The sequence below is a fragment of the Saccopteryx bilineata genome, chromosome 6 (genome assembly GCF_036850765.1).
Source record: "Saccopteryx bilineata isolate mSacBil1 chromosome 6, mSacBil1_pri_phased_curated, whole genome shotgun sequence".
Lineage (NCBI taxonomy): Eukaryota > Metazoa > Chordata > Mammalia > Chiroptera > Emballonuridae > Saccopteryx > Saccopteryx bilineata.
This window is the reverse complement of record NC_089495.1, coordinates 156405506-156693109: the sequence shown is the minus strand read 5'-3', so window position 1 is coordinate 156693109 and position 287604 is coordinate 156405506. Positions and strand designations below refer to the sequence as shown.

The 287604-nt window shown below is 45.9% G+C and overlaps 6 protein-coding genes, 1 long non-coding RNA gene and 1 pseudogene across 33 annotated transcripts; 5 read left to right on the top strand and 3 right to left on the bottom strand.

Moving 5' to 3' along the window:
- Positions 1 to 6061: 6061 nt before the first annotated feature.
- On the top strand, positions 6062 to 44984 carry FAM20A (FAM20A golgi associated secretory pathway pseudokinase). 2 transcript variants are annotated; one of them, XM_066236202.1, is made up of 11 exons: positions 6062 to 6456; positions 29149 to 29333; positions 30063 to 30113; positions 32029 to 32107; positions 35702 to 35794; positions 36570 to 36685; positions 37212 to 37392; positions 38315 to 38424; positions 39168 to 39249; positions 40066 to 40125; positions 41310 to 44984. In XM_066236202.1, exons 1-11 carry the CDS (start codon positions 6062 to 6064, stop codon positions 41572 to 41574), a joined length of 1617 nt encoding a protein of 538 aa, XP_066092299.1. In that variant the 3' UTR covers positions 41575 to 44984. The 2 variants fall into 2 exon arrangements, with proteins under 2 accessions (XP_066092299.1, XP_066092300.1); XM_066236203.1 differs by having other exon boundaries at positions 41341 to 41448.
- Positions 44985 to 47848: 2864 nt separating this feature from the next.
- PRKAR1A (protein kinase cAMP-dependent type I regulatory subunit alpha) lies at positions 47849 to 68362 on the bottom strand. Of its 4 annotated transcripts, none has more exons than XM_066237676.1 (11): positions 68211 to 68362; positions 64769 to 64954; positions 59265 to 59435; positions 58369 to 58460; positions 58104 to 58165; positions 57220 to 57266; positions 56128 to 56286; positions 54928 to 54988; positions 52330 to 52451; positions 51299 to 51380; positions 47849 to 50300 (listed from the first exon to the last, which is right to left on the bottom strand). In XM_066237676.1, the coding sequence occupies exons 2-11, from the start codon at positions 64943 to 64945 to the stop codon at positions 50128 to 50130; spliced, it is 1146 nt and encodes a 381-aa protein (XP_066093773.1). In that variant the 5' UTR covers positions 64946 to 64954; positions 68211 to 68362; the 3' UTR covers positions 47849 to 50127. The 4 variants fall into 4 exon arrangements, with proteins under 4 accessions (XP_066093773.1, XP_066093772.1, XP_066093775.1 ...); XM_066237675.1 differs by lacking the exon at positions 68211 to 68362 and adding an exon at positions 67802 to 67950; XM_066237678.1 differs by lacking the exon at positions 68211 to 68362 and adding an exon at positions 67531 to 67658.
- LOC136309497 (uncharacterized) lies at positions 66366 to 73965 on the top strand. Its single transcript, XR_010726280.1, has 5 exons — positions 66366 to 67366; positions 67887 to 68018; positions 68681 to 68832; positions 68971 to 69109; positions 70625 to 73965. It is a non-coding gene; the product is annotated as an uncharacterized lncRNA (long non-coding RNA).
- A 16777-nt stretch (positions 73966 to 90742) lies between these two features.
- Positions 90743 to 91633, top strand: LOC136308999 (ferritin light chain-like; annotated as a pseudogene).
- A 43984-nt stretch (positions 91634 to 135617) lies between these two features.
- Positions 135618 to 169711, top strand: WIPI1 (WD repeat domain, phosphoinositide interacting 1). Its single transcript, XM_066236154.1, has 13 exons — positions 135618 to 135794; positions 140854 to 140936; positions 142268 to 142437; positions 150257 to 150353; positions 159124 to 159221; positions 159872 to 159964; positions 160634 to 160704; positions 161522 to 161629; positions 164170 to 164334; positions 165090 to 165197; positions 165833 to 165951; positions 166360 to 166460; positions 169196 to 169711. Exons 1-13 carry the CDS (start codon positions 135715 to 135717, stop codon positions 169241 to 169243), a joined length of 1341 nt encoding a protein of 446 aa, XP_066092251.1. The 5' UTR covers positions 135618 to 135714; the 3' UTR covers positions 169244 to 169711.
- Positions 169712 to 169859: 148 nt separating this feature from the next.
- Positions 169860 to 272239, bottom strand: ARSG (arylsulfatase G). 18 transcript variants are annotated; one of them, XM_066236133.1, is made up of 15 exons: positions 272003 to 272239; positions 228216 to 228969; positions 222719 to 222763; positions 211607 to 211794; positions 209787 to 209834; positions 208575 to 208686; positions 207327 to 207506; positions 200790 to 200986; positions 199748 to 199828; positions 187787 to 187925; positions 186505 to 186606; positions 184156 to 184344; positions 180834 to 180954; positions 176542 to 176632; positions 169860 to 170706 (listed from the first exon to the last, which is right to left on the bottom strand). In XM_066236133.1, the coding sequence occupies exons 2-15, from the start codon at positions 228431 to 228433 to the stop codon at positions 170393 to 170395; spliced, it is 2025 nt and encodes a 674-aa protein (XP_066092230.1). In that variant the 5' UTR covers positions 228434 to 228969; positions 272003 to 272239; the 3' UTR covers positions 169860 to 170392. The 18 variants fall into 18 exon arrangements, with proteins under 18 accessions (XP_066092230.1, XP_066092234.1, XP_066092231.1 ...); XM_066236137.1 differs by having other exon boundaries at positions 200790 to 200923; XM_066236134.1 differs by having other exon boundaries at positions 207327 to 207464.
- On the top strand, positions 244102 to 263076 carry SLC16A6 (solute carrier family 16 member 6). The gene is made up of 7 exons (XM_066236153.1): positions 244102 to 244210; positions 244450 to 244526; positions 251513 to 251751; positions 254258 to 254401; positions 255318 to 255446; positions 258387 to 259205; positions 260850 to 263076. Exons 3-7 carry the CDS (start codon positions 251520 to 251522, stop codon positions 261098 to 261100), a joined length of 1575 nt encoding a protein of 524 aa, XP_066092250.1. The 5' UTR covers positions 244102 to 244210; positions 244450 to 244526; positions 251513 to 251519; the 3' UTR covers positions 261101 to 263076.
- A 1152-nt stretch (positions 272240 to 273391) lies between the features above and the next one.
- AMZ2 (archaelysin family metallopeptidase 2) lies at positions 273392 to 284076 on the bottom strand. Of its 6 annotated transcripts, none has more exons than XM_066234947.1 (9): positions 283959 to 284076; positions 283409 to 283489; positions 283066 to 283155; positions 282285 to 282567; positions 281827 to 282000; positions 281612 to 281740; positions 278860 to 279023; positions 276920 to 277096; positions 273392 to 275517 (listed from the first exon to the last, which is right to left on the bottom strand). In XM_066234947.1, exons 4-9 carry the CDS (start codon positions 282565 to 282567, stop codon positions 275362 to 275364), a joined length of 1083 nt encoding a protein of 360 aa, XP_066091044.1. In that variant the 5' UTR covers positions 283066 to 283155; positions 283409 to 283489; positions 283959 to 284076; the 3' UTR covers positions 273392 to 275361. The 6 variants fall into 6 exon arrangements, with proteins under 6 accessions (XP_066091044.1, XP_066091043.1, XP_066091045.1 ...); XM_066234946.1 differs by lacking the exon at positions 283959 to 284076 and adding an exon at positions 283746 to 283952; XM_066234948.1 differs by lacking the exon at positions 283959 to 284076 and adding an exon at positions 283757 to 283952.
- Positions 284077 to 287604: the final 3528 nt, after the last annotated feature.

Sequence of the window (287604 nt, the reverse complement as noted above, 5' to 3'; positions counted from 1 at the left end):
GGCTCAGCTGGAGCCCCCCCCAGGTCAAGGCACACATGAGAAAGCAATCAATGAACACCTAAGGTGCTGCAACTATGAGTGGATGCTTCTCACCTCTATCCCTTCCTGTCTGTCTGTCTTGTCAGTCTGTCTGTCTCTCTCGCTAAAAAATAAAAATAAAATAAAACTTTACTACATATATATTTCTCCATTAATAATATTAACAATTATTTTGCCAGTTTTGAAGTTTACCAAAAAAGTATCATACTGCTATGCATTCACACACACATACACACACACATATATAAGTATTTATATCCTTTATTGCTGGCAATGAACCCCATAGTTTTCATTTATATTGCATCAATATCCTGAAGAAAATTAATTCTGGAAGAGAACTTTGAAATTGTCTAACTTAAAGTACTTGTTTTACACATGTGGAAAATGAAGGCCAGAGATGTTAAATATTATAATTTAGTCCACCATGTTACTGAGCTAGGTCATGACTGAGCTAGGACCAAAAGCTAAGCTTCCTGACTCCCGGTTCAGTGCTTTTGCTCTTCCTACACAATTTCAGTTACTGGAAATAAAGGTGTGCAAAAAAAGCTTGGTTATTATGTGCTAGTATCATTTTTTAAATTTCAAAATTACCATTTTTTTAGAACTGAGAAGAACTTTAGAGGTCATTCATTTCTGGGGTTCATGCTTCAGATGAGGAAACTGAGGCCCAGGGAAGGTAATTTGGTTTCCCAAGGGAAATGTACTAGTAAATGGAAACAGGACTTTTTATAGCAAGCCCATACTGTATACCCACCATTTATAAAGAACAGACAGTGGGGCTGCTGGTTGGTTGGTTGGTTGGTAGGTTGATTAGTTTCTTAGTTTTCCCCAGTAATAGTGATGGATTGTGCTGACCAAACACATACTTTTCTCTCTAGCCATTATGACCTTATGACACAGCTTAGACAGAACTAGACAGTTGATCCTAGCTAGTCAATTTGTAATGAAATCTATGACTGTATTCTCCTTAGCACCACGTATCACAGTTGGAAATGAGATGGTATGCAGAATATTTTAAATATGCATATTCTCGGCTTCACTTCCAAAGCTTCTGATTCACTAGATCTGGTGCATTTTCATAAACACCCCCAGGTAACTCAGAGCCATAGGCTGCGCTCTGAGAAATCCTTATGTAGAGGCATCATGTTTGGCTCATGAATAGAAAATTCTGGACTTTCTAGCTCAGAATAAGACTGGGTACAATACCAAATCCATATCAGCTTTCTTAATCTCCCTCCGCTCTGAATCTGTCATGTGCAGAACTTTAACTGTCTCCCTCCTCCCTTACTCATTAGCTAGCAGCAAAGGTAGCATTGCCCTCACATGGATCCGTCCATACAGTGACAAAAGTCCCGAGGGACACGGATGTCTGCGGTTAGCACACTTTACCTTACGTCTCTCACTTATTGCTCTTTCAGTAGGTCCATCTTGATTCCTAAGGTTTAGATATTCTAACTATAACAGCTAACATTTATCTGGGGCTAGATTTTTTTTTAAACCACTCCCCCCATACATGAGCACACACAGACCCACCTACACACACACCACTCACTCCACAGGAATTTGCTCACTCTCAGCTGCGTGCCTTGCTGTGTACAAGGTCCTAGGAAAGCAGGAAAGGAAAGACAAAGCATACTGGCCTTGGACCTGAGGAATTACCAGCTAGTGTAGGAAAAGCAACCACACAAACTAGAAACAATTAGTCTTTTTTAAACAGCATGTAAACATATGCAAAGATAGAAGCTTCACAGATTGTGGAACTCTTGTGTTTAAATGTTGGCTGTTGTTTTTCACGGTTTAATTTCTGGAAGTAGAGAGACGGAAACAGGAATGCCCTTGGCATTTGCCCCTCTGAAAACGTGCAGTGCCACAGTTTCCTGAATGGGCTTAGCATACTACCTAGTACTCTTACTTAATTGTCTCATAGGTACAGACAGGCTTTGTTTCCCTAACAATCATAAAAGATGCTGGAGGAAGACAGGAGCCATGTTGTATATTTCGTGACTCTCCCAGTGTCCAAAACTATGTTAGTTTATTTTATTTTAACCAAAATTTAAGCCCCCACTGTGTACAAGGCCCTGTGAAAGATGGTACCATTGCAGAAATGGCCTTAGATCCCCCATTCTTAATTATTTCCCTCCATTCACACACCTAAAATGTCTTAAGGCTCCAAGTAATGGGCCCTGTCCTCAGAGTTCTGTGACCATAGATAAATTATGCTTGCTCGCCGCACTGAAGGGGTCATTCTCCAGAGAGGAAGGCCGACACATGTACTGTATTAGATTGCAAAGTCTGCTGCAACAAAGTCCCACAATGTGGATGGCTGAAACAACAGAAATGTACTGTCTCACAGTTCTGGAGACCTCAGTCTACGATGAAGATGTTGGCAGGGTTGGTCCCTTCTGAGGGTTGTGAGGGAGAATCGATTGCATGCCTCTTGCCTCGTTTCTGGGGGTTTGCTGGCAACCTTTGATGTTCCTTAGCTTGCAGATGCACCACCTAGCCTCTACCTTCCCCTTCCCATGGACTTTTCCCTCTGTGCATATGTCGAGATCCACATTTCCCCTTTTTATAAGAACACCAGCCATATTTGATTTAGGTAGGGCTCACGCTATTCCAGGATGACCTCATCTTTACTAATTACATCTGCCACAATCCTGTTTCCAAATAAAATCACATTCTGAGGTTCTAAGAGTTAAGACTTCAACATATCAATTTGGGGGTGACACAAATCAACCCATTACATATACAAACAACTAAGCGGAACATGGTCAATGCTTTAATAGGTGTGCATGCAAACAGCTAGGAGGGTTCATGACAGCACATGGCACCGAGCTCAATGGGCATGAGGACAAGCATCAGACAAGATGGGACAAGTGGCCAAAGCTTGGGTGGACCATTTTCCAGGTAGGGAAAAAGGAGCTTTTTGATTAAAATTGTGTCTGTGAGAACATAAAGCACTTTGGGAAGTACAAGAAGTATTATGGGGTGAATACTGAGGGGGGATATAAAAGAGAGGGGGAGATAAGGGTGGAAAAGGAGACAGACATCTAACCGTGAAGTCACAACACGAGTGACCTAATCCAGAGGCAACAAGATGTTATTAAGGCTTTTCAACCATGAAAACATCACGGTTGTATTTGCATTCTACAAAGGTCAGTCTGGCAAGAGTTCTGGTTAGATCAGAACACAGGGTGGACACTAAAATGGGTCATCTTGGAAACAGATAGGTCAGTTAGGAGCCTATTGGCAAAAATATAAGAAAGAGATGATGAGGCCCTGGGAACATTCAAGAGCAGTAGAAATGGAAAGGGGGAATTGATTTGCCATGGGAGGCTTGAAACAGAATGATGAGTCCTAGTAAACAGCAGGTGGAAATAACCTGAGTGTGAACTCAGGTGTATACAAGGCAGGCAGGGAAGGCAGGAGCAGAAGGGAGATGCGTTTCTCAGAAGCAAAGGAAGAGATTTAGACAAACCTTGAGGAGCGTGGCATCTGACTGGCCAAACCTGTCTCTAGGATTTCCACTTTCCACCCCAACCCCATTGACACTTCAGGTCTGACTCCTAGTCATGGTTTTGCCCTTGACCTTTATAAAGTGTTTAGATAATCTCCAACTGAGTTGGGAATATTGTTCTACAGATTGAGGCCAGACTCGCTCAGGGAGCATGACCCCAAGGGTGGGGGAGAATGAAAGTCACAAGACTTAGGATGGCTACAGGCCCTTGTCCTTCACCAGCCCAGTAATATGCAAATCAGCTCGCCACATAGTCCCTGCACATGGAACACCTTTCCATGCCTGACTTCATCCACTGGCCACGACGTGTCAGAAGCTGAAAAGTTTCTCTGAAACTAGAGACCAGTTAATTTAATTCCAGATAAAAAGGAGGTGGTGCAAGAAACCCTAAAAATGCCCGTCACTGTCCCCAGCTGACTAAAACAGGTGGCAGTCCTACCATTGTGGGCTTTCTCACTTGGACTGGGCATTCAGGCCACAATGTGCCCCTGATAATGTTCCCTTTCTGGTATCTCCCTTTTCCATAGTTTGCTATTTTTGTCCCACTCACAAGTCTCAAACTACACCAGTGGACTACAGAAACCAAGAAACAAGCATATTTCTAGCACACACATTTCACACTGTCGGGGGCTGGCTGTTCTAAGCAAGTTACATAGTTTAACTCAGTGAAACTACACACTAACCCTGTGGAGAAGGCTATTACTGTCTTCACTTACAGATGAGGGGCTGGCAAAGCCACAGGTATCACCCATTGAACCACAGGTGGGAAAAACTCTGGTCTGAATTCACCAGTCAAAGTATCTGAGGGTCTTGACTCCAGTAAAGGAAAGAAGTAAAAAGCAGGATGACCACGTGTGGAAAGCTTTGCTGCCTGGACAAGCAGCTCAAGGCAAAGATCTATTTTCTTACATATGTGGGACGGGGTGGGGGGACCTCCCCACTCACACGGAGCCTTCATTTTCCTACCATGTCATTACATAGAGGGGCCAGGAGTTCCCGCTTTCTCAAAAGGAAAATTGGGTGGGGACTATTACAGAATAGCAAGAAAGAGCCTTCTACGTGTCCCTCCACTGATTCATTTGGGTGGACTATTTTTACCCTGAGCTAAATCCAAAAGTTCAGAGTGGGGTGATCTGGGCACCCCCTGCCTCCTTGGGTGCAAGGAAAATTTCCTGTTTGTAAGGTGCAAGCACCTTTGGAATCAAGCTCCATCCAAACAGGAAAAACACCAAGATTTTAGGTAAAATTGATGCCTGATATTTAAAAATCAAACGTTACACTCACTAAGTGGGTGTTTCCTGAGCACCTATTACATGGGTACACATGACGCCCAGTTGTTGTAGATCTAGTGTGTGCTCTGTGGGAAGAAACAAAGAGAGAAAAGACCACACACACACACACACACACACACACACACACACATCTGGCCAGTATTACAGGAGAAAGGCTTTCAGGGGGCTGTCTTTTTTCTAAAAAAGAAAGAAAGAAAGAAAAAGAAAGAAAGGAAGGAAAGGAAAGGAAAGAGAGAGAGAGAGAGAGAGAGAGAGAGAGAGAGAGAAAGAAAGAAAGAAAGAAAGAAAGAAAGAAAGAAAGAAAGAAAGAAAGAAAGAAAGAAAGAAAGAAAGAAAGAAAGAAAATGGCAGGGAGGGAGGGAGGGAAAAAGAAAGAAAACAAGAGAGGAAAAGAGAAGAGAAAGGAAAAGAAAAGAATTTTACACTTACGCCGCTGGAGTTCTCCAAAGTGTCAGGGCTGAACCCTGGGCAAGGCAAGCTGGAGGCCCGGGGCAAGGGGGTTTGGCGCGAGAAGAGGGTTGGGTGACAAGGTGGAAGGGCAGGGCCCGCACAGGGATCAGAGTTGGCTGGCGAGCTGCGCCAGAGGCAGGTGCCAGCTGAGAGTGGGCGGAGGTGCGGGCACCCGGCCAGACGAGGGAGGCCGGCGCTACCTCTGCCTCTAGGAGTCGGGCGCGCAGAAGAGCTCGCGAGGTGGAGCCGGGGGGCACCGGCGTCCCCGCCGCCCGCAGAAGGAGCCGCGGGAACAGTCGCAGCAGCAGCCTCGGTGACAGCATCCTCTGGAGAGACGCCCCGGGCTCCGCGGCTGCCTTGCTCCTCCCTGAGGCGAGCGCCGCCGCCCGCGCGTGTTTCTGCTGCTCTGGCCCCGCCGCCCGTCCGCTCGCGGGGACAGCCACACCAGCGCCCCCCGCCCTTCACCCTCCGCGGGTTCCCGGGCGCCCGGGCGCCGAGAGAGAAGGAGCCAGAAACAGGGGTCCGGGAGACCATCGCTGCTTTCCACTCCGCTCAGAGAGGAGACGCCCGCCAACACCGCGAGACCCCGCGCTCTCTGCACCCGGTCCCCAAGTTCAAGGACGACACCCCTCAAAAGCGCAACCATCCCGCGCGGTGAGCACTCCGGCCCTATCGATCCCGGCCGGCCCGCAGGAGTGCAGGCGGCCCTCTGCGCCCGGCGTCCCCCCAGGTTCCCGGAGTTGCCCGCGCGCCCAGCGGGGCCATGCCTGGGCTGCGCCGGGACCGCCTGCTGACCCTGCTGCTGCTGGGCGCGCTGCTGTCCGCCGACCTCTACTTCCACCTCTGGCCCCAGGTGCAGCGGCAGCTGCGACCCCGGGAGCGCCCCCGGGGCTGCCTGTGCGCCCGCCGCATCCCCGTCCCCGCTCCGGACCCCGCCGCAGCCGCCCTGGACCCCCGCGCGGGTACGCACAACTTTTCCCCAGCTGGGCCGGGGACTGAGCAGGACCTCGGCGGCCCCGGCTCCAAGCTGCAGGCCCTGTTCGCCCACCCGCTGTACAACGTCCCGGAGGAGCCACCAATCCTCGGGCCGGAAGACTCGCTCCTGGCCGGCCAGGAGGCGCTGCGGTATTACCGGAGGAAGGTGGCCCGCTGGAACAGGTGAGGACTCCGCCCGCCCGCGGGGAGGCAGAGCGCGCGGCCCGGCCTCCCCGCGCCCTGGCCGCAGCCCCGGCCCTGGCGGCTTAGCCCAGCCCACAAACCCTGCTCCTGGGCTCGGAGTGTGTTCCCCACGCAGACCGCACCAGTTGTTGCGGGCCTCATGATTCAGCCCCGAGTAGATCTCAGTGCAAGAAAAAGTTTCTGTGCAGCAGCACAGCCAAGAAATGTTCCCAGCCCCTCCTCCTGGAGCTGCTTCTTGCTTACTCCTTAGCTCCATTCCTGTCCCCTGGGCCATTTCCGCCCTTGCTCTTCGTGTCCTGATGTGGAAAGCCGCTGTTGGACTTCGGTTTTCCAGAACGAGGTTTTCAAAGACAGCAATTCCAGGGCTGGTTCGAATTAGGCACTCCGTTCTTTGGGCGGACCTGGGCACCTTCCAGAAAGCAAGGCTACTCCCTGAAAAGCCAGCTATTTCCCTTTCCTTATTCCTCTGCCCCCGTGAGAGGTCGGCGGGGCCAGAAAAGTAAATGTCAGGTTTCCGATAAGGTCACCTCTATCTGTTTTATTTAAAACCTGGATTGTCCCTTTCTGGTGAGTGTTTTAATTTATAGGCAGCTTCAGTCTCCTGGTGATTTCAGTTGACTTGGATCTGTTGACGCTTGTGCTTTAATAGAAGAAATTTAAAAAAAAAATCTACCTGGGCTTTCTTTAAACCCAAAGCCAAATGTAGAGGAAGAAGATACCAAACGTATTTAGGATAAAATTAAGAAAGTTTTTTTAAGGGAGGGGAGGGGTGGTGTTGGAGAAGATGAAATGGTCAATGCTGAGGTCCCCAGCTAATGGCGGAAAGCTGTCTATATGAGTTAGGATTCTGTTTTGAAGTACAGACTTGTCTAAATATCACTCACATCCACAGATCACTTTTGCACCACACCCATCAATTTTCTTAATACAAGAGATTTCAAAATGAGATGTCATTGGGTAAACAGTCCCTCCCAAGCATAGGGAGACCATAAATCTTAGTGCTAGCCTAGCTTACCTCATTAGTTCAGAGTGCTGAGACTGACTGGGGGAGAAAACCTCTAGAAATTAAAGAGAGTTATTGGCTGAAATCACTGTGGTGAATGTCAATTGAAACTCTATGGCTGATGATTTTCTGTTAGAGAAAGTGGTTCTCAATTCCATCGCTAATTGTGCGCAAAAAAACGGGGGGGGGGGCAATTGTGATTGCTTCTCAGACACTGTCACTTTCAACCTTATCTTTATTGCATCAATAGCATGGGAATCTGGACCAATGAACTAGGGAATTTTGCCCTTAGAAAATTATCTACATGTCTATTGCAGATTTAAGAATGTGGGACTGTGGGCCCTGGCCGGTTGGCTCAGTGGTAGAGAGTCGGCCTGGCGTGCAGAAGTCCCAGGTTCGATTCCCGGCCAGGGCACACAGGAGAAGCGCCCATCTGCTTCTCCACCCCTCCCCCTCTCCTTCCTCTCTGTCTCTCTCTTCCCCTCCTGCAGCTGAGGCTCCATTGGAGCAAGGATGGCCCGGGCGCTGGGGATGGCTCCTTGGCCTCTGCCCCAGGCGCTAGAGTGGCTCTGGTCACAACAGAGCGACACCCCGGAGGGGCAGAACATCGCCCCCTGGTGGGCAGAGCGTCGCCCCATGGTGGGTGTGCCGGGTGGATCCCGGTCGGGCGCATGCAGGAGTCTGTCTGACTGTCTTTCCCCATTTCCAGCTTCAGAAAAGTAAAAAAAAAAAAAAAAAAAAAAAGAATGTGGGACTGTGGGCAGAGTCTCTCCCTTTTCGTAAATGTAGATCCGCATTCACTTAGTCACATTGCTGTGGCCTTAAACTTCCCCACATTACTTCGGTCCTAAAGGAAACCCCAAAGGAATATTCTGGCAGAAAAGCAAAACTTTTTCTCTCCAATCTGCCCTACAATTGATATTGAGCTTGGTTTCTACACCGTGATGTATTACAATAACACACTTCCTGATCAGAAATTATCTTGGTTATTTAACTGAAGGTCATGGGGGAGGGGGACTGGTGACCTTGCTACATTAAGAGAGAATGAAGCAGTTTTGTGTGGTTGGTTGAACATCACACTTGAGATATTTAGTCATCACTTTTTTCTTTTTTGTTGTTTTGATTTTTTAGAGAGAGAGGAAGGGAGAGAGACAGAGAAAGAGAAAGAGAGAGATAAACATTGGTTTGGTCGTTTCGTCTGTTCATGCTGTCATTGGTTGACTCTTGTATGTGCCCTGACTGGGGATAGAACCTACAACCTCAGCATGTCCAGATGACACTCTAACCAACTGAGCTACCCAGCCAGGGCCTCACCACTTCCTTCTAATATTTGAGATCGCCAGTGCAATTTGTGGGCTGTCAGCTGTAGGAGGGTCCCGTGAAACTGGACCTGAGAGGCAGAGAACAGTCTATCTGCACCCAAACGGAATTGTAAATGTCAATGGGATGATATCAGTGAGCACGTGTGTTGTTCCGTACTTCAGGGTTACATATGGAACAGAGAAGACTCATTAGCCAGCATGAATTTGAATGGGAGCTGTATTGTGAGAGGTAGTCCTCATTACCTCAAAGGAGAGAGTACCCTAACCAATAGGAGGGCACATGGAAGCACTGATGGTGCCCACCATCCTGCTGTCCTCTGCAGGGCCAGGGAAGGCTCCGGATCTCACTGCAAATAATTAGAACAGACAGCAAAGGAAGAAACAGTGAATGACCTTGCTAATTGCTTATCTCTTGCACAGACAAACCCTCCTTGTTTGGAGCCACAACCCAGCCAATACTTAAACACCCAGGACTGATAGACACATGTGGATGTACCATGCCAATAATTATCTAACATTAGCTGCTATCCAAAATAATCGTATCAGCAAACCATCTGCCAAACCAGGAGAGGCGCAGGTAGTAAAAATAAGCCAAATCAGCATTCTTCACCACTTTGCAGAAGAGACCATTAGTCTGAGTGATTCTTCTTATTCTCTTTTTTTTTTTTTTTTACCAACACACTAATAAGTAATGAAGCCAGAAATTATCATTCTATAACTTGAGCTCATTACCGATGGGAGATAGGTGATGGGCCGTCTTCTCCCCCCAGACATTCATTTTTGATTTCACACCATGGAAGATGGAGCTCGTACATTGTTTTTGAATGTTTTAGGTTCCCAGTCAATATTTGTTCGTTGGATGTCAATGATTAGTGAAGTTGAAATGTGAAAGACATGCCCTGTGTGGGGGGTGGGCTCTGTGCATGCTATCTGACCCTCAGGCTTTCTCCTCAGCCCGCCCGCCCGTTCTTCCCTCTCTTCCTCTGTTCCCTCCTCAAAATGTGACTAACTGCAGCACAATCCAGGTTAAAAATATAATCAGGAGAAGTATTTCTGTCAAGTCATCGACTACTGATCACAGCGAGCGAGCCAGCGCCAGGCTCCATCCACCAGGCACGATGACACCTGTCTTGAATAGTGAGGAGGAGAGAGAAGGCATAGGCAGGAAGGGAAGGGCGGGCTTCACTGTTTCAGGCTGTAAACCAACCAGCTGGAGGCAGCCTTTTCCTTTCAAGGTCATGATGGGAGGCAGGACCTACCTGGAGCACAGGTAACTAACTGTACAGGTTGTTACTATTCTTGCATCTTAGAGGCTGAGCTTTGGATGTCTTCCCTGCCCACAAGCTGCCCAGGCCAGAAGACATCTGTCCTTTGCCATGTTAATGCTGGTCAGCTTGGCCTGGCCTTTTGCCCACATATCTTTGTTTGGCTCCTCTACATCCCTCTGGCCTTGACTGGCAAGGTCACACCGGATCATGCCTCACTGGTGTAGAAACTGCAGCAGCTACCACACAAACAAGAGTTTCCTACTCTCCACTCTTCTTTCCTGACGCCTTCCTCGGGTTTCAGGAAAGTTACATGTTCCTGCAGGTATAGACCCTGCGTTTCTCAGAGGCGTGTGTGCCCGCCTCCCCCATCATCGGGAACTCCTGGCTTGCCCTCTCTGGTCGCCTTGCTGCCACCAAAAGAGAGTAAAGAAAGTCTAACCCTGAGTTGCAAAATCACAGCAAAGAGACTGGGCAGCTTTTCAAAAATGACAGTTGTTCAAGGGGAGTAAGTTGGCCCAGGTTTTTCTGGAGAGAACTGTGAGAAGATCCAGGAGCTAAGGCAGGTTGGGGGGAGGGTTGGGGGGAGAGCTAGGAAAGAGGGCAAAGCACCCAGCTGGAAATGACAATGGTCTCATCTAGGTGTTTTTTGAAAGAAAATCTTCTTCCCGAAATGGCATCTGTGGAATGAAAAGTAACTGCCTTTCTATTCTCACCTCCTCATTCTCCCCTCACTCCCACTTTCTTATCTCTTTCCTGCTTACCTCAGGCTGGCACCAGACAACTTGGAACACAGCTTTATTGGGAGCAGGCAGTTCAACCTACAGGGTGGATGAAAGTCTAGGTTCTTACTCATGGCCGGTGGCCATTTGCCTTTCCCCAGGGTCAGCAGGGCCTTGGTCCTCTGAGCCTTGCACTGATGGTGCCAGGCTAAGAAGGGAAACGGACTTCTCCAGCTTGAGATGGACTTCAACCACGACCTGTGTGTGGTTAGCAGAGCGGGTGGGAATCCTGATGTCTGCTTCCCGCTTCCCCCGTCAGAGCTTTGCTTGGCTGACTTGGGAAGAGCTTTAATTCTTGTGGTTTCTGAATCCCTGGCCTTGTTGCTAGAGGAAACTCCTTCGCTCTTCTGAAAATCCAAACCTCTGAGCAGATGGCTTCAGAGCAAGCCAACCCAGAAGCCCCTTCCTTCTCCATCATTCCGAAGCCCAGCCTCCCTGCCATTACCCAGCAGAATCAGGGAGGGAGTCGAGGCTGTTCATCTAAGGAGGACAGGCAAGGAAAGCTCATCCGAGGGAACTTCCTATTTCCAAATATTATCGAAATGAAGCCCCTCAGAAGTGGAGGATGTTCTTCAGCTGTTCAACTGTGTCCCACTCCTGACACTCTCCTTCCTCAATCCTGGGAACTGAACTGGCTAGTTCTTTGCATGCAAGTCTGCTGGAAACATGCAGGATATGTACTAAGTACTTTACCAACACTTGCTAACCTAGGCCTCACAGCTCCTTAGAGGTAGGTGCATGTGGTAGACAGAATTCCAAGATGGTCCCCTGGACTCCTGGCCCTGGGGTACACACACCTTCTCCTGACTACTCAATTAAATCCTGATGCAGGTAATGCCATAAAGGGCAGCCGACCTCAGGATAGGTTGTTTCTCCAGGTGTGCTTGACCTAGTTACATGAACCCTTTAAAAGCAGAGAGTTTTCTTCAGGAAGTCAAAGATTCAAAGTGTGATAAGGTGTGCTGACCGGAAGGTGAAGGGAGGGCAAAGGAGATTAGCGACCTTTAGGAGCTAAGATTAGCCCCCAACTGACAGCCAGCAAGGAAACAGGAACCTCAGTCCTACAACCATAAGGAAATGAATTCTGCCAACAATAGGAATGAGTCGCGGAAGCAGACGCCCCTCCCGCCACCACCATCCAAACCTGCTGAGGAGAGCTCAGCCTGGCTGACAACTTTCACACAAGTGGACTTCTGCCCTGCATCTCTGCAAGCTAGTCACATGGGTGTTGTTTTAAGCTATGAGGGTTGTGGTAATGTGCTACACAGCAATAGCAAACAAATACAGTGCCACTGTTTACTTCATTTTATAGAGGAAGCTGGGGACAAGGAGGTTATATAACTTGCCTTCTCAAATCAAGCAGCAAGCAAAGCACAGGCAGGCTTTGTACCCACAGGGTCTGGCTCTAACCAGCAGCTACCCCACCTGGCATCCTTTGCACCACCCGGCATCCTTTGATGTCCACAGATCCTCACTTTTCTTCTTCTGGAAAGGCTTTTCCAACGACTGCCTCCACCCATCCTTGCCCCTCCCGGATGGGACACACCCTCTCCATATAATACCATATTGCTTTTTATGACTGTGTACTGTCCAGCTTCACGACAGCTGTCTGGAGTTTTAGGTGACAATAAATAGCCACTTGCTCCCAGCACAAAAAGCCCCAAGTTTGCACATGGTCACACTAACACATCTGCTTCATGGTTTCCCAGAGAGGAGAGCCAGAGTCAATATCTGTGGGACAAATAATTAGGAGCAGACAACATCAGGATGGGGGGGGGGGATGTTAGTCTATGGCCTGTTATGTCATATGACAAAAGTGTTGAACAAAAACAATCACAACTATAAAATCTCCCCCATAAAAGTCTACTCTCCATAAAAGTCTAAGGCTAGAGACCACCTTCCTGAGACATTATAAAATTTGAATCTGGGGTTCTCCCCTATTGCAGTCATCTAAATGAAATAAATTTCAAAAGAAATAAAAAGTCCCAAAGGAAAGTTGAGAAGGTGCCATTTGCCAATGAGAGGAAATTTCCCCAGCTTCCTGTGCTTCCAGAAAAAAGCCTCCAAAACGTCTTGCACAAGAACAGGGGTGGCCTGACCAGGCAGTGGCACAGTGGATAGAGCGCTGAACTGGGATGTGGAGGACCAGGTCCCAGGCTTGAAACTCCGAGGTCGCTGGCTTGAGCATGGGCTCACTAGCTTGAGCGCAGGGTCGCTGGCTTGAGCGTGGGATCATAGACATGACCCCATGGTTGCTGGCTTGAACCCAAAAGTCCCTGGCTTGAGCCCAAGGTCGCTGGCTTGAGCCCAAGGTCACTGCCTGAGCAAAGGATCAATCACTCTGCTGTAGCTCCCCCCCCCCCCAGTCAAGGCACATATGAGAAAGCAATCAGTGAACAACTAAGGAGACTAAGGAGCTGCAATGAAGAATTGACACTTCTTATCTCTCTCCCTTCCTGTCTGCCCATCCCTATCTGTTCCTCTCTCTGTCTCTCTGTGTCACACACACACACACACACACCAAAGAACAGTAGGGAACACAGAGGCCCCAACTTAGCTGGAGCAATCCCTGCTCTGCCCGTGGGCAGGTGCTGACCTGTGTTTTTCTTGTGATTATTCATTAAGCTAGAGCCTGCGGATTCTGCTGAAAAGCAGGCTTGCAATTGGCTAAAAGCCAAGTGAGGATAGCATTCTAGAGAGTTGCAGTGGTGGTGGGGCAGAAGTTACCAGCATCTGTGTACCTGTAATTATAGGTGAGCATACACATTTAAGCCTAAAGAAAACCATAGCATAGGGTTAAAAAAAAAAAAAAAAAAGGCTTAGTTCTCTCTGTGGCCTGTCAGTTGGCAAGATGTCTCGTGGTGGGAATGTGAAATCAGGACAGAACTGAGCTGGAGTGCCTTGCAGATGCTGGCATCCAGGACTTCCAATCCCCAGAGCCTGACCTTGGAGGCCAAGCTCTGCAGACAGCCCACATAATTTGGCTTGAGCAAGAGGCAAAGTTAGGAAGCAGCAAAGGGCCTATTTTATTGGATTCACTAGTAATAAACCACATACATTTGGGAAACCACAGGAAATAGAACATAGTAGAGGACTAAGGTTTCTGAGAAGCCAAGAACCTGTAATAAAATTCAGAAGAATGTGGAGAGTCAAAGAGAAACCTAAGGAGCGTTGGCACAGGGACACATGAACTGAGCAGCTGGACCGTCAACTCCAAGGTGGCCTGGGAAAGGATAGGATTTTGGAAAACACAGGCAAGGTTGATGGCTTAGAAAAGAGCTCTGCTGGCGAAAGACAGAGGGGCTCAGCCTGGGAAGTCAAGTGCAACTCTCCCATTGGAAACTTGCCTTCAGCTCTCGATGCCTGGGTCAAGCTCCGTGGGGCGTTGGTAAAAATCGTTGGTGATGTTAACCAAAATGAGTCCACAGGGAGAGATGAATGGTCTCTCCTGGCCAATTCAAGTGTCCTACAGGGTCTCAGTTTCACTCAAATGGGATTTTTATATCTCTGACTCATTTTCTCCCATACCTGAATAATTACAAATCCTGTAGGGAAGGTATATATATCTCCACACCCAGCTCAATGCCTGCTTTTTCCCCCTGAGTGAAGAATTATGTACAACCAGTCGCAGCTTATTTATACATGCTGTGCTCCTCTGAGCATTCAGAGACACTAGAGAAAGTCAAGTTGACCAACCACAATTCCAACAGCAAATCAAGCCCCATTACTTCAGCATAGGGTGTATTTTTTTAAAATGGGGTCATTGGATCCCACTTAGTTCAAGTGCTGAGGTCTAGATTTCCCTTGAATTTTATGCACAATTTGCATTCTGTACGTGTTTATTTTCCTAGACATCATTCATTATTTTTGCAAAGTATTGCCTACATTCATCGGGATACTGATGTCACTCAGTTTCTGGTGACAGAAACCCAACTCAAACCAACATAAGCAGGAAAAGAAAACATAGACACTTAGGAAAGCAAAACTCAGTAAGGACAGCTGTCTCTACTCTCCTCATTTCAACCTGTTTGTTTTGTTTTTCAATTTTTCCATTGATTTGAGAAGGCAGGGTGGGGAGGGAAGTAGAGCAAGGGAAGGGAGAGAGAGAGAGAAAGACTGAGAGAGAGAGAGAGAGAGAGAGAGAGAGAGAGAGGAGAGAAGCATCAACTGTTGTTTCACTTAATTGTTCCATTTAGTTATATACTTATTGATTGCTTCTCATATGTGCCCTGACTGGGGGGTTGAACCTGTGATCTCTGGTGAGCCAGGTAGACACTTTAATCCACTGAGGCACCTGGCTAGGGCTCCCTCTGCCTGTCTTAATCCCCTCCTGGGTTTGAAATCCCAGCAGCCCTGGATCACAGCGATTAAAGGACTTTTCTGATTTACAAAAAGAAAGACCCCTTACAAAGGCACTGATTGGCCAGGTCTGGAAACACAACCCAGCTGTAGAGGGCTATGATTGGTCCAGCATTTAGGTGAATGCCAACCTCTCAACCAATCACTGACACTAATGAGGCAGAGTCATTGGAAACTCACCCTTTCAGTTCTCTGTTCCGGTGACCTGCCTCAGTGTTGGGAACGGTAGTTCCCTCAAAACCTGGCTGGATGCCCAGAACTGCAGTGACCAGAGTAAAGCTGGGATGCCTGCCACAGTGTCTGACTTCTACAGCTACTGTTCTAGAGTTTTAATAAGACTTTTTAAAAACAAATGTATTAATAACAAATTCTTAACATATGCAAAATTTTTTATACCAACCATTAAAATAAGAATCATTACTTATTTGGGCTTTCTCTTAAATTAACCTTACTCTCTTCACGGGAGCCTAAAGAAGACATTGACATAAATCCAGCTCATTTGTGGGCTCATATCTCTTTCTCCTCAAAGGAGATTCCACTCTGCGCCAAGATACCTGCAATGTAATCCCCCAGGAAAGCACTTACCTTCCTCGGGACCACGTTTCTCCTTCTGTATTTAAGAGGGTGAGTCTGTGGTTCCTGAAGCCTTCTGAAGCTCTGCTTCTCAAGCTGTGCCTATCTTCAACCAGAATTTCTTCTTCAAAGGCTATCAGAGTGAAAAAACGGACATTTTCTAAGTGTGCTCCGTGAACTTTCAGGGTTCTGGGAGGTACTTTGTGGGTTGTGCAAATGGCTGATTCAGTTTTCATTATGAAAAAAAAAAAATGTGCCTTAAGGTAATCTTGGTGAGAAAACTCACACTGGGTTGTGTTGTGCACATGGCAGCACACTGAGCCTGCCACGTGGAACTTATGCAGACAGATGGCTTCTCCTCCTGTCTCTATTTAATTGTGTATCCTGAGATTGCAAGGTGAGCTGTTAAAAACCATTTCCAATCCCAAGTGCTTATGTGTGCTTCTCGGGATTTTTTATACTACGCTACCAAACCAAAGTGCAGAAAGGAATTGGGTACAGAAATAAGACTACACTTGTCTTCCCTGACCCCCCCCCCCGATTCTGAACGCTTGTGTTCATAATTCTATTTTCCCTCTTGTACTTATTGATTGCATTTTTAAAATAATTTTGCATACTTGACCATCTACGTTAGATTTATAGCAATAAATTACAAATTTTTACCTATTTTATATGTTGGGGATTCTGTGTAAGATTTCTTCTGAAAAGAAGGTTCCATTTCTAGAAAAAAGGAAATCCACTGATTTGGAATATATGGAAATAGAGTAAACTTCTTTTCTTCCTTTCTTTATAGTTGATATGGCTAAAACCCAAGCCTCCCTCTCCTATTACACCCCACTCCCATCCATTTCCACCAATGAGAGCATGATATTTATTCTCTAACAACCACCCAGTCCCACCGACATGACTTAATCAATGCTTCTCGCCCCTTGAGCAAAAGAGAACATCTTTTAGGCTCTGACCACTGTTTATATTTGCAGCTTAACAAGTCACTTCAAAACTTAGTGACTTAAAACAAGAACCATTTACCTTAGCTCATGATTCTGCAGATCAGCAATCGGGGCTGGGCTCAGCTATGTGATTCTTCTGGTCTCTGATGGACTCACTCAGGCATCTGTGGTCAGCTGCTGTCTGAACTCTGCTGCTCTGGGATGTACTCCCTCCAATGGGCTCCCATGTCCAAGGCCTTGACTGAGACGGTGACCTTCACTCCATATGACCTTTCATCCCCCAGGTGGCTAATCAGCCATGTTGACATGGCGGCAGCAGGTGACCAAAAAAGAGTGGAAGTGTGCACAGCCCCTTGAGGTCCTGGCCAGAATGTCTAAATGTCACTTCTGTCATATTATTGGCCAAAATATATCAAAGGCCATGGGGGGAGATTCAGGTATCATGGCCATTGAAGAGGAGGTGGTCTATACAACTTAGTACTATTCCACTAAGCAAAGTCTTAGCAACGTCCCTTATGCTCGTGAGTTGTTGGGCAATAGGCAGACAGCTATTGGTGGTAAGAGTCCTTTCTATATATCAATGAGAAAGAAATCTAATATAACCTTTCACAAATCTAATGAAGCTATTATGGACTGACTTGTGTTCCCATAAAATTCATGCATTGAAATTCTAACCCACAGTATACCTCAGATTGTGACTATATTTAAAGATAGGGCCTTTAGAGAGCTAATTAGGGTTAAATGAAGTCTTAAGGGTGGGACCCCACTCCAGCATGGGTGGTATCCTTATAAGAAGAAGGAGAGACACCAGGAATGTGTATGCCATGTGAGGACAAAGTCAGAAGGCAGCCATCTACAAGCCAAGGAGAGAGGCTTCAAACCTGCCTACACCTTGATCTTGGTCTTCCAGCCTCCAGAACTGTGAGAAACAAATTTCTGTTGTTTAAGCTACTCGGTCTGTGGTGTTCTGTTATGGCAGCCTGAGCAGACTTCGAGAGGCAAAGCCATCTCTGAAACTGTCTTCCACCTCCCGGTGTGGTCCTTCCAGCTTCAAGAGGCCTCTTGCCCTGACCTCATCAAACTTCCTCGGCCTCCCTAACTCCCAGACAAGACAGCCTCAATACCTTCCTATGGCCGAGTGTTTGCTCTTCATTTGTTCCCTTTTAATCTGTTTATGGACAGACTTTAAGCTCCCCCTTCTTCTGGAGATGATTTTTGAGGTCAAAAGGTGAAAATTGGCTCTTTGTCTCTCTCTGCATTCCTGCTAGAATAGTCCAAATCCGGATCCATGTGTCACTCTTTAGATAGGTCTTTCTCAACCACTGAGCCAGAGCAGTGACTCTGTGAGGTCAGGATGGGGTTGGGACTCGGTTAGCCCAGAGTGAACACAAGTGGTCTATTGCAACACAGCATGAAACCAGTTCCGAGAGGAGGAAGGGATTGCATTTCAACCAGCAAGGAAATGAGTTTGTGTCAGAAAATCAGCCCATTTGGCAAAATCTCACTGACATCTTGCTTTCTTAACAAGCAGATAGAGGCTTGAGATTCGTGCTCCGACTGCACCGCCTCCCTGGTGTGCAGGGAACACAAGTCCCTCCTCCTTCGAGGAGGTTCTATCCTTAGTCTTAAGTAAATCTTTGACAAAGCTTGACTGTCTCGGCAGCCTCTGTGGAAAAGCAGAGAAGACCCAGGTCAGAGACTCTGGCTGTTAGCTCCTCCTTTTCACTTACTACATGTTGTCACCTCCTTGTGGACCTTCACTTCCTGCCTGTGGATCCAAGGGCTATCTCTTCACGGGGCTTGATGGAACACCAGTAAGATAACATGGGCAGAATGCCCAAAATGTGTTTGTAATGAGCTCTGCACAAATGCAAGTTATTAACAGTATTAAATAAAAAGTCTCATCCTACATTAAATAAGTACCACAAAGCTGTGGCAGAGGCACACAATCAGCATACTCCTGTGGGTCCCAGCCCATTGATGCAAGGTGGGGCCATGTGACTAGCTCTAGGCAATGGTAGGTACTGAAATGACATATATCACTTCCTGGCCAAAGCATTTAAGACCTACTATTTAACAAGTGTCTTCCTTTTATTGTCCTGGGCCACATGCTGGGATCTTGGTGTGCCCATCAAGCTGGGTAGCTGAGTCCCTACTGACCTTCATTAGACAGGTAGCTTGAATGAGAGAGAAAAAGCCTTGTTTGTGTTAAACCACTGAGATTTCAGGATTAAATTGTTACTCTAGCAGGACCTGACTTCACTGCACAAACTCAAGTGTGAAAGAACTATAACAGAGATTTTATTTTTCTATAAACCAAGTGGGACTTATACCCCTTTTCTATGGGGCAAGTTGGGAATTCCATCTCTGTCATTGCCAGTGCTCCTTTCCTCAAACCCTTTGTGCGGGGGCGATGCCCAGAGAGTCTTAGGTAGCAGAGCATTTGCGGAGGAGGGTGGCACCATTGTTTCCATGCCAGCCTAGAGCTCAGGATTAGGATTATTTACAGAAATGCACCTTCTCAGGCACAGCACGTGGCCATTTCTCACCACCTGGACTCACTTCCAGGCCAGACCCCAAATCAACTTTCTTCTCCTAATCTTGGAGTACCTGCACGCTTCCCCCAAAGTCTGTGCTTCTGTAGGCTCTTCCTACTGTCTGTCAAAACACCTGTCTAGCCTATTCCTTGGATTTCCAGAAATAAAAAATAAAACAAAACCAGAGAAGGAGCAGTGTAACCTGTCTAGACATCTGCTTAGTCCTGGATCATAAACCCTCTGTGAGACAGAGACACAATGGCCGCCACCTTCTTAGAACGGGTGCGTGATATTCCACAAGAACAAAAATCCCATTAGTATCTCCATAAATTATCCTAACCCATGGGTGACCGCTCATGCTGAGGAGGAAGACGGACCAAAATCTGCAGTCATTAAGATTGTAAATCGATGGAAAAATTATACCACGCAAATTAGCACTAACTCACAGGCCAAGGGCTTGAAAGAATTTAATCTGTGGGTGGGCCACCAGGAAACTGGCTGATGAACCATGAAAATATGTGCCCCCAGCCTAACCCCCTATTGCAACCCCATACATTCAGATCCCTCCACACTCAGATCTCCTTCAAACGCCCATGCCTGTGTGACAGGCACTAAGACAAAATTCAAACACCTTTAAAATAAATATAATCTGGTAAAGCCTTGATTATCAGAGGATCCAGGGGGTGAACCTTTAAAGGTCCTCATTCTCCTTGGTCCGCTGTGAGTACTGCTGTTTTCTGCACTCTGGAACATGTTACAAGAGAAAAAAGACACACATTCATCAGTGTCATTTGCTAACAATGTATGTGTGTGCATGAAACAAATACTGGTTTATTCCAGGACTGTACAGTTGGAGAATGAAAAGAACCATTTAAGTGGATCAATATCGCATCATTTGCAAGTAACACGTGTGTTTGTATGTTATCAATATGCATGTTAGGTTGGTCTGACAACTAAATGAGTGTGACTCACATTTGCTTTTTTTAAACAATTAAACCACAGTTACAATTTTTGCTGTGCTGAAGATACAGAAAGAGCTTATGAGGCCCCGAGGAAGGCTTTTATGTTATGTATGGGAAATATTAAATTGCAGAGTCCCGAGTCCCTCATAGCCATTTCAGGTCACCATCAGAGGCTTCAGTGCTGTATTTGCTCATGAGTCTGTGCCTCCGGCTTTCTCAATCTCAGCACTACTGACTGACATTTGGGGCCAGATAATTTTCTGTTGTGCTAGGCTCTCCTGTGCACTGGAGGGTGCTTAGCAGAACCTCTGAGCCCTCCTCCCACCGACTGTGACGCAAATGTGTCTCTAAATATCATGACCACCAAGGGGTGAAGTTGCCCTGAGTGAGAACCTCTGATCTCCCCCAGGGAGGTGGTTGTCCTGGGGGAAAAAAATGATGTGCAGCTGTGGGGCCCGTGCTCTGTGAGTCATCACACCATGATGAAGTTGAGAGGCTTCTTGGCCCAGTGTTAATATTTAGTGTTTCCCAAAATGTGTTGTGTGCGATGCAGAATCTAGGGTCTGTCGACAGGTGCTGTGTAAAGGGTTTACAGCTCTCTGAACAGGAGGCCAGAGTGCAGGACTTCGCAGAGCCTTTCCTGCCATCAAGTCACTGTGACTCTCCAAGAGGGCCTACAGTTCGCAGCTCTTTCCACACTTGTTTGCGTGCAGCCAGTGATGTTTGTTAGTCATTTTTGTGTGCTTAGCTCTATGCCCAGGAAGAGAATCTGGGAGACTTGGCCCAGCTGATAGGTATCTGCTAGTTCTCTGCCTTGACTCTGGGGGTCCCCTAGACCAGGGATCATTACTGCCTTCTTCTCCCGGGTGTCCTAGCCACACACATCTTCAGTGATTGATCTGGAAGTTGTTCTGAAGATAGAGAAGCAGGTGTCTCACTGAGGTCTTAGTCCCAACTCTCGGAATGTCCCTCCTAGCTTGCATCTAGCTCATTCTGTTAGGTCATCCAAAATCAACAAGGTCTGCAAAATGGGCAAGTCTAGCCACTTTGATAAAATTATATATTTAAAAAAAAAAAAAAAAAAAGATCACATTTTGGGTCACAAGTACCTAGGGTTCTTCATTTTCATATCACATTTCTGTGTCAGGTAAGCAAATCACTTTATCCCCACGTCCCCAACTACACGCAGCTAACGTCTTCTGTGATACCCGCCACCAGCTGCCCTGAAATGTCTACGGTGATGTTCTCCCTACCTGGACTGAGCCTCTGGATTGCATTTATGGTCTTAGAGATTCCTCTCCCTGAGGGGGAGGTAGGAAAATGGAGCCTGGGAAGTCCGAGGGAAGCATCGGCGGCTCAGAGCTGCAGCGGGAGAAGCCGGAGGACGGTAAACGCCCCAGGTGACGAAGAGCTTGGCCTCAGAAGCCAATTGGCCAGATTCAAATCACTTCTTTGCAGCTTCCACTCCCCAGCCAGGTGAACTTGAGCTAGCTCAAGACAATTCCCTTGCTGTGTCCGTCTCCCCACCTATAAAATGGGGCTGACAGGTGTGATTACATTCAGAGCCCACCCAGATAATCCAGGATTGTTGAGCCATCTCCAGATCCCTAAATCACTTTTGCAAATTCCTTTATTCAAAGGAAACACTGGCCAGTTCCAGGACTAGGATTATGGGTGTTTTAGGCCATTACTCAGCCTGCCACAGGGGCAGAGCTGAGGAAAGCAGAATAGAGCTCTGGCTTTTACCCTAGTAAGCAGACTCAGGAATTTGAACAGTAGTTGCAAATAATTCTTCAAAGTCCTGCTCCCCCACCCCCATGAGGCATAGAGCCTCCTATATAAATGGAATCCCAGAACTCATAGTGATAGTAACTCATATATACAAGTATTAAATCCATATAATCCTCACCAAAATCCCACGAGGTAGATACCTTTATAGTCCCCCCCCCTTTCAGCACAGAGAGGTTGGATAACTTGCCCTAGGTCACACAGCTGTAAATAGCAGAGCCAGGACTCAGGATGAGGGGCCTGTCTCTCCCACCCTCCTCTCTTGCTGGCCTGCAAACTCATCACCAAGAAGGACTCTGATTTACTGATACAGCAGCGTTGCCACCCACCACCTATCCCTAAACATCAAGCTTTGGTCCATGAGCTAAGAAAGCAGATATTACTTTAGGGCAGAAAGACAGAGTACAGAGGGCGAATTTATTTCTGTCTTGGGAAGTGAAGGGAGGAAATGAAGACCACCCAGGGGGCTCACTTTGGGGTCTGCCAGACCACTGTAGACCACTGCAGCTCCAGCTCACTAATGCAGCCTCATAGCTGCCCTTGGCCTCCTTGGCCCAGAGGGAGAAATGGATGAAGAAGCAGACGAACAGGAGGGGATGATATGGGAGACATCAACTTTGAGCTCATGGGTTGGAGTGGCGAGGAGGCGTCAGCATTCTGTGGCCTGTTCGGGCTGGGCCACAGGATTTTGATGGTGAGTCATCCAGGCCCCTGAAGGTGCCTCTCTGGGTGAGAGTTGGTCATTCCACATAATTCTGTAGTGAGCACACGCAACCAGCAGGAACTCAATGCTTGGTCTCAGAAATAAAGTCCATTGGAATGGTGAACCGAAAAACCTTTTCCAAAAGCCCATGTCCTCCCTGGCCTCAATCATGACCACTCGGTGCTCTTGTCCTGATATTCTCACAGTCAGACACTGGCTAGGAGACACCCAAAACGGTCCGTTAGATAAAGCCCCTGACTTCCCTAAAATAATGGGGCTGACAGTGACATACTGGGTACTAGGTAGATATTTCTGGGTTGTGAATTACACAATTCGCAGGCATATTTACCATGAAACTGATAGAGCTTCAGCCCAGGGTTCACCCCTTCCCCTGTGGGTGCAGAGATCTGTAGGGTGAGGAGGGACACTAGCTGGCGTGGAGGAGGTGTGGGGGGGGGAGTGTAGGCAGGTCACGAGACATATTTTCACAGAAGTATGAAATCTCAGAAGAAAGGGACCTAAATCTTTCAAAAGGCACTAGTAATTTGTTGACATCTTTTCTGATTCTACATAAATAGTCACACTCGTGCCTAATCTTGTATGCATGGTTTTGTACTCTTTTGCTTAAAAATTATCTCCCTTGGAAAAAGTTTCTGTTCAGGTCCTTTCCCCAGTTTTTAATTGGATTGTTTGCTTGTTTGTTGCTAAGCTTTGTGAGTTCTGTATATATTTTGGATACGAACCCCTTATCAGAGCTGTTGTTTGCAAACATCATCTCCCATTTAGTTAGCTGCCTATTAAATAAAATTTTAAAATACAAAAAAAAATGGTCCCCCAAATTATGTAAACACCAGGTCCCACTAAACCTGGGCCCTTCTTGGTCACAGGAGAAAGAAGACATTACAAAGCAGGTTTTTTTCCAAACTCATCACCACCATGGCAAAACCAACTCTGAGAAATATTCTTTCTGAGACGAATGTCAGTAGAAGGATTAATTGAAACAGACATATGGATCAAACAGATGCACAGATGTCATTTGAAAGCCAAGTCCCATAGGAGTTCACTATAATGCTTTTTAAATTTTCTTTATCAGAGAGCTCTTGGACCAACCTTATGAGTTTCAGTGACCAGGACGATGGGGACCCAATCCTCTCTAAACCCTCTGCGTTATAGTTATTCACCATCCTTGCCAGGCTTACTTGTAGCCACGGGCTGATTCACACCACACCCCAGTGCTCTACCCTCAGGTGCCCCACTTGCTGACAGCTCCCCATACCAGGACAAGGATCCAGGCTCCCACTTACCAGGACAAGGAGCCAGGCTCCCACTTACCAGGACAAGGAGCCAGGTTAACCTACCAGGAGTAACTGAGCTGCCCAGCTCCAGGCCTCCCCCCGCCCCAGCAGATGTCCCCTCCTGTGTCCCAAGGCCAGACCTGCCTGAGCAATTTCCATCCTGAGGATGGAAAACAGCAGGTCCTTTAACACCACAAAGAGGAGTTAGTTATTGCTAGTTTGCATATGGAGGGACCGCAGACAAGCTACTGCAGGATTCCAAGTCCCTTGGATAATCCTGGACCTTGCAGACACGCCAAGGCATGACCATGGTGGTGCCTCATGCAACAGCGTGACATAGATGGCATGCCCTTGCTTATGGGATGTTCCAAAGGGATTTGCTCTGGCTTGCACAGCTGGTTGTTTCCAGTTACCCACTACAACTATGGTTTTGGAAACTTGTCCTCCACCTGGTCTCTGGTCTTCATAAACATTAACTATAATAATTAGAGAGTAACCATGCTTGGATACCTGCTCTGTGGTTGGATATTACTAGACTTAATTCCTATGACACAGTGAGGCAGCTATCAGTATCCCCATTTTCCACAATAGGTAAACTGAGGCCCACAGGGGCCACACTACTTTCCTGAAGGCCATGCCCTGTCCTCAACCTTTTTATCTGCATTGGGGATAAGAATATGTATCTCATGGGATGGTGGTAGGCTCGTGTGAATTACTGTGTGCACAGAAAGGCACCTGGCCCTACCCTCAAGGTCATTCTTCTGGTAAGAGGCAGGACAGACTTCTGTGACACAAAAGTCTGTGTCCTTTTCTGCTATTGCATTCCTGATGAGCTGTTGCTCCACTTCATGGTGCTTAGCCATGCCTGTGTCATTATCATCACTGACACTCAAAACAGCCTTTGTGGTTTGCTTTTGTGCGGTTTAGTCTTTATTTGGGAGAGTCAATAAAATGTTTATGCTGGAGATGGAGACATTTGGGATTGTCCTTGTAGGAGTTCAGTAGGTGAAGGCTGCCGTCACATGGACCGAGGACTTGGAAACTTCCTAAGAAAAATAGTAGGTTATCTAGAAAATGAACACACTAACAAATAACTGTAATTTAGTCTGGAAATGAAACAGGGTTTAAGTAGGGACTGAGTGATAACGATGATTGTTGAGAAAGGCATCTATCATGTTGCCTTACATAGGATTAGGAAGTGGTTTTGTTTTTGAAAAGAGTCCCTAATAATTGTGGACAGTGGGGAGTGAATTTCAGGCCCCCGATTGGAACCCAGGGTGGGCAGATGAGATGGTCAGGCTCTGTCTCCCCTATGGAGTGTGGGAGGTGACACCATCCCCCCAAACCAGTGCAAGTGTGGGACCGATCAGAAGTGGGAAGGATGCCATGGTACCCTCCTTTCCCCGGGTTGCGACTTGCTCTGGGAAGGGCAGAATAGCCAACCAGAGAGCCATGTCCCCAGCTAACAGTGATGTGAATGCTGAAAGAGCAATCCGTCCTCATTCAGAAGCGACACCCAATTTGCCACACTTGTTTTTTGATTTGGACACTGTCACCCCAGCTGCTGTCGTAGCTCAGATCCATCAGCTATCAGCTCCACTTAAGGGAACACCACCCTCCCCACCCCTTCTCCCTGGAATAGTTGTTCCTCTTTATCCCGACTTTCTGTGCCGCTTCAGTTCCGGGTGACTGACTTAGCTCAGGACTTCACAATCTTTCCATCAGACTCCCAAGAGAGCGCAGCAATCACGGAGTTTTAGCCTTAAAGTAGCCTTGGGAATTAGAGCCTGACCTGACTATTTTTTCAAATAAAAATAAATGTTAATATAATTGTTTTTTTAAAAAATCTGGCAGGAGGCCTGCTGACCTAGTCAACCATTTGTCCTTTCCCTGGATTTTCATAAAGCCCCAGGTCTGAAACAGTTTAAAATGTGTCATTTTAAATAATTAAATCAATTATTCAAACCTCCCCCCACCCCAGGCTAAAAGGCTGCCGAGAGGCCTTGCTGTCTTGGGAGAGAAGTCTCAGCTTTTAAAACTCTCCAAGACCTGAACAAAGAGAAGGTATTGGCCTGACCTGTGGTGGCGCAGTGGATAAAGTGTCAACCTGGAACGCTGAGGTTGCTAGTTCAAAACCCTGGCTTTGCCTGGTCAAGGCATGTATGGGAGTTCATGCTTCCTGCTCTTCCCCCTTCTCTCTCTTTCTCTCTCTCTCTCTCCTCTCTAAAATGAATAAATAAAATCTTAAAAATAAATAAGTAAATAAAATTATTTTTTAAAAAGAAAGAAAAAGTATTGACTCAAAAATGAAAACTCAGAAATCCAAGTGAATTAATAGAGAAGTAAATGTTTACAAAACATTGACTCATTTATATTACTAGATACCGTATTTTCCCATGTATAAGACTCACATTTTTGGAAAAAATTTGGGGTCTAAGAACTAGGTGTGTTTTATACAGTGGTTGTAGATTTTTTTACTTGAATTTCCCACTTTTTCACACTTATTTTTGCGCTCATTGTTGAAGAAAGTGATTCATCAGACACAGATGAGGACAAGGGATGGGAGTCCTGACAGTGAGGAGGAGTTGTATGAATTTTATGATGAATAACTTTATGTAATACTTTTTTTTTTTAATTTTGGGCCTCAAAATTAAGGTGCGTCTTCTTATACATGGGAGCATTTTATACAGGGGGAATACGGTACTTTTTTCGGAACAGAATTCAAGATGACAAAAGGAAACTTGCAGAAATTATAACAAAAACAAAAATTGATGGTGAGGTGGATTTTAATATGTTTGATACGATATAAAGTGAAAGTCCCCCAAAGTAGAAATGCCCAGAGCTCCCAGGGCCCTGGAGCGGGCACTAAGAACGCGGGACCAAAAGCTGACAGAATTCCTTCCTCCACATTGGTTTATAAGCCTGACAGGCGGTGGTGCAATTGCTAGAGCATTGGCTTGGGATACTGAAGACCTAGGTTCAAAACCCCGAGGTACCGGCTTGAGTGTGGGCTCACAGACATGACCCCATAGTCGCTGGCTTGAAGCCCAAGGTCGCTGGCTTGAGCACAAGGTCCCTGGCTCAGCTGGAGCCCCCCCCCCCCAGTCAAGGCACGTATGAGAAAGCAATCAGTGAACAACTAAAGTGCCACAACAAAGAATTGATGCTTCTCATCTCTCTCCCTTGCTGTCTGTCCTCCTGCACCCCCTTCCCCTCCCCCCCCCAAAAAAACACACAAAACAATAAACTAACTGTGTGTCTTCCTCAAGACAACTGACTTTCATCCAGGACAGAAAACTCCTAAAAAGGACAGCCATGCTCTGTTACTTCCCTCCCACAGGAGTGGGGGCAGCAGGAGAGAGGTGAGGCGTGAGGTGATTGACAGCTCAGTCACACACTGAACCTGAACTCAACAACCCAAGTTGGTATTCAGCATTTTCCAAAAACACCCTCTACTCCTGAGGGTCTGGATTCTTGCAAGTATAGCCAGAGGTGACCAAGTGAAATTTTCTTTTGAGAATTAGAGTTTTATCTTTAAAATGATGGTGTATTTTGCTTTCTTCCCCTTAACATGTCTATATTTACTTTAATATAAAAGCGATTAAAAAAAGAACCATTCACCAACAAGAGAATTTAACACTCCAAGAATATTGGCCATGTTTGTTTTGCTATTCTCTCCATCACAGACCTCAGAGGTGGGGTATCATCATTAGACCAATATGGATCCAGGAACATCCAAACCCTGACCCCATAACCAGCTCTACCTAGCCAGATGACATCATGCTAGCTCTCCTTTCCAATCAGAAGGCTTCCATCTATGACTCAACCATTCAGTGTTCAGTCTTCCTCTCAAATCCTCAGATATACCTGCCCCTTGCCCGCCCCTCCTGCCACTCAGATCTTCCCTAACCCAAGAGCACCCTCCACATCTCCTCTTCCATCCAAACACCACCCACTGAATCCAGCTGAAGCCCACCTTCTTCCACGGGAGTCTTCTTCTGTCTGCTTTGTCATGCAATCTTTCCTTTCTCAAAAAATGTTAAGGTGTTTTAGTCCAAACGGTGTGTCTAGCCATCAATTTACAACTGCCTTACATGTTGCTCCGGTCATGTCGTAGACATACAACTCATCTTCCAAACTAGACACTATGATCTCAATCACCGCAGCGTGGCTTTTCCCTTTTTTTTCTCCCTGGGGCCAATGCTCTGCTTGTCTGGGGCCACACCGGCAACTGAGCTATTTTTAACTCCTGAGGCAGAGGCTCTATGGAGAAATCTTTAGCACCCAGGGCTGATATACTCGAATCAGTGAAGCCATGGCTGTGGGAGGGGGGGGGAGAGAGAGAGAGAGAGAGAGAGAGAGAGAGAGAGAGAGAGAGAGAGAGAAAGGGGGAGGGGAAGGGGAAGGGGAAGGGGAAGGGGAGGGGGGTTGAGGAGTAGAGGGTCACTTCTGTGTGCCCTGACCAGAATCAAACCCAGGACATCCTCATGCTGGGCCAATGCTCCACCACTGAGCAAACCAGCCAAGACCTTCCCTTTTTTCTTTTTACCCTGGCAGAAACAGTTCCTGGATGGGCCAGACAGTACACGGATAGTGAATTCCTCTTATCCTATGCAATATATTAATTAATCTAACCCAGCTTCCGGCTCTATATAAAGATTCTCACCCTGTATTCTTTTCGTTCTCACCAGTTACCTTCTCGCCCCTGTCTCCTGACTCCCTCAGGTCAGAAAATACTGGGAAATACAAGATACAGACTTTTTCATGGGAAAGGGCATGAAGAGGCTCAGGATCACCTCCTGAGATCCTAGATTATATGAGGTCCCTAATTTCACTGTAACCATGTGCCCATTTCCTTCCACAAGATTTGTCACGGTTTGTATTAGGTAGTTGTATATTGTGTATGGTATTGTGTTAACGGTTGGCCTGTTTTGCTCCCTAGAGTGTAAGCTTTCCGGGGCAGGGAAGGACCATGCGGCTGTCTGGCCACACATACTCGCTTTCCCCACCATAGTAGGTGCTTAATGTTCTTTTTTGAATGAATGGAGAGCCCAGACAAGGTATTTCAGCAAGTCTTTGCATTCTTGTTCCTGCAATTAAAAAACAAAAACAAAAAACTGTTGTTCTTTCAGGCGACATAAGATATACAAAGAGCAGCTGAACATCACTTCCCTGGACCCCCTGCTACAATTCCAACTCGAGGCCAGCTGGGTCCAGTTCCACCTGGGAATCAACCGTCACGGGCTGTACCCCCGGTCCAGTCCTGTGGTCAGCAAACTCCTGCATGACATGAGGCACTTCCCCACCATCAGTGCTGGTGAGGTTCACAGGACCAGGCAGGACGAACTGACCATCCCCCAGAGAGGCTGGCTAAACCACCCCAGGCTCCAGTGTGAAATAGTAAAGGGTTGACTCTGACTCCTAATAGGTAGAAAAGAAGAAGAAGAAAAAAAAAAAAAAACAAGGAAAAACCATAGACGTTGACCTTTTCCCTTTGAAAGAGCTCTCACAACCATAATCTTACCGCAGCCCCATCAGGAGGTGTTGTTCCGTCCACTAAAGGAAAGGGGATCACTACCACTGAGCAAGTGCTGATTTCAGCCTGGCAACTCTCACACGGGGTCTTACGATGTGGAGATTATTCCTGCCATTTTACCAATGGGGAAAACTGAGACTCAGAGAGGCTAGACGACTTGGCTAAGGCCCAGTGGAGGAGCTGGGATTCAAACACAGGCCTGCTGTCTCCAGGTCGGAGCTGTCAAGCACTATGACCATCCAAGTGAGAGGAGGTTGTTAGCAGAGACAAACCAGCAGTCAGCTTCCCAACTAGGGGCTGTTGGAGTGTCCACTGAAGGGCTAGTGACCTGGGATGGAGCAGGGCGAGAGACTACAGCCAACTGGAGCTCTGGGATTTCCCGTGTTGAACTGGCAAGGGCCCGGGCTGCCTCCCAGTGTCCCATCTTATGTCTGAACCAGAGGCCAGGAACCCATGTTGTTGGCCATCCTAGACACGGCTGAACGTTTTTACTGCCCTTCTCCTCCACAGATTACAGTCAGGACGAGAAAGCTCTGCTTGGGGCGTGTGACTGCACCCAGAGTAAGTGACCTGGCCCAGCCTTTAGCCCGCCCTCCACTGTCACAGCTTTGGGACTGCCAGGACATGGCAGCAATGTGAAGGGCCCCACTGGCCGTTCCACGGGGTCCTGGTTGGAAGTTGAAGGGGCATGAGTCTCGCTGCCTAATCTCTGAAAACTCAGCATTTCTCGGCACCCACCCACCCACACAAGAGAAAAATCCTTTAAGAGGAGCTCTTGTGTAGGTCCCTGCTGGCCAGCATGTGCAATCTGGCACCAGCATCATTGCATCCCTGAAGACCTTGTTAGAAACACAGAATCTCAGTTCCCCCTCTGGTTCTCTGAATCAGCACGCATTTTTCGATTTAAGAAGTAATTGGCCTTGGCCAGTTAGCTCAATGGTAGAGCATCGGCCAGACGTGTGATGCTGGACAATTGACCAGGAATTGTCCTGGGTTCAATTCCTGGTCAAGGCACACAGGAGAAGCGCCCATCTGCTTCTTCACCCCTTTCTCTCTCACTTCTCTCTTTTCCTCCTGCAGCCATGGCTTGATTGGAGTGAGTTGGCCCTGGGTGCTGAGGATGGCTCCATGGCCTTTACCTCAGGCACTAAGAAGAGCTTGGTTGCTGAGCAACGGAGCAATGCCCAGATGGGTAGAGCATCGCCCCCTAGTGGGCTTGCTGGGTGGATCTCAGTGGGATCACTTGCAGGAATCTATCTCTCTGTCTCCCCTTCTCTCAGTGAACAAAAAATTAAAATTAAAATTAAAAGCCTGACCATGTGGTGGCGCAGTGAATAGAGCATCGGACTGGGATGCAGAAGACCCAGGTTCAAAACCCCAAAGTTGCTAGCTTGAGCACGGGCTCATCCTGCTTGAGCATGGGCTCACCAGCTTGAGCACAGGGTTGCTGGCCTGAACCCAAAGTCACCGGCTTGAACCCAAAGTCGCTGGCTTAAGCAAGGGGTCACTTGCTCTGCTGGAGCCCCTCAGTCAAGGCACATATGAGAAATCAATCAATGAACAACTAAAATGCTGCAACTATGAGTTGATGCTGCTCATCTCTCTCTCTTCCTGTTTGTCCCTCTCTCTGTCTCTCTCACTAAAAAGAAAAAGGAAAAAAAAAAGCCAGGCATGAGATGCAGCACTGTCCCCTCTCAGGGTGTCCTGAGTTGGATACAGTTGTGACTGGACACTACACAGCCCTCAGAGTGGCCAGCCCAGGCCTGGACACTAGAGCCCCAGATCAGTCACCACTGCCCACCAGTAGCCTCATCCATTTACCTCAATATACTGAATGTTAAAGGTTGGAAAGACAGAGGTTTGTAGGGCTCAGAACTTTCCTTTTCTTTAATATCTGGCATTTGTCATTTTATAGAACACAGAAGTGAGAGAGACATTGTCCCGACCCTCACAGGGCTCACAGCAGGGCAGGGACAGCGTGAGGGTGAGTGAAGTGCCCAGGACATGACAAATCACATCAGGAGGAAGCTCTCACTGTCAGGGTCATGCGAGTGCATCCTAGGTGCCTTGTGCACCCAGCCCTATCCCAGCCCAGGTGCACAGTCTTAACCGGGAAGCTATACAGATCAACTATTGTAGTCTAATAGCGCAAGAGCGCACATGGCACGGACTCTCTCAGGGGCCAGTGACGCCTAAAGGCAGAGAGGTCAGTTCTTAGAGAAGCAGTCTTTGAGGGAGGGAGGTCTCTGAGTGTACGTCTGGGGAAAACTGTTTGCGCCTTGCCCGTAACAGCAGCAGAGGGGCTGTCCTGAGCTCCTGGACACATGTGCCATGGCCTGCCGCGATGGAATTGACCCTCAGGCTTTGAAAAGCAAATCCTAGTTTTTAGGAATGAGAGGAGAAATTGGGTTGGGTTTATTGAATGAACAAAGGGTCAGAGGAAGCATGGTTAACTCATCCTTGTCTCCCCTCACAGTTGTGAAACCCAGCGGGGTCCACCTCAAGCTGGTTCTGAGGTTCTCAGACTTCGGGAAGGCCATGTTCAAACCCATGAGGTAAGCGACTGCCTTCTTTACCTCCATACCCAGCCTTGACAACCCGGGGCAGTTGTGACCCAAAATTAGTAAAAGTGGTGGTCTGTAGACTCTTTGGGGCAATCTGCTCATGTAGTTAACTGTTGTTGGTGATAATAATTAAAAATTGTGATCAACTATCAGGTCTTTGCTGTCAAGTGTATCTAAGCTACCCACTTGACACGACTGTGTCTTTGGCTCATCAGTAACCTTGTGAGCCAGGTCTTGTTACAGCGTCCACTTGACAGATGACAACACTAAGGCTGGGAGAAGAAGCCAGCGCACTGCAGCCTCCCACCTGCAGACAGGGAGCCAGGATTTAAACCCAGGCAGTGGGATTGCTGAATTCACACTCTGCCTCTGTAATTGCTACTCCCTATTTCCAGGGATGGGCCCCTCAAAATGTTTACCAGTCTCAACGTAATAATTCTTGTTTTGATTGAAAAACTAGGAAATGAAAAAGGATACTATGAAGTCAGTCCTACTTTTAAATCAATCTCTTTTTTTTGTTTATAACAACAGCAAATCCATGCCTTTTGTAGCATGTGGGTGAAATAATGTGTATTCAGTCTACAGACAGAGCGTGGTGCGCATAGGGATTCCTGGCTCTCAAAGGGTCTGCAGCTCCCAGGCTGGGAACACCTTAGGTTAACAGTCCTCCTATAGGCGTAGGCTCAGGAAATATGGCCCCAAGAGGGGTTCCCGTTACCCAAGTCATGCTGTCCTTCAGAATGTACTGTCCTCCAGTGGAATCCAAGTAGAGGGTCTTAGGTTCCAAATGTCCAGTCAATTGAGAGCCCATGGAATGGCCCAGTAGGGGGGTCTGGCGGCAGGGCCTTGTGAATGAGCACCCAATACGGAATTCTGGTTCTAGCCTCCCTCAACACTGCTTTGGCAAAAGCACCCTGTAAGGAGAAGTTTGCAATATGTCAGCTGCTCGTGGGAATCATTTGGGGAGCCTTGAAAAATCCTGACAGCTGGTCTGACCTGTGGTGGCACAGTGGATAAACCGTCGACCTGGAATGCTGAGGTTGCCAGTTCGAAACCCTAGGCTTGCCAGGTCAAAGCACATATGAGAAACAATTGCTGAGAGTTGATGCTTCCTGCTCCTTCTCCTCTCTCTCTCTCTCTCTCTCTCTCTCTCTCTCTCTCATCTCTCTGTAAAATCAATAAATAAAATCTTAAAAGAAAGAAAAAAAATAAAAATCCTGACACCTGAGTCCCACCCTCAGAGTCCAATGGGGTGGTTCCGGGGGCCACCCCTGTGACCCCAAGGCCCAAATAATTTTTAAAACCTTAAGAACCACTGCTGTACAAGGCAGTCCTCCATTTTTCCTGTGAAAATCCAAAATTCTAGTTATTTGGTCAGTTTAAATATCTAACTGTTCAGAGACATTCATGAAATGATTGAATGTTTGTATTATATTTTAAGTACTTTTTAAAATCTCATCCGATAAAATAATATACCATATTTCCCTATGTATAAGATGCTCCCATGTATAAGACACATCTTAATTTGGGGGCCTGAGATTTGAAAAATCAAATGTATTACATCAAGTTATTGAACTCAAGTTTTATTCATCATGAAATTCATACAATTCCTCATCACTGTCCAAACTCCCATCCATTAGCTTTTCCTCACCTGTGTCTGATGACAAATCACTGTCTTCATATATTGCCTCGTCCTCAGTTCCATCTATGGCATTTGAAATGCCACAACCACTGTATAAGAAGCACCCAGTTTTTAGACCCCACATGTTTTCAGGAAAGGGTGCATCTTATAATGTGGGATATACGGTATAGACTTAGAACTGTTGTTTCCTTCCCAGTCTCACATGTCACTTGTCAAAATTTTTTGACATTGGTCACCATTGTCACTAGATACAAGTTTGGAACCATTGTTAAATCGGTGTTACATTCTCCCCCACGGCCACCACCCATCTGTTTTAACCAGTTCTGTCAGGGAATAAAAGTAGCACAGAATGAAGTCAAGTCAGTTGAATGAATTTGTCCCAAACAAAATAAATAAATCGGCACTTGAGAGGCTACGCAAGGACTTAAATATAGAGAGACTTTTTTTATAAGGGGCTGTTTGGGAAGCAGATCTCATTTTATATTCAGGCATATAAAGTACTAGGAAAAAAAAAACACACCGTGTTCCTCTTCAAAGAGCGCTACAGCAGTGAGTCCTGTGGCCCAGGTGCCACACACAGGTGCATGACTCTTTGGCATGCTGCTCAGCCGAACCCAGGAGCCACCACAGAATTCAGGCCACCCCAGAGTTTTAAGTTATGGTGAGTCTTGCACCATGGCTTCATACCCAGGAAAGCAGCAGCTGAAGACAGGAAGCGTAAAGGCAGTGATGTACAACAGGAGAGGTTAATCACTATGTTAGACAGGCTAATGCTTTTGCTTTTCTTTTTTCTTTTTTCTTTTTTTTTTTTGTATTTTTCTGAAGTTGGAAACAGGGAGGCAGTCAGACAGACTCCCACATGCGCCCAACCGGGATCCACCCGGCATGCCCACCAGGGGGCGATGCTCTGCCTATCTGGGGCGTTGCTCTGTCACAACCGGAGCCATTCTAGGGCCTGCTTTTGCTTTTCAAGAATCCGTTGAGTTGGTCCTGGCTGGTTGGCTTAGTGGTAGAGCGTCGGCCTGGTGTGTGGAAGTCCCGGGTTTGATTCCCGGCCAGGGCACACAGAAGCGCCCATCTGCTTCTCCATCCTTCCCCCTCTCCTTTCTCTCTGTCTCTCTCTTCTCCTCCCACAGCCAGGGCTCCATTGGAGCAAAGTTGGCCCGGGCGCTGAGGATGGCTCTGTGGCCTCTGCCTCAGGCGCTAGAATGGCTCCGGTTGCAGTAGAGCAACGCCCCAGATGGGCCGAGCATCACCCCCTGGTGGACATGCCAGGTGGATCCTGGTCGGGTGCATGCAGGAGTCTGTCTCCCTTCCCCCCACTTCTCACTTTGGAAAAATACCCCCCAAAAAAGAATCTGTTGAGTTAAAAATTTAGCATAGAAATCCATATACACCAGCCTCTGCCCTCAGCCCTTTAGTAGGCCCACTCTCATGACTCAGCTGAAGTTTCTCTGACAGGACAAGACAGTTCTGTCATCCTCCATGTCACCTTAAGACCCAGAACTTTTTCTTCCTTTAAACCTCAGTCTTGTATATTGCATCTCTAGGGCACTTTTGCTTCTACAAAGTCTTGTCTTGCTCCCCACCTCTCTGAATCCTTGCCATCTGGGTACCCCCTCCTCTGTGGATACCTGCAGAAGGAGGTCTGTATTTCTTCCCTCTCAATGACTGGGTTTTTTAAAGAATCAGCCTCTGTCACCAAAGTTTCTTAGGTAGGAGGCTTGGTGTTGGGAGAGCCAACAAGACAGCATCTTGCAGGAGGCTTGGCTCTGACTGTGCAAGTCTCCTGGCCAAGGGAGCCACAGGCCATGCTTGATTCATCCTTCCGTCAACCATACCTATGTTAAGAGCATCAGAGTGCGTTTTCCTTTCCCTCCAGCCACGTCCATGAGCTGTCTGCTCAGTCTGAGTCCAGGGCATGACTCCTTCCTTCTTTCCAGACAGCAGCGAGAGGAGGAGACGCCCGTGGACTTCTTCTACTTCATTGACTTTCAGAGACACAATGCTGAGATTGCAGCTTTCCATTTGGACAGGTAGGGTCTGGCCCCATGGAAATGGAAATGGCACTGACGGCAAGGCCAGTGTCAGGAGGGGACGCTGGGCAGAGGCTCAGGTGGGACCTCCCCGGAAAGAGCCTTCCTTCTGGCTCTTTACCTTCCTCGTGAACCTCAGTGAACCCTGCCCGACCCCACAGATTGAAAAACAAAAATATTTTTAAGGTAATGTAAAGAATAACTTAGAAAACTAACCCCGCCAAGCTACTCACGTTGCCATTGTGGGCACGACATTGTCCTTTGCTCTAGTGTCCAGATCTGGAACTGGGGAGAACACACCCAGTCCCATTTATCCAAGGAGACTGAAGGCTAGGATATTCCAAGGTAAAAGCGCATTCCCAAACTATAGCTCTCTGTTTACCCATTTGTTGTGACTCAAGGTGTGGTCTGTGCACTGGCAGCTGCACACCGCCCAGGAGCTCCCCACTAATGCAGACTCTGAGCCTCACCCTGGATCCACTGAATCAGAGCCTGCGTTTGAATGAGATCCCAGGTGACTCATACGCATGTTGAAATATGAGAAGCTCTGACCTAGAACACAGCTTAGATGGTGGAAGTTCTGCCCAGGAGGCTGGCTGGATGAAGGATTCCTCTTCTGCCCCTTATCCTGTCCCTTTTGATGTAGGTTTGTCCTGGGCACCGTCAGCTCAGCACTGCAGCCGGGTGTGCTCAGAAGCGCCAGTTCATTTCTAATGGGCAACCCTCTAACTCTGCAACCATTCCTCAGATCTGAACAGGACTCCCTCTCTTTCAGGATTCTGGACTTCCGACGGGTGCCACCAACAGTGGGGAGGCTAGTCAATGTCACCAAGGAAATCCTAGAGGTCACCAAGAATGAAATCCTGCAGAGCGTTTTCTTTGTCTCTCCAGGTAGAGTACTGGCCACAGGGATCTGCTCAGTCTAAGAACACGGTGAGCCAACGTGGCGGCCATTCCCTTCAGCAGAGCTCTTGTCCTGCCAGCAACATCCCTTACTGGGATAGATGTATGCTGTCATCTGACACTCCCACCCTGGTCCACCTGAGCAGCACATAAAAGGGACCGGGGATGGGAAAAGGTCATATCTGAGCTGCTAACTAGCATGGGTGGGCACCAAATTCAATGCCAGCCTCCCTGGGATCAGATGTTATCCAGACAAGTGAAGAACACTAATCATGTGGATAGGGTGCGGTAGGCTGCATCCCACACCTCCTCTGCTCTGAGACAGCTGGACATCGGTCCTCAGGATGCTGGGTTTAACAGCATTCACCATCTGCAAAAGGCAGGACTTCTTCTGCCTTTCCCCAAGCCGTGAGCTCAAGGGTTCCCTGCACTCCCAGTGGAGTTCCTGGGGCAGGGTGACAGTCTGCTCGGAAGCCCTTCTCTGACTCCTCCTATTGCTTCCCCCACCCTGCAGCCAGCAACGTGTGCTTCTTCGCCAAGTGTCCCTACATGTGCAAGACCGAATACGCCGTCTGTGGCAACCCTCACCTGCTAGAGGGCTCCCTCTCAGCATTCCTGCCGTCCCTCAACCTGGCCCCCAGGCTGTCTGTGCCCAACCCCTGGATCCGCTCCTACTCGCTGGCAGGAAAAGAGGAGTGAGTTGGCCCCCTGGCCACATGGCCATGCACATCTGTCCCTGAAAATGACCACAGTCCTATACCAAGGAGTGTGGCTAGCCTGGCTTTGAACCCCAAAAGCTACTTCGATCTTCCTTTACCTCATCTCATGTAGATTCTGTGACCAGCTGACCTTTGTCTATTCTCTCCCCTCAGTCCATTTATTCAGTTAGAAAGAGCCTACTGTGATCCGGGGCACTAGGGGATACAGAACTGAGAGACACAGGCTCCCCCCTCCAGCAGCTGTGCCATCTAGCTGGGTGGTCAGAGAAGTGGCGGGTTCTGAAAGCGCAGTGCAGCACTGCTGAGCTGGAGGAGACACACCCAACCCCATGTCAGCCCGGGAAGCCCAAGACCATCGCTGGTTGTGTCCCTGGGGCTTGGCACCCTCCCTGGCACATAGCAGGTACTCAGTTCATAGTGGTTGACTGAATAGGTTCCTAATTCATTAGGAATAGTAACCTGGGGAGGAATTCTGGAGGACATGACAGACACTACGGGACCTGGTCAGGCTCCGAACCCACCTAAGGAATAGAGCGATGGGGAGGGGGCAGTCCAGGCAGAAGAGCATATTAGAGAGAGAGGCTCGTAAAGGGTGAGGGCTTCCCCCTGCTGCCCTGTCACCTCCCCTCTGGCATGTGCTGTCCCAGCCGTCAGGACGGCACCCAGCACAGCGGACACTCAGACTCATTCTGAAAGGACCTAGAAACTTCTCACCACATGGACCCTGCAGCCTCCCACGCCTGTGCTCAGGGTCCCCCCGAATGTATCCAGCCACCACCTGCCTGCCCAGGGCAGGATTAGGGAGCAGGGACTTGTGGGGCAGGAAGAGGTGTGAGGAGGGCCCCCAACACCTTGCCATCTTGGCTTTTCCAGCCCCAGGACTGGTTCTCCCCCTCAGGTGGGAGGTCAATCCTCGTTACTGCGACACAGTGAAGCAGATCTACCCGTACAACAGCAGCGGCCGGCTGCTCAATGTCATCGACATGGCCATCTTCGACTTCCTCATTGGTAGGTCCCATGCTTGGGCTCGAGGTAGAGGGCCCTGCTGTTGGACGGGGACTTTCCCTGACCTTGGGCACCAGTTACACCCAGACCATGAGGACTGAACACCACACTGCCCACCACCTCAGCAGAGGCAGAGGTCCCAGAGAATAGAAGTTAACCTGCTCCCTCCTGAAAGGATGTCACTCCAAAGGCAGGGGGATATAAGCCTGCAAGCCAGGCCCAAGGGGGCCTCAGGTGTGAAGCCACTCATTCCCTACCAAGTGAGGGTGCATGAAGGACAGCAGTGAATGGACAGCAGCGGAAAGGCCTTGGGAAGGGGCTGGCCAGCCACCTTCACATCCCTTGAGAACCTGGGAAGCCTAGGAAGAAGTCATGAAGGTGGCCAGCCCACACACGCACAGATGAGTCCTACAGCACCCTCCCCAGCGCTCACAAACAGATATTAGCCTGTCTGCTTGCTACAGTAAGCCTCAGCTGAGGAGCTCAGGTGATGAAAGCCAACATCGATGTTTGGAAGAAATAGTGAAAGCCTTAGATTTGCAAAGTCCATACTAAGGTTTGTTGGCTTGTTTAGCTTCCTTCTCCCTTGGCAACATCCCTAAATCCCCTGGGAAATGACAGCTTGTGGCCCTAGGTTCAGACTCTTGTCTGAACTAACAGGCCTTCACGCCCTGCAGGAAAAGCAGGACGGGAGCACCTGAACCCTGGCCTAGGGGCCCTCACTCCAACGTCTCCCTCCTTTATAGGAAATATGGACCGGCACCATTATGAGATGTTCACCAAATTTGGGGATGATGGGTTCCTTATTCACCTTGACAATGCCAGAGGGTAAGTGTCCCACCACTCCTCCCCCCCAGCTGTACCCCTGAGACCTGCTGAGCAGAACCAACAGCCCAGGAACGAGGGACTGTGACCACTCCTTGCCTTGTTTTATTCTTCTTGATCTTTGCTAAGTACCACTTGTTTCTCCTCTACCCTAAGGGCACTAGTGAAATAGATTGGAGTTTCCCATAGTTCTCACTTGAGGCTTCACTCCTGGAGGCAGAGCACAGGGCTCATTCTCAGTGTCTGGCCCTCAGTAGTTGAATGTTTTTTGTTTTGTTTTAGTGAGAGGATGGGGAGGCAGAGAGACTCTCACATGCACCCAGACTGGACCCACCCGGCAAGCCACTAGGGGGTGATGCTCTACCCATCTGAGGCCCTTGCTCCGTTGCAACCGGAGTCATTTTTTAGTGCCTGAGGCAGAAGCCATGGAGCCATCCTCAGGACCAGAGGCCAACTCGCTCCAAACGAGCCAAGGCTACAGGAGGGGAGAAGAGAGAGAGAAGTGAGAGGGGGAGGGGTCAAAAGGCAGATGAGGGCTTCTCCTGTGTGCCCTGACCGGAAATCGAACCCAGACCATCCACATGCCAGGCCAATGTCCTACCATTGAGCCAACCGGCCAGGGCCGATTTTTTGGTTTTAACACCTTTGGACAGAGGCTTTTGTGACCTGATTGAGGAGATGAACTAGAGGGCAGTGGCCCCCGGTCCCTGACATTTTACCCCAAGCTGTGCTTCAAAAAAAGGCTGAGGTAGAGCAGAGAGAAAAACAATTAAGGAGGGAGGTGCTGCTTGCCCCCACAAAGCCTGCTGCTTCTCCTAGGTTTGGACGACACTCCCACGACGAACTCTCCATCCTCGCGCCCCTCGCCCAGTGCTGCAGGTAAGCTTTCAGCTCAGGGGCCGGCCACAGCTGTAACACTTCACCCTGCGTGCAACCGTGCTGAAGCTCTGAATCAGTTTTCATTGGTCGAGGGCAGGGGTGGGTAGAACGACAGGCATTACCAATGACAGAATTTTCCCCAGTGACATATCAGATTCTTTCATCTTTCAGCATGGGATGAATTAGGATTTTTTAAATAAAACCCCTTTCAATCACCAACTTTAATCTTTAGCTCACTCAGATAATCACCGCCCACTTTGGCAGGGCCTTTGATATGACTAATCAGACCTCAGCTTCACCCAGAACTGAGCAGCTCATAACTACTACTTTATCACCACCCAAGTAGGATCCTCACTGCCGTCCCAGGAGCCCATGTCAGGTTGATAGGAGGTACTGACACCTTCGCCTGGCTGTTTCTCCAGAGGACTCTAACCTATTTCTGTGCCTCTCTGGTCTCACCAGGCTTGTGACCCAGCCCAGCAGCCAGGCAGCAGTAAGTCCTAATTAGCAATGTGACTCCCACCTTAGCAAGTTCATCCCCTTCCCTTTCAACTGGGAGACTCAGAAGGAAGCCTGAATTTTCTTTGTCCTCCTCTTTAGCTGAAGTGTGCTTCCTTCCTGGCCTACCCTCCTCTCCTCCTGAGCAGGGCAAGTAGTGTACGACAAAACGTGGACAATTAGGATGCTTATACATCTAAGTCCAAGTTAGATTTTTTGAAAAGACATCAAAATTCTAGACACAAGGTCAGTCCCACCCCATTTTCATCCTTCTGATTTGAGAATGTGACACTGACAAGTATTATGAAGTTGCCAAGAAACACCCTGGGAGGCCTCTTCACTACCAGAAGCTTCTCTCAGAGCTTTAAATCTCCTCAAAGAGCCATTCTCACTTCTGACCCCTGAGCAATGTCAGGTGCGTGCGGCCCAGCACCCGTGTGTGGCATTACAATTACTACAAATGGCTCAGCAGTCCTTTGACCAAAAGGCAGCTGCAGAAGGACTGCAAAATGTGGGGTTACCCTTTCATTCCTTCCTTCTTTACCTGGTTTCCACTAAAACGTGCTGAGAAGACAGTGGGGGAGAGGCTCTCAGAACAGCAGCCACAACACTTTTTGTGGGGCAAGGTCATTCAGGCGAGTTATCTTCTTTATACTTATTTGGTTCCTACAACTTTGTCCTTCCAGGATAAAAAAGAAAACCCTTTTGCACCTGCAGCTGCTGACCCAAGCCGACTACAGACTCAGTGACGTCATGCGGGAGTCACTGCTGGAGGACCAGCTCGCCCCCATCCTCACAGAGCCCCACCTCCTCGCCCTGGACCGGAGACTCCAAATCGTCCTAAGGACAGTGGAGGGGTGCGTGGAGGCCCACGGAGAGCACAGGGTCATAACCAGTGGCCCAGCAGAACAGTCCGCCCCAGACTTTGGCCGGGCTAATTTGACAAGCTAGGGGCTGGACAAGTCAAACCGCAGCAACTGCACCTGGAGCCAGCAGTGGACTCGAGTGTGGGCCACTGCGTCCTCATGTTCCCCGCCTGCGCCAGACGTCCTGCGTCAGAAGCTCGGGGGCAGGTAGGGCACTGGTAGGGTTCTAAAAGAGCACTAGAAGTGGGCTGCACCAAGCGCTCTCCCTTGGCTCCCTCGTGCCCAGGAAGCACAACTTCACCAAGGCCACAGACCGTCTCCTGAGCCCACTGGGAAACTGGATAAATCTGAAGACAGGACAGGCTTGACAAATTTGGAAGCCCTGTTCCCAGAAGAGGTGTTACAAAAAAAGGACATCAATTGGACAGCTAACTAACCTCCAGATCCTTACTCTGTCCACAAGGGTAATTCCTGATCCAGATAAAACATCTGGCGTATCAATATCACAAGCAAACAAGAAAAGCTAAAACTAGTGACTCTCAAATTGGTTCAAAGGAGAGAAGTTCTGCCTATTTTCCAGTCACTGCCGCCCAATCTGAGGACAATAATCACTACTGTCTGGTCCCCTGATTTTTCTAAGAAATGGTATTAAAAGAGGTAAATAAAAATAACAGGAATTTGCTCATAACATCAAAACAGGGATGTTTCAATCTGAAAGACTATTGAAATATCAATTGAAATAACATCAAGTGTGTCAAAATTAGCACCCAGAAAGAGCAGGGATTTTAATGAAGGAAACTAGGGTGGTCTTGAAGGTGGGGCCGCACAGAATGGACCCAACAGGCAACTGAGGCGGGACCAAGGCGGGAGAGCGTCAGGCTGACCACAGAGCACGACCAGCAGTCTTTCCCACCGCCCAGGACAGTCCCTCACCGCCCTGAGGGCAGGGTCATCTGTAGAGCTCTGGCTCCTGGGTGCCCTTTCCAGCTGCTTTCTTAAAAAGGACCAAATCTAGTTTCCTTTGCAAACCTCCCTCAAAAGCGGGCATCTCAGAGATTCCCCATCTCCTGCACCCCCTCCCTACTGACTTGCTGACACCTGCAAGTCCTTTAATAGGAGGCTGTGTTTCTTATTCCGTAATTCAAGACTGAAAACACAAATGACAGAACCCTATTCGTACTACAGAGTAGTCAGTCAGTCAACAAGGGGAAACTCCTGATTGTATCAGCTTTGCTCTTGCTTACAGATAAAGGCCAGAAACTCAATTATAGAACTGAGAAGACAGAAAAAAGTTGTCTCTAAGAGGGAACAATGTCAAGAACTAGAGAAGTCCAAGAGTTCTACAATGTCCAGAGAAAACCCCACTGGGATGAATAACAAGGGAACTTCTGACCCACCTGATACCCCACAGCACAGCTCTCTCCTGAACCTCTAGCTCCGTCACTACCGTTCCTTGGACTCTTCCAGGTACAAGAATGAACACACAGCTTTCTAACCCTCCTGAACAGACAGAATCCCCTCCTTCCAACGCGAACACAAAATCACGCTGACATTAACAAAAACCATACAACTCAATGACTTAAACATATTCTAAAGTGTTCCTTCCGCGGCAATACAGAAACTAAACAGAATCTTGCCCAATTTATGAAATTATGCTACTTTAAAGAAAAAAATCAATCTGTAATAGAGGACCCTTAATACAGAGACTTCCGTTACAAAGGCAACTTACGCAGCCCAGGGCTTCCCACTTCAGGAACTGTTTGGCTACTTCTGGCCAAGAATTACCTCTGGGGGAGGGGCTGGGTGATGACACACAGAAGGGAGAGAAGAATTCAGGAAAAGATGTTCAAGGAACACACAGGAATCTGGGACTTCCAGATTGCAGAACCTCAGAAAGGTGAGCTATGACTCAGAGCGCCTTTCCTATGACAATACACTGGTTTTCCAATGGCCTATTACATAAATTTTGGTGTACTTTACAGAGATAGAATTGAATAGAGTACCTAGATACCTAATCAGTCACTTAATTCATTGTTTCCACTAGTAACAAAATTAAGACTATCGTTTGTCAAAAATAGAAAACAAGACTTTTTTTTTGTATTTTTCTGAAGTGAGAAGTGGGAGGCAGTCAGAGTCCCGCATGCACCCAACTGGGATCCACCGGGTATGCCCACCAGGGGCGATGCTCAGTTTGCAATCGGAGCCATTCTAGTGCCTGAGGCAGAGGCCATGGAACCATGCTCAGTGCCTGGGGCCAACTTTGCTCCAATGGAGCCTTGGCGGTGGGAGGGGAGAGAGAGAGAGAGGAGAGGGGGAAGGGGTGGAGAAGCATATGGGCGCAACTCCTATGTGCCCTGGCCAGAAATCGAACCCGGGACTTCCACATGCTGGGGCGACGCTCTACTGCTAAGCCAACAGGCCAGGGCTGAAGACTCCTCTTAAACCAAGTTCTTCTAATATGTTCGTTTTGGACCATTGTTTCAACCTCCTGTGACCTATAAACCTTCCTGTCTCTGTAAAAGTTGTTCCTGTTACTAACGACAGCAAACTAAGAAGTGAAATGACTTGGCAGAGAAAAGGGGTTTGGAGGAATTCACTGTATCCTTCCCAAGTCAGGAGGGCATTTGAGATTGAAGACTGAAAAAAAGGGTTCATTCTAGCCTGACCTGTTGTAGCACAGGGATAATGCTTCAGCCTGGGATGCTAAGGTCACGAGTTTGAAACCCGGGGCTTGGCTGGTCCAAAGCACATACAAGAGAAGCAACCACTACAGTTAATGCTCTCTCTCTACCTCTACTACCCCTCTTTCTATCCTTTCTAAAATTAATAAAACGTTTTTAAAAAAATGTTGATTCTCTTATTCATAGTTTTATGATCTATAAAATCATCACAGACACAATGAATAGAACCATCTATTCCTAGAGGAAATATGAGGGTTTAGGTTCCTGTGAGCCTCTGGTTACATTTTTGTCAACCAACTGATACATAATCTTGTTTTATGAATTAAGGTGTGTTAAAGAGACTCTTCGCCCTGGCCACATGGCTCGGTTGGTGAGAACGAGCCCGAAGCGCAGAGGTTGCCAGTTTGATCTCCGGTCAGAGCACATACAGGAGCAGATCGATGTCCTGTCTCTCTCTCCCTCTCCCTTCTTCTATCTCTAAAAATCAATTAAGAAAAGAGAAACTTTTATATTGTTGATTCACTTACATTGAACTTGCGGCCAACAGCACTGTTTAGCATTGAATGTAACACAAGCCTGAAAGAAGCTTATTTAATACACTGATTTTTCTGTAAGGCACGCCACATCCTTCTTGCCCTTAGAAATGCTGGCCAGCACTTCAACACTAGATTTAAGGGCCATTTTAAACAGCAAAGTCATCAAAAGCACAGCCTGACCTGTGGTAGCACTGTGGATAAAGCTTCGACCTGGGACGCTGAGGTTGCCGGTTCAAAACCCTGGGCTTGCCCAGTCAAGGCACATATGGGAGTTGATGCTTCCTGCTCCTCCCCCCTCCACTCTCTCTCTCTCTCCTCTATTAAAAAAATTTTTAACCCTGGCTGGTTGGCTCAGCGGTAGAGCATCGGCCTAGCGTGCGGAGGACCTGGGTTCGATTCCCGGCCAGGGCACACAGGAGAAGCGCCCATTTGCTTCTCCACCCCTCCGCTGCGCTTTCCTCTCTGTCTCTCCCGCAGCCAAGGCTCCATTGGAGCAAAGATGGCCCGGGCGCTGGGGATGGCTCTGTGGCCTCTGCCTCAGGCGCTGGAGTGGCTCTGGTCGCAACATGGCAATGCCCAGGATGGGCAGAGCATCGCCCACTGGGGGGCAGAGCATCGCCCCATGGTGGGCGTGCTGGGTGGATCCCGGTCGGGCGCATGCGGGAGTCTGTCTGACTGTCTCTCCGTTTCCAGCTTCAGAAAAATGAAAAAAGAAAAAAAAATTTTTTTTAAAGTGGTAGAGCGTTGGCCTGGCGTGCAGGAGTCCCGGGTTCGATTCCCAGCCAGGGCACACAGGAGAGGCGCCCATCTGCTTCTCCACCCCCCCCCCCTCCTTCCTTTCTGTCTCTCTCGTCCCCTCCCGCAGCCGAGGCTCCATTGGAGCAAGGTTGGCCCGGGCGCTGAGGATGGCTCCGTGGCCTCTGCCTCAGGCGCTAGAATGGCTCTGGTTGCAGCAGAGCATCGCCCCCTGGTGGGCATGCTGGGTGGATCCTGGTCAGGCGCATGCGGGAGTCTGTCTGACTGCCTCCCCATTTCGAACTTCAGATAAATACAAAAAAAAAAAAAAAAATTAAAAAAAAAATACTTCACCAGTTTGAATATGGCATTTAGTACAATCTCAATGTTATACAACCAACACCTCAGTCTAGTTCCAAAAATATTTTTACCTCCCCCCCAAAAAACAAAAATGTAAAAAAGGGGCACTAAATATACTATAAAAAGGATTCCTCATTATAGTATGAGAGCTTAAACAAAAGGCCAAGGGCTGCCTTGTTCCACCTGAATTGGACACAGGCTTCACCTCTCATGTCTGGACATGACTGCAAGTATTAATTCTGGGGTCACAAATAAACTTTAGCAAGTAGGCAAAAATGCAAAATTCATAAATACAGTATCTCAACAAGAATCAACTGTAACTCATTTTGAGATTGACAAACCTGACAAAACAACTCTCCATCTAGTGGTGACTTTTAAAATCATAAAGCTACTTAAGCTAAATTGTCAGAACTTCTACAAAATGAAATATTCTCATTAGTGGTTTTGGTAGCATCACCAACAGGATGTCTAGTCACAGCTCTGAACTTATGTGAATAAGCAAATTCTAACTACTGGTAAACAACAATACTGATTCCTATGTAGAAGTTCCATGGGGTAAGAGAAGCAATTTGTGATTCTCGCTTTTAAATTCTATTTACAGCCTTTACTGATAACTGTATGAACAGTGTGTCCGTAAAGTCATGGTGCACTTTTGACCGATCACAGGAAAGCAACAAAAGACGATAGAAATGTGAAATCTGCACTAATAAAAGGAAAACCCTCCCAGTTTCTGTAGGATGATGTGGCAGCATGTGCGCATGCGCAGATGACGTAACATCGTGTACACAGCGGAGCAGCCCATGGCCATGCCAGTCGAGATGTGGACAGTACAGAGGAAAGTTCAGTGTGTTCTGTGGCTCGCTAAATTCAAATCTGTGAACAAAGTGTAACATGAATATCGGCGTGTTTATAACGAAGCACCACCACATAGGAATAACATTACTCGGTGGGATAAGCAGTTGAAGGAAACCAGCAGTTTGGTGGAAAAACCCTGTTCTGGTAGGCCATCAGTCAGTGACGAGTCTGTAGAGGCTATACGGGATAGCTACATAAGGAGCCCTAAAAAATCTGTGCATGAGCCCACATCGAACTGCACTGAATAGGTATGCAAGTGGGAGAGTTTTCCTTTTATTTGGTGCAGATTTCACATTTCTATCGTCTTTTGTTGCTTTCCTGTGACCGGTCAAAAGTGCACCATGACTTTAGGGACACACTGTATTATTGACAGCTACCTTCAGAGACATATTAAATAGTGACCTAGCCACTGCTTCTCAAGGTTGTTTTACAGAAAGCGTTCAGCTATTAATTTGTGGTTGGAAATACAGCAGTATTAAGAAAACTGACATGCTACTTCAATATTAAAATGTTAATATTTAAGTAATTTAAAAAATTCTACATGAGCCAATGTTTTAAAGGGAAAATTAAACTATAACTATACAGTCAACCTAAAAAAATGTATAGTTGTATTGTGTTCTAACTCCAAAGGTTCCCACTCCAGTGAGCTAGGATTACTGAATCTGGACAAGAGTTACAAAGCAGTGCAAATGAAAGATTATGTTCTAGAATACAACGTATCTCCAACTCATTGGATGTAATGAAATTAATATACACTCCATCTCACCCCTCAGAAATCTGAATAGACATGAGAAATAAGACTTTATACACACAAAACATATAAACATCTCTAAGTATCTAAGTAACTATTAAATTTAAACCAAGAGCATGTTGATCCAGAAAGAATGTTTCCCCGTAGGTCAGGGGAAGTCCCATAGCCAGAGAACCAACCAGTCCTCCACAAGAAGGCAGTCTTCAGCTTCCGATTTAATCTGTCCTCCCAGCAGATCTGCTCTATCTCAAAGACCCTTTAGGCGAGGCTTTCCCATCATTCTTTGACAAGCTGACTTGGAAACCACTGAAAAGACATGACTCTTAAAACACTAACCCCACCACTCACTTTCAATTTTCATTTTTGGTCACAAGACTGAGAGATTGGGGGGGGGGGGGGCAGAAGAGAAGGAAAGGGAAGAAAAACTGATTCATTTAAGAATTTAAATTATTTAATCTCTTTTATTACTTGACCTACCATTAGGACAATCTATAACAAAAAGAATAGAGTTTATTAGCACACACAGTATAATCAGACTAGTAACCAGAAAACAATACAAAATGATCCTTTGGCCATCTATACTTCTAGAGCAACAGATCTGAGAAATTCACTTACCAGGCCCAGAAATGACCATTTCTAACATCCTCATTATTAACTAAGACATAGTATGCCAATCGTGATATCTCACATATACTCAGATTGCACAAAGATAAAGCTTTAAATGTGATAGTTTTTAAATTTAGACTTAAAATTTCTTAGATTAAAAACTACAAAAGGGAGTAAACAGCAAGCCAAATGATTTAAGAGCAAAACTCATTTAGGAAGCATAATCTGTATCTAAATATACACGAACATGATTATATACATACATGAAACTGCAATTTATGGCATTCTAAACAATTTACTTAAGTACAGTTTTGGCAAACAAAGATCAAATCAAACCTTACACTAATAACAATTTTTATTTTTAATATTTTAAATATAAAAAGGTAACTAAACACAAAGTATAGATCAGAAAACCGTCATTTAAGATAATTTTAAAACATAAAAAATTTGTAACAAGGTGGTTTTCTATTCCACACTAAAATGTAAATAAAACTTCTTTCCCAGATTTATACTTCAAACTTAGTAACAACCTAAAAACTGTTCAAATCTATGAAAAAGTCCCCCACGACCAATTTAAATGCCCTGGGAAAGGGCAGGAGAAGGGATCAGTAATCAAAGCCAGGTGCATACAAATGGAAAAACGCTTGCAGTCACTCCCAAATATAACCCTACATTACGTATAAGTCACAATGAAAATAAAAGTGCCTACATTACGGAACTGTGAGGTTTTGTTTAAAAAAATAACATAAAAATAAATTGTTGGGTATCATTGGTGCACATGGAATAATGTAACACATAAGGCTGATAAGGCTGGAAAATACTGAAATACATACAATTAAGACTCAAAATATAAGCTTACTTTAAAAAAACAAAAACATGTGCCAGAGAAGTAAACGCTGGATAGGAAAGCAGAACTGTTCAGCAGGATGGCCTTTTAGACCAATTTGAAACAACACAGACATGTCCTACCCCACCCCCCACCCTACCATAAATTCTAGTTAATGTAAAAAGGAGAGGAAGAGGTCAAACCAAAGTAAAAAACTCCTTCCCAAAACCTCTTGCCCCAATGAATTCCAAGTTCCCAACAATCAACTCTGCCCGTCTGGCATTTCTACCTTTAGCAACATCACCTCCATTTTTGTTGACATTTGTTCCATATAATTTATTCCCAGCAAATCCGTTCTCCTGGAATCAGTGTTTAATGAGCACAGGAGATTATCCTGGAGCCAACTGAAAGATGAATACTAACCAAAAGCTCTAAGGTAACAATCAAGAGTGTAGACCTCAAATTCTTATACTCAATTCAGCATCTGATGATCAAAATTTGGCACTGGCTGGATAAATCAAGGTCTAATTAGAATTTGTGAGCTGAGGCAGATATAGTGAAATCATAATCAATACTTGCAGCTTGTGATTTAGTTTCAAACTCAAAAGGCAGGTATACTTAGCCACGCCTAAATGTATTTCAGAACTGGAAACAGTAACAAGATATAACCAATACCAGGCAAATTAGTTTGACAAACAAAACTTCTGGTTAAAAAGAAATAAGAAACCACTAAAAGATCATCTCCATCTGATAATTAGCAAAAATGGGCATTTCCCCACCTTAATCTAGTTTAAATACAGGCAGACCATCTTTCTAAGATTTCTCTATATCCGTTTTTCCTAATCCTTAGATCTTAGTTGAAATCATTTATTCTATAAAGTAATATAGCATATATGGCCACAATCTAAAATATGCTTAATGATAACTGGAAAATTATGTCACTTACAAAACACTCTTGCTCTGTCACATCATTACTGCATGGTAATTCATTTGGTGCAGGGATCGGCCCTCACCCGAGAGCGTGGCATGTCCTGCCCAGGTTGAACACTAACACTGCACACAGAGAAGCAGTAACAGCAGTCTCCGCGGAACTCTCCATTTATTTACCTGTGTCTGAGCATTCAGTTAATGCTCCAAATTAAAAACGGTGCAATGAAAGCAACTTTTAATATAAACAGACAAGAAGCTGCGATGCCAGTGGCCACGAGGCGCTGCAAGTAGGGAAAGAAAGCGGTCTGCAGGAGTGAAGCACGGACGGGGGAGGAGAAGGGAGGCACAGGAGGCGGCTTCAGACAGACAAGGACACGAAACTGTTGTACTGCTGGATGTTTCGTTTGAGGATATCTGAGCACGGGCCAAGAACACGTTCAAATCTAGGTCGGTCCAGCTTAACGCACTTCAAAGGGCCCCGAGCCACCACTGTGGCTGCACGGGGACGATTCATCAGCAGTGCTATTTCACCTGGGGAAGAGAACGAGAAGTTAAGAGGAGGCCGAATTCTGTGGGAAACGCTTTCTTAGAGGTGCACTTCCAAGAAAGAAAAACAAGTATGTGTACCTCATAATAACTCAGTTCAGGCCTCATGATCCCCCCCCCTCCTCTCTGTCTCTCTCTTCCCCTCCCGCAGCCAAGGCTCCATTGGAGCAAAGATGGCCCGGGCGCTGGGGATGGCTCCTCGGCCTCTGCCCCAGGCGCTAGAGTGGCTCTGGTCGCGGCAAGAGCGACGCCCCGGAGGGGCAGAGCATCGCCCCCTGGTGGGCAGAGCGTCGCCCCTGGTGGGCGTGCTGGGTGGATCCCGGTCGGGCGCATGCGGGAGTCTGTCTGACTGTCTCTCCCCATTTCCAGCTTCAGAAAAATACAAAGAAAAAAAAAAAAAAAAAACACCCAACTGATGGATGAGACAGTCAATAACTTAATTATTAACCAAGTGAAGGTCAAAATCTCACACTAGTTCTCTAAAAGAAAAAGGTTGCAATTAAAAAATAAAATTCTGGGCCCTGGCCAGCTGGCTCAGCAGTAGAGCGTTGGCCTGGCGTGTGGAAGTCCTGGGTTCGATTCCCAGTCAGGGCACACAGGAGAGGCGCCCATCTGCTTCTACACCCTTCCCCCTCTCCTTCCTCTCTCTTCCCCTCCCGCAGCCAAGGCTCCATTGGAGCAAAGCTGGCCTGGGTGCTGAGGACGGCTCCATGGCCTCTGCCTCAGGAGCTAGAATGGCTCCGGCTGCAGCAGAGCAACGCCCCAGATGGGCAGAGCATTGCCCCCTGGTGGGCATGCCGGGTGGATCATAGTCGGGCGCATGCAGGATTCTCTCTGACTGCATCACCACTTCTAACTTCAGAACAATACAAAACAATAAAATAAAATTCTGGAGAAGACAAGACAATTTATAAGACTACAATGTCCCTATCTGAAAGGTGACTTAAAGAAACTATGAATGTATTGTGAGGAAATACACGTACCAAAGTAATCAGAAGGCCCCAATCTTCCCACTTCAACAAATTCTTCATTTTCTGACCTACGCTGTAGCACAGCAGCTGACCCCTACAATAAAATCACCAAAAAACAAGACAAATTCTTTCAAATCCAGGGTGGCATTTCAATATACAATGCAATTTTAGCTACTCTGGGGGAAAATAAAAAAGGATTCCACAGTTATTTCAAATCCTGTGTTCATATGATAGAAGCTGAACAGAGTAACTCCTGTCTACCCGACAGCTCCTCCTGGGGGCCCTTCTCATCAAGCTAAGGACTTGGTACTTGGGTTCAGAAAGGTTAGCAAATTAGGGAAGGAGGAAGGGGGCTGACTCAAGCTTGCTACCTGTTTTTATTGGTAAATTTCACAGGAACAATACATCAAATCATTGATATAGTACCTACGGCTGCTTCTGTACTATGACGAGAGTCTTCACAACACAAACTCTAGGACTCACAAAGCTAAACTATAACTATCTGGCCCTTTACAGAAAGAATCTCTTGATCCCACCACCTCACCCCCAGATTAAATAAAACGAATTAATTAGCATCTACTGAGCTACATTCATAGAAAATCTGGTTTTTTAATCGCTTCTCAGTCAAGAGTATCTGCTATACAATTCCATGAATTTTGAAGATATATAACATAGTAACATTTAGAATCTAAATCTTTTGATGCTTGGTTGCAAATAGCCCAAACACATGACTTGAACAAAGATGGCGCAGAATCATTCCAATCTGCTAAACCAAATAATGTAGTATGTTTGGATTGCTCAAGGAGGATTAATTTTAGTAGGTCAGCATCTGGCTATTCATCAACAGCCTTTTCAGAATTCTGACTCAAACTCATTTCAAATGTGGTGGTCTAACATAAAACAAACGGCATTTCACAGTGAAAGGTAATCTTTAAATAAAACTGTCAGACATTTTTTTAAATCTAAGAGTTTAAATCACAATTAACCTCTTTTCCCTTCCTTGGTATACAACTTGTTGAAGCATCAAATGCAGGGCTCTTTACCTCTAAAATAATGAAAAACTCATCTCCCGGTTCCCCCTGCACCACAATCTTCTGCCCATCTTCAAACTGGACTGGTTCCAATGCATCAGCCACTGTGAGACGTTCCCACTTGTCCAGAGACTCTAAAAAGCAACAATCAAAACAATTTCTCCACATTATGTGGTAGTGCTAAAAATTTCAAAACATAAGTATAAAGAGAATCAACTAAATAGCCACGCCCATTCAATATTCTAGTAGTGCCTGATTAAACACGGCGCCAGTCTTCAATGACCTCTAGTCTCAGCAAAATCCTATTTATTACTTACAGATAACCCTTAGATCCCGATTTCACCAGACCCAGTGGGCACGTTAACTTATAGCAACTGCACCCGCTGGTAAAGGAAGAAAAAAGTAATCATAGCCCAGGCTGGGTAGCTCAGTTGGTTAGAATATTGTTCAGAAGTGCAGAGGTTGCTGGTTCAATCCCTAGTCAGAGCATGTAGAAGAACAAATTGATGTTCCTGTCTCTCTCCCTTCATCTCTCTCTAAAATCAGTAAAATAAACACTTTAAGAAAATGTAATCATTAAGCATCTCTAAAGGCTGCCATCAATGCAAATCAAACCTGCAATTACAGAACTCCAAAGTAATAGTGTCAGCTTCCATATTATCCCCGAGGTTCACAGAAATAATTTATTTAAATCATCAGTTAATTTACCAAACCAAGAACTAGAAAAAAATATTTTTATTTATTAATTTTAGAGAGAGAAAGAGAACAGGAAAAAGACAGGAACATCAATCTGTTCCTGTATGTGCCCTGACCAAGGATCGAACCTGCAACCTCTGCACTTTGGGGCGATGCTCTAACCCAGTGGTCCCCAACCTTTTTTGGGCCACGGACCAGTTTAATGTCAGAAAATATTTTCACAGACCGACCTTTAGCATGGGATGTATAAATGTATCACGTGACCGAGACAAGCGTCAAGAGTGAGTCTTAGATGGATGTAACAGAGGGAATCGGGTCATTTTTTAAAAATAAAACATCGTTCAGACTTAAATATAAATAAAACGGAAAAAATAATGTAACTTATTTATTCTTTTTCTGCGGACCGGTACCGAGTGGCCCACAGACCAGTACCGGTCTGTAGCCCCAGGGGTTGGGGACCACTGTTCTAACCAACTGAGCTATCTGGCCAGGGAGAAAACAGTTTGCCCTTTGGGAATAAAAGTTAACACCCAAGACACTAAGCAAATGCAACCATTTCAAAGACAAGACAAATAAGAGGGAGGGGGGGTGTCAATGCTTGTAACAAAACAATGGCAGAAGACATTTTACCTTATAAAAATTGCCGTTTCCGCCTGACCAGGCGGTGGCGCAGTGGATAGTGTCAGACTGGGATGCAGAGGACCCAGGTTCGAAACCCTAAGGTCACCAGTTTGAGCGTAGGCTCACCAGCTTGAGTGACGGATCGCTAGCTTGAGCATGGGATCATAGACATGATCCCATGGTCGCTGGCTTGAGCAAGCGGTCACTCGCTTGGCTGTAGCCCCCCCAGTCAAGGTACATATGAGAAAGCAATCAACGAACAACTAAGGAGCTGCAACAAAAAATTGACGCTTCTCATCTCTCTCCCTTCCTGTCTGTCCCTGTCTGTCCCTCTCTGTCACCAAAAAGAAAAAAAATTGCCATTGCCCCTTTCAATGAAAAAGATTCAAAGAACACCCAGAGGCCTGACCTGTGTTGGTGCAGTGGATAAAGCGTCGACCTGGAAATGCTGAGGTCGCCGGTTCGAAACCCTGGGCTTGCCTGGTCAAGGCACATATGGGAGTTGATGCTTCCAGCTCCTGCCCCCTTCTCTCTCTCTGTCTCTCCTCTCTCTCCTTCTCTCTCTCTCTCTACTAAAGCGCAGTAACGAAGTATTGATGCTTCTCATCTCCCTTCCTGTCTGTCCCTACCTGTTCCTGTCTCTGTCACACAAAAATAAAACTTTTAGCATTAAAAAAAATTTTTTTAATTTGATTTTTTAGAGAAAGAGGATGAAAGCTAGAGAAGAAAACATCAATTTGTTGTTCCAACCATTTCTGCATTCACTGGCTGACTCCTGTATATGCCCTGATGGGGAGCTGAACCCGCCGCAATCCTGGCACATCAGGACGACACTCCGACCAATTGAGCCACCCGGGCTCAGCATCTTGTGTTTTTCAGAGAAAGTGGATAAATGCTAACTAATCTTTCCACAGAGAGAAAGCATTCTTGAAAATCCTTTCCTTAACCAATAAACTCACTGATGGAACAGAGAAAGAAGTCACAGGAGGAGTAAATGTAAACGTGAAGACATGTTCACCCAGTCTGTCTGTCATGTTACGTGAACAGCATGTAACAGCAGAGAGCTTTTCCCAGGTCCAATCATTTACAATGGAGAGGTATGTCACATGCTAGCAAATTAAACACACTTTCAAATTACTTCTAGTTACACTTTAACTCTGTATCCCACATGTTTTACACTGCTATTAGGAAAAACAGAATTGATAACTATTTTTTATGAAATACAATAGATTCCGCTTAAGTACTGCTCACATTTAAACTTAATAATTCTCCATACAATCTTCCAAAACTCACCTAAAATAGACACTTTACTAAGAAACTCCTCATACATCTTCCGCTTTCTCAGAGTGCTTCCCTATTAAAAAAATAAAATCATGTCAAAAAATGTGAGATTATCCAATAATACTATAGAATAATAAGTTCCAAGTAAATTTAAAGAGAGAAATCACAGCTTGTTGCTGCTTCCTGAGACATGATTGTTCTTCACATAAAACATGACAAGCCCTCCTGTTTAGTTCTATGAAAAGATCTTAGCAACTTGCTCTCAGTTTCTCATACCACCAATTAGTAAAATGCAAAAAAGCAAATGATCAGCTGATTATAGCTGAATATATTTCCAGCTCTGGGTCCTACCCCTGAACCCCTAACCTCCACAGAAGAAAACTACCACTTACAACCCACCTACCCCCAAAAAAGTGCCAGAGCCCCAAACTTAACCAAGCTGTCTTACCTGTAATGTTTGTTAAATATATTGGGGGGGGGGGGGGGACACACAATCCCCTATAATAATCATTCTTACATATTAAATTACCTCGGCAGTTTATATTACAAATGTTGATACATACATGCACACATCCATCCCCCAAATACAGAAAATTTCCAAAGTAACTTCTAACTGCATATTTCAAACAGCCAGACAGGCATCACACTAATTTAGAAAACCATTCAAGATGACTAATGCTGTCAGCTGGGACTTAAACATCCAAAGCTATTCTATAAATTTGTCACAAAGCTCTCAAAAAGTCTGACTACATCAGCAGAATGTTCCAATGTTTTTATTATTTTGTTTTTACCTTTAGTGAAAGGGAACATGACATCTGCATTACTAATAAACCCAGTTTCAGTTCAGGGAAGCTGATTACTTCTGAACAACCTTAAATAACTTTACGCATTTAGAAGCAAAACCAATCGGACTATCTGTGATGTGTGAAGATTAGGTAAGTGAAGATGTGCCTATCAGCAAATGGAGAGAATTCCAAACCTGAGCTGACCATTACATACACACATTTGTTTCCCATTCTATTCCTGGCCAAACTTTTGTTCTAAAAGATTACCATCTCAAATGGTACAATGAATAAAGCTAAACTGGACTTAGTGCAAAGCATTCAAATCATTAAAAGTAATATTCTCGTTTTAATTTAGTGACATTTCTCAATTTAAACATTAGTTCATAGACAGGTAGTTTAAATCACACTCCAAAAACCATGTTCTTACCATAAGGATTCTTCTGTAGCTGTCTCGGTCAATGCCCCACAATTTCACATTTGTCTTAGCTTTGACAGTGGCTGCTCTAGGTGTTCCATAAATCAAAGCAAGTTCTCCAAAGCTCCCTCCTTCCCCAACACTGGTTGCCCATTCATTGTTGACATAGACCTAAAATGTAAATGACAAAAGAACTGCTTTTCTACCTATGTAAACACCTAAGTATTAAAAACCCACTAACCTTTTTCAGGGGTCAGAATTCTGAACTTTGTTTTAAAATAGAATACACTATGTTTTCAATATACAACAAAGCAAAATACTTGACTTCTGACAATGAGTTAAATAGGTTCAGTGTCTGTGATTTACCTGGTTTAATCATCGGACAAGATACACTGACGATCAGGGCAAAAAGGTAAACTTAGCATTAATAAAACCATATACATGCCTGACCTCTGGTGGCGCAGTGGATAAAGCGTCGACCTGGGAACACTGAGGTTGCTGGTTCAAAACCCTGCACTTGTCTGGTCAAGGCATATATGGGAGTTGATGCTTCCTGCTCCTCCCCCCCTTTCTCTCTCTCTCTCTCTCTCTCTCTCTCTCTCTCTCTCTCTCCTCCTCTCCCTCCCTCCTCTCTAAAATGAATAAAAATAAATTCTAAAAAAAAAAAAAAACCATATACATTTACAGATGCTGTGCTGAGCACTATGCTAATAAACATTTTATCTGCATAAGGTACTGAATTTCCTAATAATCCTATAAGAATATGCCACTAGTATCCCCACTTCATTTGTAAACAAAACTTAACAGAATCAAGAAAGCTGTACCAAGTCTTATCACTAATGACTAGGACTAGAGTCTCTCGTACTCTCGTTTTACCCCACAGCACGCATGCACACATTAACAAGTCTAGCAAAAGTTTTGAACCGCATGTCTACTTAAAGGAAGTAACTTTAAAAAGTTTCTGTAATTAAAATATATGGAAAAGGTATTAAAGGAATTTGACATAGAAGGGCTGAAATAGCTCTTCAGAAACTTAGAAGCAATAAATATCAATACATTAACTTTTAAAATTATCAACATATTTTTGCTTTTATTAAATCTTACATCCATCTCTCCTTGATCAATCACATAGAAGTTATCCCCTTCATCACCTAAAGGAGAGGAAACAAGTTAGAAGCATTTTACAAATTAAGGAAACACAAAAGTATCAAATTAATGCAAAATAACAAACTTATTTAATAGTAGCACTATGAGAGAAAACAGTGTATTACAAATGAACACAATCTTTTGGAGAATAAAAGTCCAGCAATGTATTTTAAAAATCATAAAATTGATCAAATTTTCAGTCATTTCATTATGAAAAATACCTTAAAAATAGCCATTTTGGTGTACAAAAATATATTATCTATAACAAAAACAAACAAAATAAACAAGAACCAACCAAATAGTAAGTACCAAAATCTCAGACTGTGACAAATGAGACTATATACGGATTATAAAGACCCATCAAAATGTAAAGAAAAAAAGAGGGGAGCCAAAAGATTAGATCCATGTGAGCAAAAAGGAAACAATCACTAGAAGGCACAAAACCTCAGACATAGATGAGCTACATGATGAAGAAAAGTTTTGCTTATTTCTTACTTTATTTTATAAATGATTAATAATAATATAAAGAATATATAAGATATATACACATATATAACTGAAATTCCACACAACATTCAAATTAAAGATGCAGGAATTTCCTTTAACAATGACTATAAATAAAATTGTATCAGATAGTAGAGAAATATTAGTTCCTTAGGAAATGTGTGCCTTTTAGCTCAGATGATTTTAATTTAAAAGAAAAAAGAAAGAAAAATTCAATAGTGTAACACAAGGAAAAGGCAGGCTGAAAAAAGGAAAACAAATTTCCATGTGAAAACACCCTCCCGTCTGGACTCCTCTCCCAGAATAACATCGCATACCCCCAGAGCAGCAGCCCTTACCTTGCTGAATAACAGTTTCTCCAGCAATAAAGGAAACCGGAAACATGGCATCGAAAATATCACTGCAAGGGACAAAGGCCTCACATTACACTTCATGTGCCTCTTCTATGAATTTCAAACATTAACCTTAAAATTCCAGCTCCTAGATTTTCAGCTGGGATTGTCATCAGGTGAGTAATGAGCCTTAAAATGTGCAAAAATGAATGAGACTGGTTTGGGACCACAGCCGTACAAGAAAACAGCATAACAAAGAACCTGTACCTACCTTCTCTCATTATCATCAAGATGCGAAAATAGCACATTCTTTTCAATGGCCTTGGCTAAAGCAGCCATTGTCTTATAATCTTTTGGTATAACCTAGAAAAGAATAGAAAGTCAAGTGCAACTGCATAAACCAAAAACATTTTATGCTTGGAACTTGTATGTCAATTAAATAACAAACTATATTATAGCATTTAAATAAGACTGCTTTTTGAGTTAAATATTTTCAACACAACGCACAAGTACTACACCTTTGATCCACAAAGTATTCAACAAATATTGAGTAAATAATCCCCTTCCCTACAGCCAGATCTGTATTTATTTAAAGGCTGGTATTTGATTTCCAGTCAACAACAAAAGAAATAAACCAAAATCACCTGACCAAGGTGATTATTTAAGACAAATCTGAATATTTTATGATAGTCATTTTTTGAACTGTGACCATGTGCTGTTAGTTCCACAAGCCTCTTGCCAGGACAATCCTCTCCCTCCTTCAAGTTAATGGCATAACTCGAATGGCAGGGAGGTTCTAAGGAAGAACCAATTAGGATGAGGCTTATAGGATAAAGATTAAAAGCCACACAACATGAATTGTAAGATGTCAAAAAACTGACACCATGATTCAAGAAAAAAAAGGAATACTGCCTTCTTTTACTGCAAAACATCAAGGAAAACTCCCAAAATGCTATGCTTTAGTGTGTTATAAGCATCCTTATTTTCTCTGATGGCATGTTAGCACAGAAATCTGTTCCCCAATACCCAAGAACTATGCAGGACGGAGTACAAGCGATCCTGTTTGTGTTTGACCATTAAAAACCGTGCGTGCGGTCATCAAAGGAAACTAGAGGACTACTTGTGGTCCCGAAAACACTGTCCCAAAGGTTTAGACATCAAAACTACCTTCCGAACATATGATGCAGCATCTTCCTCCGTGTAGACTTCAGCACTGATAGCCCCTCGTCGCCGCCGGCCTTTAACCACTGGATTGGGTGGAGGAGGGGAGATTTCATCTTCCCTCGAATCTCCACGAGTGCTTGCTTTCTGCAGATTCTGAATCTGTTTGGCCTCCTCCTGAAAAAATTTTATTTATACAATGAGATCTTTCAGGATATAAAGTTGATCTTCTCATATTCCAATATATTGTAAGTCACTTCAAATCTCTTCCTCTATTACCAAAGTAAACGTGTCAAGGGGAAAGGCAAATTCCAAATGAAAAAGAAGAGTAGAAAATAAAATTCTGAAAGGACTGTTTCTCAGATCATAATAGATGCTATACTTGGCACTGGCCGGTTGGCTCAGCGGTAGAGCGTCGGCCTGGCATGCGGGGGACCCGGGTTCGATTCCCAGCCAGGGCACAGGAGAAGCGCCCATTTGCTTCTCCACCCCCCCCCCCTTCCTCTCTGTTTCTCTCTTCCCCTCCCGCAGCCAAGGCTCCATTGGAGCAAAGGTGGCCCGGGTGCTGGGGATGGCTCCTTGGCCTCTGCCCCAGGCGCTGGAGTGGCTCTGGTCGAGGCAGAACGACGCCCCGGAGGGGCAGAGCATCGCCCCCTGGTGGGCAGAGCGTTGCCCCCTGGTGGGCGTGCCGGGTGGATCCCGGTCGGGCATATGCGAGAGTCTGTCTGGCTGTCTCTCCTGGTTTCCAGCTTCAGAAAAATACAAAAAAAATAAAAATAAAAAAATAATAGATGCTATACTTATTAATGAACAAAAGCCACTAGGCCCTGGCCAGTTGGCTCAGCGGTAGAGCGTCGGCCTGGCGTGCGGGGGACCCGGGTTTGATTCCCGGCCAGGGCACATAGGAGAAGCGCTCATTTGCTTTTCCACCCCCCCCCTTCCTCTCTGTCTGTCTCTTCCCCTCCCGCAGCCAAGGCTCCATTGGAGCAAAGATGGCCCGGGCGCTGGGGATGGCTCCTTGGCCTCTGCCCCAGGCGCTAGAGTGGCTCTGGTCTCGGCAGAGTGATGCCCCAGAGGGGCAGAGCATCGCCCCTGGTGGGCGTGCCGGGTGGATCCCGGTCGGGCGCATGCGGGAGTCTGTCTGTCTCTCCCCATTTCCAGTTTCAGAAAAATACAAAAAAAAATAAAAAAATAAAAAATAAAAAAAACCTAAAAAAAAAAAAGCCACTAGTACAAGGACACATAACATGCAAGTAAAAAATAAGATGCTTATTATAATAATACATTGACAACAAGGATTATAATACATACAAACAGTAATAAACTGCAAATCAAAATCCTAGAGAATTAGATCTTGAGTATGCTACTGCAGATAGCATGAGATTCCTCCCATGAAGGACTGTACTTGGCCATAGCAAAGTGATCCAACAAGTCTAGATTACTTTATTCATTCAATAAGAAAGCTCTAGATCTGCATGCCAAGTCTATGGTAGGCAAGGGAAATGTAAAACCCAACAGGGGAGGGTCCTGAGCCCATGGAATCCATATCTAGCTGGAGATCTCAGAAAAAAATAATGAAATGACAGTAACCAAGAATTTAAATTAGATCAGATCTAACAACACTTCTCCCAGCAGAGCTACAAGCATTCTTTACTATTATCAGTTTTACACTTGAAATTAAATTTTAAAAAGTTTACCTGCTTTTAATAATTTCTTGTTAAACTAATTGCTATAAAAACTGAGATGAACTATTTAACATTGTTATTTATCAAATCTAGAGCCTTAAAAAGAAATTGCTCAGGTCTGAAGCAAAGAGTTTATCATGCCTGATATGAAATAAGAATAAAAAAACAAGAATGTGCTCTACACTACTTTCTCATTTGACTCATTCTCCATTATTTTTCTAAACCATATTTCAAATTCAAAATGAACTTTTACAGATTTCATAAAAATTTTTGATAAAAATGAAGGAGATATCTACTTTTTTCTCTTGCATGGTACTCAGCCCTCCTTATGGCATCAAGACAAATAAAAGAACTACATATATACTTAACAAAAAAAGTCCAGAACAATACCATCAAGGTACTGACAGTGTTCATTTCTATTAGCAGATTCATGCCTGATTTTTATTTTTTTTATTTTTAGAAGGACAGGGCTTGCTTTATTTATCTCCTTTTCTGGATATTTTACTGTTCCATTAAGAAAACACACAATAGGAAAAACACATAACAAAAATAGATTTAACATATTTGTATATTTAATTACAATTTCATTTACTTCCTGACCAAATAATCTAGCTATTTTACTTATGGAATGGCATGCATACAAAATTACTCATGGTATTATTATTTTTAGCAGTAAAATACTGGCAACACCAAAATGGTCATTAATGAAACAATTTTAAATAAATTATAGTATATCTATGCAATGAAATACCACACAGGTGTTTGGAAAGAATAAGAAGCTCTTTTATATGTGAATTTGCCTGTAAACGCACACATGCCTATGGAGCAATGGCTGCATTTCAAGGAATATAACAGGTTTTTTTTATTGCTACATCTTTTTTACCTGCAGAATTTTGAACCACTTGAGAATATGTTAACAATTTTTTTAAATGCATTTTTAGAAAACTCACTTCACTTTCCTTCTGGCAATTGTAATATCCAATAAGGTTTTTCACATTAACGCAGAATTATAAATTCAAGTCTCCCCAGATTTAAAGTTCAAGAGTATAAATAAAAACACAAATTGCACCCCCTTAATTTGTCATTAAAATTTTACAAACAGCAGCTCATTTAAAACTTTTATTTAACTGAATTTTTAAGATAATTTGGAAGTACTAAAAGCATTTCGATTTTACCAATGTTTCATGGATTCTCATCATTAACAGCAATAGATATAACCTAATCTTGATGCAGAGCCATTATCAAGATTGATTTTTAATTATGTAGTAGTATGACACATTTTCATACCCTTGTTCTTGCTGTTGAACATCATTCCGTCTCTTCCCCCTTCACTTCTCTCATATTGTGACCCCCTCCAAAACCTTACCATACTACTTATTGGTTAATAACATTATGTTCTAGTTTTATGTTCAGACTCTGTTGCAACCACTTAATGTTTTCACAATTATTTGTTCCCTCCCTGCCCTTACCAGTTCATTCTTCCCTGGTTCTTCCCTGTAGTAACGTCACCACCCCACTGCCTTGGGGCTTGACCTTATGGCTTGTTTGACTATGGCATATAAGTGGAACAAGCCATTTCCTGTCTGATTGAATGGTTTGGCTCTGCTCCCCCTGAGCTTGTCCCCTCTCTGCCTTGAGAACAGCATGCTATAACAGTGGCTGTTCCTTCCACTCAGCCCCAGAATAAAACAACATGCAGAGTCAAGAAGACAGGAAGTGCAGAGTCCAGAAGAGCTGCATATAACTGAGAAATAAGGAAGGCCTTTGTAGTAAGCCACTGAAATTTGAGGGTTATATGCTACTGCAACAAAAACTATTACTTTGTTAGCCATAGCCAAGTTACTTAATTACTCTTAGTTTCAGCTGACTTCCATAAAATGGTGATAATCACCTACCTCATATATTAGAAATGATGAGTATGCATGCATGTAAAGCGCTTCCTTTAGTACCTGACACACAGAAGACACTCAATGGTTGTAGCTATTAAAATTCCTCTAATCTATCAGTCAGGCACGGTTCTAATCAATATATGCATAAAAGAGGACTCCGATTTCAGATGGCAGACAGTCCGAAATAAAACACAGGAGCTTTTGATGGGCCATCTGTGAGAGTTTTTAGTGCACTCAGCTCAGAATACCAGAAACATGACCCCTGGATAACACAGGGAGGAGGTGACAAAGCAAGTGACTGTATTTTCAGACAATGTAAACCTAACAACTAAAGTAGAGAACTGACCTGTTGAAAAATTGAAAATATAGTTACTTAAAAGTCCTGGCTAAAAAAGCATATGCAAGTGAATAAAGACCCTACTAGCATCAGGGAAAAAGTTTGTTAAGCTGTAACCTTTATTAAGAGGTAAAAAAGCAAACACACATTAAATCTAAAGATTCCATCTGCAAAGAAACTAATGATTTCTGCCCCCCCCCTCAGCCATGCTTAATCAGTGCTATGGTAAGTACAGGCTTTGAACTAGCACCACACATTCAACACTCCCTATAAGAGACACGTAATGGCTCACCAACTTTATCCTCTCATTTGATGGTTTCTATTGATGTCCAAAGAGAAGAGGGATCACCTTACAGTGACCCATTTCAGAACAAGATCTCCAGGAACACACTTTATCTCAAAACAAAAACGCCCATAGCAGCCTAGCTTTAAAGTATTTCACTATTTAGACACTGTTTTAAAAAGAGAAAACCAGATTTTCTACTATAATTCCAAGACAGCAAGGCTACATTCATAGGGACTGGTTGTCTGTTGTGTTATTTTTAATCACTCTAATCATGTACTAACACCAATTTTAACAGACAGCTTTTCAAGAAAACAGTAGAAAATGCCTAATTACTAGGCTACCCAAATATTTTTTAAATCTTAGTATAAACAGATTCTTTTACTAATAACTTACACTGATTAAGAAACTTTCCAAATTAATGTAATGCATTACAAATGTTTCCATTATATAATTAATGATTTGCACATAGATAATAATTATGCATAACTTTAATATGCATAAGAAAACTGTGAATTTATCTCTGCAATTTACAGAAACAAATCAAACTATTCAAAACATTTAGCAATCCAGACTTTCTCATTCATCATTTCTTGAAAAAACTGATTAAAGCATTTTCTTTGATGCAAAATTACCATTTTGCATAGAAAAAGATACATATGTGTGTTTTTGTTACATTTACAAACACAGTGAGGATGAAAAACAAAGACTTAAATCTGGTTTACCAGATTTATGAGGACACAAGTCCTGATCAAAACTAGAAAGTACAATTTCGACAACCTTCAACCTCAATCTCTGCTCTAGTCAATTCTTCTGAGATAAATTTTACAAAAAAAATACAGACTTCACCAATTCAGAAGTGACTATCAGTCACAAGCTAGACTCATGTTTCATTACCTTGGTTTTATAAGGTGGGATAAGGCTTATTAAGTTTACTTGCTTTGCTGAGAAAAGAAAAACATTAACTGCTTTTAAGTACTATAGAATTCCTTATTCCATCCAACTGCTATACTACTCTGATCAATTATATCTACTCAGTTGTTTTATTTAGCCAGTTTTATGTACTAATTAAAACCGTTACAAGTTTGGAAACCCTTTTTTTGCCAGGTAAACTCAGCATACAAATTTGTTTTCCGATAAACCCTACATACTGCAAAGTTAAAAATTACAAATGCCTTAACAGCATTTCTTTTTTGAAATTCTATTTTAAACTTATTCAGAATTCCTTTTCTTCTAAAAAGATACAAGTTGGCGTCATTCTACAGCATTACATTTAACAGGGTCAAGGTCACTCAATTCCCCACAATTATGTTTACCTTCTCCAACTTCTCAAAGTACTCCCTGAGGAATGCCATGGGTCTCTCCGGCCGGGCAGTGCACAGCTGCACAATGGAATCCTTGAGCAGGGCCTGGATGTTGTGCTTCTGCACGTAGAGTTCACATTCACGGAGGCTGCGCTCCTCCTCAGAGGCTGCAAAGCTGCCGGACGCCATGGTTCTCCTCTACAAGGAAAAAAAACACATATGCTTGTGCAAACTACTTACAAAGAGCAACTGCCAGTGGCCTTTGACTTAAATTCATTAGGACTGATTTCACAGGGTGTTTTTTTTTTTCCTTCCTAAGTACATTTTTTTAAGGGAGATGGGAGCTAGGAAATAATAAGCTATGCAGACAAAAGCATTCTTTCAAAGAAGTGTCTCATTCAGTTCCTGTTGCAGGATTTAGACTCTGCAGGCAGTAACTGTAAGAGGCAAAAACCTCAGTTCCCGAGAGGAACTATGAGCTACTATACCCTGCAGAGACCAGCTGCTGAGGAGTCAGGTTCTTAAGGGAATTTCATTCAGTTCCCCACCCTGCAAACAAACAAACAAAAACATGATGACATGGGAAGTGTGTAAATGGTGAACAGGACAGAGAATTACAAGGACACACAAGTAGGCTCTAAGTGAAATGAAAGCAAGTAAGTACAATGGAGAACATCTGACATTCCCTATATAAAACTCCTATCTCAAAGGACTGTCCTAATGGCACCCAACAAACCACTGGGTCAAAGGATCTATCAGCCACCTACTAGGGTAACTTAAAGATTTTAAGACAAAAGGAACCCCAGATGAGTTTTAAATGTAACCTTTTATTCCACTCTTTTAGCAGATTCCAGCCCTAAATGATTACACACACTAAACCCATTGGTAAGAAGGAAAATCCTCAAAAGAAAAAAACCTTACCAACTAAACTATAAAAGATTTATACGAAAAATGCCAAAAAATTTTTATCAACTGGACAGGACAATATTAAAATACATTTTTTAAAATTTACATAAAGATTCAACAAATAAATTGCACTTAATGAATTTTTAAAGGATTCAAAAAAAACTACCTGGAAGTGAAGTAAAATAGAGATGATAATGGGCAGCTAATCTTACCTCTGGAGTTAAAAGCTTAATAATTTAACAACGGAGTCATAAACTGTTTTCCTTCTAACTCCTAATTACCAACCAATTAAAATTAGAAGATAAAAGCAAGTTCCACTCTGCAACTAAAATCAATCCTAATCAGACTTTTCCAAATATAATGCAAGCAAACCTACTGAAATACCCTCAGTACCCTTAAAGGGGAAAAGAATTATCACAGTTAAGAGCTAAAGTGCTACACTATTACTCATGTTGTTTTGGCAACTTTCATAAGGGTCAGAGTAAAGAGCAGATTAACTAATAGACCATGAAAAAGAACACAGCTCCCTGACAACATGCATTAATGGCCTCAGATGAAAAGAATCATGTTGCTACTTCAGAAATAAAGTTTAAAAAAATAAAAGATCATTTACTTGAAGACAGTTTTCTCAGGTCAATCAGATGAACTGAGAATATCCTTGAGTTGAACTTCATGCATTTCTAATAATATTGAAAGCCACCAAGAACAATGATAAAAATCAGATATTTTATGCTTCAAAACATTCAGACATTTTTCCAGCAATATGAATGCATGTATTCAATTGATCAGAGAAATCATTCAAAAATTAATGAAATCTGAGTCTAAGGGACCAAACTGTTTTTTGTTTGGAACAAAGTGATGTATTAAGAAGACCAAAAAGCAGACACTGCTAATAACGTAGCATATTAACAAAAATGCCCCCAAGATAATGTAGTCACCATGTGAACCCCTGAATATCCGAATTCCACGGCCTTAATATTTTCAATCACTTATACTTAGATTGCCTATATTTGTCCTTAGAAGAGCCCAACGATTTAGCTTCTACCTCCAAAAAATTATTTAATACTTTAAAATTTTCAGTGCACTGTCTCTACCCACAAGGAAACGCTCAGATTCTTTTGTCTGGAAATTCAGATGTGATCAAATCCAGCTTCAAACGGACTGTATGCTAGGAAATATTTAAAACCCTTGGAGAAACTCTGGCGGATTCCTGGCTGCATCCCCTCGGAGTAGCCAGGAACACTCCCCTGGCGTCACTTGGAGGGAGTGTGAGCTTTCTATCTTCTGCTGAAAAAACCGAACCTTTGGGAACCTCTCAAGGAGTTATGCTATTTGGCATCACCGCTGCACCGAGCTGCAGGGGTTAATCAGCACCGCGTATTTTCGAGGAGGAGGACGGGAGAGTGCCCTTCACTACACGAAGGCCACAGTCATGGTCACAAAATGAAGGGAGGCAGACCCCTCATCCTACTCTAGTTGGAAGGCCACCATGGTGGCGGGGCCTCCGGAGAACGAAAAAAAAAAATCGAGAAAGGGAGGGAAGGGAGGTGAAAGGGGACTAAAGGAATCTTAGGGGTGGGGGCTGGGAGGACAGGGAAAGAGGTTAGTCCCGGGAAGGAGGAAAAGCGATGGCAGGGGAAGACGAGGAAGAAGCAGGAAGGAAAAAGAAACAACCGCCAAGTCTCAAGATCGGCCAGAAACGAGGTGAGAAACCACGGCCGGTGCGGGTGGAGACCGAGCTCTCGTCCTCCAAGAACCGGGGGAAGACGGACGAGGAGGCCACAGCGCGGGGGCGAGGCCGGCGGGGGCGCGGGGGCCGCGGAGGGCCGGTGAAGGCCGCGGAGGGCCGGGGGCCTGAGCCACGCGACCTCGGGGGAGCGAACAGCCGGGAAGCCCGGCACCGGAGCGGACGTCGTAGCAGCCGGAGGACCCCGGAGGTGCAGAATCGGGCTTGGCGGCGCCGCCCAGGGCGTGAGGCCTGCGCGGAGGCGCCCGCCGAGGCCGGGGAGGGGCAGGGGGTGCGGCCGTCCCCCTGCAGGTCGCTCCCCGTGACGCCATCTTGAATCGGTCCAGCGCCCCCAAACGCGTGGCGGGTCGGCGAAGCTCGCCGCACTAGGTCTCCTCGTCGACAGCACTTACCTGGGGACGGGAGGCGGCGACCGAGGGATTGCGAGGGCGAGTCTGCTGTTGGCCGAGCTCTACCAGCGATTCCCTCCCTACTCAGCGATAGCGGCTCCGCGGCGGCTCCACCGGAAACGACCCGACCCCAGCCAATCACCGCTCGGCTGCTGACGTCAATGCGCCTCGCTCTGGCCAGAGCCGTCGCCTTGACAACCTTAAAGGCGCAGCGGCCCGGGTTTCTCTCCCGCCCCTTCTTGAAGTACCCCCCACCACTTCCAACTCTCCTCACCCTCGAATCTTGAACCTCTGCTCTTCTTTCCATCTTAACTGTTTCCTTATGCGCAGCCCTTTCCTCACTCTCGCCTCGTCTCCTTTTCCCACTCTGTCTAGCCCGGAGCTTCCCTCCTGTTCACCTGTCCCTCCTTACCTGGTCCTCTCTGGATGCCTCAGATCCCCTTTATTCTTCCTTCTGCGCTCCACCCCCTCTCCGCGCGGCTCTCGGGAGCTCCCTTCTCCTTTCCTCTTCTCCTCTCTCCTCCCCACTCACTCCTCCCTCGCCGCCTCTGCCTTTTCTCCTCTTCAACCCCGCCCCCCACTTCCCCAGCCCACGTGGGGCGGACGTCGGGGACGACAGGTGGGCCACTCCGCCCTGTAGCCCCTGGAGGGGGGCGGATGCGGGGCTCGGGGAGGGGGCAGAGTCGTGCCGTTTCCAGGCCCGGAGGAGGCGGCGGCCCCCCTAGATCTGCCGCAGCTGCGCTGCGGGCCGGGCACGGGCGGATGCCGGGGATGCGCACGCCTGACCGCGCATCCTGTGCCCTGCCAGTGCCGCGCGGACCTCCGGGCTCGCCCGCCATCCGGCCCAGGAAACCTGAGCCCTGCCAAATGTCTGCTTGGCAGGTCGGGCCGCTCTCTCCTCCGGGGGTGTTGTCGGCAGTGAGGCCACACCGTCACCGTGGGCACACGACACTGGAAAGGATTTTGTCAGGGTCCAAGATTGGCCTGAGTCCTAAAACCAGAAGTACCCCTCATCATCACGCCCAGCCCATAAGGTGAGAAGTATAAAGCGTGTAGATCAGCACAAACGCTCTGTGACCACACACACAAAAAAACCCTCAACTCCCCACAAAAACGCATTAATCGGGGGAAGGGGAGCAACTTGACTCCTTAAGCCTTTTTTTTTCCATCAGAGTATCTGCCCACGGAGGAAGAAAGGGGGAGCAGGAGAAAGTGGCTCAGTGAATACAGAAAGCCCTTGGAGTACACGTATCCTTGTGTCTCACTGGTACCTGTAGTACTCCCATGGTATATGGCTCAAGGACCGGATGTGTAAACACAATGGATTTAATACTTAATATATGTAAACTATCGCACTAATAATTTTTATGTTGATTCCAGGTTGAAATGGTAATATTTTAAATATATTAGGTTGTGTGATTTAAATTAATTGTTTTTTGTTTGTTTGTTTTTTGCTTTTTGAATGTAGCTATTAGAAAAATTTTGATTTACATATATGGCTGGTGTTATATTTCTGTTGGACAGCACTGATCTAGGAGGCCAACTGCTCCCCTAAATCCACCAGGCTGTAATAAGTGTCCTGTTCATTAGAATATTTATTTAGTTATGGTTATCCTCTGCTTTCTGATAGAGGAAGCATAGGCAACATCAGAAAAAAACTATTATGTCTGAGGTGTGGGGGAGCATGTAAGGGAGAGTTTCTCTTCCCACAACCCCTTACCCCCACATGTTGACCATTGGCCTTTTACCAGGGATGAGTGGAATGGAAGATTAAAGACAACCTCAGTCATATAGGATTTCACCCTTGTCAGTACAAAGAGGAGCTAATAAACTGAACCCTGAGCTGGCAAGCAGGAGAGGGAATTTGATAGCATTGAACAGGCCCCATCCTGTTCTAGGAAGAAAACAGTTCAGTCAGATAAATCTGAGTTTGGTTTCATGCTCTATCTCCGGCAATTGACTTAATCTCCATGAGCCTCAGTTTCCTCAATCATTAATGATAAGCAGGGCTATGTTAATATTAACTAGTAAAGAAAATAATGGCAAACAAGTACATAGCACTACCATGTTTCCAGCACTGTTCTTAGTGCTCTATACATAATTAAATTCTCCTAATAACTTTGTGGCATAGAAATTATTGTTATTGTTACAGAAGGAAATGAGGCATAGAGGAGTTAAGTGACATGCCCAAGGCTGCACAGAAGGGATCTTAATCAATCTCCTTTGCTATATATATATATATATATATATATATATATATATATATATATAGTGCACAGTGCAGAGTGGGGGACATAAATAAATGTTAGTCTAAAAAAATAAATAAATAAATGTTAGTCTGCTTCCCACATTTCCTCCTCCTTCCTAAAGAACTGCCCAAATTACAAGGTTAAGACACAGTTGTCTTAACCATCAGTGTTAACTTTCCTAAGATAGTTAAGACGTTTAGCATAAGAAACTGCACACTAACGACACTGAACTGAGCGCTTTGAGTGACAGTTGCTTCCTTGCTAAGGTCCGGGTGTGTGTGTGTCCCCATTCAGTGGCATTCAGGCGCCACTCCAGCCACAGGCCATTTCCTGTGTGGGTCCTGCTCAACCTTGTTCTAGTTGCCAATCCTCCTATGCTGGGGTTTTAAAGGACAAGAAGGGAATTGGGCAGTTGACAGTTAAGCCTAGGGAAGAGTTCATTGAGACAGCTGTTCTGAAAAATCAAACAGCCTCAAGTTTCCAAATGTGAATGCTCCTTCAGTGCCACCTTGTCTTGTGAGAATAATAACTTGTAAATTACATTTCAGAAATGATCGTTGTTCCACTGTTTCTGCAGTTTCCCCTTCTCCAGAGGGCTTCAGCCTTTGATTCCAAGGTCTGTCTGTGACCTGTCCTTTGGCCTGTATCCTGGGACAGGTCAACAAAGTAAGTTTCTAGGGTAGCAGGGTTGTAAGTAAAAATTTTTTAAAACAAAATTCTTTAATTGCTGTTATAATGTTTGTGAAACAATAGCAAACCATATGAAAAACAAACATCAACAGTGCATTTAGTAAGCTGAAGTAGAACTAAAAACCAGAACGTTTAAGGAGGGAATACTTTGGTGGCCTGTTTCTTAGTGGTTCTTATGGTTAAAGAAAGTTTCCATTGGCTAAGGACAAGTCCACATATTTGAGATTTCCAAGGGGAACTTTTCCAACCATCAACACCTATTTGTGGTGTACAATGGAGATGAGGATTTATGCTTCCTGTGGAACTCAAGGTTGTGGTTTCAAACCTAACTCCATCCCAGCAAGCAAAAAGGCCAAAAGTCTCCCTGCTTTTCTCACTGGCAAGTGTTTATCTAAACAGAGAATGGTGTTTCTCTTGAGCATAATTGAAAATATGAACCACAAAACCAGAAGACTAGCAGTCTTCGGTCTAATAGTAAAGAGATTTCCAAGTAAAAATATCTTCATCCAAAACAGCATATGTAAATCCAGTGTTCAACAAGAGAGACAGAGAGTACTCTTAGGTTCTCTAGAGAAACATAATAAATAAATACACACACACACACACACACACACATAGAAAGAGAGAGTGATTTTAAGTAATTGGCTCGTGGGATTGGGGATACTGGCAACACTGAAATCCATAGGGTGTGCCACTAGGCTAGAAACCTAGGGAATAGTTGGTTTTGCTGCCTGAGTCTGAATGAATTCTAGAGGCAGAACTCCCTCAATCATTTTTCTTAAGGTCTTCAACTGATTGGATGAGGCCCACCCACATAATAGAGAAGAATCTGCTTTACTCAAGTCTACTGATTAAAGGTTAATCACATCTAAAAATTACCTTCTCAACATCTAGACTAGTATCTGACCAAAGACTGAAGACCATGGCCTAGCCAAGTTGACACAAAATTGCTCATCATAAGCACGAATCAAGTCAAGCCCAGATGTTTGTATGAATCTCTTCTAAATAAATGTTCTTACTCTGAATATCAATTTTCTATGATTATGTCTAACTAATGCTAAGGCTTTAAAAAAAATAATGATTGGTCTGTCACCTGTATAGACCTTTTGAGTGTGTTGACTAGGATCAGGAACTTTCTATTCTGTCAAATTGGCCAAAGTCAACAAATTTTATTAATGTATCACTGTTAGCATGTAACTGACTATGTAATTACACTTATTCCAGAAAATCATATATATAATACATATATATAAATAAAAATGTAAATGTCCATTTGTTCAAAATCTTAAATCTCCAAAAGTTCTTCACCAATTGCTTTGAAATTTTGACACAACGTTGCATTCAAATATGCACATTTTTATGTTTTTATATACCTACTATTATATAGATGTCACACCTATGACAGGTAAAAACATGCGTTTTTTTAAAAAAAACAGCGCCATCTGTTGGACATAAAAGCAACACACACTATACTAAATATTTTACAATTCCATTTCAATGTTATGTGGGAAATATAAATCACATGTGGCTGAAGATATTTTCCATCGAATATGCAAGGAAAATTCAAATATGAACATGGATTTCACAGCAGGAATCTACAATGAAGCGTTGATAATGATTGAAGATTTGTGCTTAGAAATCACGAACAAAGTTCTCAATCAATTGGGAATGCCATCACTGAATCGATCTGCTGCTGCTTCGTTCTATGTAGAATTGCATCGTGAACAAAATTACAGCATGGGTGATCTTTTGTCGTATGTGCAATCAAATATTCCTAAGCTAACGCTTGAGCAAGAAGGCATTTACAATCAAATAATGCAAACTGTCAATAACGGGGTTGGAGAAATATTCTTTTTAGATGCGCCAGGAGGAACTAGTAAAACATTCCTAATTAGATTGATTCTGGCAGCAATTCGATCTCAAAATGACATAGCCTTAGCTCTTGCGTCGTCCGGAATAGCTGCGACATTGCTACCAGGTGGAAGAACTGCTCATTCCGCTTTGAAATTTCCATTGAACATACAATTCATTGAAACTCCCACGTGCAACATTTCCAGAGCATCCAGCTTGGGAAAAGTATTGCAGAAATGCAAACTAATTGTTTAGGATGAATGTACAATGGCGCCCAAAAAATTGCTTGAGGCTCTTGATCGATCATTGCAAGATTTGCATGGAAACATCAGACAATTTGGGAACACATTAATATTGCTTGTAGGAGATTTCAGGCAAACATTACCTGTAATTCCTCAATCGACACCAGCGGATGAAATAAATGCTTACCTGAAATACTCTACTTTGTGGCGACATGTAAAGACGTTAAAATTAACTACAGATATGCATGTACAGCTGCAAAACAATCGATCAACTGAGATATTCTCACATCAATTGCTGGAAATTGGGAATGGAAAGGTAGTGGTTGATCTGACCTCAGGACGAATTTCATTGCCTCATAACTTCTGCAATTTAGTGACATCAAAAGAAGAATTAGTTGAAAAAGTATTTCCCAATATTCAAACCAATTATAAGAATCACGATTGGCTGAATGAATGAGCTATTCTTGCGGCCAAGAACAAAGACCTCTACGAACTTAACAATATTATTCAGTCTAACATTCAGAGCGAGGCAGTCACGTACAAGTCCTTCAACACTGTTGTGGAAGCAGATGAAGTGGTTAATTATCCAACAGAATTTTTGAATTCACTTGATCTGCCAGGGATGCCACCACATGTACTGCAATTGAAAATTGGCGTGCCAATTATCATGTTGCGAAATATCAACTAGCCAAAGCTTTGCAACAGCACGTGGCTTGCAGTAAAAAAATTAATGAGCAACATCATAGAAGCAACAATCTTGACAAGACCTTTCAAAGGTGAAGATGTCCTCATTCCTCACATTTCTATGATTCCAACGGATATGCCATTTCAATTTAAGAGACTGCAGTTCCCAATTCGATTGACATTTGCAATCACCATCAACAAAGCTCAGGGCCAATCTTTAGAATTGTGTGGTTTAGATCTAGACACGGATTGCTTCTCACACGGACAATTATATGTTGCATGTTCTAGAGTCAGCAAACCAAACAATCTCTATATCTGCACAGACAATGGAACAAGAAAAAATATTGTATACCCACAAGCATTGTGAAATTAAACATATTAGAAATGTGTGCTTTCTCTTTTCTTTTCCATTTAACCAGACTGAGGACTGAGCCACAGCAACACTGGCTGGGTACAGCTAATACACACACACACACACACACACACACAGAGTTATGGTCTCCTTTGAGAAGCTCATGAAAACAATGGCTTTCTCCCCCAAAAGTATGTATAAACAGACATACATGACATTTGTCATCCCACTTCAGGGAACTCACAGGTCTTAAAAGCCCATCCACGCATAGACACCAGATTCAGAACCTTTAAAAATGGTTCCTGAACCTCTGCACAGGCACTAGGTGTCAGGGATACAGAGATGAAAAGCTCACAGTCCCAGGAGACCAGCAAGAACATGGTGCTTTTCATTGAAAAAAAGGCCAAAGTATGGGTGGGGGGGTTGAGAGCTACTGAAGGCACCTTACTCAGACTTAGGAGGTCAGGGAAGGCCTCCCGAAAAAGGTGCTGGAACACAGTGAAACCCAGGGAGTCCTGCTGGGTTTTTCCAGCAGGGGAAACTGATGGGCAAGAGAGAGCACAGAGTTTTAGAGAAATTATTTCAGGATTGCTGAAGGGTGAGGTGGGAGGGTGAGGATAGATGCAGAGTGCAGGCAGCGGCCTGGTGCAGGAGGGCTAGGTATGCCTCAGACCAGGGCTCTGCACATTCTTTTCTATAAAGGGCCAGATAGCACATGTTCTAGGCTTTTCTGGTCATCTGGTCACTGTGGCAACTTGTCAGCTCAGCCGTGGTAGCACAGAGGCAGCCAGAGCTCACGTAAACACAGGGTGTGGATGTGCTCCGGTGAAACTTCAGAAACACTGACATTCAAAATTGATATAACCTTTAATTCATATATTTATTTTATTGTGCAGTTTTGGGTCTGCAAAAAAAATTGAGCAGAGTTCCCGGACACCATCCCACCCCATCAGCCATCGTTGCCCCGTTAATGTCTTGCGTTAGTGTGGTACATTTGTTACAGTTGATGAACCAATATTGATGCATGATTATTAACTAGATATTCATAGTTTACATCAGAGTTCTCTCTGGGTGCTGTACATTCTATGGGTATGGACAATGTACAATGACAGGTATCTGCTATTACAGGGTCACAAAGAATACTGTCATATACATCAGTTACACTGCCCTAAAAACCCACCGTGTTCCACCAGGTATTCCCTCCCTTTCCCCATCTGCTGACATCCACTGATCTTTTCTCTGTTTTCCATAGTTTTGCCTTTCCCAGGATGTCACAGAGTTGGAATTATACCTTAGGTAGCCTTTTCAGACTGGCTTCTTTCACTTGGTATTATGCATTTAAGTTTCTTCCATATCTTTTTGTGAATTGATAGCTCATTTCATTTTACTGCTGAATAATATCCCATTGTCTGGATGTATCACAGTTTATATACCCATTCACTTATCAAAGGACATCTTGGTTACTTCCAAGTTTTGGCAAGTATGAATAAAAGCTTCCATAAGCATCCATGTGCAGGTTTTTATGTGAACCTAAGTTTTCCACTCATTTGGGTAAAAACCAAGGAGCACAATTGCTATATCCTATGGTAAGAGTATGTATGGTTTTGTAAGAAATTGTCTTCTAAAGTGGCTGTACTGTTTTGCATTCCCACCAGCAATGGATGAGAGTTCCTATTGCTTTACATCCTTACGGGCATTTGGTATTGTCAGTGTTTTTGGATTTTAGACACTCTCTTAGGTGGTATGTCATTGCTGTTTTCTTGTTTGTTTGTTTGTTTTGTTGTTTTTTTTACAGAGACAGAGAGAGAGTCAGAGAGGGGGATAGACAAGGACAGGCAGACAGGAATGGAGAGAGATGAGAAGCTTCAATCATTAGTTTTTCGTTGCGACACCTCAGTTGTTCATTGATTGCTTTCTCATATGTGCCTTGACCGCGGGCCTTCAGCAGACTGAGCAACCCCTTGCTCAAGCCAGCGACCTTGGATCCAATCTGGTGAGCTCAAACCAGATGAGCCCACACTCAAGCTGGCAACCTTGGGGTCTCGAACCTGGGTCCTCCGCGTCCCAGTCCGACGCTCTATCTGTCGGGAGCCGATCCACAACTGCTGGCTGACAAGGTCACAGCAGGAGCAGACCCACAACTGCTGGCTGACAAGGTCACAGCAGGAGAAGACCCACAACTGCTGGCTGACAAGGTCACAGCAGAAGAAGACCAAAAACTGCTGATTGACAAAGTCACAGCAGAGAAGACCAATGGCTGCGGAGTGACAAAGTCACTGCAGTGAAGACCAATGGCTGTGGGGTGACAAAGTCACCACAAAGGATAGGCACAACGATACTCCCCCCTTTTGACTTTTTGAATTAATCTGGCCTTATATCCCCCCTTTTTTGGGTGTGCTATTATTTGTGGCACGGGGATAATAGTACCGTGCTTTCCCTGTAGATTCGTAGTGATTTCTTTGGAAATGAGACAGAGGGTGTAAGTTCCACAGAAAAGCCTGTAAGCCCCTTGAACTGGGTTCATAGACATAAGAGGCTGGCTATGATATCCCTCGTAAAGGGTTAAGTTTGTAGGAGAATTCCTTCTTAATCATGTTAAAAAGAATAGATTGACTCGTGAATGGTTAGGAGGCAGTGGCTGTGCACAGAGCACCCTTCGGCCTTCACTTAACATTTTTCTTCCCTAGCCTTTTCATGTGATAAGTAGAGAAACATTCCTTCCTGCTTCTTTGATCTGCAAATAATGGTATATTCTGAGAAGAATAGAGTCAGAACTTAACTAGTGTTTAAATATAATAAATAAGTAATATTTGACTAGACAATAGTATCTTAGGTAAGGTATAGTAGAATGGCCCATTGTGTGGCCTAGGATGAGAGCGTAGTCAGCAAGATAAGAAGGTTTTACTAAGAGAATTGTCTTGACTAAAGGCAATTGCTAGGCTTTCTCAATGAGATGTTTTCATGAGATTTAAACATGTAGGGAAATCCATGGAATGTCTTGTGTTGCTGTTGGGCTATCTTGCAAGTGCACTCTGCATATCTTTGGATGAAAGCTATTCTTGATGTTATGTTAATTTCTTTAAAGGCAAGCCTTTTAGAATCTTGAGAAAAAGTAGGACACTGCATAAACCCAAGGCCATTTACCTGAGCAAGCGGTGGTCCATTGTTGTCGTCTGCTAATCTCTCTCTGCCCCTTAACTCACAACAGTAGTAAAGTTAGTTAACTTTTAGAACTAATACTCTAAAAGCTTTTACTGATGTTGTTATCGCTGTTCAAGTTATTTTGTATTTTGAATGATTTGCTACCTGATTTGTGACTCATAGATGTAAATTAACTGTTATCCGGAAACATACAAACATAGTGAAACAAAAGTAATAATTAACACCATGTGATTGTAACTCGGTGTGCGTGTATAAAAAGGGAGCTATACTAGCATTTGGTAGAGATGCCTGGCAGTAAATGCTAACCGGAGAATAAAGAGAAAGAAAAGAATTCGGCTCTCTCACTCCATTTTCGCCGACGCCGTCTCCTCCTGTGGGACCCCTGGATCACCGCCGGGGCTGGACCCCGGCATCTATCCACTGCACCACTGCCTGGTCAGGCATCATTGCTGTTTTAATTTGCAGTTCCCTAATAGCATATTTGATATTGAGCATCTTTTTGTATGGATTTGCCATTTGTATGTCTTTTTTGGTGAGGTCTCTCTTAAGGTCTTTTGCCCATTTTTAAATTGGGTTGTTTGTTTTCTAGTTGTTGAGTTTTAAGAGTCCTTTGCATATTCTGGATGAAGTTCATATAATCTTCACGTTACATTCTTTTGATTTTTTAAAAATATTTTTTATTTATTCATTTTAGAGAGGGGAGAGAGAGAGAGATAGGGAGAGAGAGAGAGAAAGGAGAAGCAGGAAGCATCAACTCCCATATGTGCCTTAACCAAGCAAGCCCAGGGTTTCAAACTGGCAACCTCAGTATTTCCAGGTTGACACTTTATCCACTGCTTCACCACAGGTCAGGCTTGATTTTTTTTTTTTTTAACAATTTAAAAATGTAAAAATTATTCTTCGTTTTTGAGCTATACAAATACAGGTGTCAGGCCAGATTCAACCCACGGGCCATGGTTTACCAACCCCTGCTGTCGAAGTTTGGGTGTCCTTCCTGGAGCCATTGGGCTTTCAGCAAATGCAGGGAAGAGATGCGGCCAAGTACACAATTTATCGCTCAGCCTGGGTTGAAACGAGGGCGGGAGTAGGAGTGTGAGGGGGCCTGGAGCAAGGGTGCTTGTCGGGGTTTGTTGCAATGATCCAGGTGAAGGGTGGTGGTGGCTTAAACTAAAAAAGTTCCGGTGCAGTGAATGAAGCTGGGAATATTCGGAGATAAAAAAACAAATAGGAGTGACAGAACCTAGGGACTGATGTTGAGCACACAGAGCAGAAAGGCCTTGGGGACGGTACCAGGGCGCCTGACCTGGACAGTGGATTAATGTGGCTGCCGTTCCCTGATTCAGAGAATACAGGAGGAGCAGCAGGGTGAATAGGATGGTACCAGGTTCAGTTTGGAATATTTTGAGCTTGAGGGGCCATGGGACACCCACAAGAGCTGACCAGTTGCTTGCTGGTTGGGTGTTTGGGAGAGAGCTAAGGGCTTTAAAATCATCAGCTTGTTAATGAAAAGCCATGGGTGTGAATGAAATCTCCCTGGTGCAGGGTGTTAAGAGAAGAAAAGGGAAGAAGTGAGGTGTCATGAGAGGGTGAAGGGCAGAATTAGTACCAGAAGGAACATTTAGAAAGCAGGCACAAACCTGGAGAGAAGAGGGGTCCCAAAAGCCAAGGGAAGCGAGTATTTGGAGGAGGAGACATGCTGCAAATGAAGAGTCGGGCCGTTCACAGCACGGGGTGACAGGAAACCCAAGATGACACCTCTGGTTTGCTGTCAAGGGGGACATTTGCGTGGACCAGACTAGAGATTAAATAAATAATCACAAAGCTGTCATGCTGCTTAACGTTCATTTGAAATTTGTATCAAAAGGCACCCAGAAAATATACAGAATATCATGGCTGCATGGTGCTCACCAACTGCTTCTCTACTCACATCCCATGGAATGAATCCTGAATACTGTCCTTACCCATCCACTTCCGCAGTGAGACTTTGAGTGCCTTAGCAGAAGTTCTGTGAGTTATCCAATATACGTTCAATAAATTCTTTTCTACTTAGGTCATATATGGTTTGTTTTTTTTGCTTACCTGTAAGAACTCTTGACCCTTATCCTGTCCTGGAAAATAACAGTATAAAAGTCTCTAGGCTCCTGTTTGTATAATTAGGAAATGACCTATTCGTTAATTAGTCTTCATGTCATCCAAGAAGGGAAGACGAGAATGACCATGGTCACCCAGTCAGTAGTCATAAATACATGGAGAGCCGAGTCTGGCTGGCCACACTTTGGCCAACTCTAACCCATATACGTACAGAATGGTGCACACTTGAAGGTGACACCTGGAGCAGGGAGCTCTGGTCAGTGGCCGTCGCTTATGACCCATCACCCCACAACTTAGTAACCATCTCATCTTGTTAGAGGACCAACACAAAAAATTCTCCTCTGTAACTGGAAGCATAGAAAATTTCTCAGCACCTACACTGGGAAACCCAAATGCCTTCTCCACTTTGAAGTAAACATTATATATTATATGTAATCGTCTTTGTGATGGTCATTGGGGAGCCTTACTGAGCAGGTCTGGCCAGCCCTCTGGACTGAATACTGGTTTCCGCCTCAGCCCTGCCTCCTGCTCCAACATTTGGATCCCTGGATGGAATCCGGTGCCCCATTTCAGAATGTTTTCTCATCTGTGGTTGCTGAATTGGTCTTGTCTGCTTATTTCCCTCTCCAGCCTCCATGGCACCCCACCCTCTGAACTGAGTTTGGCATTCTGGATTTTCAGCTAACCTCGAGCCATGACCCCAGGTCCTCATGGACCTTTCTTATCCATGAATCTTCCTGATACAGTCCAATTTCCTGTTCCAGCCTTCCCCTGCTCTTCCCCACTTTCCTACCACCCATCAATTTTTCAGCTCTAGTCAAGTATGTAAGGTGGTAGCACTTAGCCAAAGCACAAGTTCCTGAAACACTCCAATAATTTGAGACAGATCCTGAGACAGGCTGGCGGTTGTTGTTGGTTACTGGCTAAAGTGGTGCCACCAAGTGGAAATAGTAGAAACCGCTTAAGAGTCGCTCCAGTTTTGAAATTACTATACGAGGTTAAAACTTGTTACCTTGTTTCAGATTTGCATCATTCTAATGCATACATTTTATGTCTTCAGTGTGCCTTGAGTTGACCAGGGCAGTCATCCATTCCTTGAATAACAGTTTAATGTGTACCTACTGTACCAGAAAATGTAATAGTTCCTACAAGAGTGAGCCACACATAGTCCCTGGTCTCTAGGGAGACACAGAAAAATACACATGGGGGAGGAAGAGTGGAGGATAGTCAGGGATGGCTTCCCAGAGGAGGTGGCATCTCAGCTGAGGTAAGAATGAGAAAGAGCTGGGGTGAAGTGGAACAGACACTTTTCAGAGAGGGAACTTGTGCAAAACACCAGAAGTAAGAGGGAACAGGCTGCAGGTGGGCATATGGGAAACTGCAAGTAATTCAGGACACGTGGAACCAAAAACTGTGTGAGAGGAACTGGAAAAAGATGAGTCTGAAGTTTGTGACAATAAGGCTAACACACATGCAGAGTGCCTACTTTGTGCCAGGGACTGTTCTCATGTTTCACGTGTTAACTCAGTTTTACACAGGCTAACTCACCAGAACCTTCAGAGGTAGATACTATTGTCATTCCCATTTTACAGATGAGGAGTCTGAGGCATAGAGAAGCTGAATAACCTGCCCAAGTCACGTAGCTAGGGAGAGGTATATCTGGGGTGTAAATCAAGACCTTGAGCTAATGAACTGGGCTTTCATCGGAGACCAAGTGTAACTCTCCCAGGAGGGGAGTGACCCGATCAGGGTGTGCTTTAGAGAGATTATAGAAAGCCAGTGTGTTCTCTGATGCCAAAAACAAGATTGAAACCAAGGACGTTTGGGAGTTAACACTCAAGAGAAGACGCCAACAGACATCAGAGCCAGTCCAGGAAACAAGGGGGCAAGCAGGGGATGGAATTAGAGTCGCTGCCAGGTTTCCAAGAACTGTGTGGGGCACTGCCAGGATCCCAGCCAAGGCTGCAGGAGAAAAGGGCATTGGGAGTGCACCTGGCTGGCGGAGGGCTGTGTCTTTAAGGCAGAAAACGGCCACCAGCCTGCTTGAGGCTCCCTGCCCAGTGCCTGACACGGGCTTATCTTTTCAGACTTATCTTCTTGCATTCACCCTAGATCCTCACCCAACTTGAACCTATTTTGTTATTTATTACCCAGACACATTCACAATAGGACTGAAGGAGCATTTCAATAAATTAGCCTAGAATAAAACTATATTAAAACATGAACAAGAATAAACATTAAGATCGCAAAAGAAACAAGAACAGAAATCAGGCTTGGATGGTGAGGAGTGGGGGTCGGGGGTTGAGAATATTGAACACAAATGTTCATATTACAAAGTTCTCCTACTGTTGCTTATAGTGAAACTCAAGTTTGATACTACGCGTCTGGTCCACGTGAAAGGGAGATACAGTCATTTTCATAGTTAGAAAAGAGGAAGCTCACCCATCTGTCCAGGCTAGGTCTGTGGCCCTTGGCTCGTGAAGCTCATGTGGGTTTGCAAACGGAACCGCTGTCCAATATCTTAAGATCCCTTCACTTTCCTGACACCACACCTCTCTGTAGGACAGTGCGTCCTCCTTGCTTACAAGCACATAGCAACCCATCAATATCCTGCCAAACATCAAAGTCCCGCTTAAGAAATTCGGCACTCATGAGGATGTTGCTTTCTTCCCCAATCAGGTGTTCTTTCCCCATTTATTTCCCTGCCTCGTTTTTACTTCTTTCCCAGCTCTCCTCACACTCTGATATAGGTTGTAATTCAAGATGTATTATGTGTTATCTTACAGAGGCGGGGTCGCCTCTAATTAGCTGTGTGACCTTAGGCGAGTCCCTTAATCTCTCTAAGCTTCAGTTTTCTCATCTGTAAAACGGAGCATCATCCTTGTTCTCAGCATGGTTCCCAATACCTAGTGAAATGATCGCATCACTATCAGCACCTTCATAATCATAATCTCCCTAGCTCTGAGCTGCCCAACGCAGGAGCTGCTGGTCATGGGTGGCTCTGGAAATTGAAATCAGTGATAATTACATAAAGCCGGTGGCTATCCTATCCAACAACTAAGAGAACATTTCCGTTATCACAAAAGTCCTACTGGTCATGATGAGTCAAGGATCAGCAAGTTTTTTTCTATAAAGGGGCAAACAGTAATTATTTTAGATTTTGCAGCCATGTGGTCTCTATTACAACCAGTCACCTCCATCAATGGAACATGAATGCCACTGTAGACCATGCATCAATAATAAACCTGACTGTGTCCCAATAAAACTTGTACAGACACAAGATCGCATCACCTGTGGTTTTCACATGTCACAGAGTACTATTCTTTTGAGTTTTTTCAACCACTTTAAAATGTAAAAATCCTTCTTACCTTGCGAGCTATACAAAAATAGTTGGTGGACCACCGTTTGCTGACCCCTGCTTGACAGCACGAGCTCCTTCTGGACAAATCTCCCATCTTATTCATAGTTCTACATCCTGGAATACTTACTATTAGATGTGCCTGCTGTGTAACAGGTTTCTGTTATATGTTGGAGAGTCATACCTAGCTTACACCTTCTATACTGTAAGACCTCACAAACTCTATAGTCAGCAGAATGCCCCCCCCCCCTTCAAATGTCCCCATCCTACTCTCCAGAACTTGTGATGTGTTATATTTTATGGCTAAGGGGAGTTAAGGTTGCTGATGAGGTGATCTGAAGATAATGAGACCCTACCTGGAGAGGTGGTCCCCAGGTAATCACAAGGGCCCTCAATTGTGGGAGAGGGAGGCAGAAGAGCTAGTGTCATAGAGGTGTCATGTGAGAAGGACCTGACCAGCCATTGCTGGCTTTCACGGTGAGAGGGAGCCACATGTCGAGGAACGTAAAAAGCAAGAAAGCAAATGCTTTCCTGGAGCTTCCAGAAAAGAACGCAGCCCTACCAACACCTGGATTTTAGCCTAGCAAGACCCATTGAGGGCCACCAGAGCTCCAGATAATAAATCTGTGTTCTTTTCGGGCATTAAGTTGGTGGCAGTTTGTTACAGCAATAATAGCAAGCACATACACAGTTATCTACTGCCACTGAACAAATTAAGCCAACACTTAAAGCAACAGTCATTATATCTCATGGTTTTATGGATTGAGGACTTTGGCAGAACTCAGTGGGTGGTTCTTCTGCTCCATGGGGCATTGACTGAGGTCACTGGGTGGCATTCAGTTGAGAGATGGGCTAGTCTGAAGGATTTGAATGACTTCACTCACTCATCTGCTGCTGTGGTGGGGAGGGGTGAAAGATTGGACCCTGCTGGGCTGTTGCCTGGAGCACCCACAGTATGGAAGCGTCAAGGTGCTGGACTGCATCCATGATGGCCAAGCTCCCAGAGAGGATCCTAAGAGAGCCAGGCAGAGCTGCAGGGCTTTTTATGACCTAACAGTGAAGCCCTGGAACCTCTGGATGACTTCAGCCAGCCCAGACCCAAAGAGAACTTGAGCTTGACCTCATCACAGCCATCTTTATTTATTTATTTTTTGTTTGTTTGTTTGTTTGTTTGTTTCTGAAGCTGGAAACAGGAGGCAGTCAGACAGACTCCCGCATGCGCCCAACCGGGATCCACCCGGCATGCCCACCAGGGGGCGATGCTCTGCCCATCTGGGCGTTGCTCTGTTGCGACCAGAGCCACTCCAGCGCCTGAGGCAGAGACACCCGGGCCATCTCTGCTCCAATGGAGCCTCGGCTGAGGGAGGGGAAGAGAGAGACAGAGAGGAAGGAGAGGGGGAGGGGTGGAGAAGCAGATGGGCGCTTCTCCTGTGTGCCCTGGCGGGGAGTCGAACCCGGGACTTCCGCACGCCAGGCCGACGCTCTACCACTGAGCCGTCGGCCAGGGCCATCACAGCCATCTTTAATCTGCTACATCCTTGGCCATCTTTAATCTGCTACAACTAGAGTTGAAACCAGTATAGGGCTGCACTAATCCACTATCCCACCACACATAAACTCTATAACATAGTGAAAAATTCCTTCTAATGTTTTTGATGCTCAGTGTTTTGAGACTCTCCATGTATTTTTGTACTTTTCCACTACCGGGCTTGAAATGGCAAATAGACATTATTAAATTTGCATGGTGAAGCATGGCTTCTATATCAGGGTGGAGGCAGTCTGGCAAGCAGACAAACTGAGCTGCTCCTGCTGTGGTGGAGGCAATGATCCCTTCAGAAGAGCAGGGCATGGGGGAGGGCGAGGTTAGCTGTTCCAGCAGCGTCCCCCTCACTTCGTTTTTTCATCTGGACAACCCAACTTTTAGAAGCATTATATAACGTGTGCTTTGCACACACAACTTCAAGACAAGGCCAGCCCGGAAACCATCTGGAAAGAAAGCATGTGATACTACATACCCACCAGGTGGCCTAAAATCTGTCTTCAGGCCATATTGTCCTCACACCAGACTTCAAGTTTCAAGTTTAAAAGTGGCATCTTTCTAGCACATTGTGGGAGGGGGGGGGGGAACAAGGAGATGCAGATGCTGGCCCCTTGAGCTTCTGCTAAGGAAGGACACGCGTCAGCGGTGGCTCTCGGATGCCATGGTCAGAGCACATCGCGGGCTGATGAGCCTGTGATGGGGCAGAGAAGTCTGGCAGCGCCTTGCGAGCCCCTGTGATGTGGCGGCCGTCGGACTCTCATCTCAGCCCTCTGCTCTCCTCCGCACACATCTCCCCAGCCACGCTGACATCCTTGCTGTTGCCCAAACAAGCCAGGGGCTCCCTTACCCCTTCCGTCTGCGCCACCCGCCTCAGGGCTGGCTGTTACCTTCAAGGGAAACACTGACATCACCAACAGCCTCAGGGCTCACCACCATGCCTCCTTCAGGTCTGTGCTCGACCAGACCTGACCATCTCGTTTTAAGTTTCAAGCTTCTGCACACCTCCAAAAGTACCCACCATACTCCACTTACCCCATATTTATCACCATGACACATTATATTTATTTTACTAGTTTGTTCCCCCCCCCTCTCTCTCTCACACACACACACACACACACACACACACACACACGTAAGCTTCATGAAAGCAACATTTTTGTTTTGTTCACTGCTGTGCCTCCAATACCTAGAACAGTGTCTGGCACATTACAGGTATAAAAATTATCTTTGAATGAGTCAGTGATGAGGGAATAAATACTAGAAAGAGTATTCACCTGACAAAAGTCATCCAATATTGACTTAAACCATAACTATATGCCTCTCACTATGTAGCATGGTGTCTGGCTAAATACATATTGATTAACTAGCTGGATAGCCTTCATTTGAAAACTCCAGAATGTAAAAATGCACCTGAAGGCAAGGTGTCTTCCCCAGCGTCAGATTGTAGGTGGTTTCAGCTACTTATATTTTTCTGATTTTATTTATTTATTTATTTATTTATTTTTTAGAAAGAGGTGGGGGGACAGACAGAGATAAGCAGGCAGGGAGAGAGATGAGAAGCATCAATTCATAGTTGCAGCACCTTAGTTGTTCATTGATTGCTTTCTCATGTGTGCCTTGACCAGGGAGCTCCAACCGAGTCAGTGAGCCCTTGCTCAAGACAGTGATCTTGGCTTCATGCCAACGAACTTTGGGCTCAAGTCAGTGACCATGGGGTCATGTCTATGATCCCACGCTCAAGCTAGTGACCCCACACTCAAGCTGGTGACCTCGCAGTTTCACACCTGGGTCCTCTGCATCCCAGGCCAATGCTCTACCCACTGTGCAATCGCCTGATCAGGCTTTCTGATTTTTATTAATAACAACATTTTGAGCCTGACCAGGCGGTGGCGCAGTGGATAGAGCATTGGACTGGGATGCGGAGGACCCAAGTTTGAGATCCTGAGGTTGCCAGCTTGAGCGCGGGCTCATCTTGTTTGAGCAAAGCTCACCAGCTTGGACCCAAGGTCGCTGGCTCGAGCAAGGGGTTATTCGGTCTGCTGAAGGCCCCATGGTCAAGGCACATATGAGAAAGCAATCAATGAACAACTAAGGTGTCACAAGGAAAAACTGATGATTGATGGTTCTCATCTCTCTCTGTTCCTGTCTGTCTGTCTCTAACTATCCCTCTCTCTGACTCTCTCTTTCTCAATGTCTCTGAAAAAAAAGAAGAATATTTTGAGCTCTCACTGTGCCTGGCACACCCATGTGTTCATGAATGTCTTATGAAAGCCACACAACATCAGCCTTGGGCAGTAACTAGCATTAGCACAGCCATTAACACTCAGGTAACTGAGGTATATTGGATGGGCAGTTTTTGCAAGGTAACAGCTAGTCAGCAACAGAGTCAGATTTCAAAATAAAGTTTGGTTCTGGAGCAAGAGTTACCTTCTAGAATGAGCATTATTTATTTTTATAATATTAAGAAGAAAGGATAAAGCTTATTTAAAAGAAGAAGAAAGAAAAGGAGGAGCAGGTGGGGGAGGGGAGGGAGGAAAAGGTGAGAGGTGGAGAGGAGAGAAATGAGACTCTCCTAATCAAGAAGGGGAGCCCCCTGACACTATAACAGACTTCAGCCCAGTGATTTTCATAAAGCAATCCCCTGGAAAGCCATTATGCTTTCAAGACTCTATAATCATGCAGGAAAAAACAAACAAACAAACAAAAAACCCTCATGGGGTCCTCTCTGCCTGGTGCAGACATCAGTCTGACTACTGTGAAATTGATTGCAAAGTTAGCTGGTTCCTGAGAGAATCCTGTCTTTCCTTTTGATCAGCTGACAGTTCACTGAAGCGCTAAACATAGCATGGACTGTAGGATTTATCACTGAGCTTAACGTGTATTTCTTTAGATTCAGTGGAATGAATGCAGTTTTTTGGTTGTTGTTGTTGTTGTTTTCAATGAAGAAAATGTAGCTCTTCAGCCTGGATGAGAATAATTAGAATGTTTCTTCTTGTATTCACCACAACTCCTTGTCTCCAAAATGAAGTCTCCACCTCTGTGGTTCAGGCATTATCACCATTTAGCAAAATACCAGGACAGAGGTAGGAGAGTTTCGAAGGTCCTATTTTCAGAGTAAAAGATCAAAGCGTTGAAATAACAAGTGGTTACTAAAAGAAAAATATTTTTAGAAGGCTTAACTCAGTAGAAATAGCAGATGCCTTCTCCTTTTTACCTTGCCCTCTCTTTTGCAAGGCAAGCCGACTACCGCATTATTACTACAGTACAACCCAAGGACTGGGAGGAACTCCAAGGTCTGAATAATTCCTTGTACGGCAACCGCTGGTATAGAGGTTGCTCAGCATTCATCCCTTGGTGGAAGTGAAATCAGTCATGGTCTCCCCATCTCCAGCTCTATTGAGCTTAATTTAATTCTAGACAGATAGTCCAGTGTGCACAAACTGCAGCTCTTTTCAGGACTTTTCCAAGATGATTTGGTAGCAGAAAGGCAGCCTGCAACCTGCACTTGAATTCTGCAAATCACAGAAGTTCAGGTTGTTCTTGGAGTCCCCGGTAAAACGTACATTTCTGATGTCCTTGTGTATTCTTTGGCATGCCACTAGACTGCTAATTTGTCCGTGCTTTGCTCTGAAGGTAGAAAATAAATTTATTTTAAAGCGAATGGAGCTAATGTAACTTGGACTGGAAAAATGAAATTTAACACCATCCAGTGAATCACAACATCGGTTTTCATGACGAGTCCATGGACCTTGCCTTGGTCTGGATGGTTCCTGGGATCTGACGCTTCACCTGGTTGCTTTCTGCATCATGATAAAGGACACTCTTTTGTTTCATCGGCCCTTTCTGGCTCAGCTGATGAGCTTGCAAAACTGACCTCAGTCTGATAAAGGGTGTCTACGAAAAACCCAGAGCTGGCATCAAGTAATGCTAGATAAACAGCAACCATTATTGTTTTGATATAGACGTTCTGAACTGCGTGCAATCTAGACTGTCAGCCCCTCTCCTCATGGCTTCATCATGTAACTGCCACTCGTCTTTCAACATGAGGCTCAAACGTCTCCTCCTTGAAGCCATCTCTCTGCTCCCCTGACCACCTGTACCTTACCCACTGCCCTTGCTCTACCATTTCCTAGTCTGTCTCTGGCTCTCCCCCACTCAATTATAAACTCTAAAGGTAGAGTTTTCCTTCCATTGTGTACCTCAACACTAGAGCAGTGCCCAGCACATACTTAGAGCTCAATAGACCTCAGTCTCCTTTCCCTTCATCCTCTTCACTGCTCAGTTTAAGTTCTAACCCTCCCAAGAAGTTTTTCTGGTCAACTCAACCTCTCACTGGGTGCCTCCTCCCACCCCGCTTTATTGAGATATGGTTGACAAATCAAAAATTGTATATATATCCAGTGTGGTATTTTGATATAAGTATACCTTATGTATTGATTATCACAGTCAATCTAATTAACATACCCATCACCTCACATAGGTACCATTTGTGCATGTATGGAAGGGGTACCACTGGCTTTTCTATATATGTTCCAGTCATCTTTGTGTCACCAGTACCTAGCACATATTAGGTGCTTAAGTAATACCAAACAACTACATGAATGAGTGGCTAGCTGGATGGGTCACTATCAAGATGGAAGACTATGATAAAGGGGGAAATTTATGCATGCTGGACTTCCGGTCAAGATAGTGGAGTAGGTCAGCTCTGCACTCACATCCTCCTGTAACCACATCAAAATTACAACAAAATTATAAGACAATCAACCTGGAGAACCACCTGAAGACTGGATGAACAGAACTATAATTAAGGATAGAAAGAAGAGGCCTACTGGAACAGAATCATACCTTAAAAAGAAAAATCTCTGGCTATCATCACCTAGAAAATCTGGATTAAATACAACAATATTTTTAATGCATATTGAAGCTTTCAGGGAGGAAAGGGAAACCTCAGGAGCCTAAAACATGGCACAGGCAAGTGTGGCAGATAAAAAGCATAAACGAAAAGGATGTTGAAAACCAGACTTGCAAGGGGGTGAGCCGATGCTGTAACTGGATAGGGAGCCACGTGCTATCAGACAGGGAGAACGACAGGCTAGATTTTTTTGCCTGCATGGACACAGGAGATGAAGGCTCAGACGTACATGAGGCAGGGAGTTGAAACTAAGACCCTGCATAAAACCGAGGTCTTGGAAACTCCACCACCCTAGTGAAAGGGTAGAAAACTATCCAATACCTCAGGAAGACAAAGAGCTTTTCTTCATCTTCTGAGTCCTGGGTAAAATAGAAACCCTCCCCCAAGAAACTGAAACCTCCATCCGTATTGCAAGAGGGTTTAGACTTCAAATGTATGGTAGCTGGGCTGGCTGGGAATCCATGTACTGATAAATTGACATTTTTTTAAAGCACCAGAATGATGTTATCTCTGGAGGTAAACTGGTGAAACCACTATGAAAGAAAGTATGGTAGCTCCTCGAAAAACTTAAAATAGAACTCCCATATGACACAGCAATCCCACTTCTGGGTATTTATCTGAATAAAACAAAGTCACTAACTTGAAGAAGATACCTGAATTTTTGTGTTCATTGCAACATTATTCACAATAGTTGAGACATTAAAGCAACCCGAGTGTCCATCCATGGATGAGTGGATAGTGAATAAATAAAATGTGACATACACACATACATACACACACACACACATATACACACAAATATTATTTGGCCATGAAAAAGGACATCTTGCCACTCGCAACAATATGATTAACACAGAAAGACAAATGCCACAAAAACCCTACTTCCATATGGAATCTTAAAAAAAGAAAGAAAAAACAACAACCAAGTCATAAATATAGAGAACAGATTTGGTGTTGCCAGAGGCAGAGGTTGGGGGGTTGGGCAAAATGAGTGAATGAGATCAAAAGGTACTAATTCCCATATAAAATAATAAGCCCTGGGATGTAATGTGCAGCATGGTGACTGTAGTTAATGTTACTTTATTGCATACTTGAAAGTTGCTAAGAAATCAGATCCTAAAAGTTCTCACCACACACATGTAACTATATGTAGTTGGATATTAACTAGGCTGATTGTGGTGGTCTTTTTGTGATATTTACAAACAAGTCATTAGGTTGTATGCCCAAAACTAATATGTTATTTGTCAATTATGACTTAAAAAAGAGGGGGGTAGCCTGACCTGTGGTGGCACAGTGGATAAAGCATTGACCTGGAAATGCTGAGGTCACTGGTTCAAAACCCTGGGCTTGCCTGGTCAAGGCACATATGGGAGTTGATACTTCCAGCTCCTCCCCCCTTCTCTCTCTCTGTGTCTCTCTCTCCCTCTCTGTCTCTTTCTCGCCCTCTCTCTCTCCTCTCTAAAAATGAATAAATAAATAAATAAATGAACCTAGAAAGTATTTAAAAAAAAAAAAAAGAGGGGGGTATACCTAAAATGATATTGAAGAGTGGAAAATGGGGGGAAATGTGGAAAATGGGAGAAGGTGTATTAGGGAAACACCAGCCAAAAGAAAGCTGGGCAGTGCCCTTGGCTGTCCCCTAGATCTGTGTTTGGCTTCAACAGTGTTTGGACAGAACAGACCCAGGGACACCTCATTTTCCAGCCTCTGACCACCCTCCAACCTCTTTTCCAGTCGCCACTTTCAGAACCGTCCTTGGCCCCAAGACCAGCCACCACTGCGTTTTGAGCTTAACTCCTTAATGCCAAGAACCATGAGCTCCCAAATTTGTCAGAATTATTCCACCCACATGGAGACTACTGTCAACCTGCACCTGTGGGCCTCCCACACATACCTCTCTAGGTTTCTATTTCCATGGCGCCTGGGGTCCACTTGCTCCCTGAGAGTTGGCAGAAGAAAAGCTCAAGGTCGTGGAGCGTCTCTTCAAGATGCAAAACCAGCCCTGGCTGGTTGGCTCAGTGGTTGAGCATCGGCCTGGCGTGCAGGAGTCCCGAGTTCGATTCCCAGCCAGGGCACACAGGAGAGGCGCCTATCTGCTTCTCCACCCCCCCCCCTCCTTCCTCTCGGTCTCTCTCTTCCCCTCCCGCGCCAAGGCTCCATTGGAGCAAAGTTAGCCTGGGCGCTGAGGATGGCACTATGGCCTCTGCTTCAGGCACTAGAATGGCTCTGGTTGCAACAGAGTGACGCCCCAGATGGGCAGAGCATTGCCCCCTGGTGGGCATGCCAGTTGGATCCTGGTCAGGTGCATGCGGGAGTCTGTCTGACTGCCTCCCCATTTCCAACTTCATAAAAATACAAAAAAAAAAAAAAGATTCAAAACCAGCGTAGTGGCCATGCCCTCTTCCAAAACATGAAGAAGCCATCCCAAGATGAATGGGGTAAAATTCAGGATGCCATGGAAGCCACCATGGCCTTGGAGAAGAACCTGAACCAAGCCGTTTGGATGCATGCCCTGGGTTCTGCCCCACAGGACCCCCCCCACCGCCATTTTTGTGACTTCCTGGAGAAGCACGTCCTCCTGGATGAGCAGGTGGAACTCATCAAGAAGGTGGGCAGTCACCTCATTCACCTCCACAGACTGGCTGGCCCCCAGGCTGGGCTGGGCAAGTATCTATTTGAAAGACTCACCCTTAAGCACGACTAGGAGCCCAGAGGCCTTTGAGGGGCCCTTCTGCACCCCTCTGGTGTCTGGCTTCTGCCTGAGCCCCTCCCTGTAACCACTAGGCAGCTTTTTAACCACCCTGGAGCCCTTTCCCATGCCTTGGACCAAATGGAAACATTTGCATAAAAAAGAGAAGGCACTATCGTTATATTAATACTGGAAATAAAACAATTTAAAATAAAAGAGCATTAGGAATAGAGAGGCTTATTGCATAATGACAAAAGAGCAGTATCCCGGGCAGGTGTAAATACTCTGTGCTTGCATACACCTGACCACCTGCCTGAAATACAATGAAGTAGCGCAGCAAAGACCGGAACAAATGCACTTAACAAGGGCACACTAACTTCCTATGAGTAAGCTAGAAACATCGTGGAAGGCCCCACAAGAAATCTGAACAATGGAAAGGCCTATCAGTGCTGAGGGCCATCACAACAGTGCTGATGTTCCCTAAAGAAATCTATAAATTGAACTTGTAAAAGATACAAGGTTTTGTATTTTTGTTTTATGCTTTGTCTGATTTTTCTTTTTTTTTTCAAAAGCAAACTAATTCTAAGGTTCATATGGGGAAAAATGTATAACTGAGAATAGTCTAGACTAGAAAATAATGCTGGGGACCCCCCTCCAGGTATTATCTTACAAAGCAAGGAGCGTGAATACATATACACACTACTCAGGGGTCAGAGTAGAAAGTACCAAAGTAGACTGAAACACATAGAGAAATCTCACTTATAATAAAGGTGGTTGGTATATCAGATAGATGAGAGGAAAATGAATTATTTAGTAAATGATGTGGAAATAATTGGCTGGTCATCCAGAAAAAAAAATAAGATGCTCACAACTTTGACCTGTCATAGAAATTTTTTCTTCAGGTATACTTAAGAATGATATGGGTGCAAGAATAGTCATTGGAAACACTACGTTATTCATTAACAAGGGAGATGGTTAAATAATATATGAAGATGTGTAATAATACATATATAGCAAATAATATGTAGTATATAATTTTTTTTCTCACAGTAGAAAAAGCAGTCATTTGTCAATGTAAAAAAATAAAAACAAACTTCTATACCTGTAAGAATTTTGATTTATTGGGGCCAAACTGTCAACAATTGCCAGAAAGTCAAGTCTCAACTGTTGTAAAGTAGCATTCCTGGAACTTACTTCTGTGGAATTACATAGAGACACCAAGTCCAAATGAATTTTTTGAGGAGTTTTATTAATTAAGCTGGCCACATATGACTGACACGGGGTATAGCTGACCCAAATCGTGCATGTCTGAAATAGCCTTGCAGCTCGTTATATAGACTTGATCACATACAGGAAGGGGGAAGGGAAAAGGAAGGGGAACATGACATAATAATCAATTCATTAACAAGCTTATAACATTTGTCTATAGGATCTATAAAAACATTCCTACATATTAAAACCTATAAGGCAACACAATAATGATGTCGTTTTACATATCAAAGACATTCACAAATCTTCTAGTGTTTACCTCCCATTCCTTTATCTAGAGGTATATGTTACTCTCAGGATTCCAGGAAGGGAGGAAGAGTTGAAATCAGTGTAGGGTATGTAAATTTTGTCTATTTTGAAAGGGAAAGAAAGTTCTTCAGATAACCTTTATTCTATAGTTAAAACTAAATGACCCAGTCAGCCTTGCAAGCCAGGAAGCTTCTGCATTCTTCTCCCTCCTTTCTCTAATGAAAGGATGAGTAAGAAGCCTGACTTTTCCTCCTAAAATATTAATAGTAATTTTTCAATTATTTGGTACCTTACTATATTTCCACTGGTTTTATATCCTGAGTCAAATCCTTGACTCATTTTAACAAGGTGCATGAGGCTGTTGAGTAGGAATATCAGCCTATACATGCAACAGATATTTAATAGGTAGACTTGATGTTTTCACTAATAGTAATACAGTTTACTGAAGAAACAAATGCTATTGATTAATTTCTTATAACCTGTACAAACCTTATGCAACTTACATAAAATTAACTGGCTTTTATAACAACTTACTTTTTTTTTTTTTTTTTTTTTTTTTTTTTTACAGAGACAGAGAGAGAGTCAGAGAGAGGATAAACAGGGACAGACAGACAGGAAAGGAGAGATGAGAAGCATCAATCATTAGTTTTGCGTTGAGCATTGCAACACCTTAGTTGTTCATTGATTGCTTTCTCATATGTGCCTTGACCGTGGGCCTTCAGCAGACCAAGTAATCCCTTGCTCGAGCCAGCGACCTTGGGTCCAAGCTGGTGAGCTTTTGCTCAAACCAGATGAGCCCGCGTTCAAGCTGGCAACCTCGGGATCTCGAACTTGTGTCCTCTGCATCTCAGTCCGACACTCTATCCACTGCACCACCGCCTGGTCAGGCTATAACAACTTACTTTTTTCGTTTCTCTTTCAAAAGTATTTTCATACCTTATATCTTTTTTTTTTTTTTTTTTTTAAATTTTATTTATTTATTTATTTATTTTAGAGAGGAGAGGGAGAGAGAGAGGAGAAACAGAGAGAGAGAAGGGGGGGAGGAGCTGGAAGCATCAACTCCCATATGTGCCTTGACCAGGCAAACCCAGGGTTTCGAACCGGCGACCTCAGCATTTCCAGGTCGACGCTTTATCCACTGTGCCACCACAGGTCAGGCCATACCTTATATCTTTAGTGACAACCAAGCTGGCTGCTGGAGAACAGCAAGCTGCCAAAGGCATGCTGGGAGCAGGTGGGGCACTGCCAGAAGCCTTGGGTGCCCATGCACTGGCACTTCTGCCATGGGGTGTGAGCAGCTGGACACCAAAGTACTGGGCCAGCAGCTGCTATATCCAGAAGGACATGAAGCATGCTCAGAAGAGTAACACAATGCCCAGGATGAGGTGCAGCACTCTGGGGTTGGACAGCCGCTGCATCTGAGGAAGGAGGTCCGACAGTCAGCAGGCTCAGGCCAGGTGCATGCAGAGCAGTCCGATGACCACACCAGGCCCCACAATGCTGGCCCCAAAGAGCAGTGTCAGGTAGGCACGGTAGGTGCTTGTAAAGCCAGTAGCCACGGTCACCATCACAGCCGCCTGGCCCATGCAGGTTCACATTAGATTCAGAAAGACAGTAATGAAACAACAGAGCCAAGAACTGGTGGGCCATCATCTTTAATCCTAGCCTGCACCCGGCAGACAAGTAAAAACACACACTGGGCTCCAAAACCCACTCATTCAGTGCTCACAAAGCTACTGACTTATCTGAGTTTCCTAGAACCAAAGGTTTCTAGCTCACCAGACTTATTCACCTCTGTTCCCCAACTCCTTCCTTCTCCCTGCACAAACTCTGCATAAACTGGCTTCTCACTCAGCACTCCACCATCTTGACTGCTTCTTCTGGCCTCCTCCACATGGCCTTCTCTGCTCTCCTCTCTAATGCTAATCTCAGGAACCAAGAGAGCAAGCTCCAGGTCTGCCCTCATTTATACTGTAGAAATCCAAGCCTTTAATCCAATATACAAACAAGGAAGTCTCTGATACAGTCACTTATCTGAGGCATAATGGAATTCCTCATAAGAGTGCACCACCCCACAACAAAAAGGGTGAGAAAGGCTTAGTCCTAAAACCAAGCCTCAGGCTACAAGGATCCTGCCTGTCCACAGCCCGCCCCCAACACACATTAATATAATCACGCCCATCCCAAACAGGAAGGGCAACTAATATCATCAACTGGGAGACGAGCTTCCACGTGGGCAGCGCCATTTTTAACAAAGTGAACATAATATATTTTATCTGCCCAACAGTTCCAGGCCGGCACGCAGAGGCTCTTGTGTTCCCTGTGGACCAGCCGGGTGGCCAGCATCATGGGCAGCACCATGGGCAGCACCAGTAGCAGTGCCAGCAGCCTTGTGCTAAGTGCCAAGTTGACAACATAGATGTACATGGAGGTCGAGGTTTGCAGGAAGCGGCAAGCTTGGGCCAATTCACAGCCGCAGGTGGGGAGGAGGGATCCTCACTCCTCAGTGCAAGTGCTGTGGGAGGCCTGCTTGCAAGCTCTGGGCTCAGGGCCATCTCTGCTGCCTCATGCTGGCCTTGAGGCTGGGGTGTGCTGCAACAATGGCATCTGTGATTGACAAGCTTGTCCTTGGTCACCATGCAGCAGGTTGAGCTCTGTACGACCAAGTCCTCATCGCCGCCGCTCGCCCATCTGCCAGTTAGGAATGCACCGAGGCCTTGTGCCCATGCCAGATCAAAGGGAAGACAGTGCTGTCGGTGCTGGAGGGGTGAGAGGGTGTGCACCTCGCCCTAAGGAGAGCCACTTTCACTGGTTTCAAAAACAGTTTCAGTTGAAGTTTCCTTTATGATTTGATTCATGCATTCTACCTGCCCTGAACTTTTGGGGCCTGTAGGCACAATGTAATTTCAAATTAGTTTCCAATTAATATTGAGTGCCTTTCCCACTAGCTGTGAGATGAGACCTTGGATACAAATGCAGGCCCATCCTTAGAATGGGCAAGCTAAATCTGGAAAGAATTTCATATAGCAATTTCTTAATAACTGTTATTGTGGTCTCATTTCTAATAGGAAAGGCTTCTACCTACTTGTCAATTACTTTAGTAAAATCTATTTCTAAATATTTACCTGGGAAAGTTCCTCTCTCAACATCACAGGGCTATGAAATAGCAAATAAAAAGAATTAACAAAAGACTCTTGAAATAACACATACATTTTTTAAATAGAAAATATTTTTTCTTAAAACATTTTATATACCAGTGGAGGGCAATAAGCCACTACTCCTAACCAGTGGTTGGCAAACTCATTAGTCAACAGAGTCAAATATCAATAGTACAACAATGGAAATTTCTTTTGAGAGCCAAATTTTTAAACTTAAAAAAACTATATATGTAGGTAATATATTCCTTATTGAGGTAGTGCCCACACATGGTATTTTGTGGGAGAGCCACACTCAAGGGGCCAAAGAGCCGCATGAGGCTTCTGAGCTGCAGTTTGCTGACCAGGGTTCCTATGGAGGGCCTATGTGACTTTCAAGTCTTAGGGGAAGGGAAGGGGAGAGGTAGCCAGAGGGCCTATCCCTGACAATCCCATCATTCCATCCCCCATAATCCTATCACTCATTCTCCTTGGTGGAGCTGTAATTCATTTAAAGGAACTGATAATTAACAAGGTCCACACCTGTGGTTTGTTATTTTCCAAACTTTTCTATCTGACCCTATTCCCTTTTCCTTCTCTAAGATTTTTCTAAAGAAGAGTTCTAATCCTTTTAATATTATTTCTACCCCATATTTTCCAAATGGGTAAAACTTCTTTTGGTGCAGCAGGTGGATATCTGAATATCTGAAACTAGTTTCTACTCTATACTTCCTCCAGTCACCCCAGCCTTAGTTGTCCCCACCACCTTACTCCAGCACCCTTCCAGCCACTTTTGTGCAGCCATTAGCAAAAGAATGGCCCCTCCTAAGCAGGAACGCAATCCAATCCACCACCTGCAACTAACTGCCCTACTCTGAGCAGCTGCCTAACTCTATTTTCCACAATAAAAGCAACAAACCAAAAAACCCCACAAATTTCACAAATTCATCTCCCCAACAGTGGGCTACTCTAGCCCACATGAGGTCCTCAATTTCCCTGGGGACACAGCAACCCCGCTATACCCTGAGAATCCTTTCTTACAGTTTTCTACTATTATGGCTAAAGCAGTGGGTCTCCCCTGTGAACCCCATGCCTCCATATCAGACAACAATCATGCCACACAAAGGAACTAGGGAAGGGTAGGGGAACTTGGAGGGGACCCAGCACCCATGTTGGCCTTGTCAGTCTTCAAGGTTCAGAATTTTAGAACTTTCCTTGGCCGCTTGTAATATGGGACATTAATTTTTCCAGTGCCCTTCCTCCCATATTTAATAGCTAGGGCACTGATTTACAAAACTGAAACTCTCCAGGAGAATGCAGGAATCAGTACACCAATAAAAGGCAAGAAAGATAAGACAGATAATTAACTAGCACTCAGAATAAAGGATGTTTGACTATAGAGGTGTCAGTTATCAGCAGAAAAGGACAATTTCTTCAGGGGAGAAGTCAAACAGAATGCCCTGAAGCCAGAGGTCTTGGATCCAAGAAAAGAGATTTTAGTGGGTCTGGGAAAAAGGCCCATATCATGAAATGTCACGAGAAATTTCTCAGACAAACAAAGAGAATCTATAGTACAGACAATTCACTATTTAAGAATTTCTAATACTTCTAGAATTTTGCTAGTTTTATAATTTGCAGGCTCTGGCAGACAGCTGCTAGCTCATATGAGGTTTACAAATTTCCATTCACTTTTGCCCTCTGGTTTTTTGCCAGAAATTTCCAATTTTTGCATGTAAGAACTTAATTCAGCCCTTAAAAACAGACACATTTAAACTTTAAACAAAGACTTCACATACACAAATCAAGAAATTTAAATAAACCTGACCTGTGGTGGTGCAGTGGATAAAGCGTCGACCTGGAATGTTGAGGTCGCCGGTTCAAAACCTTGGGCTTGCCTGGTCAAGGCACATATGGGAGTTGATGCTTCCTGCTCCTCCCCCTATTCTCTCTCTCTCTCTCTCTCTCTCTCCCCTCTCTCTCTCTAATAAAAATGAATAAATAAAATCTAAAAAAAAAAAGAATTAAAAAAAAGAAATTTAAATGAGTATGCTTTAATTATTCCAATTAAAATTATATCAGAGATTTTCCTGACAAGCCAAGAGACAAAACAGATCATTTACTATTTAGGCACACAGCTCAACAGACAAAGGAAGGGGTTTCCCCATCAGAGGCCTCTCAGGTGCTTGCCCAGCCGTGTTCTTCACAGGAGCTTAAGCTCAGTCACCAGAAATCCCCACTCACACATTAATCACTCAGGGGTTTAAACAGAAACATTAAAAACAAAGAATGAGATCTCGACAATCACAAAGGTGTCCCTGGGAGTCCGAGACAGGACTAACAAACTCAGTCCCTACCCAGGTCTCTTCCTGAGAGCACCACCAAATGTGCCCACTAATGTCTTTTTCTGAAAGCACAACTAGATGTCCCTGGAAGCCCGAGACAAGACTCAGTCCCCACTAATTGTCTTTCTAGAGCACAAACAGATGTCCCTGGGAGTCCGAGGCAGGACTCAGACCCCATTAATTGTCTTCCTAGAGTACAACCAGACGTGTCCCAGAAAAGCCCGAGGCAGGACCCAAAACTCTCCACCGATGTCTCAGTCTTGGAGAGCCTATTGCGAGAATGAGACCACGTCTGGTCCTCTGCAATAGTCCAAATTGACAGGTCCCAAACAGAATTCAGCAAAGCAAAAGATCTGCTTCACTTACCTCCAGAGGTCAGAATTTACACTACTTGATCTGTCTGCTGAATTGTCGAATTTGGGGAACGGGGGTGTCTGCCAAAGGGTTGCCCGAACCCCACAGGAAAACGGGAGCCCTGGAACTTCTCAGGTGGCGCCTCTCCTCGAGATCAAGCAGGGTTAGCAACCCTCTGGAGAGACCAACCAATCCAGGTCTCTCTATCTGGTGACACAGAACACTGGATCCTGGACGAGCCCTCAAATGTTGTAAAGTAGCGTTCCTGAAACTTATTTCCATGGGTTTACATGGAGACACCAAGTCCAAATGAATTTTTTGAGTTTTATTTATTTATTTATTTTTTCATTGCAACACCTTAGTTGTTCATTGATTGCTTTCTCATATGTGCCCTGACTGCGGGCCTTCAGCAGACCGAACAACCCTCTGCTCGAACCAGCGACCTTGGGTCCCAGCCGGTGAGCCTTGCTCAAACCAGATGAGCACGCACTCAAGCTGGTGACCTCGGGGTCTCGAACCTGGGTCTTCCGCATACCAGTCTGATGCTCTATCCACTGTGCCACCACCTGGACAGGCTGAGGAGTTTTATTAATATGCTGGCTACATATGACTGACACAGAGTATAGTTGATCCAAATTGTGCGTGTCTGAAATAGTCTTGCAGCTCGTTATATAGACTTGATCACATACATACAAGAAGGGGGAAGGGAAAAGGAAGGGGAACATGACACAATAATCAATTCATTAACAAGCTTATAACATTTGTCTATAGCAGTGGTAGTCAACCGGGTCCCTACAGCCCACTAGTGGGCACTCCAGCTTTCATGGTGGGCAGTAGCAGAGTAACCACAGTATAAATAAAAAGATAGATTTAACTATAGTAAGTTGTTTTATAAAGATTTATTCTGCCAAACTTAGCGAAATTCCGACATAAAGTACTTGGTAAGTAATTATTATTGTATGTTTTAACTTGCTGTAACTCTGCTTTATAAATTTTATAAAGTAAAGTTACTTCCCTACTTTATAAATCACCATTACTGTGGAACCAGTAGGCGGTTAGAAAATTTTACTACTAACAGAGATACAAAAGTGGGCGGTAGGTATAAAAAGGTTGACTACCCCTGGTCTATAGGATCTATAAAAACATTCCTACATATTAAAACCTATAAGGCAACACAATAGTGATGTCGTTTTACATATCAAAGACATTCACAAATCTTCTAGTGTCTACTTCCCATTCCTTTATCTAGAGGTGTATGTTACTGTCAGGATTCCAGGAAGGGAGGAAGAGTTGAAATCAGGGTATGTAAATTTTGTCTCTTTGGAAAGGGAAAGGAAGTTCTTCAGATAACCTTTATTCTATAGTTAAAACTAAATGACTGCCTGACCAGGTGGTGGTGCAGTGGATAGAGCATCGGACTGGGATGAGGAAGACCCAGGTTCGAGACCTCGAGGCCTCCAGCTTAAGTGGAGGCTCATCTGGTTTGAGCAAAGCTCACCAGCTTGGACCCAAGGTCGCTGGCTCGAGCAAGGGGTTACTCGGTCTGCTGAAGGCCCGTGGTCAAGGCACATATGAGAAAGCAATCAATGAACAACTAAGGTGTCACAACGAAAAACTGATGATGAATGCTTCTCATCTCTCTTCATTTCTGCCTGTCTGTCCCTATCTATCCCTCTCTCTGACTCTCTCTCTCTGTCTCTGTAAAAAATAAATAAATAAATAAAAATAAAAATAAAAAAAAAAACACTAAATGACCCAGTTGTCCTTGCAAGCCAGGAAGCTTCTGCATTCTTCTTCCTACTTTCTCTAATGAAAGGACGGGTAAGAAGCCTGACTTTTCCTCCTAAAGTATTAACAGTAATTTTTAAATTCTTTGGTACCTTACCACACATTGAGAAAGTGCTTTGAAAAATGGCAGTTTCACCTCATGTTTTATACATCAGAATCAAAGGGGTAGAAGTAAGGGGATTACATGGATATGATTGGTAATAGATTAGGGAGGCGGGAGAAAGCAAGGGGGGGCAGAATCTCTGGGATTGGATAAAAGTGAAAATGTATTATGTTGTTGAACCGTTTATATAGGCAGGAACAAAGCAGTTGACAGTTAATGGTTCATATAACAATAACAATACCTTAGTTCTCTAAATTCACAAGGCCATTGTGTAGGCTTTCCCTGAGCTTGTCAGGTTCAGTTCATGGCCACATCTTTTTTTTTTTTTTTTACAAGGACAGAGAGAAAGAGTCAGAGAGAGGGACAGACAGGAATGGAGAGAGATGAGAAGCATCAATCATCAGTTTTTTGTTGTGACACCTTAGTTGCTCATTGATTGCTTTCTCATATGTGCCTTGACCATAGGGCCACAGCAGACTGAGTAACCCCTTGCTCAAACCAGTGACCTTGGGTCCAAGCTGGTGAGCTTTTACTTAAACCAGATTAGCCTGCGCTCAAACTGGCAACCTCGAACCTGGGTCCTCCGCATCCCAGTCTGATGCTCTATCCACTGCGCCACTGCCTGGTCAGGCCATGGCCACATCTTGATTTATTAAAAAAAATTTTTTTTCGTCCACACATTCAAAAGATGAGCCAACCATAAATGTTCTAACATGGTGAGATTTTCTTTCACTGAACACCTCTAAAGGATTAGAAACAAGGTTGAAAATTGAGTATAGTGTTTGTGGTGTGGTAGCCTTTGCATTAAAAGAGAAAAAAAGATGAAAAGGAGAGAGGTGGACAGATGGGCAGACACACAGGCAACCTCTGGAAGGATTGACGAGAATCTGGTAAGATTGCCATGGGGTGCAGAGAGCTGGGTTGCCACATCCAAGGACAGGCAAAGACTTACTTTTCTGTATGCCCTTTGGTACTTTTACATTTTGAACTGTGTGTACAAATCATCTATTCCAAAAAATGTCTGATTAACAAGGGTTAAAAATAAAAAGGAGACTTCTGCTTCCCCCAATGTGACAGATTAGATATCCTGAAATCCTTCTGGCTACAAACACCTGATAATGCTGAATAGAATGTGACGACAGCAATTCACAGCCATGGTGAGTGATTTTAAATACACTATCTCCTAGTATTTGTTTGCTTAAGCAACCCAATCCACAAGAAAATACAAGGTTTGAACAATGTAATTTAAACTTGACCAGCTGTCCCCCATACATACAGACGCACACATGCATTAGGCTAGAAGGCAGGTGTTAACAAAATCAAACAACCCCCCAGAAATCAACACCACTCCACCATGTTCTCTGTAAAATCTGAAATCAGCTTGAAAGACAGCAATAATAATGACAATCCATTCATAATGGGGATTAGAAAAGGTCAGAGCTGAGCACAGTGAAGGGAGTATGCATCAAACCTGCTGGGCAGAGGCCAACGCAGGACTAGGAGGCAATGTCTCACACTATGCTTGTCCTTATGTCTCCTGCTTTATTTGCTCAACATTATTTCCTGAGATTTTATTGAAAGATGAAGACTTAATTCATCTATTTTAAGGTGACCAACCTTTTTACAAGGAAAAGAAGGACAAAAATAAATTGAAGAAAAGAATATCGTAAATAAAAGAAACATTTTATTCGTTACAACAATAATACACTATAATATGACAAATGCATAATAAAAACATCTGTACTATTTTATATTGCAACTACGCTTACATGCCTATTAATTTTTAATAATAGTTGTAAGAAAAAAGTACTCATTTATCAAAACTAAATATCAAACAAAACCACTAATTTGGAATGATATTCAGATGTTTTTTATCATTTTCTAATTTAAAAACATCTGTTTCATGCAACTATTTAATCAAAATGCATTATTAGTAGATATTGTTTGAGGTTAGATTTCCACTTTAAAAGTCAAATTTTAGGAAAATACTTGTAAATAAAATTATATGTATTTGGAAATTATTAAATAGATAATGAATTAATAAAACACAAATTGTGCTTAACTGTTGTAAAGCCAGTAGCCGTGGCCACCATCACAGCTGCCTGGCCCATGCAGGCTCGCATTGGATTCGGAGAGTCGTTAATGAAACAACGGAGACAAGAACTGGTGGGCTATTACCTTTAATCCTAGCTTGCACCCGGCGGGCAAGTAAAAACACACACTGGGCTCCAAAACCCACTCATTCAGTGCTCAAAAAGCTACTGACTTAAAGGAGTTTCCTAGAATCAAAGGTTTCTGAGAGATATATGAATTTACCAGATATTCCAACTGCCCTTTGGTTGTCCCACCTGTCTGCCTGACCTCACCCTTCCTTACTGGACAATCACCCCTGAAGCAGAAGAGTTCCAGGAAGCTGGTAAACCACCTCAAGAAGGAGCGTTACAGGAAGCCAAAACCGTAAATGCACAGAAGGGGACATACCAGAGCTTCTGACTCAGTACCTCCTCAGGCTCTCCCAAACCCTATAAAAATTCGCCCCCTAGTCTGTACCAGTGCCCTTCTCCCCAGAGAAGTGCCTGGTTCCTTTCTTCCTTTCAATAAAGCCTGTTACTCTGGTCTTTTCAGACTCCCATGGATTCAAACATATGGTGCCGAAGCCCAGGACAGGGTACTAACTGCCTGGACGATCCCTCTTTGCTGTCCAAATTTATAACCAGGGAAGCAACAGGAAGCGGCAGCTCATCCTGGGCTTACTCTCTGATTCTGTCTGGACGTGTAAATTGTAGATTGATTGGCTGGTGATCTGTCCCTGTCCTGAACCCCTGTCGGACCAGAAAGGTAAGGAGTTTCTCCCTTCCCTCTCCTGGATGGCTTTAATTCAACCCATAAGTCCCTAATCCATCGTCAGATGGCTTTCTCTGGTCAGCCTCACATTTTGAGGGGTTTGCTATTTTCTGTCTCAGCAGACAGCACATTCCAAAAGTCTAAGCGCTTAGCCAAATGCCTCCACGTTCTCTCAGAGCTCCTTCTTAGGTGGTGACAACCTCTAGGTAGGACGACTCCACATCATCAGGAGAGCTTTCTCCTTTGAGATTGTGATTGGAGGCGGGGACGCCCTCTCTAGATCACTATCTCTACAATGGGCTCTTCCGAGTCAAAGCCATCTGACCAAACCCCGTTGGGCTTTCTTCTAAAAAATCTTTCTAAACTAGGTCTCTCTGACCTCAAGCCAAAGAAACTCATTTTCCTTTGCAACACAGCCTGGCCTCAATATAGGCTCAACAATGACTCTCTTTGGCCTGAAATCAGGACCTTTGATTTCAACATCCTGAGAGATCTAGATAATTTTTGCAACCAGATGGGAAGACTTCTGAAATCCCTTACATGCAGGCCTTCTTCTATCTCCGGTCTAGACCTTCTCTTTGCTCTTCATGTTCTACCTCTCAAGTTCTTCTGGCCAAAACTTCTTCCTCACAATCCACCCACTCCCCTCTCTCTAACCCTCCATCTGATATATTTGATCCTCAAGCTTTCCTTCTCCACAGACTCCCAACTCTCTCCCCCTCCTGCCTGACACCCAAGGGTGCTTCTCTCGGGACCCCTCTCTGGTCCCTCTGCAAATCTCTTTCATTTGAGTCTCCTCCCTCCAGAAAGCCCCCTCCCCTCTCTTCACTGAATCCTCTTTTTCATTCACCTGCAAATACCATTCTCTCTTTCTCCTCCCCTGCTGGCCAGGGGCCCCTCCCTTCTCCACTGTGTTCTTAAACCCCTCCTCCCTCTTTACAGATGGGTGGCTCTGCCTCTTTTTCTTCTTTGACCCATTCTCCCCACCCCACTGGCTTCAGCTACAGCTATGCCTTTCTCCCCCTCGTCCTCTCCCCTCTCTTCAGAGCTCCAAATCTTTTTGACTCCTCTGACCACGAGGCACCACCACTAGCAATTTAATCTCCTCCCCCTCCTCCTGCAGATTCTGACCCTCCTTCTTTCCATCCAGCTGTTCACACTGTCCATCTGTCTGCTTTCTCTCTTCTTCCCCTCTATGCTGACAACTCCCTGCCATCTCAAACAGCTTTAAAAAAGCAGAGTTGTCTATTGAGCTGTGTGAGTGAGTAATCTGTTTTGTCTCTTTGTTTGTCAGAAAATATCTCTAGTATAATTTTTTTTTGAGAGAGAGAGGAAAGAAAGAAAGAGGAGAAGCAGGAAGCATTGACTCATAGTAATTGCTTCTCGTATGTGCCTTGACCAGGCAAGCCCTGGGTTTTTGTTTGTTTGTTTGTTTTTTTACAGAGACAGAGAGTCAGAGAGAGGGGTAGATAGGGACAGACAGACAGGAACAGAGAGAGATGAAAAGCATCCATCATTAGTTTTTTGTTGCAACACCATAGTTGTTCATTGATTGCTTTCTCATATGTGCCTTGACCATGGGCTTTCAATAGACTAACTCCTTGCTCGAGCCAGCAACCTTGGGTCCAAGCTGGTGATCTTTGCTCAAACCAGATGAGCCCATGCTCAAGCTGGCAACCTTGGGGTCTCAAACCCAAGTCCTCTGCATCCCAGTTCGACACTCTATCCACTGTGCCAACACCTGGTCAGGCTCTCTAGTATAATTTTAATTGAAACAAGTAAAGTGTGCTCATTTAAATTTCTTAATTTATACTTTGTATCTGAAGTCTTTGTTTAATGTGTGTCTGTTTCTAAGGCCTTAAACCAATAATTACCCACCTCTTAAATCAAGGCTTACTCATCCCCACAGACTCTCCCTGCAATACCCCCATCCTTTCTGTTTGAAAACCTTCAGGGGTTTATCACCTCGTACAAGACTTACATCTAATCAATGAGGCAATAATTCTCCTTCATCCAGTAGTCCCTAATCCCTACACATTACTGTCACACATTTCCTCAAATACTACTCACTTCACAATGCTAGACCTCAAGAATGCTTTCTTTACCATTCCTCTACACCTTGATTCTTACTTTCTGTTTGCATTCACCTGGACTGACCTGGACACTAATGTAGCCCAGCAACTTACATGGACTGTCTTACACCAGGGGATCAAAAAACAGCCCACACCTGTTTGGGCAGGCACTAGCTCAGGATTTAGCAGCATGCAATCTCAAAACTAGTACTCTCTTACAATATGTAAATGACCTACTCCTCTGCAGCCCCTCCCTGCTGGCCTCAAAAAGACACACTGCCATCCTTCTTAACTTCCTCACTATGAAGGGATATCGTGTCTTCTCTGCTAAGACTCAACTTCACTCTCAGTCTGTAGTCTATCTGGGCATCACCTTAACCCCCACCACCTGAGGTCTCACCCTAGATCAAACTCAGACCCTCCACAGTCTCCAACCACCTACCACCACAGATCAAATCCTTTCTTTCCTTGGTCTTTAGACACTGAATTTCCAATTTTACTCTCTTAGTCAAGCTCCCAGTGAGATCTTCTGAGCATGGCTTTTAAGGTCTATAATGGCCAAGGGAATAACAGAAAAGGCAAATAAGTCCTAAATGAAGTCAGGAAATACCAGCTTTTGGCATACGTTCTTTAAAGACTCCAGTGCCCTAAAGGGCTTCATAGGATTCCATCAGGGCCCTGCTTCAAGAGTGGAAAGAAAGATCATTTAACTGAAGCCTTCCAGGCTTCCTGGCCCCACCAAGGGACATTTCTCTGCTGTGGAAAGAGGGACATGAGAAGGTAAGCTGCCCCCTTGCTCCATAGAGGGAGGGTTCAGTCTCCTCTAGCCCTGCTCCAGCTACCTGTGACCTGACCTTGCCCAGCATGCTGGGAATTGCCACTGAAGGTCTAAGGACATCGTTCACAAGCCTAAGGTATTTCTTCCAAGTAGTAGATAAGCTGATCTCATTTCTTGGAAACACAAGGGCCATCTACTATGCCTTGCCTGAATATTTGAGTTTTATTTATCCCTTGAAGATCTCTACTGTGGGTATTGACAGTCTGATTTTGCTACTTTATTTAATATATAGTGTCTCTGTTATTCCTCTTGTCTCAATGCCCCATGCCTATTGTAGGCTGGGACCTGCTGCTAATTCCAGCTAGAAGCAGTGGTCACTAGGACTTAAACTCTAGCTGCAAAGTGTAAAAATGTAACCACTCTTTCCCTAAGTGCTTGCAGGATTTACAGGTTACTCAGCAAACTGTTCAAAGACTGTTCAAGAGGCACTTCCAGCAGTACATCACCCAAGGACTGACTTTCACTGGACAAGTCCACACACCATGATCCTGACAACTCCCACTTCTGCTAAAGTAGAAAAATGGCATACCTTACTCCAACCACAAACTGGAAGTTGGTTGGTCTACGTATGGCAAATATATAAAGAAACTAAGGACTCTTTTTTAAAAATATTTTATTTATTGATTTTTTAGAGAGAGGGGAGAGATAGAGAGAGAAGAGGGAGGGGCAGGAAGCATCAACTCCCATATGTGCCTTGACCAGGCATGCCCAAGGTTTCGAACCAGCAACCTCAGTGTTCCAGGTTGATGCTTTATCCCACTGCACCACCACAGGTCAGGTAAAACTAAGGACTCTTTTAATCAGACTTTGGGAAAAGGGAAACTAGGGTAAAAAGAAAGTCAACTTAATTTTCACTAAAGGTTAAAGATTTTTAAATCAAGAGTTCTGACTAGAAAGGAATTGGATGGTTTTGATAATAAAAGGTATGAGGTATGGAAATACTTTTGAAAGAAAAAGGAAAAGCAAGTTGTTATGAAGGCCAGTTATTTCTGGATAAGAAAGTGCATGAAAGCTGAAGGTTTATGTAAGTTGTAGAAGGTTTGTGCAGGTTGTAGGAGGTTTGTACTGAGAAAAAATAATTTGAACAGTCAGAAACACCCTAGCTAACAATCCTTTACTCTCCCCACTTATTGGGGCAACTCTTTCCTCCACCCTGACCATCTGGAGCTCAGAAACAGAGAAACAAAACCAACCCCTTGTCCTTCTATTCTCTATTCACTTCTCAGCCTGCCTCACCCAATCAGGGGCTTTCTACTCGTGTGGGACCAACACCTATATATATCTCCCTACTAATTGGACAAAAACCTGTACCCTAATCTATCTCACCCCAAATATCAACCTAATCCCACCCCATGAGCCTCTTCCAGTTCCTAGTACACTACTCATCAATCTAAAGACCAAACGAGCTAAACAGGTAATTCCTCTTCTTGTTGCTTTAAGAATTTCTATAAAAATAGGTCTAGAGGCAGGGGAACTGGCCACTGCCCTGTCTTATTCCAACTCTCTCTCTCTCTCTGAAGCCCAGCGAATTCATAAACATGGAATCAGTGGTTTCACACAAACTGGGTGTCTTGATTATTGCCTTTCATTGGTCCACTCACTCTTCTATTTATTTTGCTACCTTTTGGACCCTGCCTCTTATGTTTGTTCATTAGTTTCTTATAGAACCGCATACAGACCTTCGCCAATCAGAAAATTGGAAAAATCTACCTAACCCTACACACCAACCCTGAAACCTGCCCTCGCAAAACAGAAAAATCTGGAACTCTATAAAATCACCCCTAGTCCAACTACCCCAGGGGGAGGTTCACGAAGGAGGCCCCCAATAGGGATAACAGCAGGAAGTAGCTCCAGAAGATGGCTGGTCCGAGACAAACCTCCTTCCTTCCCCCCACCTCTTTTACTTTTTATCATACCACAGAGTTGAGAAATGATAGATATATGAATTTACCAGAAATTCCAACTGCCCTTTGGTTGTCCCACCTGGCTGCCTGACCTCACCCTTCCTTACTGGACAATCGCCCCTGAAGCAGCAGAGTTCCAGGAAGTTGGTCAACTGCCCAAGGAGGAACTTTCCAGGAAGCCAAACCCATAAATCCGCAGGAGGGGACATACCAGAGCTTCTGACTCAGTACTTCCTCAGGCTCTCCCAAACCCTATAAGAATTAGCCCCCTAGTCTGTACTGGTGCCCTTCTCCCCAGAGAAGTGCCTGGCAGGGTTCCTTTCTTCCTTTCAATAAAGCCTGTTACTCTGGTCTTTTTGGACTCCCATGGATTCCAACAGTTTCTAGCTCACTAGCCTTACTCACCTCTGTTCGCCATCCCTTCGCTCTGCACAAACTCTGCACTAACTGGCTTTTCCCTCAGCACTCCACCATCTTGGCTGCTTCTCCTGGCCTCCACTTGGCCTTTCTCTGCTCTCTCCTCTAATGTTAATCTCAGGAAGACAGAGAGAGCAAGCTCCTGGTCTGCCCTCATTTTATAGTGTAGAAATCAAAACCTTTAATCCAATATACAAATAAGGAAGTCTCTGATATAAAGTCACTTATCTGAGGGTAATGGGATTCCTTATGAGAGTGCACCACCTCACATCATGCAATCAGTCAAGGGTGTGGAGAAAAGCTTAGTCTTAAAACTAAGCCTTAGGCTATAACCACCTTGCCTGCTTACAGCCTGTCCCCCACACCCAATGCAAACTATAAGCAAGCAAACATATATATCATATTTACAAACTTATTTGACCAACATTCCACCCCTTTTGCTCGCTTCACAGTCTAAAGCACAGGTATTCCTGTACAAGGAAATTAGGCACATTACACAAATTATAACAGCACAAATCATACCGTTTCAACAATCACAAAGGTATATTTCACTAGTCTCTGAGCACTTTCCCAAAAGTGTAAAATGTCCTCAGCCTTTTTTCTAACCATGGGAAAAGCTTCCTGGGGCAGGGGAGTGCTTCCAGCAATGCTGCCCCCCCCCCCCACACCTCCATTAGGATATTTCACATTGTCCAAAATTCATAAGTCCATCCAACAAAGGAGCCAGTGTTCACTCTGGTCATAGTCCAGGAATCAGTCCATGCAAATGGAGCCTCAGCCACCCCCCTCATCCCTGCCATCCTGGCAGGTCTTACACTGTCCCAAAGAGGAGCATATAGCAATGGCAGTCAGCATTTCCATCTCTGCTTCGGAGAGCATGATGGCATTCACCCATATGTCCCAAAATTACAGACCTACCAGGGGCATAGTAAGAACTCCTTGCTGCTGGGCTATCACCTTCTGGAGACTGCAGATTGCAACTCCAGCCCGATTCTCCTCATCCTCCAAGAGGAACTGAAAACACCATCTCCTGCTGCCAGAATTGAGCCCCAGGCCACTGCTGCCTTCTGCTCAGCAGGTCTTGTAGCTCCAGCTGTGGCCTCAGCCCTGGCTTCCTGCCGCTGCTGGCTCTCCACAACATCCATGGCAATCTGCAACTCACAAACCTGAGTTTCCTTCTCCAACGTCTGCTCCATTTCCAAGCGAATCTCATGAACCTGGTCAGCCTCCTCCGGTGCTTGCTTCAGCTCCAGGGTCGGCATCTCTTTCTCCCACATTTGCTCCAGCTCCTTCCATTGTTCAGTTTGCAGGTCCTGGGAAGCCTCTTCCACAGAGCTCTTGGTTTCCTCACGCATGGCTGTAAAAGTCAGCCAGCCTACGGCCCTCAAAAGGACAGCAATGTGGAACCATAACAGCAGCCAGTTCTCTACTCCACCGCGCAAAGGTGGTGGTGGCTCCTTGCCGATCTGTATCGAATCCTGCCACAGACCTGTCTATGATTGAATATTCACTGAGAAAGAAATAATCATGAGTCTACAATGTATATGCCATGTTGTGTTTCAGTAAGAAGTACACAAAGCCATTTGCCCGCTCGGTATATTGTGGGCTCTCTCAAGGTCTCCCGTGCAGAGCGCATGCATTTCGTAATTGTTTCTCACTACACTATACTGATCCTTGACAAACTGTCATGTCAAATACAAATACATCACATCACACACAATGGATCGACTCTGCATCGCTTGAATACAGACATTTACAGATTAGTCTTCCAATATCAAAAAGGGGGATGTGTAGGAGGACACTTTTTGTGGGGGGACAGAACTTACAAAAGAAGGACTGTCCTTTCTAAAGGAGGATGATTGGTGACCTTATTTATTTAAGTGCTATGTAGAGACACAGGGCTCACCAGCCTGCCACCAAGGAAATTCTTGCCATGTTTCCGCAATAAGAGTGCTATTTGCTAGCAGTTCTCAGTAGATACTTCCTATTAAGTTAATGAAGTTCCTTTCTGTTCCCAGCAGGCTGAGGAATTTTGTCATGAATGAATTTGAAACTCATCAATCCATTAATATGTTAAAATTGCATTAAGCATATCCCTTTTCAAATAAATGTTAAACCATTCTTTCATTATGAAAAAGTCCAAATTAGAGTTCATAATTGTTTAAAGACATCTTTAAATGTTGTTGTTACTTCTGTAGGGAAATGGGAAACCTCAGGAGCTTTGATTTCAAATGTCAGTGTTCTGTGTTTTCTGTCTGATAAGCTGATTGAGAAACCCCATGGGGAGTTGCAGGCATCCACCTGACTTCCTGCTCCACTGACCACTCATCCCAGGACCGGAGGCAGCCCTGCCCGCTGCCAGCCTTCTCACTATGTGTGACCTCAGGCAGCCGGAGATCAGGCAGGCCTCTGGGGCACTGCTGTCCAAGTCACTCAGCCCTTGAGTCGTCCTACACACACAAGGGATGTCCAGCACAGGAAATAACCTGTCAGCATCCTCTTTGTTCATTCGTGAGGAAGCATACCTCATCTTTTTTAAAAGGTATGCAAAAGTGACAGCTGACTCCCTACCTTTCCAAAAAAAACACAGCCCAAGAAAAAACAGGGTTGATAAATTTCCAGGCTAGACATTTTTTTTTTCAGCTGAATTGAAGATGCTAAATTATACAGAGTTGAGCTATGTATAATATAAAATAAATGTGAAAATATATCTCATGGTTTTAGAAAGATGAGCAAGAATCAACACATTACCAATTAACAACTGAGTGCTGACATGCATTTCTTTCTCAAAAGCTTCCTTTTCATTTTAACAATTTTTAAAAATTGAACAAGTAGTACATGCCCATGTTTAAAACACTGAACAGTGGCAAGCTGTATAAATAAAGAGTAAGCTACCTCCCACCCCATTCCCCCTAATCTCCAAGCCTTTGGGAATGGCAAGAAGCCTGGAAATGACTGTTTCCAGTTTCTCTCCATCTTTCCAGAAACCCATAATGCACATGCAAGAGACGCAGGTACTTGACTGGAAGATTGACAGATAGATTGGCAGCTAGACCAACAAGTTCTGTCTCTTCATACTGATCAAGTCTGTGTGAGTCTGAATTTAAGTTTAAATGTAAATTTGTACAGTGGTATTCTCAAAATAATCCTTTTCAAAATTAAAAATTATTTACAGTCTGGTATTTGATGAGAGCAGCTGCAACCTCCCATTACAATGATTAAAAATAAAGTTACTGGCTGGGTAGCTCAGTTGGTTAGAGCACTGTCCAGACCTGCTGAGGTTGCAAGTTTGATCTTCAGTCAGGGCATGTACAGGAATCAACCAATGAATGCATAAATAAGTGGAACAACATATCAATGTTTCCCTCTCTCTCTCTCTCTCTCTTCCCCTCCTCTCTTTAAAAAGACAATAAAAAATAATAGTTATTAAGAGTATAAAATTTAATGACTCATTAATGTAAAGAAATGTAAAGAAAATAGCTTTACATTTCAGTGCCTTTAACAGCACTTTTTCCTGCTTTTTGAACAAAGGGCCCTTCATTTTCATTTTGCACAGGTCCTTGCTTGTAATATTGTAAAGTACCGTACCCCGGATGCTGAAAAGTACTGTACCTCACTTCTGCTGGTTTAAGTAGACACACCAAGTCCAGATGAGTTTTGAAGGGTTTTATTAAAGGAGGAAATTTATTAAGTATGCCAGCCACATATGGCTGACACGGGGCATTTGCAGACCCAAATCATGTGTGCCAAATACATCTCAGGGACTGGTTATATACCCTTGATCACACACAGGCTGAGGAGAGCATGACATCATGGCACAAGCTTACAACATTTGTTTAGGGGATATACAAAAACATTAAGATTTTCAAGGTAACACAATCAAAGATATTTACAATCTTTCAAGGTTCATCTTCCTTCCTTTGCCTAGGCCAGGTCTTCTCAACCTGTGGGTCGCGAACTTGGCGGGGGTCGAACGACCAAAACACAGGGGTCGCCTAAAGCCATCAGAAAATACATATTTATTATACAATACATTTTTAAATAAAATTCCGATGGCTTTAGGCGACCCGTGTGTTTTGGTCGTTCGACCCCTGCCGAGTTTGCGACCCACAGGTTGAGAAGCCCTGGCCTAGAGGTATGTTACTCTCAGGATTCCAGGAAGGGGGAAGAAACTATGTTGGTCAAATAAGTTTGTAAATATAATATATACGTTTGCTCACTTATAGTTTGCATAGGGTGTAGGGGACAGGCTGTAAGCAGGCAGGATCCTTATAGCCTAAGGCTTAGTTTTAAAGCTAAGCTTTTCTCCACACCCTTGACTATTGCATGGTGGGGTGGTGCACTCTCATGAGGAATTCCATTTTGCCTCAGATAAGTGACTCTGTATTAGAGACTTCCTTGTTTGTTTATTGGATTAAAGGTTTTGATTTCTACACTATAAAATGGGGCAGAGGAGCCCATGCGGGAGGAGAATAGAGAAAGGCCACATGGGGGAGAGAAGAAGAAGCAGCCAAGATGGCAGAGTGCTGAAGGAGAAGCCAGTTTGTGCAGAGAGAAGGAGATGGGGAACAGAGGTGAATAAGGCTAGTGAGGTAGAAAACTTTGATTCTAGAAAACTCAGATAAGTCAGTGGCTTTGGAAGCCATGAACAGAAAGGGAAGTGTTTTCACAGTGTGTATTTCTAGCCCGCCAGGTGCAAGATAGGATAAAGATGACGGCCCACCAGTTCTTGGCTCCATTGTTTCATTACCGTCTGTCTGAATCAAATGTGAACCTGCACTGGCCAGGCGGCTGTGATGGTGGCCGTGGATACTGGCTTTACAAATTACAATCAATGTAGGGTGGTATGTAAATTCTGTCTCCCACTGAAAGAGAAGAAGTTTCTCAGTTAACCTTTATTTTAGTTTTAAAACTAAATGACCCATTGTCCTTGCAAGCCAGAAATTTCTACATTCTTCTTCCTCTCCTCCCTAAAGGAAGGATGGGACAGGAAAACCTGACCTTTCCTCCTAGAATATCAATATTAATTTTGCAGCTTTTTGGTACCTTACTACAGTAAGGCCTGTGGCTGCAGCCAGGCAGGTTCTCATTGGATTTGGGCAGATGGTAAAGGAACAATGGAGCCAGAAATGGTGAGACATTCTGTTTATTAAAGTCTCACAATGGCGGACTAGCAAACAGGCAGATAAGACCGCTTCCCTTTCTCCCAGGACTCCCAAGCCTCTCAGCACTCCAGACTTACCAGACTCATTCTCCAGACTCCCCAGACTCACAGGCCCCCATCAGCCTCAGCACTCCCCCACCAGCAAAATGGGCCAGGTGGGAAATACCCCTTCTCTAGCAAACAATAGCAAACAATCGCCCTTCCCATGAAGGCAAGCAATCCATAATTTGCAATCTACCACCCTGAGGGCAAGCACCAGCAGTCTTCCACAGATTATATACACACATGGTGCTGCTCTGTGCCAATGCACTAATTAGGCAAAATACTAGTGAGCAAACCTAACTCACTTGTTTCACACTTGAAACACATCGGTTTGTGTTGGTCAAATAAGTTCTTAAATATGATATATATGTTTGCTCGCTTATAGTTTGCATTAGGTGTGGGGGACAGGCTGTAAACAGGACAGGTCATTATAGCCTAAGGCTTAGTTTTAAGACTAAGCTTTTCCCCACACCCTTGACTGATTGCATGATGTGGGGTGGTGCACTCTCATGAGGAATCCCATTATGCCTCAGATAAGTGACTTTGTATCAGAGACTTCCTTATTTGTATATTGGATTAAAGGTTTTGATTTCTACACTATAAAATGGGGCAGACCAGGAGCTTGCTTTCTGGGTTCCTGAGATTAGCATTAGAGGAGAGAGCAGAGAAAGGAGAGCAGAAAAAGGCCAAATGGAGGAGGCCAGGAGAAGCAGCCAAGATGGTGGAGTGCTGAAGGAGAAGCCAGTTTGTGTAGAGAGAAGGAGATGGGGAACAGAAGTGAATAAGACTGGTGAGATTAGAAACCTTTGATTCTAGGAAACTTAGATAAGTCAGTGGCTTTGGGAGCCCTGAATAAAAAGGGAAGTGTATTCCCACTGTGTGTATTTCTTGCCTGCCTGGTACAAGCTAGTATTAAAGCTAATGGCCCACCAGTTCTTGGCTCCATTGTTTCATTACCGTCTGTCCGAATCTAATGCGAACCTGCATGAGCCAGTCAGCTGTGATGATGGCCATGGCCACTGGCCATACATTTACCTTTGCAGAAATATCAGGAAAAGCTTACATCGGGAGGGGCCTGACAATTAGGGGAATTCAAATCACAATGGTTATTTGTAAAAGCCTAGCCACAGGCCCAGAAATGCCAGGACTCTGCTGTCCTCTGATAGATCAGCCACCATCCCAAGGGCAGTGCCAACCCATGAGAGGAGCAGGGACTGGCCTCTTGAAGCTCTGGCCCTGGACCTTTGAAACAGCCCAAGCCTTTTCTTTTTACAACTAATGCTGATAATAGAGGAGCAAGGAGATAAACAATTTGGAGGAGCCGTGGCACCACTCCAATCCACATATGAAGAAAGATTACCTGGCACCTATAGAGGCAGTGACATCAGCCGCTTTTTCCAAGCCCCCTGACTAACCTATCTAAACCCTGCTGCATCCCTCCCGAGGGGCCCACATGGCTTCATCTGTCTTGGCCAGCCTGCACACAGGTGTTGGAAATGTTTTCCTTTTGGAACACGCCAGCCTTTTTTTTGCTTTTGCTCTCCCCGGTGCCCACCCATAGACCCGGGAAGGGGTCTAGCCTGTCAGCTGTCTCAAACAGGATAAGGCAGTCCAGATGGAGTTCTCTCCAGCTCAGACCTAGTTGGGGGTTTATACAGACCTGTCAGTTGCCAAGGGAAACTGAAAATAGGATTTCCCTCCTCCCAGTGGGTCCCCCCCCCCCAGTTTCAACCTTTCACTTCTTACCAGCAAGGGGCAGTGGGGAGGTCTCTACTCCAGCCCTGAGCTCCCAGATGACAGAGGCTACAGGAGTCATCAAGGTTGCAGCCATCTTGAAGGGGTCATCCGTCACCTCCAGTGCAGACGAAAGAGGCTGTAGACGGGCACTGGGGGAAAGAAGCTGAGAAGGAGCCACAAGAAGTCACCCACAGCAGGAACCAGGCAGTGCAGAAGGTCCCACGAGAGGTCTTGGAATAACCATAGATGAGACTCATGGGAAGAGCCGGTCTTTTGAAGACATTTTTTTTTTAATTTTTTAATTTTTTTTTTTTTTTACAGAGACAGAGTCAGAGAGAGGGATAGATAGGGACAGACAGGAACGGAGATAGATGAGAAGCATCAATCATCAGTTTTTCTTTGCGACACCTTAGTTGTTCATTGATTGCTTTCTCATATGTGCCCTGACGGCGGAACTTCAGCAGACCGAGTAACCCCTTGCTCGAGCCAGCAACCTTGGGTCCAAGCTGGTGAGCCTTGCTCAAACCAGATGAGCCCGCACTCAAGCTGGTGACCTCGGGGTCTCGAACCTGGGTCCTCCACATCCCAGTCCGATGCTCCATCCACTGCACCACCGCCTGGTCAGGCTGGAGACATTTGGAGAATTGCCCATGGGAGAGTGTGAGGCAAGAAAGAACTGTGGGGGGGGGGAGATATATTCAGGGGTACACTTGTAACTATGTAAACACAAGAAATTAAAATCATTTTTTAAAAAATGAAAGAACTACAAAGGTGTCCCTGATGAAGACGTCTCCCCTCTCTGCTAATCCCATCTCCTGGCCTCTACTCAGGAGAAGACCCAGATGGAGAGGGACAGAGGAAGTGGGGAAAGAGGGAAGGAAGAGGTCAGAGGTATTGAACTGCTTCGAGAGGGATGTTTTTGATGCTCCAGAAGGACTTGAAAATTTAGAGGATCTGCCCATACCATAATTTCTGTAGTTATGATTCCAGAAATATGGCAATCTCCTGTTAGTCCCTCCACTGAGTTCACATAGGAAACCAACTATGCATGCACATTCATACACACATTTTCTGATAGAAACAGTGTTGGGGACCGAATAAATAACCAGCATATTTTTGCAATCTGGATAGAGGTGCTGGGCCCAACCTCCACCTCACCTGCCTAGTTAACAAAGAGCTACACCTGATTCTTCTTTGTCTCACCCATGTTCTCTGGAAGAGGCTGGAAGCTCATTTCTTATTAGTGTAAAGTTGGATTTGAATGGTATAGTGTGGGTTGTCTTTGAGTTGCCTTGGAAACTTAATTGAATTGCTAATGGACCATGTTTTTCCATGAATAAAGGTGGATGTGCTTTTGGGAGCAGTGGTGTTACAGCTAAGGAACAGTAGAGACTGTTTGCTGTGGCGTCCTCCTGAACCCGTATATGTGTGTGTGTGTGTGTGTGTGTGTGTATATATATATATATATCTTTAAGTCCCTATCACTTTTCCCATTCGGGACCCCAGTATATACTTGTCATGGCTGGACCATGACAAAACAGACCTTATTTTTTCATACAACAACATCTCAGTGATGGTTCTGTGTCGGTGCCAATGAGGCTGCCTTATCCAGTGATCACCTAGTATTACATGTATAGATGTACCACAGCTAATGTAATGTGTCTTCTATCAATGGTATTTTGTTCATCAGTCTTTTGCTGTGGGTATATAACTTTTCAAATCAGAAAAAAAAATGCATTGACTTTTTTTAAAAGCACACATCACTGAGAGAAAATGAAAAGGAACTACATTTTTTTTGATGCCTTGATTTATTTGTAAACAACAACCAGGTAATAATTTGTAGAGAGGATTCTTCATTGTTTCTAGTGTCCCCACCCCCACACTGTGGTAATCTAGCACTGGATGGTAAAAGACGCATGTCTTTAGAGTAACAAAGACTTGAGTATGGTTGTCGCCACTCTAACCTTAGATTGGTGACCTTGGATATATTAAGTTTTCTTAGTTTCCATTTCTTTGTCTATAAAATGAGGTTAATAATTCTTCCTTGAGAGTATTATAAAGAATAGAGATAATTGTTGGAAAATACAGAGCATATAGTATGTGCTCAGTAAATACTTTTATTTTTATTTTACAGTGGTACCTTGAGATACAAGTTTAATTCATTCTGTAACCAAGCTCGTAAGTCAGTCAACTCATATATCAAACAAATTTTTCCCATTTAAAATAACTGAAATAGATTTAATCTGTTCCAGCCCTGTGAAACATCGCCAAACCATTCTAAATTATGAAAAAAGAAGTTTTTAATTAAGAAACACACATGTATACTTTACCAATGCTTAACAAAATATATGAAATAAAAGAAAAAAGTGTTATTTAGTACTGTATTCTTACCTTGGAGACAGACGAGTGCAGCTAACGAAGGTGAATGGCGGAGGAGGAGGGAGGGAGGAAGGGATGCAGGCACTGTAGACACGTAAACTAAAACTGCACTTTCTTAACACTAAATGTAAACTAAAACTGCACTTTCTTAACACTAAATGTAAACTAAAACTGCACTTTCTTTACTTAAAATGAAACCACAAAAACTTAATTGTAAAAAAATGCATTTTCTTAACTTTAAACTTAACCTAAGCTTAACATTACATATTTTTCACTTAATCATCACTTGTTTTTGCCTTTTTGGCTGCACTTTTGGCACTTTCACTTGCAGGACTTTTGAATAAAAATCTATCAAAAGAGGTTTGCTTTTGCCTGCCTTTTAAAATGTTACGGAAATGTGACAAACAAGTGTCATTAAAAAATGCTGAAGCAAGACCAGTTGAAACTTTTTCTGGGTGTTTCTTTTCAATGAAACTTGAAAGCTTCTCCCACGTTGTCAGCATGTCTTTAATTTCACTTGTAGAAATCACTTCCTCCAACTCTACCTCCTCCTCACTACTAATCTCTTGCAGAAGCTGTAGCTCCTTCAACTCCTCGGTTGAGAGTTCCTCATGTTCCTCGACGAGCTCGTTTATGTCACCCTCATCTACCTCCAGATCCATTGACTTTCTGAAGGACACAATCTCCTCCAATGCTTCTACCTTGGTCTCAGTCTCTGGTTCGAATCCTTCGAAGTCCCTGTCTGCAACAACATCAGGCCATAACTTTTTCCATGCCGAGTTCAAGGTTCTTCTTGTAACCCAGGGGTCTCAAACTCGCGGCCCATGGGCCGCGAGTTTGAGACCCCTGTTGTAACCTCTTGCCATACCAAGTCAATAATGCATAAACATATCACGATGTTGTAGCAATCTTTCCAAAACTCTCGAAGGATTAGAATTATATTCTTAGTCACCTCAAAGCAGCAGAGGAAGAAATGCTTTGTGTAAAGCTTTTTTTTTTTTTTTTGTATTTTTCTGAAGCTGGAAACGGGGAGAGACAGACTCCCACATGCGCCCGACCGGGATCCACCCGGCATGCCCACCAGGGGCGAACCTCTGCCCACCAGGGGGCGATGCTCTGCCCCTCCACGGCGTCGCTCTGCCGTGACCAGAGCCACTCTAGCACCTGGGGCAGAGGCCAAGGAGCCATCCCCAGCGCCTGGGCCATCTTTGCTCCAATGGAGCCTTGGCTGCAGGAGGGGAAGAGAGAGACAGAGGGGGGGGGGGGAGTGGAGAAGCAAATGGGCGTTTCTCCTATGTGCCCTGGCCGGGAATCGAACCCGGGTCCCCCGCACGCCAGGCCGACGCTCTACCGCTGAGCCAACCAGCCAGGGCCTGTGTAAAGCTTTTTAAAGTTGGAAATGACCTGCTGATCCATAGGTTGCAAGATTGAAGTCGTGTTGGGTGGGAGGTAGAGGACTTTCATGAATTTGAACTCATCGATAATGTCATCTTCAAGACCAGGTGGGTGGGCTCGAGCCTTTTCAAGGATTAGCAATGCTTTCATCGGGAGTTTATTTTCTTGGAGATATTTCTCCACTGCAGGACCAAAGATGAAATTTACCCATTCAATAAAAAACTAACATGCCCTAGCATTGGCGTGCCATATAACCTGCAGTTTTTATTTAAGAATCTTGTCAGTCTTAAAGGCTTGAGGATTTTCAGGCTAATACACTAGCAGTGGCTTTACTTTACAGTCACTGCTAGCATTTGCACACAATGCAAGGGTCAGATGGTCCTTCATGGGTTTATGGCCTGGCAGCTTCTTCTCCTCTGTGGTGATGAAAGTCCTCCAGGGCATTTTTTTCCAAAACAATCCTGTTTCATCACAGTTGAACACATATTGGAGGATATAGCCTTACTTTGTGGTAAACGCAGCAAAACATGTGATGTACTCCTCAGCTGCCTTAACGTCAGTACTAGCAGCTTCACCATGCCTCTCCACCAAGTGGATGACAGATCTCTTCTTGAAATTTTTTTCCCCCATTTTTCCAAAGCTGGAAACGGGGAGGCAGCCAGACAGACTACCGCATGTGCCTGACCAGGATCCACCCGGCATGCCCACCAGGGGGCAATGTTCTGCCCCTCTGGGGCATCGCTCTGTTGTATCCAAAGCCATTCCAGTGCCTGAGGCAGAGGCCACAGAGCCATCCCCAGCGCCCGGGCCATCTTTGCTCCAATGGAGCCTCGGCTGCGGGAGGGGAAGAGAGAGACAGAGAGGAAGGAGAGGGGGAGGGTTGGAGAAGCAGATGGGCGCTTCTCCTGTGTGCCCTGGCCGGGAATTGAACCCCGGACTCCTGCACGCCAGGCCAATGCTCTACCGCTGAGCCAACCGGCCAGGGTTCTTGAAATTTTCAAACCAGCCGTGACTTGCCTTAAATGTATCTTCTGCTGCCTCTTTTGAGGTTGATGGTTCTTTCTTCTTCAAGTCATCATAAATAATAAGTGCCTTTTCGTATATCATAATCTCCGTCACTGTATCTCTGGCCAGCTCTTTCTCTTTCACCCACACCAGCAGAAGCTTCTCCATTTCTTCATGGATATTTGTCCTTAATTGGGACAGAATTGTAGTTCCTTTTGCTGGATTTGTGCTTTGGATGGCATCCTTTTGTTTAAGGATGGTACAAATTATAGATGTATTGCGGTCATACAGCCTTGCCAGTTCAATCACTTGTACACCACGCTCATGTTTTTCTGTTATTTCTTGCTTTACTTCTATCGACATTATTATCTTCTTCTTCTCACCATTGTCCTTTACACTCACTTTCTTCAGCCCCAGGATAGCACACACAAAAAATTAGTAAAAAATGCAAAAATGATGCAAGAACGAGTACAGCGCACTAGATTCGACTTTATTCTGCGGGTAACACATGAGAAAGAACGAGATGCTGGTGTTGTGCTGCTGATACTGGACCTGTGCACCAACACGCCAACTAGAGGCAGCTTCCCGTATCACGACTCATATATCAGAATTTCGCTTGGATCTTGAACAAAAATACAGACAGAGTCGCAGCTCATATCTTAAAAAAAAAAAATCATATGTTGGTCTGCTCGTATCTCAAGGCACCATTGAATTTATTTATTTTTTTAAAGATAGTCAGGGAGAGAGAGACAGGAACATCCAGCTGTTCCTGCATGTGCCCTGACCAGGGAATCAAACCAGCCACTTCCACGCTCAGAGAAGAGGCTCCAACTCCAACTGAGCTATCTGGCCAGGGCTTAATGTTTTTTTGTTTTTTTTGTGTGTGTGTGGTTTTTTTATACAGACAGAGAGAGGAAGGAAGAGAGAGGGGTGGGGGAAGGAAAGCATTCATCTGTTGTTCCACTCAGTGGTGCATTCATTGGTTGCTACCTGTGTGTGCCCAGACCAGGGATGGAACCTGCAACCTTGTCATTTTGGGACAGTGCTCTTAACTGACTGAGCTAACCCGCCTGAGCCAGTATATACTTTTATTATTATTCACACATTTTTGTTTGAATGTGTGTGAATGTGTCTGAGTGTAACAAATTAACTTTGGGGTTGCTTCTCCATAGCTCAACACTCATTGTGTATCTTGGCCACCTTTGACAATGATACAGTCATGAGGAATACAAACATATTTTAATATTGAGTTAAGCAAAGAATGTTGAAGAGGAAGATACAGTGTTTAAAGGCAACGTGGTTCAAAAGCAAGAAAATGAATATGGATCGTTTGCTCTCAGACTATACTTCAAGGATGCCTGGGACTCTCCAGGAATCTCTGGGGCATCTGGGAAGACAAAACTATTTTCAAAACAACACTAAGATGTTATTTGCCTTTTTCACTCCCATTCTGTCACAAATACACAGTCGGGTTTCTAAAGCCAGCCTGACGTGTGATCTCACCACAGACTGAATGCAGAAGCAGCTCTGAGGATGCAGCTGCCAGTAAGCCAGACATCGAAGAGGCTTGAAAAAATAAATGCAAAACACTGCCTCTCCTCATGATCCACTGATAATGTATATAGTTCATGGACATTTGATGATGGTATTAATTAATTCTAGGCAACATTTTTCAAAAGAGGCAAAAAAAAAAGACACTTATGATGAGTTCATGGAAAGATGATTTTTGTGTGATTTCTTAAATGCTTTTTTTTCAGTTGGCAAATATGTCACGTCAGCCCCTATATGTGATCAAGCATTGCTCTATAAACTGAGAGAAGACACGAGACCCTGCCCTCATGAAGCTTACCTTCTAGACAGTAAACACATCAACAAATAAACAAGAAACTTCCAGGTTGTGATAACTGCTCTGAAGGAAATGCCCAGACCAGTGTGATAGGAATCCCCGGGGGGTTTGGCTATATGATCATTGAAAATTACATACCTAGGTCAAGAGGACCTTTAGGAATCCATACTATGCCCATGGATAGTAATTAAAGAAGAATGGAAAAGAACAGCCCACCAATCAACTAGTCAGTGCATAAAATGGTGCAAAATAAGTGATTCCTGTCCTTGGCATGGGCAGAATCTCTAAAAAACAAAACGAAACAAAACCCTACCACCATTCCCTGGGAGTTGCTGCAGCAGGATTCCCTCAAGAGTTCAGGAAAAAGAGATTCTATCGGAAATGCCAGTGAAACTGTTGATGTGCTCTGGGATGGAAGTCAGAGGCCGGCAGAACATTCCAGAGCGTGAGGTCAGCCCTGGGTCATGTGTAGATAGAGACTGACTTACACACCCAGTGTGGAACAGATCCCTGGGGAGACGAACGGAGGGCCTAAGAAATGGCCCTGTCAGTATTTTAAGATATGTCTTGCCCACCTGATATCTTTCCTAATGGCTCTCATAGAGCCTCTGGAGCCAAAATTTCCATTAAGAATTAGAAATCCACCAAAGGAGGTTTCCAACCTCAGAGAAAGAATAAGAAGTCTAAGTCACACTCACTTCAGATATGCAGCACTGGAAACTCAGTCACGTGTTGGAAAACACGCCAGTTTGCTGTCCCTCGTGTGCACTTGCAGTCGATAAGGACAGTAGGAGATAATGGGTACCAAAATAAACCGGCGCATTCAGTTTTAGCCAAAGAGCATTTGCCAGTTAGCACTTCCTTTTATAACAGAGGCTCTCAGCCACGAGCAATGTGTGAAGGACAGAGCTGGCAGCCCGCTCAGGCCGGCCTCCTTTCTGATGGTGTTCCTAAAATTATAGGAACACTCAAAACAGTAAAGCAGGGCATTTCATTCCAGTGCTGCAGCAACTGACACAGTCTCCACGACCTTTAACCCCCCCCCCCCAGGGCTTTAGCTACTTCCTGTCCACCAATGTCTCTCTCAATGCCATGCTTACCCTACCTCCGGGATATAGAGATCTATCAACTGCCACATTAACATAAGATTGGAGAAAACAAAGATGATCACTTTATTAAAAGTGGGGAAAGCCTTGGGAGGAAAAATAACCAAACTCTGGTGTTGTCACAATGGACACCACAGTCCTGATAGTAATGAGGCATCATCGGCAAGGGCCACACCCCAAAGACCAGGTCCCTGCAGGTGTGAAACGTTCCCAGAGACTTCCAGGAATTACTGGGGAAGGCTTTGAAGGTAGAGTCAAAAGCCAGTGCAATCTGGGTAACCAATGTCAACCTCATTTCACTAGAAAGCCAGTGAGGCTCAAGGAAACCCAAGTTACCACTGGCCACCACTCTACATGCCGACCTGCCTTTCCTTCGTCCCATGTCTAACAGGCCCCCGAGTCCATTAGCTTTTACCTCCATCCCCTAGCTGTTCCTGGAGTTCAAGTCTCACCATCTCCAGCCTGGGCTGATGCACTAGCCTCCCACCTGATCTCTGCTGCTCCTTCCCCATCCGGCCTCTGCGGCCTCCATGCCAGCTGCCGCATGAGCTTAAGGAGAAACAGTTCTGACTCTGTCTCTTGCTTACACACGCACACAACTCCGGTGTGCTGAGGAAGTGCACATTAATTACTCATCCTGGAACCAATTTGGTCCCAAGAAATTCCAGGGAGCCCCAGGGCAGGAGAGAAGGTTATGAAGCCCTGAGCAAGCCAAGAGGGCCCACAGCACAGATGTTCAGACAACAATGTTAACATCAGGAAGGACCAGGCAGATGAGAGGCAACTTATAAAAATAACACATACTTTCTGTTTTTAAAAAATATTTGACAATGCAGTCCTCAACCCTTTTGTTCATCGTGAATTGAGAATTTCCCGAGACGCCTTCAATTTATTTTCAACACAGCTGTCTGAGTGATTCCGTTCAAATAGAAGTCAAAATGTGGTGGTTTCACCTCCCTCCACTCCTCCTCCTGCATTACCATTCTGGCCCCTTTTCCTATTTATTACGGCCCCTCCCCCAGCCCTCCTGGCCCCCTTCTGTCCACAGGTACTTTTGTTCCCTCTGCCCAGAATGCTGTTCCCCCGTGTGGCCGTGTAACCTGTTCCCTTCTCCCCTTCAGGTCTCTGTTTGAATGAAATGTTTCAGTTCTTCAGTGGGCAGTTCTTTCCTGCCCACTCTGTATAAAGCCTCCCCCTTCTCCAGTACTTCCAAATGCCCTCCCACAGTTTTATTTTTCTTCTGGTGACTCTTTGATATGTCAGATATGGTGCATTTTATTTTATTTTGTTTATGGTGTCTCTGTCCAAAATAAAAACATTTTATTTTTGTCCTGTGGTGCATCCCCAGGACCTAGAATCATGGCCAGCATATAACAGGCACCTGATACAAAAATATTTAAATGAATGTGTATGCAAACCCCTCCCAAACTTCTCCTTTGGCAGGGGAAGTGGTGAGGGAGGCCCCCATGCTTCTCATGCATAGACAATAGAGAAGTTTTGGAAGAATACATGGGGAGCCACAGGGGCTCTTCCAAGTTTTATGATCAGCTTTATCTTCTCACTCAAGCCAATCTCCTTCCAGGTCCACCCACCAGCCTGGAACTAAAGGCCATGGATCACTAGATGGCGCTGTTCACCAAGAATCGCGGGACTCTCAGCCCTCCGCCTGGCTCCCTCCTGCCTCTGCAGCAGTCTTCTTCCCGGAGGCGAAGGATTCTGAGAAATGGGTACCAATCCCTACGTCATTTCTCTAGGCCAAGAAGAAACCCAGAGTCATACTGAACCACTTATCAACTATCGAAACTTGCCATGAGCGCAGGTTAACGCTGTGCTTGGGAGCAAAAGATGTTTTTATACTGTTGTTGTAATAGCCCTGGCAAACAAACAGAGCTTCGGTCCCCTTTGAAAAAATGCCGGGCTCCATAGCCTTGCACATGGCCCTTGTGGCTGACCCTCTTGAAACAGGCTGTCTCTCTCCACCCCTGGCCTCTCTGTCCCTGTATAGGATGAATACAGGTTAAGATGCCAGTTCTATTTCTAGCCTTGAGCCACAGCAGTGTGAGAGGCAGTGTGGAATGGTGTTCTGGGAACCCAGTGAAGGGCACAGAATGCAAACCACAACCCTATCACAAATTGCCCTCAGACTTGTAACAGCTTCTCCAACACCTCTCAGATTTGGTTTACGCAGTAGTGGGATAAAATCCACAGAATGGAACAGGTAGTGAGCATTAGATGAGAAGATGCATGAGGCTTAAAGCCATACTTTCTGTAAAACTTCATTTTCCACTGTCCGATCAGTTATATTCTTTATTTTTTTTCCTTTGGCAAGAGACAGACAGACACAGACAGGAAAGGAGAAATGAGAAGCATCAATTCTTCATTGAGGCACCTTAGTTGTTCACTGATTGCTTTCTCGTATGTGCCTTGACCGGGGGAGGGGGGATTCCAGATGAGCCAGTGACCCCTTGCTCCTGCCAGCAACCTTGGGGCTCAAGCCAGCAACCATGGGGCCATGTGTATGATCCCACGTTCAAGCCGTATGAGCCTGTGCTTAAGCCAGCGACCTTGGGGTTTTGAACCCGGGTGCTCTGCGTCTCAGACCGACCTTTTTTTTTTTTTTTGGTATTTTTCTGAAGTTGGAAACGGGGAGGCAGTCAAACAGACTCCCTCATGCGCCCTACCGGGATCCACCCGGCATGCCCACCAGGGGGCGATGTTCTGCCCCTCTGGGGCGTTGCTCTGTTGCAACCAGAGCCACTCTAGTGCCTGAGGCAGAGGCCACAGAGCCATCCTCAGCGCCTAGGCCAACTCTGCTCCAGTGGAGCCTTGGCTGCGGGAGGGGGAGAGAGAGACAGAGAGGAAGGAGAGGGGGAGGGGTGAAGAAGCAGATGGGCTCTTCTCCTGTGTGCCCTGGCCGGGAATCCAACCCGGGACTCCTGCATGCCAGACCAACACTCTACCACTGAGCCAACCGGCCAGGGCCTCAGACCGACACTCTTCTTTTTTTTTTTTTTTTTTTGTATTTTTCTGAAGCTGGAAACGGGGATAGACAGACTCCCGCATGCGCCTGACCAGGATCCACCCTGCACGCCCACCAGGGGGCGATGCTCTGCCCCTCCGGGGCGTCGCTCTGTCGCAACCAGAGCCACTCTAGCGCCTGGGGTAGAGGCCAAGGAGCCATCCCCAGCGCCCAGGCCATCTTTGCTCCAATGGAACCTCGCTGCGGGAGGGGAAGAGAGAGACAGAGAGGAAGGAGGGGGGGTGGAGAAGCAGATGGGCGCTTCTCCTGTGTGCCCTGGCCGGGAATCAAACCCGGGACTTCTGCACGCCAGGCCGACGCTCTACCACTGAGCCAACAGACCAGGGCCCAGACCGACACTCTTATCCATTGTGCCATCACTTGGTCAGGCCAGATCAGTTATATTCTAAAACTTAAGTCGAGGTGATTTGCTGACCTACAGAATCCTTTTCTGTACTCTCGGCTGGTCTTAAGATATCCCACAGAATCAAAACTCCCTGACTGAACTTCTCTACATTGTCTTGAATAATAAACAGACCCTTAGCTTGAGGTATGTCTGCAAATGAACACAGAGAAAGCCACTGTCTTCACAAATACCAGTGGATCAGCAAGTATCTATGGAGAACTTATGATCTGCCTTGGGGATTTAGGAAGATTATTCTGGAAGGAGAAGTAAGACTGATGTGGGAAGAAAATGAAGACAAAGACACCAATTCACTCTTCAGTGAAATGTCATTGTTTCTAATTCTTGAGAAGAAATGTGAAAGTTAAGGCATATTAGAAGGGTGGTCAATTTTGCCCCCCCCCCCTTTAAAGCAATAAAACCAGAAATAATAGTTCTACTTTGGGAACCTTTGCACATAATAGGACTGTTCCTTCCCTGCTGCCATGCTCTCCCACACGGACTGTGGCTGTGATTAGAAATAAAAAGCTCAGCAGAAAAATAAAAAGTTCAAATGTGCCTGCTACTCAGCTATACCTCTGGCCGGGAATTTCTGTTTGCTAGTCTGAGGGCCCAGCAATCACCCTACAGTCAGCCTCTCCCCTCCTACTCAATAGAATTGTCCCGCTGATTCCTTGAGCTTCCTTCACATTGTAACACATCTCCTTTTCCCCACCCCCCAAGGTTTACCTATCTGATATAATCCTCAGGCCTCAGTATCTTTTTTTTTTTTAAGTGAGAGAAGGGGAGACAGAGACAGATTCCTGCATGTTCCTGACCAGGATCTACCCAACAAGCCCCTTACAGGTGATGTTCTGCCCATCTGGGGCCATTGTGTGATAACCAAGGCATTTTTAGCACCTGAGACAGAGGCTCCAGGGAGCCATTCTCTGCCTCTGGGCAATGCACTTAAACTAAGCCATGGTTATGGGAGAGGAAAGGGGGGGAAGGGGGAAGGGTGGAGTAGCAGATGGGCACTTTTCCTGTGTGCCCTAACTGGGAATCAAACCCGGGACATCCACACGCCAGGCCTACACTCTATAGTCAGGGTGCCAGTACTCTTTTCTCAAAGCCCTACCAGATACTTGTCCGTTATGGACCGACTCTCAGCACAAGTTCTGAGTGTTGAAACACATCAGAAAAGCAAAAGGAGATTATTTCCTGTGACCTGATTTTATAAAAATAGATTGTATAAAAAGAAGATGAGGACAGGAGTGGTGTTTGCTCACCTAGTAGTTACTCTAATTATAGACAGTTGGGTGTGATGGGCAACAGTATTGGGTGACATGAGGGTTGTGTCAGACAGGATGTCTCATTCCCAACTTCCCCTGTTAATGCCCTGTGCGTGCCCCAATCGGCATTTTTAAATTACAACCTGAGTGTTACACAAATAGGAAGTCTTCCCATGAGCTCAGCTGGGGCCTTTACAGTTTTGTATTCTCAAGGATGTTGGAGTCCCAGAGCTCAGCTTTATTCTCCCAAGATTTTTCTGACTTAGTATTTCCCTAGTAGTAATGGACTTTTTGTCTGGGAGAAGACAGGTGCTTAGGAATTTTCAGTGGGAAAAACAAGAAAATGACTTGTCCCCATTGCAGTCAAATGTTGTATTCACCCCCACCCCTTGCTTCTGTTGTTAGCAGTGAAATTTCTGTTCTGAGAATGTGGAAGGATTTAGGATGCCATCGCCCAACATTGAAATTGGAGTTTCCATTACCACGAAACTTACAACTAGGTCTAGGACTTAAAAAAAAACACTCAGCCTGACATTAAATGAATTCAAGACCTCTGAATTTATTTATAACCTTTTCCGTGGCTTTTTATATGAATGGGATATGTTTTTCAGGGTGGAGCCCCTCAGAGAGGCTGCTGACACCTTTACCAGAGGTCACAGACCAGCCCTGCACAATCCACAGCCAGCCACCTGATGTACTGAGTTTGGGCCAGAGGTGTTTTTATAAAATAAGAATTATTGTAAAAATATAGCTTTATGTAAAATAAATATAAATATAGATTTTTAAAAATTTGTTGGGTTTTTTTAGCGAGAAACAGGAAAAGGAGAGAGATGAGAAGCATCAATTCATAGCTGTGGCACCCTAGTTGTTCATTGATTGTTTTCTCATTTGTGCCTTGGCTGGGAAGCTCCAGCTGAGCCAGTGACCCTTTGCTCAAGCCAGCAGCCTTGGGCTCAAACCAGTGACCTTAGGCTTCAAGCCAGTGACGTCTGGACTCAAGCCAGCAACCATGAGTTCATATCTATGATGCCATGCTCAAGCTGGTGAGCTCGTGCACCAGCCAGATGAGGCTGTGCTCAAGCCGGCAACCTTGGAGTTTCAAACCTGGGTCCTCAGCATCCCAGGTCGACGCTCTATCCACTGCCCCACCACCTGGTCAAACAGGATGTATTTATTTTAAAAAATAAATTAGGCTTTATCCAAACAATTGAGTACTGTATTGCCATTAGAAATTATGTTATAAAAGTGTATTTTGTTCCCATGGAAATATATTTTTAACATATTGTTCAAATGAAAAATAATGTTAGAAAATAGCAAAACATGGTCTGTTTCAAAGCTGTATCAAAATTTTTAACACTGGCCAGTATTTATTTCCAGATTGCTGGGTAGCTGATGTTTTTTATGCTTATTTAAAATATTTTTTTCAGTTTTGAATTTTCTGTAATGGGCATATCTTGGTTTTATATTAAGAATAAATATAAGATTAACTGGGTTTTGTCTTTAACTGCTCCAACTCAGTCGTTTTTATGACAACTGGGAGAGAATGCATCATTGGAAACTTCATGGGCGGCCTGGGGGAAAGTGGTGTGTACAATACATGATAACATAGTTTGTCTCTGGCAATGGGATTACATATTAAGAACATAAAATGCAAGTATGCATGCCCCCAAAGCAACACAACCCAGTCCCTAACGCAGGCTCACGGCGCCTGCCTCTCCACTGCTCTTACCTTAGGTGATGCGACCACACTGAACATCCCTTCCTTTCACCTTTACAATTCTCCCTTTCTGTTAATGGCACTAGCAAATTTCATACGGCAAAATACAAGAAAAATGGTTTTTGAAAAATTATTGTTCTAGTAAGTGAATTTGATCATTAAGTCTATTATTGGCTAGCAAAGCTCAGATGACCCTAAGCATTGATAATAAATTTCTCAGTCTTCTAATTGCTCATTTCTAATGGCAAAGTTGATTGTTACCTTTTAGAGAAAGAGCTAAGCATAATGTTGGCCCAGAACAGGCACTTCATATTATTCTTCCTTCCCACAGTATTCATATTTATAAGGAGTCTTTCAACAGAGTTGCAAAATCCAAGTGGTCCATGTTTTTACTCGCCTTCCCACAAAGAATGGGACTGATCAGGACTTATCTCTTCAACCTGAGAGATGTCTTTTCTAGTTTCAGGGTTTGATGTTCACTTTAACTTGAGTTTACCTTTCAAAAAATGCTGGGTGGGTGCCTAGTGTAACAGGATCTCAGCCCAACTATAAATTGTCAAAGTTACTGCCCCACCCTTGCATTTCACCTCTATTTCCTATGCTGTTCCTGTTCTTCCCCACAGTTCCTAGGCCTCCTGACGTAACTCACTAAAAACACCCACTCTGAGACCTATAAGCTACGGCAACAGAACACTGAGGCGACACTTCTCTTTTTGAGGTCCTTTGGTTTAGTGCAGGGGTAGTCAACCTTTTTATACCTATCGCCCATTTTTGTATCTCTGTTAGTAGTAAAATTTTCTAACCGCCTACCGGTTCCACAGTAATGGTGATTTATGAAGTAGGGAAGTAATTTTACTTTATAAAATTTATAAAGCAGAGTTACAGCAAGTTAAAACATACAATAATAATTACTTACCAAGTACTTTATGTCGGACTTTCGCTAAGTTTGGCAGAATAAATCTTTATAAAACAACTTACTACAGTTAAATCTATCTTTTTATTTATACTTTGGTTACTCTGCTACCGCCCACCATGAAAGCTGGAATGCTCACTAGTGGGCGGTAGGGACCAGGTTGACTACCACTGGTTTAGTGGCTCGATCCCTCTCACTTCAAAAGTTAAGATTCTCTGGGACTTGCTCTCTATGGAGTATTTAGTCTCTCTCTTTCCCAGGATTCCCTGCCCCCCCCCAAATCACATAATCTCTCTTCAAACAAAACAGCAAATTTTGTTTTGGCCTGAATATTGCTTTTCTGGGTTTTGAATGGCTTCAGTCTCACAAATTGTCTACTAGTAACACATAACTTTTTGTGCATGGCTTCAAAGATAGCCTAACGTTTAATTTTGCTGTCTTGTTCTTCATAATAATAGGGTTCACAACTAGGTAGGCTGCTGTATCTTCTGCAGTCCACCCCTATTGCATGCTTGGACCTTGGTAAGTATATTGAAATATTACGAGACAATCACACAGAAGGCTCTCGATATTGTCTTGGGGAAAAATAAAACCAGATGAGGCAGCCCTGAGATGTTTCTTCCAGTTGGGTGGTGGGGGATTGTGGACTGTGAACCAGTAAGAAACATATAAGAGGGATCATTCACAGGAATGGTGGGGCTGGGGAGATGACCCCTTTTCTTCCATAGCTACAACTCTAGGCCTGAATCTCAATTCCAATGAACACTCAGATCTGCCACCTTAACAGGTCTGAAGCTAAATGCCTCTTCCGAACTACCTGCCCAAACATCTGAAAGCAGTACAGTAGGCCGGCCCTTTCCTAACCACGGAATCAGCTCTAACTCTTCCCTTTTCTTGCCTGCCACTCCCCCTTCCCATCGCCACCATGCCCTGAGGTTTATGCTCTCAAAACTCCAGTGAGCACTAAGAGAGCTACCAGCAGTATGGGCACTTAAATCTGGCTGGTGTGAATTGATATATGCTGTAAGTGAAAAAGACACAGGGTTTTAAGTGCTTACGCAATAACAATAATAAGCTAAACTAGTTGATTAACTATTAAAATGACATTTTTTTAGGCCCTGGCCAGTTGGCTCAGCGGTAGAGCGTCGGCCTGGCATGTGGGGGACCCGGGTTCGATTCTCGGCCAGGGCACATAGGAGAGGCGCCCATTTGCTTCTCCACCCCCCCTCCTTCCTCTCTGTCTCTCTCTTCCCCTCCCGCAGCCAAGGCTCCATTGGAGCAAAGATGGCCCAGGCGCTGGGGATGGCTCCTTGGCCTCTGCCCCAGGCGCTGGAGTGGCTCTGGTCGCGGCAGAGCGACGCCCCAGACCGGCAGAGCATCGCCCCCTGGTGGGCAGAGCGTCGCCCCTGGTGGGCGTGCCGGGTGGATCCCGGTTGGGCGCATGCGGGAGTCTGTCTGACTGTCTCTCCCCGTTTCCAGCTTCAGAAATAGAAAAAAAAAAAATGACATTTTTTAAGCCCTGGCCGGTTGGCTCAGTGGTAGAGCATCAGCCTGGCGTGCAGGAGTCCCAGGTTCGATTCCCGGCCAGGGCACACAGGAGAAGTGCCCATCTGCTTCTCCACTCCTCCCCCTTTCCTTCCTCTCTGTCTCTCTCTTCCCCTCCCGCAGCCAAGGCTCCATTGGAACAAAGTTGGCCCTGGCGCTGGGGATGGCTCTATGGCCTCTGCCTCAGGTGCTAGAATAGCTCTGGTTGCAACAGAGCAACGCCCCAGATGGGCAAAGCATTGGCCCCTGGTGGGCATGCTGGGTGGTTCCTGGTTGGGGGCATGCGGGAGTCTGTCTGACTGCCTCCCCATTTCCAACTTCAGAAAAATACAAAAAATTTAAAAAATTAAAAATTAAAAAAAGTTCTTTAAGGCCCTGGCCAGTTGGCTCATTGGTAGAGCGTTGGCCTGGCGTGCAGAAGTCCCGGGTTCGATTCCCGGCCAGGGCACACAGGAGAAGCGCCCATCTGCTTCTCCACCCCTCCCCCTCTCCTTCCTCTCTGTCTCTCTCTTCCCCTCCCGGAGCCGAGGCTCCACTGGAGCAAAGATGGCCCGGGTGCTGGGGATGGCTCCTCGGCCTCTGCCCCAGGCGCTAGAGTGGCTCTGGTCGCAACAGAGCGACGCCCCGGAGGAACAGAGCGTCTCCCCCTGGTGGGTGTGCCAGGTGGATCCTGGTCCAGTGCATGCGGGAGTCTGTCTGACTGTCTCTCCCTGTTTCCAGCTTCAGAAAAATACAGAAAAAATAAAGTTCTTTAAAAAAAATAAAAAGTAAAAAAATAAAATGACATTTTGGCATGTTGGGTTAAATTTTAAAAATATTAAAATTTACTTGTCTATTTCTTTTTACCCTTTTTATTGTAGCTTCTAGAAATTCTTTTTGTGTGTGTGTGTGACAGAGACAGAGACAGAGACACAGAGAGGAACAAACAGGAAGGGAGATGAGAAGCATCAATTCTTCATTGCAGCTCCTTACTTGTTCACTGATTGCTTTCTCATATGTGCCTTGACCGGGGGCTACAGCAGACCGAGTGACCCCTTGCTCAAGCCAGAGACCTTGGGCTCAAGCCAGCAACCATGGAGTCACATCTAGGATCCCATGCTCAAGCCAGCAATACCCCCCCCAAGCCAGATGAGCCCACACTCAAGCCGGAGACTTCGGGGTTTTGAACCTGGATCCTTCATGTCCCAGTCTAATGCTCTATTCACTGCGTCACTGCCTGGTCAGCCTAGAATATTTAAAATTACATATGAGGTTCACATCAGAGACTCACATTATCTTCCTATTGGACAGCGCTGCCTGAAAATACCTCTTGGCAGAGAGGTGCTAATTATCACTACATGGCAACCATATTACAACATATAAATGTGCCAATTCAACATGTTATACATCTTAAATTTACACAGCAATACATGCCAAATATATTTCAATTAAAAAATATTTCTGACTTAGTCCTAACCTATCTGACCTTGCTGCCATACCATAACCTAGTGGTAGTCTTTCACATCCTTTCATGCCTAGAATTTCACATTAGTCTGGGCTTCCTTCCACCTTCTAATCTGTTTTGCACACCCTGGCTGAGTTTATCTGCCTAAAACACTGCTTTTATCATGAAACAGTCCTGCTCAAAAAGTATCACCAGCTCCCAAATTCTACCTCATAAAGTCCAAACTCTTGGTAATAACAACTTCCACTTTATAAACCTATTGGGCACCTCATGTAATTCTCCCAGCAACCTAGCACCCAGCATACCAGACTCTTGGTTTTCTAAACAGAATTAAAAGGACTGAAGCATTTGCCTGAGCTAGGAGGAAGAGGGAAAGCTCCTTTGATCTGAAAGGTTACAAAAATGATGCAGCTCAAGCATCCAAACAGCAGCCTTTTACTTGGGATGGTTTATACACCTCACAATCAACTAAACACATTGTGGACCTATGAGATAAACTCTTTTTACAGCAGTTCAGAGAAGAAACTGCTATATTTGCATTTCAGAAAACCAAAACCGGAACTCCAACCAGAAAAACTTCAGTGAAATAGTACTCTTTTCTCGTCTATTCTATCTATGTCCACGTTTCATATATATAATTTTGTCACAAAATAGATAAATCTTAATTATACCAGTTTGAAATGCTGTGTATGATAATAATTACAATATCATTTCATCTCAAAATTTGAAAAGTATGAATTAAAAAGTGTATCAGAAGTTAAACAAATACAAAGCAAGCAAAGCTAATAAAGTAATGATTCATAAACTGTGCTGGTAATTCTATATAACACCATGTGTTTAGCTTGGAAATAGAGGCCTTTTATCATCTCAATCCATGTGAGTTTTGAACTCAAAACTTCATATCTTTCATAAAATACACCATTCTACACATATTTTCTTTTTTTCAGCTACATCCCAAATAGGTTTTGTCAACTACTGTCTAGCAGAGTCGTTTGCCGCATGGATCTTGAAATCTGACAATCCCAATTCTACCATTTATTGTGTTACTTTGGACAGATTGTTTAGCAGCTCCAGGCTTCAGCTGCTGCTTCTTTAAATAGGCATAATTATACTTTCCTCACAAAGTTTTATGAGAATTCAATGAGATAATACACATAGTTAATACAGCGCTTGACATGTAGTAATTTTCAACGGCAGTGCAATGGTAAGATAACTTATCTGTCTGGTCTTAGCATCCTCATTTTCGAAATGTTTCTCAAAGCAGCTTGACGACTCTACAAAAGGGTGGGGGCTTTGGCGTCTAACGCTCTCTGCTAAACTCTGTAAGTTTAATAGACTAAGAGTTACACATGACAGGGAATTGGGTGGGGTAAGAATGACAGCGTCCGCCTGTACCCTTTGCGGCAGCCGCGATGCAGACGCCGAACTGGACCCAGCAGATCCGGCCTCAGTTGCACTCGTTCTTCCTCCTCGCTGGCCACCGGCTCTGGCAATGAAAACACCACCACGTGGCCTGCAGCCGCTGCATCACGCGCTGTCGCCCAATGGCCAGGAGCATCACGAAGTTGGGGGCGTGCCTCTAGCAAGGCTGGTCCGCCCACAGCCGTCGCCAATTGGTCAAGAGTTAGCGCGCTGGCAGGAGGGGCGGGGAAAGCAAGGAGGGCGGGGCTAAGAGGAAACGGGGCGGGGCTAGGGCGGAGAGGGGCTGGCGACCCGGCCCGCAGAGCCGGCGCCAGCGGGTTGCTGAGGTGGCTGTCGCCGGCTGCGAACTGCGGCTTCCCCTGGTCGAGACCCCGATGGAGGTGGAGGCCGCGGACGGCTCCCCGGGCGGGGTGGAAGCGGTGCTCACTTGCTTCTCTTTCAACCAAGACTGCACGTAAGCCGCGGAGCCAGCCTGGCCGGGAAGTGGGGGACAGAAAGACTCGACCAGGGGTGTTGTCCTGTCCGCAACTTGTAGCAATAGAGGCGCGGGCCTACGCCCCAAGAGAGCGTCGGCGGGACGGCCAGCGGCTGCCTGCGACCGGTTCGGGTCTAAGTGGCCACCTTTTCCGCCTCCTTATTCCCCCAAAAGGGGGTTTGGGCACCCCCACCCCTTGCTCAGGTCTGGAGCCCCGAGGGGCTGGCCGAGGGTGAAGGCGGGAGTTCACTAGGGAGTAAAGTTAAAGAAAGCTAAAAAGTAAGGGTGGGAGGGGTGGTGACCAAAGTGGGGGTCTTCGCATTGAGGGGCAGAGGCCCAAACAAAGGAGATGAGAGGGAGGGGCAGGTTGCAAGTTGACCCGAGGAGTGGTAGTTGGGGCCCAGGAAGATGGGAGTCCAGGAAAAACTTTCCCATTTGTCCTTGAGCATCTCAACGTGGCATCTGGGCAGGGCCTCGGACAAAGGCAGCCTATCCCTGCGGTCTGGCCAGCCCCTGCCTCAGTCCCAGCGCCGGGCATCTGGCCTGCCTCCTCTGTGTGTCAGAAACCTTTCCGTTCCCCTCGCTGGGTTTTTACGCAGCCCACTCAGTGGGGCCGAATCGCCGTCTCTGAGTCCTCGAGCCCTTTCTCGGCCCCAGGCTGCGTTCTCCGGGGAGCATGAGCTCCGCTCTGTTGCTTGTCGAGTGGATTGTTGTTTTATTTTTTTTAACGTTTCACCTTGATGTTCATGTTTGGACTTGAGTCAGAGAGCTGGGATTTACTGAACTGTATTTCAGACGTCTGGAGTTTTCAGACCCTTGGAAGCATACGTCTTCTTTCTTTTCACGGAATTATTAAACGCCAGCTCCGGGGACTGTATGGAATAATCTGTTTGGAATGTGCACCCAGCGCATCAGGCAGGGATGACCTCTTCCCAGTTCCCCACTTCCTGCTGTACCAGTTTCTGTTGTGTTCCTTGTTTGGAGCCAGCTTCAGGCTTGTGCTTTTGGCCTGCGACTGGGCTGTGCTAATATTGAACATTTAGTGGTGTAATTAAGGCCATCATGTACTATAAGCAACCCTGGCTTCCATTCCCTTTGTGTTTCTGTTTAAAAACACCCTATGCCAAACAGTATGCCATTGTTCAAAATGTGTAATCGGGTTGCTGGACAGCTTGGTTAGAATGGGTGACTCTGAAGCTTTTCTTGACCACAACCCACAATAAGAAATATGTATTACACCACCACCCAGTACCCAGATACAAGTACTATCACTGAAAAGCAATTCAGTTTACCCTTATTATGGGTGATACCCTCTGGTATTTTGTTTCCTTTTTCAAAGTCATTTTGGGACTCATTGAATTGTTTTTGGGATTCACTCACAGTCAAGAACCACTATTTATAAAAATGATAGTTCTAGATAAAATTCTGATGTTTTGTAAGAAACATTTTGCAAGAGAGAGGGGATGGCTGTTGAAATACCTGGGTATTTTCCTTCCCAATTGAACACAGGGTAAGGAGGGGAGTTGGTTTGCTTATTAGCAAGTGTTCTAATTTCTGCTTTGCAGCATTATTAGATTATCTTAAAAGTAACATTGATCTTTATTCTATTTAAGTCTAGGCTTTTATAGCAACTGAGTAAGAACGTTATTTTTAAAAGTGTAAGGTGCTTGGACAGTTAATTTCCTTAGGCCCTACTGTCAGTTTCTATTTTCTTGGATGAAGGCTCTGCTGTACAGCCTATAAATAAAAGTTTTTGTCATAGTCAGTTGTTTTGAGCCACAGAAGGTATGACATTGAATTTTAAAATAAGTCAAGCCCCTTACCGAATACATTTAGGAGTATCAGAGTGTCCTTTTCTGTAAGTGTACACTGAGTTTGAGATCCAGTATTTCTGGAGAAGATGTGTAAAGATGAGTCACCGTTACCTGTCTCTTTTCCTCACACTTCATGCTTGGCACTGTGCCAGACATTGTGGCTACAGTTTTTCATTTGATTGGTGGTACATATTTGTCCCAAACGCTGTGTCCATGAGAGGCGATGAGAATTTTCTTTTTTTCAACAAAAAGGCTTGATGGATAAAATGAGGTTTTAGTCTGAATTCCTTGTTTCATAAACTTTTTTAGCCATTGATTAATCATTGAAAACAGAAGAGTGACCACAGTGCCATTTTCTCATATATAGAATTCTGCTGTGCTGGGAGCAGGGCATGTAAATTGCCAGATCTTTAAGTTAATATTATAAGGTTCTAGTTAGCACATTTTTTTATATTTTCATTTCTTTTGTTGCTTATGAGGGTTGATGCTTTTTTTTTTTTTTTTACAGAGGCAGAGATAGACAGGGACAGACAGACAGGAATGGAGAGAGATGAGAAGCATCAATCATCAGTTTCTTGTTGCGCATTGCGACTTCTTAGTTGTTCATTGATTGCTTTCTCACATGTGCCTTGACTGCGGGCCTTCAGCAGACCGAGTAACCCCCTGCTGGAGCCAGCGACCTTGGGTCCAAGCTGGTGAGCTCTTTGCTCAAGCCAGATGAGCCCACGCTCAAGCTGGCGACCTTGGGGTCTCGAACCTGCGTCCTTCCGCATCCCAGTCCGACGCTCTATCCACTGCGCCACCACCTGGTCTAGTTAGCACATTTTTTTAATGTTACTTGCAAGCTTTAGGAACCTCTGTTTACAAATGAATGTGTCTCTATTTATGTGGAAAAGTTAATGTGAAAAGAGTTTGAAAACAGTACACACTATAGGGCATATTTGGAAGGTTTAGGTGCTGCTGGCTTGCCTGTCCAGGTGCTGTCAGTCACCTGTGAGGCTGCAGTCCCAGGTGCCAAACTCACGGCTGCCCTTAAACCATGTCCTAGATACCAGTTCAGCCACTGGGCAGATTGGAGGGTTAAAACAGAAGCCTCCACCTCGCTCATTACGGTTGACTGTAGTCCCCTATCCCAGTGTCCCAGGGAAGAACAAATGTTTAGGTAGAAAAAAAAATATTCCAGGGGAAATCACATGACCTTCTATTTTTTAGGCTAGTGAAACAAGAGCCATAGCATCGGGCTTGTAGTTGTAAGCAGCTTATTTTAGTATATGTTTCCTTGTGAAGAGGAAATCTTGCCTTTTCATAAATCTGTTGTAAATGAGGAAGATAGACTTAGGTCCATAAGGATTTTAAAATGTTAAAATCCCTTTCAACTCGGACATCTCGTTTTCCCAGGATGAAAGTGCTCAGGGCCAGACTGCCTGCTCTGAGTGTCTTCTACATTCATCCCTCAGGTCTTAGGGCAGAACTGGGGGTGGGGGTGGGGGCAAGGGGATTCCCAGCTGCTCAACAAAACAGACTCATTTGCTTTCGTCCTGAGGCCAAGGAAACCTGGGTTCACACTTTGCCTTTATGGGTTGAGAAATGAAACATTTTAAAAACAAGACTTTTCTAGCCCACCTTGTCCCAAATAAGCATTTAGTTTTTGTTTTGTTTGTTGGTTTGTGGAACATAGTATAAAGCAGAGTTCTCAACCTGGGTTGCACATTACGTTCTTGAACCAAATAATATTCTTTTTAAAATCCAATTAATGCAAAGTTCAGGGTTGAGGGAACAGTTAAGACCTACAGTCAACAGTATTTTTTTTGTGTGTGTAAATTTCCCACATGAGTTTAATGTGCATCCAGGGATGAGAGCTACTGGTATAAAGTGGGAATGTTTTATGGAAAGTGGTAGAAGGAAGCATCTATTAAATTTTGCCTACTGGCCCTGGCCGGTTGGCTCAGAGGTTGAGCGTCGGCCTAGCGTGCAGAGGATCCGGGTTCGATTCCCGGCCAAGGCACACAGGAGAAGCGCACATTTGCTTCTCCACCCCTCCGCCGCGCCTTCCTCTCTGTCTCTCTCTTCCCCTCCCGCAGCCAAGGCTCCACTGGAGCAAAGATGGCCCGGGCGCTGGGGATGGCTCTGTGGCCTCTGCCCCAGGCGCTAGAGTGGCTCTGGTCGCAACATGGCGATGCCCAGGATGGGCAGAGCATCGCCCCCTGGTGGGCGTGCCGGGTGAATCCTGGTCAGGCGCATGCGGGAGTCTGTCTGACTGTCTCTCCCTGTTTCCAGCTTCAGAAAAATGAAAAAAATAAAAAAAATTAAAAAAAAATTAAAAATTTTGCCTACTGATGACCCACTAGGCTTACTAGGAACGTGTATTTCCTTTTTTTTTTAGATTTTATTTATTCATTTTTAGAGAGAGAGAGAGAGAAGGGGGGAAGAGCAAGAAGCATCAACTCCCATATGTGCCTTGACCAAGCAAGCCCAGGGTTTCAAACCGGTGTCCTCAGCTTTCAGTTCGACATTTTATCCACTGCGCCACCACAAGTCAGACTGTATTTCCTTTTTAAGCAAAAAACAAAAAACTATTCCCATATTCAAAATTATGTACGTCTCCAACAGCCAGAAGACCCCTAATTGTGTTGGGGGAAGTCCTATGGTGAATATTCTGGACCATTCCATTGTTCCTACTGCTACTCAGCCGGAAAAGCATGCGTGGTTGTCCTTGACCTTGTCCCTTTTATAATACCTGCCCATGTGACAAGACGTGCCTGACCAGTCAGAAAGTTATCAACTAGTGAAGCACTTGAGGATGTATGTTTACCTGTCCCCTATGACAGTGGTCCCCAACCCCCGGGCCGCGGACCGATACCAGTCCATGGGCCATTTGGTACCGGTCTGCAGAGAAAGAATAAATAACTTACATTATTTCTGTTTTATTTATATTTAAGTCTGAACGATGTTTTATTTTTAAAAAATGACCAGATTCCCTCTGTTACATCTGTCTAAGATTCACTCTTGACGCTTGTCTCGGTCACACGATACATTTATCCGTCCCACCCTAAAGGCCGGTCCGTGAAAATATTTTCTGACATTAAACCGGTCCGTGGCCCAACAAAGGTTGGGGACCACTGCCCTATGAACTTATGGGGGGAAGCGGGTGTCTGTCTTCAGGCAGGTCTGTGGCTGGAAGACAGTGCCTGTTGTCATTCCCAGGCTGTCATTATCTCCCACAGATCCCTCGCAATTGGAACCAAAGCCGGTTATAAGCTGTTTTCTTTGAGTTCTGTGGAGCAACTGGACCAAGTCCATGGAAGCAGTAAGTGTGTGTGTGTGTGTGTGTGTGTGTGTGTGTGTGTGTATGAGAGAGAGAGAGACACACACACACATCTCGGAGACACCCAATCCTCCCTCTAGACTTTCATCTGGGGTCCTCCTGTTCTTGGGGCATTTCCCTCCCTTCACCATCAAACTTGAGTCTGTATTTTTCAGACTTAAATATAACTCATTGTCTCCACTTGCTTTAAAAATAAAACAAAACAAAAAACATAATGAAGCACTTAGTGAGATGTAGCAATAGCTTACTTAGGTAACATTTTATATTAAGGAATCCTTTGTTTGCAACTATATTGCCAACAATTTTTCACATACAAATATGCGCAGTCATCAGTTTTTATAGTTGTCATAATGAAAGATCAGTTAGGATCCCCCCCCCTCCCATTGTACTGTAACTGTAGAATATTGGTAACATTCATTTAGTCACAGTAGTATGTTCTTTGCTTTAATAAAGCAATACTCTCCCATTTACATAGTCTGCACTGAAATGTTGGGGTACTTCTAGTGAATATTAAAAAAATTCAGCTTGGAAATGGGACTCTTATTTTCCTAGGGTACATAATACAGTAGTTTATGTCGTCATAATAGTGAAGAATATACCATCTTTGGATTTCCTAGAAAGTGGTTTGGGAAATAGTATATTGGATTCCTAATTTACTTGTAAGATGATATTTTTATTATGCCATGTTCGTGAATATTTTGCTCTGTATCTGTCCTGTGTAGCTCCCTATGGGACTTGCCCAAGGACAAGAAAAGCATGCATAGGAAAAGGCTGTCCTGCATCGATGGGCACTTAGGAGGCTTACTAATGTACCTTCTTCCTGAGTACAGAAGTATTTCCCAGGTTATAACAAGAAAGAGTCAGGGAGCACAGCAAATAGGGAGGGAGTACAGATTTCTTTCTGCTACTGCCCCTATGGCAACTCCGCTCTTAGCAACAGGGACAAGAAGAATCCTGAAAGCAGAGGCTCCTGACAGAGGAGCCATTTCTTTCAAATTTCTCAATGAGATAAGGATAGAGGGAGATTGCCCAAACCCCTCAGATACATTTTATAGAGCAGTGGCCCTCTGGGGCCCTGGAGGGGAAGCTCTGGAAATCCTGACTTTGTGTCTGGTTGCTAGCATTTTCTTTAGATATTTGAAAGGGCTTTGGAACTGTTGCATTTGGAAATGGGTAAAGCATCACCATGGGGAAAAATCATTGCAAATGTGTACTAATGCAGGGTGCCCAGGGAATAGGACCTGCAGGGCACTGGCTGGCTGGCCTAGTTCTGGGCAGGCTGAGCTGGGTGACCTTGGCCACGTCTCTCCCAGATGAGATCCCCGACGTCTACATCGTGGAGCGTCTCTTCTCCAGCAGCCTGGTAGTGGTGGTCAGCCACATGAAGCCACGGCAGATGAACGTCTACCACTTTAAGAAAGGCACGGAGATCTGCAATTATAGCTACTCCAGCAACATCCTGTCCATAAGGCTGAACCGGCAGGTAGGTGGGGGAGGTCCCTCCCATTGCCAGGCTTCTCAAAGGGACCAAAGAAAAAGATGCCGTCTCTCAAGATGAATGTCTCTAAAGCAGGCATCAAATTCTCAAGGGGGTTTCACACTCACGCCTCATGTTATGAGGTAACTGTAATGATGTGCTTTTTTCAGTGGAGTGGCCTTACTGGTCCCGCCTCTCATTCTTTCTCAAATGTTGGCCACCCACATTGTGAACCCTCCCCAGGGTGAAGGCAGGGTGGACCTCTGGCTCTGAAACTTTTCACTGAGCAACTGCAGGATACCTTCAACAGAGGGATGCCTGTCTGGTGAGGGTCCCTGACGGTGGCATTCATTGCAGACTGGTGGTCACACCTCTCAGAGTCAAACTCCTGAGGGTGTGGTCCTCCCGGGTTGGCTCTGAAGCCAGCCAGTAAAGCTGCCTTGTGGGCCAGGCACTAGTCTCAGACTTTGACTTTCCTTTTGCCCAGCCAGCCCTTGAAGGTGTTTCTTGTAGTGTTTTCTTTGTTGAGAGAGGAATTATTCTTATCTCAAATATGCTGCGCCTTCTCTTGAAAAATATCAGTTCTTGTTCAGTAAGTGTTTGAGCTATCATCAGAGTTTCTATTGAATTAATAGATTTTAAATCCTACAAGGAGGGCAGGGCTTCTCTGTTTTGTTCACTGTGGTAAGATGTGGTAGAAAAGACAGTGACAGCCTGGTATAAAAATGCTCCATAAAAGTTTCGCGACTGCCTGTTAAATAAACAGACAGTTTCTCTGGGTGACTGCAGCTCTGTCTATTCAAGTGCATGTTCCCAGGGTGGCCGAGGTTGTTGCATCCACTGAGGACGTCTTCTTCTGTCTTTGTCCCTAAACTGTTAAATGCCAATTAATTTTTATAAAAAACAAATGAGACAAAGCGCTTTCTTAGGTTTATGGTAAGGAAGAGATTGTTTGAGTTAATCAAATATTTTGATTGAATATCCACTTAAGCCCATATAAAGCAGAGCATAGCCTGAGAAATAGGATCTGGGGATTTTTTTTATTTTTATTTTTTAAAGAAAAGAGGAGCCAGAGGAAAGAAAAGAAACTTAGGTTCTTGGCAGGAGAGGAAAAGGCAGTTTGAGAGTTTTCAACTTGAAGGCTTTTAAGCACAATCCTTGGCTCAAATGCTCTCTCTGAAATCTGTTGGGAGGATGTTAAATTTTGTTGCAGAACTGTTTTTTTCTTCTTTTTAAAATTTTTGCAGATAGTAGTAGCCAGTATAGGAACATTATCCTTTTTTTGGTAGCTGATTATCTTTTTAAGATTGTTTAGGCAAATATCCTATAATGATCAGAACCCTCATATAGTATCTATGGTACTTATTTGCATAACTTTTGTCTTCCTTGCTCTCTGATATTTTCGTTAACATATGGGTCAGGGAAGGATCATTCAGGTGTCTGAGTGGTAACCTTTAGATGTCAGCCCCCTCAGTATAACACTCATTAACTTTAAGGCTCTCTTCCCCGTCTTCCAGAGGACATTAATGCACCTAGAACTGCTTGGCTATCAAAGGCCAGGCTAATCTGAACCCCAGTAGAACAGGTTCTCTCGTCCTTTAACATTTCTGCTCCTAAGGAGATGCTTTGGAACAGGTCCGGGAAGTGTTTGGGGTTTGCTTTTCTGAAAACATTCAGGTCTGGCCATAATCATTTTTGGTTTTGGCAACTCTGTCAGCCTCTCCGTGCCTGGTGAGGACAGGGGTCCCTCTAAGTATACAGAAAGGGAGAGTATTTAGTCATTGTGATATATTTCAGTTTTAGTTGATGTGATCTCCCTGGTACTTAACTGAGGTCACGTGTTCAATGCAATAAAGACAGTAAGCCAGCTGCATTCCGATACGGAAGCTTTCACAGTTCCTTGACCATCTGTTTTCAGCCTCCGTCTGGGTGACAGAGCCTCTCAGAACAGATGTAGCATCTGCATCCTCTGAAGCTAGGACTACGACTCTGTTGCTCCAGGGCAGACACTAGAAATAGTTTCTAATTGATAAAAGGAGTCTTTAAATTACAAAACCTAGAAAAGCCAATGAGAGCCAAAGTGACAGGGAGTGCACAGAGTTGAAGGCCAGCCCCTGGTTCTGCTGGGACCAAACACTGATTATTACAGGAAGCAAGCTGCTAGGGTCATGCCCGTCCCAGAAGCGTGCTGTCACAAGAACCAAAGAAGGAGCACCTCATTTTTCCCTCCAAATGTTTTCTGTCTGTTTTCCTCCTGCTTAATTTTTGCTTGCAGCCAACACGAGGGTGACCTGAAATTCGGCCAAGTAGGCCGCAGAGCAGATGGAGCTGTGTGAGCGGTGGGGAAAGACACAGACGAGGTCAGACAAGATAGCAGAGGCCGTGATTCTGCAGGAGGCAGGTGTTGAGGACCCAGCATGCTGGGGACTGGGGGTGGGGCCGGAGGAAATACAAGAGAATATCAGAAACCTAAGAGCATAAACAAACAGCAGTACAGCCCAAACCATTGGTAAGTGCTGACAAAGGGGTAAATCGGGCACAGGAGAGAATACGTGTTTCACGGAGAAACACTGATTTATCATCAGCTTGGAGATCCTGTAGAATTTCCTTGCACCTCAGCACCTGGCCTCAGACCCGTGACCACAGAGCCATAATTAAAATTAAGATGTGTACATTTTATTTTTTCTGCTTGGTTAAAGTGTTGGTCTCCTTTTTTCTGAGCTTTGAGTAGTCTTACTAGGAAAATGGCAGGGCAGGCTTTGTCCAGGAGGAGAGCCTGCTGCTTTCTGTAGTGTTTTAGGTGCCTTCCCTTCCAGGCTGTGTTTCCTCGGATGAGAGGGTCTGGCCTGAGAACAGTGGTTCTTTTTATAAAAAAAAATTTTTATTAATTCATTTTTTAGAGAGAGAGTAGAGAGAAAGAGAGAGGGGAAGGGGAGGAGCAGGAAGCATCCACTCCCATATGTGCCTTGACCAGACAAGTGCAGGGTTTCGCGAACCGGCAACCTCAGCGTTCCAGGTTGATGCTTTTTCCACCGCGCCACCACAGGTCAGGAGAGAACAGTGGTTCATAAACCCAGGTGTGCGTCAGAATCACCTGGGCTCTTACTGAACTGCCTCCCAAACCAAAATCTCCAGGGGGAGCCCCGGCATGGCTAGTGGGTGCTCAGATCCTCATCAGAATCCCAGTGCCACGAGCCTCAAGGGCAGCCGAGTGAGGCGTGTGCAGGGGCAGGAGGTGGCGGCTCGGAGTGAGGCCAGAGCTGCCAGACCCCACGCCCCCCCTTCGCCCAGCTCCTCACCACCACCCGACAGCTGCTCCCCTGTTCTGAGCTAAGTCAGCATCCTGTTCCTTACACATGCGGCACATTAACCCTGTGGTCTGCTTTCACTTGGCAGAGCACGGCCATTGACCAGAGGCTTCAAACCTGACCAGTCTCATCTGAAGAGGAAGAGAGGGGTCTCATGGCACTGGGAAAAGGGACCCCAGGGAGAAGAGCCAAGCAAGGGAGAGGGATGGGGTTTTCACATGAGGCTGAAGGGCTTCTCCATTGCCTCTACCAGGGCTGGGGAAAGTGCACAAAGGTAGGTCTGCAGGAGAGCTTAGTGAAGTAAAATCTGACCATTACTTGGAGAGAGGTAAAACAAAAGATTGGGTAATTCAGAAGGAGCGAAAAAAACCCTTCTGTACAAGGAGACTTGTTATGAACATTAAAAGGGAGCTTGTCTCCATATATGATGAACCCGCTTGTCTCCATATATGAGGAACAAGACAGGGATGTCCGCTTTCACCACTCTTATTCAACATAGTACTGGAAGTGTTAGCCACAGTAATCAGATAAGAAGAACTAAAAGGCATTCAAATTAGAAAGGAAGAAGTAAAACTGTCATTATGTGCAGATGACATGATGCTATATAGAGAGAACTCTAAAAAGTCCACAGAAAACTATTAGAACTGATAAATGAATTCAGTAAAATAGCGGGATACAAAATAAACCTCGAGAAATCAGTTGCGTTTTTTTTTTAAATATTTTATTTATTTGGTTTTTTAGAGAGAGAGGAGTGAGAGAGAGAGAGAGAGAGAGAGAGAAGGGGGAGGAGCAGGAAGCATCAACTCCCATATGTGCCTTGACCAGGCAAGCCCAAGGTTTCGAACTGGCGACCTCAGTGTTCCAGGTCGACGCTTTATCCCACTGCGCCACCACAGGTCAATCAGTTGCATTTTTATACACCAATAATGAGCTATCAGAAAGGGAAACTTAAGAAAAAAATCCCATTTATATTTTTATATTTGCATAAAAAAATACCTAGGTATAAATTTAACTAAGGAAGTAAAAAAAGGCCTAGATTGAAAATTATAAGACACCAAAGAAAGAAAATGAAGGGAGATACAAATAAGTGGAAGCACACACCATGTTCATAAATAGGAAGAATTTACATCATTAAAATATCATACTGCCCAAAGCAATATGTAGATTCAACACAATTCCTATCAAGATACCACAAAAGACCTCAAATAGCCACAGCAATCTTGAGAAATAAGAACAAAGTTGGAGGAATCATGCTACCTGATATCAAACTATACTAAAAGGGTATAGTAATCAAAATAGCATGGTACCAGCATAAAAACAGACATACAGATCAATGGAACAGAACAGAGAGCCAGAAATAAACCCATGCCTTTATAGTTAATTAATATTTGAGAAAGGAGGCAAAAACACAGTTGGACAGTTATGTGCCCAAAAAAATGAAGTTAGACCACCTTCTCACACTATACACAAGAATAAACTCACAGTAGATTAAAGACTTAAATGTTAGACTCAAAACCATAAAAATCTGCTTGACCAGGCGGTGGCACAGTGGATGGAGCATCGGACTGGGATGCGGAAGGACCCAGGTTCGAGACCCCGGGGTCGCCAGCTTGAGTGTGGGCTCATCTGGTTTGAGCAAAAGCTCACCAGCTTGGACCCAGGGTCGCTGGCTCGAGCAAGGGGTTACTCAGTCTGCTGGAGGCCTGTGGTTAAGGCACATATGAGAGGGCAGTCAATGAACAACTAAGGTGTTGCAACAAAAAACTGATGATTGATGCTTCTCATCTCTCTCCGTTCCTGTCTGTCCCTATCTATCCCTCTCTCTGACTCTGTCTCTGTAAAAACAAACAAACCATAAAAATCCTAGAAGAAAACATAGGCAGTAAAATCTCAAACATTTCTTGCAATATTTTTTCTGCTATATCACTTGGGCAACAAAAACAAAAGAAAAAATAAACAAGTGAGACTACATCAGTGGTGGGATTCAAATAATTTAACATCCGGTTCTCTGCCCTATTGACTGTTTTAATTATAAAAAAAGATATACTGAAAGGTAGCTTATTATTTTATGCATTTACTACTAAATAAAAATAAAAAAGGTACACAAAACTAGATTCTAAGAGTGAGTTTTAAAATATTAATGAAAAATACTAAATAATACTCATAATATCTTGGGGGAATTCTGGGCATAACACAAAGCTGAAACATATGACAGCTTGTCACCCCCTAGATGTTTGGCAATTTTTCTCTATTATATGTTTGTTTACTGAAGTAACAAACAAGGGAATTAAAATGTATTATTTCATCAAAGTTATAATGAGTCTTATGAAATGAATACATAAATTTTACAAGCATAGTTTCATCAAATATTTTTCACGTGTGGATGGAATGAACATTACTACGAGTGCTTAGAATACACTGTTCTGCAGATGAACATTAAAGAGTAAGGAATGTAAATTTGTGATTTTACATTGGGCGGCTGCCCAGGCGCCCACCTTAGAGAGAACCCTGATTACAAGTGCCATTTTAACAACCGGTTCGCCACACTCAACCAAAAATTAGGTATCGGTTCTGCTGAACAGGTACAAACCAGCTGAATCCCACTACTAGATTCCATCAAACTAAAAAGTTTTTGCACAGCAATGGAAACCATGAAGAAAATAAAAAGATAATTCACTAAATGGGAGAACATATTTACCACTGATATATCTGATAAGGGGTTAATATCCAAAATTTATAAAGAAGTTATAAAACTCAATACCAAAAACCCTCCCACAAACAATCCAATTAAAAAAATTAGACAAAGAACCTGAATAGATACTTCTCCAAAGAGGACATACAGATGACCAAAAGACATGAAAAAATGCTCAACATCACTAATCATCAGAGAAATGCAAATTAAAACTACAATGGGATATCATCTCACACCTATCACAATGGCTATCATAAAAAATGCCGAGGGCGTAGAGAAAGTGGAACTCCGTGCCTGTTGGTGGGAATGCAGATTGGTACAGCCACTGTGGAAAGCAGTACGGAGATTCCTCAGAAAACTAAAACTGGAACTGCCGTATGACTTGGAGATTCCACTTCTGGGAATATATCTGAAGAAACACGAATTCAAAAGAATATATGCACCTATTTTCATTGCAATGTTATTTACAATAGCCAAGATTTGGAAGCAGCCTAAGTGCCCATCAGTAGATGAGTGGATAAAAAAGCTGTGGTACATCCACAATAAAATACTATTCAGCCATAAAAAAGAAAGATCGTACCCTTTGCAACAACATGGATGGGCCTGGAGAGTGTTATGCTAAGTGAAATAAGCCAGGCAGAGAAAGACAAGTACCATCTTAGTTCATTCATATATGGAATCTAATGAATAAGATAAACTAACAAACAAAATAGAAATAGACTCATAGATGGAGAATAGATTGACAGCTGTTAGAAGGGAGGAAGGTTGTCAGGCTGGATGAAAAAACTGAAGGAATTAAGCAAAAACAAAATAAACTCATAGACGCAGAAAACAGTATGGTGATTACTAGAGAGGAAGGGGGTGTGGAGAGGAAGAAGAGGGAATGAGGGATAGATGGTGATGGAAGGAGACTTGATTTTGGGTGGTGAACACACAATACAATATACAGATGTATTATAGAAATGTACATTTGAAACCTATACAATTGTGTTAACCAACATCAGCCCAATAGATTCATTAAAAAGCAGGGGGCCTGTCTAATGGAAATAGGAACCCAAAATTGCCCTGAACAGCAAAGAGAGCCTGACCAGGAAGTTTTCAGAAATCCCCATTCTAAGGAAACGGGAAAGTACCAAAAAAAAAAAAAAAGGAAAGAAAGAAAAAAGGAAATCTCAATTTCTAAGTGAAATTTCTGAAGGTTTTGTATTTTATGTTTCTCTTCAGGTGGCTAATGATGTATATACGTGTGTGTGTGCATGTGCACTTGTGCATACATTAACATCATTTTCAAATCCATCATCCAGGCCCTGACCGGTTGGCTCAGTGTTATAGTGTTGGCCAGGTGTGTGGATATCCCAGGTTCGATTCCTGGTCAGGGCACACAGGAGAGGCAACCATCTGCTTCTCTACCCCTCTCCCTTCTCTCTCTCTCTCTCTCTCTCTCTCTCTCTCTGTCCCTCTTCTCCTCCACAGCCATGGCTCAGCTGGCTCGAGTGAGTTGGCCCCAGGTGCTAAGGATGGCTCTGTTGCCTCTACCTCAGGGGCTAAAAGATGGTTCAGGTTGCAACAGAGCAACGACCTCAGATGAGCACAGCATTGCCCCCTAGTGGGCGGATCCCAGTCGGGGCACATGAGGGAATCTGTCTCTCTTCCTCCCTGCCTCTCATTAAAATAGATAATAATAACAATAATAATAAATTCATCATCTCAGTTTTTTCTCTGTTATAATCAAGTTAGGACGTACAGGGAAGATGAGTGATTTTGATTTGCTCAGGCCCTTTTCAAGGAGCTGAGCCCATAGCCTGATGAGTCTGTGTGGTTGCAGAGGCTGCTAGTGTGCCTGGAGGAGTCCATTTACATCCACAACATTAAAGACATGAAGCTGTTGAAGACTATCCTGGATATTCCTGCAAACCCCACAGGTGAGCTCCCCAAATGGAATAGGTACCCCTCCTCTCCTGTCCAGGTGTGCCTTTCACAAGCTCTGTTCCCACCCATCTTGAGAAGCTGAAGCTGTGTGTTTGCTTTGTTAAGTCTTCGTGGTGTTTACCTCGGAGCTATGATCTCATGGTGGAAGGTTCAAGTACATGAGGCTGTGCATCCTGTAAGACGCTGTGTGGCCGTCACGGCCGCCCGACAGAAACCCCTTTCATCTGAGACCCATTCTCAGCAAATGCATCAAGGCATTTTAGGTAGACGTGTAGGCGATCTAATGCATGTGATACTGAAAGGTGTTTACCCCAAATTACTCTCTGTGGTTGCTCAGTACAGAGTAGGTGTGATAATTAAGAGCAGGTTTTGACTTGGTGTGTGCCTGTGGGGCTAGAAGAAAGGCAGCCAAACCGTCAGGAGTATGTTCTACGATGTTACAAAGGAAGCTCTAGTGGGTGTTGTGCTGGAATGTCAGACTTCTCGGGGGGAATGCTGGTGAGCACACCTCCCAGTTAAGAATGGGAATAGTTTGGATTTGTTAGACTGCAATAGCAGACGAGGACATTTCCTGAACTTACTGAGTAAGGAGTAAATGAGGAAGAGGCCCTTCACTAGGTGGCAGGGTGGGGAGGCCTTGCACCGGAATGATCCGTGCAGCTAATGATCCAGTTACTACGTGTGAATTTCATTCCAGTGTAGTATCACTGAGCACTGCTTCATTTCACTGCAGTTGCCCAATCCTTTGACTGAGTTTTAAGATCTGCATGGGCCAACCCAAGTCACGCAGACTCTGGGCCTCAGTTTCCTTCTCTGTAAAATGGGATAATACCACCCATCTCACAGGATCGGCTGAGAATGAAGTGAGGTAATGTTTGGGAAAGTGACAGCTCACGCATGGGCTGTCATGCGGGCAGCGTCTCCAGAGCCTGGTGTCCCCTCTTCATCTCGATTATACAGATGACCCTTTACTGCTGACTTCAGTGCTTAAAGATTTTAGCTGTGACAAAACGTTATTTTTAGAAGAACTTTTCAAAGGCCACTAGAGAGCTCTCTGAAATGACTTTACAGCATATTTCACAGTGGAGGATTGTAAACAAAGAAGCCACAGGGGTTAAATTTTATGTTTTAGGAAAGAGGGCTGAACTAATCTGGAAGAGTAATTATTGAAGACGTACTCTGTGCCCAGTACCACGCCAGGCACTGTCAGGTATGGATGTGGCAGCCACACACCAGGAACCCGAGACTGAGCCACACTACTCCCTAAGACCATCTGCTCTGTGTGACACATAGGAGTAGGACAAGTTGGGGTAGGACCCAGGGTGTGACTGTGGGGTGCAGGTGGCCGACGGAGAGGTGCTCTCTGGTCAGGCAGGAGAGGTGAGTGGCATCTGAGCAGAACGCCCAGCAGGTGTGGACCTGTGCTGGACCTTTGGGCAGGGGACACCCAGGTGGGCAGAAAGCCCAGAGCTGCCTGTGGCTCTCCACTTCTATGAAGAGAGAGTAACTGGGCACAGTCAGTGTCTTCCCCAGCGGACGGACCTGTGGGTTGCCCAGCGGTTCATTTCCCTCCATCTGTCCCACCATCACCTTCAGGCAGCTCAGGAAGGGGACAGTGCTGCCCACCCTCAGGACCAACCTGTTCCTCCTGTGAAAAGTGAAGTTACTCCCCATCTCCTCTTAATATTTAGCAAAGAGAACTGTCTTTCTTAGCTCGGAAAAATCATTTAGTTACCTCACTCTTTGCCGTTTAAATAGGGTAGAAAGAAGTTTTTGAAAGAGTAGGGCTATTTTGAAAGAATGTATATTATTTGTAGAGGGAATAATTTTATCTCAAGAAAAAATCAGCCTGACCAGGTGGTGGCGCAGTGGACAGAGCATTGGACGGGGATTCAGAGGACCCAGGTTCAAAACCCTGAGGTCACCAGCTTGAGCATGAGCTCATCCGGCTTGAGCACGGGCTCACCAGCTTGAGTGAGGGGTTGCTGGCTTGAGCATGGGATTATAGACATGACCCCATGGTCACTGGCTTGAGCAAGGGGTCACTCGCTCTACTGGAGCCCCCCAGTCAAGGCACATATGAGAAAGCAATCATTGAACAACTAAAGAGCTGCAACAAAGAATTGATGCTTCTCATTTCTTTCCCTTCCTATCTGTCTGTCCCTCTCTCTGACTCTCTCTCTGTCTCTTGTCAAAACAAACAAACAAACAAAATAAGAAACAATGGTCAGTGTTCTCCCTATCCCAGAGACGCAGTATGACTAGATTTGGGGATAGACTGAGCATGTCCCTCTGAAAGACCAGGGTCAGGCTGAATCACCAAAATGTGTCTTCTCCCACTTTGGCCATCCTTCAGAGAGAACATCCAGGAGTCTTTCAGATCCTGAAATTTAGAATTATCATCTCAACAACTACTGGGCTCCCTTTCTACTCTGCACAATGGCGATGATCACATTCACCCTCCCCCTACCCCCAGAATCATGGGGAGAACTAACCGAGGTCATAGAGTGAGAGCCAAGGCACATCTGCCTGTGCCTTCAGGCAGCAGCGAGGCTCATGCACTAGCCCAGCGCCAGCCTGGAGGGCAGTGTGACCCCGACCAGAGCTGCACTGTTGGATGGGACGGGTTCCTCAAGGACTACCAGCCGACTCTGAACTTCAACACCACAAGCCTAAAATCCTGAGGCCGGAGAGCTCCTGTATTTGTTCTCCTCTAATGTATTTTCTGAACAAGCATCTATGATGGAAATGCTGGCTTCAGTTTCACAAACCCTTAATAAGGACACCAGAGAGACAGACGCACTGGTCTAATTGGCTTGAGCACCCCAGTCCTGCACACGTTTGGCCCACGTGGACTGCAGATAAATGATACATGCTGAGTTCTCCCATTGCTTTGTGCTCAGTGTCTGATGTGGCTGTAAATTTCCTTCCTCTTTGTCTGTGCTTTTGCCATGCCCATTCCTGTTGTGTCAAAGATTGCAGGCTGTTTCCTCTAAAGAGTGAGGCCAGACGGGGCTTGAGGCTAATTTCCTGCCTGCACAGCAGTCTGTGCACCGAGCAGGAGAGGTCAGACCACTCCGTTCTGGTTCTTGAACTGCGGGAGGCAGGAGCGCGGAAGCACGGAGGGGCAGTCTGTAATGGAACAAGTGGTGCTTTATCGGCTTTATCGTCCGGCGAGAGCTCTTTCTGAAGATGGTCATGCAGGTGGGGAAATGGCTCTGGTTTGCAGAAGCACAGTGCATGTGCAAGCACAGAGATTCCTTTCTATTTTTGAAAATTGGAAAGCATATTCCAAGCCATGGATCTGCCCAGAGGGAACTGTAATAAATCACCATTAACTTGCCTTAAGTTTGACATGTCATCCTCTGAATACAAAGATGACAATGACTTAGAATTAAAGGACTTCCCTCTCATCGAGCTCATGATGCCATTGGTCCCTGAACTGATAGCAGGTCCTTCTTTTCCAGCTGTAGAAGAATTACAGCCGAACAATTCCACTGAAGTGACAGTTGACAGTGATTTACGAAAATGTGTGTCAAGCCTCCAAGTCCAAAAGCCACATCAGAACCTAATTCCTATGCTCTGCTATTGAGAATAGTGAAAAACCTCTGGGTTTTAGAAGGATGGATGATTCTTTTTTTCTCTTTCTCCATTATTTTCTGGACTCTGCAAATGTTTTACATGATCACTATTCTATGATAAAATAATATCAGAGAAAAAGCTCATTTCCTTCCCTCAAAGGCTTTGTGTGGCATCTGTGACGGCCATGCTTCACAAGAAATAAAGATGCATTCTGAGCCTGACCAGGTGATGGTGAAGTGGATAGAGCATCAGACTGGGATGCAGAGGACCCAGGTTCGAAACCCCAAGGTCTCCAGCTTGAGCACAGGCTCACCAGCTTGAGCGCGATGTCACTGGCTTGAGTGTGGGATCATAGACATGACCCCACGGTCACTGGCTTGAGTCCAAAGGTCACTGGCTTGAAGCCCAAGGTCACTGGCATGAGCCCAAGGTTGCTAGGTTGAACAAGGGGTCACTCACTCTACTGTAGCTCCCCAATCAAGGCACATATGAGAAAGCGCCTGACCAGGCGGTGGCACAGTGGATAGAGCATCGGACTGGGATGCGGAAGGACCCAGGTTTGAGACACCGAGGTCGCCAGCTTGAGCGTGGGCTCATCTGGCTTGAGCAAAAAGCTCACCAGCTTGGACCCAAGGTTGCTGGCTTGAGCAAGGAGTTACTCAGTCTGCTGAAGGCCCGCGGTCAAGGCACATATGAAAAAGCAATCAATGAACAACTAAGGTGTTGCAACGAAAAACTGATGATTGATGCTTCTTATCTCTCTTCGTTCCTGTCTGTCTATCCCTGTCTATCCCTCTCTCTGACTCTCTCTGTCTCTGTAAAAAAAAAAAAAAAAGCAATCAATGAACAATGAAGGAGCCATAAAGAATTGATGCTTCTCATCTCCCTTCCTGTTTGTCTGTCCCTATCTGTCTCTCGCTAAAAAAAAAAAAAAAGAAGAAGAAGATGCATTCTGATAGCTGGTTGGATTTATCTGAAGAATTGGACTCTAGGAAACCAGAGGACCTCAAGTTAAGCATTTCTGGGGACCTTTGGTGTGCAGGGCCCCTTGGCTAAATGCAGCCAGGTTGGCAAAGGTGCCAGAGTTGAAGCCATCCAATAAGTGGTCATGTGTCAGAGTACACCTACCCTAGCCATTATCCTTTGTCCCTTTCTTGTCATCAAGCGTCATCTCCAATAGGTGTTACAGAAAGTTCCATGTTAGCTGAGGATGCGGAGAAAAGGGAACCCTTGTGCATTGTTGATGAGAATCTAAGTTGGTGCAGCCATTATGGAAGACAGTAGGGAGGTTCCTCATAAAAACTAAAACTAGAACTACCATACGATCCAGCTATTCCACCTCTGGAATATTTCCTAAGAAAAGGAACTCACCCTCCCAGAGAGACAGCAGCACTTCAATGTTCATTACAACACTATTAACAATAGTCAAGATATGGAAACAACCTAAGTGTCTGACGAGGGGTGAATTTATAAAGAAAATGTGGTATGTAGGTTGAATGGAATATATTCAGCCATAAAAAGAATGACATCTTACCATTGTGACAACATGGATGGACCTTGAGGGCATTATGCTACGTGAAATAAGTCAAAGAAGGACAAATATCACAAATACTATACCATCTCTAATATGTGAAATTTAAAAAATGAGTTAATAGATACAAAGAACAGATTAGTGGTTACCAGAGGAGAGAAGTGTGTGTATGTGTGTGTGTGTGGGGGGGGGGGGGGGTTTAAATGGATGGAGTCAAAGGTACAGACTCCCAGTTACAAAATAAATATGTCTTGGGAATGTAATATTCCGCATGGTGATTATAAATAATACTGTTATGTAAACGAAAGTTGCTAAGAGATTAGATCTTAAAAGTTCTGCTCACAAGAAAAATATTATAACTGTGGTGATAGATGTTTACTAAACTCATCTGGGATGCTCATTTTGCAATATATACAAATATTGAATCATTGCGTTACACACATGAAACTAACGTGTCATATGTCAATTATACTTCAATTTAAAAAACAACTAACCTCTGAAGGGCAACTGGAAGTATTTGTCCAAACCTTCTGCTCCAAGACCACCTAACATTCCCTGCCACAAGGATGGGCCCTACTGATATTTCAGATGGAGGAAGTAATTGTGGAATGTGGAAGCTGAAAAGAACCCACCCTGGCTGATGGCTCCTTTGGTTAGAGCATTGTACTGATGCGTAGAGGTTGCCAGTTTGATCCCTGGTCAGGGCGCATACTAGAATAAATAGGTGTGTTCTTACCTCTCATCCATTTCTTAAAAAAAGGGGAAAAAAAAGAGGAAAGAAAGAAAGAAAGCTGGAAAGAACCCTAGATTACCAGAGTCCCCTCATTTCATGGACAGGAGTTAGGCCTGAAAGGGCCACAAAATAGCTCAGCTGGAGTTACATTGTAAATGGCAGACCTGGGTCTTGAACTCCTATCCTCAGCCTGCTCTGCCTGATAGACATTTTTAAACACTGCCTATTTTTTTTCTAACAGCTTTATTAAAATACAATTGACACCCCATATGATTCACCCATTTAAAGTACATAATACAATATAGCTTTCAATATATTCAAATAGTTGTGTGACTACCACCGTAATCAGTTTTAGAACATTTTGTCACCCTTCCCCCCCAAAAAAAAACCCCCATACCTCTTAGCCATCATCCCCTGTACCTCCAGACCTAGGCAACCTACTCTACTTTCTGTCTTTCTATATTTATCTGTTCTGGACATTTCATATTAGTGGAATTATACAACATACAGTCTTTTATGACAGGCTTCTTTCACTCAGCATAATATTTTCAGTGTTCACCCATAGGGGATTATATATCAGCACTTCATTTCTCTTTATTATCTATTTGTGTGTGTGTGTGTGTGTGTGTGTGTGTGTGTGTGTATTAAGTGGAAGGCAGGGAAGCAGACAGACAGACTCCTGCACACGCCCTGACCAGGATCCACTTGGCAAGCCCCTTACTGGGAGAAGCTGTGCCTCTCTGGGGCCACTGTTCCGTTGCTCAGCAATCAAGCTATTTTAGCACCTGGGGCGAGGCCGTGGAGCCATCCTCAGCACCTGGGGTCAACTTGCTCAAACCATGCCATGGTTGAAAGAGAGAGAGAGAGAGAGAGAGAAGGGAGAGGGGGAGGGGTAGAGAAACAGATGGTCACTTCTCTTGTATGCCCTGACCTGGAATTGAACCCAGGACTTCCACACGTGGGCCAACACTCTACTGCTGAGCCAACCAGCCGGGACCTCTAATAATATTTCACTGTAAGAGTATACCACATTTTATCTATCCATTCATCAGTTGACAGACATTTGGGTTGTTTCTACTTTTTGACTATGATAAATAATATTGCTATGAACATTTATAATACAAGTTTTTATGAGACTGTATGTTTTAACTTCTCTTGGACATATACCTAGGAGTAGAATTTGAAACACATTTAACCTTTTGTGGAACTGCCGTGCTGTTTTCCACAATTTCCACAACACTACCCCATGTTGCATTCCCAGCAGCAGTATATGAGTGTTCTGATTAATTTGTCTTTTTTGATAATAGCCATCCTAGTGAGTGTGAAGTGGTATTTCACTGTGGTTTTGATTAACTGCTTTTTTAAAACATATGTGCTCAGAAACCTTCTGTACTTAGCGGCTGCATATTTATAAGAACTCTTGGGTTTGGGTACCCAAGTCCCATGGCTACCATTCAATCCTAACCTGCTTCTGCTAACCACCTCCATGGGACTCACATGCAAGCCAGCCTGACGTCCTGATTATCTTCCCCACCCCCACCCCCAGCTCCACAAGACCTGAGTTCCTTCTGCTGGGCTAGGTTGTCTTGAAATTGCATTTTGGATTGCAAAGAACCCAGCAGAGAAGGGGAACTGGGTTTCCAGAGCAAAACCTGGGAAGGTATGAGCGATCTCTTATAAGGCCGGGGCCAAGAGTGACCTTGTACAGGCAAGGAAGGGGGTTGCAGGGAGCCAGAGCATGCAGGTAAGGATGCCAGGCTCAGTCACATTCCTCCCATAGTTCTGTGTGGCAGGTGATAAGATCCCAGTCCTGGCTGTGACCTCAGCAAAACAGGGGCAGGAAGTAGGACCTTGGTTCCAGTTCTCCACATCTGGTTATTTTTTCCTCCATTCTTCCCCCTAGCAGGTTAGGTAGGGTACATTGGAGCCTGACCTAAAATTTTTCTTATACTTTTAAAAGAAACTCATTAACCTAGGAACTTGTAACAAAGATGTCAGTTACCCTTTTTATTCAAAAGGATGCATCTCTTGCCTAGTCTCGAAGTTCCTACTCCGGTAATGCTTTTGAATGAACGTCTATCATCTACACTTCTATTAACCTAAACCATTGTAAAAAAATCCTTCACTTATACGCTATTAGAATCAACTGTAATAGAAAAATGAACAATTATTTGAAGTAAAAAAAATGCTATTAAGACCCCCCACACACACACACACCTTGAATACCCTTGTAAATAAAAATGGCTTATGCGGAGTAAATGGTTTGATGGGCAGTTTACTCTTCCAGAATATTGTCAAAATGTCTTCAGTCCAAAACGTCCTTTCTTTGTTTCATTGGCGGACACGCCATCTTAACCACGGGTGCAGTCCTCAAATAAAGTTTCACCAGTGGGGGCGTCCATTTCCCTTATCAAGACCGGACATTTGGCTCCGAATGAGCAATTTCCAAATAAGTCCTTTCCCTCATCACTTCCCATTTTCCAACTTGAAATGACTGGCCAACTGCATTTAATCACCTGCAGAAAGGCTAGCACATTCTGCCCTTACACAGTAGGAAGTCTTACATCAGTTATGAGTAAATCCTCTTGTAGGCCTGTATACAGGGTACTAGAATCCAAACAGAAGCCCATGTGGTTTCGTAGCCCTGGGGTAAAATGTGGAGAGGAGCATTTTAAATATTCTAAATCCTCATTGCTTAGCTGGGGAGATGACATGGCCAGTGTCAAACAGGGGGTCTTCCCCTGTGAATTTATTGTAGTGGATTAGATAAGAATCATCAACCAGAAATCAAGGTCTGCAAAGCCGTTCCTCCCCTCACCAGTAGGTGGCGCAGTAGGCGCATTGGTTTCAGGTGCCCTTTCCAGGTAAGTTCTCTCTCTGGGCATGAGCTTTTCACCTGCTGTTTATTCTCTGCTAGGTCTGTGTGCCCTGTCTATCAACCATTCCAATTCTTATGTGGCCTATCCTGGAAGCCCGACTACAGGCGAGATTGTGCTTTACGATGGACACTCCCTGGTGAGTTGACAGTGTCCGGGGCTAACCCAGCTCACCTGCTTGGCTCTGCGGTCAGGGGCAGGCAGTAAGCAGACTCTGTCGCAGTGGGATGAGGTGCAGAGGCAGAAGCAACACCAGGGGAGTTTGTTCTGGCCACAGCAGTTGAGTGTGGAGGAGAAGGTGATAATATTTGCATATATCCCATCAGTCAACATAGCCAGAAAGACATCTGCAGCGTCATGGAAACTGTGTGCCAGCTGGTGGCCCATTGTCAGCCTGAAGGTGTCATGCAGCAGTGTGGACAACCTACGACAGTGTGCACCTCTCTCATATTTCCTGTCCGCACAGAGAGGGTAGAATTGCTCTAGAAAGTCCCCCACCCCCAAGAGGCACACGAGGGGGGCCCACAGCTACAACATCACTTCCGCATCAGGTGCAGTTCATTGTCCATCTTCCTGATTGTAGGGAGAGGGACAGAAGCAGAGTGGCCCCGGAGCAGTTGGGGTACACCGGAAAATGATGTACAACTTATATGTAAAAGGTCTGCTGGAAAGAGAGAGACAGAACCTGGCTGAGGGGGCCAGTGTCTCAGAAGAAAAGATGAAGGAGAGGAGCTGACATTCATCTTCTCTCTCCAGCCATCAATATCCGTTTTTCCTTTTCACCAACAGAAAACAGTCTGCACTATTGCTGCCCATGAGGGGACGCTGGCCGCCATCGCCTTCAACGCCTCAGGCTCCAAGCTGGCGAGTGCTTCTGAGAAAGTGAGTGCACTGTACATCCTCGTGGGGCTCGCCTCCTGCCGGGGCTCTGCTGGGTGGCGAGCCTCTGGGATGAGTCTGATGCCATGAGGACAGACTGGTCTCCAGGCCGCTCAGCATTCACTGGCTAAGGATTTCTGGCATGTTGTGGTAGACTGATGCATTTGTTAATTCAGTAGACCAGAGGCCTGTGCTAGGCAAGATGCAGGACACTGCACAAACACTTGGCGTCCTGTTGAGAAATGTGTTTGCCCACTGTTGTACATACAGGCAGATGCTGCCTTTCATTAATTGGTGTGAACAAAATGCTTTGCTAGGTAGCAGGAGAAATCAATCTGAGTGGGATGATCAGGGAATGCGACACAGCTGAATTGTCAAATGCCATGAAAAACAGGTCTGTTTTGACAGACAGAGATCGACTGTTGTGGGAAGCCAGAGCCGTGTGAGCAAACACGCTCCGGGCCTCAGGCTAGGGTGGGAGGGACGAGGGGGACCAGTGCGATCTGGGATTGCTCAGACGTTCAGTGTACACACCAGAAAGCCTCTGTGCCCCACACTCTGGCTGCCTCTTCAGAGACAGGTGCTCAGAGCTGATCAATCCAGGTCCTTCCTAAGGGTCATGTCTGTGGGAAGCCATTAACGGTCTGAAATGCCCACTGCTTTCTCTTCCAGGGCACGGTCATCCGGGTGTTCTCTGTACCTGAAGGACAAAAGCTCTATGAGTTTCGGAGAGGAATGAAAAGGTGTGTGTTCACTGTACAAACCATTTAAAGCACCCACAGAGGCTCTGCCGTGGACGGCTGGCGACCGCAGGGCATGGTTGGCAAACCGTGGCTCACGAGCCACATGCGGCTCTTTGGCCCCTTGAGTGTGGCTCTTCCACAAAATACCACGTGCGGGCACTACCTCAATAAGGAATGTGCCTGCCTATATATAGTTTAAGTTTAAAAATTTTGACTCTCAAAAGAAATTCCAATCGTTGTACTGTTGATATTTGGCTCTGCTGACTAATGAGTTTGCCGACCGCTGGTCTAGGGAGAGGCCAGGGGTGCTCTGTGCCCTCCTCTTTGACTGTGTCTTCTCAATAACTGACCTAGAGTCCCTCTTCCTGCTTAGTCCACCTGAGAGCGAAGATGCCCTTTTAACCTAGTTTAGCTACGAGAGTCCTTTTCTGAGATGGATGGTGGCCAGCAAAGGAGAAATGAGAGAGCAAGGGAGTCATAGCCTAAAAGTCACTTCTGATTCCTGTCGTGGAGATAAAGCATGCAATGGCCAGGGGTCCTGCTGGCTGTCAGGTCTGCAGCTGGACTGGTGCACAGAGCCGCTGCAAACTCGCAAGATGACGGCAAGGAGCAATGTCTGTTTTTTCTTGCCTGAGACCATGGCCCTTTATGAGTCTTTGCAACATCAGTTTCTAATGAATGGCACAGTGTTGAAGGAAGGTTAGCATAGCTAGACTCTTCGGGGCACATGCACTTCTTTATAAAGCTGGTTTTTGAGCTCATGCAGTAACCCTCAGTGTTTCTGGCTCACCGGCCCATATGTTGCTCTGTTTCCTAGGTACGTGACGATCAGCTCCCTGGTCTTCAGTATGGACTCCCAGTTCCTCTGTGCCTCTAGCAACACTGAGACAGTGCACATCTTCAAGCTGGAACACCTCGCCAACAGGTAAGTACGGTGCCCAGTGTGAAACGGTCCTTCGACGAGAGGAATCAGGCCCTGGTTATTCTCTGTGGTGGCCACGGCTCGCAGAAGCGGTTTCATCTCTTTCTGAAAGCTGCCAGCGTGGCCGTGCTTGCTGGGTCTTCACTGGAGTGTGAGTGTGTGTTAGCAAAGCCTTGGTGGTATAATGCCCACAGGCACAAAGTTCAGGGGGACGCAACCTAGGGCAGCTAATTGGATCTTTGTGGACTTGGTACAGATTGTCTACACATCTTGGGCTTGCATTTAGTATAGTGCCTGACACACAGTAAACACTAATAAGTATTAGCCAGTGTATCTGTAAAAATAATAATATAATCACTGCTGTCACCCGCCATGGAGTGCTAGGCAAACACTGTCAGTGCCCATGTGTGTGACTGGCAGGAGTGGCTGAGGTTGGCAGGAGAAAGCATGTCTTAGATTGCAGCCAGGACCATGTGTGTTTGTTTCCATTCATTTCTGTAACAGGTTACCACAAAAGGAATGGCTTACCACGGCCAAGGCACATTAATTTACCATTCTGTAGGGCAGTAGTCCAGGATGGTGGAGAATCCCTGTGTTCGTGGCTGCATTTGCATCTGGAGTGTGAAGTCCTCTTCCAAACCTACTCAGGTCGACTCCTTCCTGTGCTGTGAATTTCTCCAACTTCTTCTGCCTTCCTGCTCTGCCTGCAGTCAGAGAAAGCTCTCTGCTTTTAAGCGCTCGTGTGATTAGATCAATCCCACCTGGATAATCTCCCTATCTACAGTCAGCTGGGCCACATTGCAACAGTCACTGCTAGCTCATGACCGTCACAGTCTGGGGACCAGGGCATGGAATCTCGGGGTCATTCTAGAAATTTGGCCTGCAATAGCATGTGAGCATGAAAGTACAGTGCTAAGCGCAGGCCGTGAGCGTGCCGTGTCCTCCCCTGGAAACACTGTGCACTCAGCAGCAGTAAAGCCGTGACGTATTCCCCTCCCCCCCAGCTGTGGTCTGGGGCAGTGTCCTCTTGCCCAGCCCCCTCACAAGGCCAAGATCCTGCCTCTGGTGGCACAGTAGATGGCTCACGCCTTCCTCAGGGGACTTCAGACACCTCGTGTCTCCTGACACTTCTCTTTAGTGTCCTTTTAGGAAATTGAAACATGAAATGTTAGTGTTAGTAGCTGAGCTACACTCAAAGCAGGTGGTGGAGTTCGCGTATGTTGATGGGGCATTTCACGGTTTACAGAGCGTCTTCACCCATTTCTTCCCTGGGTCCCCTCAATATTCCTAGAAGGCAGGCGGGGGAGGGGGGAGTTTCATAACCGAGGAAATGGGTTCAGAGACATTCAGTGTCTTGCTCGAAGCTGTACTGTCTCCAGATCCAGTTTCCACCCCCGCCAGGCTTTCAGGGCATCTGAGTGGAAACTCTGAAACGTCTCGAATAAGTGTCCCCAAGGACATAGTCCTGTGCCGGATTTCAGTTGTCCCAAGAGAAACCCATCTTCTGCGATTGAAAGAAATTCTCCTCATCCTATGGTAGAACTTTCACGGGAAACTACCTTCCCGCCGTCAGCGTGCTGCAATAGCCAGCCTCTGTGGGGTGGGGTGTGTGTGTGTGTGTGTGTGTGTGTGTGTGTGTGTGTGTGTGTCTGGGGGCTCCGCCCAAGGGACGTTTCACGATGTGGAAAAGCACAGACTGAGAGCAGGACGCCTGGAAGGGTCTGTCACTTTCAGATGAGATCATGGCGGCCAGGAGGTTTGTCCAGAATCCAGCCAGCCAGGTGGGAACAGTGAGAAACCAGCCCCAGAGCTTCTGAGCCGTGGTCTGTGTTCCTGCCGGGAACCTGCAGGCCAGCAAACTCTCAGCAGGGGTGGCCACCCCACTCCGTTATGCGCTGCTCACTGTTCGGGGCACAGGCAGATATGTGTGTCCCCATTCACACTCACATCTCTCACCAGCAGGGCGGTCGCCCTTGGTGGAGGCCCTGGGGCGACACTGGAGGACTGCAGGGCGTACCAGGTCCCTCTGAATGATCTCCACTGCTATGAACGCGGGTGCTGGAGGGCTCCAGGGCTGTGAGCAAATGCTGCCCAAGCATCCTGCCCGGAGGCGGGCTTCCCACTCAGTCTGGCATGGAGGCCTTTGTGCCAAGATCAGTCTGTTCTTCCCCAAGTGCCAGACAGGCTGAGCTTCCTTTACAGATTCTCGATAGCGATTGCATCTCACTCCCTACCCCAGCTCCCTTTCACAAATCTAGAAATCAGACTAATCATCAGATACACCCTTTTTAACGCAGGACAGTGGTAACATAAAAACCCTGTCAAGAGCTTTACAGTGGGTCTCTGAAGGACAAGCAGGCCCTGCTGCCCTTCCGGCAGCGGCCAAAAACGTGTCCTGAGTTGTTCTAGGTGGGCAGAACATGATGCTGGGCACAGCCTCCTCCCCTGGCAGCAGGGGCAGCTCGTAGCGTCTGGTGTGGGCACGAGTGGTGGGCGCTGGTGCCCGCGGCTGTCTCACCCTCGCCTGTGCCTCGCTCCCCCAGTCGCCCCGAAGAGCCGTCGACCTGGAGTGGCTACGTGGGGAAGATGTTCATGGCTGCTTCCAACTACCTCCCCGCCCAGGTGTCAGACATGATGAATCAGGACCGGGCCTTTGCCACCGGGCGTTTGAATTTCTCTGGACAGAGGAATATCTGCACCCTTGCCACGTACGTACGGCACCACTAGGTCTCAACACAGTTACAAATATATTTCCCCAGAGCACAAACTCCCTAAACATGTGGAAAGGGAGGGAGGGAGGGAGGGAGGAAGAAGATGGCCAAGAGGAAGGGTGAGCGAAGTGAAAACCCTGTGGTCTCCTGCCAGCTGCTCCTCTCTAGTTCTGTGTTTTCTTGGGGGGCAGCTGGCATGGGGAATCCCACCTTCAGGCGATGGACACAGCTTGCAAATGATTCTGGTTTTACCTAATTATGTTCAAAGGCTCCCATTCCACTGTGGGTTCACTTAGCCATGGGGTCGACAGACGTTTTCTCTAAGACATTTAAAGGAGTTAAACATTTAAAAGATTTCGCAACACTAGCCAGCAAAGATGGTGAGCCAGTTTTCCAATTTTTCCCCCCTTTCTGTCTCTGTTAACGGCAGAGGTAAGAGAGACGGCATCCCCCTCAGGTAAGCTCACGTTTTTGTTGGCAAGAGCTTTTCGTGGAGTCACTGTGTACAGGTGCACATGTCATTTTCGTCCTTCCCACACGATTATTTTTGGAGACAAGGATTAATCCTCAGGGTAGGTCACGAGGTCAGAATACAAAGGAAGAGCCAGAAGCCCAGACACTGGGGTCAGTGGGCGAAGGGGGCATATGAGGCAGATGGGGTGATGGTCAGGTTGAGCGAGGCTCTGTCATTGGAAGCTGGTTCGTGACCTGTGTCTTTGGTAATCATGGCACATGTCTCCCTTGGCTCTTAGGATCCAGAAATTGCCACGGCTGTTAGTAGCATCCTCCGATGGACACCTCTACATCTACAATTTGGACCCTCAGGACGGAGGAGACTGTGTCTTAATCAAGACTCACAGGTGAAGTTACTAGTTTTCAAAAAGATGGCCTCTGAAGAGCCGGTGGTATAGAGGGGTCACTTGGCCAAGAACCATGACGAGCTCTTGCTTTTCTTTCTTCTTCCTCGGCACTCTTGGTGGCCAGGCTCTGGGCGGTCCCTGCTTTGTGCTAGGCCCCAAGTCCAGCACCCTCAACAGGCTCTACGCTGCTGGCAAAGTGCCAGGGTGAATAACACCCTAAACAAAGTGTCTCCCTGCTTGGCCTCCTTCTCGTCCATGATGGGTGCGCACACACATTTACCAGATTGAACTGAAAGCTCTCGACTTCCATGACCAGGCAGCGGAGGCCCTCCTCCTACCGTGGCCAGGACCCTGGGAGCCGCCGCTGCCCCACACGCATGTAGCCCCCCTTTCCAGCCTGGCTCCGAGTCCTCGCCTGAGTGCACTGTGAAAAGCACAGGGCCAACCTTCCTTTACTAAACATGAGAAAAAGTTGCGCGAGTGAGGTCACCCAGCTCCCTCTGACCCAGTGGGGTGCTGAAAGGTTTGTCCCTAAAACTTAAGTGGCCAAGCCTGAGCTCCCCAGTGCTCTCCCCTCGGCATGTCCTGGATATGTGACGATCTCTGTTCTTTTCCCTCTTACCTGCTGCAATCAGGCTGCTTGGCTCAGGAACAGCTGAAGAGAATAAAGAAAATGACCTCAGACCTTCATTACCTCAGTCTTATGCAGCAACGGTAGCCAGACCAAGCACGTCTTCCGCCTCCACGGTGCCAGGTGAGCGGAAGTGGGGGGACATGTCCAGCAGCACCCCTCCTCTCTCCTTCACTGTCACCTGTGGAGGGAGCATTCCCCCTGACCTGACGTGGGTAGAGGCCATGGGCAGTGCCTCTGAACCTGCCGGGCACCACTCCCCACGCCCACTTCCCTAACGACTTGCCCTTGGCCTCGGAGAATTTGCAGACTGGGGCACAGCCTGAGGTGCCTGGGTGGGAGGTGGGAGCAGCCCGCTGGCCCCCCAGAGGCGGAGCGACCGCCAGCGCTGGGGATCCGACTCACCCGAGAGGCCAAGCGGCCTCCGAGCTTTCCCTGGGTTCTCCCTCTCTCTGAGGTCCTGTCCCGGTCCCAGTCACGGCACAGGAAGGGACCTGGCAGCTTCTCTCACACCTCCTTCTTGATTTCCAGGTTACTCTGAGGACGGCGGGGCGCTCCGAGGAGAGGTCATTCCTGAGCATGAGTTTGCGACGGGACCAGTGTGTCTTGATGATGAGAATGAATTTCCCCCTGTGAGCATTAGGAATCCTTAAAAGAGTGTCTCAGTCTCTATGCTTCGAGGGAAACCTTCACCTCCTGCAAGGGGAAAGGCACTTCCCCGTTTTCTAGTCTAGAACAACTAATCCTCTCCTACTCAGAAAGCCATCGTGTAGGCTGGGCTGTGCGCTGCCACTTTGACAGACTAGCCATTAGGTGTCACGCTCAACATGACAGCAGTGGAGTGACCAGATACTAATCCAGGGAGCCGCAGGGCCTCCTCGCTACCTCCCGGGGCCGGGAATCCTTGACTTTGCTTCTTTAGCGCTATCTTGGCGGCTCGTAGGGCAGGAACTTGTGCTTGTGCACACTCTTATTCTCGCGCGGCTCCTAAGGGTGCTTCTGCAGAGTGCTGCCGTCTCTGGACTGCAGATGATAATCTAACGGGGCTGGACCTGCACTCACTGCTCCAGTTCCATCCGGCAGGCCCCAGGCTAATTAACGGCTGTGTGCAGAGCTCCCCTGGGCAGTGCCCGCCCGGTTTCCCAGCGCCCTGCTTTAGCTGTTCCGGCAGCGAGGGCCCCAGGGATGGCTGGGCACTGGGCTTGGCTGCTTCTAGCATCCCTGTCTGAACAAAAGGTTCTCTCCCTGGGTGGCTGCCGTGGGTCCTTAGCTTCTCTGATTCTTTAAGCTTCCATTTAGGGCAACATATAGACGCCTCTTGTGAGCTTCATTCAGTCAGAGAAGAGCCCAGAGAGTCAACTGGAAATCATTTAAAGACACCTCAGTTACCCTCCTGGAGGCAGAGACATGGCCATCTGGGCATTGCTTCAGTGCCCATTAGATCCTGGTGTGAAATGTTTTCTCCTGATCATTACTTTCTACCAGTTAATGATCCATTTGCAAAAGGATAGAGTACAGGTCTGACTCCTTGATTACATAGATCCATAGGACAGCCTTGCTAAGCAGTCAGCTAAAAAAAAAAAAAAAAAAGTGTTGTGGAGCCCCTGGTGCCTGGCTGGAGGTTTCTGTGAGTCCCACAGAGACTGTGCACTGCAGCTTGGTTTACCTTTTGGCTCTTAGTAGGCAGGTTGCCAAATACATTGTTAACAAGTAAAGTTGATATTTTAGGGGAGGGAAGCAGTGGTTCTTCAAAATACTAATTATAAGTTCAAAAACATCTGTTGGCATGCTGCCTCCTGATGTTCAGTTGTTTTGCCTTTGGGCTCTCACGCCCTCGCTAGGTGTGAGGGCGTTTCTGTCACCCCAAAGTGGGTGGATATTTATCCGAAGTTGCATCTTACAGGAACCAGAGCAAGTCAGCTGCAGTTGAGGATAAAAGTGACTGTTAGGTCCCATCTCAGTAATTTTGGTAAAAGTCTGTGGCTGCTATAAAAGGTCATTACAGTCTTAATTGTAATCAGAGAAGACCTTGCGAGCTCTTATATTTACAGAATCCTGGCACTTCAGAAGTCGCCATTCAGGAGGGTGTCGCTTGCCAAAGAAAGCCTGTGTAAAATAATAGGTACCCCGTGTAGAGCATCTGTTTGGAGTTAAAGGACAAAAAGAAGGCAGCTCTTAAGAACTAGTCCTGATGATGCCCGTTTGCCTGACCCCTGCTAGGAAGCTGGGTGCGAGCGGGTTGGCCTATCTCTGTCACTGAAAGTCGGTTTCAGTGACATCAGGGATTTTTATCTGTATACAAGGGAGGCTTCCTGCTCCCTTCCTGGTGAGATTGCTGAATGAGGTTCCCTAGAACGGCTGTCAGACCCTAGCAAGCGCTGGGCAACCTGTGTGCAGAGCCAGTGGCCGGCGTCCCGGGCCATCAGATCGCAGCTCGGCCTCGAGCTGTCTCACAGGTGACAGTGAGGAGAGGGCCGTGCTACGAGTACAAGATCCTGACACAGTAGCAGGCAGGTCTCTCCCTCTCCCTGCACAAGGCTCGGACATGGGGGCTACGGGGATGTTCTCTCAACGTGGGCCAGCTCTCAGTCACATCCTTAAGGGCAATAATGTTCACCTGGAGATGCTAGACAACCTCCTCTCTCTGCCTTTATTCTTCTGTGCCTATTAGAAGTGTTTGTCCAGCATTCACACCTCAACCCACATTCCTTAAACACTTCCAGGACTGTGAAAGACTCGGAGTTTCTGCTGGGTTAAAATCACTTCTGCCATTGACATGAATGTGGGCTGGCCTGGATAGTCTCTTGAGGGCTTAAGAGTATGACTCATCACTGGTGATCTTTGAAAAAAAAGTACTGACACTTCCCTGGAGATGATCACTCTTATCTCCTTGGGATTTACTTTATTCCTGGAACAATGAAAGAAAAGAGAATTGAGCATTTCTGGTCCCTTAGAAAGATGCAGTATTCAGGAGGGTGGGCAACTGTTGGCTCAGTAGCAAGCCAACCTTTACAAGTCTGCCTGGTTTCTGACACTAGTCTTACTCCAGTGACAAGAGTAAGGGGACTGGGATGAGGGGTATTGACTGACTTTTAAATAATGAGTTAGCAGTCTCTGTTTACAAGATGAGCCTTTAAAATAAATCCACATATACACATAAATACGCACACACATATTTTATACATAGTCAACACGTCTGAAACTGTGCCATACTCGTCTACACCTAACTCAGATGGGTGAATTCTCTGTGGTGTGGGTGCCCCGCCTCCCCTGCCCACCCTGCATGGGCACACGTCTGCTGATAATGCAGCCTGCTTAACAGCCTCTTCCTGGAAAGAGTAAGGCCATTCTGTTTTGATTTCGGTAGATAATCTTGTGCCGTGGAAGTCAGAAGGGCAAAACGAAGCAGTCATGATGAGACGCGCTCCTCAGAAATCAGGACACCCCCTGTCAGGTGGTTTTGGAGGAAACAAGGAAGGTGGAAGAATGGCGTGCAATTGTGGGCGCAGAATGGGGGGCAGGAATCCCAGGCACCGCCCACTTAAGCCACAGGACATGGTTCACTTCTCACCAAGCCCTCCCCGGCCCTGGCAGCCAGTGGTTACGGGAGACACGGTATATACATCCTGCTATTTAAAATATATTACAGCCATAATGTCAATACTAACTAACCATATTGGTCTATAACCGGAATTTTATATTTAAAAAAAAAGGCATCCTTTTAAAATGTATAGTGTGTAAAAATGTACTTAAAGGAAAATGTCTTTGAATTGTATTTCTTAGAATTTTAGCCTGGCAAAGTATTTTTTGCAGTGATTGGAATCAATCACTTATTACCTTCGAGTCCCATTTAGGACACTAATAATAAAATCATGGCAATGCATTTTGAGGCTCTAAAAATTTATTTCTTCGTGGTTCTAGGAAGCAGGAAGAACTCTTAAAATCTCTAGAAGCCAGCCAATTGACTTTTCAAAGGGGTAGGGGAGGCGGGGCGGTGGGGAGAGGCATGGACTTCTCTGCGGACTCTTCTGCTTGGAGACCGGAAGGCACCTGACTTTGTCTAGTCAACATCCATGCTGCTCACGGCATCCCCCAGGGGCATCCCAGAATCCCCCAGGGGGTTGGAGGCATTCAGGCTCCAACCCAGACCTACCAGGTCAGAACCTGTACTTTCACAAGCTCCCAGGTGGTTCGTGTGCATATTAAAGATGGAGAAGCACCGCTCTAGATACCAGCTGGAACAAATCTCTACTAAAATGACCAGTAAAACTTGGTGCGTTAAAAAAAATAAAGACTAACACACATTGAGTGTCAGGTTGTGTGCCAGCATTTTCATGGATTGCCTTCGAATCCTCAAAGTCAAGTGAAGTAATGGCCCCAAGTTCAAAAGCTGGGGCTTGAACCCGGTCTGACTCTGAAGCCATTACAGCTCCATGCAGCTGTCCTCTCAAGCCAGCATGCAGAAGAGACAGTGAGGGGGCTTCCAAACAAATTCTGAGACTCATTAAAGTGTACGTAACTGTAAAGAGAGGAAAACTGAAGTGAGGAGATGTGCTTGCCCGGCTCACTGCCTGACGTTCCTGCTAGTGGGAAGGTCAGTCTGGGAGGAGGCCTGGCAGCGGCAGGCAACATGGTGGGGATCACAGCAGGGAGCAGCCGAAGGGTCCTGCGCGTAGTCTGCTCTGGAGGTGTTGTCATCAGCTATGTCGCGAAGGACGCCTGCAAGAGCCTCTCTGACCATGGGCAGGACACTCCAGTATTCAGCACTACCTGTGTCTAGAGGCACAGCTTCAGCAACATCATCTTCCAGATTAAAAACAAGGGGAGGCTCGTGACTCTGTGCAGGCCCCACACTCCCATCACAGGCTGCTGCTCCACCTAGGGAGAGGGCAAGAGATACCCCATCAAAACCAGCTCCAGCCCGCGCTATAGGAGCGGTGACTGGGACTGATTATAAATTAATTCAAACAGGCCAGCTCTGGACAGGTGACTAATTTCACTTTGGGCTGAAGTTACTCAACCTGATAAAAGGTGTCTATGAAAATCCTACAGCTAATATCACACTTCATGGTGAAGATTAAAAGCTTTCCCCTCTAAGATCAGGAACTAAACAAAAATTTCCACTCTTACCACTTATATTCAACATTGTACTGGAGGTTCTAGCCAGAGAATTAGACAAGAACAAGAAATAAGAGGCACCCAGGTTGAAAAGGAAAAAGTAGGACTACTTCTATTTATAGATGAAATTATCATATATAGAGAAAAGCAAATGGACAAAACTCTTAAAAAGCAGAGACTGTCAGCTCTGGCCAGTGGCTCAGTGGATAGAGCATTGGCCTGGCGTATTGACGTCCTGAATTCAATTTCTAGTCAGGGCACACAGAAGTAACCGTCTGTTTCTCCTCTTCCTCTTCTCTCTCTTCCCCTCCCACAGCCAATGGCTCAATTGTTTCGAGTGTGGCCTCAGGCACTGAGGATAGCTTGGTTGGTCTGAGCACATCAGCCTCAGGTGCTAAAAATAGGTTGGTACTTCAGCATTGGCCCAAGTAGATCCTGGGGTAGATGCTGGTTGGGGCACATGTAGGAGTCTGCCTCACTTTCTCCCTGCCTCTCACCTAAAAAAACAAAACAAAACAGAGACTATCAAACTGGGTGAAGCAACAAGAGTCCACTTTATGCTATCTACTATAGCTTGTCCTAACTATAAAGCAAATGAGTTAACAGTAAAAGGAGGAAAATAGATACATCATGCAAACAGTAAGCATGAGGAACTGGAGTGGCTACCTTAGCATCAGACATGTAGTATAAAGATAAAGAGGGAATTTTCATTTTTAAGGAAGACAAAACTAAAGGAAAATAAAAACAAATACACATCCTAGGCCCTGGCCGGTTGGCTCAGCGGTAGAGCGTCGGCCTGGCATGCGGGGGACCCGGGTTCGATTCCCGGCCAGGGCACATAGGAGAAGCGCCCATTTGCTTCTTCACCCCCCCCCCTCCTTCCTCTCTGTCTCTCTCTTCCCCTCCCGCAGCCAAGGCTCCATTGGAGCAAAGATGGCCCGGGCGCTGGGGATGGCTCCTTGGCCTCTGCTCCAGGTGCTAGAGTGGCTCTGGTCACGGCAGAGCGACGCCCCAGAGGGGCAGAGCATCGCCCCCTGGTGGGCAGAGCGTCGCCTCCTGGTGGGCGTGCCGGGTGGATTCCGGTCAGGTGCATGCGGGAGTCTGTCTGACTGTCTCTCCCTGTTTCCAGCTTCAGAAAAATACAAAAAAAAAACCAAACAAAAAACAAAAACAAAAACAAAACAAATACACATCCTTAATGGATAGTAACAACCCTCTCTCAGTAATTGATAGAACACTTAAGCAAAAGATTAGAATATAGATGATTTGAACAATTACTTCCAACTGACATTTATGGAAAGTTATACACAAGAACTACAAAATGCACATTATTTGTTTTACTTTCACATGGTATGTTCACCAAGACAGACCATATGCAAGGCCATGTAAGTCTCAGTCAATTCCAAAAGATTGAAACCTTCTAACTATATCAAAATTAAATGAGAAGTTACAAAATAAGATTGCTAGAAAGGCCCCAAAATTTGGAAATTAAGCAATACATTTCTAAATATGAGTCAAGGAGGAAATTAGAAAAGATTTTCAACTAAATGAAAATAAAAATAAAATACACCAGTATCTGTGAGATGCAGTTAAAGCTGTGCTTAAAGGCAATGTTGTAGCTATAAATGCTTATATTTGAATATAAGAAAAGTTTACAATTAATTATCTATATGTTCACTTTAGGAAACTAGAATAAAAAGATTAAATTAAACTAAAAAAATAAGTAAAGAAAAAAATAATAGCAATAAAAGCAAAAACACTGACACAGGAAACCATAAAGGAAATAAAGCCAAAAGCTGGTCTGTTAAAAAGGTTAACTAAAAGGATGTAGAAATATTATGAACAATTTTATACCAATAACTTTGACAACTCAGATGAAATAAACAAATTATATGAAAAACAACTTACCAAAGCTGATACAAGAAGAAATACAAAATCTGATTAGCTTTATATCTATTAAAGAAATTAAATCTATAACCAAGAACTTTTCTATCAACAAATCTCCAGGTCCAAAAAGTTTCTTTCACAGGTAAATTTAATCAACACAAAAAAAGATACCAGTCTTACACAGACCCTTCCAGAAATTAGAGAAGAAAACATTTCCCAACTTATTTTATAAGGTCAGCAAAACCCTGATACCAAACCCTGACACAGACATTATAAGAAAGGAAAATTATAAACAAAATTTTAGCAAATCAAATCGAGCAATATATATATATATATATATATATATATATATATATATATATATTTAAAAATCACACCTAAGTGATTTATGCAGGAATTCCAAGTTGACAACATAAAAACTGGTGTAATTCACCAATTGAGAGGGTATTGTACAAGAATGCACGTTAATAAAAACGCATCAGATTGTACCATTTAAATCTGTGTCTTGCACTGTGTGTAAAGTTTGCCTTGATTACTTTTTTAAAACATGGAAAAACAGTAAGATACATTAATTCTAGTCCACATACCAAAACACACTGCTTGTTATTCTTAAGGCCACTCCAAGTTCATGACCATAAAATTATATCCTCATCACAGAAGGACACACATCTTTCTCTAATCTAATATATCATAGTACATGTCAATTCATCTAGCTTATCCAAAACCAGGTTTAAGTAATCGGGATGCAGCTTTTCGGGGGTGTAGGGGGAGAAATCTGAGCATGTTTCTGTTCCATCCTATTCAGTTGTTGTCCATCTGCTGAGATGTCAGTGCCCACCCCCACCCTGACTCTCCTGGGAGTTTGATGACTCCTCAGAACAGACGTCCCCTGGGCATGATAATTCCTGTCTGACTGTAATCATTTTCAGCAGTCCTGTTACTTCCTGGTAACATTGATGATTCCAGGATTGTGGTACTGAGGGCTTTCTGGCAGGATCATTACTTCTGAAATTAACTCAGCCTGGGGAAACCATACCTCTTTGATAATGTAATGTAGGGACTGTAATCTAGAAACTTTCCATCTGAAAGCGTAACAATTATCTGACTGGTTTGCGTTTTAGGGTTTGGAGAATCAAAGACTGTTGTGGCATTTTTAATATCCTCCAAGTTCTGAACTCATAGGACTTGTTTTGTTTTTATGCCATATTTTCTTCAGGGTCACTTATTCACACTCGGGGAAAATAAGTTTTTGTTCTGTGTTATACAATTCTTTGGAAAGCTCTAACATTAAATAACTGAATCAAACTGGAATCTGCATCAGGTCCCAGATTTGGTGGGGTTGGGGGGATTTTTTGTTTGTTTTTCCTTCGTTAAAAAAAAATGTGGGCCCTGGCCTGTTGGCTCAATGGTAGAGCGTCAGCCTGGCGTGTGGGGGGCCCGGGTTCAATTCCCGGCCAGGGCACATAGGAGAAGCGCCCATTTGCTTCTTCACCTCCCCCCCTCCTTCCTCTCTGTCTCTCTCTTCCCCTCTCGCAGGCAAGGCTCCATTGGAGCAAAGATGGCCCGGGCGCTGGGGATGGCTCCTTGGCCTCTGCCCCAGGCGCTAGAGTGGCTCTGGTCGCGGCAGAGCGACGCCCTGGAGGGGCAGAGCATTGCCCCCTGGTGGGCAGAGCATCGCCCCTGGTGGGCGTGCCGGGTGGATCCCGGTCAGGTGCATGCGGGAGTCTGTCTGACTGTCTCTCCCCGTTTCCAGCTTCAGAAAAAAAAAAAAATACAAAAAAAAAATGTGTGTGTGTGTATATATATATATATAAATATATATATACACATACATATATATATGTATGTATATGTATATATATATCTTCCTTCTCAGTTGAGATACTGTACCATGTGTACCATGCAATATACTTCAAGGCAACAAGGATGAATGAGCTTATAGAGCTCTGATTTAGAGAGCTAAAAACTAGTGGTAGAAATAAAAGATGTACCTAAATGGCATATATGTGAGAAAAGAATGAAAATAGGGAATATAAAAAATGGAGTCACTTTACTCAAGCTGCTAAAATTAACATTATGAAGATTGAGCCTAAAGAAACAATTCTATTCTTGCTGTAACTAGCCTGGGAATGAAAACTTTTTGAACTTTTTAGCCCTGCATCAATTCCTGGCTATGTATGTGGATATATATTATATATATATATATATATATATATTATATATATATTATATATTATATATATATTATATATTATATATATATATAAACACCAGACCTATAGATAATCTTCTTGTCACTCCCTGAAGGACTCACATATATATTCACCAGACATCTGACTGACCACTGTCTTGGACAAATGCTAAGAATGCAGGACTGATCATTCTCAAGAATGCACTTTTTTACTGTAAGAACTCTATTAACTTTTCTTTCTTCTATGAGACATGTCCGGGTTTTTCCCTAGTTGTGTTCCCAGTTTTCAAATTCTAAGACCCTTAAATAAATCTTTGAGTTTGTCCAACATGTGGCAGAATGTGATAAATGCCAGGTTTCTCCAGGTCTAACACGATGAGGAAAGCAAGAAGGAGTATTGTGATCAAGATGGCATTTGGTGTGAAGCCTTAAAAGCTGAGAGGGATTTTAACTGGAGGCCAAGGAAGAGGACCCTTGCATGTGGAGAAGACTAGAAAGGGAGAGGGACCCAGGATGGAGCGAGGCAGAATTCAGTTGGCAGCAAGAAGCCACTGGAAGATTTCGAGACCCATCCTAGTCAGTATCACATTTCTAAAATGTACATTTTAAGACGGTCACTGAGTGACCCCAGAAGCAGACTTCTGTCAGTTTGCTCAATAGACCTCTAAACTCTATTTTTTGAACCAGTCTATTTATTGTCAAGTAAATCACAATTTCAAACATCTCTAAGCTTCCATCTAATGTTCATCCAAATTGACCTTTAAAGCATAACAATGAAATGAGGAAAGAAAGAAAGAGAGAGAGAGAGAGAGCCAAAATGGAGTCACCTGTGCTAAACCACATCACCAGTCTAAAACTCACTAATCTAACTGCAGTTTCAGCCTCTCCTAGGAGTGGAATTTTAAACCAATCAGTCTCAAATTTCCTGATCCATAGAGTGAAGTAATCTGCAGGATAACCTCCCCGCCCATTCCTTCTCCCAAAAGAAGATGACTGCCCTAAACATAATCTTTTCTATTTCTTTTGCTAATAACTCCCCAGCCACACCTTTCTGCTTATAAAAACCTCCCATTGTGTTCACCTACCTAGTGCTACCTTCTGGTTACCAGATGGGTTGCTGCCCCGTTCATGAATCACTTAACAAAGCCAATTAGATCTCCAAATTTACTCAGTTGCATTTTGTTAACAAATGAAATGTTCTTCAAGTGAAAAGGAACTATACGAATGTGCTGAACTAGCTCTGAGCTCTTTGGAAATTTAAGCAAACCGTAGGAAGATCTTGTTTGCTGCATATTGTAGGTGCAAAGGGCCTGTGCTGGGCCCTTGGGTGCTGAGACCTTCCGCTGTGTCCAGGATTTGGGGTGGGGCACTGTCAGAGGTGCTCGGGGTTTGCCAAAGGAGAGCAGCCCACACTCATCCCCAGAGACCCGAGTCCAGATGGGGTAGGCGCAGGGGCCACTGTCTGGGCGTGCAGGCCTGCACCTCACTAACTCACCAGTGATGTAGAAGGCACTCACCAGTGATGTAGAAGGCCTTGTACTGCCCCAGGCGGACAGTCTGCAGGGCACCATACGCTCCAGCTGCTCCACTGTTGGGGTGAAACAGCACCTGAGGAAGGGTAGCAGGGCTCACTAACAAGAAGACCATGCCAGATGCTCCCTGGGAAGCGTTACTTCCTTCGTCAGCCATTGTCCCTCCTTCCCAGCACCCCCACTATCCACACCCCCCATCCCCACCCCTGCCGAAGACACTGACAGAACACAGGCCTGTGGTCCACACCGGCTCACTCCTGGGAGCCTCTGTGAACTGCTCCGGGTGGGCCACAGCTCTGAGAAGTAAGATTCCTAGGCCCCGTACCAGCTATGTAGTATAATTTGTAGGGTCTAGTGCAAAATAAGAATGAGAGAAACCTTGTCCAGAAAATTAAGAACGTCACGGTGACCACAGCATGTGTGATTCAAACCCAGCACGGGGTCCTTCTAAGTGTGGGGCTCTATGTGAGCGCACAGGTCCCATTCCCAGAGGCCTGCCCTGCCTGGGCTCTGCCCTCCAGGCTCAAGATGGGGCCCGGCACCTGCATCTTTCACAGAGATTCCCGGATTCCAACACAGGTGATACTCAGATGTCTTTAAAGACGGCTTCTTCAGCACCCAGCTGATTTTCTAATCCGCACTTGAGCAAGGATGGCCTGTGCAGGCTCCAGGAGGGGGCCTCACAGTGTGGTTTCTGCAGAGCCTGCGCTGCCTAACCTCTGAATGGAGACGTCCTGGCCTTTGACTCCATCCGCCTCCACTTGAACTGAGAGAATCCTTCCTCAGCAGGGCACAGATGAAAGAATCCCTACGGAATGGAAACACCCAATTCGGGGTTCCCAAGGGCAGGATTTGGTAGAAAATAAGTGACCAGTGTCCTTGGTAGGTTGGTGGGTTTGGGCTGGAAGTGGGAGACCGCCCTGGTATGAATCATGACCAATATATATCACTGGAAAGGCGCTTACGTGATTCAAAGTTTCCATGGGACTAAAAAAAAAAAAAAATGAGAAACATCTGTTGGATCAGTAAACAGCTGTCCCCCCAAGTTTCCCGGCTCTGAGAGGATGTGGAGGGTGGGGCTCCTCCCACACCTGCCTCTTCCGTGCTGTGCTGTGCTCTCGTGACAACCTCTGCAGTTCCCCAGCCAGCGTGATGACAGCGGGCTCCTTCCAAACAGGAAAAGAAGTCGTAACTCAAAACCCTCACTTCTTCCAACCCTGCAGGAAGCCAAGCCTCTCACCGCAGGAGGCTGTTTGGTTTCCTTCTGGTGAAGGCAGGAAGTAGGAGACTTGGAAAGCCTATTGTCAACTGATCTATGATGCACTCTGACATCCAGAAGATGGGAGTCAAGGTCCGCTAATTCAAATCATTGACATTGCGTCTCAACAGAAATTCTATAGCGTGGGCTGGAATATTTATCCGCAGTTACCAGAGGTAACTTCCACCATCCAAGAGGAAGCTAACTGGGGGATGGCTCACTCTCAGGAACGGAGATGGATTTTGGAGAAGTTGTGTACGCCTTTTTTTTTCCCCTGCTTGCAGCAGGCTGATTATAGCATTCTTGTTTATATCAACATAGGAAGGAGGTTGGCAAATTTACCCATGAATCACAGCTGAAAACATTTCCTCTGCAGAAAACGCCAGGTCCAAATTTCAAAGACAAAACTATCTTCCGAAAACACATTGCACCCTCTTGGGTGCCTTGCTTACCTGTTTGCTTTGCGTTATTCTGTTTTGTATTCAAGTATGCAATCATTGCCTCACCTTCGGTCCTGGAGGCTGGTGCCTACGTCACCTCCCCAGCAGGAGGCCCTCCTATCCCATGGGTGGGGGTGCACAGCTCATCTCCAAACATGGCCAGCCCCTCACCAGGCACTAGGGATGGTGCCTTTCACCACCAGGGGCCTCCCTAAGAGAGGTCATCAGCGTTCCAGACACTAAAACCCAGCTCCCGGTTCTTCGATGTATGGCCTCCAGAAATGTGCCAAGCATTTTAGGACCTACAGCAGCCCCAGGCTGGTTCGGGTTGGGCAGCAACAGAGCCATTAAGCAAACCTTCCCTTTATTGACAATGTTTGGACTTGGTCATGGCAACCTGGGGCTCAGAAGTGACTTGACCACTGGGGACATTAAGACCTCCCACTTCTATCTGGGAGATGGGTCACTACAAAGTGGGAACTGGGTGCCAGGCTGTGTGCACCCTCCCCTACCTGCTCCCATCTCCCACCTTGGGGCGGCCCTCTTTGCCAGTATGCAGACCTATCAAGATCAGAAGCAGAAGGCTCAGCAAATGCAAGACCATGCAGCATGGAGTCAGCGCTCTTAGTTTCGGACATCTCCTCCCACCATGTCCCCAGCTGCCGATGAAGTGACTAGTGAGAAGACCACTCGGTTTGAAACCAGTAGCCCATGAATTTGCCTGTACACCTATCAAAAAAGGACCTGGGAGGGTACTAAAAAGTGAGTGGTTCTGTGTTACTTCATTTGCAAAATAAGGAAGAGCCCAATTGCTCAGATCTATTTGCATATTGTATTGAGATGACTATCTAGGGGTTACTTGGAACCATCTGAAACCAAAATGGTTTTCTTGTAAACCAACTCATTTCAGAATCCTTGTAAGCCCAGGACATACCTATGGGTGAACACAATTAAGTTGCGCTTATTTAAAAACACGTGTGTATATATGTATGTATATCTGTATAATCACTCATAGTTTTACCTCCTGGCCTTCCTTCAACAAATCAGACATGATTTATTGTAGTCTCTTCAGTAGCTGCCCAGAAAAGACCAAAGCCAAATTCCGAGTAAGGCTAACAACTGCGTATGTTGCCCTTAAGATCCAAATAATCTTACAGCCAGATTCAAGGACATTGCTGCAATCCGGTGCCCTGGGAGGCTGGGTGTGGCCCATAGGTGTCTGCATCTGTGTGCTTTTTCACCTGAAGATAATAGCCGTAGCAGCTTCTGACATACAGAAAATTGTGGGGATTTCCACCTGGGCTATAGGGTGCGGTTAGAGAGCAAATCAGCCCAACTCCAGCTGCATTGCCACATTCCCATGAAAAGCCCAAACGGTGTTGTGGCTTGTATTGGGTCCTCCTACCTAATCCCTGGCCCAGCCCCGCTGGGCACCAGACCAGTCACTGTTGAGCCCTGCAGATGGGGCCTCCATGAGTCTGCAGACTTGAGAAAGACTGCGAGCTTTCTCCCTCTGAGAACGGAAGTCAGTGAGAAGGAGCTGGCTTCCCCAGGCAACTGACAACATCAAGGAGACCACAGTCCTTGAAGCACTTCCTGGTGACCCCAATTTTTCTATTAGTAGCCATGGCAATAAACACTCAGAAGCACCTCTCCACTGACGTCCCAGATAAGCCCCCAGGGACACATGTTGCAAACTTCCAGCCTGAAAGGAGGAAACCACCTTCCTGCTTCACTGCTGCTCTGGAGCAGGGCTTGCCAGGGAGGGTGTGCAGCTCCCCAGGGTCAGACACTCCTCAGAGAAGCAGTACCTCTTCAGGGGCCACGCCGGGCACCAGCTGACAACACCTAGGCACTAAGGGGTGTTCCCAGAAGCACCGATCACCCCCTCAGGCCCAATGTGCTGGCTTGCTGGGGCTGGCTGGGTGGGAAAGGGCAGCTTCAGTAACTGTCACAGTACATTTGAGCAGCATCTGAGTCACTTCCATGTGGCCCTCAGTGAAGACGTAAATATAAATAGACCCTTTGATGTGTGGGTCCCTAACTGAAGAGCCCTGTGCTCACAGAGCCTTACAAAGGGGGTTTCTGGTTCCTCCATCCTCTTTCCCTCCCCCAACTTCCTCTTCCCCTTCTGGAGAAAGGAAAACCTATGGAAATGACAGGGAAAGGCCAGCAGGCTGGACGTTTCCTGGCTGCGCTGCAGAGCACCTGGGAGAGGACACTGGGTGCGGGAGGCACAAGCTGAAGCCCACGTGGGGGCTGCAGAGCCTGGCGCTGGGCCCTCCAGGAGCCAGGGGACGGTCCCAGCCATCCAGGGTTCTCTCACTGGGGATAAGCACCAATGTGGACCCACCCTCAGCAAACTATTAGCCATCAGTCTGGATGGACAAGCTGGGTTGATTACAGAGGAAGAGGAGGGGAGCAGGAAGAGAGGTTGTCTCAGAGGAGTCACCCCCAGGGTTTCTTACATGGGGTCTGGAGCAGCTCCTCGCATATATTTTCTGCACAAAGGCGACCAGGCCCCGGGTGAGAGGTCAACCTTGCAGAGCCCGGGTGGGGTACGCATCTCCTCCACTTACCCTGTGCCCAGTCTGCGACCTGCCAAAGAGCACCTCAGAGGCATCCAGACCGTCAAAGCGTCGGCCGCGGGGTAAGGTGGCCCCAGCCAGGGCTACCACAGTGGGGAAGATGTCCAGCACGCTGCACAGAAAATAAGACAGACTTGGCCCAGCTGGTTCCGGCCTCTCCCCACCCATGCTGTGCTCAAGATGTCCCTGGCCCAGCCCAACACAGCCTGGCGGCCTGCTGATGGCCCGCCCCCTCCACCTACCTCTCCATCTTCCACCTGGGCTTCTGCTCCTGCAAGAGGCAGGACAGCCTGGTGGTTCAGCATCCAGGCTCTGTGGCCAGGTGCTGCCTGGGCCCCCACCCCAGGGCTGCCACCTCTCTAGGTCCTCCCGGCTTCAGTTTTCTCTCAAAGGGGCATAACAATAACAAAGGCGTGGAGGAGACACTGGCTCTCGGAAACTGCTATTCCCTGGGGCACCCCTGCCATTCTACCTGGCACCAAGCAGGCCAGGGCCACTCACTGAGAGGGAACAGCGTGATGAGTGCCTGCAAGAGAACGGGCACTTCTTTTGTCCCTCCCCGGTTCTCTGTGTTGCAAACATCTAGTCTTTGTTTAGAATCCCGTCACATGTGAAACATTCCATCTTGTTTAATTTAGCTCTTTTTTCCCCATGACAAAATAGAAAATGTTTTTGACAGAAAAAAGTAGCACCTCTAGACACATAAAGGAGAAAACAACACAAACAGCCCACCACCCAAAGACAGCCACTGTTAAAATTTTGGTGGTTTTTTCCAGATCAGTGGCGGTGCAGTGGATAGAGCATTGACCCGGCATGCTGAGGTCCCCAGTTCAAACCCCTGAGGTCTCTGGGCTAGAGCGCAGGCTCATTGGCTTAAGCACAGACGTGCCAGCTCAAGCCCAGGATCATTGATATGATTCAAAGGTCACTGGCTTGAAGCCCAAGGTCGCTGGCTTGAACAAGGGGTCACTGGCTCGGCCTGAGCTCCCCAGTCAAGGTACATATGAGAAACAATCAATGAACAACTAAAGGGACACATTATGAGTCACTCTCTCCTCTCTCTCTCTCTCTCTCTCAAAAAAAAAAAAAAAAAAAAAAAAAAAAAAAAAAAGGTAGGTTTTGTTACTGTGATTTTTTTTTTAACTCATATGGTACAATTTTTCTCCACTATAGGATACACCTGTGTCCAGCCTGCTGTGCTCAGGTCAGAAACAACTCTTCAGCAAGAACAGATAGGCTGCCATTCCAACAGAACTGTCAATCAGGGGCCAGGGCAACTGAGCATCCTTGGGATTTGCTGGAGTCAGGAGGGCAGGGCCACCATGAGGTTGTACTTCCACGGGCAAGAGGTTCTGGTTGGCCTGAGGCTGGACACAGCAGCAAACTTCCCACTCACTCAGGGGGAGGCCTGGAGGGCTCTACCTCCCAATTTTCCCACTGGGCGTCTGGAAGGGGCAGGGGCAGGGGCAGGGGAGCTTTTCCCTCTGAAAGGGCCTGCAGGTGGGGCTTGCCATGCGGCTCCCCTCCCTCTACCGGCCGCCAGCTCCTCTCCAGGGCTTTGCCTACAACCCCAGGCAGAATAACACTACAGAGTGTTCCTGATTTGCCTTCTGCCTTCACAGTCCATGGAGCTGGTGGCTCCTCTCAGGAGAGAGGCGCTCCAGGAACTGGCTTTCCACACTGATGGGGCTTCAAGGAATGCATTGTAAGCACTTGTAGAGGACAGCCCAGCCCAGACGCCCGTCTGCAGCCCAAGGTTCCTGCCACGGCTCAGGCCGCGCAGAGACTGCAGTGCGGCGTGAAAAGGCCGCCGTGTGGCTACAGCTGTCTGTCGGAGCTTTCTCTAATGTGTGTCCCTGCGAGAGGTCTGCGTCACAGATGGGTCAAATCCAGGAGCAAGAGGATCTGTGTTAGAGTTTGGAATGCATGGAATACTTTCTTTTTCCACTGTATCTCCCCCTCCATGATGAGGCTGAGCGTCCTATTTATACAGGGCTAAGTCTAATGTTCTCGGAACCCTAGTGTCTCAGAGTTTACCGGGAGCCCCAGAGGAACACGCCCACCCAGGGCACAGAGAAAATATCTGGCCCCTGAGAAAAGCGACCAGGGGTGTCTCTGGTGACTTGCTGATCCTAGAGCTGCTTGGCCAGCTCAGGCTGCCAGCAGTCCTTGCTCATGTAATGAGCATGGGGGAAGCCAAGCCCCCGGGGTCCCCCTGGAAGAGGAAGATATCCCCCCGGGCGTGGACAGTCCCAGTGCCTCCCCAGGCCGGGCCGAACACAGACAAATCTTTGGACAAACCATCGGCTCTACAAAAGCTGCCAAAGGGAACCCAGCTGCTCCCAACTTCAAATTTCACCTAGAAAATGGGTTCTGGGAGTCTTAAAACCTTGAAGAAAGAAACAAAAAGTAACCCCCAAACTGACATTTTCAAGTTTCCGCTCTTCATTTTGATGCTGGGGGCAGAGGCTTTGGGCGGGGCCTATGTTCTGACTTCCATGGGACCTCAGTGCTATGGACTTCACAAGTCCTCCCCTTCATACAAGACACCAAAAATTACACATCACAGCAGTACAGGCGTAAAGATGCATCCATAGGACCTAGCCAGTTGGTTCAGTGGTAGAGCATCGGCCCAGCATGTGGATGTCCTGGGTTTGACTCCTGGTCAGGGCACACAGGAGAAGCATCCATCTGCTTCTCCACCCCTCTCCTCTTGCTTCTCTCTCTCTCTCTCTCTCTCTCTCTCTCTCTCCCTCTCTCTCTTCCTCTTTCTTCTCCTCCTACAGTCATGGCTCACTGGAATGAGTTGGCTCCAGGCACTGAGGATGGCTTTATGACCTCTACCTTAGGTGCTAAGAAGTGCTCAGCTGCTGAGCAACGGGAGCAACACCCTAAATGGCTAAACAGCAGCTTTAGCTGTTTTTCAAAAGAGATTGTTTCAAGTCCTTCACACCATTCTGGTCACCATGTACTTGCCCCACTAATCTCAGAAACGGAGTCCTCTGTTCTGAACAGATGGAGGGCTCCCCACTCAGATGCAGAGTGGATCCTACACCTTTTTATACATAAAGCTCTGGTTCTCAGCCAGCTTGAACCTGCCCTCCCAGGGGAAACGAAGCTGACTGGAGATATTTTGATTATCACAATGAAGGGTGGAAGTGTGACTGGCATCTAATTGGTGGAGGCCAGGGATGCTACTAAACATCTCACAATGCACAGGGCAGCCCCCCATAACATAGAATGATCTGGCCCCCAATGTCAACAGCATGAGGTTAAGACACCCTGCCTTCAAGTTTGAGGTTCATGGCCTGACCTGTGGTGGCGCAGTGGATCAAGCGTCGACCTGGAAATGCTGAGGTCGTCGATTCGAAACCCTGGGCTTGCCTGGTCAAGGCACATATGGGAGTTGATGCTTCCAGCTCCTCCCTCCTTCTCTCTCTCTGTCTCTCTTCGTTCTCTCTCTCTCTCTCTCTCTCTCTCTCTCTCTCTCTCTCTCCCTCTTCTCTCTAAAAATGAATAAATAAAGAAGTTTGAGGTTCAAGGCCCTCAAACTTGGGCACGTGGGCTGCCCAAGCCCTGCCCTCCTGAAGGTGGGTCTGCTTCTATGTGTCAGGGGCATCTGTCCCCAGAGCAATGCTTGACCTATAGTTGGACACAACAAAAAAATTTGATAAATAAACAAATTACATTCTGTAACTGTGTCACTGGGCTTTGGGGTCAGGGCGTGTGCAAGGCCTTTCTTAGATCTTATTTTATCAGATGGGTGTACCCCGGAGTATGCACTGGTTATCTCTAAAAGGGAACCAATGGCATTAGTGTGGATCTCTTCTCCCCTGTCCCCCGCCCCTCCACACACGAACACACTTTTAACTTTTCTGCATTCATGTGAATACTTGTATCAGCTCATCTGCTCCCTGGTGTTGATAACTCCTCGGGGCTACCACAATACAGGTGAAGCGACTCTGACTCTGGAAGATCCCTTCCTCTCAGGTGTGAAGCACTTAGAAGAGACATAAGCACTCTGGGTGGGAGAAATGAGCTCCCCAATTCCCCAGGAATTGTTAGTAACAGTTTCTCCTCAGGGCTGACCCTGAGGGAACCATGGAAAATGGAAGCAGATACACAGTGTCCTGTCCTAGTAGTGAGGACATTGCACCCAAGTTTGCATGGGTTCACAGGGGAAAACAGCAAGAGGGTGCATTCTAATGTGGACAAACTGTCCTGCTACACACCAAAAAAAATTCTGCAAGGGCTGATACAGTACATCCACGTTGCCCTGGTAAAAATTCCAGGGGTCCCTCATGCAAATGTGACCTTGTACCAAGACTCACTTCCTTCGGTCCCCAAACTATCCCCTAAGTCAGTTGTCACCTCTGAGGCCCTTGATGTTCAACAAGATGATGCAATTTTATTCACAGTGCCGTGGTAGACTACAGGTGTAAACACCATTCTCAAATTAGAAGCACGTGCTTGACGTTGGGTGATGTAACTTGAGAGATGGCTGGGTTATTTGTGCATGTGCAGCCCAGCCTGCAAACACTTGGCCTGACTTTCATGTACCAAGTCAGCCCCATAAAAAGCAGCCTGCCTGGCCCTCTTCCCGGCCAGCCTGACATCACAAGACTCCAGCTCCTTCCTGACTATACAGGGCTGACCCGGAGTCCTGGGGACCCACCGGCTGCCAGGGGCGGTGCCTTCCTATTCCATCAGAGTTGTTTACCCTTCCTCCCCCCTGGGCTTCAGGTTCTCCCCTTTGCCTACCCCATCAGGTCTGGGGGTGCTGATGGGGCCTGTGATGCTTGCTTTGCTCTACTAAGCTGTGTTCTGTGGGGCCAGCACCCATTTGGCTGCTGATGAAGGATCTGTGGAAATAGTAAACGAGTCTGACAACAGACCAAAACCTCAAGCACAGAAGGTCCCCATTGTCAGTGAAGACAGGGCAGAATCTTGTCTGAACGAGTGAGGCGTCCCCACTACAGACTATGTTATTGCTTTCAGAATGGCAGACTCATAGTCAAGTCCTGTGCCAAGGAGATGGCCTCCTGGACCCACCTTAATAAGGAGCTCGGAGAGATGGTGAGATGTCACGTTTACAGCTGCCCTTCTAACAAAGGATGTGCCCGCTGACCCACCTCACTGCAGAGGCAGGAAGAACGTCCATGTCCTCACCTAAGGGTCCATTTTTTCCCACCAGCCTGCTGGTGCCACCCCTCTTCTCCCCCCTTCTCCCCTCCAGGAACGCTGGCATCACACAGCCCCCCTCTGGACATCTGCCCCCCCTCCAAGGATGGAAGCACGGTCTACTCCTCCGTCAGCAGGAGCCAGAGCGGAAGGGAGACGCCGCTGCCGCCTTCTCTTCTGCACACACCTCCACAACGCGGCACCAAGGCCAGGAAACCCACCCAGGCCCTCCTCCCCCAGACAGGAACCCAGACAGCCTGCAAAGACTCCATCGGGCTATTGCTTTAGCCAGCACATGGAGTGGCCTGCGGGCAGGTACATGCAGCTAGTCAGCACTTGGACCTCTGGGAGAGCGCCTGGGAAAGGCAGGTGGACGGTGAGGTCCTTTTTGCTGAGGTCTCTAACCACTCAAACGTCCATGATTTTCTTGCGGGGGTGGGGGGAGGACCCCCAACCTGTCAAGGCAGTTTGGGTCTCCTACCTTAACAAGGCAGTGCTGGTGACATTGAAGGGGATGCTGCCAGGCCAGTAAGCCACAGCCGGGACTCGGTGCCCTCCTTCCCAGGTGGTCTGCTTGGCTGGACTTCCCCCTGTGAAAGGAGGGGAGGCAGTTGGTTCTTTGGCAGTGGCCGCGCAGGTCCTTGCCTCACCTCTGAGCTCTGGGACAACAGTCCCTTTTCTAAGAGGGACTGTTCTCGGAGAGACTCTCTGAGAACTTCTGATAATTACAACAAAGGTGACTCTTTTCAGTAACCAGCTGTTTTCATTCAACTAGTCGATATCTTTCAATACATGCTTTTGTTTTACTGAACTCAACCTATGCAGTAGTTGTCTTGGTCACTCTTTAGTGAATCGTGTCACTTTATTCTCCTTGTGACACTTTTCACACTCTGCACTCTCTGCTCTATCAACTTGCTTATCGAGTGCCGTCACACCGTGAGACTTCATCAGTCCTGCGCACCCAAGACATAGGCACTTCGCATAAACTTGTTAAATAAGTGAATTTGTCTTCCTACTGATCATAACGTGATTGTCTGTTTAGGATGAAAAAAAAAACAAACCCAGCTGTTTGGAAACAGAGAAAGGCGGACAGTTTCCCAGCTGTTTGATTCCGAACACCCAACACTGGTCTGGCATGGAGTTTATTGTTGCAGTTTGCTTTGCTTTGTTTTTCCTTGAATTGATGAGTTGTTACGATGTTGTGGAGACAGCATTAGTAATAGCTGCGACCTCTTGCCTCTCAGGGGGAGGCAAGAACAATCTATGTGCAATCTATGAATTTCCACTTTGGTAACTAAAGGAATTCTTTCTGTAACCACTAAGTCAAAAGTGACCACCAGTATAATGATGACCAGCGGGCTGGAAGAGATGAGGTCATGTTTTATGGAAACATCCTGAATACATGCTGCCTTGAATTAACCATGACCACCCCCACCACTCCCACATACACCCCACCCTCATCCTAGTTGAGCCAAGGATTCCACAATGTTAGCGTGTAGGAAGCCCTGCCAAAGCAAATGTGTATATGGCTCACACACACTGCGGTCATGCAACTTCCCAGCCGGGCTGGTGTGCATATGAAAGCGACGGTGACGAGAAGGAGGGGGCAACAAGACCAAGGTTCCTGCCACTCTGCACTCAGACCGAACCTTTGATGTTCCTGGCCTGGCACACTGCACCGGAAATGCTCAGCATTCTTGAGATTTTCTCAGAACCAGCTTTGGAGTCCCCCAAGTGTCGAAGTGAGAAACAAAACACAAAACAACTCCCCTCCTATATACTGTTCACGTTTAGGGGTGTGGCGTCCTCCAAACCAAGTGGAGTCGTGCAGGCTGAACGGGAAGCTCCTTGGCCTGGTCCAGGAGTCCTCAAATACTACGTTCTTCCCGGCAACGGCCACACCTGCCACAGATACACACAGAGCCCACTCCCAGTTATTGACGCACATGGAAAGAGAAGCCAGACCCACAGAGAGCATGAAACACACTCCCACGTGGCCTGGGAGTGTGCATGACTTACGCCACCACTTAAGGACAAAGAGCAGAGCAGAAGGAAGTGTCCAAGCTTGCACGTGCTAGGGCTCTGCATTAATCCTACCCCTAGGAGGGGCATTTATGTGGAAGCCTGGGGGGAAGGGATAGGTGGGTGAGATACAGAATTGGTTTATTTCTATGTCCATGGTGCACAGAATTCAGACAGGTGTGCGTATCCTTCGAGTCCAGATGCTAAGGAAATGTGGAGACATCGGTTCCAAGAAATAAGCTGCTGGTTCTGAGAGTCGGCCAGAAGGCAGGGCGAGTGCCCGCGCTGGGCAGGCGGGGCCCCACTGTCGGCACAGGACTTGGTCTCTGCCTCCGGGATGATCCCAGAACGGTACACTGGCCACTAATTAATAAATATGCTAATTGGTCATCACTACTAGGGGCTCTGCTTGTTTGCTACAAGCTTTCAAGTTGCTGTCTTCAGGCAACGGACTTCTCATAAGTCATTTTTCAGAGAAAAATATTTCAATATGTTCTCCTAATTTCAGCAGCAGGTTGAAAGCCGAAGGGGTTGGATGGAACTCAGCCAGTTACAAAACATGGATCTGTCCACCAAGTGGAACAGTCCACAGGCAAAGATCCAGAATCAAGGGACAGAGAGGAAAAGGCTGGCTGGGCGAAGCTCCTCAGTGTGTCCACTTGAGGGTCTATGCCCTCTGTGTTGTCAAGACTGGCCAGCTGTTCCTGGCTGCACCTTGCACTCTGGCTTTAACAGAGACAGTTATTGATCCCAGCCACGCCCAGAGACCTCGGACTCTAAAGCAATGTATCTTTAAAAGTGACCAGTGTAGGTAAGCAATTATAAAAATCTATACCCTTCACAGCGTGGACCCTGTCTTAATTTGAATTCCAGTATCTCAGTTGGCACTTCTGGGGGTGGACAAAGTTTAAAAATCACACTAGTATTCTCCTGGGTGCCCAGGGTTGCGAGTCTCATGATCAGGACGACAGTGCTTGTTGTGGTTCATCCGCACCAGCAAAGGCCAAGTCCCAGGACAGCAGCCTCCGGTCCACCAGAACGCCTCAGGGATACATGCTCCTACTCACAGCTACTCATTTCCAGTTAAACACAGTAATAACAGTAATGACATTACCTCCTATTTATTGAGCATTGCCTAAGGGTCAAGGCAAGCACTCCCACACATAACACTGGGGGCTAACCTACATTATCTCATTTAATCCTTATGACAACCTTGCGAGCCAGGTGCTCATTAGACCCATTTTTCAGATGAAGAAACTGAAAAGGGCCCTGGCCGGTGGCTCAATGGATAGTGTCGGCCTGGCATACGGGCGTTTTGGGTTTGATTCCTGGTCAGGGCACACAAGAGAAACAACCATCTGCTTCTCCTCCCTCCCCCACTTCACTCCCTCTTCCCCTTCCACAGCCAGTGGTTCAACTGGTTTAAGCACGGCTGCAGGCACTAAAGATAGCACCTTTGGAAAGTATCAGCCTTAGGTGCTAAAAATAGCTTGGTACTTGAGCATCTGCCCCAGACAGGGTTGATGGGTGGATCCCAGTTGGGCTGCATGTGAGAGTCTATCTCACTATCTCCCATCCTCTCATATAAAAAAAAAAAAGAAAGAAAGAAAAAAAGCTAAAAAGCTCAGAGAGGTTAAGTAATCTGTCCAAGCTTATACTGATAGCAAACGCTAGAGCCAGGATTTGAATCCAGGTCTAACTACACAGCTAACACTCTCACCCATTAGGTCTTCTAGGACAGTGGTTCCTGCCCATCCCTGAATGCCTATTAGAATCACTAGGGGAGCATTAAAGAAATACCTATGCCAAGGTCCCTTTCCTAGAAATCATGATTTAACTGGCCGGGAATGCGCTCCTGGTGCCTTATGGTGAAGAGCACCTATTCCTAAAGGAGGGCAAGGGCAAGATCAGAAAGTGGCCATCATGCCTTTCAAAATTAAAGGTGGCTTGCTTAAAGGCTTTAATCACTGTAAAAAAAATAAATAAGTAAAATAGAAGGCTGGATAAAGAAGATGTGGCACATATACACTATGGTATACTACTCAGCCATAAGAAATGATGACATCGTATCATTTACAACAAAATGGTGAGATTTTGATAATTTTATACGGAGTGAAATAAGTAAATCAGAAAAAACCAAGAACTGCATGATTCCATACATTGGTGGGACATAAAAACAAGACTAAGAGACATGAACAAGAGTGTGGTGGTTACGGGAGGGGGGGGAAGGGGGAAGGAAGGAGGGAGAGGGGAAGGGGGAGGGGAGGGGCACAAAGAAAACTAGATAGAAGGTGACGGAGGACAATCTGACTTTGGTGATGGGTATGCAACGTAATTGAATGACAAGATAACCTGGACATGTTTTCTTTGAATATATGTACCCTGATTTATTGAGGTCACCCCATTAAAATTAATAAAAATTTATTTAAAAAAAAATGAAAGGTGGCTTAGTGCTTTTTTTTTTTATTTATTTAGTGGGAGGTGGGGAGGCAGAGAGACAGACTCCTGCACTGCATGCGCTCCAATCGGGATTCACCAGGCAAGCCCTCTATGGGGAGATGCTCTGCCCATCTGGGGTGTTGCTCAGCAACCGAGCTATTTTAGTGCCTAAGGCAAGGCTATGAAGCCATCCTCAGTGCCCAGGGCCGACTTGCTTGAACCATTTGAGCCATGGCTGCATGGGGAAAGAGAGAGAGGGAAAGAGAGAAAAGGGGAAGGAGAGGGGTAGAGAAGCAGATGGTTGCTTCTCCTGTGTGCCCTGACCGGGAATCAAACATGGAACTTCCACATGCCTGCCAATGCTCTACCACTGAGCTAACCAGCTAGGACCAGCTTAGTGCTTTTAATCATGGGTTTTTATATTGTCCACACCTTTACACCTTTAAGACACAGGACCATAAATATGAATCTATAAGTTATAATAAGAACAACATCTAGGTCCATAGATTAAACGTCTATGTACTTTTTGATTCCCAAAGCTACTTTGTTGGTTTAGATAAACCATCAGAGTTTAGTCAGTGGCCCTGGCACATGAAAAGCCTTAGCTGGATGTGGCTTTCCGTTGAGGAAAGCATGCCCTATGGCCATGAGAATGCATTTCAATGCACTTGCGGTTAGTTATGACTCTAATTAAGGCACAATCTCTTACTTAAAGCAATAAATATTTAGCCTCAGCAAACAAAGTATAAACAGAACTATGATTCATGAGTGTGATTCCTTGTTTTTCCCTGGCTACGGAAGTGAAGCGGCATCCCCGATGCGTGGGCACAGGGCAGGCGAGGAAGCCTCCCGTGGCCTGTGCTGAGGAAGAGCAGCCTCTCCCGGAAAGGACACAAGCGCCACATTGCACGGAGTCAGAGAGATGGCGTCCGCAACTTTTCAGTGTGGGAGAACCACTAGGAGAACCCAGAGGTTCTGATTTACTAAGTCCAGGGTGGAACTGTGATTCTAGGTGATTCTAGGTGGTCGGAGGGCCAGTTTAGCAAGGTAAGGAGGTGTCTTTGGAACCAGGCAGACCTCGGGACTAGCTTCAGGGCCACCCCTTCTTACTGTGTGACCTTAGGCGGAATTCTTTTTTTTTTTTTCTTGTGACAGAGATAGAGGGAAAGACAGAGAGGGGGACAGATAGGGACAGACAGGAAGGGAGAGAGATGTGAAGCATCACTTCGTTGCAGCACCTTAGTTGTTCAATGATTGCTTTCTCATATGTTTATTGATGGGGGACTACAGCAGAGTGAGTGACCCCTTACCAAGGCAACAACCTTGGGCTTTAAGCCAGAGACCTTTGAATTATATAAATGATCCTGAGCTTGAGCTGGCATGTCCATGCTCAAGCCAATGAGCCTGCGCTCTAGCCCGGAGACCTCAGGGTTTTGAACTGGGGACTTCAGCATTCCAGGTCGATGCTCTATCCACTGCACTGCCACTGGTCTGGAAAAAGCCAGCAACCTTGGGCTCAAGTCAGCAACCTTGGGCTCAAATCAGCAACCATGGGGTCATGTCTATGATCCCGCACTTGGGGAGGAATTCTTTTTTTTTTTTAAAGAGACAGAGAGAGAGTCAGAGAGAGGGATAGGTAGGGACAGACAGACAGGAATGGAGAGAGATGAGAAGCATCAATTATCAGTTTTTCATTGCGACACCTTAGTTGTTCATTGATTGCTTTCTCCTATGTGCCTTGACTGTGGGCCTTCAGCAGACCGAGTAACTCCTTGCTCGAGCCAGCGACCTTGGGTCCAAGCTGGTGAGCTTTGCTCAAACCAGATGAGCCCGTGCTCAAGCTGGTGACCTTGGGTCTCGAACCTGGGTCTTTCACATCCCAGTCTGACACTCTATCCACTGTGCTACCACCTGGTCAGGCAGGGGAGAAATTCTTAACCTCTGTCAAACTCAATCTTCTTGGCCACCAAGTGGGGAAAATGACTGTACTCGTCTCACGGGGTTGTGGGGAAAATCACAGGAGAGAATATATATGAAGTTTGAAGCGAGGTCCTTTGGCATCGTGTCTGCCACAGAGGTGCCAAGCAAATGCCATCCAAAAAGAAACAAAAGATAGCCTACGGACAGAGACGAGCAGATGTTGCAACCTGTCAGCTCACGCACTGAACTTAGTGCTCTGACATTTGCTTTGGTGTGGGTGGGTTGTTTTTATTTTGTTTTGTTTTTAAACTAACTTCAAAGGCCATTAGGACCCTGTCTCCAGTTTACTGGATCCCTGACACAGCCCAAAGGGATGACACGGATATGTGTTCATTTCTGTCACTGGCCTGGCCCACAGAGGTGTCCGTGTTTGTGACTCGGGTAGGAGAACATGCCTGTTCTGAGAAGTACACACGCTATAACCTTCTGGAGCAGCAGGCTTCCTTTCTAAATATAAGTACTTGCCCTTGCCAAGGATGCCCGTAGTGTACTGGTTTTCTAGAAACAAAGGGCAGCCAAGCTGGTGTTGGGACAAGTGACTCTGGCTGGCCTGAAGTGGCCTCAAGTGTGATGATGGCAACATAACAACCTGGTGGCCAAAGGCCCAAAAGACACATAATTCGACCTCCACTGGGTCCCCACCAGCTGGCCCTGTCCCCAACTAGGGCCAACAGCCAACATGCCTTGAGCGCTGCTCCCTCCCCTACCTCACCTCTGACCTTTCTTTACCCCTCCCCCTCCCCCACGCTGGACAAGAGGCCCAGGATGCCAGCCCCATTCCTAGTGGGAAAGGTTATGCAACAACCTGATAGCATCAAATTACAAACAACCAAGGTCTCCTAGAAGGCAAGGATGCCAAATTCAACAGAATGTTTCCTCATCACCCAGGGGGAGGAAGGAACAGTTCTGCTCTTCAAATAAAACAACAACAAAAAAGAGTTTCCAGACAGAAGAGCAACTGGTTAGGGGACAAACAAGGTGTTGGTTCTGTTCTGTGTAGGAAACAGGTCTGCAGGGGCAAAGACAGGGACAGCTGTTCTGAGCCGGCCCTGAGCTGGGACTGTGGCCTTGAGGTCAGTAGTGGGCAGGCAGCTCATGTCCTCTTAGGCCACAGACAGGGCCACTCTGGATTGGCCCCTGCCCTCTAGCTTGGCTTCTCCTCACCCCTGCAGGGCACAAGCCAAGCCCTCACTACTGCACGGGGTGAAAAGATGACTTCCAGGAGACGCTGCCTCATCCCATCAGCTGAGCAAGGCGGCTTGGCCAGGAAAGGAAAGGGAAGATGGGGGGGGGGGGCTGAGAACAGGGGAGGCGGCGTGTGGCCTGACTAGCGGGCTGGCTGGGCTGCAGGGAGGAAGAAGCAGGGCTTTGAGTACTGTTTGTCCTGCTCCACTGCAAAAACACTGTCTTCTCTCTTTCATCTGCTCTCGAGACTGGCCCCCTTACAGCAGGATGTGCAGGCATCCCACCAATGAGGAACCTGAGTGAGGAGGAGCAAATGGTCTAGTAGGACCACCAGCTCACCTCCTGACCTGAGCCCCTGGCTATAGCTCTTCCACGCAGGGCTCTGTCTGGTTTCCCAGAGCCCTCAGCAACTTTCCGGGCAGAGAGGTGGAGGAAGGGTACAGAATAGTTGACAGCAAGCTGGTCTGGAGAGTGAAGAAAATGGAAGTATTTACCCCTCAGCAAAGTTTGCCTTCAGGATATCCTGAGAAAAGAGGAAAACAGATCTAGCCCAGTGCCATCATGATTCACGGGCTCTGCCTGTCACTCCGACAGCATATCAAGCTGCAAGATGTGGGCAAGCACTTGCCCCAAAAGAAGCGCTCTCCTGAGATAGCTGACATCAGCTTCTAAGCAAAGTTTTCCATGTAATCCATGTCTAAGAAAGGTATCCATGTATTATTTACATAGGAAAACCTCTTTCAGGGTGTTTTCTGGTCCTCTTCCAATTCTTCCATTTGTGGGGTACCTCCACTTTGTTTCAGCCGGGAGTGAAGAAATGGAATTTTGTGGGGTCAGTGAAGGCCAAACACAAAGCCGAGTGCCTCGCAGGCAATAGCCCGGTGGGCCCTCCCAGTGGTTCTGTGAGATGGGTCTGCCACCCACATCACAGAGGAGAAGACAGGCTGACAGGGAGCAGCGGCCCACAGGTGCCAGTTCCTAGGCTGAGCACGGACGCCGGCCCACAGGTGCCGGTTCCTAGCTGAGCACGGACGCCGGCCCGCCCGGGGCCTCCAGGCCATCTCCTCTGTCCACCTCTGCAGTCTGCTTCCCACGGGCTGAAAGGGATTCAGACAGTCACGGGGGCTAACGACATTTCCCTTGACCACCACGGGGTCCAGAGAAGCGAAGCAGGTTTTCAGACAGCTAAGCAGTCAGTCAGGTAGAACAGGGTGTGAGTAATAACAATCATGTGGGAGAAGAATGAGCCAGTGAGGGCCAAACAGTGTGACCTCCTGGATCAATGGCTGGCCTTGAGAAAAGCTCTCTACCCTGCCTGGCCTCAGTTTCCTCATTTGACCAACAGGGTGGCTGGATTAAGATCACTGAGGTGTCCTCCAACCCTGGCATCCTTTGAATAGGCGGATATTCCCAGAGACCCAGTCGCTTGGTTCTCTCATTCATCACAAGGCTCAGTGGAAGCAAGTGGAAGCTCAGTGTCGTTGCTATTCCTCTCACTGACATTAGAGTGGTCTTTAAATAACTGAGCAGTGTGCCAGGAGGAGTGGGCGATGTGGAGTAAGTGTTCAACACATACAGTGCATAGGTTTGCTCTCAGGGTGATGAACACGTTAGGGTCTCGGCAGAGGTGACAGTCGCACAACCCCGGGAATGAATGTGCTAAGTGCCTCTGAATTGTATGGGTTAGAATGGTTAATTTTATGTTACGCGAATCTCACCTCCATTTTCAAAACTGAATAATGTCACTCTCACTCTTTTTTTTTTTTTTGTATTTTTCTGAAGCTGGAAACGGAGAGGCAGTCAGACAGACTCCCACATGTGCCTGACCGGGATCCACCCGGCACGCCCACCAGGGGGCAATGCTCTGCCCACCAGGGGGTGATGCTCTGCCTATCCGGGGCATTGCTCTGTCGCGACCGGAGCCACTCTAGCGCCTGGGGCAGAGGCCAAGGAGCCATCCCCAGCGCCCGGGCCATCTTTTGCTCCAATGGAGCCTTGGCTGCAGGAGGGGAAGAGAGAGACAGAGAGGAAGGAGAGGGGGAGGGTGGAGAGGCAGATGGGCGCCTCTCCCGTGTGCCCTGGCCGGGAATCGAACCCAGGACTTCCGCACGCCAGGCCGATGCTCTACCACTGAGCAAACCGAACAGGGCCTCACTCTCACTCTTAAAATCCTTACACAACGCCATATTCCTTTAGCATGAAGGCCAAAAGTATTTGCCTGAAAGAAAAGATCTCCGAACTTTGGCCCTGGCCTTGTCTCTCTCTACTCCCACAAGCTCCAGACACAGACAGCTGGATGGCTCCTACTCTCTGACCTCCCCGCCCCTCCCCAGGCAGCCGAAAGCTCTTTCCCTCACAAATCCCCGGCTTTCTCCTACTCATTCTCCAAAACTAACCATGTAGGGAAGCCTTCCTGTTCCCCCTCCCAGGGGCTGAGCGGCCCTTGTGCTCCCTGCTGTCATGGAGTCCTTGCCCTATAGCATATAGCATAACAACCTGCTTATGCATCCACTCCCAGTACTGTCCAGCAGGACTTTCTGCCCTGATGCAAATGATTTAGATTCTCACTAACCAATATGGTAGCCACCAAGCCACCTGTGGCAAAGGTGACTAAGGAACTGAATTTTAATTTAATTCGAATGTATGGCTACTGCCAGTGTAGCTCTAGACTGGTGGTTCTCAAATTTTAACCCACATCAAAATCAGCTGAAGGACTTGTTAAAACACAGATTTCTGGGCCCCCTCCCAAGAGTTTCTGATTCAGGAGGTCTGGGGTAAGGCCCTAGAATTTGCATTGCTAACAAGTTCTCATATGGTGCTAATGCTACTGGTCCTGAGACCATACCTTGATAACTTCTGGTTTACCTCCGCAAGTTCACAACCTGGGTGACTCAATATGGTCTAGATGTGGATAGTCTATATTGGTGCTTCTCCAAGTGTGGTCCCTGGACGAGATGCGTCAGCGTCACATAGGAGCTCCTTTGAAATGTAACATCTCCATCGCCACCACAGACCACTGAGTCAGAACTACATCTTAGCAGGATCCCCAAGGAACTGTCTGCACATTAAAGTCTAAGAAACACTGCTCTAGACTGTCATTCCCCCCCCCTTTTTTGTGACAGAGACAGAGAGAGACAGAGAGAGAAACAAATAGGGACAGACAGCCAGGAAGGGAGGGAGATGAGAAGCATCAATTCTTTGTTGTGGCACCTTAGTTGCTCATTGACTGCTTTCTCATATGTGCCTTGACTGTGGGGCTACCGCAGACTGAGTGAACCCTTGCTCAAGCCTGTGATCTTGGGTCCAAGCTGGTGAGCCTTGCTCAAACCAGATGAGCCTGCGCTCAAGCTGGCGACCTCGGAGTCTCGAACCTGGGTCCTCTGCATCCCTGTCTGACACTCTATCCACTGCACCACTGCCTGGTCAAGCATACTGTTATTCCTTAAAGTCAGAGGCTTAGTTGATCTTTGTCTCCTCAGCACTGAGTGTCTGGCCCATGGTAGGTACCAAACAAATGGCAGGAAAAGAGGTAGAAGATGCTCAGCTAGCAAATGTGTTTCTCCTAGTTTAAGGTTCTTCCCTCTGGAGTGGGCCCAGTCCACATCTTAAGCTGCATTCACTATTTCAACACTGCCTCCTATGATGGGGAAAGACAAGATGAGGCAGGTCCTCTGACAGAAGATCAGAGGTCAATCCTTGGGGGACAGAGAGCTCCTCACAGAGAAGCCACTTACTGATAGACCCTATCCCCTCATCCTTGGTCTCCATACCTTCTGCATTTTCACCCTTGAGAGTTCTGGTTGCGGGCTCTTCCGGGCTTCTCCACTGAGCACTGAAGATGGGAGCCTGGCCAGAGTGTGTGTGTCCCAGGCACAGAGAGCAGGAACAGTAACCAACAGTGCAAACAAGCACGGCCAGCTTACACCACTTCCCTAGGCTGTTGCTGCAGGTATCAGACACATTTCCACCCACCTCCAGTCCTGGCATCTTTCCTGGCCCAGCTCTCCAGGAACCAGAACTAAATCACAGCATCATGGAACTGAAGAGAACCAAAGAGCACAACAGAGAGAGGAAACACCAGCCCTGAAAGGCCAAGCACCTGCCCACTGAGCAGGGGAGGGGACGCGATACCCAGTTCCCTGACTCCTGACCCAACTCTCCTGACACAAGACATGGCCACAGTCCTGGAAGCCACACACCTGTAAAGTTCTTGAGGGACCTGGGCTGGAGCCAAGAAACACCAGGTCAAAGTTGACAGAACGCATGATCAGCACGTCCATCTTGCCGCCAGCCACGAGCGGCACAGAGGTTCCGGTTCTAGGGCACTACAGGTATTCTGCCAGGCTAAAATGAAAGGGACTTTGTGTCCTTTAACCTATGGCAGGGGTCACAGCTCAGGATTGAGCTGGACAGCAGGAAAACTCAGACGTAGGGGGTAAACTCACCAAGCCCACCTCCGAACCCCTTGGATACAGGCACCTTCTAAACAAATCTATTTGAACCATTCCGGATTTAAATAATACCAGTTCATTGTGTGTGTGTGGGGGGGGGAGAAACACACTTAAACTCTTCCTCTGCTACCCAGATGTAATTACTGCTAATCTTTTGTTACCTTTTGTTGCCTCTTTTAACAATTTCCTGGGACTATCTACGCTTATTTTTATATAATAATGTTATCATTTACATACTGTTTGGTAACCTGTTTTATTCACTGAAAAGTATTTAATGTAAAGTTTCCAGGTCAATGATATGCAGAATTTTAATGGTTCTTTCGTATTTCTTTAAATGGATGTACATGTATCATAATTTTTTTACCACTCCCCTATTGCTGGACACTTGAGTTAATATCCAACTATTTTTTTTAAACCTACTGCAATCAGCATCAGTTTACATACATCATTGTACAGTTGGTATTTATTTTCTTATTCTTTTTTATTATTATTAAGTAAAAGGCAGGGAGGCAGAGACAGACTCCTGCAGGCGCCCCGACTGGAATCCATCTGGCAAGCCCCCTACCAGGCAATGCTCTGCCCATCTGGGGCTGCTGTTCAGTTGCTTGGTAACCAAGCTATTTTAGTGCCTGAGGCGAGGCCATGGAGCCATCCTCAGCACCCGGGGTCAACTTGCTCATTCGAGCCATGGCTGCATGAGAAGACGAGAGAGAGAGAGAGAGAGAGAGAGAGAGAGAGAGAGAGAGAGAGAGAGAGAGAGAAGGGGAAAGGGTGGGATGGAGAAGCAGATGGTCGCCGCTTCTCCTATGTGCTCTGACTGGAAATCGAACCCGGGACTTCCACATGCCAGCTGACGCTCCACCACTGAGCCAACCAGACAGGGCGGTATTTATTTCTTTAGGACAAATTCTAAGAGGAGAATCTGAAGCATCAACAGGCATGTGCCCCTTTCAGGGTTTGGTCCGTATGACCAAACTCCCCAGCATGGCTGCTCTCTCAAAGGCCCTTGTAAGGAAAAATCTCCAGAGCAGATGGATGCTCGGCTGGGAGCTGAAGGACATTGAACTAGAGAAGGGTAGTATGGTACAGCGGGAAGATCACCAACTTCAACTTCGATAGCAAGCCTGGCTCCCTCCTCACCAACTGTGTGACCCTGGGCAGGTTACTGGCCTCTCCGAGCCTCTCTCTTTCTTCATCTGTAAATGGAGACAAACCTACCTTTCATGATTGTAAGGTTTAGAGGTGACGGACAGAGAAACCTTCAGCAGTTGTGCGCTGCATGTTTCTTGAATGAATGAAATGAATGGTTGGAGCGATGAGGTTTTTAAAAAGGAAAGAAAGAAGGGAAAGAGAATGAGGAAGGGCAGCCAGAAGAAAGGGCAGGGAAAACACTACTGTTGGGAGGCCCATGGCTAGCTTATCGGGAGAGGGTTGGCCCCTGAGGGAGCCCCAGGAGAAAAGGGGAGTTTAGGGTGCTCCAGGCTAAATAGAAACTCTCTCCAATCCAGTTTCTCTTGTGGAACCTGGTGACTGGTGAGGACCTTGTCCCTATTTCACAATGATGCCCTAAGACCTGGATATAAGTTGGTCCTTTCAGAGACAGAATTCCACATCCCCCCCCCCCCCCCGCTCCAGCTTAGCCCCTACCTTGATGAACTTGCCACGATCCAGCGAAGGGACCCAGGCTGCCCGCCAGCTCACATTTCTGAGCCCACGGGCCGTTGTCTCCTAAAAACCAAAAGAAACAACATGTAAGGGTCAATAGACTGATGGACACTTTTGCTGATTCTCTCTCTGGCCCTACATCCCTCCCGGGCACAGCACGGGTCTGGGCAGGAGAGGGACTTATAAAATCAAGTATGACCCTCCCCTTGAGGAGCTGCCCTTCAGACGAAGCTCTGCTGGGCTTTCAGAGAAGTGGGCTCTCCTTCCCCCAAGCTAGTCCCACCTAAAGCTCTTGGCTTACAAACACCTGCCCTTTATATACAGCTTTAAGCATTGGTCACTACCATTGTCATCAGCCCAGCAACTAGTTATTGAGCGCCGATGATGTGCCCAAGGCTTCATATACATTATCCCATGATCCTCCACACTCTATGCACCAGATTCCATTGCTAGCTTAATTTTTCAGATGAAGAAACAGAGGCTTAGAGAGATTAACCTTCTCAACAGTAACATATAGATTCAAGTCCAGGTGCCTGTGTGACCTAAAGGCAGTGCTTTTAACCACTGCCCTCCTCCCAACAGGGACCTGAGGCCCACAGTGCCTGTGTGGGTCCTCCAAACGGCTCACTGGTTGGGCTCCACTCAGCCTAAAGATGTGACCTGGTGGTTCAGTGACCAGTAGCAACTGGAGTCTTTGGGACTGGGAGGGTAGTGAAGAGTGAGTCTGAGAACACTCTGAGGACTATGTGGGTTAACAATGTCAAAGTCATTTATTAACAATCAAGAGCAATGCAGATGGCCTTAATCAATACTTAAGGGCCAGTAGGGTACCTGCTCTTCCTATGCAGACCTTTTCAGATGCTCTGATGGACAGTTCAAGCCACCAAACACTAGTGGGGCCCAAGTTCAGAGCACGTCCCCTAGCCAGTTTAAGAGGATCATCTGACTGGACTTAGCTCTTCAGGGTACATGTGCAGGTCAGCCATTAGCTCTCAAGCTGGCTGGGTCTTACTATATACTTTACCTGTAAACCAGATGAATGTATTTTCCTTTGCTGTGTGGTCAACTGTGTCTTTAATTCGGCCCACTAGGCTGTCCATCTCCCGCAGGTCTGCAGCATATGGATGGTGGCTCTGTGGGTCTGCCGACCGCCAGGTCCTGGTTAAAGGGACGTGCATGTGGGCCAGGCCCACGTAGAGCAGGAACGGTGTTCCACTGGTGCTGGAACGGAAGACCAAGGTCGCTGTCCGGGAGGCTCTCTGCCTTGGCCAGCATCTCCCTTGCCTCAGAGAAAAACTCCAGGACACCTTCTGCCCTGAGTGCTCAGGGAGCATACCTATCTGCCTAGGCTATGTGGAGATAATCTGGTTAGCCAGTTAAAACCTGAGACTAATTGTAATAATGGTTCCTGTCCTTTAACACTTACTGAGAGCTCATTAAATGGGATTTGCCTTGTTTAAATTCATGCTCAAATCTCAAGAAATTTTATCTCATGGCTGTCTGACCCTAGGCCAGTGGCTCTCAAACTTTTTGAAGTCAGGGTGCATTTAAAATGTTACAAATAATTGTAGGCACACTATATACAGATTTCTGAGAGATATGTTATAATAATTAAGTCAAATATTAAAGAAAGAATATAAAGTCCAAGTGTGCTTTTATGGTAATTAAACAAAATAAATACGACAGAACTAAATTTATTCTGACATTAAAAAACATTTTTATGTTACATTTTTGTTATGCTTTTTAGAATTTGTAAAAAAGAGGAGTTAAAAATTTTTTAAAAAGACAAAAAAGTTATCTTTTTATATATATAGATACATTCTTAGTAAGATTTAGTAAATTTGGCAGGTCCTGGTGTGAATGTCTTTTTTTTCATTCTTGTGTTTATGAGAAACATTAGTTTGATGTGTCCTAGCAATTTCTTTAATGTTTGGGCATATATTTGAAAGGCAAACTCTCATTTCCTCATCAATACATTGAAGAATTCCTCTCTTTTTACTCTTAATTGTGTTGAGTGCAGAAAACCCCCACCATACATATCATCTTAACTTTACACCAAACAAAGGATAGAAGAAACTTGCCTCCAGTCTTTCCGGGGAACATGGGGGGTAGTGTAAACAATCCAGCACCACAGCTTAATAGCCTTTTGCAACCTAATCAGGTAAGTGAGGTGGGGGGTTGGGCAGACTGTCAGCTTATAGCCAATTCCCCACACCTCTGTCCCCCAAAAATCTAAACTCCAAAAACTCTGTTGGTTTTTTGGTCCCCAATAGGCACATATTTCCCTGGAATACCATAGGGCACACCTAGAAATCTTCTAGGGCGCACCAGTATGCCTTGGCACACACTTGAGAACCACTGCCCTAGGCCATGAACTTAACCTTCACAGTGGCCTTTGTATTAATATTTACAAATAATACAAGCTAGTATTAGTGAGGAGACATGGTACCCAGAATGCACCTCCTTCCTGCATCATGATGCCACTAGAAAATTCATGATGATGGCACCTTGCAAAAACCACACAAACCGACTCCTGGTGGCATCTGACCCCCAGACCACCCCTTCACGATGCTCCTGTGCTGAATAGAAAACAGTGGAGGATACCTGGTGCTCCGGAAAAAGCTGAGTATAAGACAGTGTGACTCTCTTTGTTTGTGTCTGTGCACCAACACAGAATGAGGCTGAGGGGTCATCTCTGGCATGTGGCATTTAGGGTGATTTTTCTGTTTGCTTACCTCTGTTTTCAGAAGTTTCTAAAGGGAACACACATTATTTGTGTGGCACAATGAGCAGAGGGGGAGGCAGAGAAGAGCAAAGCTGAGTTATGAAGCCACAGGGGGACCTTTCAGGGAACAGAGGACAGGCAGGGCATACAGATGTGCTGAAGATGAAGACCCAGGGACAGTAAGTCCGGAGAAAATCCCTGATCTGAAATTATACATGGCAGGTGAAGGGCACTCACCTGTCACGAAAGGTCCCAGCAGGCACCTGGCTGGAGAGAGCCAGGGCTTCCCTCGGGCTGGGACGAGGGGCACCGGCTTTCAGGGGCGGCCACCAGGGTTGAGCACACAGGGCCTCTCTGGAATGGATGGCTGCAGTAGCCACCCCCACACATCACCATCCCCCTTTGGGCCTGGATGTTGCAGATGATGACCTCTCGGAACGCAGACTGGAGCTGCCGGTTCCAGGTTTGGAAACCCACTGGAGCCCCTGCAGCCTGCAGGGCAGGTCCAAGCCTCGCAGCCCAGCCTTCGAGGCACCTCCCAGCCAGGTCCCTTCCAGCCTACATCCTTCCTCCAAAGAAGCATGCATGCCAGCTTCCTGGCCTCCCACCTCCTCGCCTCCCCTGCCCCCCCCCAGGCTGTTCCTCTCCCACAGCACCCTCCCTGGACCTTGAATAAACGCACTTCATTCTAAAGGTTCAGCTCAAAAGCCACCAACACTCCTCTGATTGCAGCTCACGGATGGCTTCCTCCTCCCTGTTCCTCTGTCCTCTGTCCCACTACCCCCCTTCAGCATTGAAAACACACTGCACTGAAGCCAGGTGTTTACACATCTGTGCCCCCCCCCCCCGCCACTGCCCCATCACCCTGAAAGCTACTCAAAAGCAAGGCCAGCTCTAACTCACATTTGTGTCCCTAGCGCAACCTCTGCACATCACTGGGGCCAGATCAAGTAACTCGCTCACTATTCACTCACCCGGTGGATATTGATTAAATGCTCCAAACAGGCCCCTGGGATCGGGCATAGAGCGATAAACATGACAGATGTGATTTCCACCTTCTTAGAGCTTAACAATCAACTGGAAACATTAATCAGAGAAGTATTACAACTGAAAAGTTAACCAGAGAAGTATTTACAAATGAGAGGTGCGATGAGGGTGAAACACCAGGAGCTGAGCTAGGACACAACAGGGGGACCAAACTGGGTGTGGGGGGAGGAGGGGAAGGAGAGGTCCCTGAGAAGGGAGGTGGAAGGATGGGGGCTGGGCTGCGTGGGCTGTGCCCGTGGCCACTGAAGGCAGACAGAGCAGCACCGGCTGGAGCTGCAGGAGGGAGGGCTTAGGTCCCTGGCTATGCACTAGTTCACTCATGTCCCCACCTGCTATTCATCCAAATACTCGAGCAGGAGAAAGATGAAAGAAGCCTGACCTGTGGTGGCGCAGTGGATAAAGCATCAACCTGGAACGCTGAGGTGCCCGGTTTGAAACCCTGGGCTTGCCTGGTCAAGGCACATATGGGAGTTGATGCTTCCTGCTCCTCCCCCCCTTCTCTCTCTCTCTTTCACTCACTCTCTCCTCTCTAAAATGAATAAAGAAAGAAAGAAAAAAGAAAAGATGAAAGAAGACGAGGGGTGGAGGAGGGGAAGGGGGAGATGGCCTTCTAGCTGGACCGGAGCCCTGAGGTAGGTGCCCTGAGGCAGGTGGCGGAATGGTGGGCGTCCGGTGGGAGCTGGGGGAGGGGTTGGGGAGGGGCGGCACCGCGGGGTGGGAGGGACACAGACCCGCAGAGGTGAGTCCTGCAGGGTGCGGCCCATGCAGATGAAGAAATCAAGACCTTGACCCGGGTCCGAGGCTCCAGCCCCTGAAAGCAGGGCATGGCTGTCATCTGTGCACTTCTGGGACCTACTTCTAAATGGTGAATACCCTGGAATGATGACACTCTGATTTGAGATATCCTTATCTGCCCTTCATACCTGCGCCCAGCACCCTCATCCTTGTCAAACCCTAACCCCCTCGCGAGCTCCGTGGCTGGCCCCAGATCCGGCAGGGAGCGAAGGCCTGGCTAGCTGTGACTCAGGAGCCCACACCATCTGCCTTCTCCTTTCCTGTCAATTCAGAGCTCTGCCTGCTGCTTAAAAAAAAAACCTAGCTCAAGGATTAGCTTTCAGGTCACTGCTAGATGCAGGGGCTGAATTCAAGTAAAGATCCAAGCAAAACTTTCAAAGAAGCCCTAGGGCGTGCCCCGTGCTGCGGGGAGCAGGCCCCTGAATTCCAGGGACCCTGGTAGCTTTGACACACAGGTCCAGGTGGGAGCAGGGGCCACAGGGGAGGTAAGAGGGTGGGGGTGGGGGCATGGAGGAGGAAGGAGCGCAGGCCTGGGGGCTTTCCTGCTGACATTCTGAAAACCACCAATGAAACGGCAGGATGAACTGGCAGTCACATCCCGAAAACATCAGCATGCCTGAGGATGATGTCATTCCTTAAAAGCCAATAGGATTCCTGTGACTTTTCACTTGATAGCTAATGAATAAATTAGCAAACTCTTCATCCTTTCCACATGGTAAGCTGTGGGTTCCTTGCTTTGTTTGTCTTTTAACTAATTCGGGAACTGGTGAAAGAACAGTATCAGTATCACACTCTCTTCAGAGCAAGAGGTAAGCCACCCACGTCTCCAGGTGGCTGCCAGCCCTCCTCTGAGGAAGCTCTGGAGATGCCAGGTCCCACCAGCCACAAACAGCCTGCCCTAGGCTATGGTGAAGGAAACAGCTCTCCAGGGAGCAGAGAAATGCCCAGCCCTTGGGGGGGGGGGGGGACTGCTGTTCCCTTTCCCATTGGCCACCCAGCCATAGGGCCTTCCGAGCGAAAGCCAGTGTTGCTCAGAAAGCCCGAGTAACTGGTGAGATGTGCTCCCTGGATCCCCAGGGAAACAGAAGTGGCTCTACGACACTGCTGTGAGGGGCTGGGAGGACTCTTGCACAGTCAAGGCATTGGGGTGGTCAGTTAGCCAAAGGCGCAGCCCGTTCTTAATTCCTTCCGCACAAGTAGAGAGGCTCGTAGCACATTGTTTTCTCGCCCGCTTCGCCTACAGCTGCGGGAGACACTTGAAGACCTACTGGAAACTGTCCCCCTGCCCTAGAGGAGTTGGCAATCTTGGGGGAGAGATGAGAGGAGTACACAGGGGTCATTAGAGGGCAACACAAGGGCAGCTGTGAAGGGTCAGGACAAGGGGAGGGGTGGCTGTGTGTGCGCACACGGGCATGTGCCTGTGCCCTCCGGATCTATATGTGTGCATCCCAGGTGAATGTGCGCTCCTGGGGATGGCCCACGGCTTCACAATGTCCACTCTGTCCCCGGCCCGATAGAAGGTACACAGTGGCAGCCCCAACACATACACAGCTGTGAGAGACACACTGTGGTACAGCTCTGCTTTTGACTTTTTGTTATTTTTAATTAGGTGTTCCTAACATTCGCAGATCAGGAGATTTCACACAAGGGCCAGGTATCGCATCTCCTGTGGAATGGAAAGCTCTGACCACCCAGGCTCCCATTCCCACAAAGAAGCAACAGGCAGCTGGGGCTGCCCCTTAGATGGGGAATGTGCTTTCAAGTTCACCACAGGCCCAACGCGCCCTACTGCCTTGCAGTCGGTATACTTCCCTCCTGAAGGCTACCTACCTGGACCCCATAGATGCTGGAATCTGTAAATTCTATGGGTTACACTAAATAATGGTCCCCAAAGATATCAGGAATCCCTAGAATCTGTGTTACCTTATAAGGCCAAAGGGACTCTGCAGAAACAATTAAGTTAAAGATCTTGAGATAGAGAGATCATCCTGGATTCTCCCAACAGACCCTACTGCAGGGGTCAGGAACCTTTTTGGCTGAGAGAGCCATGAACGCCACATATTTTAAAATGTAATTCCATGAGAGCCATACAACGACCTGTGTACGTTATGCATTATCCAATAAAAATTTGGTGTTGTCCTAGAGGACAGCTGTGATTGGCTCCAGCCACCCGTAACCATGAGCATGAGCGGTAGGAAATGAATGGATTGTAGTACATGAGAATGTTTTCTATTTCTAACATTTTTTTTTAATTAAAGATTTGTCTGTGAGCCAGATGCAGCCATCAAAAGAGCCACATCTGGCTCACGAGCCATAAGTTCCCGATCCCTGCCCTACTGTAATCACAAGTGTCCTCATGAAAGACAGAGGGATATTTGACTAAAGAGAAGGAGAAGGCAAAGGGACAACAGCAGTAGAGATTAGAGTATTGTGGCCACAAACCAGGGAAGCCAGTAGCCATCAGAAGCCACCAGAGGCAAGGAACAGTTCTGCCCCGGAGCCTCCAGAAGAAAACAGCCCTGCCACACCTGGATCGCAGCCCCTCAGGATCATTTTAGACGTCTAACCTCCCAATCTATAGGAGACTAAACTGCTGCTGTTGTAGCCAATAAGTTGGTTGTTAAATTTGTTAGAGAAGCAATAAGGACGGAATACAGTCTGCTAACTAATGAACCCAACAAATACCTTGAATGCCCAAAATACTGCAGACAGACCCCGCCCTTGGAGGAGAGGACAAGTGAGTGAGGCCAGCAGCGCAAGACCTCAGTAGGAACACAGGGGAAGTCCAGGACCTCTGGGAATACATCCAAGGAACTTCAAACCCAGGTCTGGAGATTCCCAGGGGCCAGTTGTGTTTACAGGAGATGGGCGTGCATTCTCCTTCATGGACAACTGGAGTCTGCCACGGCTTTGCAGAGCACGGTGGAGACCAGGGAACACTGCGGACAGGAGTGGGGAGGTGATGGCACCTCTTGGGGCCACAGGACCCCTTACCTCGCACGCTGGATGAACTGGGTAGCTTTCTCGGCGTACATGTGCGCCAGGCTGCTCAGGTTCACAGGCTGCTCCACGATGTCCAGGTTCTCATACAGAGGGAGGGCTACCTTGGTGTAACAGCCCCCTTTGTGGCTCCTGCGTGGAAACCACAGACGGGAGAGTATTTGTTTCCATGACCTAAGTCGTTACAAAGTAAAACAAAGCACTTTAATGCAGTAGTAAATACAAAGCACTTCATAGGCTGGAGTCAAGTGAGTTATCACCGTACTGGACTCATGGTGCTAAGCTCACCATTTGTGTTGAACTTCCCAGCTTTTTATGATCTTGTTGCAACTCCATCATTTACCCTGTCCCTTTTATCCCTCCAAGCCAATCCTTTTCTCTATTTGATTTTCATTTTATTATTTTTATTTTTGTTGGTTTTATTGGGGTGACATTGGTTAATAAGATTACATAGGTTTCCGGCATACAACTCTGTAACACACCTGTATATTGTATTATGTGTGGTCACCACCCCGAGTCTAGTCTCCTTTCTTCATCATCTAGCCCCCCCCTTACCCTCTTCTACCTCCCCCCACCCCTGTTGATTTAACATGAATTTAAAAGGGACTGGCTGACATATGTGATACTTCACTATGGCCACATGGGACCCCCCACCCCCCCCCGCCACAGCTGGGTAAAAAGGGTGGGGAGATAGTCTCCAGCCTCACTTCTCTCACTGCAATGTGGACACGAATCACCTGGCATCTGGTATCTGGTTCAAATGCACAGCCTCAGGGGGGAGGGCCAAACCTCTGCATTTCCAATAGGCACCCAGGTGATACCTAGGCTGCTGGGCCAGCGACCACTTTGAGGAGGAAAGATCCTGAATGCAGGCTTATCTGTAGGGGTGGGGAGTGGGGTGGAGCTTGTAAAAAGTGCTGTGCACTTCCTCTCTCTTTCTGCCCCCCCCCCCATGGCCAGTGTCTGGGTCAGGTGAGTGGCCCAGCAGCAAGGCCAGCAGGCAACGGAAAAGGAAGCCCCACCTGCGAGACCCTGGCCATACCGGGCTCTATCCAGCCTGCCTAAACAGTCCGAGGAACCTGGCAAATTCCAGTAAGGACATTTTGCTGACCTGAGCTTTGCTAAAAGTTTTCTTGCGCTCTTTTTTGCTGTCTTAACTGTCACCTGTCAGCTTCGCACAGTTATTCATGATGGACCACACTCTCAGGATGTGTCCATGCTCCGGAGCCCTTAGTCAGTTACCTTGAGGGTCTGTCACCCTGTGGGCATGCGGGACAGGGAGGGAGGTTGTATCCCGGGGTATCTGTGCAGCCCATATCATGGCTGTAGGGGATTCCAAAGTAGAAATCAAAACCTGGAAGAGAAGCAGCTGGTTAGCACCCCGACCTGGCTTCTGTTCTGTGAGCCTGCATTCTTACACCCAGGACAAAATTTTAATTTTCCATGATTTAAGACTGCAGTGCTAACGGAGTATGTAATTAAAAGAGGATTTGATGAATATCCCTTTGTTGTATGCAAAGAAAATACTTTGCTGGGTCCTGGCTGGAAGAACAGATTTGGCAAAATATCTTGTGATTAGTTAACCCAGAGTGGGAGGAAGTGGAGGGAATTATTAAACACCTACCATCCCCAGTGCAATTACTGACACAGTCAGGAACTATTTGGTGAAAATCTATTCCATGCATGACACATTAAGGGATATATCCAAAGAATAAATTCTGCCCTCAAAAGACTTCCCATCTGAAGAGCAGATAAGATATTCAGATTAGGCTGTAAAAGATGGATTGATCAGTAAGCCAACAGGAGAGAGCAGAGGAAGTGGGGTGGGGTTGGCACAGAAATCTCAGAGTGCTTCTAGAAAGAGATGACATTTCAGCTAGACCCAGGAGGCTGGCCGGAGTGGGCCTGAGGTACTGGGGTGAGGCTGGGGGAGGATATGAGAGTTAAACTGAGACCTGAAGGTCCTGTGCTGACTTTGATTCTGAGACCCTCCCTCATCCTGTCTCTTCTCCAACCCAAGCTTTAGTGTGAAGTTTCCCTTAGGGTTTCCCATGTCCTTCCTCCAGACCCACCTGGCCGGGGTCCCTGCTTTGGTGAACCTATTGATCAGTTTTTACTTTCTACCACATTAGATGTGTCTGGACCTCATGACAGCCAAATGTTCCCTAAGATGTGAGGAACCAGGCCATGGAGAACACTGGGGCTCATGGTGGGGAGCCAGAGGGCAGACAGGAACCAAGGGGAGTGGGCAGTAATGGTGCCAGGGGAAAGGGATGTGAGATCAAGGGGAGCCCAGGCACCCCAAATGCACCCAAGTGATGCTGTGAACAACAGTATCCCAGCTTAGGAGAAATGTGCATAGGAGCAGGGTGGCTTAAGCATTATTGCAATCCTTTCACATGGAAGTCTTTATTTTCTGTTTGCCAGGCAACAAATCCTCCAGGGAATTCTTACCACGGAAGTTGGGGTGATAAGAGCCGTGATGCCCAAGATGCCATTTGCCTATAAGAAAATGAGAGACTTTCAGAGGAATCCCACGGGCGCTCCCAGCCCCTGCAGGGAGTTGATCACACACTCAGTCCTCCATCTGCCTTGCCCTTTACTGGGGACAAGTGAAGAGAAGCTGCAAACACAGTGTGAAAACCAAGTCCTGCTCTGTGGGACCCAGAGGGAGCCCACAGGGAGACAGAAAGCAAGCAAGGATGACTCAGCATGTGTGCTGGAGAACGCACCGTGAAAGGGGAAGGCAAGCCATTGCTGGGTGGGATCCCAGAGAAGCCGAGTGGGGGAGCTTCTTCCCCTCTGAGAGGTCTCAGTGCCCACAGCACCCCCACAGAGCCCACTGCACCCTCTCCTCCGCCCTTCTGGGCTGGGGCCCTGCAGAGGGTACCAGGTGCATGCCCCGCATAGTCTCAGAGATGCTGGGTTCCCGCCTGGTTTTATCACCTTCTTCTCTGGCCAATGTCAGCAGCCTGCAGAGGATGCACAAGAAACTCCTCCCCACTGCAGTTCAAGTGCAGAGACTCAGGCTGCAAAGGAGGAGACGCAGATGCACTGCTGCTCTTCACTCTGCAAACGCCCAAGGTCCGGGGTGATGTGCGTGCGCCCAAAGCTCCGAAAAAGCTGGGACTCTCTGCCCAGCTCATTCTCTGCTCTGAGCTAAGACCCCTGGGAAACCGCCACAAGGCAAGAGGGCAAAGAAATGACTGTGGTACAAAGATCTAAACAGTGGGTCCGTCGCTGCACGCCTGGCCGTCAGACACCCTACCTCTCCACTTTACGCACCGTGGAAGGAGGCAGGACTCCCCCTGGGCCTAGCTGTGAAGAGCTGGAATAACGAGCACAGGTAGCCCTGTGCTGAGGTGGCTGCATTGCCCCAGCCCCTGGAGTGGAGACCGGAAACGAGGCAGAGCATGAGAACAAGCTGGCCCGACACACCTGTCTACGCTCCAGGCCAGGCAACACTGGTCAAATTGCTGCACCTGTCTGAAACTCAAAGTTTTCTCAACTAGACAATGAGGGCAATCAAACTCTTAGAAGGTACTACCGTCCCCTGGTGCAAATAAAGACACAGCTCAGTGCCTGGACAAAAGAACTAGTAAAGGTGCTTACTTAGAAAGAAGAGCTGTTGGTCAGTGTGAGAGACGCTGCCATTTGCTTCCCTACACCCACGTCCGCAATGATTCCGCTCGTGGGACTGTGGTTTGTTCAGGTGGTCAGGGACCTCTGCCTGAGACGAAATCGATCATTACAATCCTGACCCCTGTTTCCCAGCCTTCCTTGCAGCAAAGGATGGTCATAAGACCCGCTCCAACCAATAAGATTTAAATGTACTTCTGGGGCTGAGAAAAGATTTGCTTTCCTGACAAAAGTGAACAAATGGAGCTGGCACTGCCTCCTCTCCCTTTTTTCCTTCCTTGAAGCCAAATTATGGTGGATGGCACTGAAGCCGCTGTGTTGCAAGCACGAGGCAACCAGCATGGGGACAAAAGCCAACATAGTAAGGACAGCAGAGCCGAAAGGAACAATTTCTCTGAGTGGTGCAGTCATGAAAGCAATCACTTATCTCTAAGCTCGTCAGAATCAGAGGAAAACGGTGCCTATACAGCTTAGCCCACTGTTCATTCTTGGCGATTTCTTACAGCCGAAAGCTTTCCTAACTTCTACAGCAAGAGACCAACAAAGAGCGGACGTGAGCAAGCAGGCAGCAGCACGTCAGGGCCACACAGACATGAAGCAGCCAGCCCAGTAAAAGCAGCAGAAGTCAGGGTTACCTATCATCCCGGTGACGTAGCCAGCCTGCTGCAACACCTCGGCCAAGGTGGTCTCGTTGAGTGGCAGGCCCCCCACAGAAGTGACGGCAAAGTTGTGCGTGACTCCATTGCGAAGGCCCAGCCGGCCTGTGAGCAGGGAAGCCCGGGAGGGTGAGCAGGTGGAGGCGGCTGCGTGGAAATCCACAAACCTGCGTGGAAAGGACAGCGGTCGAGATCTCGCCAACCACAGAGGAAGCCAAATCAAGAGAAAATTCTATTCCCACTCACTTCTGGGGAGTCCAGGGCAGGGAGGAAAAGCCCAAATATTGCCCAGAGGCAGAACAGGTAAAGGAAATGAAGCCTGGGTAGGTAATGTGAATAACCCAACGTCACACAGGTACTTCCAATTGATGTCGTCCAATTTAGTTGATCTTTGTCCAAAGATATTTCTATTTATTTGTAACCCCAAAATCAATACTTGGTGGTTCAAAAAAATAGGCAGACCCTTGAAAAATCTATGTTGCCCAATGTGCACGTTCCCAGCTGAGGTCAGCTCTCATACCATAAGCAAGTGTTCTCCTTTCCACAGTCTGTTTAGCACCATGGTTTTGGCGTTTTTGTTCTTTGAGTTGCTGGTTCTCTATTTATTTACTATGGCCTTCAAGAATAATGCTGAAGTGCTGACCAGCACTCCTAAACTCAAGAGGGCTATGATGTGCCTTATGGCAAAATACATGTGTGTTACATAGGCTTCATTCAGGAATGTGTTAACATGCTTTTGGCTGTACATTCAATGTTAATGAATCAAAAATATATATTAAATAAGATGCCTTGAAACAGAAACACACATACAACCAGGTTCTGTACTGATTAGCAGATAAAAATGTGGCCAGAGCCCTGGCCAGTTGGCTCAGCAGTAGAGCATCAGCCCAGCATGTGGAAGTCCCAGGTTCGATTCCTGGTCAGGGCACACAGGAGAAGCACCCATATGCTTCTCTACCCTTCCCCCTCTCCTTCCTCTCTATCACTTTCTTCCCCTCCCGCAGCCAAGGCTCCATTGGAGCAAAGTTGGCCTGGGCACTGAGGATGGTTCCATGGCCTCTGCCTCAGGCACTAGAATGGCTCCCGTTGCAACAGAACAATGCCCCAGATGGGCAGAGTATCGCCCCCTGGTAGGCATGCTGGGTGGATCCTGGTCGGGCGCATGCGGGAGTCTGTCTGACTGCTCCCCACTTATAACTTCAGAAAAATACAAAAAAAAAAAATGTGGCCAGAAGCACACAGGAACCTAACCCTGCATTTCCTTTAGATGCAATGGCTCAGTATTCCCTAATTCAGTGTTCATGGTGACTTTACAGGACCTAACAAGAACTGACTGTATCTACTACACATGACCTGAGGCCCAGCCTATTTCAGACACTATGGAGAAACAGAAAAACACCTAGCCATTTTCCTACCCTCAAAAAATATGATTAAACATAATGTCACTAATAACGGGGCAACCTGACCCTATATGATTCCTGATGGGAAGCAATATGAAGTTCCTAAACATCAAGGATTCTTGTCAAAAATGTTTCACCTGGGCCCTGGCCAGTTGGCTCAGTGGTAAAGCATCAACCTGGCGTGCGGGAGTCCTGGGTTCGATTCCCAGCCAGGACACACAGGAGAAGTGCCCATCTGCTTCTCCACTCCTCCCCTCCCCCTCTCCTTCCTCTCTGTCTCTCTCTTCCCCTCCCACAGCCAAGGCTCCATTGGAGCAAAGTTGGCCCAGGCGCTGAGGATGGCTCCATGGCCTCTGCCTCAGGTGCTAGAATGGCTCTGATTGCGGCAGAGCAACACCCCAGATGGGCAGAGCATCGCCCCCTGGTAGGCATGCCAGGTGGATCCCGGTCGGGCGCATGCGGAGTCTGTCTGACTGCCTCCCCGTTTCCAGCTTCGGAAAAATACAAAAAGGAAAAAAAAATGTTTCACCTGACTCTCATCAGACCTCTGGACCTAATTCCCCAGTTACAGAAAATATATTTACTAGAAGGACAAATTGTTTGACACCACAAACAAATAATTTCACAAGCCAGTCTCTAGACACGCTGCAACACAACTGGTTGATCTCTTTAAAAAGTCAATATCTGAGGGAAAATTGGAGAGAGGGGGGATATTGCACATTAAAAGAGATTACAGAGATGTAACCAATACTGTAAATGCATGCTCCTTGACTGGACCCAGTTTAAACAAGTTAACATAACAACACATTTGGGAGCTAATTAGAGAAATTTAATATTGACTGGATATAAGATTCTGTCAGAGAATTATTGTTCATTTTCTTGATTATGATCATGTGGAAAAATGTTTTTTATTATTTTTTCCCCAGTTTTATTGAGATCTAATCAACATATAACATGGTACTCATTTCAGGTGCACAACGTAACGATTTGGTATGTGTATATATTCTGAAACGATAACCACAATAAGTTTAGTTCACATGCAGCACCTCACATGCAAAATTTTTTTCTTGCAGTGAGAACTTTGAAGATCTACTATCTTAGCAATGTTCAAATATACAACACAGTATTGTTAGCTGTAGTCGCCATACTGAATATTACATCCTCTTCATACTTGCTCACACCTCATGCCACACTGGTTGTCAGGTTCTACTTATTCTAGCTCCTGAATGGCTCCTAGACCTGCTCCCTCTCTGCTACCCACTGTCACTGCCTCAATAGAGGTCCTAAGGACTTAAAGGACTTAGATCAAAATTATTATGAGATTGGTCTTCCTGCCACTCCAACCCCATCCCCTACATTATTACTGCTAAGGTCTTTCTACAATGCAAATCAGATCACTCCTATTTCTTATTGAAAGACATGTCTCTCTCTGGGCTCTGGCCTTACAAAACTGGCAGCTCCTACCTCCCCCCTTGAAACTCTGTGCACTGCTGTGTAAAAAGCTGGACCACCCCCAGACTGCCACGCTGGGGAGGCCATCTGCATGTGCTCTGGCCCAGGACCCCCGCTGAGGCCATCTCCATCTAGATGTCAGGCACGTGAGGTCATCTAGGACCCCCGCCCATCTGCTTGCTGAATCCTATGGACTGACCTTAGTCAACACAATGTGGAAAAAAAGAATTGCCCAACCAAGAACATGCCGGAATTCCTCACCACAAAATCGTGAGAGATCATAAAACAGTTGTTGTTTTAAGCTGCTAACTTTGGGGGTAGTTTGTTACTCAGCAATCCACAGCCAGGACACTGCCCCGCATACCCACGGCGTGGGCACCACCCAGTATGTGCCCAGTGGATGATGCCACTATCCCCCTGACTTTTGGACAACACAACAAGTCTTGCTAAATAGACCTGGGCCTCAGTCCCAGACATGGGTTAATTCTATCACACCACTTTTCAAGGTGACAGATGGCAAAGAAGGGACAGTACCAGGAGCAGCGACAGTGCACGGTGAGGTCCCAGTGCTGCCTGTCTGACCACACTAGCCCCGAAGCCACACTCTTGGAAGCAGGCTGTGTGACGTCTCCACCTGACAGATTGAGGACAGGGAAGGTGTGTGTTCCAGCATGCTCTGCGGAATTCCCACGGGCTGGCCAGGCCTCGGCCCAGGCCTCAGGGACGGCGGGGCTCACAGCTCTGGCTTCCCACCCCTGCTAGTACCATCTGTCTGTCACTCAGTCCTCTGGGACTGAAAGAAACAATCACCACCTTCCCTCCCTCAATGGTCGGGCACCTGGGGCCATTTCCCAGATGCAGGCTTCTCTTGCAGCATCCCCACCTGCCAGACACAGAAGGCCACACGGGAGGGGGGTCAAATTCCTGAAGCGAAACCCAGGGCCCCGGGTGCTGTAGGTCACTGGCAACAGCCATCCTGAGAATTCCACCTCTTGCTCAAACTTCTGCTCCAGGGAAAACGCTCACCCTCCCCAGCCTCTCTGGTCTCTCCCCCAAGTCAGAAGCCAAGAAGCCTCCTTGCTCACACTCCAAAATATTCCTTATAATAACTCTCGTTACCCTCACAGCCAACTCTCACAAAGTGTGCCTAGAACCCAGGCTCTTCTCAAAGCATTACGCATGCGTGAAGTCACAAGCACCTGCTGCCCCAGATGCATTCTGGTTTAAACTTGTAATTCCGTATGTGCTGACTCAAGCTTGTTGGGGCCACCTCTCAATCCGCCACAGTGGGAGCAACTGCACAATTCGCAGGGCCCAGTGCAAAATGAAAACGTGAGGGCCCTTGTTCAAAAATCACCAAGCCTGAGACCACCGTTTGTACCATGGTCTGGAGTCAAGTCTGTCCAGCCATCTGCTGCCACCCTGCTCCCCACTTCCAGTTCCAACTCCCAGTTCCCCTCCTCCACCCCATTTTCCATGAGGCATCCAAAGTAATCTTTAAAAATGGTGTCAGCTTGCATCATTTCCCGGCTGGAAACCCTCTAATGGGTCTCACTGCGCATCTAAGTCCATCTGAAGGCGTTGTTGTGGTCCACAGGTCCCCATCAAAGCCTTCGGCCAGGAACTGGGACATACCATAGGGTTCTCCTCAGCCCCAGGGGAAGCCAGGTGGGGTCCTGGACAACTGGAGGCTCCAGGCAGGGTTACCCTGGCTCTGTCTGTGCCTGCATAATGCCAGGGAAGGAATTAGAGTATAACATGGAGATGGCCCTTGGGGTGGGCACCAAGCATGTCCCAGGCAGGCCATCTACAACCGCCTCAGTGGAGTTCCTTGGAAAGGGCACAACTGTCACTAGTGTCTTTTTTAAAGAATTTTTTAAGATTTTTTTTTTTTTTTACAGGGACAGAGAGAGAGAGTTAAAGAGAGGGATAGCTAGGGACAGACAGACAGGAACGGAGAGAGATGAGAAGCATCAATCATCAGTTTTTCGTGGGGACACCTTACTTGTTCTTTGATTGCTTTCTCATATGTGCCTTGACCATGGGCCTTCAGCAGACTGAGTAACCCCTTGCTCAAGCCAGCGACCTTGGGTCCAAGCTGGTGAGCTTTTTGCTTAAGCCAGATGAGCACGCACTCAAGTTGGCAACCTCAGGGTCTCGAACCCGAGTCCTTCCGCATCCCAGTCCGACGCTCTATCCACTGCGCCACTGCCTGGTCAGGCTGTCACTAGTTTCTATATGTGACACCACATGGCAAAGGTGGGAACTCACTGACCAGGTGATCAGACCCTGTCCAACACCTTCTCCCAGCTCTCCCCTGCTCTTTCCCCAGTGACACTGTGCAGAACTGCCCTTGCTGGACCACCACATGCTTGTTCCTGCCTTGGGACCTTTGCTCTGTCTGTCTGGAAGTTCTGTTCTAGTCTCCACATGGCTGGCCCTTTCTTGTCATCTGGTCTCAGCTCTCTTTTCATCTCAAGAAGGCCTTTTCTGACCTGACCACTCTCCACCACATCCCTGGTTCTGTTCTGTCCCTTGCCCTTACCATCTCTGACCTTGTCTTGTTCATGGATTTGTCTCCTTGCTGCCCCCATACCACAAAATATGACCTGGTTTAGAAACAGTCATTGCAGAGATAATCTGGGCTTCCTCGCCCAGAACGGAGTTTCCCGAGAGCACAGGCGTCTCCCTGTCCCCACCAGTGACCCCGGGGTCTGGTTGAGACCTCCGGAAGGCTGTTTCTCCATGGTCAGTAGCTGGGGTCCTGCACTCTCTACTGGTGACACAGTTCTTCCCATCTGGTGGGCCAGCCAGCTCTAGCTCGCATGGCCGCTGGCTTGCTCAGCTGGATTCCTGGCAGACACCAAGACGCCATCTCCCCAGCAGCTAGAGATGCAGACATTCAGATGAGACTGGACAGTCCACCCTGCACTCATCTTTCCACATCCCAGCAGATACCCACGCACATCGCCTCGCACCCCAAACCCTTCACTTATGAACTGAGGTTTCGTTCAACCAACCAATCAGGGGGAGCTACACAGGTAAGCCACAGCCCTTTCTCACCTGGGAGCTCACACTTCGGCAGAAGTGTCAAGATGTGCATGGAGAATAAGACAAGATAAGATGAGCCCCATCCAAGAAATACAAAGAAAACGCTATGGGCTAGAGGAGGCGCTGTGGGAAGGGTAAAAGCGTGGACAAACACGCCTGAGTCGTGTCCCACCCCAACTCCCTCTAGGGTGAGACCAAACAGGTAGTTTAATCTAAGTCTCAGTATCTTCATCTACAACGGGAAGAGCACACCTCCAGCACCAGGTTGTTTCAGGGATTCAGTGGGATGATGTGCATGAAGCGCTGAGCACAGCTCCAGGTCCCGAGTAGGTTTGCTAAACTTCACGGTAGCTAATGTGCCCACCGTTCTCAGAGCCAACTGGGAAGAACAAGAACATGCCAGGGATGGTAGAGGGCAGTGAATAGGGCATGCGTGGCACTTGGCTGCTGTTAGTACTACGTGGGCATATTTACTGCCACATGTATGTTGCGGGTCACCCTGTCCTAACATGCATGGAACTGAGCTCAGAGTCCTCCCACCAAGAGCCTGTGTCCACTCGTTTCCTGGCCAACCTGGCTAGCGTGTCTCTTTGAGTGTCTCTGCCAGTCCCTGATGCCTCCAGCTCCTCCCATTCCCAATGATGCCATCAGCATGGTCATTATCCCTTACCTAAATCACTTCAGTGACCTTCCAAGAGGCTAGGCTAACTCTCTCCAACCCATGAAAGCACACTGATGAGGCAGGCCATCCCTCCACCCCAGGTTTCCAGCGCCTTCCTTCTGCTTGGCCACCACCCCCTCCTGTGCTCTGCTTCACCCTACTTCCTCAGCCCTCTAAGTCATTGCTGTCTGTTCTGGTTAAGTTGTGACCCCCACAAGGATATAATGCAGTCCTAGCCCCCATACCACAAAATATGACCTGGTTTAGAAACAGTCATTGCAGAGATAATCAGTTGAGGTTACCCTGGAGTAGGGTATGTGCTTAAGCCAATATAACTGGTATTCTTATAAGAGAGAGACACAGAGAGGAGAATGCCACATGCAAACAGAGACACACAGAGCAGGTGGCCATGCAACGACAGAGGCAAAGACTGGAGTCCTCCTGCCTCCAACTAAGGAATGCCGAGGCCACCAGAAGTCGGAAGATGCCAGGAAGGAATTCCCACTGGAGCTTCAAAGGGAGCACAGCTCTGCCAACACCTTAATTCTTAACTTTTAGCCTTCAGAACTGGGAGACTAAGTTTCTGTTGTTTTAAGCCACTCAGTGTTTGGTCCTTTGTTAAAGGAGCTCTGGGAAACAAATACACCACACGATACAGGCCCAGAGTTCAGCCCAACAGGACTCATTCCTGGAACATCTCACCTCCCTCCCTCCCTCCCTCCCTTGCACCCCACAAGCAAGTTCCCCTTGACTCTGCCGAACCTCAAGTGCTTTGCACTTGTCTTGCCCTTCCAAATTCCTACCTATCCTTCAAAACTGCCCGTTGTGACACGGTCTTCCTCATCCCCCAGGATGAGTCTCGACTTTGACTTCTGAAGCATGTGAGTTTTCTGCAGCCTTTTCATGTCTAAATGCAGACATTCATCTGACAACATCAGAGCGTTCCTAGAGCCGTCATCAGTTTCAGTGTTTTCTTGTGGTGCCTCCATCCATCTTCCGCCTGCCCTTCCACATGACCCTTGTGGGGCTGCCAATGCCCGTTCCCTGCCCCACACTCACTGGTCTTAGGCTGAGGAGGTCCCAAGACTCACACCCAGTCGTGTTGGCCCCAAAGCTGGACTCACTTCCACATGACCACATGAACCAGAGAGAGACACCCAAATGCCCGTCTCTCAGCTCACTTCCAGAGATGGGCGCAGGAACCAGAGTGTCTGCGGTCAACGTGTTTTCTTCCTGCTCACAAAGTACACAGGAAGCCAGAACCCAGGGTCCACCTTGGTGAGCATGGATCTAAGTAATGCTAAGAGCATTCAAAAGGATCAAAGAAAAAGTCCTTCAGGCCTGACCTGTGGTGGCGCAGTGGATAAAGCGTCGACCTGGAAATGCTGAGGTCGCCGGTTCGAAACCCTGGGCTTGCCTGGTCAAGGCACATATGGGAGTTGATGCTTCCAGCTCCTCCCCCCTTCTCTCTCTCTTTCTCTCTCTCTCTCTCTCTCTCTCTCTCTCTCTCTCTCTCTCCTCTCTAAAATGAATAAATAAAATTTAAAAAAATTTTAAAAAAAAGAAAAGAAAAATAAAAAGTCCTTCAGTTGTGAAGCTTAAGGAACATTAGTCCGCTGTGGCTTGAGCTTTGCCACTAGGTCTGAGACGCTCAAAGACTGTTGGCCACCATTTCTTCTCCCATGGTGCTACAGACTGAATATCTGCATCCCTCAAAATACATATGCTGAAACTCTAACTCCTTCAAAGTAATGGCATTTGGAGGTGGAGCCTTTGAAAAGTGATAAGGGTTAGATGAGCTCATGAGAGAATCCGCCCATGATAGGCATGGTGACCTTACAGAAAGAGGAGGAGCCCAGAGCTCTCTAGCCCCCCTCCTTGTGAGGACACAATGAGAAGCTGGCCATGTGCTGAGTAGGAAGAAGGCTGAATGCAGAACCTGGCCATGCTGGCAACCTGACCTTGGACTCCTCCGACTCTGAAACAGTACAAAATAAATGTACACTGTTTAAGGTGCCCACTCTGCTTTATCTATTAAAGCAGCCCAAGCTAACACGCCTGGGCACTTGTTAATGTCATCACCTTGGAAACAGTTGTGGCACTTTTCTACAGCAAGATGTAGCTTCGAGCCCCTTCCCAGACTGTATGTTCCATGAGCCTTAAAGTTGTAGCTCCAGTCCCAAGCAGGGTGCTTTGCTGGGAGGGGGCCACACCAGCAAAACCTGCCGGATGAACAGACAACACTGGAAAAGAGAGAGGCCCATGTCATTTGGGAAAAACACGTCAGTCCACTTTCCATATAATCGCTTAAGCTGATGCTTTAGGGCTCAAGTGCTTCCCCACTGTGTGATAAAGTTCATAGCTCAACTCTCAGAAACCGTTTTTACTTCTTTACTTCCAAGTCTTTGGAGAGCCTTGACTGTACCCTTCTCAAAAAAAATAAGTAAAAATAAAACCCTCACAACATCCCTCGCAGCCCCGTGAACTGACCTGCAGGTCACCTTTCCCCTCTCCCACCTCTGCCTCCATTTGGCAGGGACTAATTAATAAGTAATAAAATGGTCTTGCTATTTGGAAAGCGCCTTTTGTTTTTCCCCAGGTCTATCTGGGCAGGCTCGGGCCAGTTCACCAACAGGGGTCCTAATTAAAGCCTGCAAACGCATTGTCAAGCAAAGCAGGAAACGCAGAGCCAGACATTACAGCAGCCTGTTAACGGGAAAATCAGCTCAAATTAAGACACAGCCAGACGGAAACCAAAGCAACTTGCCATTGCATAAATTACACATATTAGAATCAGGGAATGTTAGCATTGGACACGCCACCACGAGAGCCCTGGAGAGACATAACATTGCAAAGTTAAGCGTGTCCAGCCTTTATTTATAAGGAATTTAAAATAGATGATGAGGCCCTCTGTGGCAACTCTCTAAATTGCTATGTGACAGGAATAAAAACCATCTTTGCTCTATTCATAATTTAAAAGGCTTGGAGGGGGAAACAGGTTTTCAAAATCATTTGTGGTGGCTTTTGTCAGTAGAGGGACAGGGGTGGGAAGTGAGAACTGGAAAATTGCTGAAGCAGGACTTAGACACACCAGCCTCCCCCCACCCCCACGTTTCCCTCCGTTAAATGGGAAGAGAGCAGAGTTATCCATCAGCAGGTTGTTACACGGGATCCCTCAGATATCTAGTATGCAGGCCCTTTGTCAACTACAAGCAAATGTGGCAGCAAATAGCAAAGTTTGCGTGTTTTGTTCTTTCATTCATTCAGACATCTGCTCATACTCGATCTTTAAAAAAAAAAAAAAATCCTGACAGCGAACTTGGTATGATCCTTAGCAACTTCTTCCTTTCCTCTTCACGTCGTCCTTGTGACTATGTGCACAGTCACAGTCAAAGAAGCGCACACACAGATACATGGAAACAAGATGTACACACAGGCATCTTCGTGCCTCTTAGACCGAATACTTCTCCTCATTGCCACATCCTTGAGCCAAGCCATCCTGGAGGTGCCTGCCATATGCCCCTGTCCTCCAAGCCACCAGAGGGGACCACCCCGTGTCAGGTAGAACAATCCATCCCACATGCAGGCTCATGATTTCAGTGCTCAGGGTCCCCCAACTGCCTTCAGGATCAAGTCCAAACACTTGAGCATGCGCACGAAGCCCTTCACCAGCGCAGGCCCACTAGGTCAGCCTCACACTCCCCGTCCCAGCCACACGCCACTGCTACAATGCAAGCCAGCCCCAGAAGAGGGAGGGCTTTTTACTGTTTGGATCACAGATACAAAGGACAGTTCCTTGGGGAGCCTCTTTCAGTTCTGAGCCTTTATTCATGCTTTTCCCTCTGCCTACAATGCTCTTCCCTCCCCCTTTGTCTGGCTAATTGCTGCTCACCTTTAAGGTCTCCAGCATCCAGGCCCTCTTGGCTCCCCTCTGGAGAAATGGCCTTTATTTTCTTATAGTCCCACCACTTTAACATGATTTTAGCTCCGAGCTTTATCACCCAAAAGCCGGGAAGCCCAGCACGGGACCTTTCTCATTCTTGACTGCGACCCATGTGTAAATGTGCTAAATTCCGTCCCTTAGGATGTCAACTGGGGTTATTAAAGGTGGGACATATGCCAGGAATTCCTGCTCTGACAACACATCACCCTCCTGGATTCACCAGACCGTAAGCCCTGAAGGGCAGAGCTGCTGGGGTCTCCCAGCCTTCGTCTCAAGACCTGCTCCTTAGTCGAGATTCCCTGTTTGAATGAACGTCACTGGGAGGTTTAAAATGGGAACGAGTGATAGCTACTGGACAGGCTATTTTGAACTCGCAGTGGTGAAGCAAGCTGGCACCAAGGCCTCCCTAGTTAATATTTCAGTTCCTTTTCTCTAAGATTAGCTGCCCTCTAGATCGTCCTGTTCCTGTATGTCCCCATCTATTAAGCAGAGCCTCTGTTAAAAACCCACAGCACGGCTTCTCTCAAATTCCCCTTGCCCCAGGTGGGCATTCCATGACTTTTCTGTCTATTTGACCTACTTACCCAAGGGCAGAGATGTGAAACTGCCTGTCCCATGACGCTGAGTGCCTACAGGGAAAAGACAGGCTGGGCCCTCCAAAAGCAAACGTCTCGGAGTTAATGATGAAGGTCACAGGGCAAGAGGATGTCTCCCTGACAGGGGAGTCCTCAGCCCCGACTCTGAGTTCCTGCAGGGAGGGGAGAAAGCTGGAAGGGAATCAATTACACAGTAGGGGAGGGGTCTTTCTCTTGCTCAGGTGCGTCTCCTCCGGAAAGTCCTTTCTGCCCCGGCTCTCCTGGTGCCCACCAGAGCTCATCCTTTCTGCCCCAGCTCTCCTGGTGCCCACCAGAGCTCATCCTTTCTGCCCCAGCTCTCTCCTGGTGCCCACCAGAGCTCATCCTTTCTGCCTCGGCTCTCCTGGTGCCCACCAGAGCTCATCCTTTCTGCCCCGGCTCTCCTGGTGCCCACCAGAGCTCATCCTTTCTGCCCCGGCTCTCCTGGTACCCACCAGAGCTCATCCTTTCTGCCTCGGCTCTCCTGGTGCCCACCAGAGCTCATGCTTTCTGCCCCGGCTCTCCTGGTGCCCACCAGAGCTCATCCTTTCTGCCCCGGCTCTCCTGGTACCCACCAGAGCTCATCCTTTCTGCCCCGGCTCTCCTGGTGCCCACCAGAGCTCATGCTTTCTGCCCCGGCTCTCCTGGTGCCCACCAGAGCTCATCCTTTCTGCCCCGGCTCTCCTGGTGCCCACCAGAGCTCATGCTTTCTGCCCCGGCTCTCCTGGTGCCCACCAGAGCTCATGCTTTCTGCCCCGGCTCTCCTGGTGCCCACCAGAGCTCATGCTTTCTGCCCCGGCTCTCCTGGTGCCCACCAGAGCTCATGCTTTCTGCCCCGGCTCTCCTGGTGCCCACCAGAGCTCATGCTTTCTGCCCCGGCTCTCCTGGTGCCCACCAGAGCTCATCCTTTCTGCCCCGGCTCTCCTGGTGCCCACCAGAGCTCATCCTTTCTGCCCCGGCTCTCCTGGTGCCCACCAGAGCTCATCCTTTCTGCCCCGGCTCTCCTGGTGCCCACCAGAGCTCACCCTTTCTGTCCCAGCTCTCCTGGTGCCCACCAGAGCTCGTCCTTTCTGCCCCAGCTCTCCTGGTGCCCACCAGAGCTCATGCTTTCTGCCCCAGCTCTCCTGGTGCCCACCAGAGCTCGGGACCTCATTAGCACCCCCACAGTTCTGATTGCCAGCCTGGCTCACATCTCCCTTTAGGTTACTGCAAGTTCCCAAGGGCAGCAGGACGGCTGAGGAAGTCCTGAATGGTAACAGAATGGATGCATTTTTGCAAAAGCCAATGCTGAGGACAGAGATCAAACAGGGTGTTTGTCTGAACTGAAAGCTGTGGCCCGTTTAGAAACAGCCTCAGCCTGGCCTGTGGTGGCGCAGAGGATAAAGCATCGACCTGGAATGCTGAGGTCGCCGGTTCAAAACCCTGGGCTTGCCCGGTCAAGGCACATATGGGAGTTGAGGCTTCCTGCTCCTCCTCCCCTTCTCTCTCTCTCTCTCTCTCTCTCTCTCTCTCTCTCTCTCTCCCCTCTAAAATGAATAAATAAATAAAAATAATTAAAAAAAAAAAAGAAAAGAAACAGCCTCAAGCCCCTGAGAGCCCCCGGCCTTCCAGTGGTGAATACTGAGCTTTGATTTCTAGCTAAGCTACGGCCTGAAACTCTCAGCAACAGCACTGACTTGACACAGTTAAACTGTTGCCAAAGAAGAGGTGAAGGAGGGAGGAAAAGAAATTAAGGTGCAAAGCTAACATAGTGCAAATCAACTCACCTAGGTAAATGTACTTACAATTTACACCCAACCTCAGTTCTGAGCCCGCCTAGCAGACAATTTAAGTGAGCGGGCAGGATGAGGGCTTTGCTGGCTGGGACCATGTCTCTGTATTACTGGTTATCTGTCTTCTCTCCCCCCAAGACACCTGTGGGTCATGACTGCTCGGGTGCTCAAACCCCAGTCTGGACATCCTAAGTCATTGCCTGAATCCAGTCCCCCAGCCAGGAGGCCTCTGCAAGTTACTGTACTATTTAACCTGAGAATTTTCAAGAAAAATGTTGCTTGTTCTTATCAGGTGAAACCAGCATTGGCCTTCCCTAGATGGGCTGCCCCCAAGAACCCAATGAGTGCCAAATTATCAAGGCTATTCACTGGCTTCTCCTAACAATTTCAATTATTTACATATATTTCAGACTGCCGGTGAAAAGTATTTGTCCTTTTCCTTAAAGCATAAGCAATTCTCTCCTCTATCCTGCATCGTCATGCAAGCTTTCTAATTGCTTGAACAGTTTCTGTTGTAGTTGATTACTAAGTCCCTGGCGTTTCCATTTAAATTCTAACATTTTCATTTTCTTCCAGTTATCACATTTTTTTTTAAACTTTCAAATGTTCTCCAGCCCTGCCCAGCCCAGCTGGACACAGGACGCCAACAAAAGGGCAGCCCATGAGGTCAAGGGCGAAACGTGCTGGTTGCCGGACCTGCGGACCAGTGCTGTGTCTACAGATTGAGAGAGGCCGAGGACTGCCTGCCACCACAGAGAACTAGAACAGAGGCCTGGCCTCTGCTCTCCTCAGAGCTCCCAGAAGGAATCAAGCCTGCTGACACCTTGACTTATACCTTCTAGACTTCGGGACTGTGAGAGGATAGACATGTGTTGCTTTCATCTGTCCCATTTGTAGTAATTTGTTGTGTCAGATCTAGGAAACTAATATGCTAGTTTTTTAAAAAAAAAAAAAAGACAATAGAAAAGATACGTTCTCCAGTGCTTGGCAGTAAGAGTTCTTGTCTGAAAGTCATGGTTCCCCACTGGCCCTGCGTCGGCAGGCGGAGAAGCCAGGGATGAATTAATCCATGGCCTCACAGGAAGCCCGCCTTCCTGTCAACAAAGCACAAAGTGAAAAGCCGTAGCCGTCACGCCAGAGGGCTGTCTGCCTGGCCTGTCACAAGGCTCAGATGGAGAAAGTATTTTCATTAGTGGGGAAAATATAGAAAAAATATAGGAGAGCCCACCAAATCATGTCTGCATCTGGACCCTGAGGGGCTCCTTCTACTCTGGACAAGAGTGTGCCAATGGGGACAGCTCATAAGAAGAAATGTCCACGTTTCCCAAATGGGAGTTTAAACAATGGGCCCACCATTTCCCTGCTAACCCACTCGACGCTAAAAGCTGAAGTTTCTTAGCATTCGGCAACCTACTTCCCTTGGCAGATCTGGTAAATGGCATGAGTTAACTCTTTCCCCAGAAGAAATTCCTACACAGAAATTTCTGGGTGGCCATCTTGAGGCATCGTGAACTCCAAAAGCCCATTTACTGATGAACAAAGATTTACGAATGGCCTGCTGTGTGACTAGCGTTGTGCCATGGACTAAGAACAGAAAGGGGGGAGAGACTAGACAAGACATTTCTCTTCCTGAAGCCCAGAGCTAGAATTGAGGTGTAGGAATTTCCTGTGGCTGCCACACCAAATCACCACAAACTAGGTGGCTGAAAATGACAGAAATTTATTCTCTCCCAGTTTGGGAGGTGAGAAGTCTGAAATCCAGATGTCTGCAAGATTGGTTCCTTCTGGGAGCTCAGAGGGAGAGTCTGTCCCATGGCTCTCCCCCAGCCTCCTGGGCCTGCCAGCAGACCTGGGCACTCCTGGCTTGTAGATGCATCACTCCTGTCTCTGCCTCCATCTTCACATCATCTTCTCCACGTGTCTCTCTGTCCTCTCCTCTTCTTATAAGGACACTAGTCATTGGATTTAGGACCCACCAAAATCTTGTATAACAGCATCAAAACCCTTAACGAATTACATTTGCAAACACCTTGTTATCAAATATGGCCATGGTCTGAGGTCCCAGGTGCATGTGAATTTGGGGAGGATGGTATTCCACCCAACACAGGTGGTCAGATGATTAAACGATCACCACGGAGAGCAGCCAGAGTGATAGCAGAGTACACCCGAGACAGCCAAGCAGGCTTTCCTGAGAACCTCCTGTGGAACTGGAACTCTACTGGTGAGCAGAAACCAATTAAACAGAGGAAGTGGGAAGGGCACCAGGAAGAACTAATCACATAGAACTAATCACACCTGAGGACAGCTGCAAGCCAGCGGGGCCATGGAGAAACCAGGGTGCATCCTGGGCTGGTCTTGTAAGCTGCTGTTGGGAGTCTGGATTTTGTCCTTAGGGACACAAAATGACTCTGAAGAACTAGAAACAGAGAAGTGTTTCTAGAAAGGTCACTTTGGTTGAGATGAGGAGGAGGGACTGGGAAGGTAAGACCACATGCAGGGACCCCATGGGTCCAGATCTCAGGGGAAAGTTCCCAGCTCCAGGGTGCAAACAGCTGAAACCTCAGCATTGTCCTATGCAGTGAGCTGGAGTGATCCCCCCGAGCCAGATGGAGGAGTCAACCCAGTGCACATGGGATCAGAGCTGACCAGTCAGGTCAAGGTCAGCCCAAGAGGAAAACCCTGAGTGTTGAAAGCTGACACAAAAAAATGTATGAAAACTTCAATCCATTCACCTGCATACCTCTCCCTGACCTTTGCAGACCCTTTGGGGTAAGAATGCCTAATAAGTACTGTCACCTCCCAAATCAGTCATTTTACCTCTGTGCCTCCCTGACTCAGTTGTTCAAAGGACACCTTCACCCTTGAACTCCCAGGTGGGTTCCAAACTCTCCCCAGGAACATAGAAAATGCCTGATACAGACTCACGTAGATTATAATTCTTCTTTTTCACTGACCCTGTGTCCACAACCAGACAGTAAGTACCTTGAGGGCAAAGGTATTTTTTTATCTTGTTTACTTCTGTATTCCCAGAGGTAATGCAGATGGATGGATAGATGGATGAATGGATGGATGGATAGATGAATGAATGGAGGAATGGATGGATGGATGGATGGATGGATGGATGGATGATGAGTGGATGGATGGATGGATGGATGGATGGGTAGATGGATGAATGGATGGATGAATTGATGATGAATGAATAAAGGGATGGATTGATTGATGGATGGATGGATGGATGATGGATGGGTGAATTGATAGATGAATGGAAGGAGGGATGGATGGATAGATGGATGGATGGATGGATGGATGGATGATGGATGGGTGAATTGATAGATGAATGGAAGGAGGGATGGATGGATAGATGGATGGATGGATGGATGGATGGATGATGGATGGGTGAATTGATAGATGAATGGAAGGAGGGATGGATGGATAGATGGATGGATGGATGGATGGAGGAATGGATGGGTGGATGGATGGATGGATGGATGGATGAGTTGGTGGATGGATGAATGCATGTATTAATGGATTTCTCCATGAGGCTATTATACTGGTTTCATACCAAGTTAATCAATCACATAAACAAACCAATATGGACCCATTCATTGCTCTTTAAATGCTTTATGCTAACCCCCTTCCCATGCCACAGAGTAACATATCCAGAAAGAAGCTGAGTTAGCATCCTCAATACTCACCTCATTCCTTCAGCAGCCATCTTATCGAGGTTGGCAGTGTCCTTTGTTTCTGCCCAGTTTGCTCCCAGGTCACCCCACCCCATGTCATCTGCCAAAATGATCACGAAATTCGGTTTCTGGCCTCCTGTTTCCCCACTGAAGTGGAAGTTCACGAGAGGAAAAAGACATCCCAAGAAACTCACCCCCACCCATAAAACCTTGAAGAAAAGCCAGGCCATGGTGGTAAGGGGAAGATTCCGATGGTACAGAATGATAGTGGGCCACCAGTAGAGACTTCTCTGCGAGTCCCCTCACTTCCAATGCAGTGAGTCTCCAGGGATTGGTGTTCTGCAAGAAGATGTTACAACTCACTCACTGTAAAGATGAGATTGCTGAGGCCCAGTGTCCTGGTGGTGGGGGTGGGGGGCTACAGAGATAGTGGGAGCTGCAGAAATGAGTCCCCCATCTAGAATCCTAATTCAAGAGAGTCAGGAAACTTGCACCCCAAATTTGCTCTCCAAGGTGGCTGGCTGTGTGCGGCAATCAGACATCAGTGCCAACAACTGCCCTTTGGCCGATTAAAAAGCAACCCCTCTGCGCTCAGGGACGTTGGAGCAGAAGCTCGAGCCTCGCATTTGGTTGGGATTCCAGCTGGTGAGTGCAGCAGAAAAATCTCACATCTGTGAAACACCTGGGCGTTCTGGAAGCCGCCATCAGCCACCAATGAGTTTCTGAGTTCCAGGTGGTTGAAAGCTTCATGTTTCTGTAAGGTTTCCTGAAAGAACAAAAATTGACAAGAAAACAGAGTTGAAACTGCCAGCGCAGCTGTGTTTTACTCAGTAGCTTAGGAAATAATCACTTTTCCAATGCCAACACATGTTTTCCTCATTATTCGCATATTTAACTGGTTCATCAATTTCTCCACCTGAGAAATAGAGATGATAATAATATTTGCAACGAGCCTATAACCACAGGGGTGAAAGCACCATTAGAGATGATCTCTCTCAACCCACTCACTGTGTACCTCGAGAGTGCTGAGGCCCAGAATTCTGGATGGGACAAGGACCAGCACCCCACTCCTCATGATCCCTGCCTTCCCACTGCCACCCACAGGCTTCTCTGACTCACAAGAAGTTCTCACACTAACTGTAACAATAACAAACCCACCAGGATTCTAGGAGAAAGAGTGAGACCCTGATTACCAAGATACAATCATGCTACAGACAAACATTTCTATACAAAATTCCTGAGAGAAATTAATTGGGGGAAAAGGAAATGTCAAGAAATAAGGTCATGGCAGGATGTAAGTGGAGAGTCTATGGGGGCTTATTGTAGACTCTTTTCATTTTGCTCTATCTTTCAAACGTTTCAATAATAAAACAGTAGAAAACAATTTTTTAAATTTTTTAAGGGAACTGTGTCTCTTTACATCTTGATAATGCAATTTTTAATAAGAAAATCTAAAAACATGCTCAACCAGTGTTTCTCACACTTTGATGTACCTACAAATCATCCGGGGATGTTACCAAAATGCAGGTTCAGTAGGGAAGGCTGGGCCTGGGTTCTGTATTTCTAACAAGCTCCCCCCAAAGTCCTTGTATCATTTTCATTAGTGAGATGCCTGGGAAAAATAAATCCCAATTCTGGTCCTAGATGAAAACTAACCTAACCAGAGATGACTAACCTAACTGGGGGTGACTCAGCTCCAGTGGACAAACATGAAAACAATACATCAGGTTCCATTTGGAAAGACAGGAGTTGAAGGTTACACTTTCAACCCAGCTTACAAACAGGAACCATAAAATAAAACCATATCACCCTTAGTTCACTTAAAAGACCTACATTCACAAAGTCAGTAAGGAGAGAAAGACTTGACGTTCTGGACCAAATAAAAAGCTCAGCTGAACACCCAACCTCTGGAGAAGATGAAAGGAGGACCACGTTGCAGCATGAAGATGCCACTAGGGCCGAGGTACGGCAGACCTAGCTCCAGTGGTGACCCCAGCCTTGGGAAGGAATGCATAGCCCGCGAGGCCAACCCAGTGGCTGACCCGCGGAGACAGGGCTAGCTGGACGTATGTAAATTCTGGAAGACCTAGATAAACTCAGAAGGATGGGCAGATACCGGCTCAACCATAAAAAGGAAGTCCAAGTAAACAGTCATGGTCATCCAGAGGCCAATGAATCAATTGTTCAGAAGTGCAAATTTTTCTGTTTTCCAAAGGGAGCATTACTATTTCAAAGTCAATTAGATTCAACTGGTATTTGTTGATCTTGAGGCCCCAAAGACTTCTCCCTTTCTAGAAGAAAGAGCCCTTGCACAAGGAGGGCGCCTAGCAAACACTTGTGGACCTGCTGGTTGATTCCTGGCCTCGTTTTCCCTGGCTTCTGCCCATGAGCAACAATCACAGGAGGATTTTTCTTCTTAAAGCTTCTTAGCTTAGAAGACTAGAGTGGCCTCATTCTTGGTTGATAATCCATTTCAGAAGGACCTGACTTGGAATTTTTTTTTTTTAATTCACATAAGAAAGGAGAGAAAATTAAGGTGAGAACATAGACTGTCTTGCTTCAGAGTTTCGTGATAAAACATTCCTTTGAGGATTTGCAAAGAGAATCATTAAATACTTAATATTTTCATGGAATAGAAATAAGCTAATTTAGCTAGTGCTCCATTGCATTATCCTTCATGCCCACACTTCCAGGGAGACACTTAATCTTTTCCCTCTTTATTTTTTTTAAAACTATGATGAAAAGGCAAACTGGACATTCTAAGAACGAAGTCCAAGCCACAGACTTTGATTAAGATCCAAGCCGAAAAAACCCCCAACACGATCCAAGGTGACATTATGGGAAACAGTATGGAGGTTCCTCAAAACATTAAAAACAGAACAACCAGATGACCCAGGAATCCCACTTCTGGGTATTTGTCCAAAGGAAATGCAATCAGTATCTTCAAGAGATACCTCCACCTGTGTTCATGGTTGCATTTTTGCACAACAGCCAAGATATGAAAACAACCTAAGTGTCCATCAGTGGATGAATGAATAAAGCAAATGTGCTGTATATAAAATATATGTTAAAATATATATATATATATATATATATATGTAAACAATGGAATATTATTCAGCCATTAACAAGAAGGAAATCCTCTCATGTACAACCTGGATGAACCTAGCAAGTATCCAGCTAAGTGAAATAAGCCAGACACAGAAAGACAAACACTTCAGGATTACACTTACATGTGGGAATCTAAAGAAGTTAAACCTGGCCCTGGCCAGTTGGCTCAGTAGTAGAGTATCAGCCTGGCATGTCAATGTCCCTGGTTTGATTCCCGGTCAGGGCACACAGGAGAAGCGACCATCTGCTTTTCCTCCCCTCCCCCTCTCACTTCTCTTTCTCTCTCTCTCTTTCTGTCTCTTCCCCTCCTGCAGCCATGACTCAATTGGTTAGAGTGCACCGGCCCATTGCGTTGAGGCACTAAAAGTAGCTTGGTAACTAGTTAGTAATACTATAGGTACTACAAACTTGAAATTTGCTAAGAGAGTAGATTTCAATGTTTTCATCACAGCCAAAACAAAAGTACAAATGGTACTCTGTGAGGGCATGGATATGTTAACTAGCTTCATTGTGGTAATCATTTCATAATCAAAACATCATGTCATTCAACATAAATATATACAATTTTTATTTGTCAATTATACTTCTGTAACATGGGAGTATTTTTAAAAGATCCAAGATGAGACATTGAGCTCAGTGCCTCATCTCTCCCAAGTTTTTCTTTAGCCACATCCCTCCCCCTCAGAAGAGAAAGTGGATGTGAGTAAGGTGCCCTCCTGTGCGCTAAGGAAGAAAGGGGGAGTCTTTGGCAAATAAAGCATTCACCCCTCCTTCCAGCGGACGGAAGGTGCCTGACCACCTGGCTCAACAAGCTCGGGGAGGAAGGCCCATCTGTTCCTGGGAGCAGAGGCCTGGGGCAGATCCTTGCTGAGCACAAGCATGGACCATGCCCTGTCTCCCTGCTCCTTGGGCAGCAGCAGAGTAAACTTGAGCTGCCAATCAACTTGGCGAGGATTCCTACTCTTTTACTACGACCCCCATTTCAAAGCAGAACTGCTGAGTCTGCTCAAGTCTGGCCTCCCTTCGGGTTCTGGGCTTATTTATAGGAAAAGGTACTTGTGGAGGTAGCGTGATCAGCCGGCGAGCTGTTGTTCACAAGGGCTGAGGAGTGACCGGGATGAGGCAACCTGAAGATGTGCTTTGCAGTGTCTGAATACCAGAGCTGGATGGCCACCTGACCCTGGCTCCCTGGGAGCCTTCCTGTGGCCAAGCGGCCTGCGAGAGAGCCCTGAGAACAGCTGAAATAACCAGAAGGTCCAGCTGACCGTGCTGGCAGAGGGCTCTGGTGGTTTTCCAGAGACAGAACTTCAAATGAGCCAAGGCCAAAGAAGACAAAGGCACTCAGGGGAGGGTGGTCCCTGGGTGCACAGCACTGTTGTTTTACCGGCAGATCAGGCCCTGGTCATTGCGCCTGCTGGGCTGGGAGTCACGTGGGGGCTGCCAGCAGGGCCTGGGGACCCAGCTGCCCAAGTGCCGTCTGAAACGACTCCCCCGTGCACTGACATCTACCCGGCCAGTGCCAACTAATGAAGCGACAGGTCTTGATCTAGGCACTGTGCACACAGCAGCGAACGAAACACAAAACCCGCTGCCCTCGTGGCACGTCTGGTTGGGGGGCTGGGGTGAAGGAGGAAACAAGCGTGGCAGGGAGAAAATCCAAGCAGGACGAGGATCCGGCGTGTGGGCGTGAGCTGGTACAAAGTGTAAGGGGGAGGTCAGGGACAACCTCTCTGAGAGGGTAGGGTCTTTCTGGAAGGGTTGGGAAGAGAGAAGGGGGAAGCGATGGGGCCACAAGCCCAGAGGAGAAACGGTGGCAGCAGAGCCTGCCAGGGCTCCAGGGAGTCAGGAGGAAGACAGGCTCAGCCAGCAGTGGGGAGGCGGGCGGGTCTGGGCCCCAGCGGCGAGCTCTGCCCACGCCAGAACAGAACAGACCGCAGGCGGCTCTGCTGAGAAGGAACAAGTGTGTTGCAACAGGACAGGTGAGGAAGGAGCTGAGAAGTGAGGAGTCCACCTCCCTGGCAAGGTGAGAGACAGCGTGAGATGCAAGCCAAGTGCCTAGGGCGCAAAATTTCAAGGTGCAGCACTCCCTGCCCTCGCATGACCCTTAAAACGACCTCCTGCTTAAATCTGGCCTCACCTTCATCCAAGCCCAAGTGGAGCGGAAAATCCACTTACCCTCGTAGCCAAGATAAACAGTGACTGAAGTGATTAACATCTATGTGTAATCAATGCCCTCATGGCCCCTAACTTGCCCTGAGACCCTACCATCTGGGTTTGGGGCTGGCCCAACTCAGAAAGATGGCTTTCTTAGAGCACATCTGGGGAGCTCGGGCTCAGCTCAACAGAAAATGCAAGGAAATCCTTTCTGTTCCTGTTCTGTTTTTCTTCTTTCAGTTTTATTGACATATCACTGATACACAGCACTGTATAAGATTAAGGAGTACGGCCTAATGACTTGGTTTACATGTATTGTGAAACGATTACCACAGTAAGTTTGGTTAACATCCATCATTTCATTGAGGCACAATTTTAAAAAAAGGAGGAAGAAACGTTTTTGTCCTCATGATGGGAACTTTTAGGGTCTGCTTTCTGAGAAACTTTCAAATACTGCACACAGCAGTGTTAACTAGGTTATCAAGTCCTGCATTTTATCCTCAGGACGTACTTATCTTATAACCGGAGCCAAAGAAATCACTGACTGACTGACTGTCTCCGTACAGGCTTGGAGATCAATTCCTCTTAGATAATTAAAATGCGGGATTTTTTTTTTCCAGCTTGAAGACCTCAAGCCAGACACTGTTGTTGAGAATACCATGTCAGTGAACCCAAGGATGCCAGGAACCTCGTGCACAGGGTGCCCGTGACGCCCACCCTGCCTTTATGCTTGAACCACCTGCTGGGACTGTCACAGGAGGAAGCCAAGGGGCAGGAGCCAACTTGCAAAAGCAGAGGTGGCGCCATGCTATACATCTAAACACCTTAGCCCTGTGGAAATTATACCTGGTTCCTTGAAATCAGGTCAGGAAAAAATAAAAAACAGAAAGAGTAGATGGGCCGCTGAACAACATCCTTTCTCTAAATTCTATCCGCCTCTTGAGAAGAAAACTCAGGAGAGGTGAGGTTAAGAGGAAAGGGCTCAAGGTCAATCCCCTAAAATGACACTCCCTGAAAGTCTGTTTCTGACATTTTAAAGAATTTTTGACAAAGTGGCACTGACTTATTCTTTGTTAAACATTTGATTACAGAAGTTGTCAAATGTACAAAAGTTGAGAAACTCATGCACGCCCATTCAGTGTCTAGATTCAACAATTATCAACATGTGGCCGGTCCGCTTGTTTTTTCTGTCTCTTCCCCTCACCTTCCACAAACACTGGCTTATTTTGAAGCCAACGCCAGACACCATGTCATTTCATCTGCAAACATTTCTATCTGGTTCTCTAAAACATAAGGATTCTTTTAAACTATAACTACAATTCTATTAATAGCCCCCTTTAAAAATTAACAACCACTTTTAATATCAAAAATCCAATCAGTGTTTAAATGTCCTCTCCCCTTGTCTCATCAATGATTATTTTACAGTCACTTTGTTCTAATCAGATTCCAAACAAAGTCCATGTGTCTCGTTTCATTTATAAGTATCTCCTCTCTTTTCCCTACAATATACTTATAAATTCAGTTGTTGGTCCTATAAAATTTCTTAAATTTTGGTTTTGGCTGACAGTATCCATGATGTCATTTCAAATGTTTCCCAATCCCCTATTCTCCCTGTAAACTGAGTTGCAGATCTAGAGGTAAGATCAGACTCAGGTTTGAATTTTCTGGCAGGCCCACATCATACAGCTTATCTTTCTCCATGTCTTGTTAACAATGATCAGTGGGTTCATGTAGAAAAATGTTTCGTTTTTCAGGAGAATAGGGAACTTTCTCTTAAATGCTACTTATGATCTTTTCTGGTTTTTTGCAGATTTATGCTTCCCCCAGATCTGTTCCATCTCTGCAATGAAATGCATTGGATTCTGTTATGGACCGAATGTTTGTGTGCTCTCCAAATTCATAAGTTAATTCCTGACCCCCAAAGCAATGGGGTTTCTGGGAGGTAACTAGGGTTGGATGAGGTCATGAGGGTGGGGCCCTCATGATGGGATTAGTGCCCTTAGATGAAGGGATAGGCAGGAGCTTGCTCTCTCCAACATGTGAGGACACAGTGAGAAGGCAGCTGCCGGAAAGCCAGGAAGAGAGCTCTCACTAAGATCCCAATCACCCAGCACTGTGATCTTAGACGTCGCAGCCTTCAGAACTGTGATAAATAAATGTCTGTTGTTTAACCCTCACTATGGTATTTTATTATGGCAGCCCAAGCTGACTGAGACAGATTCCAGGTAAGCTTTTATCTGAGAACCTCTGAGGGTGAGGCAGGTACGGAAGTTAGGATGAGACCAAAACTTAAAGGGGGGTTGGTAAATGCTCAATCCAGTGAAGCAATTACTTGGGAAATTTGCATTTTGGGGGAACTGAATTTGGGGATGTATTGGCCTGCTTCCTGGCAGATGTGTGTCTAGATTCAGCACAGTCATCTGTTAGTTGTGTGACCTTGGGTAAGCGACTTGTCAAACCAGTAGCCACGGCCACCATCACAGCCGCCTGGCCCATGCAGGTTTGAATTTGATTCGGACAGATGCTAATGAAACAACGGAGCCAAGAACTGGTGGGCCATTTGCTTTAATCCTAGCTTGCACCTGGCGGGGAAGTAATACACACAGAGGGAAAACACTTCCCTTTCCATTCAGGGCTCCCAAAGTCACTGACTTATCCGAGTTTCCTAGAATCAAAGGTTTGTACCTCACCAGCCTTACTCACCTCTGTTCCTCATCTCTTTCTCTCTGCACAAACTCTACACAAACTGGCTTCTCCTTCAGCACTCTGCCATCTTGGCTGCTTCTCCTCTCCTCTATGTGGCCTTTCTCTGCTCTCCTTTCTCCTCTAATGCTAATCTCAGGAACCCAGAGAGAGCAAGCTCCCGGTCTGCCCCATTTTATAGTGTAGAAATCAAAACCTTTAATCCAATATACAAACAAGAAAATCTCTGATACAAAGTCACTTAGGGTGGGAAAGGCTTAGTCTTAAAACTAAGCCTTAGGGTATAACAACCCTGCCTGCTTACAGCCTGTCCCCCACACCCAATGCAAACTATAAGTGAGCAAATTTATATATCATATTTACAAACTTATTTGACCAACACTACTAAATCTCTCTGTACCTCAGTTTCCCCACTCAAACAAAAAGCAAAGCCAAAGTAAACTTCCTCCATCCCAAACCAAACGTGAGAATGAAGTCACCCAACACCAGCAGCTGCTCTCAGCAAGTGTTCAGAAACGGTGGCTACGGTTATTCCACCTTGTGACTGTTTCCAGGATGAAGAGATGGCAAATAAGAGAACACTATGAAAAAAGTACCATGCAAGACCAAAGCACTACTACAATTAATACTAAGCAAGATAATTGGTGAAATCCGGACTCCCTGGTAGCTCTGGGCTGTCTTTGTCACCACTGTTTGTCAGCAGGCTCTGCAGTGGGATTCTGAACCCAGAGAAGGCAGAAGCTCCAAACACCATGGTCATAAACAATTCTGCAGGGACAGTGAAGAATCATTCTGGTTTGCAGCTTTTTTTTTTTTTTTGTGTGACAGATAGACAAAGAGAGGGACAGATAGGGACAGACAGGCAGGAAGGGAGAGAGATGAGAAGCATCAATTCTTTGTTGCAGCTCCTTGTCTCATTAGTTGTTCATTGATTGCTTTCTCATATGTGTCTTGATCAGAGGGCTATAGCAGACTGAGTGACTCCCTGCTCAAGCCAGTGACCTTGAGTTCAAGCCAGCGACCATGTCTATGATCTCACGCTCAGGCCAGCATCCCCATGCTCAAGCTGGTGAGCCCATGTTCAAGCTGGATGAGCCCACGCTCAAGCCGGTGACCTCAGGGTTTTGAACTTGGGTCCTCCGCATCCCAGTCTGATGCTCTATCCACTGCGCCACCTCCTGGTCAGGCTGGTTTGCAACTTTTTTAAAGCTTCAAACTGTATTTCCTTGTCACATAATCCCACAACTGTCTGTGTCATTTCGGGAAACCATGAGCCAGGTCTCTCAGTCCAGGCCATCTGGTGACATCGGGCATGGTCTTTGGAGTACACTGCCACCAGCAAATCTGGTTTTGGACAATATAACAGGTCCAAACAGGTGAGATGCAAAGTGGGTGCCAAACAAGTGCATATAACAGGAACAACGATGGCCAAGCCTGCTCCACCCCACCCTGAAAGCCCTCCTTCCTCTCATCACTTCCCAAAACTCAGATGACCTTGCTAAGTTCCCCCTTTTCTGAGATTCTCACTCGCAACAGGGCACTTGTTGAAATGCTGTTTTGGGTGAGTATCACACATGTGACCTGTCTTCTAAACTAGACCGTCAACACTTTTGAGAGGAAGGACCACATCCTCTGGGGTGTGGTTTTGTGGCCTGGGAGATGACGGAGTCCATCAGGGCTCATGAGTCGGTTACTATGAGCAGACACTGCTGGGATAGAGGAGCAATGGGCGTGGGATGGAAGGACGGGCGCCTCCTGTACCCAGTGCTGCCATATACCCTTACTAAGCATCCAATAGACAAACAAGAAAATCTCTGATACAAAGTCACTTAGGGTGGGAAAGGCTTAGTCTTAAAACTAAGCCTTAGGGCAGGGGTCCCCAAACTTTTTACACAGGGGGCCAGTTCACTGTCCCTCAGACTGTTGGAGGGCCAGACTATAAAAAAAAAACTATGAACAAATCCCTATGCACACTGCACATATCTTATTTTAAAGTAAAAAAACAAAACGGGAACAAATACAATATTTAAAATAAAGAACAAGTAAATTTAAATCAACAAACTAACCAGTATTTCAATGGGAACTATGGGCCTGCTTTTGGCTAATGAGATGGTCAGTGTCTGGTTCCATATTTGTCACTGCTAGCCGTAACAAGTGATATGACCCGCTTCCAGAGCCCTGACGCGTGCGTCCCTCATCGCTGTGCTTTGTGGCGCCACCACATACAGCACACAGGATGCATCCTGTGCTCTCTCACTGACCACCAATGAAAGAGGTGCCCCTTCCGGAAGTGTGGCGGGGGCTGGATAAATGGCCTCAGGGGGCCGCATGTGGCCCGCAGGCCGTAGTTTGGGGACCCCTGCCTTAGGGTATAACAACCCTGCCTGCTTACAGCATCCAGACTCAGCTAAGGAGACCACAGCTCTTCACCAAGCATGGCAGGGCAGGGGCCCTCCTTGCCTACTTTCCATAACACAGCCCAGAGCACCCCTCTAACTCCTTTTTGTCATTCCCCTTACTCTCCTGGAAATGCAAAAGTGCACCACGACAAAAGAGTTAAAATAGAAACCTCTCCTGTATTGTTCCAGGGAACAGCAGGACAGGCTGTGCGTGTTTGGACAAGATGGGGAAAGCCAGTCATCTCCCTCTGGACAAGAAACATAGCAGGAGAGCAGGTTTTTTGTTCCTGGGGCTTTGAGGAACACGATGGGTGGGGCAGCACCACAAATTATCCAAAGAAAGCCTGATTTAATCGGAGCAAAACCCAGTGGTCCCATAGACAGCCCTTTCCAATATTTCCAGTTAGATTTCATGACCCGCAACCATGTGGTAAAAGTTTAATATGACATCCTAAAGCAATGTGATCTAAATCACTTGGTTCTGATAATTTTGATTTTATTTTGTTTTGAGGACTTCTGCAATCAGCTTGGGATAGTTTACAGATGCCTCCTCAAAGCAATGTTCTTTTTTTTTTTTCTTTTAAGTGAGAGAGGATGACAAAGCTATAGGAGCAGTAAACTCTGAATACTGAGAAGTCTTGGAACAAATATCAATGTTGGAATCAAATAAAACTTACTCCAGAGTAAATGAGATGAATGCACCCAGTGATAGAGCATCAACACTGGGCCAAATGGTAACCAGGCGTGACAGGAGTCAGATCGCCACAACCTCCACGGGTGGAGAGGTTATCTCCCTGTCCCCAAAACCAGCATACTCTCTCCCACCTCCAGCCTTCCTCTCATTCTTTTCACCCCTCCCCCACCCACACACCCACCCCATGTTACACCGGTCCTTACACATGTTAACTCGGTTAATGAGCCACCCGGGGCAGGGTTAAGCGCCCCTGCCCTCAGCAGGTATTATCCCCCTGTCAAGAATGAGCAGACTGAGATAGAAAGAGGGTAACTAATTTGCCCAAGGTGACATGGCTACTGAGGGCAGATCTGGGATTCAAGGTCATCAAGGTCATATAAATGCATCTTACATTTATAGCATTGTACGTCATAAATTCTGTACCCCCTACCTGGCCTTGTACTGTCAGTCCACTTTGGTGACTGTTGGGCTTGTTGTATCTCCCTGGGGAGCTCTTACCCACAAAGGTAGGGAGCATATCTTTCTTGTCCTCATATGGACCATACTTAAGTGACCTGCAAAGTTTCTTTGCTTTGGTAGCCTCTAAAAGAATTTGGAAAAACAATAAACGCCCTCTGTATCAGTCAGCTCAGGCTACTGTAACAAAATAACCCAGGCTGAGTGGCATAAACAACAGAAATTTTTTTTTTTAAGTTCTGAGGCCGGACGTCCGAGATGAGGGTGGCAGAGTGGTCGTGTTCCAGTGAGGGCCTCACTTCTGGCTTGCAGATGGCCACCTGCTCAGTGTCCTCACATGACCTTTCCCCAGTGTGTTCCCAGAGAGAGAAATTCTCTCCTCCTCTTCTTATAAAGGCACTAATGTAATCATGAGGGCCCCACACTGTCCTGACCTGGTCTAACCCTCATGCTTCCTGAAGGCCTCATTCACAAATACTAACACATTGGGGGGGAGGGCTGTAAATGCAGAGATGAGGGGTGGGCACAAATGTTCAGTCCACACCACCCTTGTATAGTTCTAAGTTTTCTTTGATGTTTCATCATATTTTCAAATAGCTGCCCAAAATACCATTTTGGTTGTATTTCTAAAGGTGATTTTAAGAGTAAAATTCTTAAGCTACATTTTTAAATGTATCAAGTGTAATATAAACACCAGAACAATATGAAAACCACCATCATTCATTTAGAAACTACATGAGAAAAATTCCCCATTAATTTGAGATGTTATATCATTTTCCTTTTTGCAAAACTGCATTTCCATTCTATCTCAAACAATACACTTTCATGTTCAAAAATATTTAATTACTTATCCCATTTCTCTGAAATAGAGATATTGTGCATAAATTGAAGTTTAACATTTTACTCTTGAAGTATTTTTTAAAAATCCCTTCTGAACTGAGTATCACAATTATTACTGTAATAACTTATACTAAAACCTAAATTTTGATAATTACTAAGCATATAATATAATAGTTTTATTGGAAACACGATGCACTGACTTGGAGAAGGGCAGTTACCCTCACACACCAATGCAACATTCCCCCGGGGCACAGCAGGCGCCCTGGGCATCCCTGGCTCTGGTTAAGCGGGGCAAGGCCAGCTGTGCAAGACTGATGGAACACCAGGCCTGAGCTACAGCGGATTCTCAGACACCTAGGAAAGAGATGATGTTCTGGGCAGTCAAGGATTCCTGTCAAAGGCCCCTCAAATGCTCTCTCTTCACTGGCTGCTCTGAAAACCCAGCCCTCACAAGTAGGCTTGCTCCCCCCCCCCTGAGCTCCAGACAAGATTCCTTTCAATCTACTTACCCCAAGTTGAAGTTCTCACGGGCTGGTAAATGCAGTGAGCTTATTTGCAAGCCAGGGTCATATCTGCCTGGCAACCCAACATGAAGACTAGAAGGACTAAAACTGTTAACAGAGAACAGGCTGGCCAACTTTGCACAAAGGAATCTGTTTTCATGCAAATGGCCCTAGGCGAGATGTCTACAAAAGAGAGCAGTGGGGATGGTTTTCACAGCCAACTGATTTCCAGAGAAAAGGCTGAGGGACTTTTTAAAGGCTTCACTACAACCTTGCCCACTGTGAGTGGAGAGCCAAGGGACTCTGCTGCCACTTGGTTGCCAGAGACACAACAGAAGAGGCTAAGAGGGGAGATGAACCCTTTCCTTAATTTCCTGATTTTTCTGGTTCCTGTACTCCAGACTCCAAAGGCTCTTTTGTTCGGATTTAGAACTAAACAGAGTTTTGTTTGGGGAGGGGGTTACCATGGCAATGCAGTGCTCTCCCTGTCTTTGCTTTCCCTGGAGGACTGAAATAAGCAAGGGTTTACATAGTAGGTCTCACTAGGATTAAGGGAACAATCCTCTAACTAGGCAGGCAAAAGTCACTGGTTTGCGGCTGGTGATGCCGCATTTTCCTGCCAACTCTCTGTCACCCAAACAGAGGTGGCAAACGTAAACTTTAGATGAGCTCTACTTGTAAAATGGGCCAGTGTGTCTCTAAGCGTTGTGAAACCTTGGGCAAACCCCTCTAGTACTTGTACCTCAACAGTTCTCAACTCTAAAATGGGGATGAGTGTCAGCTGCCTAAGACTGATGATGGGGTTAAAATTAGGTCACATGTAAGGCACTTAATAACATGTTGGGAACAAAGCAAACCTGTAAAAGTTAATTATAGTATTAATAAAAATGACAGTGACAATGCATTATTATATTATTACAGTTCTGTCCTACCGACAGCCGTTTCACTTGAACAAATACGCAGAAGTGACTTTCTCAATTATTCATTCACCTCTCAGGCTTTCAGCCAATTTCCTTCTAATTTTTAAAATCCAGAAGGTGAAGTGCCAAGACCTCTCCGTGACTTGCTTAGACTCCCTTGGTTGTAACTGCTGGGCTGTACCACTAGGTTCTTATGCAAGACTCAAATATGCTGGATGCTGTGTCATATTAAATATGACATTTCCATAGTGAATGAAATCCCAAGGCTATGTAAGATCCTAAATATCAAAGATCACACTTACAGTCTGCCTCATTTTAGCACTAAGGGTTTTCATTTTAGTGATTACAGTTTCCACATATCCTTATGTGTGGATTCGTCCCAAAACAACTAAAGTAAAACATATGGCTTGCAGGGTGTGTGAGGAGTCAGCCACCGTCATAAATAACGACACAAGAACTAAAGGGCCTGATCAGAGGTGGCGCAGTGCATATAGCCTGGACCTGGAATGCTGAGGTCACTGGTTAGAAACCCCCAACGCACATACATGCAGAGAAGCAACTAAGATTCATGCTTCCCGCTCCTCTCCCCTCCCCACCTTTCTCTCTCCTCTCTCTAAAATCAATAAAAAATAATAATAAAAGAACTAATGGGTACTGAGAGCTTGCCATAGCCAGTCACTCTGATCTGAACTTCATAGGAATTTTAAGTTAACCCCTTCAATTTTGGGGAGTACTGCCATTGTCTCCATTTTATAGATTTGGAAATTGACGCTCCAAGAAGTTTAGTTACTCCCACAATGTTGCAAAGCTAATCAGTGCCCCTGGCTGTACAGTACTGGCCCTAACAGAACAATACTACACCAGCACACACCTGTCCCCACCAAACCAACGCCGGAGCTTAGTAACAGCACAGAAAGGCATTTAACCCAGCAGACAATACCCTCAAATCATGAGGGAAAAGCAGGCAGCGAGAAAAGAGGTGTTTTGTGTGTTGTTTTTAATTAAAATTCAGATCGTCCACTCCTTCTGGTGGAGACCCTCCATGCACACACAGCAGACTAGGGTCTCTCGAGTTTGACATCTGAACCCCAACGAAGAAAGCAGCCCGTGCCAGGTCGGCAGGGGAATGCGGAGAGTAAGGCATTTGCCTTCGAGAAGGTGCCAAATGGTCCGTGGGGACTTGAGGCGGTCAGCAGAAAGCACATCTGCGTCCCCCGGGGTTCCGAAATGCCTGGGATCCGACACACTGCTTTGTCCTCAGGACAGTTCGTGACTGAGATTTTCCGTGCATTACATGCTGAATTTTCGGTGCTCTTGGGGTCAGGAACTTCGGGATGAGAGGCACGTACTCCCTAAATGACCCGGTCCCTCTGCTACCGGCAGCCATGCACCTGTGTGGACTTCGGCGCTCGCCCGGGAGGACGGCACGCGTGCGCCCCCGGCCGGGAATGCTGACTCAGCCCGGCTGCTCGCCTCCCTCTGCTCAACGCGGATGCTGCTGCCGCTGCCGCTACTGCTGCAGAAAAGGGGGGAAAGCAGGACACTCTTAGCGGCCAGACCGCCAGCTCCCTGGGGCCCCTGCAGCATACCTCCCCCTGCCGAAACGGGAAATGTGGGGGTGCGCGAGTTGAAGAAATGGGGGAAGTGGGCCCTGGAGGAGGAACTCGGGGACCGCGGTGCCGCGCGCGCAGCACACACTCAAACTGGAAAGAACCTGTTCCGCCCGCGGAGCCGCCACGAGCCGCGCTGCCTGCGGCAGTCTGGGGCGCTCCTCGTCCCACACCCCCAAGTCCTCAGGCTGCGGGCGGGACTGGGAGCGCAGAGGGGCTGCGAGGAGGACGGCCAGGGGCCCCTGCGCGCTCCCGGCTGGGAGCGCTTGCAGAAAGGGTCCAGATACCCCCAAACAAGTCCGTGTTTCCTACTCGCAGTGCGGCACAGCGCCGGCGTCCGGTCGGGCCAGGCGCGCAAAGCCGCGCTGGGTTCTGGCGGGGCACCCAAGACCCCGGCGGCGCTGGCGGGAGCGTCCCCGTGCGGGACGGCGACGCCGTCACCTTCCGTGACCCCCGGCCTGGCTCAGGACGGGCGCGCGCCCGGTGCGGACCGAGTACACGTGGGCCGGCGCGCGCGCTCCAGGCAGGCCCCCTCCTCCGCGGCGCTCACAGCACATGGTCGGCGGCAGCGGCGGCGGCGGCGCGCCCCCGAGGCCGGCGGAGACCGGCTGCAGCCGGTACAGGATCAGAGAGAGGCAGCGACGCGGGGCCGGGAGACGGGCGGCAGCACGCAGTGCCCGGGCGCCGGCGGGTGGGGGGCGGGGGGGAGGGCGCGGCTGGGGCGCCCCGGGCGCGGGAGTAGGTGGGGGGCCGGGGCGGGGCGCTGCGGGCGGGCGCCGGTGACACCCTCCTGAACCAACTTGCGATAGGCTCGGGCCCACGCCCTAAGGAGTTAAACCTTTCTCATGTTACCCAGCGGCTTATAAGGAGGGGAGGCCAAGCATACGCCTTATTGGGAGCCTTTTGGGGTTTATTCTCTGCCCTTCTAACTTGGTGAGTTGGTTTTATTATTTTACATGTTTCAAACTTTGATTATGGGGTATGGGTTTTTATTTTACTGTGTTAGGAGCTTTTTTGCCGGCTAGGTGGTGGAAGGGGAAGGAAAGCATATAATATTTTAACATTCTGGAGAGCTTATTCCGAAAAATAATGTGACAGTTGGAAATGCTCAGGGCACCGGGATGAAGCGCTCTCGCTGGTGTGGGAAGCTGAGAGTTGAATGATCTTGGCCCCGATACAGTTGGGTCCGGAAAATACCTAAAGGCAGGAAGGCTTGGCCTTTGAGAGCCCCTAGCCCCGCCCGATTAGGGGCTTCGGAGCAAGGGGCAAATCGGGGGCACTCGGTTCAGTGCTTGCGTGGGTTTTCCGCATGAAGTTGCCTGCGCGTCCCAAGTCTGAAATGTCAGAGGTACCTTCCCTGGACTTGCGCGCTCACAGAGGGCGGCCACTGAGATTGAGCGAGGGCAAGTAGGGTTCCGTGTCTCCCCCACCCAAAGCTCACTACCGAGGCGTCAGTGTGACACCCTCCCCCCGGGGGATGGCAGACATTTCCCTGCGGAGCACAGGTCCTACACCTTGATGTTCAGAGCTGTCAGTGGCTGACACCTGCTCCGCTCAAGTTCCGAGGTTCCCTGAGCGGCCAGCCACAGGCATGCGCCCCTGGAGCTGAGCAGTTCTGTAGCGAGGAAGGATGATTTTGTAGAGGAAATGGGTTATTTCCTTCTCCATTTTTTCTTTAAAATAAAAACACACACAAAAACGAAACCCCCACCCAACCCCAAGACAGGTGATAGAAGTTTGCGAGGTGGCATATAAAATGTCACCTAACACGGCAGTGTTAGAAAAAAGCTCCCCAGAGCCAACTGGGGAAAAGCAATTGCAACTTGTCAACCTGGAAACTAGTTCTGTGTGCACTGCTAGACACTCTGCCAGTTCTTTCTCGAAAGAGATGGTTTCTCTCCTGGAGAGTGACATTTCTCAGTAACCTTACTGTTTTGCAAGTCATAATAAAATGAGTGTTTTGTTTGCAAAAAGAATATATATACATTTCTCAGTAACCTTACTGTTTTGCAAGTCATAATAAAATGAGTGTTTTGTTTGCAAAAAGTATATATATATATACATATATATATACATATATATATACGTATATATCATGTGCTTATGCTGAAATCTTTTAAGTGATGCATTTCCCATGTCCCAATCCCAAGCACCATTAAATGGCACTTTGGGGAGTCAACAATACATCCTGCTTGGTGGCTACAGAAAATACCTCTTCTCATAATTAAGGGAAGAGTGGCCAAGGTAGAGAGTTACAGTATGTAAAATGTAAATAAACAATGCAGCCAATTGGAAAAGCTCCCTCTATCTTAATGAGTACCACTAACCCTGGGCTTTCCTTCTGTGGTTTCCAAAAAAAGGACTTTCCTCAATGGAACTCCTGAGGAGGACACTTAAATTAGGGGCTCGGGTTTCAAATCATGATCTTGTAAAATGGGTGAATCGGTTGTATCCAGTGATTTAAAGTTACTGGGGCAGCCTTCCAGGTTAGGTTTGGGACTTTTTTTTTTTAACTAGAGAATTAAAATGAACACCTAAATACAGAATGATTTTGACAACTGGGGCTGGAAACAACTTGCCGAAAGCTTATCCAGGCGGCTACACCTTTAAGAAGGATGGATGTTGGCAATGCACTGCCTAGACTTTGCTTATACCAGCAGCCACCACCATTTCCATCCAAAGCTTGCATTTTGAACTTGACTCTGAACTGACCCTGGACTAGCACTCTGGTGGTCTATAATAATCCAATCATTTGCATTCTTCATGCCCCCAAGTCAGGTCTTTTCTCAACAAATCAAACCACAGTGAAATTCCCAGGCATAGCAGCTTAACAGGCTTTGGCAGAATACTCATTTATTTAAGGTTAAAAGAACCAAAGGCTCACAGGAGATACTTCAAACTGCCCAGCGTAGTTTGTTATCATTCCTTTGGAAGAGCATTAGAGTGAAGACAAGGTGGCAGCTGCAACCCACGTTTTAATCAGAGTTTTATGGTCAGGAGACTTTCAGACTGCCATGTCTAACCCCTGCTTTCACAGATGATGGAGTTTAGAGACCAAGCGATTTCCCCAGGACTGTGCAGCCAGTTAGTGGTAAACAAATTCACAGATAATACCCAAGGGCTCCAAGAAGACAAACCCATGGGCTTTGGCATCAAAGGACCCAACAGGGATTGAAAAAAATGAAAGGGTAGCTCAGAGCAAGGGTCACAGGCTCAGGGTGATAGCTCAGGGTCACAGGCTATCGCAGAATTATAGATTCTCAGGGCTGGAAGAGATCTGAGGTCATCAGAATCTTACTTAGTTTGTCAGCATTGTATACCTAGTGAAGACAATGACCATCCAGGAGCAAAGTGATTCACCCCAAACCAGAGTCACTCAGCTTGCCTCACCAGTTAGGTCCCCACACACCAGACTAACATCCCTTTCTCATCAGATAAATTGACAGGACCTTAACACTGAATTGGACAGATAGTTCCTTATTCTGGAATCTATAGAGGCTTCTGAGGAACTGAATTATATAGTCAGGCCTTAGTTTCTTGCTTTGTATACACTGACAGGTTAAGTCTGGAGGCTTGCTAAATAAGGGAAGACAGGAAAGGGGACCGGCCCAGGAAAAGCATTTATCCTGCATGCAGGGACTCCCTCGCTTGATGATGCGGTTTTCTAAGGACAGAGCATGTGTTGCTCACAAGCACCCCAAGACTCTTAATTTGCTTAGTAAACTTTTATTGAGCACCGACTCGTGCCAGACGTGCTGCAGGCACTTGGTCTGCAAAGAGCTGCTGACTACCCTGTGGGTGCCTGCCCTGTGTGCTCATACATGGCAGATGCAGAAGTTGTTATTCAGTGTGTTTTAGAAATCAGGTTATCCTACTATTATTCTATACTGTGGTCTTATCTTCAAAGCTAAATTTAGTAGAACACAGATGCTTTGGAATGATTCAGTCATAAACTTTAAAGTAGGATGGGGTTCTAGGGGGTCATCTGTCCTTGATGGTATTCCCTGTCATAATGAAAAGGTTTCTGTCCTCCAAAAGCTAAGAATGCAGGTGAAAGCTACATTTTGGATCTAGTTTCAGGAGAGCAGCCCAGATGTAAAGCGAAGTTTTACAAAACAAAGCAAAATCAAGCACCCTGAAGGGGCTCAGAAAGTAACTAGAAAGAAAGCAGTCAGAGGTTGCCATCTTCTGAGTCACCGATCACATCTCCCCAAGGTCCAGCCGCTCCTCACCCACATTTCCAAGAACCATCTAGCATGCACCCCTTCTTCATAGCTCCCTGGTTTCCTGTGGCCCCAGCCTTGGCCTACGGAATCTAGTGAGGAATAAAACTCGGTGCTGAATACAGAAAATACCAACTGCTAGAGCAGGATAGAGCCGTAAAGAGTCTCCAGAAAATCTCTCACTAAAGATTTGACTAATGAGGAGCTCAGGCCCAGAAAGGTGCAGTGACTTGCACGAGGTCACACAGCCTGCTGAATCCGGTCATCAGCCTCCCTCTACACACGGAAGTCAAGCAGGCTTTAATTTATTTATTTTAATGTTTTCTCACAATCTCTATATACAACACCCCCCTCCCTGGCCTTTTTTTTTTTTTTTTTTTTTTTTTTTTTACAGAGACAAAGTCAGAGAGAGGGATAGATAGACAGGAACAGAAATGAAAAGCATCAATCTTTAGTTTTTCGTTGCGACACCTTAGTTGTTCATTGATTGCTTTCTCATATGTGCCTTGACCGTGGGGCTACAGCAGACTGAGTAACCCCTTGCTCAAGCCAGCAACCTTGGGTCCAAGCTGGTGAGCTTTGCTCAAACCAGATGAGCCCACACTCATCTGGCAACCTCAGGATCTCAAACCTGGGTCCTCCGCATCCCAGTCCAATGCTTTATCCACTGCGCCACCGCCTGGTCAGGCCCTCCCTGGCCTTTAAAATGCTTTCCTTGGAGCTGATAGAGGAAAGGGCCCCGGAGGCAGGAGATTTCACTAAGGACCATTTTGGTCAAGTCCCTTCGCCTGTCTGGGGCTCAGTTTTCTCATTTTGCAAAATGAGCAGCACTGTACAAAGAGGAGATGGACAAGATGAAGTACAAATTCCCTTTCATCTTGAACCTTCTGTAATTCCAACTCCATTCTGGGGCTACAGGTGAGTCAATCCCACTGATTATGCACGTGCAAACCACTGATCAGAACAGGTAGGAATGGCCACCCATCACCAGAACTGGAATGCTGGGCTGACATTGTGCCTTCTGCTGGTGGCTAAATAAACTCATCTTTGTGCAGAAAGTACAGTCTAGTCCCACTTGTCTACATGCACACCAACAAAAAGATTCTGTCTTCATCCTGCAGTGACTTTAGGCCAAGGAGAGATCATCTGTCTCTGGGCCCTCATCAGTTTTATCCCAATATGTGTATATTTACGTTGGTCCTGAGCCCTCTATTAAGACTGAGATCTTAGGTGCACCTTTCTAGAATAGAATGATCATGGCAACACAGCCTTGGACAGTTCTGCTTGTCCCAGGGTGCTGAACTCTGGAAAGATGAGGCTGAACGGTTTTAAATATGCATTTCAATCTTCCGGTTTCTTATTGTCAGCAAACATTAAAGCCCATGGGGGCAGAGACCATCTCTCTTGTCTTTTTACTCTGATATTCCTGAGGCCTAGCACTGGGCCTGGCACTGTAGGGACTTCTTTGAAAAAAATAAATAAAAGTTACATGCAAGGTGATGAGGGAGGACAGGACATACAGAGAGATACAGGCCCCAGGATTTTTTTTTTCTGTGAGCTTATAATTGACCAAATAAGATAGACTCATAAAAGTACACCATACCCAGTTATTAAATGATACCTGCCACATGAAGAAAGCCCCTTAGATTGAATCAGTCAGCCAAAGCATTTTAGAAGATGGATTTTGATGCCATAGGACATGAAAGGTGCCAGCTATAGCGGAGGACCAAGGCTGGGGAAAGAGCATGGCCCCAGGCAAGGTGGGTAGAGCCTGGAGGGCCAGGTGGGTAGAGCATGGGGGACAAGGAGGAGTCCATTTTGGCTGTGGTTGGTGAGTCAAGTCTTAAAACAGGAAGAAATAAGGCTACAAAGATAGGTTGGGGTTCAATTCTGAAGGACACTGAAAAGCTAATTAGTGGATTTTATCATTCAGAAAGAAGAAAGCCATTGCAAAACTCTGAGCCAAAAACCGGTGGCAATGCAGACAGTGTTTCAGATGATCAATCATACCCGATACGAGGAACCAGTTAAGAGACGAGGAAAGGAGTGGTGGGCTTTGCAGGGGAAAGCCCAGACTACTGGCCGGGGCAGGGGTGAAGGCTGAGGCCCTGGGCTGTAGGCTGCCACCTTCCTCCTCTCCTCCGTCCTGCCCCATCCTAGGGATGAACACTGACATGAACTATTCTGAACTTTACGTCTAGTCCTGGTGTCACTCCTGCTCCGGCTGCCTCATCTTGGGCCTAAATTTTGAAAGTCTGATGAGGGAGGGGTGTCGTAAAGACCTCATCTGCTGAAGGGCTCAGGTCAGGGCTCCTGTCTTAAATGGACTTTTCCCAGATGGGAGACAGTAAGGACAAGCCGCTCAGCCTACACCCTGGGCTGTTTAACTGCCTTTCCCACCTTCCCACTTGCTCTCAGCCTTAATGGTACATTAACACACATGGGAATGCAAAGGCCTTTGCTGCTGAGAGCTCCAGCTGCTTAAAGCATCTTATGCCTTATTTTATGCAACCAAATACTTAACTACAGTAACAGGTTAAAAGTGAGCAGCATATAGTCTTTTCAAAGTAGTAGGCCACTGTAGGAACAGTGCTATCAAGGGGTGAAACATATTAGCTTGGGTCAGATTTGCTGCTTTTTAAGACTTATTAATTTGGAATATTAGATTCAGAAATTGGCAAGTCCAACAAAAAGAAATAATAAAAAAGAAATTAGCAAGTCTACTGGATAGATGAGGTTATGTCCTTTTATTTTTCAGTTACTCTCCATTTATCGGTAAAACCTGCCTTATTAGTTAAACACAACTTAAAGGCTATGGAATTGGTACGCACTCCCCCTACAAATTCACACATATACAACTATAATTGTAGAGGATTCTGAAACTCAAGGTTCTTAAACTATTGGGCTCATTATTACAGATTCTAATTTTTAGTTGGGCTAAAACCGCTCATTACTTTCAAAGTTAACTGACTGCCTGGGCCTCACAAGTTGGCGGTGCCTTATACAATCACCGTATTCTAGAGTAGTATATGTGGTGTGCATAGAAGTTCGAGTGCTAATGTACCAACTGGTGATCGACTTTGATAACTTCCTCATGCCAAACTCCCAGAAGACAATTTCCACATTTGGATTTATAGTCACATTCTGTTCGTGTTGGCCCATCCACATGGGACACCAGTCATAAAGTTGCTGACTGAATGAGACATGGTATCAGGAGAGTTAAGGTAGCTGGATAATCTGAATGGTCAGGCGTCAAGCACAGATGCACAGCACATCTCGGCATCTATCCCGTGGAAGGTGGTAGATGTGCTGTTGATGTTTGCCTCTTAGCCTGCCTTTTTCTAGGGTTCATTTCTGATCGTCATGCCTTCTTGTCACTTCATTCTTCCTTTACCTGACTTGTCTTCAAGTTTAAGGTCATCACTGAGGCTTGGTCAGTTAGCCATTCCCTGTCCTTCATACTGCCTCTAAATATCTTCCCTGATGCCTTATGTTTGTTTATTTGTCTTTCCTATTTAATTGTCACAGTTTGGAAGTCTTATTTCCACATTCTTTGGGAGCTCTGTTATATCTTTTATGATCATCAACCTAAGAAATGTCATAAGTAGTTCTTATCTGTTATGTTTGCTAAATGATAGTATTAGAATCATCAACCCTCATGCTGTTGTTGATCTGATTTTTTTTAACTTATTTCAGATTAAGAATGACCGAGAAGAAAGCACAGCTTTGTTCTAGAGCCAATGTTTATACTCAAGTGCCTGATGGAGGATGGGGCTGGGCAGTAGCTGTGTCTTTTTTCTTCATTGAAGTCTTTACCTATGGTGTCATCAAGTCATTTGGTGTCTTCTTTAATGACTTAATGGACAGTTTTGAGGAATCAAACAGCAGGATCTCATGGATAATATCAATATGTGTATTTATCTTAACATTTACAGGTCAGTACATATTTCAGCTTGAATACTAATAATTTTAATTTGCCTAACTATGTAATGGTGCTCATTTTGTTTGTGATGCATTTTTCTATGACTTCTTGGCACTTTCTAGCCTCATGTACTATAGTTTTCAGGGGATTAAGGATGGCAAGAGAAAGAGGAGTTGCAAGGGAAAGAAAAAACCCGTATTCACCAGTCTCAACTGCCTTCAACTTAACACGTGAATTAGACACCTACTGTATGTAGATTCTTAGGATGCTGTAGATGACTTTGAGGACAGCAGTAACTCCCAGTTTTTTGTTTTTATAATTTATTCATTTTAAAGAGGCTGGGGGAGGTTGGAAAGAGAAGGGCAGGGGGAGGAGCAGGAAGCATCAACTCCTATATGTGCCTTAACCAAGCAAGACCCGGGTTTCAAACCGGCAACCTCTGCGTTCCAGGTCAATGCTTTATCCCCTGCGCCTCTAGGGGTCAGGCAATAAACCCCAGTTCTGTAGGGGAGTAATCGTTCCTAAAGAAACAACATCAAAAGTTCTTGGCCTGTGAGGCGCTAGTTCCACAGAAGCACGCTTAGGTTGGAAACACGAAAAGGTGGCTACATGAAGAAGAAAGCAGCTTCATAAATTGCACTCCTCAGCCGCTCAGAATGAACTTTCCCACCACTACCCTCCGTTTGCTGTGCATAACTGAGAGTTTACCATACTTTCATATCATTTTCATACAAATCAGGTGGAACGAAGCTAGAATTTGACCCTAAGTGGAACTTTTTAAAAAGGAATGTAAAGCAATAAGTATAAAAAATAAAATCATCCAAGCAATCATAGGAAAGCTCATTTTATAGGCATATCTAATTTTATAGGCATTCATGGTAATTCAAAATATTTCATTTAATAATATAGAGATGAGGCCCTGGCTGGGTGGCTCAGTAGATAGAGCGTTGTCCTGACACTCTGATCATGATTTTGATACCAGGTCAGGGCACATACGAGAAGCAACCAATGAGTGAACAACTAAATGGAACAACGAAGTGGAACGAGTTGATACTTCTCCCTCATTCTCTCTCTCTCTCCCTCAAAAAACAACAACAAAAAAAACCAGAGAGATGAGTTTTATGCTATTGCTCTGGCTTTCTTATTAAGGAGCCCAAAGAATATATTGTCCAGTTTAACCAAATACACAAATATAGTCAACCACTGAACAATGCAGGGGAGGTGTTAAGGGCACCAACCCCCCAAATAGTTAAAAACTGATGTATAACTTTTGACTCCCACAAAACTTAAATAACAGTCATCCCTTGGTATATGCAGGGGATTGGTCCCAGGACACCGCCAGATAACCGAATGCATGGATGCTGAAGTTCCTTACAGAAAGTGGCACAGATCAATGCATACCGCCAGCCCTCCACATCTGTGGAGTCCCAACCACAGATTGAAAATACTGTTAGCACTCCATAGTAACTTGACTCTGCAGATGCAAAACCCAGGGATAAGGAGGACTGATTATATATTTATTTTTTAAAACTTGAGTATAAGTGGACCCACCCAGTTCAAACCCATGTTGTTCAAGGGTCAACCATACTTCCTGAACTGACTTAAGTAACCACTGCATAATATGTATTATACAGCAGTGGTCCCCAACCCCCGGGCTGCAGACTGGTACCGGTCTGTGGGCCATTTGGTACCGGTCCACAGAGAAAGAATAAATAACTTACATTATATTCGTTTTATTTATATTTAAGTCTGAACGATGTTTTATTTTTTAAAAAATGACCAGATTCCCTCTGTTACATCTAAGACTCATTCTTTTTTTATTGATTGATTTTTTTTATTTATTCATTTTTATTAGAGAGAGAGAGAGAGAGAGGAAAGAGAGAGAACAGAGGGAGGAGCAGGAAGCATCAACTCCCATATGTGTCTTGACCAGGCAAGCCCAAGGTTTTGAACCAGCAACCTCAGCATTCCAAGTCAATGCTTTACCCAGTGCGCCACCACAAGTCAGGTCTAAGACTCACTCTTGACGCTTGTCTGGGTCACATGATACATTTATCCGTCCCACCCTAAAGGCTGGTCCCGTGAAAATATTTATGACATTAAACCAGTCCGTGGCCCAAAAAAGGTCGGGGACCACTGTTATACAGTATACATAATCTCTCTCCATGTTGAAGAGTCCTAAGAGGGAATCTTATTAAAGCTAATGTTTATGTGTTATGTATTTATTATGCATTGTCTTTCCACATCCAAGACTTTTACTTTATTTATTTATTTTTTAATTTACTGATTTTAGCCAGAGTGGAAGGGGGTGAGGGGAAAGAGACAGGAGCATCAATCCATTACTGTGTGTGCCCTGACCGGGGGTCAAACCGGCAGCATCTGCACTTTGGGCTGATGCTCTTACCAATAGAGCTATCTGGCCAGGGCTCCACGTTCAAGATTTTAAAGAAGAAATCGTACTGAAGCTGACGCTCACACCTCTGGGGATTAAGATGTCACGTTGTGCTCTTTCCGTGCAGCTCCCCTCTCCACTGTCCTGAGCAGTCGCTTCGGACACCGCCTGGTGGTGATGCTGGGGGGCCTGCTGGTCAGCATGGGGATGGTGGTGTCCGCCTTCTCCCGGGAGGTATACCACATGTACGTCGCCATTGGCATCGTTGCCGGTGAGTGTTTCTCTGGGCTCAGAGTTTTCCAGATACTCAGTTTGAGAGGCAAGGAAGAAAACAAGGGACTCAAACCCAGAGTGTTACTTCTCTCTTTTCCTCTTTAAAACGACCAGTGTATGGACTCCAGGGGATATGGGAATCCATTCTGAATGCCACCAAAGGACGCAATTTTCACAAACAAATACTTTAATTTCTTTATCCAGTATTTCCCAAACCAGAGCCTAAGGATCCTGAGCTATAGGGGGAGGGTGTAGTGTGCTGGGCTTATTCTTAGGGTTCTGAGAAAACTTTATTCCCTTCAAAAGGAGCCCATACATTGCTGGTGTGTATATATATATGTATATTCTATCTACCACTGCTCACAAAAAATTAGGAGATATTTTATCACTTCATATTCATTTTGAAATATCCCCTAATTTTTGTGAGCAGTATATATGTATAGCTATGTAGGACATATAATTATATGTATATGTATGTATGTATGTATAGCTCATTTCACACACTTTAAAATTTTTATATATGTCTGTACATATCAAAATTTAGTTATTTCCAAATAGAAATCTTATATATAAAAACAATATTCAATACTAGTTATGTCCACTGTGTATCATATACATTTGAAAAAAAAGTGCAAAAAAAGCCATAAAAAAAGAGAGAGGAGAGTTTTTATATCCTAGCATCTTAAAACAAGTGTTGTAGCTTCTCCAGACCACTCATGAAATCCATTTTTTCTTCTCTACAGTAACATTTCTCAGAATGCGTTACTGGGTTCCCAGAACTTATGACTAAAACACACACACACACACACACACACACACACACACACACACACACACCAATCCCAGGTCTTTGAATGCATCTTCCCAATAGCATCCAGTGTGCGGCTGTCACTGTCCCTTCCTGCCTTCCACAGGGTTGGGGTACTGCTTCAGCTTCCTCCCCGCTCTCACCATCCTGTCGCAGTACTTTGACAAGAGGCGCTCCGTGGTCACTGCAGTCGCTTCTACAGGAGAATGTTTCGCCATGTTTGCTTTTGCACCAGGTAGGTGGATCTCAGTAGTCCAGGCGTGGATGTGAAACAGGAGGCCACTCCACTGTTCCTGTGACATGAACTTGCCCACAGTCGGCTCTGGAGGATTGTCCCTATGCATAGTGAAGAGTATTTCCTTCTCTTCTGCACATTTTGGGGATCTATCCTCCCTAACCCTTGTGTTAAGAATTCAAACATTTTAATCATAGTCCAAGTTTACACAAATAGGAAGCTACATGGCACAAGGCTTGAATCATTCATCCCAAAACCAGTAATTTAACCATTTGGAAGAGGGCTCTCCTTGGTCAAAACAGCCATGTCAATGTGCATTTAAATCGTGCTCATAAAGTCGGTTTTATGATCTGTGTGTGGGGCATCTCCCAGGGAAATTTTTATCCCTGGTCTAGGTTCCCTATCTCAGGGCAATTTGTGAACTACACTAACAAGTAGTAGACATGTAACCTTGCAGTTTTTAAAACAATATACTCAGCAGGGTGAATGCAGTCAACCTTTATTCTAGGTTTTGGTTCATTTCTTACTCTGCCATTTCTGATGAATGTGTCGGTAGATTCACTTTGTTCAAAGGAGATGAATGTAGATGTATTTAGGGATGACATCTAATGTCTGAAGCTTTTCACACAGTTCAGAAAAATAAGAGTGCATATAAATAGAGATACAGGCAGAGAGACCAAGAGAAATGTGCATTGTTGAATTTAGGTGAAGTGCAGACAGGCATTTGGTATCCTTCTTTCTGCTTTTCTGCTGGTTTCGAGTTTTTCACAATCTAATGTTGGGGGCAGAATCAGCAGCCCGAGTGCACGAACAGTGGAAACTGCATTTTGGTCAGCTCTGTTCCCCAGCACTGGGCCAATCCCTAGCACCTGACAGGACCCGAGAACTACCAGAGAAGGAAGATTAGACCCATTACTGCTGTACGAGTGTAAAGCACCTGAAATACTCAAACCTAAAATGTTTTGCAGTTCCACCTTTCCCATGTTAATGGGGAACAAGAAGTGTGAGCAAAACCTTTGCTACAAAAGCATGTGGAGCCCCCAGGAACGTGGGGCTGTCTCACAAAGCCTGTCTTCAGGGCAACCCAGTTACCATGTCTCTCATACCCGACTATCAGCGCTCAAGGAGTGAGAATGCAGTAAGTGAAGTTCTAATGAACATCATCTCACCTTCTGGGATCAGTGTGAAGGTACTTTAAAGAGCTCGTGCGGCCTGAATTATCCTGTTGTCACTATGGACCTATATGCTGCCTTTGGACTTCCCCCCTGGTGGCCTCCCATCCTGGTGTCCAGCCCACTTCCAGGTGCCTCTGGTCAGCAGTCTAGGGCCCACCTGACTGGCAGGAAAGAGGACAACTCGGGTGCTTCAGGACAGTTCCCACAAAGTGGAAACTGAGGACGGTATCATTTCATTCTGATATAATCACTGAACTTTTCAGATTCTCATTTTATTTTGTACTTAATGCATTACTTCTAAGGATTGAGGACTGAAAGGATCATGCTTTAGCTTAGAGGCAGGATAGTCTATTCTTTAAAGGCCAGATGGTAAATACAGTATTAGGCTTTATGGACTGGAAGTCTGTCAGAACGACTCAGCTCTGTGGTCACAGCACCCAGCAGCCAGAGACTACGCAGGTGAGAGCATGGGGCCTTCTGGTCGAGCTCCACTCTCTAAAGAGACAGAGATGCAGGCTGCCATTTGCTGAACCTGGATGTTGGTCAAAAGCTTATTTCACTTTTTATGCCTCTAGCTGGCAAAATGTAGCCCCAAAAGCTCTTTTGAAGACCCAGGCTCCAAAATTTTTGTTTTATATATCATCATTACACACCTTTTTCTCCTTACTGATTCCTAAAAGCACCAAAACCCAGAATAAGGATAGTACGGGTTGACTGCATTCACCCTGAGTAAATTGTTTTAAATAATAATAATAATAATAATAATTATTATTATTATTATTAGAGCCCTGGCCAATTGGCTCAACAGTAGAGCATCGGCCCAGTGTGTGGATGTCCCAGGTTTGATTCCTGGTCAGGGCACACAGGAGAAGTGACCATCTGCTTTTCCACCCCTCTCCCTCTTCTCTCCCCCCCGCCCCCACAGCCAAGTCTCGATTGGCTTGAGCAAGTTGGCTTCAGGCACTGGGGATGGCTGGCTCCATGGCTCTGCCTCAGGCGCTAAAATATGGCTCTGGTTGTAATGGACCAATGGTCACAGATGGGCAGAGCATCACCCCCTAGTGCAGGGGTCTCAAACTCGCGGCCCACGGGCCGCATGCGGCCCGCTGAACAATTTTGTGCTGCCCGCAGACTGTTTTCAACTGCAGTGAGAAAAGTGTTGCGTAACAGTTGCCTTTTGTAGACCTAGCGTGGCCCGCCAAATGGCTGTGATCTTGCTCTGCGGCCCAAATGCTGAGTTCAGTTTGAGACCCCTAGTGGGCTTGCCAGGTGGATCCCCATAGGGACTCATGTAGGAGTCTATCTCTGCCTCCCCTCCTCTCATTAAAATTAAAAATAAAAAAGTTCTAAATCTGAATCTCTATACCTAGTTGGTGTTTTCTCCTGGGTCTGTTTTGTTTTTTGTTTTTTTGTGAGAGAGAAAGGGACAGGGAGACAGAGAGAGGAACAGATAGACTGGAAGGAAGAGATGAGAAGCATCAATTCTTTGTTGCGAATGCTTTCTCATTTGTGCCTTGACCGTGGGGCTACAGCAGACCGAGTAACCCCTTGCTTGAGCCAGCAACCTTGGGTTTAAGCTGGTGAGCCTTGCTCAAAGGAGATGAGCCCGCACTCAAACTGGCGACCTCAGGGTTTCGAACCTGGATCCTCCGCATCCCAGTCTGACGCTCTATCCACTGCGTCACCGCCTGGTCAGGGTTCTCCTGGGTCTTGAGTCGATGTCTGACCTCGCGTTTTGTTTCTGCCTCCCTCCTGCCTGCCCAAGCATTCACAGCTCTGAAGGAGAACATTGGCTGGCGGTACAGTCTGCTTCTCGTGGGCCTCCTGCAGCTGAACATTGTCATCTGCGGGGCACTGCTGAGACCAATTATAATCCGAGGGCCAGGGTCACCAAAAGTGACCGGACACGAAAATCCAAAAGAAGTACAATATATGCTTGAAAATGAGAAAACCCGCACCTCACTAGATTCCATTGACTCAGGAGTAGAACTAACTACCTCACCTAAAAATGTGCCTAGTCACACCTCCGTGGAGCTGGAGCCGAAGGCAGATGTGGAACAGCAGGTCCCGGAGCGGGCCGGCTCCGAGCAGAGCGATGAGAAGGTCCCCTTGTTGGATTTCTCCGTCTTGAAGGAGAAGGGCTTCATCTGCTATGCATTGTTTGGCCTCTTTGCGACCCTGGGCTTCTTCGCACCTTCCTTGTACATCATTCCCTTGGGCATCAGTCTGGGCATTGAAGAGGACCGCGCCGCTTTCCTGCTCTCCACCATGGCGATCGCCGAAGTGTTTGGAAGAATCGGAGCTGGTCTGATCCTCAACAGACAGCCCATTCGTAAGATCTACATTGAGCTCATCTGTGTGATCTTACTAACTGTGTCTCTGTTTGCCTTTACTTTTGCTACCGGGTTCTGGGGCCTCATGTCCTGTAGCATATTTTTTGGTGTCATGGTTGGGACAGTCGGAGGGACCCACATCCCGCTGCTCGCGGAGGACGATGTTGTGGGGATTGAGAAGATGTCTTCTGCTGCTGGAGTCTACGTCTTCATCCAGAGCATAGCAGCACTGGCGGGACCGCCCCTCGCAGGTAATTCAAACACACAAAATCCAAACCCTTTCTTGTCTACTGTCCTCTCTCCCCTCCCTTTTTTTTTCTGACTGAGAGAAGGGGAGATAGACTCCCGCATGCAGCCTGACTGGGATACACCCAGAAGCCCTGTCTGGGCTTGATGTTTGAATCAACCATTCTATCCTCAGCTCCCAGGGCTGATGCTCAGATCAGTCGAGCCAGTGGCTACAGGAGGGGAGGAGGGAGAGAAGGGGGAGAGGGAGGAGGCGAGAAGCAGATGGTCACTGGGGATCAAACCCCTGACATCTGCACACCAGGTCAGTGCTCTATCCACTGAGACAACTGGCCAGGGCTAAAAATGGACTGTTTTTAATATTTCCATAGAATGACAGAGCTGGCAGAATAGAGATTACCTGAGTGACTATTTAAATATAAGGAAACTAGGGAGCATTTGAGATCTTGCTACCTAGCACATATTGTCAGCTCGGCTTAAACACACTCTTATAAAGATTCAAAAACTAGCCTGACCTGTGGTGGCACAGCAAATAAAGCGTCAACCTGGAGTGCTGAGGTCACTGGTTCAAGACCCCCAGCTTGCCCAGTCAAGGCGCTTATGAAAAGCAACTATGCTTCCCTCTCCCTCTCCCCTCCCCCCCCACCTTTCTCTCTTTCTCTCTCTAAAATCAATAAAATACTTTTTTAATGATTCAAAAAATAAATAAATAAATGTGAGGAAATTGAAGGTCAGTGATTGTGAGCCAATGGTCAAATGATCAATTAGTGATCAAATTACTGCACTGCCCAAGCTGCCCAGGCCTTTCCTACCATCTTGCCTTAAGAATGCTAGAGGGGCACCCAGGTTTTATGACTTCATTACCCTCTGACTTTTGGAACAAGGGAACTGAGGGACTCCGTCAGTCACGTTCCCTTCATAGGAAGGGTGTTAGGGAACGGAGCACATAGCAGCACTGCCTTTACTTGGCGGTTACTACAGCGCATTTCCTTGCAGGAAGGACGTGGGTATGTTTCATATTTTAGACCTGAAATATAGCTCCTTAAAGTTACTGTGACTAGAAACTGTACCCCGTGTTAAAAGACACCTGAAATGAACCCAAGTGAAAATAACAGAGCTCTTTCCTCTCTTAAGAATATTACCTTTTCCAAGAAGCATGCCTCTAACTGTCCTACGTTTTAGATTCTTTACTAGGACAGATTCGCCCATGAAGACAGCTCAGCGGTGCAATTTTCTCAGCTGCTAAGAACTATGTTGTATGTTTGTCTGATTTAGTTCTTCCCCCCAGTCTAGAAGGGATTCCTACCTTTAACACTCTTTTTTTTATTTTTTTTAAAGATTTTTTGTATTGATTTTAGGGAAAGGGGGTTGGGGAGGAGCGGGAAGCATCAACTTGTAGTAGTTGCTTCTTGTATGTGCCTTGACCAGGCAAGCCTGGGGTTTCCAACTGGCGACCTCAGCGTTCCAGGTCGATACTTTATCTGCTACACCACCACAGGTCAGGCTTTTTTTTGTTGTTGTTGTTAATCTTTTGAGAAATAAGATGAAACAAAGAAAGCAGAGAGACTGAGAAGCTTCTGAATGTGGGGGGAGCTAGGGTGAGGAGGTTTGTGTCCTTGCTGCTGACAGATGTGAACGCTTTCTCCCAGGTCTGCTGGTGGACCACAGTAAGATATACAGCAGAGCCTTCTACTCCTGCGCAGCCGGTATGTGCACGGCCGCCGTGTGCCTCGCGCTCGTACGGCCGTGTAAAAAGGGACTGTGCCAGCGCCATCGTGCAGGGGAAGCAAGGCCGGAGAGTTACCGTGGGCGAGCTTTACAAGACATACCAGAAGACTTTCTTGAGATGGACCTCGGGAAAAATGAGCATAAAGTTCCTATGAAAACGGAGCCAGAATGACAGGCTCTCCTGTATCAGCCATCCTGTTAGCTGGTCCGGGAGATGTACGGGGCCGAGTGGGGTAGAGGAGCTAACCACTCCACCCGCTTTCAAAACGACATTTTAAAGGGAATGTATCCGCGAACACCACTACCAACATCCTTTTCTTTCAGTTTTCCTTTTTTGCTTGTTCTTTAAGCCAAAACAAAAACAACCAAACACTTCCCATATGTAAACCTGGATGTATTCCGTACAATACAAAGGTAAACAGAAGGACTGTGGCTCACATTCCAGTTGTAAAATAGTGACATAATTTGGCAAAGTAGTTTTAAGAGCTCTCATTGCGATCAATGGCTATCTCATAAAAGAATATCTAGCCGTCACTGAAATGAAATTGGCCGTTCAAGAAAAAAAAATCTTAAATCATTTTTAAAATTTCTCATTTTCAGAAATATGAACAGATTGTTTAAAACCCTTTGAAAAATACTGAGGTTTACATTAAAAACTTATAGCCTCTTAATTTTCCAAATGGAATGGAAATGAGGTATACTTTAAGACCAAACATTTGGTTAATAAATGCAAATATATATATTTGAAACTCATGAATGTGAAGATTCCCACTTCTCTTTGTGGCCAGTCATTACCAGAAGTATTTCACACGGAATAGCATTCAAAAATGCATTTCCTGTTGCTTTTAATTATTCAGAAATATGTGATTGTAGTGTCTTTAATTTAAACCACTATTTATTATTAAGTTATTCTAGAATGATTAAGGTAATCAAAAGAAATATAACCGGGGACATAAGCAGCGTTTTTACCTCCCTACTGCAACCCTTTAAATGCCCCGAATACTCTCTGTCTTGTAAAGTTACTCCACAAAGGCCAAGTTGTAAATGATTCTTCATTTTGAGTAAAGGCTCTATTTGCTATTTATAGGGGGAAAATAATGAATAGCAAATTGCCTTAGCATTTTAAAATAATGTTTCATCACCTAAGAATACTTGAGGATCTTCTTTGATCAGAATTATATTTCATTGAATTGTTGGAACATTTCTGATTTAAAACAAAACAAAACCCCATCTAACTGTAGAAGCATTTTTGTGTTTCACATGGGGCAGCGGGGACATTTATTTTCCCATCACAAGTTACAAGTTGCAATTTACATCTTATGTAAACCTTGACTGCTCTAAGTTACCAGAGTTTTCAGGTTAACAGGTCATTGTGGGGTGGTTGTTTTTTGCAGTAACAACTACATGTCTAGTATTTTCCATTGTAGCCGTTTTCTGTAAAGAGGGCAGGTGTGAAGACAACAGGTGGGTTACTTACTCCTACGTACTGAATCTCACTCGACAGGTAATGGTCAAGGCTCACTGCTCCATCCTTCTTCATCTTCACTGTTAATTTATGACAACTCAGGGGGAAACAATATAACAAGTCTAGTTTGGTTACAGACACACAAAGCTTGAATATTTCTCTGCACTGAAATGAAAGTGGCAAGTTCATCACCACCCGCTATATTTTGTACAGCATTTTATCAGCCATAGAAATAGGACAATCTGTAAATCTTTGGGGAAGGTGGGGCAAGAAATGACAACGTGTCCGTCAAAAAAGAAGACACACCTAAAACAAGGTGGATGTAGCAGATATCTGTCACTGCTCGAGAAGGACTTTGAGTTTGTGGCAGTGTTGCAGACTTACATGACTTCAGCACTTTATAACAATTTTTACTATGAATGTTAAATACAATTTAATATTTATAACTGATTTCTGAGCTATGTGCTCTATGTCCATTCTGTTAAATGCATGAAGAAAAAAAAAGGTATGCCAATTTCAGTTTGTCAATAATCAAAGTTTTACAGGTTTGGAAGAAAATGAAAACAAGATTGCTGATTTGTTCTATACTAGGGACATTCTGGTACTTCTAAATTTGCAATAAATGTATGGCTTTTTTTATTTAAAGAGGCTGATTAGTTTTTTATTGACTTGTCGGCATTCAGTGTTTGATCCTATTAAAGTTATAAAAACAACTTCTTCTCTGAAAAATCTTTTAACTCTACTAGAGACACATAAACATTTCCAAGAAGTGTTTGTTGAATTTCTTTCTTGGATGAAAAATACCTGATTGGAATGATATCATAGTAGCCACAGAATAATACAGCTAAGCCTCTCAACTGGAATAAGTGGCAATAGTTAAGACTATTGTTACAGAATAATCCTAAGAACTGTTCTGTCCTATAAGTAAATAGCACAGACTCTCCAGGCCAAAGCCTGGCAAACCTCAGTAAATATCCAGATAATAAATATTTAAGGCTTTCAGTGCTAAGAGGGCTGTATCATAGCTATTCAACTCTGCTGTTGTAGTGGGAAAACAGCCATAGACAATACATAAATGAATTCTCTTGGCTGTTTCAATTTATTTATAGATATTGAAATTTGATTTCAGAAAATTTGATTTTTGAAAAATTGGTTTTATCAACACATCAAAATGTTATGACCGTTATTATCCCACAGGCTGCAAAGAAAAATAATAGGTGGAAATTGCACTCACCTCCTCCCATGACTACATCAAAATTACAACTAAATTATACAACAGTCAACATAGATAACAGAAGACTAGGTGAACAGAAGCCCTATAACTAAAAAATGTGGGCGCACAAGCGCCAAGAAGAGGAGCCACCAAGTCTCTGGCTGTGAAAATCAGCCCAGGTGAGATGAAAGCAGCTGGGAACCCAAGCGTCCCCTTCCAGGGCCAGAACTCAAACTCTGGCGTGCAGCCCCCACCCTGGGTCCCAGCGGGGGAGCGGCAGCTTGGGGGTGCTAGGGTCATAGAAGGGGAGGCAGTGTTGTGGCTTCTGGGAAAGGGCTAGAGGAACAGCTGCGAAGGTTCCCGTGCTGATCCCCCTTGCACACCGTTCCAGTATGCCATCTTTCCTGGGTTGAGCTCTCCCCCCAACACCGCATCAGCCTCTGGAGGAACACTAACTCCACCCTGAGGACCTCCCTACCAATGTCCCGCCCTACCAATGGCTATAGGCTCGGTCAATGACAACCAGCCTGGGACTGCATTGCAGTCTTGCTAAAAAAATTCTCGAAGAATTCCAGGCAAGCGTGGGCGATTCCAGAGACACACAGGGAAAGACTGAGTGTGTGGCTATAGCTTGTGGGCTGTCTCCCCACACGCCCAACAGGTACACACCTTTTATGATGAACTCTACTAGCTCCAACCTAATGTCTCCCTGAGACTCCACAAAGGTCCCCAGGCCCCAGGGGGGTGGCAGCTGGCCTCAGTATACTCCGAGACCTTTGCTAAGTGGCCTCGGACCCAGCACAGGCACCAAGTTTGAATCTGTATTAACCTGGTGCGCACCACTGCCCTTACCTGGGGAAGCCCTGAGTCTGCCGCACCCAATTCTCAAACTACTTGAAGCTTTTCAGTGACTGAGCCTAACAAGCAGCCAGCAGGTGGCAGCATGTCTCGGAATGCCCTGGGAACTTTGGTAGCCTGCCCCAGGCCCAGAACCAGTAGCAACTGGCCCGGCATGCAGCTTAGCCCCTCTCATACGTACCCAGGCCCAGCACAGGCAGCTACTAACCTTGGACCGCTTTGTAACCCCTAATACATAGCCTAGGACCGGTCACCGGCAGTGTATGACACTGACCTGCATTGCAGACCCTCCCTAAAGGTCCCAGAACCAGTGGCTGGCTTCAGATCACAACAGTGTACAACCTGAGGAGCTCCACAAGTGGAACACCCAAAGGAAGTTATCAGCAGGCACCAGACTCTGCTCAGGCAAATTCCACTGTGGGATCAGCCCCTGCACAGCAGCTTGTACACTGGTCACGGCCAATCCTCACACCCATGGATGTGCAACAGCAATCAAGGCTCAACTACAAGAGGGCATACAACACACAAAAGGGACACTCCAGCAGGACCCGGTTCAAGGGATCTGGGAGACTGCACCATTGGGTCTCACAGATAACAACCACCTAAGGCAGTGGTTCTCAAACTTTTTGAAGTCAGGGCACATTTAAAATCCTACAAATAATTGTAGGCACACTATATACAAATTTCTGAGAAATATGTTATAATAATTAAGTCAAATATTAAAGAAAAGAATATAAAGTCCAAGTGTGCTTTTATGGTAATTAAATGAAATAAATACAACAAAATTAAATTTATTCTGACATTAAAAAACATTTTTGTTACATTTTTTAAGTTATGCTTTTTAGAATTTGTAAAAAAGAGAGGTTAAAAATTTTTTTAAAAAACAAAAAAGTTATCTTTTTATATATATAGATACATTCTTAGTAAGATTTAGTAAATTCGGCACGTCCTGGCGTGAATATGTTAAGTTTTTTCATTCTTGTGTTTATAAGAAACATGAGCCTGATGTATCCTAGCAATTTCTTCAATGTTTGGGCATATATTTGAAAGGCAAACTCTCATTTCCTCGACAATACATTGAAGAATTCCTCTCTTTTTATTCTTGTGTTGAGGGTAGAAAATCCTAATTCACATAAATAGGATGTTGAAAATTGTAGTAAAATGTTCAAAGCTTTTTTAGATATTGCCACTTATTCTTCTTTTATAGAAATCCAAAAGGCTTCAAGAGACAACTCCTTATGTTTAATCATCAATCTGAAACCCCCATCATACATACCATCTTAACTTTACACCAAACAAAGGATAGAAGAAACTTGCCTCCAGTCTTTCTGGGGAACACGGGCAGTGTAAACAATCCAGCACCACAGCTTAACAGCCTTTTACAACCTAATCAGGCAAGTGAGATGGGGTGTTGGGCAGACTGTCAGCTTATAGCCAAGTCCCCACACCTCTGTCCCCCAAAAATCTAAACTCCAAAAACCCTGTTGGTTTTTTGGTCCCCAACAGGCACATATTTCTCTGGAATACCATAAGGCACACCTGGAAATCTTCTAGGGCACACCAGTGTGCCCTGGCGCACACTTTGAGAACCACTGACCTAAGGCCACCCTATCAAGACTGAGAGATGTAGAGCAGCTCTACCTAATACATAGAAATAAACACAGGGAGGCAGCCAAAATGGAGAGATAAAGAAACATATCCCAGATGAAAGAACAGGAGAAATCTCCAGAAAAAGAACTGAATAAAATGGAGGCATACTGTGTCAGAGGATGATCTGACTTTGAGTGATGGGTATACAGCATAACTCAGTGGTCCCCAACCTTTTTTGGGCCACAGACCGGTTTAATGTCAGAAAATATTTTCACGGACTGGCCTTTAGGGTGGGACGAATATATATATCACGTGACCGAGACAAGCGTCAAGAGTGAGTCTTAGACAGATGTAACAGAGGGAATCTGGTCATTTTTTAACAATAAAACATCATTCAGACTTAAATATAAATAAAACGGAAATAATGTAAGTTATTTATTCTTTCTCTGTGGACCAGTACTAAATGGCCCACAGACCGGTACCAGTCCACGGCCCGGGGGTTGGAACCCCTGGCATAACTGACTGTCCAGATGATGTGGAGATGTTTTCTCTAAATCTATGTACTCTAGTTGACCAATATCACCCTGTGAAATTTAATTGTTTAAAAACAAAACAAAAAACAATGGTTATAAGAATGCTCAAGAAATTTAGTGAGAACTTCAACAGCATAAAAAAGGACATAAAAACCATAAAAAAGAACCAGTCAGAAACAAAGAATATCATAACTGAAATGAAGAATACACTAGAAGGAATTAACACCACTTAGGTAGAGAGGACGGAATCACTAATACATAAGATAAGGAAGCAGAAAACACCCAATTGAAGCAGCACAAAGCTGCTTCAATTAAAAAATGAAGATATTTTAAGGGACCTCTGGGACAACATCAAGCGTAATAACATTCACATGAAAGTAGTATGCGAAGGAAAAGAGAAAGAGCGAGGGCTTGAGAACCTATAGGAAGAAATCATGACTAAAAACCTCACCAGGTGAAGGAGAAAGATACACAAGTCCAGGAAGCACAGAGAGTCCCTAACAAGATGAACCCAGAGAGGCCCACACCAAGACACATCATAATTAAAATGCAAAAGGTTAAAGACAAGGAGAAGAATTTTAAAAGCAGGCAAGAGAAAAGCAGGTTGTTCCCTACAAGGGAGCTCCCATAAAACTGCCAACTGAGTTCTCAACAGAAACTTTGCAGGCCAGAAGGGACTGGCAAGAAATATTCAAAGTGATGAAGAGAAAGGGTCTATAAACAAGATGAGACTGCCCAGCAAAGCTGTCATTTAGAATTAAAGGACAGATAAAGAGCTCCCCAGACAAGAAACAGCTGAAGGAGTTCATTACCACCAAACCAGTATTGTATGAAATGTTATACAATCTTCTTTAAGAAGAAGAAAAAAGATTTTTTTTTAATGTGAACAACAAAATGGCAATAAATGCATATCAATAATTGAATCTAAAAAACAAAATAAACAAGCAGAACAGAAACAGATTCATAGCTAAAAAACATTTTGATGGTTGCCTGAGGAGAGGGGAGTTGGGAGCACTGGGTGAAAAAGGTGAAGGGATTCAGAAGTACACATTGGTTGTTACAGAGTAGTCATGGGTTGTAAAGTACAGCGGAATATAGTCAGTATGTTGTAATAACTACATATGGTGCCAGGTGGGTACCTGAAATAGTGGAGGGATAACTTTGTAAAGTATACGATTATCTAACCACTATGCTGTACACTTGAAACTAATAAAAATAATATTCAATGTTAACTATAATTGAAAAGGAAAAAAGAAAACTTGGCTGTAGACTGGATTTGGCCTGTGGACTGTAGCTCCCGACCCCTGCTCTGTGCATCTGTGACACTGTAATAGCGAGATACCATCAGTGGCACAAGTCTGCAAACTAACAGCCCTGGGTGACTGGAAAGAATCACTGCGGTCAAAAGGATTCTTAGATCATAGAAGCCAATGAAAGAAAAGATTCAACAGCTGAGGGCACATGAATGGTCAGTTTTCACTTCCTGTGACTAAACAGAGTCTGCTTTAATCTTGCTGTCTTAATAATGTTTGAGTATAAATGCAGTTTCCCTCCCAAACCGTAAAATTACTCCTGTTCCAGAAATGAACTAAGATCCTGTGCTCTTTTAAGATAGGTGCAACCTGCCTGACCAGGCGGTGGCGCAGTGGACAGAGCGTCGAACTGGGATGCAGAGGACCCGAGTTCGAGACCCCGAGGTCGTCAGCTTGAGTGCGGGCTCATCTGGTTTGAGGAAAAGCCCACCAGCTTGAACCCAAGGTCGCTGGCTCCAGCAAGGGGTTACTCGGTCTGCTGAAGGCCCGTGGTCAAGGCACATATGGGAAAGCAATCAATGAACAACTAAGGTGTTGCAACGTGCAATGAAAAATTAATGATTGATGCTTCTCATCTCTCTCCGTTGTTGTCTGTCTGTCCCTGTCTATCCCTCTCTCTGAATCATTCTCTGTCTCTGTAAAAAAATAAAATAAAATAAAAATTAAAGATAGGTGCAACCTTAGCTGATACAATGTTTCCAGAACCTTTAACAAAGTTATCAATGATGTACTCCAATAGAGTGTGATGGAAACTTTGTGATTTACCTCTCCTTTAGCTTAATACCTGATGGTAAAACAGAAAATGGTTTTTAAGCTAGGGTTCTGGTAGCCCAGGTCACCACTGAAGTCATTGGGAGGTATTCTCTATAATGACATTTCTGTATTCCTTCTCAAATATTCTAAAATCCATGAAAGAAAAATTATTATGAATCCAATTTAGCTTACTAATAGGGATCTAGAATTTAGAAATTGTTTCCTTTAAATTTTTAAGTGGTTGTGAACATTAAATGACCAACTTAAACTCACATCAGGCATGTTACATGCTTAAAGGTCACTCCTACAAGTATACATTGTATCAAGAAAAGAGATGTTGTCCTTGTCTTCACATTTGTCTTTGAGAAGTTAAGGGCTATAAGCTCCTACAGGTGGGCCAGCCACCATCTTATAAGTAAGGAAGCTAGTGCCCCCTGGTGTTCCTTTTCTGAATTGACTGCCTCAGAGTGCCTAACAAGATATGTGACAAATTCAGAAACTTGTGACTTCACTTTTCATGTTAAAATAACCTCTCATATCCAAATCAAAATGACCTCAGTGACTGTGGATTTCCTAAAGGGAAATTAGATAGCAAAACTGATATTCCAAACCTCTATTTATAAGGGCTTTTTAAATGTAGCTCATCAAAGATTGAGAGAATGTACAAACTGTGGCTTTATAGTTATACTATTTATATACCTTTCCACCAACTCAAGAAAAAGCACACTATCCTAGCAACTCACTTCCCCAAAATTCAGCCAAAAGTTTCAATACCTTCTCCACATTGCCAACTCCCGTACGAAGTCCTGACTTTGTCACTGAGCTCTGGACTCACACAGGCCCATGTGATAGCAGATGGGTGCCAAATAGGCATTTCCAATTTAACAAGTCCTTTGTAGTATTCTTGATCCTCTTCTCCTAACCTGCTCCTCCACAAATCCTGTTGGCTCTACTTCCCAAATAGATCCAGAACCTGACTGCTTTTGCCAAGCTAAGAAAAAAGCTACCCCTGAATCAAGCCTATATGATCTTAGCTGGACAATTGCAATCATGTTCTAGCTGGCTCACCTGCTTCCACTCTTGTTATATATCTACCCACTGCACCCTGGCCTACATTTTCCAGATAGTAGCCTACACTATCTCTTTAAAGCATAAGTCAGCCCTGGCCAGGAAGCTAAGTTAGTCAGAGTGTCATCCCAGTAATGCCAAGGTTGAGAGATCAATCCCCAATCAGGACACATACAAGAATCCAGTAAGTGCTTAATAAGTGGAATAACAAATCAATATTTCTCTCTCTGTCTCTCTCTCTCTCTCTCTCAAACCAATGCTTAAAAACTTTAAAAAACAATAAAATGTAAGTCAGACATGTTAACATTTAAAACCCAGTCCTTAACAATGGGCTTTTCATGTATGGCCTGACGGAGGCTATCCCCCCCACCACCCTGTTTGGCTACTCTAGCTGTCGTGGCCTTCCTTGTTCCTTGAAATCACAATAATCAGGCCTTGGCATATGTGGTTCCCTTTGCCTGGTGCACCTTTCCTTAACGTCTACATGATGTGACACTTCAATATTGTCCCCTCCAAAGGCCACCCCGAAGAGGCCTTCCTGACTGTCGTCCTATCTGAGACAGCACTTGTTGCTATCCCTTTACTCTAATATTATGTTGTGAAAGTATGTGTTTACTCACTATTATCTGTCTCTTCCACCAGCACCTTAGGGGACCAGTTTTCTGTTCACTGCTGCATGCCCAAGGTTTTGAGCAGGGCTCGGCACAAAGTAGGTGATGCTCTAAAGCTTAGTTGAATGGAAGGAAGGAAGGAAGGAAGGAAGGAAGGAAGGAAGGAAGGAAGGAAGGAAGGAAGGAAGGAAGGAAGAATTGAATGAATGAATGAATTCTCTGTTTTTCATTGAATTTTGCAGGAGAAAAAATGTGTATCTATTCACAATTTCAGCTCAAGAGTGTCTGGAGCTACTACGAAGCCTTTGGACTGCCCGCGCATAGGACATAAAACATTGTGCTCAGAGCCTACAGGTCAAATGTCTGAGCTGGGTCTTAAAGCGCCCAGAGATAATGTCCTAGATAGCGGGTTAGATGCAAGGAATGAAACAGATCAATAGGAGACTAAACAATGGGAAGAAATGATCACTAGGGTAGTATGCAAGCAAAGGCTCTAAGTTTTAACATATTGCTATAGCCGACTTTATTTTCACTTAACCTATTTTCAGTAGACATTTTTCCATAATGCTTTTTAAAAAAAAAAAAAGTCTCAAGTGGTAGCAGATGCTTTTCTGGATATTGAACTTTTTTTTTTCCTAAATGTTAACACAAAGTACTCTGATTTCTCCCACTTTAAGCTATCCCAGTGGCCCTACTTGAAGAAAAAAAAAAGAGGCTGAAAAAAAAGAGTTTCATCTTATAAGCCCTTCTATAAACAATCAAAAGAAAATATGGCAGGTTCCTGGCTGTGGTCTTTCCTCCTGATGAGGCCACGCAGCACAGTGAACACAGCACAGCACTGCGGGCGAGGGAGCCTTGGGATACAGCCCCTCTCTGCCACTTGTGTCACTGAGCACAATTTACTTAGCCACCAGGGGCTCTTCTTCTGTGAAACGGACTCAGCAACATTCACATTACTGACACTTCACAAACTCTGCTTTCCAAGAGTGGAAATGCATTTAAAAGAAATGCCGAGCCCTTGGCAGTGGGCAGAGAGGGTGAAAACCCAGCTGCCACAGAGAGGAACAGCAACAGAGAAGTGAATCAATACCAACTCCAGAGGTTCTTTGCGTTCAAGCCCTGGCAGCTTGAATGTCAACACTCACTGTGCTGCCAGGGCACCCGCATGACCTCTTCCTTAAAAATGTTTCTCTCCTATTAATTCAACTTCATAGGTACTGCTCTCCGTGCAGGCTACAAAATGGTCCTATCCCAGAGCTGGGCTGTTCAGTGCAGTAGCCACGAGCCACACGAAGCTGTTGAGCACCTTCAATGTGTCCAGTCGGAACTGGGTTGTGCTGTATGTACAAAATACAGCCAGAATTGGAAGACTTGGTACGAAATTAGAATGTAAAATATCCCAGTAATTTCTATATTAATTACATGTTGAAATATTTGGGTTTACTGGAGTAAATAAAATATATAATTGAAATTAATTCCAACTGTTTCCTTTAACATTTGCTAATGTGGCTACTAGAAAATTATAAATTACGTATGTGGCTCATATGTATTACATTTGTATTCGATGGTTCTACTCTAGGTGGTCGATCGGAACGTAGAAGTGACTTAAGATTCAAATCCTTTTAGAAAGCGCAGTTTACATGCTCTACTCAAGACGTGATTCCACTTACTGCTCCGTTGCATGGCAGCACTGATTTTCCAAGGCCTCTCCTGCTGACGACTTGAGCGGGACACGTGGGTATGGCCAAGCGCTCCCCTCCGTGGCAGCAGAGGCCCCAGCGTCCGGGGAGGCGGAGTCACAAGCCTGCGCTCTGGGCAGGCAGGGTCAGAGGAAGGGGACGAGCTGGGACGCTAGTTCGCTGCCGCTGCTCCGGGGCTCCCGCTCGCCGCTCTGGCGCTGCACGGACACCTACATCGCTTCCCGAGGGGGAAGGGCCAGCGCGCGGGGCGGGCCAGAGGTCCCCCAGCAGCCAGCCTGGATCTTAGCACGCTTGCTCCCTGGAGGAAAAAACCCCGCCCTCGGCCCCCCTTTCCTTTTTTTCACTGATTTGGGCGGGGGGGATGGAGGGGGAGAGAGATGCATCAACTTGTTTTTCCACTTAGTTGTGCATTCATTGTTTGCTTCTCATATGTGCCCTGGCCCGGGATGGAACCCGCGACCTTGGTGCGCCAGGGTGATGCTCTGAGCGACTGGGCCAGGACCACTCGGGTCGTTTTAAAGTTAGAAATTTAAAAGCATTCAGATTGGGTGATTTGCGGTTCAAAGCGGTACAAGAATCTAAGTATAATCTTTGCCACATTCTTCTGTTTTACAGCCCCCCCCCCCCATTAATGACCTTGGCAGAATGAAATGTTAATGCTTAACCCTTCCCTTGACATAAAAGACACTACTAATTTCATCAGCGCCAAAATAAAGACCCTTTCAGATTCACTCATTTCTAGAACAGTGTTTAGACAGTGGAAAATTTTTCTCTTCACTCTTAAATATGTTGTTTATTCAGTATTTGCGGAGCAAAATTTGTATGTTTTTCCTTCTTAACAATTACAAATATTACTTATAGGATATAAAATTTAGTTGCAGTAAACAAAATGTATTTTTAATCTTAACCCTAAGAAATTGCCCCAAAGTGCATACAGCCCAATAATTAGTTATACACAACACTGTAAGTGATGATTGCTGAAGAAATGCCTGGCACGTGAAACTTAGGTTTGTCCAACTTTCAACAAGACTCAATGTTTCTTTAACACAAGATCTTTTTCCTGGTCTCACCGTGCAGAGTAGGAGCAACGGGACATTACATCTTGTCTAAATAACTGTAACCCCCAATATGCACACCTCTGCGAAATAGTGAGCTCACTTAGGTTTGTAACTACAAGCACACCTAGGAGATATTAGGGGTTCAGTTCCAGACCACAGCAATAAAGGGACTATCGCAATAACATATAAGTGACATGAATGTTTTCCCAGTGCATATAAAAGTCATGTTTATACTATACTGTAGTCTATTATAAAGTGTGCATCAGCATTACATCTAAAAAAATGTACATACCTTAATTAAAAATACTTTTATTTACTTATTCAGAGAGAGAGAGAGAGCCAAACATCACTTTGTTGTTCCACTTGTTTATATATTTGTTGGTTGATTCTTGTATGTGCTCTGACTGGGGATCAAACTCACAACTTTGGTGTATCCAGACATCGCTCTAACCAACTGAGTTACCTGGCCAGGCTAAGGCATACTTTATTGCTAAAAAAAATGCTAACCACCACCTGAGCCTATTGAAAAAGGGGCATCAATAGACTTGCTTGACACAGGTTGCTACAGACCTTCAATTCATTAAAAAAATGCAATTTGCAGGAAGCACAATGAAGCATATCACAGGGACTCTGACTGCAGGACTAACACTGCATTTACCCTGTAGGAAAGTGAAAGAAACTGGATGGAATAAACAATAATTAAAAGTATGTTATTGGGGGAAAATATATTATTCGGGAAATAAAATCCATAAAAGCCCATGCTCCCATGAGCTCTCTTCTCAGTGGAAAGACCAACCATTCACTCTCCAACTGGATTTTAATGGCAAGCCATTTTCTAAATGACTTAGAGCTTTAATCAAATAGGGGGGTGAATGGGAGGGAAATCATTGATTCAGTTATAAAATGTGCTTTAAATTATCCTGAATAGCCTGACCAGGCGGTGGCGCAGTGGATAGTGTTGGATTGGGATGCGGAAGGACCCAGGTTCGAGACCCGGGGGTTGCCAGCTTGAGCGCGGGCTCATCTGGCTTGAGCAAAAAGCTCACTAGCATGGACCCAAGGTCACTGGCTCGAGCAGGGGGCTACTCGGTCTGCTGAAGGCCCGCGGTCATGGCACATATGGGAGAGCAATCAATGAACAACTACGGTGTTGCAACGAAAAACTGATAATTGATGCTTCTCATCTCTCTCAGTTCCTGTCTGTCTGTCTCTATCTATCCCTCTCTCTGACTCTCTCTCTGTAAAAACAAAAACAAAAAAAAACTATCCTGCATAAATTACAGCAAAAAACTGTAGGTATCCAAGTTCAAAGTAAAAATGACCATTAAATTTCACACTTAAGATGGTGTATCATTCTCATGTTCACTAGTAAACACTCTAGAAAGGAGGTCACATTTTACACTGCTGAAATCGGAAACCAGCTGTTTCTTCTTTCAGGTAGAAACTGACAACAAGCAAAGAAAAACAGTCAGGCAGCCCAGAGGGTAGAGAAAGTTCACAGGAAAGGAAAAGACACATCAATGGAGGGGACCTCACAGGTCTAAGAGGAGGAGCACCTCTTTCGAAAAACTGAAGAAGTCACCCTCTGGAAAATGGGGTTCTTGAAAATCCTTTCTTGGGACATACACATCTACATTTATTCACTTACTAGTTACTGCTGGTCCTAGCTCTCTCAGGAGACATCATCTTATTTCCCCATGTATAAGATGCACCCTTTTCCAAAAAATTTGAGGTTGAAAAACTGGGTGTGTCTTGTACAGTGGTTGTAGATTTTTTTACTTGCATTTCCCACTTTTTCTTGCTTGTTTTTGTGCTCATTGTTGAAGACAGTGATTCGTCATCAGACACAGATAAGGACAAGCTAATGGATGGGAGTTTTGACAGTGAGTGATGAGGAGTTGTTTGAATTTTATGATGAATAAAACTTGAGTTCAATAACTTTATGTAATACATTCTTTTTCAAATTTCGGACCCCCAAATTAAGGTGCGTCTTATACATGGGAGCATCTTATACATGGGGAATACAGTAAACATATTTGAAGAATGGAAATGTGTCTTGCTGACACAGACCAGGCTACTAATACAAAAGAATGAGTTTAGAGTCTTTATCATTCACAATGAACCTCAGTTCAAGTTCAGGGGCTTCAGAGGTGGTTCTCTGTTACTTGGATACTGGGCAGAATCAGTAAACAGTCTATTCCAGGGAAGTACTCCATCCAAAAGCAAGCATAACGTGCAAGCATTTATTTAATTACTCCTACATGAAGGTTCTTATTTTTGGACAATAGCAAGACATTTTATGATCCACTCTTTCCATTCCTTAAAGGCTTCCACAGGTTTCGGCAGAGTCACACTATCCTCACGACTATGTTTTGGAGTGACATGAGGTGTGCCGGCCGAGTCATCATCAATCCACCTCACCAGTGCCTTGAACAGGAGAAGAGATGAATATTTTAACCAAGCACAACAAAGTAGTTTTAGGCAAGAGAAAAACATGGGCTTCTAAATCAGGTTCTCTCGACTGGTGACTTGGATCACCCCATGAAGCTGTTCCATCTGATCAAGATGGTCACGGATATCTAAAATGCTCTTATACTGACAAGCTGAGTAAATAAACATTTACCAAAACTATGCAAACTATGATTATAAATTACACTCACAGATATGCACGGGAGAAAAAACTAAAAAGAAATACATTAATCCTCACAATTGTTTAGGGTGGGAGAATAATTATTTTCTTTTTTCAATCTGCTAACTAAAAGATTTACAAGGCATTATACTGTGCTTTTTATTTGATTTTAATTTTTTTTTAAATTTTTTTTTTTTTCATTTTTCTGAAGCTGGAAACGGGGAGATACAGTCAGACAGACTCCCGCATGCGCCGACCGGGATCCACCCGGCACACCCATCAGGGGCGATGCTCTGCCCACCAGGGGGCGATGCTCTGCCCATCCTGGGCGTCGCCATGTCACGACCAGAGCCACTCTAGCGCCTGAGGCAGAGGCCACAGAGCCATGCCCAGCGCCCGGGCCATCTTTGCTCCAATGGAGCCTTGGCTGCAGGAGGGGAAGAGAGAGACAGAGAGGAAAGCGCGGCAGAGGGGTGGAGAAGCAAATGGGCGCTTCTCCTGTGTGCCCTGGCCGGGAATCGAACCCGGGTCCTCCGCACGCTAGGCCGATGCTCTACCGCTGAGCCAACCGGCCAGGGCTGTGCTTTTTATTTGATGTGAATGTGTATTCATACGAAAGAGTACACACAGCTAAGGGTACACACACAGGTACATGAAGATATGTGTAGACGTGCATTGCAGTCACCTGAATGAGTGGCTGTACCCTTGAGTAGCTAACTGACATGTCTGATGTTTTGGGCACATGTGGACACACATACATTCACATATACTGAGAGTATGTCCTTTCCCTCTTCCTTCTTAAAATAATTTTTTCCTCCTAATGAACATCATACTTCTATGCTGTATTTGGTAAGGTAAATCATCTCCACATAGTCATACAGTTTTTTAAAAATGAGCTTTGCTACACATATCAAAATGTATTGTTTGGAAATTTTAGGCTCTCTTGCCGTAAATGAATGGCAAATACAGAAACCTCTACCACCATTTCTCACTAAACTACAAGTGTTAGGCACTCAGAGACAAGTCATAGTTTTTAAGGAGGGTATTTCTTTGTATGGTTTTTTAAAACCACACCTTCCTGCTTATCTTTACACTAATTTTCTCTGACAAAATGACAGTTCCAGAGAAGAACCTAATAGCAAAATCGTAGTTTGCTACTTATATAATCAGTTCCTCCTTTCTAACTATCTCCCAACTTACTTTGTATCTTTCTAGAATGCTGAAGCCAATAGCACACTGTAACTTGCGCAGACAGATAGGGCACAGATTTAGGGGGCGCTGGTCAGCCTCTTCCAAGTGGTTGGAGCCTTGCATTAGGCATGCAAGCCACTGGCAGTGTCGAAGTCCAAATATGTGTCCAATCTCGTGGGTTAAAGTCTGCAAGACATTCACATTCGGGCTTTATAGTGCCATCAAGAATGAATGACACACGCTTTCTGTTTTTTACTTTTCCAAGAAACAACTTTACAGGAATCAACTCCGTTACCGTCATCGCCAAAGCTTCAATGTGCCCAAAGACTTAACCCCTCATTTCCTTAAATGTCTTACTCCTTTCCTCACTATACTTACCAACCTCACTACCCCTGGACTAGGGCTTCTCCATCTCGATGCCATTGAAACTTTGGGTGGGGTCATTCTTTGGGGGAAAGAGGCTATCCTGTGCCCTGTAAGATGCATAGCAACATCCCTGGCCTCTATCTACTAGATGCCAGTAGCATCCACTTGCCAACTGTGACAACTAGAAATGTCTCCCCACATTGCCAAATGATCCCTGGGTGGTGAAACTGCTGCTGTTTGAGAGCCAGCACTCTAGAGCAGCGACTTTCAACCTTTTCCATCTCATGGCACACATTAAACTAATCACTAAAATTCTACATCACACCCAAAAATATACATATAGTTTTTGCCAATCTGACAAAAAAAATAGGTATAATTTTGCTTCATTCACACCAGCTATATTGTTGTGTTGGCTGTTGTCATTTTTTTATTTGATAATCTAAGGGAGAAGGTCAGTGCCCCTGACTAAATAGTCAGGCATCGCATGTTTTAAAAATTCTTGCGGCAGCCTGACCAGGTGGCGGTGCAGTGGATAGAGCATTGGCCTGGGATGCTGAGGACCCAGGTTTGAAACCCCAAGGTCGGCCTGAGCATAGGCTCATCCAGCTTGAGCACAGGCTCATCCAGCTTGAGCATGGGCTCACTAGCTTGAGTGCAGGGTTGCTGGTTTGAAACCCAAGGTCGCTAGCTTGAGCAAGGGGTCACTGGTTTGGCTGCAGCCTCCCCGTCAAGGCACATATGAGAAAGCAATCAATGAACAACTAAGGGGCCACTACAAAGAATTGATGTATCTCATTTCTCTCCCTTGTCTGTCCCCCCTCTCTCACTCGCTAAAAAAAAAAAAAAAAAAAAAAAGATCTTGCAGCACACTGGTTGAAAATCAGCGTTGCACAGCAGTGGGGTACATGTACATACTGAAATTCTGGACCCCACCCCCAGAGAGGCCTGTATGCAGGTCTGAGAGGAGGCGCCTGACCTGCATGTTAACAAGCACAGGAAGCTACGCTGACGCTGGGTGTGCACTGCAAACACTGCTGGGGGGGGGGGGGGTTCAAACCCCACAGGCAGTCCCAGCGAAAGCAGAAAAGCCTCTGTCCCTGGCTATAGAAAATGGAAAAAATGAGGAGACGGGCTTTCCAAAGAGGAGTGTGGGAGAGACATCAAGACCTGTCCATAGAACGGAGCCTGCAGGCCAAGAGACAGGCCAATCTCCTCCTGAGGCCAGCAAGCAGAAGTCCTCCAGGCCCCAGGATGGCAGGCAGCCTTATGTGATGACCACAGCAGCCTGGCAGGGCGGGTGACCTGCTCCTACCACCATTCTGGGGTTAAACTAATGGTGAAGATGTGGGTACAGCCAACGCTGCGTGTAACTAACAGGACAAAACACTGCCATAGGTATAGTAAATTTCAATACTGATGTATCCATTTTAATTGTTTTTATTGATCGTTTCAGTCAAGCCACAGACACCAAAAGTATACAAATGATGCAAACCCACCTATAATATTACCTTAAATATAGATGTACATGGAGGAAATTAAGATCTCTTTAAAAATAGTCGTGTTAGATTTTATGAACAACTCACCTTACAGGACCGAAGCAGCAAAACACTAGTCACTTCAGGAATAGAATAGTTATCAAACACTGCATAGTCACGTGAAGACTTTTTCTCCAACGCTTTCACTTTGCCTTGATATCTTGAGGTGTAAAAATCACTGCCATACCGGGCAAAGCTGAATATGCCCACACCTACAAAAAGAGGACAAGCAACACCAGAGTGAGAGTAAGATTTCCAAAGGAAAGACCGAAAGAGCCTGCGAGGGCACCCGGTCAGGGAGGGCACGCCTGTACTCCTGTGCTCACGCCGTCCATATGCTCAAGGTTTGCCAAGACAGAAGAACTTTGCCCCAGACTTCCCTATCAGAAACGTCTGCCATCCGATCTGCCCTGCCCTGTAAAACTCAATCGTCTTGAGGTCAAATTCTTGACACATTCGAAGTTCCAGAAAGAGGGTTTTGTTTTCCCACAAAAGAGGTCTTTTTCTCAAAGAATGGGCCAAATCAGGTATTCTAGAAGCAACAAAAATGATCACATGAACAACATATGCTCATGATTTTCCTCTTTAAGAACACAAGAAACAGACTGACCTGTGGTGGCACAGTGGATAAAGCATCAACCTGGAACGCTGAGGTTGCCAGTTCGAAACCCCAGGCTTATCTGGTCAAAGTGCATATGGGAGTTGATTCTTCCTGCTCCCCACCCCTTCTCATTCTCTCTCTCTCTCTCTCTCTCTCAAATTAATAAAATCTTTAAAAAAAACGAGAAACAGATTTCTATGACCTGTGTGTCAATGAGGGAGCCTGCTACTGCCCCGATGCCTTGGAGACCACGTTTTGGACCAGGCCCTTAGATAGAAGTCAGACTCTCTTCCCCTCCTCCCCATTTGTAAGCACAGCACAACTCTTTTTATTATGTGGCTGAAGTCTGTGAGCAGAATAAACCCTCTTGTAACTGACTTCCTGTGTTAGGGCTGAGGCTTGTCTAAACCATCTCTATACACATGGAGGACACAGTAGGAGTTTCAACTCTTTCAAAAGGGGACTGCTTTATAATTTGATGTGTTTACATTACCACTTCTATTTATACCTCTCTTTCAGTTGTTATTTGAAAGCCATACAGAATTTTGTTGTTGTTGTACGGAAATGATTTCATCCTAAGTTTGCCCAATCCTACTTGATTCAAGAAGAATCTTCCCTGTTCCACACTTGGAAAGTAGCCACTGGCATTTGAAATTTAGGGAAGAGAAAATATTCTGGAAGTTAAAAAAAGCTGAAGCTATTCATGTGTTACAAGTCCTCCTCTGGCCAAAGAAGTGTGGGCATATTTCACTACGATACCTTTAGTAAGAACATATTTTAAAAAATAACCCTACAAATAGATTATTTCCTTTACAATTAAATATTTCTCAGGTTAAAAATATGAACTTTTGTAAACCTGGAGAGAAGAAAGTCACTTGTAAGATACTCTGCAGACCAGTGCTGCTAGCATACTACTACTTCTCATACGTGATGCGACAGTTAAGAAACTTAAAAAATAATTGACGTAAAAACATTTTGGAGGACTGTTTTCTGAGCTCCTCAAGCACACAAGATAATTTATCTAGCAATATCCATATAAATAGTTTTACTTTTTAAAAGGTTTCCATCTCTTCCAGGTTAAAAATAAAAGGGGAGATAAAAATATAGCTCATGTTACAAGTTTATTCTCGATAGAAAGTTAGTTCATACAGAACTCCGGAACACAGCAGTGACCCAAGTCTCCAAGAGAGTGTATTGATAGGGTTATGGGAAAGGGGAGGGGGGCTACAAGAATATAACAGAAAATTGAGGATGAAGTAGTATGCCTTGGGCCCCTACCTCTGATGGATGGCTAAGAGAAGGCTAAGATATCCAATAGAAATATCTGTTAGAGAGAGGCTAACATGTCACCCAGACAGTCCATAAACTTGGGACTTATAAATTACAGTCCTCACCATCCCCAGAAAACTAATGGACAACCATTCCCTTTAATTTCCTGGTCCTTTTCCCTTCAAATGGGTCTCAGACCCTGGGAATAAGGGTAGAGAAATAAGAGCAAAAATGGATGGGTATGAGAAGTGAAGACAAAAAGAAAAAAAAATAGGCAAAATGAGGGTTCTCTTCTGGATCCTTTCTCACCCCCGATATTACTATGCGGGGTCCCTAATGAGTCAAAGTTTATTATATCTCCAATCAAAGACTGAAGTTTACTTTTTAAAATAGAATAGCAAATTATTTTCTCTTAAAATAAGACACAGGATAAGTACACACTTATAAAGCAATCTGTGGCTAATCCATCTATGCTAGACAACTATAAAAAGTTAAAAAAATAATTAGCAAGACTTTCACTTACATTAATGACAGTTCAAATATTCTTAATGAATGTAATTCACCTTGCTACCCAATTACTTACATTCCCCATCTGAACGTAGCTCTGAACGCCTATGTGTGTGCCAGGTATATACACACACTTTTATGTATGGGCATTTCTATGTACATTATCTCAAAATGACCCTGTGAAATAGGTTTTATTAGTTTCAAGGCTACATAGGTAGTGACTAGTGAGTTCCCTGAGGAGGAACCAAGATCACTGAAATCTATCAACAGCACATGTCCCAATATAGCACAATGCTGCACCAGTAACATACAGTTTGAAGTATCAAAGTTACAATGGATTTTTTTCCCCTCTTTCAACATCTTCAAATATTTCCAAGTTGAGAAAGTTTCTACAAACAAGGTCTACAAAAAAGAAAGGAATACCATCTGTCAAAGAGGCCTGTCCAAAGACAAAATTCCAGGAGTCTCTTGGGTAAAGGTCAATCATTGTCACGCCTACAACACAGAAGGCATCTTCAGGTTTCTTCTTTTTTAAGAACTTCAGGATGTGCCCTATTCAAAAAGAAAAGTACAAGTGTTTTATATATATATGTCCACATCCTTTGCTCAGTTAAAATTGTTAAAGTTGTTTAATTCACCTGCATGTATTTGTAGGTTTTTTGTGTTATCATTGACTCTAAAGGAACACCTTGTTGCAGAGACAGGAACTGGTTCTAAAAGTTTTACTGTCAAGCCATAGAAGAATGCTTCACAGTAGCCCTTGAGCCATTTAATATATTGTTCACTGATAATTCTGGTGTTTGCTAGAGATCCTGTAGTATGGAAGAAAATTTAAACATACTTTAGGATGATTAAACTATTCAGTCTTTACCTCAGTATAATTATAAATCTGGAATTAGAAACAAACCAACTCTAAATTATCAAAACACCTTGATCCTTCATTAATGTGAATATGAATTAGAAACAAAATGTCCTCCTTTAAGGCAGTGTGGCAACAAAACTTCCACCCCCAATGTATGAGATTAACAGTCCAAATTTTCCCCGGCAACAGCACCACTGCACAACCAAACCAAATCCAGCATATTGCAATATATACCAATGCACTGTATATAAACACTGTGTTTCTCTGGGGAGGGTGTCTTTCTGGAAGGATCACTGAAAAATGCTTCAAAGTCTTGGGGAGGCTCAGGATGGGAGATGATCCAATCTGATGGAGACTGCAAGGTAATGGGTCCAAAGAGATCACTGGTTGGTTGGAAGGCTTCGTTCATCAGACACCGTTCCGCAGCATTGAATTTCTCATACTGGGACACCAGCGCTGGGTTCTTTGAGATGAGAGCTGTTCTAAGAGTCTGTTCTGAGTGCCGTATTGTTCTCATCTACCAAGAAGACACAGCTAATCAAATATAAACTGTACATCCATGCTGGAGACTTGAATCTACCTATCCTCCACACACAGGACTGCTAATGCCTGAGGAGGGGGCTCATACCAAACTACATTGATTTCCCCATTTCCAATCAATTTCTTGGGGGAAGGTATCTGAAAAGGTTAAAAGAAAATCATGAAATTCATTCCTCCATCTCTTATAGAGCCTGATACACATTATAAAAAGACTAGCAGTAACCTTTAAGGGTATGACCTGATTTCCAATTTCCTTCTGTCATTTGGGTAATAACAGCAATATAATAAACTGACTTATTCAGGCCACAAGAGAAATACTCATCCTTCCCAATGTGATTCAAAACTCTCCAAGCCCAAACAGAGAACTGACATAAGGTCTGCTGGTTCTATAATTTAACTGCAGGTTGATAATATATCTCAGCCACTGAAGTTTATCCCTCCCAGCAAAGTTGTGTCACCCAAAAGTCAGACTCACAATGACAGGTCCCTTCCCTTCACGGTGTGTTTTTAGGTAGAGCTTCCATTCTTCTATTTGAATGAGTCCAATAGCTGTTCCGTCACAAGCCTTTTGAGTTAGAAAAGATAAAAAGTGGACATCTCTGTCTGGAACTATCACATTTTCTGATTGTCTAGATTTTCCCAGCTTCATGATTGACAGCTGATGGGGAAAATGAAGCTAACTGCTGCTCTGGGGGTCCAGAGAGTGGGGAGAAACTCCAAAACCGAAGTCTCTACTGTCAGTGCTCTCTGACCCCAGCACAGAATCATCCTAACTGCTCCCAACTGGGCCGAGATATGCCCTCCTGTGTTCTTCCTACCTTTAGGAAGGAAGACTCCCGTTGGTGGTGTTACCCCGCCAGGGCAGACATTGTCGGGAAGATGTGCGGGGCGCCTTCACCCTAATATTAAAAATTATAGTGTTAAAAAAAAGCCTAATATTAAAGAGTTTCCCAGTTCTACTCTGGGTGGAGCTGCAGGAGGCAGAATAGGGTCCCCTCCCTGGGCAGCGGGCGTGCAAACCTGTCAGCGCTAAAACCAGCACATCCCGGCAACAGGGACAAGCCGGTCACCTGAGCTGGTTGCCTATAGCAACTGGCGCTTGGGGCTCAACCTGGTCCCTGGCCGGGGGGTGGGGTAGGGGATTCCCCCCGGGACCTTCGCTGTGCTTTTTCTCCCCGACGAGCCTCCTCACGGGCAGGGCCTCCCTCCCGGAGACATCAGCTCTTCCGTCGTCCTCCTTGCTTTCGCCGAGAAGGCTCCTCCCACGTTCTCATCCCTCAGCCAAGACCGCGACCATCCCCATCCTCCACAACGGGTAGCGCTACTCAGGCGGCCCCAAGACCGCCTCTGACGGTCCCAACGCACTACCTGCACCCGGGTCCTGACGACGCCAGACCGCCTGCCTACCGCAGCGGCGCCTGTGCGCTTGCGCATTGTGTCCTGCGCTTTGCTACGCTCCGCCGCGCAACGCCATGCCCCATCACAATTCGCTCCTCGCGCCCCGCCCCTTTGAGCTCGCCGTGCCCTCGGCACGCCCCTGGGCCCCGCCCACCGGTCTAGTCACGCCCTTGGCACGCCCCTTAGCCTACAGTTGTCTATCCCGAGAAGGGGTAAGCCTAGACCAGGGGTCCCCAAACTTTTTACACAGGGGGCCAGTTCACTGTCTCTCAGACCGTTGGAGGGCTGGACTATAAAAAAAACTATGAATAAATTCCTATGCACACTGCACATATCTTATTTTAAAGTAAAAAAACAAAACGGGAACAAATACAATATTTAAAATAAAGAACAAGTAAATTTAAATCAACAAATTGACCAATATTTCAGTGGGAACTATGCTCCTCTCACTGACCACCAATGAAAGAGGTGCCCCTTCCAGAAATGCCGCGGGGGCAGATAAATGGCCTCAGGGGGCCGCATGTGGCCCGCAGGCCGTAGTTTGGGGACCCCTGGCCTAGACCCTTAGACTTGGTCTCCTAGAGCAGCAAGAGGGTCGCCAGGGGGCGACTAGGCGCCGGAATCAGTCCCTGCGGTCGCCTTTACTGCCCTGGCCCTGGCGGGGGCGTCACCACTGGTCCCTTAAGGCCTGCCCTGGAGCCGTGCTGGGCCAGGGGAAGCTGGAGCAAGGCAGCCTTCGCCGGAGGCTGCGGTTTCCCCTGGGGCCGCACGGTGTTTGCATGCTTGTGAATGTGCTCGGTGGGCCGTGGGTTTGAAAAGTGACTAATTTAACCATCCTGGTCCAAAACAAGTCAGCCGTGGCCGGAGGCTGACGCACAGCCTCAGCGCGCGCTCCCGGTGCCGTCACCCGCTGTACTTTCCCTTCTTTATTTGGTTGCAGCGACGACAACGGCCGCGGCGCGGAGAAGCGCCAGCCGCAACCGCGACGTGCAGGTGCAGCGCGCGGAGCCGCGGGCAGCCGGAGGCGGAGTCCCGCCCCCTGACTCCGGCAGGGTTCTTCTTCACCCGGGGATGCGTCCCTGGGGTCCTCACAGCGCCTGCCAGGGCGGGGCTGTGAAGCAGAACAGATCCCCGATGGACATCGGTACTGAAGTAACTCTGTGACCTTGGGTGGGCTGCTTAACCTTCCTGGACCTCGCGGTTCGCAGGGGAAGACAAGAGAGCTCTGATCCCTCAGGCCCTTCAGTCCTACGAAGTTGAGTGTATCTAAGCAGAGGACACCCTTGTCCACCCCTCTACAGCCCCCTCGTGCATCCCAGTACCCATCAGAGTTATGACATGATGGATGGTCAGGCTGGCTAACGCCAAGGACAAATCGCGACCTAACGGGCATCCCCTCTTCCAGACAGCCTCCAAAACCCTACCCTCCTCCTCCCCCTCCTGATCCAACTTGGTTCATTCTTCCCCAGGTTCCACCCATGCTTTCCACTCAGTTCCTCCTAGCAACTTCCCACAAAAGAACCCTGGGCAACCCCTGTTCCATGATAAAGCTGTTCCTCCAACCTCCACCCAAACCTTCACCTTAAGGGACACCCAACTTTCCTCCCCGGTCCTCACTTCTTCACTCTCAACCTTCACTCCAATATACTCTTAAGCCCTGTTTTCTCATTTCCAAGCCATTGTCCTACCACTACAGAGTAGCCTCTATTTTTTTTGAAGGTCAGGACATTTTTACCATACTCTGATGTTTCTTCACTCAAATAATCTCTTCTCAATCTCCAGGAAGGGGACACCCACACATGCGTGCGTACACACACACACACACACACACACACTTTCATGATGACTTCAGCGCTCGTCTAATTGTTATCCTCTCCACCCTTATCTTCTTGCTGATTCTCCTTAGAGGTCCTTCATTACGTAAAAGTTTGCTCTTTGAAACTCCGTTGATGGCCCCAGCCTCTCATTGGTTCATCCTCCTAGATCTTGAAATCTCAACATCCATTCTTTGCCCACTGTGCTCATATCCATCCTTACCTGAACCCATTTTTCCATAACATGCGTTCATACCCTTCCTGTTCTCATAATTTTAAACGGAAGACACTGATGCATCTGTCTTACCACGAAAAGTAGTGGGCTTTCTTGGATGTTTGCCTTTCGATTGAATGCCTATCCCAGGATATCCTGAGAGTCAGTGTAGCACAGGAACTAAGATGATGGTCTGTGTTTGAACCCTAGAACCTCCCCTTGTTAGCATATGACCTGCATCAGTTATTTAACTACTTATGGATCACTTCCCTGGTTTAAACAACAGAGGTGCCAGTAGCACCAACATTAAATAATTCTAGGGATCAAAAGGCACTTTGAACTTAGTGCTTTTTGGTTGAATGGCCTTCTCACACCCTAAAAGGCTTTTTTTGGCTCAGTTATCTCTTCTTCCGGTAAAGCTCTCCCTAACCCAACCTCCCTCAAGAAAAAGCTCCCTTCTTTGCCAGGCTCATTGTTTTGTGCATATCTGCTGTCATTGTCCTATGACAATGAGGGTAACCTAGTTCTTAAATGTCTCCTGTCTAGACTGTGAGATGCTTGAGGGTAAAGACTTTCACTCAAGGTGTCTGGAACTTAAAAGGTATTCATTAGGTGTTCATTCAATTGTATTCATTATCAGAAAACCTTTATTTTGCATTTAAACTGCTTAAATTCATTTTCTATTTTAAAAACCTTGTGATTGCTTAAAAAATCTTAGGATACCGTATTTCTGCATAAAGTATTATATATAATATATATTATATATATATTATATATATATTTAGCAAGAGAGAGAGGGAGGGACAGACAGAAAGGGAAAGAAACGAGAAGCATCAACTCACAGTTGTGGCACCTTAGTTGCTCAATAACTGCTTTTTTATATGTGCCTTGACTGCAGGGCTCCATCCAGCCTTGCCAGTTACCCCTTGCTCAAGCCAGTGACCTTGGGCTCAAGCCAGCGACCTTGGGCCCCAAGCCAACGACCTTTGGGCTCAAGCCAGAGACCATAGGCTCATGTCTATGATGCGATGCTCAAGCTGGTGACCCCGCATTCAAGCTGGTGACCTCAGGGTTTCGAACTGGGTCCTCAGAGTCCTAGGCCAATGCTCCACCCACTGTCCCATTGCCTGGTCAGATGCACCCCCATGTTTATGGCAGCATTGTTTACAGTAGCCAAGATCTGGAAACAGCCCAAGTGTCCATCAGTGGACGAGTGGATTAAAAAGCTGTGGTACTTATACATACACACAGTGGAATACTATGGGCCATGAAAAAAAAGACAATCTTACTATTTGCAACAACACGGATTGACCTAGAAACTATTATGTTAAGTGAAATAAGCCAGGCAGAGAAAGAAAAATATCATATGACCTCACTCACTTGAGGAATCCAATGAACAATATGAACTGAGGAATAGAATAGAGAAAGAGGCGGGATCAAAGGGTCCGGAGGGAAAGCAGAAAGAGAAAAAGGGGATGATAGGATGGGATGAGAGCAGAAAAGCAAAACCAGGGGGAGGGCGTTGCGGGGAGGAGGGCAAGGGGGATGTGGTGGGGAACACGGGTGGGGGGTGGTATTCGGGGGGACA

Coding starts and splice junctions, on each gene's coding strand:
- FAM20A (XM_066236202.1), top strand. CDS start 6,062: ATGCCTGGGCTGCGCCGGGACCGCCTGCTGACCCTGCTGCTGCTGGGC. Junction 29,334..30,062: donor CTTCCCCACCATCAGTGCTG/GTGAGGTTCACA, acceptor TCTCCTCCACAG/ATTACAGTCAGGACGAGAAA. Junction 40,126..41,309: donor CCCCTCGCCCAGTGCTGCAG/GTAAGCTTTCAG, acceptor TTGTCCTTCCAG/GATAAAAAAGAAAACCCTTT.
- PRKAR1A (XM_066237676.1), bottom strand. CDS start 64,945: ATGGCGTCCGGCAGCTTTGCAGCCTCTGAGGAGGAGCGCAGCCTCCGT. Junction 58,166..58,368: donor CTTGATGATAATGAGAGAAG/GTAGGTACAGGT, acceptor TGTCCCTTGCAG/TGATATTTTCGATGCCATGT. Junction 50,301..51,298: donor GGGGCCTTCTGATTACTTTG/GTACGTGTATTT, acceptor TCTCTTCCCCAG/GTGAAATAGCACTGCTGATG.
- WIPI1 (XM_066236154.1), top strand. CDS start 135,715: ATGGAGGTGGAGGCCGCGGACGGCTCCCCGGGCGGGGTGGAAGCGGTG. Junction 142,438..150,256: donor CCATAAGGCTGAACCGGCAG/GTAGGTGGGGGA, acceptor GTGTGGTTGCAG/AGGCTGCTAGTGTGCCTGGA. Junction 165,952..166,359: donor TTCCGCCTCCACGGTGCCAG/GTGAGCGGAAGT, acceptor CTTGATTTCCAG/GTTACTCTGAGGACGGCGGG.
- ARSG (XM_066236133.1), bottom strand. CDS start 228,433: ATGGCCTGGCTTTTCTTCAAGGTTTTATGGGTGGGGGTGAGTTTCTTG. Junction 186,607..187,786: donor CAGTATATAGGAGGGGAGTT/GTTTTGTGTTTT, acceptor CACAGGGGGAAG/TCCAGCCAAGCAGACCACCT. Junction 180,955..184,155: donor GATCCACTGCGCCACCACAG/GTCAGGCCATGA, acceptor TTTTCTGTGCAG/CGTGCTGGACATCTTCCCCA.
- SLC16A6 (XM_066236153.1), top strand. CDS start 251,520: ATGACCGAGAAGAAAGCACAGCTTTGTTCTAGAGCCAATGTTTATACT. Junction 251,752..254,257: donor ATTTATCTTAACATTTACAG/GTCAGTACATAT, acceptor CTTTCCGTGCAG/CTCCCCTCTCCACTGTCCTG. Junction 259,206..260,849: donor GGCGGGACCGCCCCTCGCAG/GTAATTCAAACA, acceptor GCTTTCTCCCAG/GTCTGCTGGTGGACCACAGT.
- AMZ2 (XM_066234947.1), bottom strand. CDS start 282,567: ATGAGAACAATACGGCACTCAGAACAGACTCTTAGAACAGCTCTCATC. Junction 282,001..282,284: donor TGTTTATATACAGTGCATTG/GTATATATTGCA, acceptor TCCATACTACAG/GATCTCTAGCAAACACCAGA. Junction 279,024..281,611: donor ACAGGCCTCTTTGACAGATG/GTATTCCTTTCT, acceptor CTCTTTTTGTAG/GTGTGGGCATATTCAGCTTT.